Here is a 222,513-nt window from a genome sequence, read left to right on the forward strand (position 1 = left end):
CCAAAAATAACCAATCAAAGTCTCTAAAGTCTAGTTCCTTAGGGAGAAATGATGTTTTCCAACTTGTGTGACTCAGGCCATCACTTTATGGCCATTATCACAGCCTCAATGATCCATGCTCATAAAAGCCAACCCTGTGACAGCTGCTTGCAAAAAGGGTGAGTGCACAGGGACCAAGTACATTTTCAAAGTCCTAGGAAGCAAAACCAAAGGGCTAGGATTGTAATACAATCACTGGAAACTCTTAAGTATAATACATGTTCCCTCCAGGGAGCAATTGTTGCAACAACGAGAAATAAAAGATTATATTCCCGGTTGGTTAAAACATAGACAATTAGAACTGAAAAGATATGTCGATGATCTAAAGGTTAATGCTATCTGCCTCAAGGATTATTAATCTCTGTCTTTGTACATTCCCCTTTCTAAGTTCACATTTGATGTGACTGCATCTCCAGCTCTGATTATTATAATTCTTTAAAAATAATAAAACAGGTAAAAAATACTGTTTGAAGAGTTCTTATTGTTTGAGAATCTTTTGTTACCAGTTCTGAGCTGGAAAACTTTGTAACATGAGACAAGCATTATGAAACAGGTGGATTGTAGAAATGTTCATGGAAGGCAAGATGTAGGGTGGCATCAAATGAAATGTTAGTGGTAACAGCAGAGGTGAACAAAGTCTGCCTTAAATTTTGCCGGATCACTTGATACTGCTGAAGTTTTAGTTATTCTCTAAGGGCTTTAAATGATTTTACAAGTAAACTGGATGTAATATCACTATTATCACTCTATCAATCATCTGTCATCTTTATTTATCTATCACCTGTCAAAATACGTACAGTATAAATAATCTTAGTTAGCATTCTAAGTAAGCAACTTAAAAAGCCATAACTTAAAACTCCTAAGACATTTTATCCTACTAGAGAAAATGCTACAACTATATCATGCTTAAAATTAGAAAGACATAAAGACCTCTCATTGACTGGTTCATTCCCCCAGATACCCACATCAAGTGGGGGTGGGCCAGGGCTGGAGTTAGGACCTTGCTCCCATATATTAACAAAGGTCTATGTGTTAATGTATTATGCTCCATGTAATAACCCAGGTCTACCATGTATTGACTAAGAACCCAAGTACTTGAGGCATCACCTACCTGGTCCATGCCAGGGTACACATTAGTAGGAAGCTATAATTAGGAACAGAGCCAAAATCAAACCCCGTGCACTCTGATGCAGATTGCAGGCCTATCAACTAGGTTTTCAAAGACTAGGCCAAACTTCCATTCCAACATGTTTAAAATTCTTTAATGGCTTCTCTTGGCATTTATGATAAGACCAAAATCCTTAACATGGTCTTCAAGATCCTTCCTTATTCTACAATACTATTTTGTACTCTATCTTCCTTATGTCTTCCTGTTCAGCCATGTCAGCCTTTTTCAAGCCTTTGAATATGCCACAGGGCCTTGGAACATGGTTTTGCTCTGCGTAGATCTTTTTCCTCCATCTGCCTTCCTCAACTCTTTAGCTCTTACTCATCTATCAGCTATTATTAGCTCAGTAGTCAGTACCTTAAGGAAACCATCCCAGACTGCCTTATCTCATTCAGATTCCCTTTTTTATGTGCATTCATAGACTATGTTTCTTTCTCGTTTAGTCCTTACTTCTTTTAGCTGAAATATTCGTTATCTATTGCTCCATAACAAACCACCCCAAAACTTGATAGTTTAAAACAAGAAAACATTTTGTCATCTTGAAGTTCCTGGAAATCAAAAACGAAGAGCAGTTTAGCTGGGTGATTCTAGCTCAGTGTGTCTCCTGAGATTTGACTCAAGATGGGAGCCAGGCTTTACCCATTCAAAGTCCATCTTGGGACTGGCAGATCTGCTTCCAAGTTCACTTGGGTGGCTGGTAGCTGAAGACCTCAATTCCTTACTCTTTGGGCCTCTCCACTGCCCTGCTTGGGTCTAATATGGCACCTGGCTAGCCCAGAGTGAGGAATCCAGGAGAGAACAGGTGACAAGGAATCTCCAGTGTCTTTTATGACGTCTTACCAGTCACCTACTGCTGCTTGTGTTTGCCTCCATTTGTCAAAACCTGTCCTTAAGTCTGACTCATACCAAAAGGGAGAGAAATTGGGCTCTACCTTTGGAGAAAAATTTTGGACATATTTTAAAACTAACTCATGAGAGTATTTAGGTAAGTGCCTATCTCCTTTTCCAGACTAAGGTTCCTTGAGAGCAGGACCCATTTTTAGGGTTCTCTGTTGTGCCCTGGCACCTTCCAGGAAGCCTGACAAAGCATAGGAATTAAATCAACATTTAATGAATGAATGAAACTGTCTTTGAATTCCAGCTCTGGGAAACTGTCCAAATTATGAACCCTTAGTGCCTGGTTTTGGAGAATGAGGAAAACTGTTATAAGAATAAAATAATGTTCCCTGTACATGGCACCCAGTATAGTCCAATGCATAAGGGGCTCATGAAATTCTATTTCTGCTTCATTTTCCTTGCTTCAATCACACATGTAATCATCCTTAGACATGTGGATTCAACTTCTCATTATCTTTTTTCATCCCTCATAGCCTGTTAGTCTGTTTCAATTGCTACCATTCTAATACTTTTGCACACTCCTTTCTTTTAGCCTCCTAACAATTCCCTGTGCCTCCATTCTCCATCTAATGCCACCAATTCCATGCACTGATGCCAGATTGGTTATCTTCAAGTCTTTATGTCGTTCATTTTTGCATCCTCTATTAATATGCTCTGTCCTGCACTTGCTAAGTGTATAACAATTTTTGCTGATTCCAGAGTTCTTTGAATTCCTTATTTATACTGCATTAATAATATGTCCAAGCACAGGGTGCCAGAATGACATATAGAAAGAGGCTCTGTCATCAAAGGGATCACACAAACAAGACTAGTGTCTGCTAATACTAACTAATAGAATCAAAAAGGGAGAGAAGGATCCAACATGGGAAGCGGGAGACACAACAGACTCATAGAATGGCAGATGTCCTAAATAGCGCTCTGGCCTCAGAATCAGCCCTTAAGGCATTCGGATCTGGCTGAAGAGCCCATGAGAGTATTGTAGGCATGGAAAGCCAAGACACCCTGGGGAAAAAAAAAAAAAAGAAGAAGGCCTAAATGAAAGATCTCTGCGAGTGAGATCCCAGTGGAAAGAACGGGGCCATCAAAGAAGGAGGTACCTTTCTCTGAAGGGAGGAGAGAACTTCCACTTTGACTATGACCCTATTGGAATAAGATCAAAGTCAGCGAACCCTAAAGGCTTCCATAGCCTCAGCAACCCATGACTAGAGCCTAGGGAGATTACTGATGCCATGAACAGGAGTGTCAAATTGTTAAGTCAACAACAGGAGTCACTGTATACTTACATCTCATGTGGGATCTGTCCTTAATGTGTTGTCTAATGTGCAGTGATGCTATAACTAGTACTAAAACAGTATTTTTACACTTTGTGTTTCTGTGTGGGTGCAAACTGATGAAATCTTTACTTAGTATATACAGAATCGATCTTCTGTATATAAAGATAATTGAAAATGAAAAAAAAGACCTGGTGTTAAATTGGAAATGGCATAGAAAATTAATTAATTTTTTAAAAATATCATGTAGGATCTCTGTCTTTAATGTGCTGTACACTCTTATTTAATGCTATAACTAGTACTCCAACAGTATTTTTTCACTTTGTGTTGCTATGTGGGGGCAAACTGTTGAAATCTTTACTTAATATATACTGAACTGATCTTCTGTATATAAAGAGAATTGAAAATGAATCTTAATGTGAATGGAAGGGGAGAGGGAGCGGGAAAGGGGAGGGTTGCCGGTGGGAGGGAAGTTATGGGGGGGGGGGGAGCCATTGTAATCCATAAGCTGTACTTTGGAAATTTATATTCATTAAATAAAAGTTAAAAAAAAAAAGAAAGAAAGAGGCTCTGTCAAAATCAAGAGAGATTTGACGTCTAGTCACACATGAGCACATTCTTTTCATGTCTACACAAAGTGAATGCCCACACACAGCAAATTCTTGAGAACAAATTCAGACTATAATGTGTTTTGTTTTCTTTTAATCCTAGCTCTAAAGCAAGTACCTCCATCCTCATGTTAATAAAGCTCTGTGTTCATTTTTAATACTTTCTAATGTTGTCATTATTGCTATAGAAAGAATCTTGTAATTATGCTTAAAGATACAAAATACTTAAATGATCTGTGTTATGTAGATAACATGTGGTAAATAAGATTAGTGAAAATTTGCCAAATGAATGAAAAGATGAGGTTTATAAGAAATCCTGTTTTTATATTTCCCTGACTTGCCTTAATGACTTGGCATAAAAGTGAATGATGTTTTCATGCTTTAATGAATAAAAAATCTGCTTAAAACATACACACCTAAGAAACCGCTCCTTTTGAGTCACAAATATCTATCATTTGGAAACACATTATAAAATCAGGCTGAGACTAACAAAAATATGAAACTTCTAACTGAGTGACTGTTTAATACCAGTGGTGCTCAAATATTTTCACCCTGTTAAATTATTTTCATTCTGGTAGAACAGATATTTTGAAACTATATTTCCCTGCCTGCTATTTACTACAATGGGCCATGACTGCTTGGATTCTATAAATATATACAACCCTAATCAGAGAAGGTGACCAAACACAAATCCTTGTGTTGAGGTTAGTAACTAACCCTTCTTCCTCCCATTGTATTAACTCTGGATTTGTATAAATTTAGTAAACCTTACTTCCATTATGTTAGTGTTTATAGGCCTGAGAGTTACCAAAAAAAAAAATAAATAAATAAAAAGGTTCTTTCAGAACATAGGACTTTCATCTTTGGTCAAATGTTAAAGCTACATGGGGGTGAATAGGCTCATACAGCATTAACATTGGAAATCTGTCAGAAGTCTCCACTTTACAAATGAAGATTTGGAGGACCCAGAGGCTTATGGGCCTTCCAAATGCCACATCACATGCAAGAAACCCAGGAACCTGCAATGTGCTCACCCTTGGAGTTTTCCCAAAGAGCCCATATGATCGATTCATTCACTCTAAGGTGTGTCAGCCTCTGTGCTATAGACATGTTGGGCCAGATCATTATTTGTTGGGAAGGGCCATCTTGTGCATTACAGGATGGTTGGTAGCATCCCTGACCCCTACCCCCGAGAAGCCAATACCATCCCTGCACGCTGATCATGGCAAAAAAAAAAAAAAGTATGTCTTCAAACATTGCCACATGGCTTCTGTAGGCAAAATCACTACCAGTTAGAAATCACTGATCTATATGAGGTCATCTTGTTGTTTTAGTGAAATATTCTTCATGTATTTGGGACAAATACCTCAAAGCACAAAGGCATCATATTTAGTAGTCGAACGCTGAGTTTGGTTGTGTGAAAGTCAGTTTTGGGGCAAGCATTTGGCGCAGCTTTTAAGACACTATGGGGAGGCTCACATCCCATATGGCAGAGCTTGGGTTCAAGTCCCATCTATTCCACTTCCAACACAGTTTTCTGCTAATGCAAACACTGGGGGGCAGCAAATGATGGCTTATGTTCTGTGTCTCTGCCAATGACATGGGAGACTCATTCTGAGTTCCAAGTTCCTGGCTTTAGCATGACTAGCTCTCGCTATTTTGGGCATTTGGGTGAATGAAGCAGTATCTGTCTTTCTGTTTCTCTGTCTTCAAATAAAATGAGAATAACTTTTTAAAATGTCAATCTTGAGGTCAACATTGTGAATTAAATGCTGATTGGCATCCTATATGGGAGTACTGGTTCAAGCACTAGCTGCTTCACTTCCAATCCAGCTTCCTGCCAATGCACCTGAAAAGACAATAAATGATGGCCCAAGAGATTGGGTAGCAGCCAACCGTGTGGAAAACCTAGCTGGAGTTTCTGGCTCTTGGCTTTGGCCTGGCCCAACCCTGGCTGTTGCAGATGGAAGTTTCTATCATCTATCATCTATCATTTATCTCCCTCTCTCCATTTCTCCCTCTTCCCTTCTCTCTCCCTCTCTCCCTCTCTCTTTCTCTTTCTCTTTCTTTCTCTTTCTCTTTCTCTCTCTCCACCCCATCACTCCACATTTCAAATAAATATTTTTTAAGTCAGTCTTTCCAATAGACTTCTTTTTTCAGGCTCTTACAGACAAGAACAAATTCTGATCAGGGTTAGGCAGTTCCAACTTTAAGCTTAAGGAGGGTTCAGAACAGAACAGACTACACATTGGCAATTTTGATCCATGTTTAATGAAAAAGAAGTTACATGAATAGAAATGGACAAAGAACAAAGAGATCGATTTGGGAAAATATGGTGACAGGTAGAACAAGGAGGAAAAACATGTTCATCCTGCATTTCCTCACATGTTCCTTTTAGTTATTACTGATCTAAAATAGCTCCTTAAGTTCAAAACGAAGTCATAGTTACAATGTCACTGATGTTTTCATGGGAACTCACCGGAGTAAAGTCCAAACAATCCTTTTCCATTTCTGCCATGCCCCAGAGCACATGCAAGCAGAGGAGAGGTGCTCACTGTGAGCTGACACAGTGGGAAGCAGAGGCAGCCTTCTCTGTTTCTGCACTGCCATAACAAGTTAGCACTGGCAGATGAGCTTTTGGCACAAACACGGCTTCTGTTCTATTTTCATAAGAAAGCTTTTACGATATGCAACCATTTATTCTTAGTACAATCAATCATTGAAGGATTAAAGCTGACTCTGGTGATAATAAATAGATGCAGAGAAGTTTCTGACAGTTAAGATTTGGGCAGATTTGAAATGTTAAAGGCATGAAATTTAAAAATACACAGATGGGGAACTACAGAGAGCATCTTCCTAGTGTGTTTCACAGCTCATGATTCTTAACAGGATCAGTCAATAGACTATTTTTATCATTTTCTACCCTGATGGACAGTATGATCATATTTTCCTAAGTAAAAACAAATACGTATCTTTGGAAAAGAATAATGAACTCTGAAAACATATTGGTAATAGCTCAGCATTAATAATCTCACTGAAAATAACCCTTCTCGCAGACTCAAAGCTGGCAAGTACTAAACTCATTCTAGACATGTGCTGTGTGCATAATAAAGAGAAGCAATAGGCTTTATTCACTATCCCTTTAGAATAAAAATCTTTTGGCCAGTGTGTGCAGCCACCAACCTCTCATGCTCACATTGAACAACTTCAGGTTAGGACGAGCCCTGCCTCTTCTGATACTGTATTCTCAGTTTTTCTAGTTGTTCCACACATTGTGACTGCGCCAACTTCAAGGTACGGTTTTCCTCCGTCAGAGCCTCGAATTCCCGAACCAGCTGAGCTGCATCCACCTTCTCCTTTTCTGCCTGGTCCAGCTTGGCAATGAGCTCCTTTCTGAAGATTCGGGGTGCAGGGCAGGAAGAAGCACAGAATGCAAGGCAAACACATTAAATTACGCCATAGCACGATGGGAACAAAATGTTTCCTTCAGCTCTTCCATCTTTACCCACCTCTACTTATTCCCATCGTCTTTGTTTGTCCCGCTTTACAAGGTTTAAATCACTTTATTCTATTTTAGAACCCCTACTAGACTCATCAAAAGTACTAAACATACACAAAAAGCCACATGGGTTCTTCAATAGTCCAAAAAGAAAGATCATTTTAAGAGTATGATAAATTGTAAAAATTATATCTAATTTAGAAAAAAAATCAGCTTATGATTTAAGGTGCTGCCTAGTGTCCAGTAGGAAGGAGAAATTTTAGTTGCCTCTTAATGAATTTTTGCCTTTGAAAATCAGTTCATCTGCCTTTGTTTCCTGTATCTGCATGTTCTATTTTCACTAGACTTCCTTGAGTTAAAGCATCCAATTCTATCTTTGTGGATTATTACTTTACAAGTCATTTCTGAGTCCTTACATATATATAGTCATCCCTCAGTATCTGTAGTGGGTCAGTTCCAGGACCCCCAAGGATACCAAAACCCACAGATGCTCAAATCCTTTATGTAAAATGGCATCGTGTTTGCTTGTAACCTATGGAATCCTCCTGTACACTTTAAATAATCTCTAGGTTACTTATAAGTAATTAGTTAATATAATAATTAATACAATATAAATGCTATGTAGATACTTGTTACACTGTATTGGTTAGGGAACAATGACAAAGTAAAAATGTCTTCACATATTTCACATGTTCAGTTCACAGCTATATAGGAATAACTATAGTAGGCAATTTCGGTTTGTTTGAATTCGGAAATACAGAACCATAGACACTGAGGGTCAATGATGTTGCAGTCCTAATTAATAAAACACTGCATCTACATTTGGTGCTGGCCTGACTAGAGTTGGAAAAACTAACTGAAAGTGCTTGAAGAAACTTGCAGCGACAATGTCTTAATTTCAGTACATAATTTTCAACACCTCATTAATGTAAATGAACATAATAAGTAGGTACATATCTAAAGTCCATATCTAGATTTAATGAACCTGAGAACCCAAAAGGATATTAGGTTCACTCCCCTTATGTGGGTCAGTTAATCCTAACCTAGCCTAGACTTAACAGAATTCTCCTTACCTTACATAAATATTAATCTTTTCATAGTTCACAAGATCTTTGAAGTCATAGGTTTAATGTGTTGATTTATATTTTAAAATTATTAAAGAAATTAAAATTTCTTAAACAAAGCTTTATTTAGGCACTACTCATAGTTATCTAATGCTAACACCAGCAATAAAAACTCTTTCCTTTAGGAAACCCATCTACAAATCTGTGTATCTGAAAAACATTACTAAGTGTTCTTCACCCTAAAGAGGAGGAAGAAGAAACATCTAGGTAAAGCTGATTTAAAGGAAAGTGATGAGTAAATAGTAGTGCAAGACACATGTCACAGAAGTTGGAACACACTGCCATCAGTGTCCAGTCCCAAGCCTGCTCTTCTTGGGCTCCTCCCACCTTCCAAACTCCTGGGACTCTGTGGCTGTGCTCTCAGGGAACAGTGCTACATGCCTATTACAAAATAAGAACAACCTTCTTATATACAAAACATGTAAATATTGTCTTTGTTACATTCATTCATGATTCATTCAATGATTATTGTTGAACACATTTCTTTTTTTAACTTTTATATAATAAATATAAATTTCCAAAGCACAACTTTTGGATTATAGCAGCTTTTCCCTCTATAACCTCCCTACCACCTGCAACCATCCCATCTCCCACTCCCTCTCCCATCCCATTCTTCATCAAAATTCATTTTCAATTATCTTTATATACAGAAGATCAATTTAGTATATACTAAGTAAAGATTTCAACAGTTTGCACCCACACAGACACACAAAGTATAAAGTACTGTTTGAGACTAGTTATACCATTAATTCACATAGTACAACACATTAAGGACAGAAATCCTACATGGGGAGTAACTGCACAGTGACTCCCATTGTTGATTTAACAATTGACACTCTTATTTATGGCATCAGTAATCACCCGAGGCTCTTGCCATGAGTTTCCAAGACTATGGATGTCTCTTGAGTTTGCCACCTCTGATCTTATTTAGACAAGGCCATAGTCAAAGTGGAAGTTTTCTCCTCCCTTAAGAGAAAGGTACCTCCTTCTTTGATGGCTTGTTCTTCCCGCTGGAATCTCACTCACAGAGATCTTTCATTTAGGTCATTTTTTTGCCAGAGTGTCTTGGCTTTCCTTGCCTGTGAAACTCTCATGGGCTTTTTAGCCAGATCCAAATGCCTTAAGGGCTGATTCTGAGGCCAGAGTGCTGTTTAGGACATCTGCCATTCTATGAATCTGCTGTGTATCCCGCTTCCCATGTAGAATCATTCTCTCCTTTTTAATTCTATCAATTATTTGCAGACACTGGTCTTATTTATGTAATCCCTTTGACACTTAATCCTATCTTTTTTATCAATTATGAACTTAAATTGATCACTGTAACAAGTAAGATGGCACTGGTACATGCCACCTTGATGGGATTGAATTGGAATCCCCTGGCACGTTTCTAGCTCTACCATTAAGGGTAAGCGTTGGACACTTTTTTTTTTTTTTTTTGACAGGCAGAGTGGACAGTGAGAGAGAGAGACACAGAGAAAGGTCTTCCTTTTTTCTGTTGGTTCACCCTTCAATGGCCGCTGCGGTCAGCGCGCCGCACTGATCCAAAGCCAGGAAACAGGTGCTTCCTCCTAGTCTCCCATGCGGGTGCAGGGCCCAAGCACTTGGGCCATCCTCCACTGCACTCCCAGGCCACAGCAGAGAGCTGGACTGGAAGAGGAGGAACTGGGACAGAACCGGCGCCCCGATAAGTACTATAACCCGGGGTGCCGGCACCACAGGCGGAGGAGTATCCTAGTGAGCCATGGTGCCGGCCTTGACACATTTCTAAAAGCCTCTCTTCTCTCTTCAATAATATGAAGGGAAGAAAGCAGAGTATATATTCCTGCAAAACAACAATATTCAAGTTTCTATTGGAAATAGGTCCAGAGCCACTGGGAGCCTAATGGGTTTCCTGATCAAAAACTCAACCTGTAATGTTTCAATATTCCTGAGCTAGAAAATAACCTGACCATCTCATTCAGTCAGGTCTCTAACATTTTTCACTTTTCCTTGTATAACACTATTAGCTAAAACACATACACACATGCACATACTTTGGGCACACTGTATATTCATTCATAAATTATACATATGCTAATAGATTAGATACATTATAAAGATGTAATAGGATACAATTATATACTAAAAACTACTGTGTGAAAATCTAGTGTGGAATCTCAAAGTGAATCCACATTACTTTTTTTTCCAAAAGTAACACATATGTATATATGTATATGTACATATGCACACACATAAATACATATATATGTTCACATTATTAAAAACAATAATAATGAGATAACAGGAATCAAAAGTAACACGCATATATGTATGTGTACATATACACACATGCCCATTGCTTATGAACTGCAAAGACAACAAGTCTGAAGAAACTTGAAAGACCACTTTAAGCAAGTGACCCAATTTGATATTTCTAGAAATAAGTAGATATATGCTCTGTGAAGGACACAATATCATTTCTGTGCTCTTCCTGCCAAAAATACATAACTGAATCTATTCATGAGGAGCACCAGACAACATCAAATTGAGGGAAACACTACAAAATTGTTAGCCTGTATCTTCAGAAATATTAAGAACTATTCCATATTTAAAGAAACCAAAGAGAAATGACAAATGCAATGTGTGATTCTAGACTACAAAAGATACAGAGCTTCAAAAGGCATTATTGACAAACTGGTGCAATTTAAATATGGAGTTTGAATTACATTATATTACTGACAAATTGCTACTATGGTTGAACAGGAGAATGTCCTTATTCTTGGAACACATTAAGGGACCGGCAATGTGGCATAGTGCATTCAGTTGCCACCTATAGTGCCAGCATCCCATAAGGGCACTGGTTCAAGTCCCGGCTGCTCCACTTCCATTCCAACTCCCTGCTAATGTGCCTGGGAAAGCAACAGAAGAGGGTCCAAGTCTTTGGGCCCCTGTGCCCACGTGGAAGACCCAGATGAAGCTCCTGGCTCCTGTCTTCAGCCTGGCCCAGCTCTGGCCATTGGGGCCATTTGGAGAATGAACCTGGGGATGGAAAACTTGTCTCTCTCTCTCAGTCTCTCTCTCTCTCTCTCCTTCTCTCTCTGCCTCTCTGTAACTGCCTTTGAAATAAATAAATAAATAAATAAATAAATATTTCTTAAAAAAAGAAAATAAAGAAGTGTTTATGGCGATAGAGCATGACAGAATTGTGTATTTGTATCTTCATTCATATACTCATACGCATATATATGTGTATATATAGATATCTCTATATAGAGCTGTGACATAGTAGGTTAATCCTCCACCTGTGGCACCAGCACCCCATATGGGCACTGGTTCTAGTCCCAGCTGCTCTTCTTCCAATCCAGCCCTTGGCTATGGCCTGGGAGAGCAGTAGAAGATGGCCCAAGTGTTTGGCCTGAACCTGCGCAGGAGACCCGGAAGAAGCTCCTGGCTCCTGGCTCCTAGCTCCTGGCTTTGCATCGGCCCAGCTCCAGCCACTGTGGCCATTTAGGGAGTGAAACAGCAGAAGGAAAACCTTTTTCTCTATCTCTCCCTTTTACTGTCTGTAACTCTACCTCTCAAATAAATAAATAAAATATTTAAAAAATGAAACATAAATTTTTAATTATTGCTAATTCCAATAAAGGAAATATGGGAGTTCTTATAACACTTTTCCAACTTTTCTTTAAGTGTAACACTATCAAAATTAATTTATTCTGGAAAAAAAGTAAATGAGAATAGAAGTTCTAGTGTTTTCTTCCTATACTCAATGTATCTTCTTCTGTACCCAATTTATGATCACTGAGAAAAATCTAGCTCTGCCCAGTTAGAAATGGAACATAAACTATCATAGATTTGTGTACATTCATGCTCCTTGGACTTGTGCTGATCTTTGGCTCTTCCAAGGTGTTTAGAATAAAACAGGCTCACAATAAATATTTGCTGGATGAATAACTGAAGAAAAAGGCAGAGATCATTGATATTTTAAAGATAAAGAAAAAGAAACTCCAAGTGTTCCATTTAACTGAAAAAGCAGTCTGGCTAAAAAAAAGGGCCAGCAATCAAGGTTACCCTTCTGATTAAATGTGCCCCTGAGCAAAGTTTAGAAAGTAAATGACAATAACTAAATATTGACTACCAAAAGTCTTCCCATAATTATATTAAAGAAATTTAGTGGGTAAAATGTAAATGTAAGAAAGGACACACTCCAAATCCTCTACTCATTCATCTACTCTTGTTCTATTTTTGTCTTTTCAAATTATCTATGTCATGCAAATAATTTAGATGGAAACAGAGTTTCTTTCCAGTCATGGTCATTCTTCAAGATGGGAGTTGGAGCACTGAGTATAACAATGACTATTTTCCAAGTTTGTTACCTGACCTCATTTAAGACTTGCAAAGCCATCTCTATTAGTTTTGACTGGCAGAGATAATAGATCACACAGCCACAGATCTTACAACCAAAAAGAATGGTCAAGATTGTCTAGTCCAATTTTTTTGCATTAGAGAAAGTCAATAATAATTTCTTCTTTACTGGAATCAAGAAGACTCAATTGATAGGTTTCTAAATTAATTTCATGTACTTGATAAGCAATTATACAGATATTCATTGAATACTGTCAAAATGTCTGTTGTCTTCTCTCCAAGACCTATTTATATAGACAGGTTTATGCTCATCCATTAGCAATTCGTAATTAAGCCCTGGCACATGAAGCTATAGAAATGATTTTATAAATAGATGATCTGAAAAACAAGTCAATATTTATAATTAACTGGAATGTGGGCTTTTCGTTTCTTGGCTATCATTTTTATCATTTCCTTCAATATAATGTGATATGGGTGTAGAAGACCATAGTTATAGGAATCTTATTTCTGAAGTCAAAAACTTGTAACAAATGTCGCTTAACTCTTTGAAGGCCATAACCTTGGAGTCTACTATAGGTCAATGGCTATCTGATCTTAAGTCAGGGCCTAGAAATGTTTTTAGTTGTTAAAGCAGATGAGGCAAGGAGATGTCCAAATGAATGGGTAAAGAAAACTTTGAAATTTTGTGGAAACTAAGTCCAAAATCCAGGCCATTCGTTATGTTGTGGATGGTTGGAATGTGGATTCATCACTAGGACAAAGATTTCTCTATTCTGGAAGACAACTTTGGAAATTTCAAAGTTGACTAAGAACTTTTACTTGGAAGATGCAAAATTCCAGACTGCTTGGCTCCAGTGAGGTAATAAGTTTTGGATAATAATATAATAAAATATCTTCAACATAGTGAGAATTTCTTTAAAGATAGGGAATTAGATTGCCCTGCGGGTGTTCTTGAGAGGCACGTGTCCAAGTATGAGCGTTTCTGCACAGGAAAGAACATATGCTTCCAGACAACAAAAAGGTGAAAGTCTGCCTTCACGTTAAGCAGGTTGAAGAATAATAAGTGGTACTGAATTGGAATTTCCAAAGGTCGACCTAGACTGTGATGGCGAAACCCGAGAAATGAATAATGCATGAACAAATGCACTAATATCTTTTGGTAGCCAAAGGGCAACTTTGTAGCCTTGCAGGAGGAAGCAAGATTTGCTCTAAAGCAGGGTTTTCAACCTTGGCACAACTGGCATTTTTGGCAGACAATGCTTTTTTGTTGGAAGCTGTCTCCACATTGGCATATGAGGCTTAGCACCATCTTAGGTCTCTACTTATTAGACACCAGTACCAACTCCCGCTTCCAGTCATATACAACCAAAAACATCTCTGGATAGTGCCAGTGTCATGGGGGCAGGGACTGGGGCCTAAGAGAGACAGAGACACCCTTTGAGAAGCAGCACTGTAAATGAAATGGAGATTCCCACCATCAATCACTCTGAAAAAAGTTAATCCCGGGATAGGATAAGAAGGACAAAATGTTTCCTGCCTCTGCTTCTCCAGAGTTTGGACTGGAGCCTCCTTTCCTAGCAAAGGAAACCTATTTAAAGTCATTCTCAGTGAGGAGAGGTAAATATTCTGTCCCTTTCAATCCAGTTTCTGCCAGATGACTAGGTGGTAGGATATCTGAGAATGAGATTCCAGTTGAAAGACTGGACTGCCTGTGATTACATGATATAAAAAGTCTAAATTATTATGATTTAGGGCATTAAATGTAATTATACAGCTTAGTGGAGTCTGATATTGGCATTTCACATAAAACTAAATCCTAAAATGAGATTCTTTGGCTATCCCTATGTCTCTTCAAGCCAAGTGAAGATCTGAGACACTTCTTTGACTCTTCTATTAGTTCATTAGCAAATGTGTTTTGAAATCTTTTGGCAAACCAGGCACTGTTCTCCACTCTTTCCAGCCCAGTCAGTCTTGGGAAGTTCATCTCCATTGTTGGGAAATAAATTCAAGTCCCATACCTTACCCAGAATGCATCTTACTCATATCAGATATTGCAGGAAAGAGAAAATACAGCTTTTCCTCCACCTTACTACATAGCCTGCAAATACCTGCAGAGAAATATAAGGGTATTCCAAAAAATTTATGGAAAATAGAGTTAAAAGGTGAGTTCACTGGGGCCGGTGTTCTGGCACAAGGGGTTAAGCTGCTGCCTTCAATGCCAGCATCCATATGGGTTGTATCCAGGCTGCCCCACTTCCGATCCAGCTCCCTGCTAATAGCCTAGAAAAAACAGTGGAAGATGGCCCAAATGCTTGGGCCCCTGTAACCATGTGAGAGACTCGGGTGAAACTCTTGGTTCCTGGCTTCGTCCTGACCCAGTTCTGGACAGTGTGACCACCTGGGGAGAGAACCAGCAGATGACTTCTCTTTATCCATCTCTCCCTCTCTCTATGTAACTCTGATTTTCAATTAAATAAACAATTTTTTAAAAAAAATTAAAAGTAAGTTTATTTGGTGCCAAAAACATTTGAAATCCACACATATAAGAGATCTGATCTTTAAAAAGTTCATGAAAAATGCAAATTATGAGAAAGCTACATAAATTTTAGAATTTTCACATTAAAATGAATTTATTTTTTAATCCCATTTTCCCATGAATATTCATTTACTATTTTATTCTAACAGTAAAAACCTAATTTCTGTGGACTTAGTAAATAGTTAAGAAAAAATATACTTGACTATAAAAGTAAGGTTTGGTTTTTAGTATTTTCTTTTTCTGGGGTCCTTTTTCAAAGAAAATCATATCGTGAAACAAAGCAAATAAAACAGATAAAATTGAACTTTCTCTGTTTGACCTTGATACAGTCTCCTGCCTAACACCTTCTTCACTCCAAGTCTTTGAGAGACTCCCCAAAATACAGTTTTTTTTAAATATTTGCCTTTCAGAATACCTAAAAGAAATAAATGCTTCAGGTTAAATTTAAACATCTCTCATTTTTGGAAACTTAACAACAAATTTAAATGGCCAGTTCTGTGGCATAGCATATAAAGCAGCCCTCTGCAATATGGCATCCCATGTTGGCACTGGTTCAGGTCCCAGCTGCTCTATTTCCAATCCAGTTCCCTGCTAACAGCCTGGGAAAAGCAGTGGAAGATGGCCCAAGTGCTTAGGCCCCTCCGACCTACTGGGGAGACCTGGAAGAAACTCCTTGCTCCTGGCCGAACCCCAGCCATTGCAGCCATCTGGGGAGTGAACCAGCAAATGGATGAACTCCCTCTCTTTCTGTAACTTTGACTTTCAGATAAATAAATAAATCTTTTTTAAAAAATAACAAATTTAATATGCTGGAAACAGAAACAGGACTAATTTTAGGCACTTTTCTCCTATCCTGCTATGTTTCCCTACTTGAGATGTTGCTCCCTACGTCATCATTTTAGTTACTTTTTAAAGAAATGAGTATATAGCCCTCACATTGATTGCAGCTCCATATGAAAACTTCCTTTTCTGCTTGAACCCACTAAAATTATATAACTTTTTTAAACTCAATAATAAAATACTCTATTAAAATATGAGCAAAGGATTTGAATAGACATTTCTCTAAGAAGACATAGAAATAACCAATCAGTATGTGAAAAGCTGTGCAATATCATCAGCCATTGGGCAAATTAGATCAAAGCCACAATGACAGCATTTCACACCCACTCTGATGGCTGTAATCAAAAAAACTTAAGTGTTGGCAAAAATGCCAAGAATTGGAATCCTTATACACTGCTAATGAGAATATAAAATGGAGCAAGCACTTTGGAAACACTCTGACAGATCCTCAAAAGGTTACCATTGAATTATATGACCCAACAATTCTTCTAGGTACATACTCAAGGCAACTGAAAACACACTTCCACACAAAAATTTACATATGAATATTTATAGCAGCACTACTCATAATAGCCAAAAAGTGAAAACAACCCAAATATCCATTAACTGATGAGAGGATAAATAAAATATTATTGATCCATACAACAAAATACTATTCAACAAGTAAAAATGAAGTACTGATGCATGCATAACACAACAGGGGTGAACTTTGAAAGCAACATTAAATGAAAGAAGCCAGTCACTAAAGAAAACATATTTTATGATTCCTTTCATATAAAATGTTCAGAACAGATAAATGTAAAAAGTGTAGAACGTTTCTGGCTGGGGTGATGAAATTATTGTAAAATCGTGGTGATGGTTGCGCAACACTGTGAATACACTGAAAACCAGCGGATTGTTGAAAAATAAGAGTATGCAACATTCTTCAATCTGATTTTTAAAGAGACTATCTCTTTTTCTGACATTCTATGTCAATTTTCTAAATAGCAAAGGACCTAGAATAATGATTAAGACATAGAGTAGACAAGTGACTTCTCCACTGTACAAGACAAAAAACTCTATCTGAAGCAAAGCAATCTTTATAGTTGCCCATACTTTAATCATATACTTTAAAAATTTCTGTCAAACAACCTGAAGTTAAATTTCAAAAAACCATAAAATATCTGTATCTCACATCCATAGACTTCCATTATATATATATAAAAAGTGTTATATACTATGTAAAAATGTTAGGTCATAATGTTGATTGAAAAAAATCATACTTCACATTTCATGTTACTGAGTATTTACAATTATGGTATGCATAACTATAACTGTATAATTATGTTAAAATATCTATTCATATGCAAAACACTAAAAGGAAAGAGGCAAAAAATTATAGTGGAGATTTCTTAAATATGTTAGAATTCTTGGTAATTTTATAAAGCTTTCAATAAATTTTCTATAGTAAGAAATTTCAATAAAACTTCTCAATAAAAAAATTTCAATAAAAGCAAGAACAAGCATCTCTTAAATCGTTGGTCATAAGCCAGAAATGGTTCTCTAAATTGGATTCATCCCAGGCTGGGTTTATAATCCTAGAGAATGTGTGACCCCCTTTATCCATCTAATAGATATGATTTAAAATAATAATTTTATCAACTCTTATCACTCCTCTGCAAATTCTCCCAAACTTGATCCAGGGAGACCCCCTCTGGAGATGAGAGAGAAGTTCAGCTTGGAGTTCAAGCCTTAAGCTGGGTCTGAAAAACTCCAATAAAGAAAAACTCATTTGAAATAGCCTCTCTCTTTGTGTCTTGCTATTGCAAGCTCATCACCAGAGGCAACATAATCAGCTATGCTTTATGAAAAGATGGGGAAGTGGCCGGCGCCACAGCTCACTAGGCTAATCCTCCGCCTGCAGCACCGGCACCCCGGGTTCTAGTCCCAATTGGGGCACCGGATTCTGTCCCGGCTGCTCGTCTTCCAGTCCAGCTCTCTGCTGTGGCCCGGGAGTGCAGTGGAGGATGGCCCAAGTGCTTGGGCCCTGCACCCACATGGGAGACCAGGAGAAGCACCTGGCTCCTGGCTTCAGATTGGTGCAGTGTGCAGCTGTGGCGGCCATTTAGGGGGTGAACCAATGGAAGGAAGACCTTTCTCTGTCTCTCTCTCTCACTGTCTAACTCTGCCTGTCAAAAAAAAAAAAAGACAGGGAAGAAATTGTCATCAGAGTCACCACAAAATGGGGAGCTAACTACTTGGGTCAAGTGGGTATGTTCCTAAGACCACTGGTTGAACTCTGTAATCAATGCACAATCATTCTTAGGCGTTTAAAATGAACAGAAAAGTGATCTCTGTTAAACATAGGAGTGGGAATAAGAGAGGGAGGATTTATATAGGTTGGCACATGCTCACTCAGACTTACCTCCAATGGTGGAACTAGAAATGTGCCAGGGAATTTCATCTCAGTCTTACCAAGGAGGCAGGTACCAATGCCAGCGCACTTGGTAAAGTGATAAGTATAAATACACAACCAATCAAAAAGATAGGGTATGTGTCGAAGAGATTTCACAAATAAGACCAGGGTAAGCAAATAATGAAGGATAGAATTAAAAGGGAGAGAATGATCCTGCGGGGGAAGCAGGACACACAGCAGACTCATAGAATGGCAAATGCCCAAATCAGCACTCCTGCCTCAGAATCAACCCTTGGGACATTCGGGTCTGGCTAAAAGGTCCATGAGAGTCTCACAGGCATGGAAAGCCATGACACGATGGCAAAATGCAATCTAAATGAAAGATCCTGGTGAACAAGACCCCAGCAGAAGGAACAGGCCAGCAAGGAGAGAGGCGCCTTTCTCTGAAGGGAGGAAGGAACCTCCACTGTGATATGGCCTTGACTAAACAAGTTCAGAATCGGTGAACTCAAGGGGCTTCCATAGCCTAGACAGCTTATAGCAAGAGTCTCGGGTGATTGCTGATGTCATAAATAAGAGTGCCAATTGTTAAATCAACAACGGGAGTCACTGGGTACATGCTCCCCACGTAGGATCTCTGTCCTTAATGTGTTTTACTATGAAACTTAAAAACACTACTAGTCGAACAATACCCTATACCTTGTGCGGTTGTGTGAGTGCAGCCTGTTGAAATCCTTGCTTAGTATATACTAAGTTGATCTTCAGTATATGAAGGTAATTGAAAATGAAACTCGATGAAGGGCGGCATGGGAGAGGGAGTGGGAGAGGGGAGGGCCACGGGAGGCAGGGAGGTTGGTGGGGGGGAAGCCACAATACAAAAGTTGCACTTTGTAAATTCACATTTATTAAATAAAAAAATAATAACTATATAACAAAGAAAAAAAGAACTTAATACTTTACCCTTTTAGTATTTTTTATGTTCTACTTAAAACTATTGGTTGAACTCTGTAATTAATACACAATTATTCTTAGGTGTTTAATTAATGCTATAACTAGTACTCAAATAGTATTTTACACTTTGTGTTTCTGTGTGGGTGCAAACTGTTGAAATCTTTACTTAATATATGCTAAATTGATCTTCTGTACATAAAGATAATCAAAAATGAACCTTGATGTGAATGGAAGAGGAGAGGGAATGCGAGAGGGGAGTTGTGAGTGGGAGGAAAGTTATGGGGGGGGGGGGAAGCTATTGTAATCCATAAGCTGTACTTTGGAAATTTATGTTCATTAAATAAAATTTTTTTAAAAAGTGGATATGTTCCAATATGCTGACAATAAAGACTGTTGGCAAAGATCTGGTGCAGAATGAATTTCTGCTTCCATAAAATATTAATAAAACCAATGATCACTAATAACCTTTAGAAAACCTGACACATTTATTTACAAACATAGATATAACCACACTTCCTAATTTCATAATTTGTCTTAGCAGTACTCTATTGATGATATCAACTGTATACTATAAGTACAAAGCATACAAATTACAAATAAAATAAAAATGCACACATAGGATATTACTATAACCTACAATCAACAACTCTAAATAACCTTCTTTCATATTTGCCCTATGTACAACTCCATGCTGGGTGGTAGTATACTGAGATATTAAAGAATGTCCACCTTTGTGAGAACTATAATAGTCAGAAATCAGGACAGGACTTGATCTTAAAAGGATAATTACTGATAGCACTAGCTGAAAAGCACCAAAAGAATCATTCCAGTGAATTTTCCTCTGCTCAGAAGAAGAGCTGACCATTGTGGGGTGGATGTTTGGGATAGGGATACGGGCTGAGCGTTCCTCCAGAAAGGGTAGCATTTGTGTAGGCGCAAAGCAAGAAACAGACACATTAGGCCAAAAATGTGGTAATACCCTGGGAAAAGTTAGTCTAGCTGAAGACAAGCAATGAGATAGAAGTGCTACAAGGGGCTAGTGCTGAGGTGCAGCAGGTTAATCCTCCGCCTACAGTGCCGGCATCCCATATGGGCACCAGTTGGAGTCCTGGTGGCTCCACTGCCGATCCATCTCTCTACTACGGCCTGGGAAAGCAGTAGAAGATGGTCCAAGTCCTTGGGCCCCTGAACCCACGTGGGAGACCCAGAAGAAGCTCCTGACTCCTGGCTTCTGACTCCTGGCTTCGGATCCAGCACAACTCCAGCCATTGTGGCCATCTGGGGAGTGAACCAGCAGATGGAAGACCTCTCTCTCTCTTTCTTTCTCTCTCTCTCTCTCTCTTTCTCTCTCTCTGCCTCTGCTTCTCTGTAACTCTGCCTTTCAAATAAATCTTTAAAAAAAAAAAAACTACTTAAAAAAAAAAAAAAAGAAGTGCTACAGAACTCCAAGTCACACCACGGAGAATCTTGAAATCCAGGCCAAAGACTTGGCTATAATTTTTTAGCAACAAGAATTGGTAGGGAATTGGCAGGGAAAGCAGTTATAATATTGCATCAATCAAGATTTGAAGTAATAGGCTGCAAACCCAAATGGTAGGTGTAGGAATGGAGAAAATGGAGTAAAAAAAAGTGAAACATAATATAAAAATTTACCATTGTCCCACATCTAGTTAATTATTTAGAGAGAAAATTCAAATAGGTTTGGAGAGGAAATAAAATGAATTCTTCAGAAATAAACATGAGCTAATTAGGTCCACTTCTTTGTTGCTCTCAAATGTTATAAGACATGCCTCCACTGGTCTGCTAGCCACCATATTTCTAGAAATTAACTGTGCCCTTTCTTGTTTTAATGTCATGATGGCACCCACAATCAACATTGCTCTTAGCACAAGCAGCCAGGACAGGTTTCAAAAACCGGTAGGAGTCACTTTCATGTCATTATCTATATTTTCTTAAAATGCAACATACAAAAATACAAACTTGCCAAAACATATAATTTAGTAGGTGAGTCTTGCCTTGCCAAGAAAAAAATGCCACACATGGAGAGTTAATTTCCATAACAAAGTTCTCTAGTACTTTCAATCTAGAGAGTTTACAAATAATTACCTTGGGTTTTTTTTTTCTACTATACCACAACTGTCCCCCCACCCCTACTGCCCCCCCACACACACATGAAGAGGAAGACACACTTACAGGCTAATGATCATACAAGTCCTCCTTTGAGTTCAACTTCAATACCAGTCCCATTATGAAGAATCTTCTTTAATTCTTTTATAAAACACTTTTTAAGGACTCAGCCAGTGTATAAATGTACAATTTGAATCCAAGCAACTTATCAAAACTTTTAGACCAAAGATAAAGTCTTAGATATATACAAGGGGAAAAATGTGTTTCTTATCTCCTATTAAACATCTTTCAATACTCTATAACCAAAGTCCAAGTATAATTTTATGCTTGAAGTATATAGTAAGGCAAGGAAGACAGAAATGGTTGTAATGTGTTCAAGTCTTACAGAAAGTTCGGAAGTCTGACCCCAAAACCCATACTGCCTACTACCATGTTAGACACTCTGATGATCATTCTGTGGAGTCTCAAAAAATCCAAAAATTTGGTAAGTTTTTTTTTTTCTAAAGAGCTACTTCATTTTATTTGAAAATCAAGCAATAGATACATGTCATATGTCACTCCAGCAAGAGGAAGAAGAAACAGAAAGTTAGAGAGTCACAATAGGTTTGGATTGTTCTTCACACATTCAGTAATAATTTATTCAGCCTCCAGGTGCCATGTACTACACAAGGCTTTAGAATCTAATGGTGAGCAATACTCATCGATCTGTGCTTTAATGGCATTCACCACTTAATAGGAGATGCAAATATGAACCAAAAGATTTCCCTAATAAATGTGTCAGTACAAATTGGCCAGTGCTATGAAGAAAAGAAATTGAATCTCATGCTTTGAAAGTATAAAAGAGGAGCCAGCACTGTGGTGCATAGATTAATGCCCTGGCCTGAAGCACCAGCATCCCATATGGGCGTCGGTTCGAGTCCCGGCTGCTCCACTTCTGATCCAGCTCTCTGCTATGGCCTGGGAAAGCAGTACAAGATGGCCCAAGTCCTTGGGTCCCTTTACCTACGTGGGAGACCCAGAGGAAACTCCTGGATCCTGGCTTCGGATCGGCACAGCTCCGGCCATTGCGGCCAATTGGGGAGTGAACCAGCGGATGAAGACCTCTGTCTCTTTCTCTCTCTGTCTCTACCTCTATCTGCCTCTCTTCTCTCTGCATTACTCTGACTTCCAAATAAACAAATAAATCTTTAATTAAAAAAAAGAAAGTATAAAAGAATTTGGAGTCATTGCAGTAAATATTGGCTGAATCAAATACAAGGAAAAGAGAAGACTCTGAAACAAAAACTTATGAGTAAATAAAATTAGAGTGCCTTAATTAATAGAATTGTATTAATTCCCTACAGCAGAATGGTCACAGAAACTATCAAAATAAAAACCTACTTGGACTATAAAGCACAGTTAGCCAACTAATACATTTATATTATTCCAAAGAGCTATCCCAATGGCTTCCTTATTTGATGTTTGAACCTCATGGTTTATGTATTAATTAAAATCTACCCCATGCCAAAGTGCTCTGGGGCCTCTGAGCACATTCACAAAGAACACAGTGTGACTATAGGTGGTATTTTGTCAATTACAATTTCCTGAACTAAAAATAAATATAAATTTTGAATAGAAAGTACTTTTACTGTTCCTCTTGCTACTCCATAAAGTAGCAAGTACTATTTGGATCTAGCAAGTACTATTTGGATCATTGCTACTCTCTCCTCCCTCCAACCCTGTGCTCAGCCTATCCCCTCTTTCCCACTCCTAATCTTTGCCCAATAGACAGTGCAGAAGTGAGAGCACTCCAGGGGAAGTACTTACTTCCTTTCTTCAAGCAGGGCAATTTCTCTTTTGACCTCATGGTATTCTTCTGCTATTTGGCAGTGCTGTTTGAACACCTGCATGGATTCCGCGGAGTCATGACAAGGTGGCAGAGGCTTCAGGAACAAGAAGGAGAAATTAGTACATTTCTTTGTGTCAGAAGAAATTGCCAATCATTTTTGCTCTGTGAGTGTTCCTCACAGGGAGGATTTTTTTTTTTTTTTTTTTTTTTTTTGCCTGAGAACAGCGTTGTCAATCAACATTAGACTGAGTTCATCTGATTCTATTTGACCGCAAAGAGAAAGGTGCACTGATAATCACCACATTCATCTCCCAGTGTCACTCATGGGCATTATGGGACTGAGCCTGAGACCCGAAATCCATTATATGTCAGTTACCTGCCACGTGCAGGAGTAAAAATGAGTCTGCAAATGATTCTCTAATTCTCCCCAGAAATCTTAAACTCTGCTTTAGAGAAAGGCTGTGGTGAGGAGATATTTCAGTTGTCTGTGTAAATTACCCTTTGTTTTCTGTTCCTGTAACCCAGAGGCATAATATTTTGTAGATTGGAGTAGCCCTAAAGGAAAGGCTATGTTCTTCTCCTTCTCCTTCTCCTTCTCCTTCTCCTTCTCCTTCTCCTTCTCCTTCTCCTTCTCCTTCTCCTTCTTCTTTTTTTTACAGATTTATTTCCTTATTTGAAAAGCATAGTGACCGAGAGAGAAAACGAAAACAGAGCTCGTCTATCTACTGGTTCGCTCCACGAATGGCTACGACACCTGCAGCAGAAGCCAGGAACTCCATCTGGGTCTCCAATGTAGGTGGCAGGGGCCCAAGTACTTGGGCCATCCTCTGCTGCTTTACCAAGTGCATTAGGGAGGAGCTGGACTGGAAGTGGAGCAGTGTGGACTTGAACTGGTACTCTGAGATGGGATGCTGGAATCACAAAGCAGCCAATTAACCTGCCGCACCATAACACCAGCCCCAAGAAAGGCCATCTCCTGAAGCATGGAGCCTGAAGAATGATGCTAGGCTGGAAATAATGCTTGCAAGTATTGACCCCAAATAAAACCATGCTTAAAATAGGTAGGCTGAACAGAGACTGGATTCATGTCTCTCCTTTTCTCCCATCCACATGGAAAACAAAGACTGACCTGGCGAACCTTCCTGATCATAACCCGGTCAACAGCCTACTTCTAAAAATTATTATTAAAAATAAGAATGGGAACAATAGAGGGAAGAGGAAGAGGAATGGGAGGGTGGGTATGGTGGGAAGAATCACCATGTTTGTAAAGTTGTAATTATGAAATGTCTGAAGTTTGCATCCCTTAAATAAAAGGCTTCCAGGGAGAAAATTAAAAAATAAAAAATTATTTTTAAAGAAATAATTTTTCCTAAATTTATTCTAATTTCTGCTTTACCAACATGTGATTAAAAGTTCAATTTTTAGGCAGTTAATTATCTTTTAAAGAGTTGTTTAAATCACATTTGTCAATTATTTGTATAAAAAACATGTAAAATCTAAGAAATGAACAAATTCCCAAATAGGGTCTTCAGTCCAATTCTTTCGTTCCAGTTATCTGTATATGTAAATTGCGTACCTAAATAAGTCATATTCTCACTCATTCTATCTTAGTAAATTGAGAACTAATGATTTTCTTACTAGCTGCTCCTCTTTATTATTTCAGGACACACTTATCCTTGGGTGTCATACTTAGTGATTCTACACAGAATGCAATTCAATAAAGTTCATGATCTGATTGATAAATAAATCCTTTTGTGTAGAGATATTCTGAAGGAAATAGAATTCTAAATAGATTTAGATCAAATTTACCTTTGTGTGGATTTGTTGTCTTCTGATTCATGGAAAATCTAGGAATAATTGTACTATGTAGTATCTTTTCTGACTGCCCATGAACACTGTCATAGTATAAACTAAGCCTATTGGGATCATTATCCTTTTCTATGTAGAAATAAGTTGAAAAGCAGTACACAAAAGTACTACACTCCCATACACCCCATGAGATGAAGCTGTTGCCAAAGGAATTCAGAACTCCTGGCTCCTTCAGTCTGTGTCCCAGAAAGTGCCACCCACTCATCAATTTTCACCTACTACATTGGCAAATTACCAGGCTTAACAAGAAGGGGAATGGAAGCAATGCACTCTGGACATAATACCCAATGTATTAAATCATCTCTGTCCTGTTAAAGGATGTGACTCCTGGAAGGCTCTAAAACTATGCATCCTATCCTGTCCCAATAAATACCATATAGCCTCAGTTCAAATAAGATTTTAGCACATAACTTGTGGGTATCTGAACCACAAAATCAGCCTGGTTTCCTATGTGACAGACAAGAGATCCCAGAACTCTGGTAAGGGATTTTCACATTTGAGAGAACATAGAGAAAAGCAGTCATGTAAAGGGAGAAATGACCTTTGCTTCAGTAGTTAAATAAAAGACTGAAAATTATACCCATTAGTTTCTGAAGAAAGAAATCCCTTTTTGTGTCAATTGTTAAATAAACAACAGGAGTCACTGTGCACTTGCTCCTTATGTAGGACCTCTGTACTTAATGAGTTGTACTATGAGAATTAACAATAAAATTTGTCTTCAAACAGTACTTTATACTTTGTGTGTCTGTGTGGGTGCAAACTGTTGAAATCTTTACTTAGTATAGAGTTGATCTTCTGTATATAAAGATAATTAAAAATGAATCTTAATGAAGAATGGGATGGGAGAGGGAGTAGGAGGTGGGACGGGAGTGGAGGTGGGAGGGTGGGTCTGGGGGGAAGAACAGCTATAATCCAAAAGTTGTACCTATGAAATTTATATTTATTAAATAAAAGCTTTCTATAAAAAAACTCTCTTTTTTCCCTTAGCTTGTCACCTTGCAATGTTTATGTGAGGAATTGTTTCATTTGTTCTTTTTTTGTTGGTACTCCTAATTGTGGGAAAATTGAAGATATTATTATATTTTGATAGTATGATCATGTTGCTAGGGATACATGAGGATAGCTAGTATTTTGGGATATTTTCAGTAGTCTTATATACTCTTAGCAGGATGATTGTGGTGATCATCCATAACATTTTCAAGATTTTTCACAGTAAAGAAGGATCAGTTGAAGAAAGAACAAGACAGGTGTCAGTGTTTGGCCTCACCGTTAAGTCACTGGTTAGGATGCCCACATCACACACATCAGGGTGCTGGGGTTCAATACTTGGCCCTGACTCATAACTCCAGACTCCTGCTAATTCATACCCTGAAAGACAGAAGTTGATGATTCAGGTAGTTGCAAACCTGCTACCCATGTTGGAGCTCTGATTGAGTTCCCAGCTTTGGGGCTTTGGCCTGCCCCAGCTCCAGCCCCTGAGGGCCTGTGGGAGGTGAACCAGCAGATGGGAGCTCTTTTTCTATCGCTATGCCTCTCAATTAAATATTTTTTTAAATGAAAATACAAAAAATACTTGGGTACAGTGTTTCCAGGAGTAAAAAGATGCCAGAGTTGTTTCAGTCTCCAGTCCCTGCAAGTTTTCCTCCTGCCCAACCTGACATGAAACTCAGCACCACTTGTAGTTCTCCCAATTTGCATGAAAACATGAAAGAGCAACATAGATTTCCCTTTTTTAAAGTAAGGATGGAAGTTATATTGCACAACCCACTATAACATTGTAAAATTATCTCACCAGTTGCCAGAGGCCAGAGAGGAATGGGGAGTTGCTGTTTAATGGGTATAGAGTTTCAGTTTTGCAAGATGATAAAGTTCTAGAGATTGTTGCACAACAACTACGCAACTGTACACTTAGGAATGGTTAAGATGGTAAGTTTTATCTTGTATTCCTCTTACCACAATAAAAAAAAAGTTAATTCAAATAACAATAATTTCATTAGGCCTTTCTGTAGCCATAGTCTATCTTTCAAGCACCACTATTAAAGGATCCCTATCTAAGGATCACTCCATTTTTACCCAACATTTCTCTCCCAAATTTCTCACCAAATTTCTCATATCTTTATGATCCTAAGCCATTTGTTGCAAATTCCAATTGTCACTGGACAAACCAATAAGATTCACTTATAACTTACAATCAACTCATAATCAACAGGCTCCTTGAATCTTTGGATACAGGCATCCTAACCAGCAACTTAACTGCTAGGCTAAATATGCACTCCTGCCTTGTTCTTTTCTAATTGGTACCTATTTATTATGAGAAATCTTGAAAATATTATGGGTGAGTTGCAAAATCATCCTAAGAGCATGCCTTAGACAATCATTGACATCAGACACTTACCTTAGTTCAGAAAATTGATAAAAGAATTTGCTTGAATATATATATGTTTCTCAGCACAATAAGAATTCCAGTGAATGAAAGTTTTGAGTACACCTACTATAAAAAGTGGAACTATAGAATTGTATGCATTACTCTATGTAGAATATTTTCATTGTTTTATGATATAACATGTGCATGGGTATTATAAGGTCCTCACTGAGGGTGATTCTCTCTTACCTTCTTCAACCTTTCAAAATAAGACAGTAGATGACCATCAGCATTCATTGAATAAAAGTTTCTGCCTGAGGAATTGGATTCCTAAAACTTAACCACAAGAATCAGGTTTCCAAAGGCCCAGGGTTGTGGCGTAGTGGGTAAAGCCGCTTCCTGCAGTGCCAGCATCCCATATGGGTGTCAGTTCAGGTCCCAGCTGCTCCTCTTCCAATCCAGCTCTCTGCTATGGCCCAGGATTGCAGTGGAAGATGGCCCAAGTCTTTGGGCCCCTACACCCTCATGGGAGAACTGGAAGAAGCTCCTGGCTCCTGGCTTCGGATCGGCCCAGCTCCTTCTGTAGTGGCCATTTGGGGAGTGAACCAGCAGATGGAAGAGCTCTCTCTCTCTCTCTCTCTCTCTCTTTGCCTCTGCCTCTCTGTAACTCTGCCTTTCAAATAAATAAATCTTTTTTTAAAATCATGTTTCTGTTTTACAAATGGAAGTATCAGTAGGCTTAAATTATGTGACATCTAAAACACTGTTACTCATGAACTAATTTGCCATACATGGGTTTGAGAGACTATAACACACGCTGATGATTAAACCACCACTTGGGACACCAGCATCCCATATCAGAACAGAGGCTTCAGTCCCAGCTGCTCTGTTTCTGAACCAGCTCCTTTCTAATGAGTCTGGGAAGGCAGTAGAAGATAGCTCAAGTTGCCTATGCAGGAGACCTGGCCCACATGCTTCAGCCTGGCCCAGCCCTGGCCCTTGTGGCCATTTGGGAAGTGAACCAGCAGATAGAAGATCTCTTTCTCGCTCACTCACTCTCTCTTTCTCTCTCTCTCTCTCTCTCTTTTAAGATTTATTTCTTTGAGAGGCAGAGTTATAGGCAGAGGGAGGGAGAGACCAAGAGAAAGGTCTTCCATCCACTGGTTCACTCCCTGAATGTCTGCAAAGGCCAGAGCTAGGCTGATTTGAAGCCAGGGGCTAGGAGCCTCCTCTAGGTCCCACATGGATGCAGGAGCCAAAGCAATCGGGACATCCTCTGCTGCTTTCCCAGGCCTTTAGCAGAGAGCTGGATTGGAAGAGGAGCAGCCAGGACATAAACTGGAGCCAACATGGGATACTAGCACTGCAGGCGGGTGCTTAACCTACTATGCCACAGGGCTCACCCCCCTCTCTTTATCTTATGCATGCTCTCTCTCTCTCTCTCTCTCTCTCTTTCTCTCTGTTACTCTTTCAAATAAATAAAATGTTTTTTTTTAAAAGAAACACTAAAAATGCTTAAAAGAATGCCTACCTGCAATGACTGGATAAAAAAATCTATTGACTTTGTTTAATAAAAGTATCCTATTTCAATTTGCATTGCTTGATTTTGACTGTTGTCAGATTTCTGTTGTTATAATTCCATGTAGGGAATGAGTTATCAATAATAAACTCTTTTTGTCAATAGCTAATTTCTTTTGATATCAAGAGATGATTTCCTTGCAAGTTTCATCCACAATCACACTACATTGTCCAACACTTTGAAAATATTTATGCTACACTCCTGCTTTAAAGAAGAAATATTGCATTCCAAATAAAAGAAAACCAAAGATAGTTGATTCAAATTATGAAAAGGTAAAAATATCCTTAATGTCCATAGATACTTCAAAAAGTTTGTGGAGAAGATGAATTACGAAAAAAACTATGCATGGATTTCAAAATTTTTTGCACGAAAATAAATTTATCTTTGAATTCCATTTTTCCATGAACTTTTTGAAGCACTCTCAACCTACAGCTCAATTCTTGTGTGAGCACTGAAAATTTCAGACCTACTCAATGCAAGGGTGTCTAGTCTACCATACAACAACTTTGAAGCACATTTTTTTCAAGCTGACTAGTGTTTGGATGAGGTCAGAACCCAGGAGGGAGCCCTTCCTCCTCACCCCCTTTCCTCCATTCCTCCTCCTCCCACTGTGCCTGGCGATGGAGTTTGCAGAGGCTTTAAATTACAGGGCAGTGCAAAGAAGCTGCTACTATCTCTGGTATCCACCCCAATCGTCGGGACAGATTTAACAAGATGAAGTAAGAGAGAAACCGCAAGGTCCCGTTCCAAGAATGCAGGCTTGAACCACACCATACCATCCAGGCTCTTGCGGGAGCCATCCGTTCATAGCAAGCTCCTCCCAAAGTGGATTCCATCCCCTGGAAAGGGCCCCGTGGGAAAGGCCCCAGCCAAGCATCCCTCAGCAAGGGGCAAAGCCGGATTAAGTGTTTCCGTTTTCTACTTGGTTTCTTCAAATACTACCAGCCTCATCTACTGCAAAAATGTAAGACTTTAACTTTCCTATCCCAGCTTCCCACACAGAAGATATATTAGGAAACTAAACATGCTGCTGAGCAGACCTCAGATTTATTCCTTGATGTTCAATGTTACCTGCTTTGGAGGAAAAGCATGTGAGTGTTTCAAATTTATGTTGTATTTTAATGCCTCAATATCCACAGACATGTGAAACCTAAGAAGAAAAACTGGCCAGGCTAATTCTGATATTTAAAAACTCTATTATCTTAGAATGGTAAAAATTTCTAAGCTATTTTTTAATCTGTCAAATTCATAATACCACATTATGATCTAAGTAAGCCCTAATAATCATACTGTGTAACTTATGCACTATATTACATTAGGCTAAGTCATTTCTCTTTGACATTAATGATACAAGAATACGTCAAAATGTTCATGAAAAATGCGCATTATGAAAAAACTCCATGGACTCAAAAATCTTTCCTGCCAAAATAAACTTACCTTTTTAAATTCCATTTTTCATAACTTTTATATTACTCTTGTATAAAAGAGTGAGATAACCCAAGCATCCCCAATTTTTCCAATAAGGATTACCATGGTAACCGCTGAGCTTCTCAAATAAATAAACAAATAAAAGTACTAGTGTAATACTCCACGGTAGCTATATATGTTTTCTGAATGGTCTCAAGCAGCCAGAAAGCAATAAGATACTTTTCAACACATCTATGAGAGAGAAAATGTGAGCCATTTCCAGTGCCTTCTGTGAGACTACTGCCTGATTGCATTTCCATCCAGTTGGGTGTTAAAGACTATTGTGGTAGAAAGCTGGACTGTTGAGACTCCTTCATTTTCTGCCATTATCATGTCTCAGAGATCAACGGGTATGTTGATGCAAGATCTAAAAGCAATTTCTGGAGAAGTTGCTCAGATAACCAGATATTGCAGTACACAACTGAAGCGACGAAATTGTTTATTTGTGGAGGTGACATCAGTTTCTGGACTTACCGGACTCTGTCTGAGAAAAGGCAAGTTCAGTGTGTACCACACAGACACCTGTCACTGTCAGATTATATGGGAGGACTTTAAGAGAAATTGAAGCTTTTGCTCAATTTGGCTTAAAACATCACACTATTTTCCAGGTACATCGGCTTGATGAAAAGAAGGGATGCTTCTTTTATTTCATCTTACATATGTAAAGATAAATTACTTACTTGTTCTTAAATATTTCATTTAATCAGTAGTTTCACTAGGGGAGGGAATTTATATCAATTGAGTAATTATTTTGCTAAGGACTGTGCTAGATCTACTCAGTGCCATATTTAATTCCTACAGTAACAATGAGACAGATACAGTTATCATCACTTTGCAGCTGAGAAAAATGAGAGTTAGAGACAGCAAATAGCATGCCAGAAATCATAAAATTGTAGATGTGGAACCAAATCTAGACTAATCTAATGCCAATGCCCATGGTTCCATCACTGTAATTCCAACTAGGACATAAATTACATCTGCTTGGCCGGCACCGTGGCTCAACAGGCTAATCCTCCGCCTTGCGGTGCTGGCACACCGGGTTCTAGTCCCGGTTGGGGCGCCAGATTCTATCCCGGTTGCCCCTCTTCCAGGCCAGCTCTCTGCTATGGCCCGGGAAGGCAGTGGAGGATGGCCCAAGTCCTTGGGCCCTGCACCCGCATGGGAGACCAGGAGAGGCACCTGGCTCCAAGCTTCGGATCAGCGCAATGCGCTGGCCGCAGCGGCCATTGGAGGATGAACCAACGGCAAAAAGGAAGACCTTTCTCTCTGTTTCTCTCTCTCTCCACTCTGCCTGTCAAAAAATAAAAAAAAAAATTACATCTGCTTGTCATTATGTTCTATACCTGATTATAAAAACATGTTCCCTATCCCAACACAGTAAAACCACATTGGGGCCAGCATTGTGGCATAGCAGGTAAAGCCACTGCCTGCAGTGCCAGCATCCCTTATGGGCAGAGGTTTGAGTCCCGGCTGCTTCACTTCTGATCCAGCTCTCTACTATGGCCTGGGAATGCAGTAGAAGATGGCCCAAGTCCCTGGGCCCCTGCAGCTGCGTGGGAGACCCGGAAGAAGCTCTTGACTCCTGGCTTCAGATTGGCATAGCTCCAGCCATTGCAGCTGTCTGGAGAGTCAACCAGTGAATGGAAGACTGACCTCTCTCTCTCTCTCTCTCTCTCTCTCTCTTTCTCTCTCCCTGCCTCTCTGTAACTCTGCCTTTCAAATAAATAAATACATCTTAAAAAAAAAAAGATCACATTATAGCATAGATTTCGATCATGTATAGCAAACCACAGTTCCTAAAACCTAAGAATATGGTTAAGCTATAAGACAGGCTTAGTATTGACCCAAACCCTGGGACCTTTAAGGGATTCTATCATCCTTCAGGAGGTAGGGGGAAATGGAAAGGGAGAAGAGAGAGAGGAAGAGGGGAAAGTGGAGGGGGAGAGGGAGAAGGAGAGAGAGAGAGGGAAGGAGGGAGAGTGGGAAACAGAATGTCGTTACCTCTTAATCAAATAGAAGTAAATTGAAACCTAAAGAAAAGTAATGATTTTTCATGTTCATGGAAGTAGACATAGAATGGGACCTCCTTTACTCTACCTGCATGGTCTAACCTATCTGTACCCAAATACTTTCCCTGAAGACTATGGAGAACTTAGAAGCCCAATCCCAAGAAAAGAATCTGAACAAAATAGAATCAACCTTCCACCTGCCCCTGGGCTGAGTTCCAAGGCCCACAAATGAACATCATGAAGGGATGTTCAATTTATCACCTACCTTACCCTGAAGTCTCTTGCCCAGCATTTTTCACTAATAGAGACATCAAGAGAAATGTTTGTCACTGCTATTCTTGCATGAGGCTTTTTTAGGCTTCCATGAAAATAGAAGCACCATGAATTACATGCTCAAACATGTCCACATTCTTGGCAAAGCAACAGAAAAATCTTGGGGGTCACATTGGTGATAGAGTATCTAACAAATAGATATTTTATGACTGTATTTTAAAAAGTACCAAAGAATGTGTAATAGATATGACAAGTTCAGAACATGTTTTACAGGCTATTCAGTATTACATTATGGCAACCTTGCAAACCAGAAACAAACAAAAATCTCTCCCTATCAAATTAATTCAAGTGGCCCATAAATTCACAGCAAAGAGGGAGGTAGTAAATCTATTTGGACCCAAATTTAACCTCAACTTTCTCATCTGTACAGTGGAAATATAATAATTAGCTTACAAAATTATTTCAATGATCAAAAGAGATCATATGTAGGGAAACATTTCTTGCCTAACAGGCCCTCAATATGAGTTGTTGGGATTTAAATCCAAGGGTTTGCAGAGAGTGGGGCTGTCTATAATCACCTAGCATCATCTATTTCTCACTAGGCAAGATTTTAAGGCTCTGCTGGAGGTAATCAAGAATCAGTTCATTCTCAAGAAAATAGTGACAACCAGAAGGCACTTCATGTGCCTTTATAACCTAATTTTTATTCATCCACAGTGGATTATGAGAATCGGCAGCATTGCAAGAGTCATTACTATGTGATGAAAGCACATGAGACTAGCTATAAAGAAGGTCTGCTCCATGTAACGGATTGTTCCTTTGGTATATAAAGCAATTTTATTGCATTCAACATGGAGATTTCCTGCTGCGGAGTGGCTTAAATATATATGCTTATGCTAAGCATGGAAACAAGACTCTACTTTGAAATGGCATTTTCTGTGGTAAATTTCCCCCTCTTTCAATCCTTGCTGACTCGCTTTTTAGTTACTCATGCCCTGCTATGTACAATAAAGGTAACAGGCAATAGTTCTAGATAGAGGCAACCTTAACCAAATATCTCGACAACTGGTAAATGTTTGTAGCAAACTCAATCATATCCTTCACCCATCAACAAGCTCTTATTGAAATGCTTTTAGTTGTAATTCTGGAGATATTCTCTCTGTTTGTGGAGAGATAAAGCAATACTGTATTTTACAGGGGAAAAAATTAAACATCTGAGCCAAATACCACCCTGTAAACTGCATAACTCATTAAAGATCAATAAAGATGAAATAGTCTCATTGGAGTAAAATAATTAAATAGACTTAATTTCTAATGTATGTCAAGTGGAGTTAAAGCTATAAAATTTAAATAGACCTAGCAGTGCTTTAACAGAAATATTATCTGGATAATTGCCAGGGGCGCTATGAATCTTGAGGAGAATGATCCACAAAGCAGGGAAGACCTTTAAAGTTCCCAAAGGGAAACATTTTTTTTCTGGTATAAAAAAGCAGAATTAATGATTTATCATTTGATGAGGGAACAGGAACCTGAATATGGTTTTACTGTTTCATTTTCAATACATGCTTACTCCTTATTTCCATCTAATTTCTATAATAACATGGCTTTGAGGTAACAGTAAGATAAAGGGGAAAATGTATGATCAGAGGAAAAACAGTTATACTTTATAATCCAAACTACACCACCAATAGCCCATAGAAAACATTCTATGAAGACAGAACCTAAGCAAAGAACATTGTGTGTTGCATGACCCATTAGAAGGAAAAGCAGAGAGCAGCTGAATGGTTCTCCAATCTGAAAAGAAGAGTTATTGGTAGGAGGAGGAAAGAGGAGAAGAAGTCTGGTTAGATGTCAGGAACCAGCAGAGCAAGGTTGAAGACCCTGCAAGGTAGGCAGAGGAGAGAAGATGACTGATAGTTGGAGAAGCTTTAAGGGTCGACAGGGCTGCCTTTGACAGCTAGGTGGCGATCAGTATTATTAACCTCTCCGAGTAATCTTCAGTAACACCTGCATAACTGGTACTTCTCTGTGAAGCCAGCTTCCTGTTGGAGGGATGCTGCCCAGGGCTGCTGTAGAGTGAGGGCAAGGCTCCTACAACAAGCAAGGGCACACGCGAGTGATGCCAGGTTGGCTTTTAGAGGCCATCCCAGTAGCGGGGCATCAGTTCCTCCAAACTGACCTGGTTGCTTCCAGGTTTTTAGCTCCGTATTGTGGGCACTGAGATAAGAACAGAAGCAAGTGAAAGGGAACACCATCTCAGGTTGCACAAGGGATTGTTCTTGGCCCCTCCTCCTTCTGCCAAGGACTGACTAGGAATAAGAGTCCTACACTCAAAGGACACCACCAGGCACACCCACAAATGGGAAAAACTACTAGGTATGAAGTACGAATGGAAGAGCCCTAATCCAAAATCTAAACTGCTCTGAAATCTGAAACTTTTTTCATCACCAATAGGATGCTGCAAAGGGAAAATTCCACACCTGACCTTTAGGAACAGGCTGCAGTCATACTGCGGGCAGACTAAAAATATTGCCTAAAATTACCTTCAGGTCATGTGTATAAGGTGTACATGAAACATAAATGACTTTCGTGTTTAGACTTGAATCCCACCACCAAGATATGTCTATGTATATAAAAATATCCCAAAATTTGGGGGAAAATACACAATCTGAAACACTTCTGGCTCTAAGCATTTTGAATAAAGGATACTCAACTCATACTAAGGAATTTCAGAACTTGCTGGGAACTGGATGTTGCAGACTCATCCTAAATACTTTCAAAATCATTATTTAGGGAAAGAAAGTAGTAACAAAGAAAAACATCCATATATAGGATTAGACTTGTCTATTAGACTTGTCTAAATGTGCCTGCAAAGTGAAGTGCTCAAGCAAATGGGGAACTCAGGGCCAACATCCAGCTATTTTAAGCAAAAGCTCTTATAAAAAGCTATATTTACCTTAAATCACCGTAAATAATCTAAATAAAATTAAAATATCTTAAATTAGCACCTTTCAAATAATTCTGGTACATTTAGTGGGATATCTTTCGATAAATCATCCAAAACTATGTACACAAAATACATTTCTCATGGGTAAACCAGACAATTTTCAGAAAGTTAACCATATTTATATTTCATTAAAAGTTGTCAGAGAAGTGGAGAAGGGACAGAGGATAGAGGACTGGAGATTATCCAAAGCTTTGTTCAACATGAAACATTTTCTCTGCAGAGTTTATCACTAAATCACTAACCCAAAATAGAGCCAAAGTTTCAATGCTCGAGACATCCACAGCAAAGGAGAGCAGGGGCCATTCCTAATCCCAGGTTCCAGACTTTCTTACAAATAAAGCTAGGACAAGCCTTTGGCCTAGGGGTTAAGATGCTGGTTAGAACTCCTGCATATATCTCTTGAAGCACCTGGGTTGGATTCCCAGCTCCAGCTCCTGACTCCAGCTTCCCACCAATACCAATACTATTTGGTACTGCCCACCCATGTTGGAGACCCAGATTGAGTTCCCAGCTCCAAACTTGGGCTTCCGTCCAGTTCTGGATTTTGTAGGCATTTGGGGAGTGAATTGAAGAATGAGAGCTCTCTCTGTCTCTCTGTGTGTGTCTCTAAGTGTGTGTGTGTATGTGTGTGTGTCCATCTCCCTGTCTCTCAATTAATTAAATTTTTAAAAATATAGGAAGTAGTTTATACTATGAGGAGCTTCAAAAAGTTCATGGAAATGGAATAAAAAGATGAGTTTTCTTTAGTGCAAATAATTTTGAAATCCATGCATGGTTTATTTCATAACACACAGTTTCCATGAACTCTTTGAAGACCCCTTGAATACGCTCTTGATGTTCTTGTGTCATAGCTAAACAACCTGGGGTACTCCACAAAGGCTTCAGCCTCACTTTGGAATTGTAGAGCAGTAAACCTGATGACTTAAACCCCCTACTCTGTCTCCAAATCAGTCTTTCCCAGTTAGACCAGCTCACTATACTTTGTGACACTGAGGAGGAAAGAATAGAGTTTATGGAAAAATTCTTACCTGTAGTTGTTGTTCTAATTCTGGAAAGACCAGAGGAATGGAGTCTTCAGGAGGTGTATCATCTAAACACAAACATAAAATGATTCTTCGTGATGGAGCCCTTTCTCTCATAAGAGTCCCCACTCCAGGAAACCTCCTTGGACACACATAGGCAGACCATCAGTATGAATTGCTCAGTTATGGGAGAAGACAGAATGTAGACAATTTTCCTCCCTTTCTGTACACACAAAAGTATGGAGAGCTCAGTAAGTCTGACCAAAAATTTGTAATCAAAATTCTCAAATGTCCAGCCTGGTAGCTCTCCAATTAAGAAGGATGGCTTGTCTTTAATACTCTCACATTAGCCAAAAACAAAAATATGATACGCAGGAAAATTCTTTAACAAGGTGCTAATGAGGCAGCCTGAACCTCAGAGGGAGAGACGAACCTGTTAGTGAAAAACAGAAGCATTAGTTCTGTGAATGGCTCCAAGTGTCGCAAGCTGTGATGGTTTTACCCTCTGCTCTTACCACAAACCACCACTCACAGGCAGTTTACCAGGAACTCACTCTGGGTTCCAAGGGCTAACAGGCAGCAGCCTAACCAGGACATTTCTTCCCAAGCTCCAGACAGCACTCCCAACCTAAAGCAGAATCCCCAGCTTTGTGGAGGGAGTGACTGAGTCCCAGAGCCCTGACATCCTCATCCCCAGCTACTGAAAAGGTCTCCTGAGCCAGTCCTTCAGTGGCTAATGGGAAGTCAGCAGCTGTTGTTGGATCAAAAGATGCAGTTCTCAGGAGCACCAAAGAAACCTGGCAGAAATTTGGCCTGAAATCTCCAGATCATCCCCAAACCCCTCCAAGGACGTCCTGCTGCTCCCAGACAGTCTCTTCAGGAGCAGAGCCTCCTCCCCCTCCAGGCAGAGTCTGGCTTAGAGGGATCAATTGCCATTGCCAATCCCTATGCCAGTACCCAGGATGATGGGAATAAGACAGAACACAAACTAAAAGGAGAATTTTTTAAAAAATCAAAGCTATTTTCAATTATAATAAAGCTAGGAAAGATAATGGTTTTTATATTTGCACCATCATAGTCAAATTTATTGATAAAACTGATCAATGTCCATTTTGAACAAGAAAAAGCAATCCAGGCCACACCTGGTGCAGAAATAACCACACTGGTCCTTCAATATCCGTGGTGAATTGGTTCCAGGAGTCCCGCAGGTACCAAGATCCATAGATGCTCAAGTTGATTCTGTAAAATGATGTTGTGTTGCATACAACATATGCACATCTTCCATACACTTTGAATCATTTCTAGATTCTGTATAAAACTCAGTACAATGTAAGTGCTATTTAAAAAGTAGCTATACTCTATTGTTTAGGAAATAATGACAAGAAAAAACAAGTCCACACACTCAACACTGTTACATTTTTCCCCCAAAATATTTTCAGTCTGCCACTGGTTGAATCCTCAGGTATAAAACCTACAGACACACAGAGGACTGACTATCTTCTCTATTAATGGAGAGCACCATCCAGAAGAAAATGTAGTACCCAACACACTTCTGGACTCTCAGAGGTTGTGTTTCTTTGAAAGCACCAAGGATAATCATCAGAAAGATTCAAAGAAGGATGGTTTTAACCTCAGCCAGACACCTCATGGATCACATCAACTAATAGCCTTTGTTATAAGCTAGCCAAGTGTAGTATAATAACATTGCTACTTAAAAGTATCTTAAAATAATGCAATGCATCAGCAAATATGAATCCATTTTGTATGTGCACCTGTGCCAGATAATGGATGTCCAGGGTTCACTAATACTTTCTAACTTTAGCTTCACAGAGCAATTAGAAACTGAATTTTTTTTCCCAAGACCTTTCCTGCAGGCAGGAAGAGAATCTTGAGAGTATAAGGAGATGCAACCCCAGGACCTGCGAATGTTCTCTTCCTGCAAAGACTAGAAGTCACAAATTCTGCCAACTACTATAGATTTTTTTAATTGATTGTATTATATTAAGAATTGGATAAAGGCAGAAATATGCACTTGTGGATACCAACTCTTTAGAGGTAGGCTTCACTATAAAATTTATACTTTGTAAAACTGATTTGGGGCCTAGGTGCACTTATGTTTGCTTCAGTATAATTTCAGTCACCTAGACATCATGATTATTTTAGCTTGTTAGGTCAAAGCCAGAAAAAGTTGGCACAGGTGATGGGAACATATTTTACTTGGGCATCCCAAACTTAATAATCAAGTGCCCTCACAAGAGCAGGTACTTGTTAGGAGGAAAGTCCTATCCTGTCAAGGGTGAGAACACACAGGGCAGCCTAGAATTCTGGAAGACAGCCAGGAGTGGAATGCAAAGCTTCCTGAGACTTTATCCACTTTGCCTCTCTGAAGTCACACGCCTTCCTGCTTAATTATAAAAAAGAAGAAAAGGTTCTCCATTTGTTTTAATATAGTAATGCAAATAGCAAATACCTACATTTATTGAAATATCACACTGTATTCTATAAATATGTATAATTATTAAGTGTCAATGAAAAATGTTTTTAGTATATAAGGAGATAGAAATGCTAACTAACCTGATTTGATCTCTATGCATTAAATACATACATTGAATTATCACTATGTCTTCTAAATGTATACAATTAATATAACCAGTTTTTAAAAATCAAATAGTTGGCATGACCTAGCATTGATGATTTCCTTATGGAAAATACAACATTATTAATAGTCACACCAGGTCAAAACACATGTCTGTGACCATAGTGATAATTTTGCATATGCATGAAGTATTAGACTCCCTGAGTTGAAGTAAGAGTCTCATTGATTGGCATGAAAATAAACATATAATGGATGTTTCGGAGAGATCACCAAAATGAAAGAAAGACTTTTGTTCAAGAATGGATCAAGTTGGATTAGCCCAAGCAGGAAACAGCAGCGGAAACAAGAAAACCAAAGACAGATGTAAGGAGACTACCAAGCCTGGAAGCCAGTCCTCTGCTTCACTTCCCGATGCCATCTGGTGTAGCTGGCATCCCTGCCGGTCAGAAATTTCAGGCTTGCAAAGCTGCTTACAAAGCTGCCCCAAGTTGATGTGTGGTGTGTTTACTCTTAAATAGTGGCTGCCTTCTTTGACTGGTTTTAAAAATAGGCAAATATTCTAAAAGCAGAATGATGAATCACAGGATTGGGCCAAAAGGGAAGAAGGAAAATGACTCAGGCAGACTAGTAGCACAGCTGTTCCACAAACACTTGGCCGAATCGTTGTAAAACATTTTGACAGTGATACTGGACCAGAGTTCCTGAGAGCAGTTAAGTTTGCCTTGACAATTCCAAAAGCATAAAGTATATTGTACAGTAGCTACACAAGAGACCCCCTTGCCAATTTAGCTCTTTTTTTTAAACAAAAAAAGGAAAAGTGTTGTTAGCTATGTTTATAATCATACAAAATCATAGTGCAAGGATACTTTAATTAAAATTTATTTAAATTCTATTTATTGAATGGTTATTATGTTCAGTGGAAGGACTTTGACTCTATGCTACATTGGCAACACACTTTATATTTTTAGTGCATTAAGGAAGTAATCTGAAAGCTTCCTTTTTTGAAATGGCACTGTGGACCATTAATGAACCGAACAAAATGTATCCTAAGGAATTTTTTCAAGGATGAAATACAAAGAAAATACCTAAACAGATGTTCAGTGCCTGTTTGACAAATTCAATGTCACCAAGATGGTGGTCTTTAAGATAGAACGGGGCCATCAAAGTAGGAGGTACCTTTCTCTGAAGGGAGGAGAGAACTTCCACTTTGACTATGACCCTGTCGGAATAAGGTCAAAGTCGGAGAACCCTAAAGGCTTCCATAGCCTCGGCAACTCATGAGTAGAGCCTAGGGAGATTTCTGACGCCATAAACAAGAGTGTTAAATTGTTAAATCAACATCAAGAGTCACTGTGTACTTACGTCCCATGTGGAATCTGTCCTTAATAGGTTGTCGAAGGTGAAGTAATGCTATAACTAGTACTGAAACAGTATTTTTACACTTTGTGTTTCTGTGTGGGTGCAAACTGATGCAATCTTTACTTAGTATATACTGAATCGATCTCCTGTATATAAAGATAATTGAAAATGAAAAAAAAAAAAAACTTGGTGTTAAATTGGAAATTACATAGAAAATTAATCAATTTTTTAAAAAAATATCATGTAGGATCTCTGTCCTTAATGTGCTGTACACTGTGATTTAATGCTATAACTAGTACTCCAACAGTATTTTTCACTTTGTGTTGCTATGTGGGGGCAAACTGTTGAAATCTTTGCTTAATATATACTGAACTGATCTTCTGTATATAAAGAGAATTGAAAATGAATCTTGATGTGAATGGAAGGGGAGAGGGAGCGGGAAAGGGGAGGGTTGTGGGTGGGAGGGAAGTTATGGGTGGGGGGAAGCCATTGTAATCCACTTTGGAAATTTATATTCATTAAATAAAAGCTTTAAAAAAAAAAGATAGAGCTTTCTTACTGGAATCCTAACTGTTGTGACACACCACAGAAATTTTGTGATGGGCTCACCTGAGCATCTATTTGAGCAGCTGTTAGGTTGCTTTCATGGTTATTCTGCTTGCAGATTTCCTTAAACTGTCTTCTCTTTCTCTATGAACTGGATAAATGGGACACACTGGATCTATAAGCCAAATCCTCACTGTTATTCAGCAATGCACTATGCAGTCAAGGAGTGCTGGATCTAAAAGGAGCTAACAGCTGATTGAGGTTCCTAGGAGTAAAGTTAAGCATATGAGCTCCGAGAAGAGAAAGAAGGCACCAAATCTGAAGATCAGAGGCCACATGAGCATCTCCCAGCCCAGCACTATTTCCACCATGCCACTTTGCTTTACTTCAGTTTCTGGGCCAAACACTCCCAGGCTTGTATCTCATGGACAAGTGAAAATTTTCGCCCAAATATGGGGAATCACACATCAGAGCATCCAACTATTTATTTAGCTAGTGAAGATTATTCAAAAACAACTACCATGCCCTTTTGGTACCTCTTTATGATACACACATAATTTTTTTTTTAATTCCTAGACAACTAGGCTATTGTTAGGCATCACAGTGTTTTGAATCACATCAAATGCTTTTTAAAACTTTGTTCACTGCTTATTAAAGGTGTGAATTTTTAAACATACATTGTATTTTCAGAACCCATAAAGTTAAAAGTATGCTATAAATATTGATATGATGTGAACATGGATGTGGATAAAGATTTGGAGTGGCACTTAGCAGGTTGTCAACTGTAAAATTTGTAAAACACGATATGACCTTACCCCGTACCTAAAAGTGTTGGGCAAGCATGATCATGTCTCACTAGACTGAACAATTCTTCTGTGCAGAGATATCTGATTAGTTAAGGACAGACTTCATAATTCTTAGAAACACTCATCTACCCCCTCTTACTGTGCCTATAATCTTGTGACTTTTGTTGATTTATCCTTTTGTCAGAGTATTTATACTTAATTACTTAACAGCATATTTACTGTACCTCCCCCCAAAAAAAAGTCTGCTTTAAGAAGAACTGTTGGAAGTAAGGCCAGCCCTCCATATTCTTCAGTTCTCTGTCCATGGATTCAAGCAACCACAGATGGAAAATATTTTTTAAAAATATGGTCTGTATTGAACATAAGCAGATTTTTTTATTATTCCCTTAAAGAATAGAGTAGGGCAACTATTTATATGTATTAACATTGTATTGGGTATTATAAGTAATCTAGAGATTATTTAAAGTATATAGAAGGTTATAGACAAATATTACATCATTTTACATAAGATTCCTGAGCATCTATGGATTTTGGTATCTGCAGCAGGTTCTGGACTCCATCCCTCATGAATACTAAAAGATAATTGTGTATTTATTCCTCAGAACATCACCAAGTCAAATTTCCCTCTTTTATCTTCTTTCCAACAACAGCATAACAGAAGTCACCTTCCTCTATTCTCTGTGACCACAGAGAAGCTATTTGTTGTGGGGAACCTTTCAGCTTTTTTATTATATAGGCCCTACCTCTAGTTGGTTTATGAAATACAAAAAAGGACTAAGGACCCGGCTTTGAAACTTTCCTACTACTTATTAACTCCTTTATTGGAGATAAGCTATTCAATATCCTTTGGCCAACATTTCCAAATCTCTTAAAATAGATATAATAATACTTTCCTAGGGGATTGTAGCCAGTAATAAATTGATGAGGCAAGGGCCTGGCATTGGGACATAGTGGATTAACCCATCACCTGCGATGCCAGCATCCCATATGAGTTCTGGTTCAAGTCCCAGTTGCTCCACTTCCAGTCCAGCTCCCTGCTATTGCACCTGGGAAAGCTGAAAGATGGACCAAGGACTTGGACCCTTGCCACCTTTGTGGGAGACCTGAGTGGAGTTTCTAGCCCCTAGCTTCAGCTTGGACCAGCCATGGCATTTGCAAACACTTTTTTAAAAAGATTTATTTATTTATTTGAAAGGCAGAGTTACAGAAAGGCAGAGGCAGAGAGAGAGTGTGTGTCTTCCATACTCTGGTTCACTCCCCAGATCGCTGCAATGGCTGGATCTGCACCAACCAAAGCCAGGAGCCAAGAGCCAGGAGCTTCTTCTGGGTCACCCATGTGGGTGCAGGGGCCCAAGGACTTAGGCCATCTTCTACTGCTTTCCCAGGCCATAGCAGAGCTGGATCAGAAGTGGAGCAGCCAGAATTCAACTGGCGCCCATATGGGATGCTGGCACTACAGGTGAAGGCTTTACCCATTATGCCACAGCGCCGGCCCCCTTTGCAACCATTCAGGGAGCAAACCAACAGATGAAAGATATCTCTCTCTTTCTTTCTCTCTTGCTCTCGCTCTTGCTCTCTCTGGCTTTCCTCCTCTCTCACTTTATCTTTCAAATAAGTAAAATAAATCTTTTAAAAAATGAATGAAGCAAGACAAGTAAAAGCACCACAGTATTTGATAAAGGTTCACTTTCTCTCTGGCTTTCCTTGGTAACCTTTAAGCAAGAGATTGCAACTGATAAATATTATTGTATCCAAAAAAATTCTACACCTGATGGCAGAATAATAAATTTTAAGTGCTCATAGATATTATATTATTGATTTTGTAATTGATAACTAAGTTTTACTATGGCTCTCAAATTTTTGCTTTATCAGGGATATAAATGTAGAAGACAATCTCCTCCCACCCACCCTTGAGGGGTTTCCTGATGAGTGTCCTCAATGCACACTGAAGCAGCTTTAAGTGTAGGGTCAGGTTGGGACCGGAAGTGACTTGACAAAGTTCAAAGGGCTGCCTTAAACACCTGTTCCTTCCAAATACCATCTTTCTGAGTTGCCTTGTATCTAAAATTCTAGTAGCAATTTTATCCCTTAACTTCCTCTTAAGTCCCCTGTGGATATGGATATGCAAAGCACCAAAAATAACAACAACAACAAAATACCAGAGAGAGATAAAGAGATGAACCTCAAGATCCGCTTCTTATTTAATGTGGGTGATGTTTTTAAGTCTTTCTGGAGAAAAAGGACTAAAAGCATGGACAGCAGAGAGTACCAGACATATTTTGGCCCTTAGGAGGGGTAGGAAACAATAGTAAAGTTAGAAAGGGCAGAAGAAAGGGGACAGTGGCAAGAGGCATGTCATGATTTTGCTGAGAGCCACTTTTAAACATGTACACACAAAAACCCAGATTTTTAAACTAGATTGAGGGGCCAGTGCTGTAGCACCAACATCCTATATGGGTGCTACTCCATGTCCCAGCTGCTCCTCTTCTGATCCTCTGCTCTCTGCTATGGCCTGGGAAAGCAGTGGAAGATGGTCCAAGTCCTTGGGCCCCTGCACCCATGTAGGAGACCTGGAAGAAGCTCCTGGCTCCTGGCTTCGGATCGGCGCAGCTCCAGCTGTTGCGGCCATTTGGGGATTGAACAAGCAGATGGAAGACCTTTCTCTTTGTCACTCCCTCTCTCTGTCTATAGCTCTGCCTCTCAAATAACTGAATAAAATCTTTTTAAAAAGCTAGATTCAAAGGTAGATATTTCAGCTACTCTAGAGAATTTGCAGTGTCAACCCAGCACCCTGATATTTCAGGGGAAAATAATGGTATTATTTGAAAAGATACCCCATGAGATGGAATCCAGATTTTTTAACCTAAACATCATAAATTGTGTCCAGATATGAAAATTTCAAATAGCTTGAAAGAATATTTTTAAATGTTAAAAGCTACCAGCTTGGGCTGACGTCAGTATCTCTGAATCTTTCTAAATAAAAACTAAAATATTTTTAAAAGAGAAAGAACTCCAAAGTCAAAATTTACAAGACAGGACACCCAGATTTTAGCTCAGTAGAAAATAAGGTAAACTCTCAAGTAATTAACATGAAATTCTAAAGCCCGTCCAACTGTAAATTCTGTTTAATTGGAGAAGGGCCAGTGATTCTCCAGTAACCCAAGAGACGAGAGTCATATTTTTCTTCTGCAAAGTTTCTACTGGCAAGCCTAACTCCATGAAGGGCCCAGTTTAGGCAGTTAACTCTTTGAAATTCCCAGCTTGGAAATAAAACTAATAATATCATCAACTTATTAAAGACATGCATTACTGCTCCCGGGATTACTATTAGCTAAGTATTACTTAATGAAGGGACCTGATGATATGAAATGGTGATCATATTTTAAAGAGATTTTTTCCAAAACCTGCTTCCTTTGTTTGAGTTCCAGAAGGACCATGATCTATTTGAAGTCTTATGACTCATTGTGTTGTCAGTGAACAACTTACATCTTCCTGTTATGTCAATCAAGTTCTTTTAATACTTTCTTCAAAATGTACTCTGTATTCAGTCATCCAATTCCATTCTCATCAGTTTGCTTCTGTACCACTATAAGAAGCTGCTTCTGTTCTTTCATCTCTCCACATTCCAGATTGTTCCACCAAGTTGTTATAATTTCCATCATATTACTGTACCTTTGCTTAAGGACTATTGATACTGTATTGCTTCTGACCCAATTCACACTCTTTTGCTGAACTTTAAATACTAGCGTGGTACTCTAGTCTACTGCTACCTAAACAAGTATTCCATATAAGTCTCCAGCACAATGCCTAGATCAAAGCAGGACTCAGTAAATTGCAAGTTACTACCCCACAGTTCAGACCTCTGCTCCAGTTGACTAGAGTTTTAGTATTATCTGAACATATCATACTCTTTCTGGGTGTTAAGTTTTGCTCATGCTTTCTGTTTGGAAGGATAAAGAAGAAAACTGGTTAGCAGGTATGCAACCCTTTTTTTGTACCCAGAAACGATACCTTTCCTGCATTGGTCTTCCGTTCCCTATCTACCTTCAAGCCCAGTTTGACAATCATCTGTTCCAAAAAAAAACTGTTGCCAACTGCTCTGGGTAACAGATTTTTCTACAAATCTTGCCTCATAAATCCCATGGAAGGTACCATATTGTAGCCCTCTTTGGGACATGTACCACCTATGCCAGAATGTTAGAAATAGAGAAACCAAATAAAGGTAGCTCATGGATTGGGTAAGGATCAGGCACCCACAATTCTCTAACTGGATAACTAGTTCTTAAAAAACAGCAGGTCACTTGGACTATAAACCTATTTTGACACCAGGTAGGAGTATTCCCAGTGGTTTACACTTGCCTTAATACTTGATGTTAATTACCATAATTACAGGAACACACTGAGTGCTTGATTTATATTCAAGAATTTTGCTAAATACTTTCATTTCATTCCTGCAATAAACCTGTGAGTTAATACTATACACATCTTAGGGAAAACTGAATTTCAAGATTGAATGATTTATCCATGATCATATGTACCATTCATGATGGAGATGGTTCTAGAAACCATACCACTCTGATTTCAAAGCTTTATGACCTTAACGGCTACACTAAATCATCTCAGGAATATATACCAAAGAACAATCGTAAAACAACTGGAGACAATAAGCACTAGATTAGGCTCGTAAGAAATGAATATGTCAGAGCCGGCACTGTGGCGCAGCAGGTTAATGCCCTGGACTAAAGCGCTGGCATCCCATAAGGGTGTTGGGTTTGAGACCCAACTGCTCCACTTCCGATCCAGCTCTCTGCTATGGCCTGGGAAAGCAGAAGATGGCCCAAGTCCTTGGGCCCCTGCACCCACATGGGAGACCTGGAAGAAGCTCCTGGCTCCTGGCTTCTGATTGGCGCAGCTCCGGCCGTTGCGGCCAATTGGGGAGTGAACCATCGGATGGAAAACTTCTCTCTCTCTCTCTCTCTCTCTCTCTCTCTCTCTCTCTCTGCCTCTCCTGTGTAACTCTCACTTTCAAATAAACAAATAGATTTTTAAAAAAGAAATTAATATGTCAACATTTCCTTTTTCTCATGGACTCTGCTTAATTACCAACAGTAAGGAATTACTCCCCAAAAATCCACCTTATTTTCCTCACTTAGCTTACAATGAAAATCTAGGGTGTTTTCCACCTAAATGTGCGTTCTACAGACCACTTGCAGTGGCATTCAAAAGGTATGCACAGCTCACACAGTGGCAAATGTTGCTCTGTGTGACACTCCACACACTCATTAGAGAAGATTTTCTCGTTCCTCTTAAAGTAGTAATGGACCTCCTGAATCACGGTACATGAGATTGGGGTGCTTACATAGGTTTGCGATGGGTTCTTTCCTATAATTATCTTAATCAGGCAAGATTGAAAAACACCACATCACAGTTCCTGCCTCACATACCCTAGTAAGGTACCCTTTGTAGAAATATGAAATCACATTAATCATAAGATCAAAATATTTAATGTTGGTAGATTTTTCCCATTTTCATAAGCATTTTTTGTGGAACTAGAGAATAGGAATTACTTAAAATAAATTATAACCCTTTTGAAGCTACCTATTAAAAAATAAACTTCAAAATGTGTATTCTTGAGACATTTGCAAGAGAGAAAATAGAGACTAGAACAAATTAGTCTAAGTTGGTTAACAAAACATGCACAACAGCTCTCAGTCATGGAGAAAGAGAATTCAAAGGGTGGTAGCAAATTAAAAACAAGTTATACATCTTGTACCTCAAGGAAGAGTCTATTCCTGCAGCCCAAAGATTGAGATGTACCTCTCCAGAACTCTTTTTCTGTACAAAATTAAATTCTGTTAAATTATGGACTAGGGAACAGCACATATATTTGGTTCAAAATTATGATATAGTAAGGCTGCATGGGATAAACAAGCTTTATACACAAGGGTTTCATTGTAAAGTTGTTGATTGTAACAAAAGTTGTTCTGTTCATGGGGGACATGAACAAAAGAACAGAAATAATACATTATTTTTCCCTCTGGGTTTGGAAGCTGCATGTGTTTGTCTTGAAAACTGGCCACTCAAGTAATAACTGCTATTTGAAGTTTTGCGCTTATGAAATCCATAAAAATAGGAGGGGCATTTCTGTCTCCTTTTAGAGAATCAGCAAGGAATAATGACAACCCAGTTCTAGGAATCTGAGCTTAGACCACAGCTCCATTCGGTGCTAATGGTGTGGTTTCTAGACCTTGATCCCTGTCCCTGTAAATAAGGAATACTAATGCCTATGCTACTTTGTTGTCTTGAGGATCAGAAATAATACAGGTGAATGCCAAATATGAAAGAGAATGCAATTAACATCAGCTGTTATTTCTATGGTGGGGTGGATAAATTTGCCCACTGAGAAGATTTCTCCTCATCGCTGTCTTTTAAAGGGATCTCTCTCTAGGGAGGGACACAGTACAGCAGCAGATCATAGGAAGAGCATTAGACAAAGAGATCATGAAGAATCAACATTGCACCTCTTCCTACTCAGGAATACATCCCTCCCTCCCCCCTCACTGGAGATGTTTCACCTACATAATCACCTGATAAACCATTCCAAGCCTACACTGACTGTATCACATCAGACTTCACAGAGCCTTTGCTGTCCCTTATTAGTCATTCTTTAAAAGCATCACCCCTACATGGGCATTGAGAAAAGAAAGAGCCAGTGCATCAGTCCTCCAAAGACCCAAGATTTAAATGGTAATGTTGTTTGAATGTGTGGTTTTAATAGAGGACACTAAAATAAGAGCAATGGTGATGCCAGTGGATAAGAGCCAAGTCTTCCTTCCCTCAGCGCTGTGACCTCCCACCACGTGAGGTCCCTTGTTCAAAGGTGGTGCAATTCAATATGTGTGTTAAGAGGTCACTGAGGAGAACCATGACGAAGGGCTCTAAGAATGGCAGCTTCACCTCAGACCTTACTATTTCAAGAGGCTCCGCCTCACCTGTCCCATTCATCACTCTTAATGAAATTCGTTCATTTAGCCGGAAGTGAGGAAACACTAGTGAGAAACCAGCATTTTGAACTTCAGCTTGGGCAAATATTGCTGGAACTGGAACAGTGATATTTTTATATTATCTATCAATTATCTATCAATATTATCAGTTCTATATCTATCCAACTGTCAGTTCTTGATAAATGTATCTTCACGTGGTTTTAACAATGACACACATTAATCTAGTTAAATCAGTATAGCTCTATCAGCTTTGTTCTAAAAGAAAGCTTAAATGGTAAAAGAAAAAAAGGAAGAAATGAGGTATAACAAACAAAGGATTCAAAGTTGGGGTCGGGGAGGACTGTCACCAGAGGCATTGCTGGAAGCTGCACTCCAACAATGCGTGATGAAATATCACATTCTGTCGTCAGATCATTCAAACCTGCAATTTTACATTTTCCATGGAGGGTGTACAATAGCAAAGCGGGTGAAAAGGCGGGACAAGAGGGAGGCAGCACTTTCTCCCAAGCAGGCTGTACCTGAGGCGTCATTGAGGCTAAAGGCGATGCGAACTGGCTTATCCGCAGGTACCCTGGCTGTGCTGATCATGTGGGCACCTGAGCCTTCGCCTTCCCCTGGGTCTTCCAGCTGTGAGGACAAGAGAGAGCCATGGTCACTTTACCCAACGTTTTGCCTCTGAATACTCAGAGACCCCTAGAAATTACACAAGAGTAGTAAGCATTGTCTTCTTATTTCAGACATTCCTAGTTCTGCACTGCTTTCTCCTACATCAAAAGTATTCACACGTCCCATTTAAATTTTTCTGACTCATGAAAAATTACTTTAGAAATGTACATCAAGAATGAATGAAATGTGGCAAAAGTCTCCACCTGCCTCACTCTTCCAGTATCTCTTCATGCTGACCAGTTCAATTCTGGCCCTTCAAGTTCATATAAAGTATTTTATTTTCAGTTGAGGAGGATAAAGAAAAGATATTGATCTGGGAGTGGAAAAGGATAAGTATAATTTCAAGAATACCAAAGAATATTTTAAAAATCACACAGTTATATATTATGAATTTTTAAATTATGAACTTTTAAATTATCTGATTAACTTTACCTCTATCAGACATATCTAACCAAGAGTGTACGTTTTAATAAAGCATAATACAAGCAAAAAATAAAACTTAAAAACATTCAATTGATGTTTGACACCATATAGTAAATTATCATTTAATTGGTACACTAAAATGGAGAAAGTAGAAAAATACACAACTGATAAGATGGGCAAAAATACGTGAATATTTCCGAGTTCTAATAGAATTTAGCACAAACACATTTTAACCAAAATATTTGATAACCTGATGCCCACAGGGACTAGGAAAAGATATTGTTATAAATACATGATATTTTTGTTATTTAAATACATAAATTTAACTTTTCTATTTTTAGTCCTGCTTCCCCTAAACTGTTCACTCTCCTTCTCATGTAGTCAGTAAACCAAAAAGCCTGAATATTTTAGGGAAATGTCTCTTAAAATGGCAAAATATAAATAACCTCATCAACCATCCTTAGGGGGATTCTGGGAACTGCATTAACAGGACATTTTCTCACAGTAGGGTTTCTGATTCTTTCCCATAACTTTTTGCTACCTAAAAATAAGTGTCCAGAACACTGAATTTTGTTTTCAGAATTATTTATAGAGCCAAAGTCAATGCATATATATATGTGTGTGTGTGTATGTATGTATATTTAGACATTCACACACTTGGAATCATCTTACCCAATATACGGAAAGAGAGCAGGCTTTGGAAAAAAATAAGAAACAAAAACAAAAGAGTAAATGTGTATCACCCAAGCACATTTGACCCATTCATTTAATATAACAAATAGGAATGAACTACAAAACACTCCACTATCCACATCAGGGAATTCCAAGATAGAAAGGAGAAGTAGCATGAAGCATTTCATTTAAGAAAAGAGGAATAGTATAAAATAGCTGTTACTTGACTCAGGACTTATTTAATCCTAACTCTACCACACTTCTGTGTAGTCTCATCTACTCAGAATCAAGTGTTTTGTTAGACACCTGGTCCTGGAGAATAGCACAGATTGTCTCAAATTGAACAAAGCAAACAATTAAAAATCCCTCAAGGCTGCAGCTAAAAGGATAAGTCTTACCGTTATGCATTGTACAATCAATCACCAAATCACTTGATCATAACATTTAAGGATGGAAATCTGTACTCTATATTGGGCTAAATTTCCCAACACTTTCTTGCACCAAGAAATGAAGCACAGGGGTGCAAATTTGTCTCCAGGACTTTGTAGAGAGAGCTCTCATAGCATTTCCAGCTACAGGAAATGGAACCGATAAACACAGCTAATTACAGCCCCTCCCCTCCACGAAACGCAGAACATCTGTCTGCCTGGAGAGGATGGTGGTGAGGTTGGGTGGATTTTGAGTTCCACACAGCAACAGCCACCAACTCTCCTAGACCAACTTGCCTTTTCATCACACCACCTGGGGAGACGGGCCGCTGATTCCTTCTCTCGCCTGTAGCTGTAATAGAGCTTTGGTTAGGTGGCTGGTCCTCTGAGCATTTAGTTCATTTTTCACACCTGTTGTCTTACCTCACTTAGTTGAGTGTCTGCACTTGTGTAATCCAGGGCCAGCCACTGCCTTGGCCAGTCGTTGCTTTTGTGGAGTAAAGTCTCAGTGAGAGACCAGGCTGCACCTGCTGCATAGCAGCCGCTGACAATCTGAGGAGCAGGGACAGCTGTCAGGGCAGCACGCTGCTACCTGCTCTGCCCTGAACCGCAGCGTCCCACGGGACCTCCCTGATCTACTCCCTCCACTACCCCTCTCTCCTTTCCTTGCCTCTTCAACAGCCAGGATGTTGTCATGTTTCTAGAAAAAGCAAGCGCAAAAGAGAACCCTCCTCCTGTCAGAGGCATTGATAAACAGCAAGTTGTGGAGAGTCCAAATGTTTTAATTCACTAGTCCTGGCAAACCTAAAATACAAACAGACTTGCTTCACAAGACAGGAATGTCTTCAGCGTGACCCAATCGGTGTCTGTGTCTATTCCAGCAAACTGGCAAAGATAGCATGACTCCAGTCAGCAAAAATGTCCTCCACTCCAATCAGTGCAGCCAAACCCAGCCAACTTGGACAAGCCACAGGCGACTCTCAGATGATAGCAGTGATGATCCCGCTTAAGAACGTGAGGTTGGAGGTTGAGCCCGTGTGTGGTTGATGACTTGATCCATTGTACAAATGCAACAAATGTAGAAAGAGTCAATGTGAATAAGAATGGAGGGATATGGCTTTTCAAACTTTTTAACAACTCTAAACTTGGATTATTAGTCCTTAGAAAACAGCTAGAACATGATACTGGGATTAAATAATTAAAAGTAAACACGTGTTAAGACAAGACACAGATAAGAAGAAAATCTTTGCAAAACACATATCAAAAGAAGGACTGGTATCCAAAAAATACACAACAATAGGGAAACAACACAATCAAAAAATGGGCTAAGGATGGGCACAGACACTTCACCAAAAAAGATAAACAAATGTAAGTATATGAAAATATGATAAATATCAAACGTCAATAAGAAATTACATGCTAAAACGACCATGAGATACCACTACACACCTGCTAGAATGACTAAAATTCAAAACATTGATAACAACAAATGGTGGCGTGTGGACAGCAGGAACTTTCATTCATTGCTAGTGGAAATGCAAAATGGCACAGCCACCGTAAAAGAAAGTTTGGCAGGGGCTGCTGGTGTTCTACAGCAGTTAAGCCTCTGCTGGGAACACCAGCATCCCATATCATTGCACTGGTTCAAGTCTTGGCTTCTCTGCCTCCGATCCAGCTTCCTGCTAATATTCCCAGGAAGGCCACAGAAGATGGCCCAAGTGTTCAGGCCCCTGCCATCTGTGTGGATCCGGATGAAGTTCTTGGCTCCTGGCACAGGCATTTGAAGAATGAAACAAAGAATGGAAGCTCGCTCTCTGGCTCTAGCTCTCACTCTGCTTTGCAAATAAATAATTTTTTTTTAAAAAAAAAAGAAACTTTGGCAGTTTCTTTGAAAACTAAACATATTCTTAGAGGAGGATAAGCTTATGGGAATAAAACAGATCTTTTTAAAAATAAGAGTGAGAATAGGAGAGGGAAGAAGAGGAAAAAGGGTGGGAGCATGGGTGGGAGGGAGGGTAGAGTGGGAAGTGTCACTGTGTTCCTAAATCCTTATAGATGAAATACATGAAATTTGTATACTTTAGATAAAATTTTAAAAAACTAAACATATTCTTTTTTTAATTTATTTGACAGGTAGAGTTATAGACAGTGAGAGAGAGAAAGAGAGACAGAGAGAAAGGTCTTCTTTCCGCTGGTTCACTCCCCTAATGGCTGCCATGGTTGGCGCTGCGCCAATCCGAAGCCGGGAGCCAAGTGCTTCTTCCAGGTCTCCCACATAGGTGCAGGGGCCCAAGCACTTGGGCCATCCTCCACTGCCTTCCCAGGCCACAGCAGAGAGCTGGACTGGAAGAGGATCAACCGGGACTAGAACCCGGCGCCCATATGGGATGCCGATGCTACAGGCAGAGGATTAACCAAGTGAGCCACGGCGCTGGCCCACTAAACATATTCTTACCACATGATCCAGTAACCATGCCCCTTGGCATTTTCTAAAGTGAGTTGAAAACATACACAAAAATTTGCACACAGATGTTTATAACATCTTTAGTCATAATTGCCAAGTCATGGAAGTAGCCAAAATGACCTTCAACATGGGAATGAATATATATATATATATATATATATATGTATGTATATATATACATACACAAGCTGGTGCATCTATACAATGGAATATTACTCAGGTATAAAAAAGTTAGCTATCAAACAACAAAAAGACACAGAAGGAACTTAAGTGACATGAGTTAATCTGTAAGGGCTGCATACTGTATGATTCCAACTTTGTGACATTCTGGAAAAGGCAAAACTAACAAGAGAGTAAAAGGATCAGTGGTTGCCAGGGGTTCAAAGAGAGAGAAGGGATAAATGAATAGGTAGGAGGGGAGATTTACAGGGTGATGAAACTGTGCTGTATGATACTGTAATGGTGAATATGCATCATTACACATTACCTAAACGTACAGAATGTACAACACAAAAAGTAAGCACTCATATAAACTATGGGCTTTAGTTAATATTTCAATATTGCCTTATCAGTTGTAATAAATTAACCACATTGATGCAAGATATTATTACTAGGGGGAATTAAAGGGTTGGGAGGGGAGAGGAAATATATGGAAACTTGGTACTTTTCACCTATCTTTTTTTTTAAACCTCAAAATTAAACAGTTAAGTAAAAGTAGTCAGCAGATGTCCATGATCAAATGACTGAAAAGCTAATTTGTTTTTATAGATGCATGAATAAAATGCATAGATTCAGATAATTAGAACATTCACATATAAACCTATTCTTTCCAGGAATTATAACTACCATTGGGATGTTATTTTGTAGTTAATAATATCACCTTACATAATGCATTATAATTTATCAAATGAATTTTTTATCCATTATCTCATTTTCATCTTTCTGATGATCCCATAAAATAGTCATAATCAGTATCCTCATCCCCATTTGAGAGATGAGCAAACAGAAGCTGAGGCAGTTTAAGTAATGAGGTCAAGCATGCATGATGTAATAAATAAACATTTTTAAAAAGATACATGATCATTGCAGAATTAAGGATCCAGGGTTTTTTTTTTTTTCATCTTTTTTTAAGATTTATTTGTTTGTTTGAATGGCAGAGTTATAGAGGGAGAGGGAAATACAGAGAGAGAGCTCTTCCATCCTCTAGTTCACTCCTCAAATGGCTGCCACAGCCAGGGCTGGGCCAGGCTGGAGCCAGGAGTTTCTTCCAGGTCTCCCACACGAGAAGCAGGGGCCCAAGCACTTAGGCCATCTTCTGATGCTTTCCCAAGCACATTAGAAGGGAGCTGGATCAGAAGTAGAACAGCCATGATTTTAACAGTGCCCATTTGGTATGCTGGCATCTCGTAGAAGCATATCCTGCTATGCCACAATGCCAGTTCTAGGATCCAGGTTTTCTAATTTGCAGTTCATGATATTTGCACTACACTAGGATATACTCTATGTTAAATATTTAATTGATTTCTTTTTTTAATTTTATTAAACTTTTATTTAATGAATATAAATTTCCAAAGTATAGCTTATGGGTTACAATGGCTTCCCCCCTCCCATAACTTCCCTCCCGCCCGCAACCCTCCCCTTTCCCGCTCCCTTTCCCCTTCCATTCATGTAAAGATTCATTTTCAATTCTCTTTGTATACAGAAGATCAGTTTAGTATATATTAGGTAAAGATTTCAACATTTTGCCCATATAGCAACATAATATTTAATTGATTTCTTTCTTTAGTTAAGAATAAGCCTGACTCTGAGATTTTTGGCTGGAGGAGACAAAGGTGCAGCTGTCTTCAGTATCCCAGCTTCTAGGTTCATCTAACACCAATCATCTTTTCCAGGACAACTAAGTTCAACTCTGAGGAAATCAAAGTTGTGCACCTTATATGTTCCAAGGGGGTGAGTGGATTTCACATCTGCTCTGACTCCCAAATTGGCCTCTTTGGTCTGCCTTAAGAAAAGCTGAAGATGACATTCCAGTGAAACCAACAATGCAGAACGGAAAGGCCCAGAATGAGCTGGACCCTTCCTCTTTTGCACTGACCATCAGAGCTCCTGAGGAACTATTGAGACAGGAAGGGAAAGTTAGCTCTGAAATACATGAAATGTCACCTTCTGTGCTATTATCAACAGCATCTGCAGAGGTAGCCGATCTTTATCCAGAAAACTTCCCAGAATTACCCATGTGATCCTGGGGACTTCACAGTGCACAGACTGTAATCTTGATGACTACATCCTCATGACATCTAAGAGGGCACTAAGAGAGATACAGAGGATGCTACAAAGGAAAGATTCCATTGACGCATAATTAGACAACAATGAGAATGCAACAAAGAAGAACACTTATAAGTAGTTTAAATATGCTCTGAGTTTAATAATGTAAATTTCAAGATTTTCACAATAATAATTAATATTTACTAGTTTCCTTAGGAGCAAGGATGTATTGCTTGGCTCTTTATCCAAACATTTTCAAGAAAGCAACAAATCCAAAACCCAAGTAAAGTATCTCCCCATGACTGAAACCCAAAATAACTAGAGTATTTTAAGAATTCAGCAGAATTACACTAATTCAATACAGAAAGAACATGCAGATTAATAGTATGTTTATAAGTCTTGTTTTATTCTTTTTGGCAATCAGTGTTTTTATTATCATACAGAAAATTATCTTTAATGGGATTCAAGGAACTATTCACCTAATGAGCTTGCTCCTGAATTATGACATATACTCACGGTATAGACTATTGTCACAATTACATGATACCAATTTTGTTTCCTTTCTTTTTTGTTCTTTATTTTTGAGAAAGCTTTTATTTAATAAATATAAATTTCATAGGTACAGCTGTTGGATTATAGCAGTTCTTCCCCCTATATCTGCGCTCCCACACCCTCTCCCATCCCACCTCCTACTCTCTCTCTCATCCCATTCTTCATTAAGATTCATTTTTAATTATCTTTATATACAGAAGACCAACTCCATATAAGTAAAGATTTCAATAGTTTGCACCCACACAGACAACAAACTATAAAGTACTGTTTGAAGACAAGTTATCATTAATTCTCATAGTGCAACTCATTAAGAACAGAGGTCCCACATGGGAAGAAAGTTCACAATGACTTTTTCTTGTTGATTTAACAATTGACACTCTTATTTATGACATCAGTGATCACCCAAGACTCTTGTCATGAGCTGCCAAGGCTATGGAAGCCTTTTGGGTCCACAAACCCCATCAGCATGATACCAATTTTCCATGCAATTCAATAACTATTTTTTGAAGACTTGATATGTTCCAGGCTAGTGTTTCCCAAATTTACCTGATTATTGGGTTCATGTCTCTCTAAAACAGCCCTTCCCAGATTCTAAGACAGTGACTCAACAGGTCTGGAGCAACTACTGTGTTCTGTAAATCTTAACAAGAAATTCTAATGGCTCTGCACAGCATTTAGAAAATAGTTTAAAGATATTTCCACAAAATTTTAAATTAAGCTCCTTTCTATTATGTGACATATACTGCCTATAGTTTCCAACAAAGAAATATTTATAAAGGTAATCAGTCTTCTATTTTTTTAAGATTTATTTATTTGAAAGGCAGAGATACAGAAAGAGAAGGAGAGAGATCTTCCATCTGCTGGTTCATTCCCCAAATGGCTGCAATGGCTGGGGCCCATATGGGATGCCACTGCTTCAGGCCAGAGCATTAACCTGCTGCACCACAGCGCCAGCCCCTCAACTAAGTAATTTAACCAAAGCGCTATACCAGCAAGACAGAACCAGATTGGGGACCTAGGCAACCTGACTGTTAAACACTACACAATGGTTCTGATTTTATCAACAAAACAGGAAACAAATGTATGTGACTGTGTCCTCATGCAACTTCATAAGTGAAGATGGCCTTCAGGCTGTGGTGTGCCAGTCCCTGTCTTACCTTATCCTGATCCAGTAGATGTTACTGTTTCTTTCAGTAAGGGAAACACATGGCTCATGGCTAGAAACCACTGATTTAGTCAATGATTCCAACCCACTCCTCTTTGAGCTTTGAGAGGGAGAAAATGATAAAAAGTTGATCATTCTATTATCCTCATGTTAGATAGGAAAAGTAACCCCTAGTCACCTTTAAAATGAAAGCTTGTATGGGAAACAGGCCACACAGCAGACTCATAGAATGACAAACACCCTAAACAGCACTCTGGCTTCAAAATCAGCCCTTAAGGCATTTGGATCTGGCTAAAAAGCCCATGAGAGCATTTCTGGCATGGAAAGCCAAGACACTGTGGCAAAACAAAACAAAACAAAACAAAAAAATGACCTAAATGAAAAATCTCTGTGAGTGACATCCCAGTGGAAAGAAGGGGCCATCAAAGAAGGAGGTACCTTTCTCTGAAGGGAGGAGAAAATTTCCATTTTGCTCATGTCTAAATAATGTCAGAGTTTGTGGTCACAAAAGGCTTTCAAAGCCTTGGCAGCTCATGACAAGAGCATCGGGTGATTACTGACGTCATAAATAAGAGTGTCAGTTGTTAAATCAACAACAGGAGTCATTGTGCACTTGCTTCCCTGTAGGACCTCTGTACTTAATGAATTGTACTATGAGAATTAATTGCAAAACTTGTTCTCAAATAGTATTTATCTGGAAATTTAAATGGTTTTTATATTATTTACATCTATCATCTATAGTTGATTAAATGTGACATATGTATTCCTATTTTCTACAAAACTTAGACATCAGGCTCTTGGAGAGAATGAGAATTTCTTTAATATACTTAACCATATGATAATATCATATTATCTTACATTTAAACATTTACATCTTTCTCAAAAATATGAACTGGAAGGATAAATAAAACTGAGCTTTCAAACTTATTATTGGAATACAGATAGATTCACTTTATCATCTACTGTTATCATAAGGAAAACATGGATTTCTTATCATCTGTTAATATCCCAGTGAATACTCACAAAAGGCACTACACTCCCTTCTTTATCACAACCAAATAGCAATATCATACCAAAGAACACTAATTCCTGAAGATCTTTAATCGTCCCAACAGCATTCAAACCATCAGTTTTCTCAGAAACATCTTAAATTATTTTCTCAGTTCACTTTTTAATTTTAAGCCAAGGTCCAAATATATGGTAAGATAATGTTTTGTTTACATTTTAAAAATATATATAATTTCCCCTGCATTATTTTTTCTTTTATTTGTTAAAGGACATACAGAGTTTCCCAGAATTGCACTTCCATGTCTTCTGATATGTTTCTCTGTCCTCTCTATTCCCTAAAAACTAGCAGTCAGGTTCAGAAAGTTGATCCAATTCAAGTGTGATTCCCACCACACAGACAGACACCCTCGCCCCCATAGGACTACTTCTTTCGCAATGAATAATATTCATTTAAAAGAAAAGAAATACTTTCCAATATTGACTTAGACAATTCTGCTACGTAAGTAAAAGCATAAAACTTTGTATAATCTTCTTATAAAACTCTTAGTATTTGAAATATGTAAAGCTTTATAAATCCATGCGTACAATTCAAGTACAAATAAAGCAATATATTTAAAATACAATTGAACCACAGAAACTTAGCATTTCAAGACACTTTACTGAAATGAAACAGGTGCCCACATTCCATAATAGAGTAGCTTGTTTTGAGTCCCAGCTCCACTTCCAATTCCAGCTTCCTGACAATGCCCATCCTGGGAGACAGCGGGTGATGACTGAAGTTATTGAGCTCCTGCCACCCATATGGCAGACTTGGTCTGAGTTCCCATCTCCAGCCTTCAGCTCCAGTCCGGATCTGGCTCTTGTGAGCCTTTGGGGAAAGAACAGCAGATGGAAATCTCCCTTCTCTCTCTGTCTCTCCATCTCTCTGTCTCTCTCTCTCTCTCTCTCTCACTGTCCCTCAAATAATCTTTTTAAAGACTTAGCTCTTACTGTTCCAACTTGCCCTTCATCAGACTTCCCCTGTGTTGAGTGGGAAGAGAATAGCTGGAATAATTTGGGTAAAAGGAAGCAGGGTTAGGAATATAATCACTATCCATATATTTATGTTGGTCTCAGTTTCAATTTAGTGTATGTCTCAGGTCACCCCAGTGTAAAAATGGCTTCCACGATTTTCCCTGCCACCTACAATGCCCACTCATACAGTATGATGGCTTGAAGGTGCAGGGTCATTTGTCATCTCATGGTGTTAATGTGTCCTAGAGGGCATTCATAATTTTTTTTAATATTTTATTTATTTATTTGAAAGGTAGAATTACAGTAAGAGAGAGAGTGACAGAGAGAAAGGTCTTCCTTCCATTGGTTCACTCCCCAAGTGGCCACAACAGCCAGAGCTGCACTGATCCAAAGCTAGGAGCCAGGTGCTTTCTCCTGGTCTCCAATGCAGGTGCAGAGGCCCAAGAACTTGGGCCATCTTCTACTGCTTTCCCAGGCCATAGCAGAGAGCTGAATTGGAAGAGGGGCAGCCGGGACTAGAACCGGCACCCATATGGGATGCTAGTGCCGCAGGCAGAGGATTAACCTAGCGGGCCTCAGCGCCAGCCTGACATTCATAATTTTGAAGCCTTTATCTCAAACAATACTTCATGAAATTCAAGCACTACAAACTAGATCCATATCCCTACATCCAAAAGGACTTCCAGGTAGAGATGGAAGCTTAAATATTTAGTTTCCAAAACCCCACTGAAATAACAATAAAGTTTTCATGTTGCTGCCCCTTTTTGTTTTTATTGATTTTGATTTTAGTCACAAACCCACAAGAATAGGAAGAATAGGAAGGGAGAAAATAAGAGCCAGTGTTTTTTCAAACTAGAAAGAAAGCAGGACAAAGAGTGGTGAAAAGTGATTTAGTACTCTAGAGGGAACAGAAGTAAACATAAAACAAGGAAAGGTGGCGGAGCCAAGATGGCGGAATAGTGAGGGCATGCACTGATAGTCCAGGAAAAGATAGTTTAATAAAAGTGGAGTTACTGTAGTCTCAGGAAAAGGCTTGGGAAAAAGTTGCAGAGGAAACTCTCCCGGATCTAGTGGATGTGACACGGAGGACCTACGGGGAGAGCAAGGATGCCCACGGCGTGGAGAACAGCCACGGAGTCTGTGCACCAGCGTTGGAAGGGGAGGTGAGACAAAAACCTAGGTAACCCGAGACATTGGCGGGGAAAGGCAGAAAGAGCCTAGAGGGAACAAGGCTGCAAGCCCCGCTGGGGAAAGTTCACCAGGCTGACTGGAGGAGAGAAAAAAATGAACAAATAAGGGGAACCGGCATGGACACTAGCCTCTCTCTCCACTCACCTTACAAAGCCAAACAAGACAAAGGGCAGGCGCCATTTGGACATACATAAAGCAGCACATGCCATCAGCCAAGCAGAAAAACCTGACTCTGGTGAGGAGAAATAACAGGAGGTTAGGACCTAGTGAAAGTGTGGAGCTAACAAACTGGGACTATGAAAATCTGAGGGTGGGCGAGAGAACTCACCGAGTACACAAACTTGGTAACCTTGGCAACCCGGTGAGAGACTGCGGAGAAATTTGAGACCACACTGAGGGCTGCATAAACCCTTTGTGTGGTCCCTGGGGTACAGCAGACAAATACCCACAGGGGCCATATTTCATACATCAACTACCCTCAATTCCACTCAGCTGTGCAGAATTACTTCCCTCTGAGTCAAAAAGAGAGAGAGAGAGAGAGAGAGAGAGAGAGAGCCAGCAAGAGAGAGAACAACCTGGGTGAGTCACCTTTGGCACACCCTTAACCCTGAGGAACCAAACACAGCTCTCAGGCCACACCCATCACAGCCTCTAAAGATCCATCAAAAGGAGACAGTCCACTTAATCTACAGTCATAGTATAACAAGAAAAAACACCACAGCAAAGAAACCAAAGAATATCTCCAATATGCCAAACAACAAACATAGAAACCGAGGTAACAAGAACAAGGAAGACACTATGACGCCCCCAAATGAAAAAGACACTGCAATTCAAGATTATGAAGATGATGAGATAGAAGAAATGCAAGAAGCGGATCTCAAAAAATTGATAAGAACATTAAGAAGTTCTCAAAAACAAATTCTTGAACTACAGAAATCCTTACTGGACAAGATAGAAAATCTCTCTCACGAAAATTAAATACTAAGGAGGAATCAAAATGAAATGAAGCAACTAGTAGAACATGAAACTGTGATAGTGACGAGAAATCATAATGAAATGAAGAATTCAATAGATCAAATGACAAACACATTAGAGAGCCTTAAAAACAGAATGGGTGAAGCAAAAGAGAGAATATCGGATTTAGAAGACAGAGAACAGGAAAGTATACAATCAAACCAACGAAAAGAAGAGGAAATTAGAAATCTAAAAAATATTGTCGGGAATCTACAGGATACTATTAAAAGACCCAACATTTGGGTTCTAGGAGTTCCTGAAAGCATGGAGGGGGGAAAAGGATTAGAAGGCCTTTTTAGTGAGATACTAGCAGAAAATTTCCCAGGTTTGGAGAAAGACAGAGACATCCTAGTACAGGAAGCTCATAGAACCCCTAATAAACGTGACCAAAAGAGATCCTCACCACGGCATGTTGTAATCAAACTCACCACAATGAAGCACAAAGAAAAGATCCTAAAATGTGCAAGAGAGAAACACCAGATTACTCTCAGAGGATCTCCAATTAGACTCACAGCTGACTTCTCATCAGAAACCCTACAGGCAAGGAGGGAATGGCCCAGGTACTAAGAGAGAAAAACTGCCAGCCCAGAATATTATATCCTGCAAAGCTCTCATTTGTGAATGAAAGCGAAATAAAGACCTTTCATAGAAAACAGAAATTGAAAGAATTTGTCGCCACTCATCCAGCCCTGCAAAAAATGCTTAAAGATGTGCTACACACAGAAACATGGTCATCAATATGAAAGAAGGTAAAGGAAGAAAACCTACCAGTAAAAGATCATAGGAAGCTCAAAGCATATACTAGAAAATATCTTTGGGAAAAATGGCAGGGCAAAATCACTACTTATCAATAGTCACATTGAACGTTAATGGACTCAACTCTCCAGTTAAAAGGTACAGACTGGCTGAATGGATTAAGGAACAAAACCCATCTATTTGCTGCCTACAAGAAACACATCTTTCCAACAAAGATGCATGCAGACTGAAAGTGAAAAGTTGGAAAAAGATATTCCATGCCAACAGAAACCAAAAAAAGCAGGTGTAGCCATATTAATATCAGTCAAAATAAACTATAACACAAAAACTGTTAAGAAAGACAAAGAGGGACACTATATAATGATTAAGAGTTCAATTCAACAGGAAGATGTAACTATTATAAATGTATATGCACCTAATTACAGGGCACCGGTTTATTTAAAAGGTATGTTAAGGGATTTAAAGGGAGACTTAGTTTCCAATACAGTAGTACTGGGAGACTTCAATACTCCACTCTCAGAAATAGATCAACTGGACAGAAGATCAACAAGGAAACAGCAGATTTAATCGACACTATTGCCCAAAAAGATCTAACAGATATCTACAGAACTTTTCATCCTACATCTAAGGACTTTACATTCTTCTCAGCATTACATTGAACCTTCTCTAGGATTGACCACATACTAGGCCATAAAGCAAGTCTCAGCAAATTCAAGAGAATTAGAATCATACCATGCAGCTTCTCAGACCACAGCAGAATGAAGGTACAAATTAGCAACTCAGGAATCCCTAGAGAGTATGCAAACACATGGAGACTGAACAACATGCTCCTGATTGAACACAGGGTCATAGAAGAAATTAAAAGAGAAATCAAAAATGTTCTGGAAATAAATGAAGATAACAAAACAACATATCAAAACTTATGGGATATGGCAAAAGCAGTGTTAAGAGGAAAGTTTATATCAATAGGTGCCTACATCAAGAAATTGGAAAGGCACCAAATAAATGAGCTTGCAACGCATCTCAAGGATCTAGAAAAACTGCAGCAAACCAGACCCAAATCTAGTAGGAGAAGAGAAATAATTAAAATCAGAGAAGAAATCAACAGGATAGAATCCAAAAAAAATTACAAAAAAAAGCCAAATGAGAAGCTGGTTTTTTGAAAAAATGAATAAAATTGACACCCCATTGGCTCAACTAACTAAAAAAAGAAGGGAAAAGACCCAAATCAATAAAATCAGAGATGAAAAAGGAAATGTAACAACAGACACCACAGAAATAAATAGAATCATCAGAAATTAATACAAGGACTTGTATGCCAGCAAACTGGGAAATCTATCAGAAATGGATAGATTCCTGGAAACATGCAACCTTCCTAAATTGAACCATGAAGACATAGAAAACCTAAACAGACCCATAACTGAGTCACAAATTGAAACAGTAATAAAGGCCCTCCCAACAAAGAAAAGCCCAAGACCAGATGGATTCACTGCTGAATTCTACCAGACATTTAAAGAAGAACTAACTCAATTTCTTCTCAAACTATTCTGAACAATCGAAAAAGATGGAATCCTCCCAAATTCTTTCTATGAAGCCAGCATCACCTGAATCCCTAAGCCAGAGAAATATGCAGCATTGAAAGAAAATTACAGACCAATATCCCTGATGAACATAGACGCAAAAATACTCAATAAAATTCTCGCCAATAGAATACAACAACACATCAGAAAAATCATCCACCCAGACCAAGTGGGATTTATCCCTGGTATGCAGGGATGTTTCGATGTTCGCAAATCAATCAATGTGATACACCACATTAACAAACTGCAGAAGAAAAACCATGTGATTCTCTCAATAGACGCAGAGAAAGCATTTGATAAAATACAACACACTTTCATGATGAAAACTCTAAGCAAACTGGGTACGGAAGGAACATTCCATAATATAATCAAAGCAAATTATGAAAAACCCACGGCCAGCATCCTATTGAATGGGGAAAAGTTGGAAGCATTTCCGCTGAGATCTGGTACCAGACAGGGATGCCCACTCTCACCACTGCATTTCAATATAGTTCTTGAAGTTTTAGCCAGAGCCATCAGGCAAGAAAAAGAAATTAAAGGGATACAAAATGAGAAGGAAGAAGTCAAACTATGCCTCTTTGCAGACGATATGATTCCTTATTTAGGGGATCCAAAGAACACTACTAAGAGACTATTGGAACTCATAGAAGAGTTTGGCAAAGTAGCAGGATATAAAATCAATGCACAAAAATCAACAGCCTTTGTATACACAGGCAATGTCATGGCTGAGAAAGAACTGCTAAGAACAATCCCATTCACAATAGCTACAAAAACAATCAAATACCTTGGACTTAACCAAGGATGTTAAAGACCTCTACGATGAGAATTACTAAATCTTTTTTTTCTTTCTTTTTTTTATTTTTGACAGGCAGAGTGGACAGTGAGAGAGAGACAGAGAGAAAGGTCTTCCTTTTGCCGTTGGTTCACCCTCCAATGGCCGCCGCAGTAGGCGCACTGCGACCAGCGCACTGCGCTGATCCGATGGCAGGAGCCACGTGCTTCTCCTGATCTCCCATGGGGTGCAGGGCCCAAGCACTTGGGCCATCCTCCACTGCACTCCCTGGCCACAGCAGAGAGCTGGCCTGGAAGAGGGGCAACGGGGACAGGATCAGTGCCCTGACCGGGACTAGAACCCAGTGTGCCGGCGCCGCAAGGCGGAGGATTAGCCTAGTGAGCCGCGGCGCCGGCGGAGAATTACTAAATCTTAAAGAAAGAAATAGAAGCGGATACCAAAAAATGGAAAAATCTTCCATGCTCATGGATTGGAAGAATCAACATCATAAAAATGTCCATTCTCCCAAAAGCAATTTATAGATTCAATGCGATACCAATCAAGATACCAGACATTCTTCTCAGATCTGGAAAAAATGATGTTGAAATTCATATAGAGATGCAGGACCTCAAATAGATAAAGCAATTTTGTACAACAAAAATAAAGCTGGAGGCATCACAATACCAGATTTCAGGACATACTACAGGGCAGTTGTTATCAAAACAGCATGGTACTGGCCGGCGCCGCGGCTCACTAGGCTAATCCTCCGCCTTGCGGCGCCGGCACACTGGGTTCTAGTCCCGGTCGGGGCGCTGGTCCTGTCCCGGATGCCCCTCTTCCAGGCCAGCTCTCTGCTGTGGCCAGGGAGTGCAGTGGAGGATGGCCCAAGTGCTTGGGCCCTGCACCCCATGGGAGACCAGGAGAAGCACCTGGCTCCTGCCATCGGATCAGCGCGGTGCGCCGGCCGCAGCGCGCCTACCGCAGGGGCCATTGGAGGGTGAACCAACGGCAAAAGGAAGACCTTTCTCTCTGTCTCTCTCTCACTGTCCACTCTGCCTGTCAAAAAAAAAAGAAAAAGAAAAAGAAACTCCACAACCACAAAACAAACAACCCACTTAAGAGATGGGCCAAGGACCTCAATAGACATTTTTCAAAAGAGGAAATCCAAACGGCCAACAGACACATGGAAAAATGTTCAAGATCACTAGCCATCAGGGAAATGCAAATCAAAACCACAACGAGGTTTCACCTCACCCCAGTTAGAATGGCTCACATTCAGAAATCCACCAACAACAGATGCTGGCGAGGATGTGGGGAAAAAGGGACACTAACCCACTATTGGTGGGAATGCAAATTGGTAAAGCCACTATGGAAGTCAGTCTGGAAATTCCTCAGAAACCTGAATATAACCCTCCCATACAACCCAGCCATCCCACTCCTTGGAATTTACCCAAAGGAAATTAAATTGGCAAATAAAAAAGCGGTCTGCACCTTAATGTTTATTGCAGCTCAATTCACAATAACTAAGACCTGAAATCAGCCTAAATGCCCATCAACAGTAGACTGGATAAAGAAATTATGGGATACATACTCTATAGAATACTATACAGCAGTAAAAAACAATGAAACCCAGTCATTTGCAACAAAATGGAGGAATCCGGAAAACATTATGCTGAGTGAAATAAGCCAGTCCCAAAAGGAAAAATATCATGTTCTCCCTGATTGGTGACAACTAACTGTGCACCAAAAAGGAAACCTGTTGAAGTAAAATGGACACTATGAGAAATGGTGACTTGATCAGCCCTTGCCCTGACTATTGATGAACAACTTAATACTTTATCCCTCTTAGTATTTTTTGTTTGTTCTACTTAACACTATTGGTTCAAAATTGTAATTAACACACAGTTATTCTTAAGTGTTGAAACTTAACTGAAAAGTGATCCCTGTTAAATATAAGAGTGGGAATAAGAGAGGGAAGAGATGTACAATTTGGGACATGCTCCAGCTGACTTGACCCAAATGGTACAGTTAGAAACGTGTCAGGGGATTCCAATACAATCCCATCAAGGTGGCATGTACCAATGCCATCTCATTAGTCCAAGTGATCAATTTCAGTTCACAATTGATGATAATGATAGGACTAAGAGTCAAAGGGATCACATAAACAAGACTAGTGTCTGAATAATACTAACCGATAGAATAAAAAAGGGAGAGAATGAGCCAACATGGGAAGCAGGATGCACAGCAGACTCATAGAATGGCGGATGTCCTAAATGGCACTCTGGCCGCAGAATCAGCCCTTAAGGCATTCGGATCTGGCTGAAAAGCCCATGAGAGTATTTCAGGCATGGAAAGCCAGGACACTCTGTCAAAAAGAAAAAAATGACCTAAATAAAGGATCTCCATGCGTGAGATCCCAGTGGAAAGAATGGGTCATCAAAGAAGGAGGTACCTTTCTCTGAAGGGAGGAAAGAACTTCCACTTTTATTATGACCTTGTCTAAATATGATCGGAGTTGGTGAACTCAAAAGGCTTCCATAGCCTTGGCATCTCATGACAAGAGCCTAGGGTGATTACTGATGCCATAAAGAAGAGTGTCAATTTGTTAAGTCAACAACAGGAGTCACTGTGCACTTACTCCTCATGTAGGATCTCTGTCCTTAATGTGCTGTACATTGTGATTTAATGCTATAACTAGTACTCAAACAGTATTTTTTACTTTGTGTTTCTATGTGGGTGCAAACTGTTGAAATCTTTACTTAATATATGCTAAACTGATCTTCTGTATATAAAGAGAATTGAAAATGAATCTTGATGTGAATGGAAGGGGAGAGGGAGCAGTAAAGGGGAGGGTTGTGGGTGGGAGGGAAGTTATAGGGGGGAAAGCCATTGTAATCCATATGCTGTACTTTGGAAATGTATGTTCATTAAATAAATGTAAAAGAAAAAATAAATAAATAAATAAAACAAGGAAAGTTGATTACTGAAACAGGTTACACTACAAAAATAAACAAATAAAACTCCCAAAGCTCAAGAATTGAAAGCATTAAGTATTTCTTAAGCAGGAGGTAAAATTAGAAGAACTGGTTGAAAGACTGTTCAAGAAGCAATCATATGCAAATGAAGATCACAATGATATATCACTGCACACACACTCATTGTAGAATGGACTACGAAGAAAAAGAGTGATATCAACAATAGTTTGGTAAGAATGTTGAACATATGGAACTCCCAAATATTGTTGAGGAGAATGTACAATAACAAAAATCGTCCTCTTTTCCAGCAGGAATCATGGAGGATGCTGGAAGAGAAGAAAGTTCCTGCCGTGCCAGAAACCCTTAAGAAAAAGTGGAGTAATTTCACGGAGCTGAAGATCAAGCACCTGAGAAAGAAATTCGCCCAAAAGATGCTTTGAATGGCAAAGAGGAAGCTTATCTATGAAAAAGCTAAGCACTATCACAAGAAATACAGGCAGAAGTACAGAACTGAAATTTGGATGGCAAGGATGGCAAGAAAAGCTGGCAACCTCTGCATACCTGCAGAACCTAAATTGGCATTTGTCATCAGGATCAGAGGTATCAGTGGTGTGAGCCCCAAAGTCCGAAAAGTGTTGCTGCTTCTTCACCTTTTCCAGATATTCAATGGCACCTTTGATAAGCTCAACAAGACTTTCAGCTGAGGATTGTGGAACCATACATTGCATGGGGGTACCCAAATCTGAAGTCAGTAAATGAACTAATTTACAAGTGTGGCAAAATAAGTAAGAAGCGAATTGCTTTGACAGGTAACACTCTGATTGCCCGTTCTCTTGGTAAATGCAGTGTCATCTACATGGAGGATCTGATTCACAAGAGCTATACTGTTGGGAAACACTTCAAGAAAACAAACAACTTCTTGTGGGTTTTCTTCTCCCCAAGGTGGGATGAAAAAAAAGACCGCCCAATTGGTAGAGTGTGGAGATGCTGGCAACAGGGAAGACCAGATCAAGAGAGTTCTTAGAAGGATGAACAAAGTTGTCTGCTGTGGCATTTTTCTAATTTGGTCAGATAATAAACAGTGACTACAGTCATACTGAAATAAACTGTTGTATTGGTGACTTTTGTTAGCCTGTCTTCGTCTTCCCTTAACTACCGTGGCAAATCTTGGTGTGTAATAGAATTAAACCAGCAGTCTGTCACATTCAAAACCAGGGTACACTTTGTGTTATATGAAAAATCTTGTGAGTTTTTTCTCTGTGAAAAAAGAGAAAACTTAATTTTTCACCTTTGAATTGTGTTATGAGTCAAAAGGGAAACCTGCCTTATAGGCATTATTTGCATAATTTTAGGTAAAGTAATAAATGTCACATTTACAAAAACACTATAGTTGCTGAAATTCCAAGTCTTAGACTTTCTAAGTACCAGCATAAATGTGTTATTTTCCATTCCTTTTCTATTTTTTTCTTGTTTTGCATTTTTTGTCCATGTTTAGGTGAGCTATTAGGAATTCCATTACATATTGTGAATGTTATTATGGAAGAATGACATTTATGTCCACAGATGTAAGTTATTTGGAGAATCTTAAGCACTCGTACTGCAATTACTGAGCACAAACTAGAAAGCTGATATTTTATAAATAATAAACATGCATGTTACTTATGTATCATCTTACCTAGAAGAATGAACTAAAAATTTTGAAGTTCTGAGTGTAACATATAGTTCATACAATAAAATAATTTTTGTGATCCTTCTTTGATTATTCAATGGCTCAAATGCATTGTGAAGAGTGAAAATTACCAGCCAAATATATTTATGAATTTCTTTACATTTTTATTCCTGGTCTTTGACGTTATTTTCTGGGTTAGTGTGTTTCATTAGTGAATTCCATAAAGTCATGTTAAATGCCTATAAGTGTACTGTGTTTTGTCAAATATTTATTGACTGCACTGTTGGATCAGTAAATATATAGTACATGAATCTCTTCTAAATAATAAATAACAAAATCACACTGGAAAAAGATCTGACAGTTCCTTATAAAAGTAAGTATATTGGGCAAATGTTTGGCCTAATGATTAAGACATCCACACCCCAATAGTTCTACATTTTGATCTGGTTCCTGACTCCAGCTTCCTGCTAATGCAGGACCTGAGAAGCATCAGGTGATGGCTCAAGTAGTTGGTTTCCTAGCATTCACATAGGAGACCTGTATTGACTTCCTGACTCAGTTTTGCCTAAACCTGGCTACTGTGAATATTTGGGAAGAGAGGAGTTCTCTCAGTCTATTGCTCTGTCTTCCTAACTCTTAAATAAATTTTTTTTGAAAAAAAACTAAACATAAAGCTACCCCAAACCTGGGTGTTCCACTCTTAGTTTTTTACTCAACAGAAACAAAACATACCTTCAAACAAAGACATGTTCAAAATATGCATAGCAACCTTATTCATAATAGCTCCCTACTGAAAACAATGTAGGTGTTCATCAATAGAAGAGACAAGCAAGCTGTGGTATATCCATATGATAGAATAATGTTCATCAATAAAAAGGAGCTAACTATTGCTACATGTGAAGCATGGATGAATCTCAAAAGAAATGTACTGAGTAAATGAAACTTTCCACAGAAGAATGTATACTGTATGTTTGCATTTCTATGAAATTCTAGAACAGGCAAAACTAATTGATAGTGGGAAAAAATCAGAGACAATTGACTATAGATATGTAGGGTGTTAGGACTGACTAGAAAAGGACATGAGGGCACGTTCCTACCTCATGATATGAGAAGAGAGTTTGGCAAGGCATAAAGACTTTTACTGTTGAATTGGTGATGAGAACATGGGGAAAAAACACAAACATGCACCTAGAGGCAGGGTTAAACATTTATAGCAATGTAAAACTATAGTTGACTATTTGCCTCAGCTGTGAATAGCATTTACATGCACTTATTAATGTAAATACTGAATAGTGATCAAACTAAAATTATGCTATTGAAAGTAGGTGGCACTCTGACCTCAGAATCAGCCCTTAAGGATTCCTGGTCTGGCTGAAAAGCCCATGAGAGCATTTCAGGCATGGAAAACCAAGACACTGTGGCAAAAAAATATCCTACATGAAAGATCTCTGTGAATGAGAGCTCAGTGGAAAAAAGGGGCCATCAAAGAAGGATATACTTTTCTCTGAAAGGAGGAGAGAACTTCCACTTCGCTTATGGCCTTGTCTAAATACTGACAGAGTTTGTGGTCACAAAAGGCTTCCATAGCCTTGGCAGCTCATGGCAAGAGCCTTGGGGATCCCTGAAATCATAAATAAGAGTGTCAATTGTTAAATTAACAACAGAAGTCACTGTGTGCACTTACTCCTCATGTAGGATCTCTGTCTTAACAAGTTCTACTATGAGAATTAACAGCAAAACTTGTTCTCAATCAGTACTTTTAACATTGTGTGTGGGGGGGTGCAAACTGTTGAAATTTTTACTTAGTATAGAGTTGGTCTCCTGTATATAAACATAATTAAAAGTGAATCTTGATGAAGAATGGGATGGGAGAGGGAGTAGGAGATAGGACAGGAGTGGGAGTGGAAGAAAGGATATGAGAGGAAGAACCACTGTATTCCTAAAGTTGTACCTATGAAATTTTCATTCATTAAATAAAAGCTTTTTAAAAAAAAAAGTTGGTGGCATAGGAAAAGTGCCTGTGTGTTATGGCATGAGGGTGCAAGAAGAGAGCCAAATCCTCATCTTCCAAGGTGGGAAGCCAATAGACAATAGCCAAGGCTGAGAAAACAAGTAGTTGTGTAAACACATCTTACAGAAGTGGGTGATTGGCTGGCAATGTGGCACACTAAGCTAATCCTCCGCCTGCGGCATCAGCACTCCGGGTTCCAGTTCCAGTTGGGACGCCAGTTATGTCCCAGTTGCTCCTCTTCCAGGCCAGCTCTCTGCTGTAGCCCAGGAAGGCAGTGGAGGATGGCCCAAGTGCTTGGGCCCTGCACCCACATGGGAGACCAGGAGGAAGCACCTGGCTCCTGGCTTCGGATCAGCTCAGCTCCGGCCATAGCGGACATTTGGAAGATGAACCAACAGAAGGAAGACCTTTCTCTCTGTCTCTCTCTCTCAGTGTCTAACTCTGCCTGTCAAAAACAAAAGGTGGGGGGGTGAGCAGGAGGAGGGCTGAGTCCTGCTGAGTTTTTGGTAACAAACCTTGTAGGACTATCTAACTCTTTAATTTGTATGTATGTAATATTCAGATAAAAATTAAGATGTTTAAAGACTGTTGGCTGGCACCGCAGCTCAATAGGCTAATCCTCCACCTGCGGCACCGGCACCCCAGGTTCTAGACCCAGTTGGGGTGCCAGTCCTGTCCCAGTTGCCCCTCTTCCAGTCCAGCTCTCTGCTCTGGCCCAGGAGTGCAGTGGAAGATGGCCCAAGTGCTTGGGCCTTGCACCCCATGGGAGACCAGGAGAAGCACCTGGCTCCTGGCTTCGGATCAGCATGGTGCGCAGGCCGCAGTGCGCCGGCCGCAGCGGCCATTGGAGGGTGAATCAATGGTAAAGGAAGACCTTTCTCTCTGTCTCTCTCTCTCACTATCCACTCTGCCTGTCAAAATAAATTAATTAATTAATTTTAAAAAAAGACTGTTGATTCACTCTTGCCTAGAGGATAATGTCTTTAATTTGGCATGCAAAACCTTTCATAATATGTCCTCTTCTGCTCTGTGCCCCTCTCATGCCTCCATCCTCCTTGCATTGGGGTACACTGAGCTTCTCTCAGTGTCCTCAAACATGACAGTGGAGGGGACCTTGTGCCTAATTCCACTTTTCCACCAACTTTTTAAAGGTCGTTGGTTTGTGCTCATTGTTTACCACGGGCTGTTGTTATGCTGAGGGGAATATATTCTTAAGACTGGAGCTGGCCGGCGCCGTGGCTTAACAGGCTAATCCTCCGCCTTGCAGCGCCGGCACACCGGGTTCTAGTCCCGGTCGGGGCACCAATCCTGTCCCGGTTGCCCCTCTTCCAGGCCAGCTCTCTGCTGTGGCCAGGGAGTGCAGTGGAGGATGGCCCAAGTGCTTGGGCCCTGCACCCCATGGGAGACCAGGATAAGCACCTGGCTCCTGCCATCGGAACAGCGCGGTGCGCCGGCCGCAGTGCGCTACCGCGGCGGCCATTGGAGGGTGAACCAACGGCAAAAAGGAGGACCTTTTTCTCTGTCTCCCTCTACTATCTACTCTGCCCGTCAAAAAAAAAAAAAAAAGACTGGAGCTGAGCTTCTACAGAAAACAAACAGAGAAGTGAAGAAAAGAGACCGGGCAGAGAAGAGAACCAGAAAATGCCAAAGGGAGATGAGCCCTACTTCCATGAAACATTCAGTAAAATCCACAGCACTCATCAAGCTTTGCATCTATGTATCTGGGCTATGTAAAGAAGTAAGGATTCTGAATTTGAAGTTGATTGTGAAGTAACAAAGACCACCCAGTGGGTATAGTCACAAAGACCAATGGCAAGGAGAACTGCAGCCATCCAGATGAGAAGCAACTAATATGGGAACATTTTGTTGTTCACAGTGGTGGTATTTTCATGATGAAGTCACTGGATCAAATTTTCCCGTTTGATTATCAATTTAAATATATTCAATATTTTCAGATATAAGGTCAAAGGTAAAATGACACAGGGGAGTAGTGTGGTATGGAAATATCTTAGCAATTTGTCTTTTAGTGGAAAAAGTTAATACAACGATCTTAGAGGACTCTAGTTTCAAAAGTGGCATCAAACTCTTTACTATCCTTTTATTTTGGTTCTATAACTCTAATGTAGCTATGCTGAGATGTAACTTGATATCTTTGGGACTCAGTTTCTTTATCTGAAAGGGAAACATATGAAATTTGTATTCTCTAAAGTTCTAAATTCTTTAATTTTATGAGGTAGAGTCAACTCCAAAATGAAAAAAAAAATAATTATCCATAGAATTCCTTCTCTGGTGTTAATTCAGTAAAGAGTTAACTGGTCTGTAATAAACCAAAAATACATTTTACAACAATCGTCAAAAAAAGAACAGAATGAAGATAATCCCTCGTCTTTTTCCTGTTGAAGTCAGTAACCAACACAACCTCCAATTTCCCTGCCAAACCCACTTAGTCATCAGATATTTGGTACCGAGAAAAATCCATTCAGTGTCTGATTATTCCGTGAAACCTGAGAACATCAAGAAAAGTGACAAGGAAGCGATCGTGTTTTGTTCATCAAAACATTTTTCAAATTAAGCCATCACATCCTAAAATAGTGAATGAGAATCACCCATCAGGACTTCTTCCTGAAAGCATGCAAATGCACAATCCTTGTTTAGAAGAGGAGTGTCAATTACTTGTGCAGATACAAAAATGACTAATAGCTAAGGCCTAATAAGACACCTGTCAATTTCCCTTTTTTTAGCTTAGCTACTTTCAATTCATAGGAGTTGGCTGACACAAACAGCATTTTGCTGACAGTTGTATGTGTGTTTGAGCCGTGATAGCATTCAAACCAAAATGGTGTGTCAGATATTTGCAACCACGTCTTAAAAATACATTTTAAGAATTACAGTATTAACCACAAATGAATGGCTGCCCAGCCTCTCAAATGAAATACAGAAATAGCATTGTTAAGTCTGTCAGAGAAGGAAAAGCTTCCCATCACTGCTTTGGCTAAATGGGAATGACGATTTCCTAGAAGAGTCCACAAATAGAAACTGACATTTTCCTGGAATGGAAAAATCCCAAGGAAGGACAGAAGATGATCTCTTTTAGAGATTTTAGAATCTCAGATCTTATCATTTATATCTTCCTTTATCTTACTGTATTGGACAGAAGAAACACATCAATAATCACCGTGTACTTCACAGACGTGTTTGTAACTGAAGTTAGAGTATGCATTATTAAACAGTAAAAGAAAAACATAACCCAATCCAAGCATGGCCATAGTAACAAAGTTAACCCAAACAATTCAAATTAGACAAGTCAGTACTGTGAAGCCTTTGTGGTCTGAGTTCCATGAAATGGAATATATTTATATATCAGGAAATCATTCCTGAGCCTGAAAAGTAGTGCCTCACTTTGAAAAGCCTTCTGGAGGAACCGGTGCTATGGTGGATCTGGTTAAGTTGACACTTTCAGTGACATCTCATATGGGTTAGGTTCAAGTCCTGGCTGCTCCACTTCACATCCAGATCCCTGCTATTGTAGCTAGGAAAGCAGCAGAGGATGGGCCAGGTTCTTGGGCTCCTGCACACATATGGCAGACCAGGAAGAAGAAGCTCCTGGCTCCTGGCTCCTGGCTCAGAACTGGCCCAGCTCTGGCATCGCTGCCATTTAGGAAGTGAATCAGTGGATGGAAGATCTCTCTGTCTCTCCCTCACTCTCTCTCTCTCTCTCTCTCTCTCTGTAACTCTGCCTTTCAAATAAATAAATAAATCTTAAAAAAAAAAAAAAGAAGCCTTTTGGGCTAACAATAGCTAATTCAAACTCCAAATGGTAACATTATTTATATATTTAAATATTTTAAAGAACTTTCAGCAAAGGCTAATTAGCATGCTTTTAGAATTCTCCTTCCAGATTTAGAAACTGAGATTCACAATGAACAAAAAAGACATTCTCTTTTCACTAAGAAAAGATGAATCAGAATGTGAATCAGAATGAAGGCAGCATCATAGTTTGTGCCCACTCTGGATCTTTTGAAGATCTGAAGAAAATTTTGTCAGCCATTGACCAAGAAGGTGTTAATAATTTTCGTTAATGACACATTGAAAACAGAATAATAGTCATTTTAACAACGTCGTCCCAGTTGTGTCTACGTGAGTAGTGAGAAAGAACTGAGGCACATGTGGTTATATTACTAATGTTAAAACTACAGAATTTCTTGTAGGCCATCCAATCATCCATAATTTTTATTTATATTCATCTTTTAAAATATTTAAACTTATAAGTTTTCCTTATATTTTGATGCCAAGATCTCAGTATCATTTACCTATTTAAAATTCATGTGAGATAAGACAAGAATCTCATAGCCTATTCAATGAGAGAATTTGTATCTTGAGGTTTTTTTTTTTTTTTTCTAGTATGCTATAGTATTGTAAATAAAAAACAAATAATAGGGGGCAGGCTTTAGCCTTGAAATTAAAATGCTCATGTTCCATATTGGAGATTCCTGCTAATGCAGACCTTGGGAGACAGGAGGTTGTGGCCCAAATAATTGGGCTCCTGCTACCCAGACTGAATTCCTGGCTCCCACTTTGGGTCAGGTCCAGCCCCAGCCACTGATGGCATTTGGAAAGTGAACCAGCAGATAGGAACAAAAGTTTTATGTATGTGTGTGTGTGTGTGTGTCTGCTCCTCAAATAAATAAAAATTTTGAAAATGTTTTTAAAAACAAAAATAAGAAACTGAAAACTGGGGCTGATGTTGTGGCACAGTGAGTTAAGCAGCCAACAGTCTACAATACTGGCATCCCATAAGGGCTCCCATTCTTGTCCCAGCTGATCCAGTTCTGATCCAGCTGTCTGCTAATGCCCTGGGAATGCAGCGGAATATGGCCCATATGCTTGGACCCCTGCCACCTACGTGGAAGACCTGAATGAACAACCTGGCCCAGCCCTGCTTGTTGTGGCCAATTGGGAAGTATATCAGCAGACAGAAGATCAAGCTTTTCCTATCTCTCCCTCTCTCTCTGTAATTCTGTATTTCAAATAAAAAAAATACTGAAACTACATGCTACCACATCTAGTGCTGCTCATGGAACCTAGAAAACTATTTGAAAATGCTGGTTGGTTGAATGAGCTTTGCAAAGAAAGCAGAAAAGTATCCAGAAATAAATATGCAAAGACCTGTAGAACAGAGTTTAAGCCTTGCATTACCACCAACTCACTGTGTTACCCTGAACTAGTAATAAGCCTTTAGGTTCCCAGATTACTCAACTGTCATTGTTTTAGATTTCACTAACATTTGCATCATTTGCTTATGTCCCAGTCACTACTTTAAGGGCTTTAAATCTAATAATTCGGGCCGGCGCCATGGCTCACTGGGCTAATCCTCCGCCTGCGGCGCCGGCACCCTGGGTTCTAGTCCCTGTTGGGGCACCGGATTCTGTCCCGGTTACTCCTCTTCCAGTCCAGCTCTCTGCTATGGCCTGGGAGTGCAGTGGAGGATGGCCCAAGTTCTTGGGCCCTGCACCCACATGGGAGACCAGGAGAAGCATCTGGCTCCTGGCTTTGGATCAGTGCAGTGTGCCGGCCGCAGCGCCCATTGAGGGGTGAACCAACGGAAAAAGGAAGACCTTTCTCTCTCTCTCTCTCTCTCTCTCTCACTGTCCACTCTGCCTGTCAAAAAAAATCTAATAATTCATTAATCTGCACAACAACCCTATGTGCAGAACCAGCTTCCTGGTCAGTGGTACAGAGCCTCACGCTCAGAACGGTCCCACAATTGATTTAATGCTCTGCTGCCACCATCTTCAAACTTAAAAAAGGAACAGGCAAATTATGTAGCTAGTTCTGTCAATTGAGAATTATTATATGCTGATTCTACAGAAGGGGAAACTGAGGCAAAGAGAGGTTAAGTAAGTTTCCCAAGGTCAAAAATGTAGTCAGATTTCACACCAGCACATAACTGTGACCACTCAGCTCCTCTAAACTCAGGGGAGATCTTAGAAACCACTATTGCTGAATTCGCTGAGAGTTCCACAATTCCAACTAAGGTCCTTTACTAAAAAGAATCTTGATTTCACTCTTCCCTCTTTCCATAAATGCTTTTTATAGATGCAGCAGTGCCGGGATAAAGAAAAAGAGAGATTGCATTCACAAACAAGCCAAATTTGAAAAAAGAACTGCTTAGCTAAATGAAAGGTGAGAGGGTTTTAACTGGTTGTGACAGGGACTTAGCTATTTAAATGACAAGCTAAACAGGATATCTTTGAGGTTATTTCAGATGCTGATCCCCAAATAAGAGCTTTTAGGAGTAGAATTCAGAACCCTACAAGGGGAAGACCAAGTTAGCCAGGAATGGAGAGGCCACAGCAGAGGTGGGACACATCAAAGAAGGCATTCTGCACTGCCTTTTATAGATGTGGAAACAGCCCAACTGCACTGCTGTCCAATAGACAAACCTAAATAAAAGGCTTGCATCAGCTGAGATCAAACACTCAAGAAGAGAGGCTGGCATCGTGGCATAGTGGGTAAAGCCGCCGCCTGCAATACTGGCGTCCTATGTGGGCCCTGATTTGAGTCCTGGATTCTCCACTTCCAATCCAGCTCCCTGCTAATGTGGTTAGGAAAGCAGCAGAAGATGGCTCAACTGCTTGGGCCCCTGCACCCACATGGGAGACCTGGATAAGGTTCCTGGCTCCTGGCTTGGGCCTGGCCCAGCCCTGGCCATTGCAGTCATTTAGATGGAGTGAATCTGTGGTTGAAAAATATCTCTCTCTCTCTCTCTCTCTCTTTCTTTGTCTGTCTTTCTGTGTGTGTGTGTGTGTGTGAATAAAACTCTTCCTTTCAAATAAATTAAATAAATCTTTTTAAAAAAATACTCAAGAGTCAAGATTTCCTGAGGGTTCTGAGTCAAGCCCCTGTGGAGAGAAGGATTTGGCCTCCAGGGGCTCTCAGAGTTTCTTGTCAAACCCTTTCCACAGCCTCCTTCTGCCGAAAGAAATCCTGGTTGATTCACTTTGACTAAAATCTACCAGCCCCAGTGAATTGATGATGTACAATGTTCTTCAGTAATCCAGGGCCTACTCTGTATCACATCGGCTCTGAGAGTTCTTATACCATTATTACTTGCTATCACTTAGGTTTCCATCTACACTCTGCTTTTGAATTTTAAAAATCAAAATAAGGGCCAGCGCCGTGGCGCAGTAGGTTAATCCTCCGCCTGTGGTGCTGGCATCCCATATGGACCTTGGTTCTAGTCCCGGCTGCTGCTCTTCCAGTCTGGCTCTCTGCTGTGGCCTGGGAATGCAGTAGAGGATGACCCAAGTCCTTGGGCCCCTGCACCCACGTGGGAGACCAGGAATAAGCATCTGGCTCCTGGCTTCGCATCGGCGCAGTTTCGGCCATTGTGGCCCTTTGGGGAATGAACCAATGGAAGGAAGACCTTTCTCTCTGTCTTTCCCTCTCACTGTCTGTACCTCTAGCTCTCAAATAAATAAATAAAAATAAAACTCTTTTGTTTTATTCACTGCAAATTGAACTTCCAGATGCAGGTCAATGATAAAGCCACCCAGATTTGTGCCAAAATGTGACCTCCAAAAAGAACCATGGAAAATGCTATTCTAAACCAACTGCATTATTCATTGTCTAATGCTCTTGCCCAGTGCAGACCAAAATCATGTGAGCAACACTGAAAAGAACCAGTAATTGATGATGTGATGAGCATTGTATGAAAGAGTGGTTTAAAAGAATCTTAGAGGGGCCGGCACTGTGATGCTGTGATGTAGTAGGCTAAGCTTCTTCCTGGGGTGCCCCATTCCATATGGATGCTGATTCATGTCCCAGCTGCTCCTCTTCCAATCCATCTCTTAGTGATGGCCTGGGAAAGCAGTAGAAGATTGCCCAAGAGCTTGGGCCCTTGCACTTGTGTGGGAGACCCAGAGGAAGTTCCTGACTCCCTGCTTCCGATCAGCTCAGCTCCAGCTGTTGCAGCCTTTTGGGAAGTGAATCAGTGGAGGAAAGACCTTTCTCTCTGTCTCTCCCTCTCTCTCCGTAACTCTACCTCTCAAATAAATAAATAAAATATTTTTTTAAAAAAAAGAATCTTAAGAGTTCTCTGCTAAAATGGCATGCTTTTGATTAAATTTAAAAAGTCAGCTTTTCTGATTAACCAATAAGGACCTCTATGTCTTACAATATTTCAACAGTTAGCCTACTCCAGTCTCCTTGGGTGGTTCCTGAACTGTCTCCCTGCTCAGAACTACCAAGAACAGCTTAGGCCTCCCAAAGTGCCTTTCCTAATCCCAAATCCATTCTGCACTTATCTGTTGTAGGACAACCTGTCCAGCCAATCTGGCCTGCGATTTCTTTCAATGGCATCACTGCTCTTTGTCAGAAACACTAACACTAAAAGAACAAAGAAGATGCCCCCTTTGAAAACGTGGTTGGCAGAAGGAAAGCATGGAAGGATTTTGTCTCACTTTGACTTATCAAGACTTAAGAAATCTGCAACCACACAGTGCATGGTCTATATTAGCGTTACTTTACTATAGCAGGAAACTCTTGAACAGGAAGATGTTGTTGCAAATAACTTGGGCATTTCAGAAAATTCCCATAAATTCATTTATATAAACACTAAGCTACAAACTAGTCCTCATTACAGTAACTACCCTCTTCTTAGAATAACACATCCATCAAATGACTGTTTATGCTTCATGACTAGTTTCACAATTCTATGTCCCCAGTCCTGAACGATCATATAAAAAGCTTTGCCCAGTTACAGTTAACCTCCGCCACATTGAAAGACACATCTGAAATCAGACCCTATATATATGTCACCTTTGTGTTCCTGTTACTTGGACTCTGCTATGTTCTATCAACATTCTGAAATTTGGAAGTCTTCTTGAGTCAGTAACCAACACCTTTCTTTCCATTACCAACTCCAACTCTTTTATTTCCTTTGATCACACAAATACCACACAATAAGCAGCCGGATGCAAAGCAGATCTTAGGCTCAGGAGTTGCAGAGGAGAAAAATGAGGCAAAACTTTCTTGCTAGTGAGTTGAGAGAGGACCTAGAGAATAGCACTACAGGGGCCAGCATTGTAGAGTAGCAGGTTAAGCCACCTCCTGCAACACCAGCATCCCATAGGATCCTGGCTGTGGTCTGGCCCAGCCCTGGCCATTGCAGCCATTTGGGGAGTGAACCAGCAGATGGAAGATCACATTCTCTGTCTCTCCCTCCCTTTCTCTCTCCATAACTCTGCCTTTCAAATAAATAAATAAATCTTAAAATAAAGAATAGCACTGGTTGGGGCACCGGATTCTATCCCGGTTGCCCCTCTTCCAGGCCAGCTCTCTGCTATGGCCTGGGAAGGCCGTGGAGGATGGCCCAGGTCCTTGGGCCCTGCACCCGCATGGGAGACCAGGAGAAGCACCTGGCTCCTGGCTTTGGATCAGCAAGATGCGCCGGCCACAGCAGCGATTGGAGGGTGAACCAACGGCAAAAAGGAAGACCTTTCTCTCTGTCTCTCTCTCTCTCACTATCCACTCTGCCTGTCAAAAAAAAAAAAAAAGAATAGTGCTGAAGAGTTCAACTAGACTGGTATAAATCTGTGGACTCCTAGAGAAATGGTCTCTTGTCTCCTTCAAGGGGTGAACTAAACCGTCCCTGACCTTGAAGCTGAGAAAATGTGAGAAAAAAAGAACCTAATTGTTCCTGCAGGTGTCTCCAAAATGGATTTGTACCTGCCCGTGTCTTTTCTGGCTTCCAGTGAGACTTAGCTGCCACCACTTGAAGATCCAATAAGCAGACAGACACCACAGTGAGTGGTCAAAGACAAATACACACACTTATGTGAGGAGATTCAGCAGTCAGAGACAGAAAATAATTGGCTTATTCATATTTGGTGAATGCCAAGAGAAACAGAGATGAAGGAGAATGCCTAGGGGAAAACAATGAAAGAAGTCCAAAATCAGATTCCAAACAATCTGGAACTAAAAATTAGAAAATTTCAAAGTGACATTGTAGGAGATGAGTAGGAGGAAAGGAAGGCCATGTTGGAACACAAATAGTAGTGTCAAATATTTAGTGGAATAAATATCTTAAAGCATAAAGCAAAAATAGAAATGGAAATCATAAAGGAAAAGAATTTTGAGGGAAAATGACTATAATCTACAAATCTTAACTTACAGCATAACTCATAATAAAGGTTCCAAGGCACATAGGAAGATGAAAAGTGGAAAAAGAGGGGGTTGGCACTGTGGCATAGCAGATTAAAAAGCTGTTCCCTGCAGTGTGGGCATCCCATATGGGCGCCGGTTTGAGTCCCGGCTGCTCCACTTCCAATCCAGCTCTCTGCTATGGCCTGGGGAAAGCAATAGAAGATGGCCCAAGTCCTTGGGTCCCTGCATCCACATGAGAGACCTGGAAGAAGCTCCTGACGCCTGGTTTCAGATCAGCATAGCTCCAGCCCCTGCGGCCATCTGGAGAATGAACCAGCAGATGGAAGATATCTCTTTCTCTCTCTCTCTCTCTCTCTCTCTCTCTCTCTCTCTCTGCTTCTGCCTCTCTGTAACTCTGCCTTCAAATGAACAAATATATATTTTAAAAAAAGAGGAAAAAGAAATGAGATAGAATGATAGCAGGTAGATAGATAGATAGGAGATAAATGAGACAGGTAGATAGATAGACAGATAATACAATGTCACTCCAAAAGTTTGTGGAAAAGGGAATTAAAAGATAAGATTATTTTGGTACATAAAATATTTGAAACCCATTCATAGTTTTCACACTATGAATTTTCCATCAACTCTTTGAAAACTCCTCCTTTTGGGCCGGTGCTGTGGTGTAGTGTGTAAAGCTGGCACCTGCAGTACTGGCATCCCATATGGGCATCAGTTTGAGTCCTGGCTGCTCCACTTCCATTGCAGCTCTCTGCTATGGCCCAGGAAAGCAAAAAACTGCTCAAGTCCTTGGGCTCTTGAACCCACATGGGAGACCTAGAAGAAGCTCTTGGATCCTGACTTCGAATCAGCTCAGCTCTGGCTGTTGCAGCCATTTGGGGAGTGAACCAGCGATGGAAGGTCTCTCTCTATCTCTCTCTCTCTCTGCCTCTTCCTCTCTGTAACTCTGCCTTTCAAATAATAAATAAATAAATATTTTAAAAAAGGAAAGAAAACACCCCCTTTATGAATATACATGTATACATACCTTAATAATATATATAAATGAAGAATTATATAATACCCAGGAATGTCTACAAAAATGCTAATAAGTTAATATTTATTTTTAATACTTATGACATGATGGAACCTGTATCTTTCAGATATTTTTCATGTAGTAACTAATTGAACCTCAACAAAATCCCTCTGAGGATGCATTAACCCATATTGTAAAAGAGGAAATTGAAGAACTAAGTGATTAAGTAACTGACTCATAGTCACAAAATCAGGAAGCAGCAGAATTCCAACCCAGGAAATCTAGCTCTAGATCCAAAGCTATTAAGCAAAATATCCCTGGATTGTTTTCAAACAAGGACACCTAAGAAGAAATAAACTTTAAGGAGAAATTCTAAACAGAGACCAAATCAAAAACTCTCAACTGTTTCATCCAGGTATTGGAGTTAAGATTTAATATTGTGGCATTAGAATTGAGTTTAAAGTTCCAAAGCTGTCTAATTTGCAGGAATCAGAGTACATTTTTCTGTTGAAGTCAGCTAATCAAGATGAGAAGGAAACATGCTGAAGTATATAATCAAAGGGGAAGTTCTCTCCTCCCTTCAGAGAAAGGCACCTCCTTCTTTGATGGCCCATTCTTTCCACTGGAATCTCACTCACAGAGATATTTCATTTAGGTCATTTTTTGCCACAGTGTCTTGGCTTTCCATGCCTGAGAAACTCTCATGGGGTTTTTATCCAGATTCAAATTCCCTAAGGGCTGATTCTGAGGCCAGAGTGCTGTTTAGGGCATTTGCCACTCTATAGTTTGCTGTGTATCCTGTTTCCCATGTTGGATCATTCTCTCCTTTTTAATTCTATCAGTTATTATTAGAAGACACTGGCCTTATTTATGTGATCCCTTTGACACTTAATCCTATCTTTATGATTAATTATGAACTTAAAGTGATCACTTTAACTAGTAAGATGCTAGCTCCCTATGCTTAAGAAAGAGCCTAAAACCAAGGATTACAAGACACCCAAGTAACATAGAAAACAGAAACAAAATAAAACAAAAATCCACTTGAGAAACAAGGTGTTTAGCCTAGAAGTTAAGATGCCTGCATCTTACATTGATTTGGTTTTGATTTTAAACTCTGGCTCTTGAGTGCAACAATCTCATAACACAGTTCATTGGACTGTTTACCACTTTCTCTAGAGCCAGTCTGAGGTGAAACTATTTGTATAAATTCAGTTTATCCCATGGGCCAGCACTGTGGCTCACTTGGTTAATCCTCTGCCTCCGGCACCAGCATCCCATATGGGCACCGGGTTCTAGTCCCGGTTGCTCCTCTTCCAGTCCAGCTCTCTGCTGTGGCCTGGGAAGGCAGTGGAGGATGGCCCAAGTGCTTGGGCCCCTGCACCAACATGGGAGACCAGGAGGAAGCACCTGGCTCCTGGCTTCAGATCGGCTCAGCTCCGTAGCGGCCATTTGGAAGATGAACCAACAGAAGGAAGACCTTTCTCTCTGTCTCTCTCTCTCTCACACTGTTTATCTGTCAAAAAAAATTCAGTTTATCCCAAAATGATGAGTGATTTTCACTTATAGATGTACGGGGGGCTTTCAGAAAGTTCATGGAAAATGGAATTAAAAGATAAAAATAAAAATGTGAAAAAGGCTCCTCCCTATGTCCACAGCTACAAGATTTGACTACTGAAGGAATCGAGAAATGGGAGCTAGGGGAGGGGAGAAAACAGGCATCCTCACCCAGGCCCCGACAATTATCATTACTTATAAATGGGATGATGAATGAGGCTTCTGTGCTCTCATCAAGGGAGGATAAGAATATCTGCCTGGCAGGAAGACACAAAGGAGCAGCACAGGAATAGAATTCTCCAACTAAGAAAGAATAATTCATGGCCTCTTGGGAACTACTTTTTCTAGAATCAGAAAATTGCTTGGGCCCAGCCTAGATTGAATCAAAGTTCAAGTTGAACTTTGGAATTCTAACCAAAGCGGTCATGTATTGTTTTTTGTTTTAATTATTTTTACACTATCTGAGTTGACTGGACACTGTCAAATTACTTATTTCATTTGACCCCTTTAAACATAGTGTAGTTTGTTCTACTGCAATAATAAGATAAATAACAACAACACTTTTGCTTTATTTTGCACTTTACAAAACATCTCGTGATTTCTCTTTGGCACTCTCAACCGCCATGGGTAATGGCACCAGCAATGCAAAGATTATGAGAATGATACTTATTGGACAAAGGAGGCTACTGAGATGCAGAAGCAAGAGTGACTTGTCAAGCATACCCTGGTGCTTAAAGGTAGACTGCAATTCACATTCAATTTTTCTATGGTTACATTCAGAATTGCTATAAGTACAGAGAAACATGTTGTTTTTTATATGCTTCTGATGGGGGTGCTGATAAGGATGAAGTTCCTGAAGTATAAACTGGCTTAAGTACATGTTTCAGTCATCTCAGGCTGCCATAATAAAATGACATAGACCAAGGGCTTAATTTATTTCTCATAGCTATGGGCTATGAGAAAGTCCAAAATCAAGAATATTTCCTATGAGGAAGTCCAAAATCAAGATACTGGCTGATTTGCTGCCTGTTGAGGGCCCTCTTCCTGGGTTGCAGATGGCTGCCTTCCTGCTGCTTCCTCCCAACCTCTTTGTGCACCAAGAAAGCAAATTCCCTGGTGTCTCTTCTTGTAAGGAAACTTATCATATTAGTTATGAGCTTATGATCTATCTCCAAAAGCAGTCACATTGAGGGATAGCCCTTCGAGATATGAATGGAGAGGGGGATGTGGACACAAACATTCAGGTCATAACGTTATGCATTCCCTTTGAACTAGTAATCACTCTGTAGGCAAACTAACTAGATAATAATTAAACTCATTTGAGACCGGCGCTGTGGCATAGTGGGTAAAGCCTCCACCTGCAGTGCCGGCATCCTATATGGGCACCAGTTCGAGTCCCGGCTGCTCCTCTTCAGATCCAGCTCTCTGCAATGGCCTGGGAAGATGGCCCGGAAGTAGCTCCTGGCTCCTGGCCATTACAGCCAACTGGGGAGTGAACCACTGGATGGAAGACCTCTCTCTCTCTTTTTTTCTCTCTTTCTCTCTCTGCCTCTCCTCTCTCTGTGTAACTTTGACTTTCAAATAAAAATAAATATATTTTTTTAAAAGATATTATCTGGCTGGTGCCGTGGCTCACTAGGCTAATCCTCTGCCTGCAGTGCCAGCATTCCAGGTTCTAGTCCCAATTGGGACGCTGGATTCTGTCCCGGTTGCTCCTCTTCCAGGCCAGCTCTCTGCTGTGGCCCGGGAAGGCAGTGGAGGATGGCCCAAGTACTTGGGCCCTGCACCCACATGGGAGACCAGGAGGAAGCACCTGGCTCCTGGCTTCGGATCGGTGCAATGCGCCAGCCATAGCGGCCATTTGGGGGTGTGAACCAACAGAAGGAAGACCTTTCTCTCTGTGTGTGTCTCTCTCTCACTGTCTAACTCTGCCTGTCAAAAAAATAAAAAATATTATCAATAGACATGAAAAGAATGCACAATAGAAATAACTGAACCAACAGACATTCATCTTCTCATAAAACAACAGATTCAGGGGGCGGGTTGTTTGATTGGTTAATTCAGCAGTTCCATAAAGTCCGGGCATTTTTTTTTAAGATTTATTTATTTATTTAAAAGAGTTACACAGAGACAGAAGGAAAGGCAGAGAGAGAGAAAGAGAGAGGTCTTCCATCTGCTAGTTCACTCCCCAGTTGGCCGCAATGGCTGGAGCTGTGCCAATCCAAAGCCAGGAGCCAGAGCCTCTTCTGGGTCTCCCATGTGCATGCAGGGGCCCAAGGACTTGGCCCATTCTCTACTGCTTTCCCAGGACACAGCAGAGAGCTGAATCAGAAGTGGAGGAGCTGGGACTCGAACCAGTGCCCATATAGGATGCTGGAACTGCAGGCAGCAGCTTTACACTCGACACCACAGTGCCGGCCCCAGGGCATGGTTTTAGCTTCCCTGTTTCACAACTTTATTTCCTCATGGTGTCAAGATGGCTGCTCCAGTTGTACATACTGCATCTCTGAATGACAACTTTCAAAGGCATGTGCAAGCTCCTAAGGTAGAAAATATTTCCCAGAAGCCCTCAGAAGTTTTCCCCAGAGCTGGTGACATGTCTACTCTCACAACAAAAAGAAATAGGATTATTGGGCTCTCGAGGCTATGACCACACATCTGGGCTGCATCTGGCTTGAGAAGGGCATGTCTTTTTCTTTAGAAGTGCCTCTTTTTTGGCTCACAAGGGAAGTTTTAGCCTTGCAGAACCCTGCACTACTCTGAGACAGGTACTTTTCCCCATTTGAGCCCAGGCTTGATGCTAGCTAGAGCCTGGAGACGAGGCGTGAGGTCTGTGGATCCCAATTCTGGGAAGAAAAGTCTGAGAAACAAGCGAGGCCTTCCTAGGGTCTCATTTTGTCTCCTTTAGCAATATTCTAAAGAAGAGAATTCATCAGGAAAAGAATTTCTTTTGATCCTACTTGAAAATGGAATCTGCCTCCATTTGGTCCTTTGCCAACAGTCAGATGGCAGGACCATCTGCATCCCCTCTAGCCAAGAAGTAACCCCGAACAGGGCTCATCCGCAGTCCCACGCAGCATGGGTAGGCAATATAAAGTACACCTGAATGTCACCACTCTTCCTCCCTGCTGGCCCTTCCAAGCAGTCTTCCACAACAAGATCTGTGGAGGTGGCGAACCTTTATTCTGCCAAGGGCCATCTGGATATGTATAATATTCATGGGCCACCCAAAATCAACTTAAGAATTAGCTTGATATAGATTTATTGAATTTTGAGTCCCACCTGAGGTTGCCTTGGCAGGGCTAAGACAAAATGACTTTGTAGACCTTATATGGCCAGATGTTACCCACCCCATCATGTAGATCTCTTTAAAAAAAAAAAAAAGATTTATTTATTTATTTATTTATTTGAAAGTCAGGGTCACACAGAGAGAGGAGAGGCAGAGAGAGAGGGAGAGGCCTTCCAGCCGTTGGTTCACTCCTCAATTGGCCGCAGTGGCCGAAACTGTTGATCCGAAGCCAGGAGCCAAGAGCTTCTTCTGGGTCTCCCTTGGGCCATCTTCTACTGCTTTCCCAACCCCTAGCATAGAGCTAGATCGGAAGTGGAGCAGCCAGGTCTCAAACTGGTGCCCATATGGGATGCCAGTGCTTCAGGCCAGGGCATTAACCCACTGTGTCACAATGCTGGCCCCCATGTAGAGCTCTTTAAGCTCCTCCCCACGTGACTTCCTGCCCCATGTGCCTCTATATGTGTTATTCATTACCATTTCCTGGATTCTCCTGCCTCTGCCTTCCAGACAAACAATTATTGCTCCTTGAGAACCCTACAGCACTTGAATGTCCTTTAGCCCATTAAGGATGCCTCCCTGGGATTGTCAGTTTACAGGGACGATTCAGCTAAGATAACCTCCCCTTCTCTCCTTTCTGAGGCCAGAGACCTTGTCCCGATCATTGTGGTTTTCAGCTCAGAGCTAAAGAATAAGAGACAGAACCTGATGCGTTGACGATGACTGGTTGGCATAGTGTGGGGGAGGGATGGAAGAGAAGGAACCAACACCTACAGGAGGATTGAGAAAGGTCAGTGAAAAAGGCTCCATTTAAACAAAGACCTCTGGGACAGGCTCAACTTCCGACGGTGGAGCCTTGGAGACAGACAGCAGAAGATCAGAACTGAGTCCCCCTGCTAAGCAGGAGCTGGATACCTGGGTTGTTCAAATGACTCCTGGTGTTGCCCATTTTTCACTTTATGTTGCTATATGGGCAAAATGAAATTGAAATCTTTACCTAATATATACTAAACTGATCTTCTGTATATAAAGAGAATTGAAAATGAATCTTTACATGAATGGAAGGGGAAAGGGAGCGGGAAAGGGGAGGGTTGTGGGCGGGAGGGAAGTTATGGGAGGGGGAAGCCATTGTAACCCAGAAGCTATACTTTGGAAATTTATATTCATTAAATAAAAGTTTAATAAAAAAAAAATGACTCCTGGTGGATTAGACTGCCTCCAACGACAGCCTCTTGGATTCTCTCCTTCTCAGGAAACACATGCTTCCCATTAGAAGAAAATCCCTTCTGCAGCTCTCCAGCCCCTATGCTGGCCCATCAGTGGGACTCAGACTTGCACTGGGGAGAGCAGGTTATGGAGAAATACCGATTACATGGCTCCAGGAGGGGGAAACAGATCCAGTCTCGTGTGCCCCAGAGTCAGTCAGGCACCAAAGCATGAAAAGCCCGCAGGAAGGATACCGTTTAAAAAGGGTGCTACACGCAGGAGGAGAGGCTGCACCGCGGCTAGGGAGGATTAGCCGGAGGACGTGCTGCGGTTCATAGCAGTCGTACCTTCAGGGTGCTGCTTCCTGGAGTGCTGTAATCAGAGCCGGCTGCACACACATTCTGCCGTTTAGGCAGCTCAACAAACACGCAGTCCTTTCCTGTGTGCGATTCCAAACACTCCCGGCTCAGGACAGTGTCAAGTTTCTACGCAGGACTCTTCTAATCCAGAGGAGCATTCCCTGCCTGGGCAAAGGAGGTTCTCAAATTCACAGGCTGTGGGTGAGGCGGGGCTGCACGGAGGTGAAAGCGCAGAACTTGCTTCACGTGGAGGAATTCGCTTGTGGTTTTGTCCGCTGCGCGGTGGGAAATGACTTGACTGTGGCACACATCACCCAAACTAGACCACGCACATGCACTTCAAGGAGAGGGAACGGGTTGCTCTGCTGGGCGGCCAATCGTTTACTTGTAACCAGCCCTCTTGTTGCAAGTAGGAGTGGAGAATGTTTTTGAAAGCAGAACGGGGAAAAAAAACCTCAATGGGAAAAACTGTCTGTTGTTCTTGCAGGGGCATGTGAGGTGATGCTGATGCTGCTGACCCCAGGGCTACCCTTTGAGAGTAGCAAGCCTTGAAGGAAACAGGCTGGAGCCTGGTTAGCGAGAAAATGTACATCAAGAAGAAATGAACAGCATTATGGAAGGGCCTTGTCCTGACAGGAACTCCTAACATAAATTACAACTGAGTGGGCACAAGGGTAGAAAAGCAAGGAAGGAAGGGGAGGGGATAGCTCTTTCATTATACAGCAAGAGATACCCAATCCAGGGAAACCTACAAAGATTCCTGAGAGACAAACAGAAATACTCTGGTTAATTTGATGTGGTCATACCCTCCTGTGACCCTTGGAATTCAGGGTCTGTTACCAAGAAAGCCAGCAAGAGATGCCCAATGGAAGAGAAAAATCTCAGAGCTGTTTGTTTCAAAAGCTGATCCAAGCAATGGAGACAGGAAGTGCAGAATGTCAGACAAAAGGTGGGAATGACCTTAAGACCCAGAAAAGGTCCTCTTCCTACTCCTTAACCTCTCGTGGGTTAGAGGAGAGGACAGGTATCAAAGTCACCACAAAAGCAGTGGACATGCCACAAGAAATCCAGTGTGTTCTTTGGGTCCATTCCTTTTCCAGGTCACCATTATGCTGTGAGTGGAGATACCAAGAATCCAAGAATACAGTGTCCAGTACACATGCTTTGGCCCTTTACCAAATTGTGCATTGTACCAAATCCCACTGACACATTCCCCAATTACCTTGACAAGTTAATATGTTTCCCACTGGAGTCCATTGGCTTCATTTGCTTATGGGGCTACTTTTTTCAAGTGGAGAGTTGTATAATTAAGATGATGTTAGCTGCAAATAACCAAAACCTCAACTCAAAGAACTGAGGCAAGAGAGAAGTTGAATGTCATAGGTACTACAGGGAGCATACAAAGGGAAGCTGCAGGGTTTATTAAGTCAGTGGCTTAATGTCATCATCATAAACTCAGGTCTTTTGCTTCTTCATATTACCTTTATCCTTACTGACTCTTGTCATGGTCACAAGATGTCAACATCAGGTCAGGGGTCATGGCTAGATACGACCAAAATCAACATAAAGCATGTACTCTTGTATGTGTCTCTTAGGAACCTTTGCCAGATTTCTCTACATTAGATATCTATTTCTTTGTAAATATACACTCCAAAAGTTTACATCTTAAAGCCGAAATTGTCAAATTCTCTTTCTGTAAAACAGAGCCAAGTAGTAAATATCTTCAATTTGTGAATCATGTAGTTTCTAACGCAATTATCCAACTCTGTTCTTATGGTGAGAAAGCAACCATAGACAATATGTAAATCAATGGACATGGCTGTGTTGCAATAAACTTTATTTGCAAAAATAATAAGCAGTCTGGAATGAATCATTTACTCATTGCACACTCAAGAGGAGAATTAGTCCCCATCATTCCATCATTGGGTGGAGAAACATAGAAACAAGGTGACAGAATCAAGTTAATCTTGATGTGCTGGCCAATGTGAACTCTATAATTTAACCTTCTTCCTAAGACCTGTTTCTACCATGTACTAAATTTTCCTGTTCCTTGGCTCCCAGATAAGTCAACTGACCAGAAACTCCAAGTATTCTTTTTGCTACGAGGCAGCCACAGATCTTACATACATGATTGTACATTTTGTACATGGTATAAGAGACACATGTGAAAAACAGCCTGCTCTTACATCATCAAGCCTTGTTATCAGAGAATGAAATGATGTTTGTCTTTCTCCTGCACAGATAGGGCACCTTTGCAAGTATCTACACAAAATGTTTGCGCCAGTGGCAACTCTGGGATGTTGATTTGCCACCAATTTTGGCATATGGTTTTGGTCCTAACTCTGACACCACCAGATTCTTCATTTCTCACTGACTTTCTCTATCAATGGAGTGTGTACCCCAGAGAGTATATAAGACAATATGTTGGGTTTCATGTAAAAAAAAAAATGGAACTAGCATTTATAATTTTTTTAATTAAAGAAAGAAATTAAACCTTACTGTTAGTTAATAGATTAATACTGGCTGGTGTTTGTAATTTATAACTATTCATATGTGGAGGTAAGCATTCAAAAGTGCTTCCAGATGTATGATAAAAAAAAAAAAAAAAAAAAAAAACCAGGCCAGCGCCGTAGCTTAACAGGCTAATCCTCCGCCTTGTGGTGCCGGCACACCGGGTTCTAGTCCTGGTTGGGGCGCCGGATTCTATCCCGGTTGCCCCTCTTCCAGGCCAGCTCTCTGCTATGGCCCGGGAAGGCAGTGGAGGATGGCCCAAGTCCGTGGGCCCTGCACCCACATGGGAGACCAGGAGAAGCACCTGGCTCCTGGCTTCGGATCAGCGAGATGCGCCGTCCGCAGCGGCCATTGGAGGGTGAACCAACGGCAAAAAGGAAGACCTTTCTCTCTGTCTCTCTCTCTCACTATCCACTCTGCCTGTCAAAAAAGGAAAAAAAAAGAAAAACCAGAGACTATTGTTTTATATCTTCATATAAGTCTTTGATAGAAATTTTAAACAAGAAGCAGGCATTTGTGTATAAATATATTTTCTTTATCCATTTGCCCACTAATGGACACCAAGGTTGATTCTATTCAGATGTGTACCCAGAAGTGAGATTGCTGAGTAATACAGTAGATACCTTTTTGATTTTCTGAGGAACCTCCATTCTGCTTTTCACAATGGTTACAATTATTTATATTTCCAGTAACAGCGTGTAAGGGTTCCCTTTTCTCCACATCCTCGCCTGCATTTTTTTGTTGTTGTTGTTGTTTTTTGTTTTTTGTTTTTTTGTTTTTGACGGGCAGAGTGGACAGTGAGAGAGAGACAGAGAGAAAGGTCTTCCTTTTGCCATTGGTTCACCCTCCAATGGCCGCCGTGGCCGGTGCACTGCGGCCAGCACACCGCACTGATCCGATGGCAGGAGCCAGGTGCTTCTCCTGGTCTCCCATGGGGTGCAGGGCCCAAGCACTTGGGCCATCCTCCACTGCACTCCCTGGCCACAGCAGAGAGCTGGCCTGGAAGAGGGGCAACCGGGACAGAATCCGGCACCCCGACTGGGACTAGAACCCGGGGTGCCGCCACAGGCGGAGGATTAGCCTATTGAGCCTCGGCTCTCACCTGCATTTGTTACTGTCTTTTCTTTTATTGTCATTCTAATTAGGGAGATGATACATCATGTGGTTTTGATTTGCATTTCCCTGATGGTTAGCGATATCAAGCATTTTTTCATGTATTTGTTGGTCTTTGTATCTCTTAATTTGAGAAATGACTGTTTGGAGCCTTTGCGCATTTCCTAACCAATTGTGTGGGATTTTTGTTGTTGAGTTTTTTGAAAGATTTGTATCTTATGGAGAGAAAGGAGGGAGTTCCTAATCTACTATAACCAATTGTTGTGTTGCAATGTCTTCACAAAGATCCTCCTGGTTGCAACAGATGAAGTCAAAGTAAAACCTTCACTTTGACTGCAACCCAGGATCCATGCCCTTGAATGCCTGACAAATGAAACATGTGGAAAGAGGGCAGTGTAACATCAAAGGGGGAGCACCAGGCTCAGCAGGTGATCACTGTAACTAGATCTACATGTGTTCAGGTGTTATTTTAGTTCATTAGGACTTGTTATCATTCTCACTGGCATTTTGTGTGCAAGCTGTTTTGAATCTTTCAACCCCTTTAACTTGTGCCTTCAAAATCTCTACTTTTAAAATTGTGCCTCGGCCGGCGCTGCAGCTCAATAGGCTAATCCTCCGCCTAGCAGCGCCGGCACACCAGGTTCTAGTCCCAGTAAGGGCTCCAGATTCTGTCCCGGTTGCCCCTCTTCCAGGCCAGCTCTCTGCTGAGGTCTGGGAGTGCAGTGGAGGATGGCCCAAGTGCTTGGGTCCTGCACCCCATGGGAGACCAGGATAAGCACCTGGCTCCTGCCTTCGGATCACGCAGGATGTTCCATCTGATGGTTTACTCCCCAACTGGCCACAACGGCCGGATCTGCGCTGATCCAAAGCCAGGAGCTTTGTGAACACAGTTTGCAAATAACTTTCCTATTTCTTCATAGATATTGTAAACCTCTGACCATGGAGAAAGTATAAAGAGGGGAAAAGAAAACAAATCTAATCATTTCCTTTCTTCTGAGAATTAACTTATTTTTCCTACTAGCTGTGACAAAGAAGTCAACACCGATTTATAGGTTTCTTGGGCTAAAAGGCATAGGAAAACAGACAATGTATATTCATTCAATTTCTAAAAAAATGAGGTGAAAAAAGAAATTCCTGGATAGGCACTAAGTTTGTACGAAGAATCCAGATTTGCTACTGTTTAAAAAGTAAAGAGACTTTATTTTATACCATACAGAAATAATTTAATGCCTTGTCATGAGAACATAATTTCTAACCCTTCAAATTCCATGAGGACATTGAAAATGCCAATCCATAAAACAACCACTCAGCTCCTCTATCCATTTTTGAGGTAGTTTTCATGATTTCTGGCTGAATGTCACCAATAGAGGCCAACTGATTATCTAAGACTTTGTCCCTTGTTCTGCTAGAAGTAGGTCTGGAGGATGATCATTATCTCCTGAGCTCCTTCTCCATGTCAGAGCTGCAACTGCCATGGGGTCGCAGTGCCAACACTTCCTTGCCCCTGAACTCTTTCTCCCTCTGCAGTCTTATTCAATTTCAGCCTGCGCTTCTCTAGCCTGTTTGAGTCTCAAGTTCTTTTGCTTGTGGGCCTTGGACTTTGGCTCCTAACAGCTGCTGGATCCCCTGTGACTGACTAGCCCTGTTAGTGGTGACTCCAGTTGAAATGATTTTCAAAAAAGTCTACGTCAAGTTTAAATTTTTTGAGAAAAAATATTGGAAACACAGAAGAGGGAAACAGTATTTATTGAATGATTACTCTTTGTACCACTTTGCAGTGTTCTTTCAAATAAGGTATGTTTTAAACTTTCACAGTAATATATGGGGAGGAATTATAATTCCTTCTTTTTTGGAAATGTAATTAAGGCTCAGAGAAGGCAAATGATTTATTTGTGTTCATCTGGCTAGTAAGTGGAAGAGCTGTTGTAGAAAGTAATAATTGCTTGACATCCAAGTTCCTAAGTTTTCACCTCAGCTGCCTTGCTAAACATTGAAAAGCCCTAATGGAGATTAACTATTGTGCTTGTTTTTAAAATGATTTTGTTTATTTATTTTTTTTGAATGGCAGAGTGACAGAGAGACAGAGAGAGAGAGAGGGAGGGAGAAGAGACCTTCCATCTGCTGGTTCACTTCCCAAATGTCCACAAGAGTTAGAGTGTTACAGCCAAAGCCAGCAGCTGGGAGCTCCATTTGGGTCTCCCACATGGGTAGCAGGAGCCTAAGCATTTTCACCATCATCCACTGCTTCTGTGGCACATTACAGGAAGCTGGAGCAGAAGTGTAGGTTAGCCGGCACTCGATATGGGTTGTGGACATCTCAAGTGGCACTTAACCAACTGCACTACTACATCTGTCTCAAAGCTTCTTTCTTTTGAGGAAGACAGGAAGTCTTTATATTTTTATCTACCTTATCTGGTTATTCATGTGGACTTTGCATCCTAAGTTAAGAATACAGTGATCTCCTGAGAGCGGCAAGATGGCGGAATAGGCAGGGAGCACACTATTAGTCTGGGGGAGAGACAGGTTAATAGAAGTGGAGATACTGTAGGGTCAAGGAAGAGTAGGGGAAGAAACAGCAGAGGAAACTCTTCCGGAACTAGTGATTCACAGTGTACCTGCGTGGAGAGCGTGGGAGCCCAAGTTCGGGACACCAGCGGCAGACTCAACACACCAGCGCTGGAACGCGAGGTGAGCCGAACATCAATAGCCCGAGACACCAGCGGGCAAGCGGAAAGAGCAGGCTAGAGGGAACGAGGCTTGAAACTCCGTGGGGAAAAATTCACCAGGCTAACTAGAAGAGAGAGAGGAAAAAAATTTAAAAAAAAAGTGACCAATACGGACACAAGTTTCTCTCTCTCCGCTCACCTCTCAAAGGCGAGCAAGACAGAGCAGGCGTCATTTTGGACATACGTCATAAGCAGGGCGACCACAGGTCTGCACCGGCCCTGAGCCTAGCAGAAAAACCTGACTCTGGGGGGAGGGGTAAAATAACAGGAGATTAGCATCTAACTTGGCAACCCAGTGGGAGACTGAGGGCAGCACAGATTCCCTGTGTGGTCTTCAGGAAAGAGCTTCCGATCTCTGGCTCCTGTGGGTATATCATTTGCCTGCTAACTACCTCCAATTACGTTCAGCTGTGCGGAATTACTTCCCTTTTGAATCAAAAAAAGAAAGAGAGATTTACCACACCTAACCTGGGAGTGTCATCTTTGACACACCCTCAACCCTGAGGAACCAAACACAGCTCTCAATCCACACTCATCTCAAGCCTCTAAGGCTCCACTGAAAGCAGACAGTCCACTTAATATAGAGCCATAGGGTAACAAGAAAAAACACCACAGTGAAGAAACCAAATATCTCCAACATGCCAAACAACAAACGCAAAAACCAAGCTAACAAGAACAAGGAAGAAACTATGATGCCCCCAAATGAAAAAGATACCCCAATTCAAGATTATGAAGATGATGAGATCGAAGAAATGCAAGAAGCGGATCTCAAAAAATTGATAAGAACATTAAGAAGTTCTCAAAAACAAATTCTTGAACTACAGAAATCCTTCATGGACAAGATAGAAAATGTCTCTCGTGAAAATGAAATATTAAGGAGGAATCAAAATGAAATGAAACAACTAGTGGAACAAGAAACTCTGATAGTGACGAGAAATCATAATGAAATGAAGAATTCAATAGATCAAATGACAAACACATTAGAGAGCCTTAAAAACAGAATGGGCGAAGCAGAAGAGAGAATATCAGACTTAGAAGACAGAGAACAGGAAAGTATACAATCAAACCAATGAAAAGAAGAGGAAATTAGAAATCTAAAAAATATTGTCGGGAATCTACAGGATACTATTCAAAAACCCAACATTCAGGTTCTAGGAGTTCCTGAAGGCATGGAGAGGGAGAAAGGATTAGAAGGCATTTTCAGTGAGATACTAGCAGAAAATTTCCCATGTTTGGAGCAGGACAGAGACATCTTAGTACAGGAAGCTTATAGAACCCCTAATAAACATGACCAAAAGAGATCCTCACCACGACATGTTGTAATCAAACTCACCACAGTGAAACATAAAGAAAAGATTCTAAAAGGTGCAAGAGAGAAACATCAGATTACTCTTAGAGGATCTCCAATTAGACTCACAGCAGACTTCTCATCAGAAACCCTACAAGCTAGAAGGGAATGGCGAGACATAGCCCAGGTACTAAGAGAGAAAAACTGCCAGCCCAGAATACTATATCCTGCAAAGCTCTCATTTGTGAATGAAGGTGAAATTAAGACTTTTCATAGCAAACAGAAACTGAAAGAATTTGTTGCCACTCATCCTGCCCTGCAAAAGATGCTTAAAGATGTGTTACACACAGAAACACAGAAACATGGTCACCAATATGAAAGAAGGTAAAGGAAGGAAACCTCACAGCAAAAGATCACAGGAAGCTCAATTTCTCTTTGACATAGAATTAAACTCTGATGCTCTGTTAAAGCAATGTGTTAAAGTAATCTATTATGTTCTCTTGATGTCTGTTAAATTCTAATTGTTCAAAAACAGCTGAATTTTTATTAAGAGCTATGGGTTATTTAAATATGTGCTTATTTTCAAAGATTTGAATAATCACCTTGTAACAACGATCAAATTTGGTCTATGTTATGTCATGATTTTAAGGAATCTTATTTCAACCAGATATTTTGGATTTTGAGCCTTCTTGGCATTCTTGACAGGCATTCAAAAAATCAAAGTTTCAAACAATCTGGACTCTAAAATTTCCAGTAAATCCTGAACTTTGGTTTTTCCAGTTTGGGCCCAACTGAAAAAATCGAAGGACCTATGTCTCTCATCTTATAGAGACACCAACTAATCAGTCTATTTGGATTATATTAGAAGGACTGTCAAGATGTGATGTGGTACCAGACTTTAAGTTTCTATAATGGAAAATGCTATTAATACAAATGTTTGAGAATTAAAAAGTCTAATGATCTTGTGTTACTAGACATGATAGTTATCTTAATGAGAAAGCCCCAGAGGCCTAAAGGGTTAAATACTTGTAAAATCCTACAGGTGCTTTCAAAAAGACTGTGAAGTAAGCAAGTGCCTCTTGTTGGTTGATGAGTTTATAATTTTAAACATGGCGACTTAAAGTCTTTTGTCATCCATAGTTATATATGATGTGCTGCTCATAAAACTAAAGCGTTGTTGGTTCTGTGTTTAGCTGTCCTCCTATAGGTTCCTATGGACTTTCTCCAGCCACTTTTATTGTACTTTGGGATGGCTCTGTAAACAGATGAAGCCAATAATGTATTAACAGTACCAACTGAGAGAAAGTATGGTTAACTGAGGTTACTAAAAACAAAAAGCAATTCAAATCAATTGGCAATCTACAAAAAGAGTTAAAGATTTTAAAAGCTATTATTAAAATTGCTATATTGGTCTATTATGCTATGTTATATGTGTGTACATATTGTATGTCCACATGGGGAAATTTTATTAAGAGTTTTATTTTAAATGGCTTATAGATAAGATTGTCCATAAATTTAAGCTGCTAAAATCAATCAAAGATACATTTTAATTTGTGTGACCTGAATCTGTGTATCATATGTTTTAAACTTGTTGGTAGAAAGAAACTAAAAACATTTTAGATGGTTGTGCTTAAGTTTACTGGCTAAACAAACTACACCATGTTAGATATTTAAGAGGTGTTTTCAAATACATGATTCTTAAAATTTATAGAAGGCATTGGACCTTCTGGTAAATGTTTTCTTAAGTTGTTATCTAATGGTTGAAACGGTTTGCTAAGTATTCATGTGATATTGCTATTGTCAGCAAGCGATCTAGGACTTGCTCCCTCATTTCTCTATTCTAAGCCCAACTTGTTCTTTTATTTCTCTATTCTCTTCAAGGTAGGAAACTAATTCTATTATGAAGGAATCTGTAGGACGCACAATTTAATCTTTAGACCTTATAAAAGAGATGGCTAACATTTTTCTGTAATAGCATAGCCAAAATAAGAACATAAATAATAATCTCATAGCTAGATTCACTTCGCCATCAGCGAAATATACAGTAAGTAGAAAAAACCTCCCTTTCAGACCAAAGGGAAAGAAAGTTTTAAAGTGAGAATATAATTTTCCTCATGGGCATTGTCTACCTTAGAAAAACTACTACAGAACATGCCTGTGACTATAGACTTGTAGTTCAGGCCACCGAAGATTAGAGATGGGACTTGGGCGCTCCCTTGACTTGCATCCTCTGGTCTGCTTTAACACAAACCAGGAGGAAAAGAAAGCTAGGCATCAGAAGCAATGGGTGGCAGGCCTATTAATGGCTAATCTGTACAGTGATCTGCCCTCAAGGAGACCCAACAGGCCAGTCCACTGCAGTGGCTTTCAATGTGGTAAGCCTGGGCTTCAGCAGAAGTCAGCTTGTGAAGAGCCCTGGCAGCTCTGCCAAGAGTTGGATCACTGGAAATGGACCTGCCCTGGAGTCGAAGGATGCCCAGGTCAGAGCCACAGATCTTATTGGCTCTAAGCTGAAAAGTCCTTCACTCAGCCCAACTTCCAAAGTGACCACTGCAGCTGAGGGGATGGTCAAGTAGGGTCAGCAACATTACAGGCAGAACTGTAAATATCTTGTTAGAGATGCCACCTGCCTTTACCTGGCCAGCTCTCCTCCCAGGCCAGCCAAGTAATGAAAGTCAACAGAGTGCCTTCCCCTAGGAGGTTCACACCTCCCTTAGGACATACCGCATGTGAAGAGATAGATAGGCCTGGGCCTCTGAATTTACAAGGCCTAAAGCCTACCAGATTATTATCAAGCCCCTTCTATCAGGTTCTATTTGCCTCTCAATCAGAAAACTTAATTGTAGCTTAGACAGCACCTTTCTTAGCTCCTCTAATAATGACTCTGTCCTTTGTTCTAGGCCCTGTCTAGTGCACTTGGGCCTCATTCCTTTGTAATCATAACCTCTACTCTACCACCAATGGCTCTACTCCCAACCTGTGTGTACTGATGGTCCTCTTCCCCACTTAATGCTGTATAATTTTTCAAACCTGGTAAATGCCACTCTTAGGATCATTGGTTACTATCCTCACTCTGTCTTTTATGACCTTGTCTAAATATGATCAGAGTCGGCGAACTTGGAAGGCTTCCATAGCCTTGGCAACTCATGACAACAGCCTAGGATGGTTACTGGCACCATAAACTAGAGTGTCAATTTGTTGGGTCAACAACAGGAGCCACTGTGCACTTGCTCCTCATGTGGGATCTCTGTCCTTAATGTGCTGTACATTTTGATTTAATGCTATAACTAGTATTCAAACAGTATGTTTCACTTTGTGTTTCTATGTGGGTGCAAACTGTTGAAATCTTTATACTAAATTGATCTTCTGTATATAAAGAGAATTGAAAATGAATCTTGATGCAAATGGAAGTGGAGAGGGAGTGGGAGAGGGGAGGGTTGCGGGTGGGAGGGAAGTTATGGGAGGGGGAAGCCATTGTAATCCATAAGCTGTACACTGGAAATTTATATTCATTAAATAAAAGTTAAAAAAAAAAAGAATACAGTGATCTCCTTATCAGATCTCTGTTTCTTTAACTCCCAGATACTAAAGTGACTGGTAGGATTTTGACACTGTGAATAGGGAAAGGTTTCCCAGTCCCACTAAACTGGGCCTGTTGTCCACAACTTAGGACAAGGGTCCCCTCTTTTTGGGGTTTGAGGCACAATTTTTTTTGACAGGCAGAGTGGACAGTGAGAGAGAGACAGAGAGAAAGGTCTTCCTTTTGCCGTCGGTTCACCCTCCAATGGCCACTTCGGCCAGCGCCTTGGCTCAATAGGCTAATCCTCCACCTTGCGGCATCAGCACACCGGGTTCTAGTCCCAGTTGTGGCGCCAGATTCTGTCCCGGTTGCCCCCCTTCCAGGCCAGCTCTCTGCTGTGGCCAGGGAGTGCAGTGGAGATGACCTAGAGATGGCTGGACCTGGATACTTCCTCCCGTAATTCCTCCAATTATATGATATCACAATTCATGGAACCTGTGATTTGCTTCCACAAACACTCCTATGATTTCTTGCTATCTCAACTGCTCAACCAGCTTATGAAAACTGAGTTGAAATCTGAAAAAAGAAATCAAGTCTCTTCCTACTTCTGTTAGTCCCAATATTACAACATTAGTGAGTAATCCATTTTGGCCAATCGTAAACATTATATAAATCCTATTTTTACATGTTTTAATTAAGTTGGTATACTGCTCCTCTGCCTAAGTCATGTGAAATCAATTGTTGTGGTAACCACATTTCATGTTACTTGACCATAATGACTATAGGAGAAATGATTAATTTCAAAAAGACTCAGAAGGAAGGCTGTGGCCTAAGCAAGCTGATAATAAATCTATCTACTAGCCTAAGGATGAAGTTGTCAACATATCTCAGGGACTTATCAGCCATCTCAAGGTCAACTCAAGGGTAACTGCAGTGGCAATAATAACATTGAAAACAGGCCGGCGCCGTGGCTTAACAGGCTAATCCTCCGCCTTGTGGCACCGCACACCGGGTTCTAGTCCTGGTTGGGGCGCCGGATTCTATCCTGGTTGCCCCTCTTCCAGGCCAGCTCTCTGCTATGGCCCGGGAAGGCAGTGGAGGATGGCCCAAGTCTGTGGGCCCTGCACCCACATGGGAGACCAGGAGAAGCACCTGGCTTCTGCCTTCGGATCCGCAAGATGTGCCGGCCGCAGCGGCCATTGGAGGGTGAACCAACGGCAAAAAGGAAGACCTTTCTCTCTGTCTCTCTCTCTCTCACTATCCACTCTGCCTGTAAAAAAAAAAAAACACACATTGAAAACAAATTTTAATTTTGTTCTGCCTCTATGTGTTAGACAAAAAAGTAATATTTTCAATGTATGAAGATACCTTTCTCCTGTCTCCATTTCTCTTCTGATTTTCCTTAGGAAAGCTCTAAAAAAAATCTATCTTCTACTACATAATCCATAGACACTCAACAGTGTGTTCAAAACTAAATTTATCATCTAAACTGCAATTAGGGAAAAAAAATGCATGGTCTTATTGTGGCACACATAATGCCCCCAAGTTCCTACTAGACACTTTAAGTGAATATTTTTGGTTCTGCTTGCCCAGCATCACTTTGCACCCTTTTCCCCTGATAACTGCAACTTTTGCCCCCTTCCCCTGCTTGTGGTTTTGATGGGATAGCCAATCACAATACTCTCCCTCAGTCCTGAAGGATTATGCGTGGTGCTCATCATTCAAGGTCCAATCTGGGATTTTACATGCATTCTGAAGGAAAGGAATCCTTACTTCTCTTTGCAGTAGCTAAACTGGGATACTGTAAACCCTGAGCTTTCTGTAATCATACCCTCTCGTTTCCCAACTATGTGGAGGAAGCTCTCCTGCAGTGGAAAAGAGTAAGATCAGCACACAGAGGGAAGTAGAGGAAAGGAAGACAGCAAAAAACAGACTTGATGATTTCAACTCGCTATGCCTGAGACCAGCTCCACCCATGAATTTCCTATTTCAGTCAGCCAATAATTTCCCTTTTATACTTAATCTCCTATGCATTGGCTTCTGACACCTATAATCTAATGTGTTCTGTTGAATATAATCCAAACTCATTGGGACCATGCTTTCCCTTCACTTTCCATGTTCAGCCATATTTTGCTACTCTCTGATTGCTGTGCTCTTTCAATGCTTTGAATTTATTTAGTTTAACCATCACTTGTCTTTAAACATCACTTTGTCTTGAGACAAAGATCATTCACCTGCCATAAGCTCCCATAACATTCTGTGTCTCCCCATAATAAACCTCATCACACATATTGTTTTATCTTTGATGTCTGTCTTCATCACTAGACTGCAAGTTCCATGAGGCCACGGAACTGCATCTGTCTTATTCACTAATGTATCCCCAGCACATAAAATAATGCTCGGCCCAGAGTAGGCATGTAATGAATATTTGGAATGAACAAATAAGCAAATGGATATTTCTCTAGTACTATCTTATTCAAAATTGGAAATTCAAATTCTTGAACCTAGCACTGTAGATCTTTTTAATCAGAAAACGTGAACATGGGATTCAGCAGCTTGTGCTTCAGCAAATGTTTGAGAATTCACTGTTTTACAGCAGAAATTCTCATACTCAACATGGTTGACATTTTGACACAGATAGTTCTTTGTTGTGTAGAAATTCTTCTGTCCATTGTAGGAAGTTTGGATAAGTCCCTGTCCTCTACCTACTAGATTCTAGTACCATTCCCCTGGTTGTGACACTCTAAAGTATCTCTGGCCATGGTCAGGAAGGGGGTACAAAATGCTCCAAATAAGAACCATTGCTTAGTAATAACTAGGGTCCACACTGGTCCAAGCCTAGATCGTGATACATACAAAAGGTGACAGCATATATGTACTTAAATGTTCACGGATCTGTGACAATGTGACCTAGGCTCTTTTACAATTTACAGAATACTTTTATGTAAAGACCAGTTGTTCCCTACAGTAATCCTGAGAGAAAGTAATTATTAGAATATTCATTAGTAATAAAAAAATCACACAGCTCATGGGAATATGATATGACAAAACTAACTGGATCCTAAGCGCCAGAACTGGAACCCAAATCTAAGCCTTTCTTTTTCACAAAGGAAGAGAATTATCTTATTAAATGAGTGATGGAGGTGATATTTCTAGGCTTTAATAGTATCATTGTTCTTAGAACAAATTCAACATCAGCTGAGAAATAATAGTTGCAAGAATACTTAATTAGGTTTTTGGTGTGAAATATGTGCTATGTATCTAAGGTTAAGGTAAATCTAATAGATGCTGGCATAAATTATAATATAAGCTATCATTTGGAAATAAAAGTCTTATGATAATCATCATGAACCTTAGAGACACCAGGAAAATTTGTACTCAAACCAGAGAAGTAAAAAAATAGCACAGTTAAACAAATTCAGGAATGATCTTTCTCCTTCAAATCACATCCCCTTAGTGAGAAAGAGAAACCAGAAGGGAAGGCCTCATCTGAATGAGAGCTATGGAGTACATCCAGAGCACTGGAGAGCCATGGCCCTGCTCTGACCCAGGTCCCTGCAGAACGAAGGCTTGTGCCTTAGGTTCCACTGGAGCAGTGGGTAAAGTCTTCAAAGCCCATGACTTCCAGAGGTGAGCTGGGGATTTCCACAGGCACAGTAATAGACATTGGCTTCTGGGTGAGCCTCCAATCTCCAGTAGCCAACTTGCTGACCTTTGGATGGTCCTACAACATGGCCAAACTTGTTGCAGAACATAAAACTGAAATGCTAAATATAAAGACCAAGGCCAACTCAAAGTCATGATGAGACAAATGACCCCACACCAACCTTTTGATGTCAGTTCTTCTTTTTCCCCTGAGAAGAATTTGAAACCTCTTTCCTCCTCTTTAGAGAGAGCTGTTAATGGTCCTATAAACTGGAGTTTAAATCTGGAAACATTTCTATTCAAGGGAAAGAGCACTGGGCTTAGAGTCAGACGCCTGGTTGTTCAACAGAAAAACCATTCAGCCTCCCTTAACCTCAGATCTGGGTTCTGTTTTTTTTCTCCTATAAAACAAAGAAAATTAGTTATAGGAACCCTAGCATTTCCACCACATCCATAATCCTGCTCTTTACCAGCATCTCAAATTTACAGTTAAGGTACCTACTACTTAGGAGACACCATGGATAAAGTTATAGAATCCAGGATTCATAGAAATCCAGACACAGCTTGAAAGCCTAGCTCTACAGTATTGTGCTAGCTCATGCTGGACAATTCCATGGACCATCCTCACCCTCCACTTCTTCATTTTTTTTTAAGATTTATCTATTTATTTGAAAGGCAGAGTTACACAGAGACAAGGAGAGGCAGAGAGAGAAAGAGAGAAGTCTTCCATCCGATGGTTCACTCCCCAAGTGGCCGCAATGGCCGGAGCTGCCCCAATCCAAAGCCAGGAGCCAGGAGCTGCTTCTGGGTCTCCCAAGCAGGTGCAGGGGCCCAAGGACCTGGGCCATCCTCCACTGCTTTCCCAGGCCATAGCAGAGAACTGGATCAGAAGTGGAGCAGCTGGGTCTTGAACCGGCACCCATACGGGATGCCACCACTTCAGGCCAGGGCGTTAACCCACTGTACCGCAGTGCCGGCCCCTCTTCATTTTTAAAGTAGAGATGATGGGGTGGGCATTGTGAAGCAGGCATTAAGCCCATGCTTGGGATGCCCATAACCCATATCGGAGTGCCTTGTTTGAGTCCTGGCTGCCCTGCTTCCTGTCTTCCTGAAAATACACACCCCAAGAGGTAAAGGTTCAAGTACGTGAGTCCCTGCCATCCACATGGGAGCTATTTTTTAAGATATATTTATTTGAGAGGAAAAGTTACAGACAGAAGGGGAAGAGGGGGAGAGAGAGAGAGAAAGAAAGAGAGAGAGAATCTTCCATTCTCTGGTTCACTCCCGATGGCCATAATAGCTGGAGCTAGGACAATCTGAAGACAGGAGCCAGGAGCCAAGAGCTTCTTCCAGGTCTCTCACATGGGTGCAGGGGCCCAAGCACTTGGGTCATCTTCCAGTTAGCAGAGAGCTAGATTGGAAGTGGAACAGCCAGGACTTGAACCAGCATCCATATGGGATGCCAGGACCATAGGTGGTGGCGCAACCTGCTAAGCCACAGTGCTGTCCCCAACTCATGGGAGATCTTTTTTTTTTTTTGGGGGGGGGAGGCAGGGGGAGTCTTCCATCCGCTGGTTCAATCCCCAAGTGCCCGCAAAAACCAAAGCTGGGCTGATCCGAAGCCAGAAGAATGGAGCCTCTTCCGGGTCTCCCACATGGGCGCAGGGACCCAAGGACTTGGGCTATTTCTACTGCTTTCCACATGGGAGATCTAAATGGAGTTCCAGGCTCCTGGTTTCAGTTTGGCCCAGCCTTGCTTCTGCTGGCATTTGGGAAGTAAACTAGCAGATGGAAGATCAATCTCTCTGTTTCTGTCATTCTACCTTTCAAAAATATATAGAATAGAATAGAATAGAATAGAGTAGAATAGAATAGAGTAGAGTAGAATTAAAATAGAATAGAATGAATGATAATAGTATTCAACTCCTTTTTTATTTTTATTTTTTTTGCCAGAGTGTCTTGGCTTTCCATGCCTGAAATACTCTCATGGGCTTTTCAGCCAGATCCGCATGCCTTAAGGGTTGATTCTGAGACCAGAGTGCTGTTTAGGACATCTGCCATTCTATGAGTCTGCTGTGTATCCCGCTTCTGGCAAAAAAAAAAAAAAAAAAAAACCTAAATGAAAGATCTCCATGAGAGAGATCCCAGTGGAAAGAACAGGTCATCAAAGAAGGAGGTACCTTTCTCTGAAGGGAGGAGAGAACTTCCACTTTGACTACGACCTTGTCTAAATATGATCAGAGTTGGTGAACTCAAAAGGCTACCATAGCCTTGGCAGCTCGTGATAAGAGCCTAGGGTGATTACTGATGCCATAAAGAAGAGTGTCAATTTGTTAAGTCAACAACAGGAGTCACTGTGCACTTACTCCTCATGTAGGATCTCTGTCCTTAATGTGCTGTACATTGTGATTTAATGCTATAACTAGTACTCAAACAGTATTTTTCACTTTGTGTTTCTATGTGGGTGCAAACTGTTGAAATCTTTACTTAATATATGTTAAACTGATCTTCTTTATATAAAGAAAATTGAAAATGAATCTTGATGTGAACAGGAGGGGAGAGGGAGCGGAAAAGGGGAGGGTTGCGGGTGGGAGGGAAGTTATAGGGGGGGAAGCCATTGTAATCCATAAGCTGTACTTTGGAAATTTATATTCATTAAATAAAAGTTAAAAAAAATAGTATTCAAGTCCAAGGACTGCTGTGAATATTAAATGGAATTATGTTTATACACATTCAGCATATAAGAAGTACTCAGTAGATGGTAGCTGTTATTATGTATCTGCAAACTGACACTCAGGAGAATAAAATTAAAGGTTTTTAAATAAAATCCATACCTCATATTATGATAAGGGAATTAGAGGCACTGAAAAATTGACTGGCTTTAAAATATTATTTGTCTGTGCAGAAGAGTTCAGAACTAGGAGATCTCTGAAGGAACACAGGCTATTTCCCTTGTGCCCTCCCTGACCCACACTGGTAGATAGTTAGATTCTGTAATGCACTGTTTTCTGCTAATTTGGTTAGAGATAGGGAAATTGTGAATGATAGAAAAAAATGTAGAGCCACCAGTTCTATGTAGCTACCAAGCACTTGAAATGTGGCTAGTCCAAGTTGCAATGTGTTGTCAGTATAAAATATACACAGGATTTCAGGCTTCATCCTTGAAAAAGTATGTGAAATATTTATTAATTCTTATGCTGAATATACATTGAAATGATAAAACTAAGTAAATAAAATATTAAAAATTAATTTCATGTGCCTTTTTTTACTGTGACTAGTAAAAAATTTTAGGTAACATATGCAGCTTATATTATATTTATATTGTATAGTGCTTATATTGTATAGTGTATAGTGTATATTGAATAGTACAATACAATTTATATTGTATAGTATATGGTATACAGAGGGGAAGTATATAAACACACATGCATATCCACACAGATGTGTGCTTACATATACTTACACACATGCACACACACACACAAAGAGAGAATAAAAGGAAGCCCAGGAATGTAGCATGTTGAAAAACCATCAGTCCACAAGGAAGGGTACAGGCTAGATGATGTCAACATGAACACCATTTTGATATCTTTAAATGAGCATCATATAAAGAGAGGAAATCACTAAAATGTATTTTATGTTAGTGAAAAAAGCTTAAAAAGTACGTGTCCCTTATGCCTTTTACATATTTTGCTTTGTAATAATTGAGAGACAAAAGAAGCTGTACATTTTTTATCTGTTTCCATGGAATTAATAGTTTTTTTTTAAGTTCTTTTTTTTAACTTTTATTTAATGAATATAAATTTTGAAAGTACAACTTTTGGATTATAGCGGTTTCCCCCCCATGACCACCCTCCCACCCACAAACCATCCATCTCCTACTCCCTCTCCCATCCCATTCTTCATTAAGATTCATTTTTAATTATCTTTATTTACAGAAGATCAACTTAGTATATACTAAGTAAAGATTTCAACAGATTGCACCCACACAGACACAAAAAGTGTAAAGTACTGTTTGAATACTAATAGTTTTTAATCTCATAGAACATCTTGTCCTCTTGGTCAGTAAATAGCTGGGAAGACATAAAAATAAGGAAAGGACACCCTCTGCAGGTTACTTAGTAGTATTAAAAAAAAAAATGGGCACTGTACTCAGGGAGTCCTGCCTGCATGCTGACTTTGTGAGGTGTTTTTCAATTTGCTTAAGAATATCAGTTATACCTGGGAGTGTCATCCTTGACACACCCTCAACCCTGAGGAACCAAACACAGCTCTCAGTCCACACTCATCTCAAGCCTCTAAGGCTCCACTGAAAGCAGACAGTCCACTTAATATAGAGCCATAGTGTAACAAGAAAAAACACCACAGTGAAGAAACCAAATATCTCCAACATGCCAAACAACAAACGCAAAAACCAAGCTAACAAGAACAAGGAAGAAACTATGACGCCCCCAAATGAAAAAGACACCCCAATTCAAGATTATGAAGATGATGAGATCAAAGAAATGCAAGAAGCGGATCTCAAAAAATTGATAAGAACATTAAGAAGTTCTCAAAAACAAATTCTTGAACTACAGAAATCCTTCATGGACAAGATAGAAAATCTCTCTCGCGAAAGTGAAGTGTTAAGGAGGAATCAAAATGAAATGAAACAACTAGTGGAACAAGAAACTCTAATAGTGACTAGAAATCATAATGAAATGAAGAGTTCAATAGATCAAATGACAAACACATTAGAGAGCCTTAAAAACAGAATGGGCGAAGCAGAAGAGAGAATATCAGACTTAGAAGACAGAGAACAGGAAAGGAAACAGGCAAACCAAAGAAAAGAAGAAGAAATTAGAAATCTAAAAAATATTGTCGGGAATCTACAGGATACTATTAAAAAACCCAACATTTGGGTTCTAGGAGTTCCTGAAGGCATGGAGAGGGAGAAAGGATTAGAAGGCATTTTCAGTGAGATACTAGCAGAAAACTTCCCAGGTTTGGAGAAGGACAGAGGCATCTTAGTACAGGAAGCTTATAGAACCCCTAATAAACATGACCAAAAGAGATCCTCACCACGACATGTTGTAATCAAACTCACCACAGTGAAACATAAAGAAAAGATTCTAAAAGGTGCAAGAGAGAAACGTCAGATCACTCTTAGAGGATCTCCAATTAGACTCACAGCAGACTTCTCATCAGAAACCCTACAAGCTAGAAGGAAATGGCGAGACATAGCCCAGGTACTAAGAGAGAAAAACTGCCAGCCCAGAATACTATATCCTGCAAAGCTCTCATTTGTGAATGAAGGTGAAATTAAGACTTTTCATAGCAAACAGAAACTGAAAGAATTTGTTGCCACTCATCCTGCCCTGCAAAAGATGCTTAAAGATGTCTTACACACAGAAACACAGAAACATGGTCACCAATATGAAAGAAGGTAAAGGAAGGAAACCTCATAGCAAAAGATCACAGGAAGCTCAATTTCTCTTTGACATAGAATTAAACTCTGATGCTCTGTTAAAGCAATGTGTTAAAGTAATCTATTATGTTCTCTTGATGTCTGTTAAATTCTAATTGTTCAAAAACAGCTGAATTTTTATTAAGAGCTATGGGTTATTTAAATATGTGCTTATTTTCAAAGATTTGAATAATCACCTTGTAACAATGATCAAATTTGGTCTATGTTATGTCATGATTTTAAGAAATCTTATTTCAACCAGATATTTTGGATTTTGAGCCTTCTTGGCATTCTTGACAGGCATTCAAAAAATCAAAGTTTCAAACAATCTGGTCTCTAAAATTTCCAGTAAATCCTGGACTTTGGTTTTTCCAGTTTGGGCCCAACTGAAAAAATCGAAGGACCTATGTCTCTCATCTTATAGAGACACCAACTAATCAGGCTATTTGGAGTATATTAGAAGGACTGTCAAGATGTGATATGGTACCAGACTTTAAGTTTCTATAATGGAAAATGCTATTAATACAAATGTTTGAGAATTAAAAAGTCTAATGAGCTTGTGTTACTAGACATGATAGTTATCTTAATGAGAAAGCCCCAGAGGCTTAAAGGGTTAAATACTTGTAAAATCCTACAGGTGCTTTCAAAAATACTGTGAAGTAAGCAAGTGCCTCTTGTTGGTTGATGAGTTTATAATTTTAAACATGGCGACTTAAAGTCTTTTGTCATCCACAGTTATATATGATCTGCTGCTCATAAAACTAAAGCGTTGTTGGTTCTGTGTTTAGCTGTCCTCCTATAGGTTCCTATGGACTTTCTCCAGCCACTTTTATTGTATTCAGTACTTTGGGATGGCTCTGTAAACAGATGAAGCCAATAATGTATTAACAGTACCAACTGAGAGAAAGTATGGTTAACTGAGGTTACTAAAAAGAAAAAGCAATTCAAATCAATTGGCAATCTACAAAAAGAGTTAATGATTTTAAAAGCTATTATTAAAATTGCTATATTGGTCTATTATGCTATATTATATGTGTGTACATATTGTATGTCCACATGGGGAAATTTTATTAAGAGTTTTATTTTAAATGGCTTATAGATAAGATTGTCCATAAATTTAAGCTGCTAAAATCAATCAAAGATACATTTTAATTTGTGGGACCTGAATCTGTGTATCATATGTTTTAGACTTGTTGGTAGAAAGAAACTAAAAACATTTTAGATGGTTGTGCTTAAGTTTACTGGCTAAACAAACTACACCATGTTAGATATTTAAGAGGTGTTTTCAAATACATGACTCTTAAAATTTATAGAAGGCATTGGACCTTCTAGTAAATGTTTTCTTAAGTTGTTATCTAATGGTTGAAACGGTTTGCTAAGTATTCATGTGATATTGCTATTGTCAGCAAGCGATCTAGGACTTGCTCCCTCATTTCTCTATTCTAAGCCCAACTTGTTCTTTCATTTCTCTATTCTCTTCAAGGTAGGAAACTAATTCTATTATGAAGGAATCTGTAGGATGCACAATTTAATCTTTAGACCTTATAAAAGAGATGGCTAACATTTTTCTGCAATAGCATAGCCAAAATAAGAAATCAAATAATAATCTCATAGCTAGATTCACTTCGCCACCAGCGAAGTATACAGTAAGTAGAAAAAACCTCCCTTTCAGACCAAAGGGAAAGAAAGTTTTAAAGTGAGAATATAATTTTCCTCATGGGCATTGTCTACCTTAGAAAAACTACTACAGAACATGCCTGTGACTATAGACTTGTAGTTCAGGCCACCGAAGATTAGAGATGGGAAACGGGCACTCCCTTGACTTGCATCCTCTGGTCTGCTTTAACACAAACCAGGAGGAAAAGAAAGCTCGGCATCAGAAGCAATGGGTGGCAGGCCTATTAATGGCTGATCTGTACAGTGATCTGCCCTCAAGGAGACCCAACAGGCCAGTCCACTGCAGTGGCTTTCAATGTGGTAAGCCTGGGCTTCAGCAGAAGTCAGCTTGTGAAGAGCCCTGGCAGCTCTGCCAAGAGTTGGATCACTGGAAATGGACCTGCCCTGGAGTCGAAGGATGCCCAGGTCAGAGCCACAGATCTTATTGGCTCTAAGCTGAAAAGCCCTTCACTCAGCCCAACTTCCAAAGTGACCACTGCAGCTGAGGGGATGGTCAAGTAGGGTCAGCAACATTGCAGGCAGAACTGTAAATATCTTGTTAGAGATGCCACCTGCCTTTACCTGGCCAGCTCTCCTCCCAGGCCAGCCAAGTAATGAAAGTCAACAGAGTGCCTTCCCCTAGGAGGTTCACACCTCCCTTAGGATATACCCCATGTGAAGAGATAGATAGGTCTGGGCCTCTTAACTTACAAGGCCTAAAGCCCAACAGATTATTATCAAGCCCCTTCTATCAGGTTCTATTTGCCTCTCAATCAGAAAACTTAATTGTAGCTTAGACAGCACCTTTCTTAGCTCCTCTAATAATGACTCTGTCCTTTGTTCTAGGCCCTGTCTAGTGCACTTGGGCCTCATTCCTTTGTAATCATAACCTCTACTCTACCACCAATGGCTCTACTCCCAACATGTGTGTACTGATGGTCCTCTTCCCCACTTAATGCTGTATAATTGTTCAAACCTGGTAAATGCCACTCTTAGGATCATTGGTTACTATCCTCACTCTGTCTTTTATGACCTTGTCTAAATATGATCAGAGTCGGCGAACTTGGAAGGCTTCCATAGCCTTGGCAACTCATGACAACAGCCTAGGATGGTTACTGGCACCATAAACTAGAGTGTCAATTTGTTGGGTCAACAACAGGAGCCACTGTGCACTTGCTCCTCATGTGGGATCTCTGTCCTTAATGTGCTGTACATTGTGATTTAATGCTATAACTAGTACTCCAACAGTATGTTTCACTTTGTGTTTCTATGTGGGTGCAAACTGTTGAAATCTTTATACTAAATTGATCTTCTGTATATAAAGAGAATTGAAAATGAATCTTGATGCAAATGGAAGGGGAGAGGGAGCGGGAGAGGGGAGGGTTGCGGGTGGGAGGGAAGTTATGGGGGGGGGGGGGGGAGCCATTGTAATCCATAAGCTGTACACTGGAAATTTATATTCATTAAATAAAAGTTAAAAAAAAAAACATAAAAAAAAAAGAATATCAGTTATATAACTTTATATAACTTTAAAAAGGGTCACACTGTGGCACAGCGGGTAAAGCTGCCACCTGCAGTGTCGGCATCCCATGTGGGTGCCAGTTCAAGTCCCAGCTGCTCCACTTCTGATCCAGCTCTCTGCTATGGCCTGGAAAAGCAGTAGAAGATGGCCCAAGTCCTTGGGCCCCTGCACCCATGTGGGAGACCCGGAAGAAACTCCTGGCTCCTGGTTTCGGATCAGCACAGCTCTGGCCAAGTAGGGAGTAAATCAGCAGATGGAAGACTCTCTCTCTCTCTCTCTCTCTCTCTCTATCTCTCTGTAACTCTGACTTTCAAATAGACAAATAAATAAATCTTTAAAAAAAAAAAAAAAAAGGACCACACTGTTCTCCTGCCTTGTTGTATTGCTTAATTGAGCATAAGAATTGAGGCAATAGAAAATTTGGGGTTCATGCACAAGCTGGGATGTGAGGGTAATGAGCCAAGTATTATGGAAAACTATGGTTTGTAGGTATAATTATATAGTCCTTTTTTCTCAAGTTATTTTTTTCTAACCTTGAATTTATTTTATTTACCCCTGTGAAGTAGGTAGGGCAAGTATGAGAGGAGACTGAGTGCTAAATTTTTAGGCCAAAGACTGATGATGTTAATACAAGTTGTTGGGGCTGGCGCCGTGGTGCAGTGGGTTAACACCCTAGCCGGAAGCGCTGGCATCCTATATGGGCACTGGTTTGAGACCTGGCTGCTCCACTTCCAATCCAGCTCTCTGCTGTGACCTGGGAAAGCAGTAGAAGATGGCTCAAGTCCTTGGGCCTCTGCACCCGCATGGGAGACTGGGAAGAGGCTCCTGGCTCCTGGCTTCAGATCAGCGCAGCTCCGGCCATTGTGGCCAATTGGGGAGTGAACCAAGGGATGGAAGACTCTCTCTCTCTCTCTCTCTCTCTCTTTCTCTCTCTCTTTCTCTGCCTCTCCTCTCTCTGTGTAACTCTTTCAAATAAATAGATAAATCTTTAAAAAATACAAATTGTGCACTCACTGTAGAGCTTGAGCACATCAGTTTACTGTTCTGAGACACTTTCCTCATCTGTTGAATGAGAAGAATACCTGTGCTGCCTACCCCTCAGGGTTGTTGTGAGAGTCAAATGAGAACGTATGTGAAAGATCTGTAAACGGTAAATCACTCTATTCATGGTCAAAAAAAGAAAAAGAAACAAAAATAGGCACAGTAAAGTTCTGTAAAGATAATGCAGAATGAATTAATAAATGAGTTACATATCATATATTATATTTACTACTTTCAGTATTGAATCGATAGTGATGAAAATTAAGGCAAAGAAACATGTTCGGTAAAGTAGAACCTACAATTGGATCATATCTTTCTTCTCTCCCTCCTGGCCTCTTTCCCTGCTTCCTTCCTTCTGCCGTGATCTCCTTCCTTCCTTTTGCTTCCATCCTTCTCCCCTCCCTCCTTTCCTCGATCTCTTCCATCCATATTTTTCTTTCCTTCACTCTTTGAACAGCTTGGACGTACCTTTTGCTAAGACCTATGAAAACTAAAAGCTCAAGGTCAAACTCAGAGTAAATATTTATGTTGTTCACTTCTATATAGTGTCTTTATGAAGCTAATACTACATTCAGGTTTCTAAGTCAAACCTATCAAATAAGATTAGAAAAAACACTGCCTCAAACATTCACTAGCTACAAACATAATGCTGTCAAATTCGGTTTATAAACAGTCTCCATTTTAGGAAGGGGTTATCTTCCCAAAGGTAATCAATATGCTCATGTTTATAACTGGAAATTTTTTCTCACTTCTCATGGGCCAGTTTACAAATATGCAAATACATACTAATATTGAGCTATACTACATCTAAGGAAGACTACTAACAACATGAATATTTCTACTCTATCCAACAATAATACTCATTTTTAACAGTGTTTTCATGGGAAAAGACAAATTCTGGCCTGCCTTGAGTTCTTGGGAGACAATTCTTTCTTTTCCATGTAGTATGAGATACCCCTGGAGGACCCATGCCATATACCCCTAGGACCAGTATCATGTTAGCTATCTATGTTGTGAAAAGAATGCTAACTCATTGGGACAATCATGCTCAAGATTTCTGAACTGGAGAACAAAGTTCACAGTAAAAGAATTAGAGAAGGCAATGGGAATTCTCCCTGCCTCCTTCACACACACACACACTCTCTCTTTTCTGTGTCACCAAAACTCATTACATAAATTATAGACTAAGACTGTCTATAACAAAAATAATAACAGGGCTTCCATGACCTCAAAAAATACAGCACTCTGTTGTGGAATATATTTCCTATTAGAATTTTTATTATTTGCAGCATAATTTATTTTTAAGCCAATTTAAATCCTTTTACCTATTAAATAAAAGTAGCATGGCTAAATTAAACTTTGCAGTATGTGAAAAATACTTAAGGAGAGCTTATGGGAGGGATTTTAGAAGAAGCTGGAGATTATGGGTTTTTTTTTTACATGAAAAATATATATTCAAGCTTGTAAACTTGTGTGCTGTTTGTTGAATATGGATTACATAGTTTAAAATAAATCCTTAAAGGAAAACAAAAAGGAGAAAATGATAGCATTTATCATTTACTTTTTATTATGCTTATATTAAACTCTTTAATCAATAGTATTTACAACAGCCTAAATTGTGTGTTTAGTTAAACACCATCTCTCAAAGTTAAGTTGCTGGACTAATAATAGCTAGGTTGATCAGAATTATTAGAACATAAGTGAAAAATATTTGCAGTTCTTCTCTCTTCTGAGTGCACAGACATGAAGTGCAACACTTTTGAGAAATATGATCACTTTTTCATGCTTAGTGGTTCAATGGGGAAGCTCTTATTCATTTACTTGACTTTATAGATCAAAACACAACCAGAATCCCCTTCTTCAGAAGTTGAGTTTAACTTTAGTTATAACCTCTGCATTATTTGAGATGTGATATACAGAAATCTCTTGGTATTGTAGAGTGTGACGACTGAGAAAATGACCTTTAGGTAGGTCCTGCTCAAGCAATTTAAGCAATTTAGGAGGTATGTGACTTAAGGCAGATATCTTCGTTAAAAAAAAAAAAAGATTTATCTATTCATTTATTTATTTGAAAGGCAGAGTTACAGAGAGACAGAGGCAGAGAGGTCTTCCATCTGCTGGTTCACTCCCCAGATGGCTGCAATGGCTGGAGCTATTCTGATCCAAAACCAGGAGCTAGGAGCTTCCTCTGGGTCTTCCACACAGGTGCAGGGGCCCAAGGACTTGGCCCATGTTCTACTGCTTTCCCAGGCCATAACTGAGAGCTGGATCAGAAGTGGAACAACCATATGGGATTACCGGCACTGCAGGTGGAGGTTTAACCTGCTATGCCACAGTGTCAGTCCCAAGGCAGGTATCTTAATCTCTCACCTTCCTCACCCAAATATTGGGGTTCATTCATTTGTTGAATACTTACCTTGTGCCATGCACATTCTTAAAATTGGGAAGATAATAATAAAGGACATATTTGTTGCAAACTGTCAGAAAGATTACAATCCAATTGGTAGAGGCAACAATTTTAATTAAGTGAAAATTTTCAGAGTATAAGGTTTTAAGATAAAAATTATAAAACAAGATGATATGGGGGCAAGTGTTGCAGTGCAATGGGTTAAGCTACCTCTTGCAATATCAGCATCCCTTATCAGTATGCTAAAGTCCCAGATACTCTATCTTACTTCCTACTATGTGCCTGGAAGGGAGTGGAAGACGGTTCAAGTGCTTGGGCTCCTACCATACATGTAGGAGACTAGGATGGAGTACCTGGTTCTTGGTTTCAGCCTAACTTAGACTCAGCTTTTGCAACCATTTGGGGAATGAACTAGAAGATGGATGATCTCTCTCTCTCTCTCCCTCCCTCCCTCTCTCCCCCCTCCTTCATCCCTCCTTTCCCCATTCCCTCCCTCCCTCTCTGTCACTCTGCCTTTCAAATAAATAAATCTTCAAAAATGAATAAATAAAACAAGTCAATATCAGAAAGATACTGAGGACGTTTTTCTTTAAGTAGATAGACATGTCAAAAGTCCCCTCTCTGAGGAGGTGAGATTTAAACTGGGACCTGAATGACAAGGAGCTTCCACACATGCTGAAGTTTGGGAGAAGAGTGTTTAGTAGAGGCAGAAGGAGCAGCTGGAGAAAAAGCTCTTTGAAGGGAATGAACCTGGCATGTTCTAAGAACACAAAAAGAGTAGTGCAGTGAGTGTGGCTTTGGCAGAGTGAGGGGCAAAGCTACAGCCAAGAAGTAAGCAGGAACTGAGATCATGCTGGGCCTTAGGGATCCCAATAGAGTTTGGGTTTGTTTGTTTTTTTTTTAATTTTATCTTTTTAAGGTTTAAAAGTCAACTTCATTGAGGTACAATTTACATATAGTAAAATCTACATGTTTTAATAAAACTGGTTTCATTAGTTTTGACAAATGTTTGTATTCACAAACCGTCAACCCAAACAAGATAGAAATATTGATATTGCTCAAGAAAATCTTCTTGAAAACAATCTGTATTTAAAAATTAAATAAATTTGGAAGTGCAAACATTCAGACAAAAATGAAGAAAAAGTTATGCCATCTTGGAAGCAGAGAATTTATAAAATTTATTTTTTGTCATTAAATTTTGATAGTTTAAGATGCTGAAGTTTTAAAGAATGAATATATATACATTAAAGAAATCTATCTGATGAAAATATACTTTTTTGTTTTAGTTTAATACTCCTTTTCCTTCAAATGTATTATTATTTTAATATACTAGCTTAAAAACTTTGTGAACCTAATTTTTGCTTATATATTGAAATGGTTAGATTTAAAAGGTTAGTACTATTCTTTGCAGAATATCTAGAAATCATACTTCCAAATGGAATATTATCTGTTTGAAATAGAGACCTTGAGATCTGATTTCTTTAATAGCAGGCACTTTTTAAAAATTTAAATTTTAGATTAACATGTAATTCTTGCACATTTTTAAGACTAAAATGCAAACTTTCAACAATTTGTATACACACACACACACACACACATACAAAATAGCTTAACTGACCGCACCACACAACCAGGCTTACTATTTCCTTATCTTTTGTTTGGAACCTACCAGCTCCTCTGATCTAGTTGTACAGAGAAACCGAAAGACTCTATCAAAAGACTTAGAACTGAATTAAGGAAAGGAGAGAGGAAGGAATATCATTATATTTTTAGAACTATATTGAGTCTGTTAAAAACTGATTAAAAATTTTAAAAAATCAAGATCTTAAAAAAACTGAATTCAGTGAAGCTGCAGAATACAAAATGAATACTCAAAAATTATTTGCCTTTTTGTACAGCAACAACAAACTCACTGAGAAAGAAGTTATAACAGAAATGTTATTCACGATAGCTTCAAAAATAAATTAATTAGGTACTTTGGAATAAATTTACCTAAGTATATGAAAGACCTTTCCAATGAAAATTATAAAATATTTATGAAAGAAATTGAACAAGACACAAAAAATGGAAAGGTCTCCCACTTTCATGGATTAATATTATTAAAATATTCATATTACCTGAAGCAATTTACAGATTCAGTACAATCCTCATGAAGATAATCAATGACATTCTTCACAGAACCAGAAAAAAATCCTAAAATTCGTATGGAAACCTAGAAGAACCCAAATAGCCAAAATAATCTTGAACAACAAGAGTAAACCCAGAGGCCTCATGATAACAGGCTTCAAGACACACTATAGAGGTAGAATAGCTTAAACTGTGTGGTTTTTATTTTAAATGTAATACAAGGCATTAGATGGTTTTCATTGGGTGGCTGTCAGAAAACAAGATAATGTGCATGAAGTGATCACCATAATGTGCACAGAGCGAACACCCAGGGCCATGGCAGCACCACCATTTTTAACATATAATACTGTGAAAACCCAAAAGTATTCATTATTATAGAATTCAAGGTCAGGTTACTACATGATTGACAAAGTAAGGATAGGGCCTAAGGAGAGAATGGGAGTCATTTGCCAATCCAACTGGCCAAGTTCTCATTATTGTGGAGCATGCATTACTATACTATTATCTTTCTTATCACTATTATCATTTTTACCAACAGCATTATCATCAATGAACTTGAAGTCAAATCTCAGGCTAGCACAGTTCATTAAGTGAAGTGGTGGCCTGCCTATGGCAAAGTGAATCCAAAGGAGCAATAGTAAATGCTGTGATCACTATAAAATGACATCAACATCCATTAATTTCCCAGAGTGTCATCAGATGATTGCCCGTTCTATTTGTCAAGCTGAGTGAGAATCCTCCTACCCATTCCTCAGAGCTGGTGGGCAGCAAATATTTACTGGAGTGTGAACATCAAGAAGTGCATTTCAGGCTGGAGCTCACAGGGGTGTGCCAAGGGTTTTTCCTGGCATCACTTTATCATCTGGGCCCCTCCTTCTGTAAGAACACTATATAAAGCAATTCTTACTCCATGGATCATTTAGTTTACTAAATCATGGTTTATTTTTTCCTCAGGATATCACATTGCTATTTTAGAGTTAGTTTTCAAAGGTCTTAAATGGCTTGGCTCAAAACTGTTTTTGTATTAAGGGAAGGAACTGGTGTCCCAGAGTTTCAATCAGCACCTTAACAAATAGACAACTGACCTCCCATGGAGCGCCTGGAGATGGCCAGCAGCACTGGTTAGCTAAGAGAATTCCAAAATTCACTTTTCTTTTCTACATTTTTCCTACTCTTTTTTTAAAAAAAAAATTTATTTATTTATTTATTTATTTGAAAGACAGAGTTACAGAGAGGCAGAGGCAGAGAGAGAGAGAGAAAGTCTTCCATCTGCTGCTTCACTCCACAGATGGCCGCAATGGCCAGAGCTGTGCCAGTCCAAAGCCAAGAGCCAGGAGCTTCTTGTTTCCCACATGGGTGCAGGGGCCCGAGGACTTGGGCCATGTTCTACTGCTTTCCCAGGAAATAGCAGAGAGCTGAATCAGAAGAGGAGCAACTGGGTCTTGAAACAGCACCCATTTGGGATGCCGGAGCCACAGGCAGAGAATTAACCTACTGCGCCACAGAGCTGACCCCTAAACATTTTTGATGGATAGACTTTAAGTGTATTTTACATGTTGGATGGCTGCTGAAACAAGGTGCAAGGGTCTTTATTTTCTCATTTATTTTGTTTATTCATAACCAACAATCACTTTGAGCATAGTACACTGATATCAACAATAGCTTCAAACATAAACCACTTCCATTACATCCCTCCAGTCTTCAAGTTTCCTATAAGCACACGTTTTGGCCCAACTGTTTCTGGCTCTTAGTTGTCATTTTCTGCTGCTGTCAGGAGGTCTGACTGCTCGTAGTTGGTGCATTCCCACACCTGTTCTCATTTGGTTGGTGTGAGAAACTAGACTATAAAATTTATGGGGACTGTGTGGCATTATTTTACAATTTTCAGTTCAAAAGGCCCTGGGTAACAGCCAAGGAGATTCCATATCTCATATGAGAAGAAAGCATATGGGCTTAGAAACATTTTTTGCTGTTTTTTTCCTTTTTCATATATTATTTTTGACAACATATGAGAGTTATGAACCTTTTGAGACAAATGACTATGCAAGTTCTCAACACATTCCCTGTCATCTCTGATTTCCAAATCCGAAGTAAACTTTCCGTTCATCTCAGAAAAATAAATTCTGCTGTTACTGTAGTTTCCTAATTTGTCAAAAAAAAATCACTACAAGGGGAAAAGATTTAAGGCAGGGCCCTATATAAGGCCCGTGAAATCATTCTGTCTTGGCTCTGCCAAGGCAACTGCCTGCAGGACTCAAAATTAAATAAATCTATAGCAGGGGCTAATTTTTAAGTTGATACCTTCATATAACCCATGAGTGATGTTATAACTATCCAAATGGCCCCAGCAGAAAATAGTTCCCCACTCCCAATAATGAGGTAAAATGATCAGTTGTGAAGTATTTTTGGTAGCCGCTACCCTCCTTTTTCATTAAAATACACAACTTTCACCTTAATCGTGCAATTTGGCATAGAATCAGAAGACTAAATGAATACATGTTAAGAAAGATGTATTCCCACATGGACACCAATTTGAGTACTATTTGCTCCACTTCTGATCCAGCTCCCTACTAATGTACCTGGGAAAGCAGCAGAAGATGGCCCAAGTGCTTGGGCCCTTATACCTGGAAGAAGCCCCTGCCTCTTGGCTTTGGCCTGGTCCAGCCACAGTCATTGCAGCCATTTGGGGAGTAAACCAGTGGATGAAAGACTTCTCTCTGTGTGTCTCTCCCTCTCTCTGTAACTCTGCCTTTCAAATAAATAAAAATATATCTTAAAAATAAAAAAGAAAGGAATAGCAAACGGCCCAAATAGCAATGAAAAAAAATGTAATTTCTCTAGCAGACTACTCCATAAATAGATACATAGATATTATCTTAATTGTATTCCCCTGAGATTAATGAGCAAACTTAATGAAAATGTTAGTAGAAATCATTGTAATAAAAATAGCAAAAACATCAAGGATAGGACAAGCTGGAATGATGATGCCTGATAAGCGTTTAAACCATCAAACACCCTTACTAATCCAACCACAAAGATAAGTACAGGCTCACACACTAAGTACCTAAAAGAAATCAGAGACCAGCTTCTAGTCATCAATTAGTCTGTGGACCTTAAGGGAAAAAACTACAATGATTTTATAGGTCTCCTTATTTGTTTTATGGCAACATAAGAAGGTCTCAAGCTTGTTCTATGCTTTCATCTTGGGCTACCTATGGTATGTTTACGTCCAAGCAGAAGATTGTAAATTCTTCCTTTAAATTAGTAGAAAAAAATCACTCTGAAGTGAAGCTTCTAGTTCCTGTAACCACTTCTGATTAATTTGCAAATTCTTCAACTAGCACTTTAAAAAATATATTTGCCCCATCTAATTCCAGGCAAGGTTTGATGTAACATCAAAACAAATAAAACCAATGGTATTTTTTAAGTTGAGATAGTCTAGCTTACAAAAGAGAGAAGGAGGGAGAGAGGGAGAGGAAGAATGAATAAACAGAAAAATAATCAGGGATAGCTGTTTGGCTCAGTGTTAAGACACCGCTTGGAACATCTGCATTCCATATTACAGTTTCTGAGTTCAAGTCCTTGCTCCACTCCTGATTCCAGCTTCCTATTAATGTGCACCCTAGGAGATAGCAGGTGATGGCTCAGTGGTTGGGTCCCTGCCACCCAAATGAGAGACCTAGACTGATTTCCCAGCTCCTGGCTTCAGGCTGGCCCATAGTAGGCATTCAAGGAATGAAACAGAAGATAGAAAGCCTTTCTCACTCTCTCTCTCTTTCTTTCTCTCTCTCTCTCTCTCTCTCTCTCCCTCCCCCTCTGCCTTCCAAATAAATAAAATAGATAATTTTTTTAAAAAGGTGGTAAGAAGTAAGAGTTATATATGAAAATGTCATTGGGCCAGCGCTGTGACAAAGCAGGTAAAGCCTCCACCTGTTGTGCTGGCATCCCACATGGATGCCAGTTAGAGTACTGGCTTCTCCACTTCTGATCCAGTTTCCTGCTAATGTGCCTGGGCCCCTGTACCCATGTGGGAGACCCAGAAGAGGCTCCTGGCTCCTAGCTTTAGACAGGCCTATAGCTACAGCCATTGTGGCCATTTGGGGAATGAACCAGCTGATGGATGAAGATCTGTCTCCTCCCTCTCTCTTTAAATCTGCCTTTCAAATAAATAAGTAAATCTTAAAAAAAAAAAGTCATATAGCCCTATATTAGCTATATATTTGGCTCTAAGTTTCTAGCAAAATAAAATAACAACAAAAAGATGTGAGCTTCATAGAGGGCATAGCATAAAAAGAATGGTGGAATAATGAAATAAATTTTCCCCACAGGGCATGTAAAACAGATGCCATATAATGAAATGATTGGCATCCACTAAAACAAGGCCTAGAGTAGGGAAAAGAATCCACTGCAGTTGACCAGTCTTTTCAATTTTCTTTATTATAAGATAACGACATGACACCAGAAATGTAATTTATCAAACTCAGTTCTCCAAAGAATCAAGCCTTAGATGTTATCACTTTATCCAAGAGCAAAATTTATTATCTAAATGAAATCGTACTGAAAAGCATTCAGAGAATTTCCTTCAAGCCTAGATTTTTGCAATTAGGCTTTTGCTAGGAATTGGATAAGTGATGGTTATATATTATATTTCAACTTAGAACCCAAGGTTCTGATATTTTGTGTAGAGTAAGGCAAAGAAAATTGATGAACTACTAGAAATAAACAAGCAAGTACTATAGAAGGGATCAATATCATGCCCTCAAATATTTTTGAATTTGTTACAAAATATAAATTAAAGAGAAAGTAAGACACCAAAGCTCTATATCACAAAGAATGAGAACACTAATTTTTAACCTGAATTTTTAAAGATTTATTTATTTTTTGAAAGCAGAGTTATAGAGAGACAGAAGGAGAAAGAGAGAGATCCTCCATCCGATGGTTCACTCCCCAATGACCAGGGCTGGACCAGGCTGAAGTCAGGAGCCAGGAGCCAGGATCCAGAAGCTTTTTCTGGGTCTTCCACATGGGTACAGGGGCCCAAGGACTTGGACCATCTTCTGCTGCTTTCCCAGATGCATTAGCAGGGAGCTGGATCAGAAGTGAGCAGCTGGGACTCAAACCAGTGCCCATATGGGATGCCAGCACTGCAGATGGCAGCTTAACCTGCTATGCCACACACCAGTTTCTTAAAATGAATTTTTAAAAATACAGATATTACTGCTGAGCCACAGTGGCTAAAGAAAAAGTAACCTCAGTTAAGCATAAAAAGGATTTCTTAATTTCAGTGATATCATATTCTAGTGAATCTTGCAAAATTAATTGCTTCCACTATTTTCCTAAGGTAACTTGCTAAATGGAATCATAGAATGCAAAGACAGTGAACATTGGAAGCTTCTCATCAAAAGGATAAGTGGAATTTTACGGGACTGTGTATACTGAACTTAATTTTCATACTTTGTCCAGTCTTTGACGCTGTACCACATCCCAACACTGAGTCTGAGTTTGGCCATGTGACTTATTTTTGCCAATGGAATAGTAGCAAGTTTGACAGAGTACTTATATATTTCTGCTTACTCCTTTGCAATCTTCCATTTCCACAAGAACAAGTTCAGGTGGCCTGCTGGAGAATGGGACTTTGTGAGACAGAAGCAAAGTGTTCCAGTTAAGACCAACAGGCCTACCAGTGCACCCAGGCCAGTGCCCACCTGACAGAGGATCTGTAAGCAATCTCTGTAGAACACAGCAAAGCCTATTTGGCTCAGCCAGGCTGCCCAATCTTAACCTCATGGGAAACAATAAGCATCTTTTTGTTGTTGTTGTTGTTGTTGTTGTTTACAGATAGAGTTAGACTGTGAGAGAGAGAGAGACAGAGAGAAAGGTCTTCCTTTTGTTGGTTCACCCCCCCGCCAAATGGCTGCCACGGCCGGCACTGCGCCGATCCAAAGCCAAGAGCCAGGTGCTTTTTTCTGGTCTCCCATGCAGGTGCAGGGGCCCAAGCACTTGGGCCATCCTCCACTGCCCTCCCGGGTTCATATGGGATGCCGGTGCCGCAGGCGGAGGATTAACCAAGTGAGCCATGGGGCCAGCCCCTCTTGTTTTAAGCCATCAAGTTTGTTACACAGCAACAACTAATGTAGTGCTTGAATTCAAGCCATTTCTTTATACAGTATTAGAAAAAGGGACCAGTAGCTCTGAAGTCATTTCTTTTTTTTTTTTTAAGATTTATTTATTTATTTATTTGAAAGGCAGAGTTACAGAGAGGCAGAGGCAGAGACAGAAAGAGAGATCTTCCCTCCATTGGTTCACTCTCCAAATGGCTGCAGCGGCTGGAGCTGGGCTTATCTGAAGCCAGGAGGCAGGAGCTTCCTCCAGGTCTTCCACAAGGGTGTCAGGGCCCAAGGACTTGGCCATCTTCTACTACTTTCCCAGGCCATAGCAGAGAGCTGGAACAGAAGTGAGCAGCTGGGACTCAAACTGGTGCCCATATGGGATGCCGGCACTACAGGCAGCGGCTTCATCGGCTACCCCACAGCACCAGCCCCTGGAGCTGTTTAGATTCTATGGACATATTTTCTTATTAGTAAACTAGCATCTGTCATAACATATGAGCCTTTTTCTGCTTTACCAGCTATGTAGCAGCTTTACCCGCTCCACCACAACGCCAGCCCCCTAAAGTCATTTCTAGAGCATGATAATATTATTTCTTTTACCCTCAACGGGAATAGGGTGGGATTCAATACATATTACATTGAGATGTAATATTGAATATTACAAGACAGGTGAAAAGAAACAGGGTGATGTGACCATTTGGGGAGTGAACCAGAAGATTAAAGATCTCTCTCTCTCTCTTTCTCTCTCCCACTCTCTGTAACTCTCTATCTTTCAAAATAAATAACTTTTTTTAAAAAGTTTTTTGTTTGTTTTTAGAATTAATTGTTATGGTTGGCTCAGATTGGGCAGTTAGAATTGAGAGTCAGGAAAGATTTTTTTTTTTAATTTATTTATTTATTTTGAAAGGGAGAGAGAGAGATCTTCAATCTGCTGGTTCACTCACCAAATCGCTGCAACAGTGGGGGCTGGGCCGATCTGAAGCCAGGAGCCAGGAGCTTCTTCTGGGTCTCCCACATTGGTGCAGGGGCCCAAGGACTTGGGCCATCTTCTACTGCTTTTCCAGACCACAGCAGAGAGCTGGACTGGAAGTGGAGCAGCCTGAACTCAAACCCAACACCCATCTGAGATGCAGGCACTGCAGGTGGTAGCTTTACCTGCTATGCCACAGTGCCGGCCCCAACAACAACAACAACAAAAAACTTTTAAGTCAAGAATAAAACTTATATTTAGTAGGACTCTGAATGACTTCCTAACTTTATTTCAGCTGTCAACCATAAGCCTGGCTATGGTTGCTTTTAGCAATCAAAAACACAGGAATTATATCAACCTCATGAAGGAAACAGAAACCATTCTAGGTGTTATAAACAGAAGTGGAATCAGCATACCTCAAAAAGCTGTGGTGGGCTTGAGAAGCAAGCCCTAAAATGGCCTCCAGGAATAAATCCCTTTTGTTACAGAAGTGACCCACATTGGGAGCTATACTTTGTGAATGAGCAAAAAGGTGAGGAATCAAGAAATAACTCTGGACAGAATGAAGTCAAGAATAGAACACTAAGGTGGGCTTTTGGCCTAGCAGTTAAGACTATGCCTGGGGGCCAACACTGTGGCATAGCGGGTAAAGCCATGGCCTGCAGTGCCGGCATCCCATATGGGCACTGGTTTGAGTCCAGGCTGCTCCACTTCCGATCTAGCTCTCTGCTATGGCCTGGTAAAGCAGTACAAGATGGCCCAAGTCCTTGGGCCCCTGCACCCAAGTGGGAGACCTGGAGGAAGCTCCTGGCTTCTGGCTTTGTATCTGCATAGCTCCAGCCATTACGGCCATCTGGGGAGTGAGCCAGTGAATGGAAGACCTCTCTCTTTCTCCCTCTCTCCATCTTCCTCTCAGTAACTCTGCCTTTCAAATAAATAAATCTTTAAAAAAAAAAAAAAAAAGACTATGCCTGGGAAGTCCCCATCTCTTATTGCAGTGCCTGGATTGAAGTCCTAGATGTGCTCCCAATTCTAGCTTTTTGTTAATGCACACCCTGGAACACAACAGGTGATGGCTCAAGTTGTTGGACCCCTGCCACCCATGTGGGAGACCTGGACTGAGTTACTGGGTCCTGACTTCGGAGTCAGGACCTGACATTGGAGTGAAACACAGAATAGGAGTGCCTTCTCTCTCACTTGCTTGCTCTCACTCTCACTACTGCAGTCTCTCTCTCTCTCTCTCTCCCTCCCTCCCTCCCTCCCTCCCTCTCTACCTTTCAAAGAGAAGCTAGCAGGAGGAAGTTGTGGCTCTCCGCACTTGACAGGCTGGAGAGCAAGGACCAGATGGAGATGCCTAAATGCACTATCTCCTAACTCCACTTGCTAGTACAGATGCCGAAGCAGCATGAAAAGAGAATTTGTTTCCCTACCACCATCCAGCTCTCACATGAAAGTAGATGCACTTGTATCCAGAACCATACCTGCAAGGGAATCTGGGAAACATTTCAATCACCCAGCCTCACAGGATAGGACTGTGCATGTGTGCCAATCTAGCATGGCTGTCAGAGGAACTATGAGAGTAACTCCTAACCTTACTAAAAGAGGGACTGATCAGGGGTCTGTATTGTGGTATAGCAAGTAAAGCCACCATGTGTGGCTGCTGGTATCCCATATGGACACCAGTTCCTGTCTAGGCCATTGCGGCCATCTGGGGAGTGAACCAGTAGATGAAAGATTCTCTCTCTCTCTCTCTCTCTCTCTCTCTCTCTCTGTGTGTGTGTGTGTGTATGTCTGTCTGTCTGTCTCATTCTCTGCGACTCTTTCAAATAGATGAATAAGTCTTCAAAAAATAAAAACTAACAGAGGAACTAATAAGTAGTTTTATCAAGAGTCCATTCGTAAAAGTTCAAGGTAAACTTCTCTATCAAATCACCTAACATATAGATTTCATCCATCTCTTAGCTATCTAATGTGTCACCAATAGAATTTTGATATGTCTCACTCTACTTCATCTTTCTCATCCCCATAATCTAACCAGCCTAACCATAGCTAGGTATAAATAGGAATGGGTGTACCTAAGCCAACATGGAAAGTAAGGGAAAAAATTGGTCACTTTCATTCAGTCCAACATTTCCATTATTAGAATGGTAATAAGCAGGGAGTGGTAAAATGCAATATATTTCATTTCTTTTTACTTTGCCTTGATCTGGAAAGACTTCAAAAGAGCTAATGACCATACCATAGCCTTGGACAGATTTACTGAATTTCGATGAAACTATAAAAGTGGGCCATATTCAGAGCCCACTTTGGAAGAAAATTGCTTGAATATTCCTTACTGTAAGATTACAGATGACCTTAGCCCCGGTCACTCAGTGAGTGCACCAAAAAATCTTGTTTAGGCCAAGGCAGCCATGGAAACTTATAAATATCCCCTGAGATCTCTTGACTTGCAAATTCAGCAGAACCTGGGGGAATTTTGTTGGAGAACAGTAACTTCAACCAGTCATATCCTCTTTCTTGGGGTATCTGAATATGCAATACACGGAGATCCACTTGTGGGGGTTGGGATAGGTGAAAGAACAAGGAAGCTGAGAGATCCACAGAGAAAATGAAGAAAACCGAAGCTAAGACATAGAGAAGACAAACAGAGGTCTGCATCTGATAGAGCTAAAAAGAAGTAGGTGCCACATTGGCAGAAATCACAGAAACAGAGATTAGCTAAGACTTGAGAATGGTGAGTCAGAGACACTCAACCCAGGGTGGTGTATGTGAAAAGTAATTGGCCTCTAGGATAGTTTTGCTCCTTCTTAGTTTTTTGTAATTTTCAAAATACAATTTGCAATTTTCTATAATCCTTAGTAAACCACCTCCACTGAAGTGATTTCAGTATATAGATTTCCTTTCTTTCTAATCTTAAACAGCATAACTCACACATTACATTTCCAAAATTAGAGGCAAATCACCTCTCCAGTTTTATCCACTTGTTACCCACTCAGAATGAGTATACTAGGGAATGGCGTTCTGACAGAGTAGGTAAAGCTGCTACCTGCAGTGTCAGCATCTCCATATGGACACCAGTTCGAATCCAGGCTGCCCTACTTCCAATCCAGCTCTCTGTAATAGCCTGGGAAATCAGTGGAAGATGGCCCAAGTCCTTGGGGCCCCTGCACCCACCTGGGAGACCCAGAGGAAGCTCCTGACTCCTAACTTCAGATAGGCCCAGCTCCAGTTGTTGTGGTCACTTGAGGAATGAACCAGTGGATGGAAGACACCCCCCCCCCCCCCCGCTATTGCCTCTCTGTAACTCTGCCTCTCAAATAAATAAATCTTTTTTTAAAAAGGAAAAAAAAGAATGAGTAGACTATATATCCAAGTGAAATTGATAAGGAACTCGCTATTCAATATTTCCCTGTGGTCCTCTAAAAGCAGCCTATGGGACATCTATCTCTCAATGGTTTGAGATAGGTATCTACTAGTTCTTTGCCAAACCAAGTGTTTAAATGATTTTTCCTACTGGAAAGTTGAGAAAATAAATGAAAGTCTAAGAACCACAGAATTGTGACTTCATCTGATAGTAGGTGGTCTAATATAGGCAATATATTCATCAAGACAAATCTGATATGATTTGTCAGCGAAATTAGAATAAAAATATCTATGAGAATGAAGAATGTTATAAAAACCCCCATTCATATGTTGAAACAATAACTACCAATGTGACCATATTTGAAGGTAAGAGTTATAAAGAAGTAATTAAGATTAAGCTAGGTCATAACATGTGCTCCAGATATCATAGAATTGGTATCTATATTATTCTGTTTTTCATTACTATAAAAAAATACCTGAGACAACTAACTTTATAAAAGGTTTATTTAAATCACAGATTTGGAAGATCAAGTCTAAGATCAGATGGCCCCATTGGTTTGGTGTCTGATGAGGATGGAAGATGGCAATGGCAGAGCACAGGCAGATCACACGGTGAGTCAAGTAGCAGAGAGTCTAATCCCAAACTAAAGGTTTTTATAGCAACTCTCTCACAAGAATTACCATCTCTGTGCATGTTCTCAATGACCTAAAGATCTCCCACTAGGATCTACCTCCTAAATGTCATCACCTCCCAACAGTGCCACCCTGGGGACTAAATCTTTGATACATGGGCCTTTGGGGGACATTCAACATGCAAACTAATATCCAAACCTTAACAGTGTCTTTGTTAGAAGAAACATCAGAGAGCTTGCTCTGTTTCTACCAGTGCACACCCAAAGAAGTCATGTTGGTACACAGTGAGATGGTGGCTACCTACAAGCCAAGAGAAGGAGTCTCAGGCTGGTACTTATTAATCTTGAATTTTCTAGCATTCAGAACTAGGAGAAAATAAATATCTCTTTTTTTAAAGAGTCAATTTTATTTTGAAATTTTCTAAGTACATTTTTTAAATTTTTTAAAGATTTATTTATTTATTTGAAAGAGTTACACAGAGAGAGGAGAGGCAGAGAAAGGTCTTCTATCTGCTCATTCACTCCTCAACTGACCACAACAGCCAGAGCTGCACCGATCTGAAGCCAGGAGCCAGGAGCTTCTTCCAGGTCTCCCATGTGGGTACAGGGGCCCAAGGACTTGGGCTATCTTCCACTGTTTTCTCAGACCCTAGCAAGAGCTGGATCAGAAGTGGGGCAGCCTAGACTCAAACTGGCACCCATATGGGATGCCAGCACTGCAGGCAGTGGCTTTACCCACATGCCACAGCGCCAGTTCCAATAAATATCTCTTAGGTAAGCCACACAGAGTATGGTATTTTGTAATGACAGCCCAAGCTAACTTAGAGAGGTTGGTAGCCATAATCCCCTTGTACCCTATAAGTTTGGGGGGAAATTAGCATAAGTAGTCAATACTCATCTGTGTTAAAGATTTTTCCCCATCACAAAGAAAATAAATATTGGATTTCACTGAAATGATTAATAAAGCCAGAATAGACACAGTAACTGCTAGAGGTTTTTTAAAGGTGATAGAGCAAGTTTATCTTAGGGCCCCTGCTATGTCACATTCTAGTAGAGAAATCACAATCCTGCTAAGCAAGCAGAAATAGTAGAGAATAGACACATTGCTTATAACATAGGGATTGATTTCAGGATGTGCTGCATCTGTTTCTATGAGCTCCACATCAACCTAGGTCTTTCTTTTGAATCCAAACATGCCTCTCTCAACCAGCATTTGGTGCGAAGGAAATGTACAAGCTAACTGAATCCTGATGCTGGCATCCCAGGAGACTCAGTCATCTGGAGAGGACTCTGTCATCAGAGAAAGTGTCAGGAGTGGTGACTGAAATATACATACCTCCAAAGCGTGCTGTTCTTGTTTGCGTAACTTTATTATTCCCATGTCTTCATCACCTGAACTCTATTTCAGGAGACACTTGCCCAGGAAGATAAAAGTTGCAAATAACTTTATCTTTCATTCCAGAAACTTCCTGAGAGATCCATCAACTCTACAAAAGAAAACTGCAAATGATGATGTACATACCTAGACTCTTGACCTCTGTCATTGTTCATTTTATTCATATTTTGCTATTATACATGAGACTGTGTTCTTTATAAAGAAAAGATGCTTATTTAGCTCACACTTCCGTAGGTGCAAGACAATTGCACTAACATCAGCTTCTGGTGAGGTCTTATGGTGGATGGCTTCACATAGTGAGAGAGAAGGAGAAAGAGAAAGAGAGAGAGAGAGAGAGAGAGATCACATGGTGTGAAAAAAAGTTAAGAGATCCAAGAGGGGCCAGGCACAATCTTACTAGTTTCTGGGGCTGGCGCTATGGCTTGAAGAAACCATATGGGTGCTGATTCAAGACCCGGCTGCTCCACTTCTGATCCAGCTCTCTGCTATGTCCTGGGAAAGCAGCAGAAGATGGCCCAAATCCTTGGGCCCCTGTACCCGTGTGGGAGACCTGGAGGAAGCTCCTGGTTCCTGGCTTCGGATCGGTGCAGCTCCAGCCATTGCGGCCAATTGGGGAGCGAACCATCGGATGGAAGACCTCTCTCTCTCTCTCTCTCCCCCTCTGCCTCTCCTCCCTTTGTGTAGCTCTGACTTTCAAATAAATAAATAAATCTTTAAAAGAAAAAAAAAACTTGTTCTCAAACAGTATTTTTTATGTTGAGTGTGTGAGTGTGTGCAAACTGTTGAAATCTTTACTTAGTATAGAGTTGGTCTTCTGTGTATAAAGTTAATTGAAAATGAATCTTAATGGAGAATGGGACTGGGAAGGGGAGAGGGAGGAGGTGGAAGGGTGGGAGTGTGGGCGGGAGGGCGGGTATGGTGGAAAGAATAACTATATTCCTAAAGTTGTGCTTATTAAATTTGTATTCCTTAAAAAGTAATTAATTAACAAAAAAAAAAGTGTTCTGTAGGACTCAGGAAATAATGAAAAGTAACCAAAGATGTGAAAGATGTCTTGCAGGAAGGAGTTACAGAAGTGTTCCTTCAGAAGAGTGAGCAGGAACAATTAGTATCCAAATGCTGGCATGGCAAGATGGGCCTTAGGAAGGACCAAGGATCATCATGGCTAAGCTCTCTGAAGATAGCCACAGGAGACACAGCGCCAAGATACACAAGGGACATGACTCTGTCATGGTGACCTTGCATATACCACAAAGGCCATTCAAGCAAAGGCTTGTCCCTGAGCCCTGGCAGAACATCTAGTGATTCTCCTGGAACCATGAACAGCCTGTTCAAAGGTCCTCTGAGGCCATCTCCTGCTTACCTACTGATCCCCTGGGCAGCTGCCACAATGCAATGTCTCATCACCTCCAGGTTTCTGATGAGATATGGGACTTCATGCCCTAACTCTTCATAATACTGTGGCAGAATAGAAAATCACTTAGCCGCAGCCTCGACATAGCTCCTCAGCAATGGATACTATGTGATTTGTGTTGCAATCTTAGTTCCCTTGGTTTTCAGTGTCAATCCTTTTGATATGTGCCACAACACCCTTGAGGAGCCTACACCCTTGGCTAATCTTGCTTTCATCATCTATGTAACTAATAAATTGATTTAAAAGAGGCTCGTTGTATCTTTACCAGAGAAATCAGTCAGGACTTGGCCTTGGCCTTGCTTTGTTTCATGTGTGCTTGACAGAAACTAAGTGAAACTATGAGAGCAACATGGTCTCTAAAATCTAATCTCCCCCGACCCTATCCCCACTCCATAGATAGAAGAATTGGAAGGATTATTGCCAGATTAAGAAATAAAGGTAACAATTACATTAGGAGAAGGGTGTTTAGTTTTATAATGCTCTAGTTTTCACCAACTGTCTTGGCTTTCTAATTCACTCTCCCACCTCCTTGGAAAGGGTTATCTAATTGGTGAGTGACTGACACAAGGCTATCTTTCTTGATTGCCTGGAACCAAACCATTAATTCAGTCACGGAGCAAACATTTGGGGCAGCTGTTATGTCAGCTGAGTTGAGTCAGTTCTAGAAACTGGGGAGTCCAAAAACAAGATATCAGTAAATGCCAATGTCTGGTGAGGGCCCACTTCTGGTTTATAGGTAGCACCTTTCAACTGTGTGGCTGCATGGTGGAAGGGTGAACAAGCTCCCTTGGGCCCTTCTCCTTAGGGGTTAGGATTTCAATATATGAATTTGGCGGGGGTGACATACACATTCAGACTATAGCATCCTAATTCTTTGGTCTCCTCTCCTGGGCACCTCTTTGGTTATTCATTAGTTTATTTGACTAATATTTATTGAGCCCTTACTCCGAATATCCATTATAATGCAATATCCATTCATAACGAATGGTGATTAGTTCCTACATACTGGTGAAGAAAGATTAGAAATAATTTTGCTGGCATAGCAAATAATTTTGTGGCATAGCATGTTAAGCTGCTGCCTGCATCGCCAGCATCACTTATGGACCAGGTTTGAGTCCCCGCTGCTCCACTTTCAACCCAGCTGCCTGTTAATGTGCCTGGGAAAGCAGGAGAGGAAGGTCCAACTGCTTGGGCCTCTGCATCCATGTGGGAGACATGGAAGAAGCTCCTGGCTCCCGGCTTCAGCCTGGCCCAGCCCCAGCCATTGTGGCCATTTAGAGAGTGAACCACCTGATGGAAGATCTCTCTGTCTCTCTGTCTCTCTTTGTAACTCTTTCAAATAAATAAATAAAAATCTTTTTTAAAAAAAGAATATTTTGCTATAACAATGGTAATGCATAAAAATTATGAAAATGAAGAACAAAGAATGTCTTGGTAGTCACCACACCACACATTTTCTCATGAAAGTGTCTGCTTACTAAAGTATGATTTAAGTTAGCCAAAAAGGATTGGGAGAGCATTATAAGTAGAGAGAAAAGCAGAAACGGTGTTTCTGGCTACTGTGGTCACAACAGAGAGAAGATACAAGTGAGATAAATAGGGATCAGAACATAGGTCTTGAATCCACACTAGGAATTTGTATTTTTCTTTTCTGGATGAAGGATATTTGACCTAGTTTTGAGACATAGTGGAAATTTTGTCCTTGATACTTTGACTCCACATTATGAATATAGTTTAACCCAAATTACACATACTAATGAATTTTCATCTAAAAGGTAATCTTAGCAATTAAATCAATATAATTCCTTGATAAATTACCATGCAGAAGATTTAAATTAAAATTTCTTAGGGCAGCCGGCGCCGTAGCTTAACAGGCTAATCCTCCGCCTTGCGGCACCGGCACACCGGGTTCTAGTCCCTGTTGGGGTGCCGGATTCTATCCTGGTTGCCCCTCTTCCAGGCCAGCTCTCTGCTATGGCCTGGGAAGGCAGTGGAGGATGGCCCAAGTCCTTGGGCCCTGCACCCGCATGGGAGACCAGGAGAAGCACCTGGCTCCTGGCTTCGGATCAGCACGATGCGCCGGCCGCAGCAGCCATTGGAGGGTGAACCAATGGCAAAGGAAGACCTTTCTCTCTGTCTCTCTCTCTCACTGTCCACTCTGCCTGTCAAAAAAAAAAAAAAATTTCTTAGGGCAATATTCATGGCATAGAGGGTTAAGCCACTGCCTGCAATGCCAGCATCTAATATGGGTGCTGGTTGGAGACCCAGTTGCTTCACCTCCAATATAGCTCCTCGCTAGTGTGCTGGGGAAAGCAGTGGAAGATGGCCCGAGTGCTTGGGCCTATACACCCACATGGGAGATTTGGAAGAAGCTCCAGGCTCATGGCTTCAACCTAGTACAATCCTGCCCATTGCAGACATTTGGGAAGTGAACCAGTGGATGGAACATTGATATCTCTCTCTGTCTCTCCCTCTAACTCTTTCAAATACATTTTTTAAAAAAGATGTATTTACTTACTTGAAAGTCAGAGTAACACAGAGAGAGGAGAGGCAGAGAGAAAGAGAGAGAGGTTCTGGTTTACTCCTCAACTGGCTACAATGGCCAGAGCTGCACTGATTTGAAGCCAGGAGCCAGGACCTTCTTCCAGGTCTCCCATGAGGGCGCAGGGGTCCAAGGACCTGGGCCATCCTTTATTGCTTTCCCTGGCCACAGCAGAGAGCTGGATCTGAAGTGGAGCAGCATGGACTTGAACCGGCACCCATATGGGATGCCGGCCTTGCAGGCAGCAGCTTTACCTGCTACGCCACAGTGCCAGCCCCTCAAATACATTTTTTAAAATAATTTTTTAAATTTTCCATTTATTTCCACTAAAACTAATGTTAAGATCAATTTTTTATTATATCTGAAGGATCTAATTTCCATGAAAATTTTTATCAATTATTTTGTCCTCAAGCTTCATTTTTCCATGGTCTAATTACAAATTCTATTAGATTATTTAATCATTTTTAATTAATCACATTTCATCAACCCCTTTCAATTTTGTTGTGTCAGCTACAAGTAATATTCTCTTGGAGCCAGAGGAATGAGTTTTTATTGATTCTTTGGTTAATCCACAAGATCTTGGATTCTTCAGGACTGAAAATATGTTGCAGAAGTTCTCTAACTTTTCAGTCTCAGAACCCCTTTAGACTCTTGAAAATTATTGAAATCCTTGAAGGCTTTTTATGAGTTATAACTATCAACAATTGCATTAGAAATTAAAATTCATTAATTTTCAAACCTTTGTTTTAAAAAGCCACCAGATGTTGGGGCCAGCACTGTGGCACAGTGGGTTAATGCCCTGGTCAGAAGCACCAGCATCCCATATGGGCGCTGGTTTGAGACTCCATTGATCCACTTCTGATCCAGCTCTCTGCCATGGCCTGGGAAAGCAGTGGAAGGTGGCCCAAGTCCTTGGGCCCCTGCACCTATGTGGGAGACCTGGAAGAAGCTTCTGGCTCCTAGCTTCGGATTGGCACAGCTCCAGCCGTTGCAGCTATTGGGGAGTGAAACATCGGATGGAAGACCTCTCTCTCTCTCTCTCTCTCTCTCTCTCTCTCTCTCTCTCTCCCTCTCCCTCTGCCTCTTCTCTCTCTGTGTAACTCTTTCAAATAAATAAGTCTTTTTAAAAAATCAGATGTTAGCACATATATGCTTGCTAAAAAAAATAAAAATTTTCACAAAAAATGAGGGGCAAGAGTTGAGGCTAGAAGTTAAGATGCTGGTAAAGACTGCTACATTCTACACCACAGTACCTGGGTTTGATACCTAATCTTGTTCCTGACTCCAGCTTCTTGTTTGTATAGATCTGGTGTGTTTTGGGGCCAGCGCTGTGGCACAGCCAGTAAAGCCATTACTTGTAGTACCAGGATCCCATGTGGGCGCTGGTTCGAGTCCCGGCTGCTCCACTTCAGATCCAGCTCTCTGCTGTGGCCAGGGAAAGCAATAAAGGATGGCCCAGGTCCTTGGATCCAGGTCTCTGCTATGGCCTGAGAAAGCAGCAGAAAATGGCCCAAGTCCTTGGGCCCCTGCACCAACGGGGGAGACCCAGAAGTTCCTGGCTCTTGGCTTCAGATCAGTACTGGCAGTTGCAGGCATTTGGGGAGTGAACCAGTGGACGGAAGACCTCTCTCTCTCTCTCTCTCTCTCTCTCTCTCTGCCTCTGTAATTCTGCCTTTCAAATAAATAAATAAATCTTAAAAAAAAAAAGTGTTGCCCAGTTTTTACTGCAGGTTTTTGTCCCACGTAAGAATTCAAAGCAGAGGCATAAGTGCAATAATGACAGTAAGATTCATTAAAGTGACAGAGTGAGTATGTATGTAGTCAGGCAGGATACAGACAAACCCATGAGAGAAGCTCCCCATGAGATGGCCTAAAAGAAAGACCTCCCCACAAGGAGAAAGCATGGGAGGAGGCTGAAACAGGAAGTTCTCATGTCCAGTGGTCCCCTTTATGGGGTATGATGTGCTGTCTTAATACATAAACGGCAGAGTTTGGGTAGGAGTCAATGCACATGAGGTTCTCTGGGACAATTTTATGGCATCTCCAATTGCTTCTCTCTGTACATGTGCTTACCACAGCACCTTCTCCTTCCTGGTCCTGGAGGAAACCATCAGTGGCAGGTAAAGGGGTGGAGTTAGCAGGGCTAGAGACAGAAAACTGTGGAAAAGTCTTCCAGTTAATTTTATCCTACTTCCCTTCCTATTCTGGCTGGGCCCCACATCACTGGGCAGCAGTAATGGCTCAAGTAATTAGATTCCTGTCACCCATGGGGAAAACCCTGGATTGAGTTCCTGGCTCCTGACTTTGGCCCCACTCAACCCCAAATGTTTAGGGTATGTGGGGAGTGAACCAGCAGATGGGAGATCTCTTCAAGTAATTTATTTTTTAATGAGAACAGTCTCATTATTTTACATTTTTGGCTTTTACATAATTAGCTTAAGATTCATTTTTGGCCAGCGCTGCGGCTCACTAGGCTAATCCTCTGCCTGCGGCGCCGGCACCCTGGGTTCTAGTCCCGGTTGGGGCGCCAGATTCTGTCCCGGTTGCTCCTCTTCCAGTCAGCTCTTTGCCGTGGCCCGGGAGGGCAGTAGAGGATGGCCCAAGTGCTTGGGTCCCTGCACCCGCATGGGAGACTGGCAGGAAGTACCCGGCTCCTGGCTTCAGATCAGCTTAGCACCGGCCGTAGCGGTCATTAGGCCAGTGAACCAATGGAAGGAAAACCTTTCTCTCTCTCTCTCTCTGTGTCTCTCTCACTGTCTAACTCTGCCTGGCCAAAAAAAAAAAAAAATCATTTTTAATTATCTTTATATACAGAAGATCAACTTAGTATATACTAAGTAAATGAAGAGGAGAGGGAGTAGGAGATGGGATGGTTTGCGTGTGGGAGGGTGGTTATGGGGGGAAAACCGGTGTAATCCAAAAGTTGTAGTTTTGAAATTTATATTTATTAAAGTTTAAAAAAATAAAAATTAAAAAATAGATAATCGGTTTCTCATTCCTTTGACATTCAAACTGCTGCACTATAACACATCATGTGGGCCTCTGAAAACTTCCTACTGAAAGAAAGAGAGGAAATGTCTCGGCATCATTATGAAAATCATTTTGCACCAGTGGACTACACTTTGAGAACTGTTGATCTTTTGCAGTATTTCCAGTGAGTGGTTCACGTAAGTCTGAGGTGGCAAAAAAGCCGTTTCCGTTATTATTTTAAATACTTATTGGAAACAAAGTGTAACTGATGCTAAATTTGACATCCGTAACTAAGGACGCTAATCTGCCCCAAGACAGTAGTCATATGCGTCCAAGTCAAAGGCTCCACCAGGATGTTGCTCCATGTTTTCTGTATTTTCTGTCTACAAGACGAGTGGATTCTGTCACAGCGTGAAAACGTTTATTTAAATCAGCCATGTGTTAATGTGGAAAGACACAGAGGTCAGGGCTGAAAAGATGGCAAGAAAACGAAGGGATTTCTACTACCACCAGGACGTAGAAAAGTGGTTGAGTGCGTTTCTCAACCGGACCTGAGTGGGAATCTTGGCTCTTACTCTGTGATCCTGAGGAAGTTATGACCGCTTGTTCGGTTCGGTGTGTTTCCCTTCTGTAACATGAAGATAGGGTTGTCAACTTGTAAGGTCGACCAGCAACAGCTATCACACGTAAAGCACACGTGGGCACTCACGTAGCTATCCTTACGAACGATTCTTTTTTTTTTTTTTTGACAGGCAGAGTGGACAGTGAGAGAGAGAGACAGAGAGAAAGGTCTTCCTTTTGCCGTTGGTTCACCCTCCAATGGCCGCCGCGGCCGGAGCATCTCACTGATCCGAAGCCAGGAGCCAGGTGCTTCTCCTGGTCTCCCATGGGGTGCAGGGCCCAAGGACTTGGGCCATCCTCCACTGCACTCCCTGGCCACAGCAGAGAGCTGGCCTGGAAGAGGGGCAACCGGGACAGAATCCGGCGCCCTGACCGGGACTAGAACCCGGCGCCCTGACCGGGACTAGAACCCGGTGTGCCGGCGCCGCGGGTGGAGGATTGGCCTATTGAGCCGCGGCGCCGCCACGATCTTCACCACCGCTTTCCCGTCGCGAGCACTGCCTGCGGTGCCCAAATAGAGTACCTGATACAGGCCAGCCTTAGGAGATGAGGGCAACATCTGTGCCCCGGGCAGAAGAGGACACCTGATGCCGGTGTCTAGGTCTGGGACGTCAGGTGGAAATTACGCCTAACAAGTACAGCAAAAACCACACGCCGACACCACCGAGTACCGTCACGACCTGGTGCGCCTGCGCGCGTGCGTCCGCCAGAAGACCGAGTGTGTATCTAGCGCTCCGCCAGATCGATCGACCTGATCGGGGATCGTCAGATCGGTTCTGGCCGCGGGAGCTACTCTCGCTGTCGCGAGTCTTGAAACCAGGCGGTGGGGGGGAAAGGGCGGGCTCGCTGGCGAGCGGGGCGGGGCGTGCAGCGGCCGCACGCCGCGTTCCCAGAAGGCTGTGCGTGCCCCTCGCCTGCCGCCTCCGGGATCCTAGCGAGCGCGTGAACGGTTCCTCTGCAGGCTGGCCATGGCGCTTCACGTCCCCAAAGCTCCGGGCTTTGCCCAGATGCTCAAAGAAGGCGCGAAAGTAAGGAGTGGAGGAAGTCGGCGAGGGGGGAGGGTCGGCCCGGGGCCTGGGGCGGCCGCCGCGAAGACGCGGGCCTACTAACGGGCCAGGCGTGTTCCCCTGGCAGAGCCGGAGAGAAGATTCCAGAAGGGGAGGTGTTCTCGGGGGAGCTCGGCCGCCGAGGCCCGGGGCTTTTCCGTCCTTCGATATCCCGGGGAAGGATCCTGAGGGGACGAGGCGCCGGGTGAGGGGCAGGGCCTCGCGCGCGGGCCGGGCCAGCGTCAAGCCCCGCGTGCTTTCTCTCCACCCGTGGGGCGGGGCTGGTGCGGAGGTAGGAGGTAGCACCACACCGGGCCGCTGCTGCAGTGGGAGACAGCGCTCCCGGTTCGGCCCCATGAGGCCGGGAGTCCCTCGTGGGACAGGGGGGTCCTGGTCTCGGCGGCAGCTGGTGTAAGACGTCCTGGGCTAGGGCAGACTTTCTTCGTCTTAAATACCTAACTGACCCGTGGAGCTCACTGGGTAGCAAGCACCCTGGCCCAAGTAAAGTTACTCAGCTTTCTGATCTTGTGATCGGAATTTCGGGAGCATAGTTTACTGGGAGCTGGCGCGTTAACAGTGTCTGCGAGGTTAGGGTTTGGTTTGGTTTTGTAGGATGCGCTTTCCAGAGAACGTAGGTGCACTAAGTAACTGCTAATAAGATTATGTCGCTGGGATATCTCTGTGGTGATGTGACATTATTTACTCCCTAAAAAAAAACTCAGTGAAATCACAGCTTCCACTTTGGATTTCCCCCTCCCCGTTTACTTTTGGGAAATTGTGTACCAAAGCATTATTGTCATTCAGGTGCTAGTAGTTTACTACAGAACACGGAGATAATTGTTTAAATAAGGAGGTACTGAGGGGGCTTCGGTGAAAGTCTTGGCTTTTATATTCATCTGAGGGAGAATTTCAAATAATAATAAAGAAAAAAAATTACTGATAATAGTAGGGAATGAAAGGGATTAAAAAAAGGGGGGGGGGCAGAAGTACAACAGTTGAAAATGATGTTCAGGCAACTCTTACTAGTTCCAAAGGACAGAAAGAGCCAGGAAAGAGTAGAGCAGGAAATGTTTCAGGCTGAGACACCAGACTGTGCAAAGACCCTGAGTATGCAGAAAATTTGTCCTGTTTCTTAAAGAAAATTGAGTAAGGTAACAGATTGAAGCTTGCAGGAGGAAAGCAGGGGTGGTAAAAGATGTGTTCAGAAGCACCATGAGCCACAGCCAGGACATGTGTGCCCTAGTATCCCCAGAGGGATTTGCATTTTACTTTTATGAGATGGGAAGCCATTGAAGGTGGTTTTATATATATATATATATATGTATGTATGTATGTATTTGAAAGGCAGAGTTTAGAGAGAGGAGTGTGAGAGAAAGAGGTATCTTATCTGCCAGTGGTATCTTCCCCAAGTGGCCAAAACAGCCGGGCTGGGCAAAGCTGAGGCCAGGAGCCTGAAACTACATCCAGGTCTCCCATGTAGGTGAGAGGGTCAAGCACTTGGGCCATCTCCTGCTATTTTTCAAGGAACTTTAGCAAGGGGGCTGGATTGGGATTAGAGCTGCCAGGACTCGAACTGGCACTATGAGATGCTGATGCTGCTCATATTTAAGGGTCTTAAGTAGAAGAGTGACAGACTCTGATTTATGATCAGTTGCCTATTCACAGGGTGTCAGGAGATGGGACTTAAATGATATTGTTCGAGGCTGACTGTATTTTAGAGCAGTACTGTCCAATATAACTTTAGGCAATGATGGAAATTTTCTGTAGAGAGCTGTGCATTATGATATCAACTATATCTTTGAAATGTGGCTAGTGTAGTAGAGAAGCTGAATTTTTAATTCACATAGCCACGTGTGGTTAATGGCACTGTATTGGGCAATGTAGCACTAGAAAAACCTTCATATAAATAGTAGGTTTATGAAACCTATTTGAGATGTCAAGTATTTAAGAATTTTAGTATTGTAAGTAATTTGGGATTTCTAAGGTGTACATGTTGGAAATGCAGTTCAAAAGTCTGTATACTTTAGTCCCTAAACATTTTGGAACAGATACCTTCAGTTAGAATTCCCAGTGAACAAGGGGCTGGTGCCCTGGCTCACTTGGTTAATCCTCCACCTGCAGCGCCGGCATCCCATATGGGTGCCTGATTCTAGTCCCAGTTGCTCCTCTTCCAGTCCAGCTCTCTGCTGTGGCCCGGGAGGGCAGTGGAGGATGCCCCAAGTGCTTGGGCCCTGCACCCAGCATGGGAGACCAGGAGGAAGCACCTGGCTCCTGGCTTCGGATCAGTGCAGCGCCGGCCTTGGCGGCCATTTGGGGAGTGAACCAACAGAAGGAATACCTTTCTGTCTCTCTCACTGTCTATAACTCTGTCAAATAAATTTAAAAAAAGAAAAAGAAGAAGAAGAATTCCCAGTGAACAAACAGCTGCTGGCTTTACACAGCCCAGGTTCTAACACATTAAAAAATATTCATCATCCCAGGTTTCAGCTTTTAGTTAGAAAATATTGATAAACTTGGCTGGTGCCGTGGATCACTTGGTTGATCCTCCGCCTCCGGCACTGGCATCCCATACAGGCGTTCTAGTCCCAGTTGCTCCTCTTCCAGTCCAGCTCTCTGCTGTGGTCCAGGAAGGCAGTGGAGGATGGCTCAAGTGCTTGGGCCCCTGTACCCACATGGGAGACCAGAAGGAAGCACCTGGCTTCTGGCTTCAGATTGGCGTAGCTCCGGCTGTGACAGCCATTTAGTGGGTGAACCAACGGAAGGAAGACCTTTCTGTCTCTCTGTCTAACTGTAGCAAATAAATTTTTTAAAAAAGAAAATACTGATAAACTTTTTTAAAGTATTTTACCTGAAATATGTCATAGTCTTTGTGTAATCACTACTTGAGAAGCATTTTTAACAGAAAGGATTGGAGTCCAGCAGTAACGTTTAAGTGCTCTCTTGGTTTATACACTTGCTTCTTCCCCTTGGTCTTAGTACTATTTTTTTTTTTTTTTTTAAGATTTATTTATTTTTATTTGAAAGGCAGAGTTACAGAGAGAGAGGAAATTCCAACTTCTGGTTCACTCCCTAAATGGCCACAAAAGCTGGGGCTGTGCCAGGCCAAAGCTAGGAGCTTCATCTGGGTCTCCATTGTGGGTGCAGGGGCCCAAGCACTTGGGCCATTTCTTCTGCTTTTCCCAGGTAAATTAGTAGGGAGCTGGATTGGGATTGGAGCAGCCAGGACTCGAACCAGCAACCATTTGGAATTCTGGCACCACAGATGTCATTTTAACCCAAAGTGCCACAATACCAGCCCCATGTGGTCTTAGTATTCTTCCTTTATTTTTCACTGTGTTTAAAAAAAAATTAGCAAGTGTTTGGTGCAGCAGTTAAGTTGCAGCTTGGATCATCTGCATCCCATGTTAGAGTGCTTGGTTTTGGTTTTCTCTACTCCACTTCCAGTCCAGTATCCTGCTAATCCATACTCTGAAGGGCAGCACGTTAATAGCTCAAGTACCTAGGACCCAGCCATCCATGTGAAGAGACCTGAATGGAGTTCTGGGCTCCTTGCTGTGGCCTGTCCAAGCCCAGTCCTGGTTATTGTAGGCATTTGAAGAGTGGACCAGCAACTGGAAGATTTTTCTCTCTCTCTTTCTTAGTTTATCTCTGCCTTTCAAATAAAATGAAAATAAATTTAAAAATTCTTTAAATATTTAGAGGTTTATGATTTGGTGTGTAGGTAATAGGTAACTGTGGTCTGTAAAAATATGTGTTGTTTTTCATCCAATGAGAAAATTTAGAGATTGTTTATGAATATCAAGCAACATGATTATCAACAATCCTGTGAGACATAGGTACTTTTATTATCCCATTTTACAGATGAAGAAATGTGAAAATTGTCCAAGGTCATATAGTTAATTAGCCACAGATGGCTAAGAATTCTAACTACCAAGTCAGAATCTAAACGCCATGTCCCAAATACCAAAGCTATCCTGCCTTTTTGTTGGAAGTAAGATAAGCAAATGTATCTTATATGAAAATTCTCATTTGGCTGTCCTGTCTAATCAGAAGGTTTTTTTTACAGCATTTTTCAGGATTAGAAGAGGCTGTATATAGAAACATACAAGCTTGCAAAGAGCTTGCCCAAACTACTCGTACAGCATATGGACCAAACGGTAATTTCTAAATTTCTGTTTTAAAAGATGCAGTGATAGAATTTTGTGTACTAGTTTTTCTTGTGAACTTTTTTGGAGAATTTTATGATTACAATATGGCTTTGAAAGTTATTCCGTAGTTCAATGATACCAGTATAATATTTCCAGTTTTTAATCCGCAACCCAGATCTCAAAAAAATAGGAATCAGAATGTTACTTGTTAATGCTATGGAGACTATAAAATATAGCGTTTCTGCTATTGAAACAATACCTGGTATTTATGACAAATGTTGCACAGTTCTTACAAAAACTAGCATAGTTTCAGGGAGAAAAGTTATGTTTTCCTGTTGTCTTTCATCACCAGTTGAATTTAATTGAAACGGATTCATGAGATAGGTACAAAACCAAATATACTTTTAAGTGAATTATTTTGGTCTTTGTACATGTTAATATTTTCTATTAAACACTTGCTGCATGCAAACCATGTTGCAAGAGAAACAGAAAATGTCAGCAAAATGTGGTGAGGTTTGCCATCCTCCTTAGAGATAGATACTGGGAAAGAAAGAATACAGATGTGAGTCGAGGAAAGCCCATGGGGCTGTTAGATGGACTTTAAGAATAGATGACTGTGTATGAAATTTCACAGAACTGTTTTAAAAAATAAAAATTACCTTCATGACTAGATTTTTCTGGGTATTTTGGAAAGAGCCTGAATAATAATTGATTTATTTTTCTCTTTTTAACTGTTTTTGAGGAATGAACAAAATGGTTATCAACCACCTGGAGAAGCTGTTTGTGACAAATGATGCTGCGACTATTTTAAGAGAGCTAGAAGTAAGTCATTCCTTTTTAAAAAAAAAAAAAAAGCCTAGTCATATTCTGGTAACATCAAAAATTAAGTGTATTTTGACATAGATCCAAGAAATTATTTAGAGAGGATAATAAGGCATTCCTCGCCCAACTTTGTTGTACAGCTTTTCCTACATCTTAAATAATATATTTAAGGAATACAAACTTCATACATTTCATAAGTACAACTTTAGGGATATAGTGATTCTTCCCACCGTACCCGCCCTCGCATCTACTCTCCCACCCTTCTGCTCCTTCCTCACCCATCCCCAGTCCCATTCTCCACTAAGGTCCATTTTTGATTAAGTTCATACAGAGAAGACCAACTCTATACTAAGTAAAGAGTTCAACAATTTGCATGGGAAAAAAAAAAAACTGAAAACTTAACAAATATAATGCCACAAAATATTTATAAAGAAGCTTGTCATTGTAAATGTTAATATTTGACACTATGATGTTCTTAAGAGGTAATTGTGTAATTTCAACAAGGATATTGTCAAAACAGTAAAACCAGATTGACTTTTTACAGCTTTCTTAGCTACTGTCAGTTGCTTAATAGTTTGCTTAAAATTATCCAAAGCTAACTACTAAATATAAAATCCTTGTGAACTTAAATTGTAAGAAGGATTTTGAAACACATGAGCAAGTTAGTTGAGGTCTATTTAGTTTGAAAATATGTGACTCACTTGGCTAACCCTCCGCCTGCGGCTCCGGCACCCTGGGTTCTAGACCCGGCTGGGGCGCCGGATTCTGTCCCAGTTGCTCCTCTTCCAGTCCAGCTCTCTGCTGTGGCCCAGGAAGGTAATGGAGGATGGCCCAGGTCCTTAGGCCCTGCACCCGCGTGGGAGACCAGGAAGAAGCACCTGGCGCGCTGGCTGTAGCGGCCATTTGGGGGGTGAACCAACGGAAAAAGGAAGACCTTTCTGTCTCTCTCTCTGTCTAACTCTGCCTGTCCAAAAAAAAAGTGGGTTTAGTGGTTAGAATTACTTTATTTATTTATTTTTTTTAATTTAGTAAACATTGATGTTCTCAATCTTACCTATGAAGTTGTTATGTACTAGATGGCTGGCCATCAGAAGAAGGATGCACTTTGAAGCTGTTTTCATTTATAGTGATATATTTGTGTTGCTAGGCCTAGAGGCACCTACAGTTCTTGTGACCCCAGTATATTTATTGTGCAACAGTGTTCTTAAATAAATTGCCTGACCCACAGGATTTGGAGTATATTAATTTAAAAAATGGGAGTGAATTGTAATACATTGTTTTAAGGTCATATGTTACAACTGGATATACTTTTAATACCAGGTACAGCATCCTGCTGCAAAAATGATTGTAATGGCCTCTCATATGCAAGAGCAAGAGGTTGGAGATGGCACAAACTTTGTTCTGGTATTTGCTGGAGCTCTTCTGGAATTAGCTGAAGAACTTCTGAGAATTGGACTGTCAGTTTCAGAGGCAAGTGTTCATTTTACTATCCACTGCTACTTAATTGTGTGCATGTGTGTGTCCCTACTGCTTGAGACAATCATTATCATAACAACCTGTTTCTTGAGCAGTGTACTCTACATGAGGCATTGTAGTGCTTGTGCTTCATATACAATACTGAACAGGACTATTGTTAGTGAGGGCTGTTAATCCTATGTGTTTGATGAGAAAATGAGAGTTACATTGGAAGAGTTTTACCCAAGGTCTTACAGCTGGTTAGGGATAGAGTTAAGATTCCATTCTGGGCCGGCACTACAGCTCAATAGGCTAATCCTCCGCCTGCGGCGCCGACGCACTGCATTCTAGTCCCTGTTGCTCTTCTTCCAGTCCAGCTCTCTGCTGTGGCTCGGGAGTGCAGTGGAGGATGGCCCAAGTCCTTGGATCCTGCACCTGCATGGGAAACCAGGAGAAGCACCTGGCTCCTGGCTTTGGATTAGCACGGTTCAGGGCGCCAGCCCCAGCAGCCATTGGAGGATGAACCAACGGAAAAAGGAAGACCTTTCTCTCTGTCTCTCTCATTGTCCACTCTGCCTGTCAAAAAAAAAAAAAAAGATTCCAATCAGGGCTGTCATCAGAACCTAGACTCATAACCAGTAGGCTCTCATACATGTTATTCTGAGAATATAGTTTGTCATTTTATTGAAAATAAATGGCCATCTTCCTTGGGTTACCAAAATAAGCCACTTTAACTGTCAAAAGTGTGACTTTTGAAGAAATGTTTTTGTTCTTTATATTTTAGGTCATAGAAGGTTATGAAATAGCCTGCAGAAAAGCTCATGAAATTCTTCCTGATCTGGTATGTTGTTCTGCAAAAAATCTTCGAGATGTCGATGAAGTGTCATCTCTACTTCGTACCTCCATAATGAGCAAACAGTATGGCAGTGAAGCATTTCTGGCCAAGCTCATTGCTCAGGCCTGTGGTAAGTAAATATCAGTAAATGAGGCAGTCCAAAATAAACATGTCTTTACTAAGCCTAAGGTAGTTTTTTGTGTTGTCACAGACTATCTTCTGATGTCTTTCATTTTCTTAACAGTGTCTATTTTTCCTGATTCTGGCCATTTCAATGTTGATAACATCAGAGTTTGTAAAATTCTGGTAAGTTTAGAAAATATATTAATTTTATCAAATTGGTCAGTTTTTTGAAAAGTCACCTTTCCATAATATCTTATGGGTTGAAAATAATGTGTGAACAAAATACTAATCTGTTTATTCTTCATATATGCCAAATTACAATAAGCTTAGAAGTAATTTTAAGTGGGATGGAAGTCCTGTTGCTTTTAATTGTGGAACAGGCTCTAGGATAACATTTTATTTTAGCTATGGATGGCAAAGGATGTTATTGTACAGGGTCCAAATGGGTGAATAGCAGTACAGTCAAGGGTCGGCATCGATCACTTCAGACACAAAGAACAGATTACTTTTTGGCAGGTTTCTTAATTCCACTTGTGGCAATGGGACCCTTCCCACAGCCTTCACATTTAGCTCCTCAAGTTTGTCCTCTTTTTGTTTTCGTCCTCCTCCATCTGTGACCTGCTTCTTGGGTTCTTTCAGGGATTTCTTGACTTGACATGCGTCTCTGAAGTGTGTGTGTGTGTATAAAGATTTATTTTATTTTTTTGAAAGAGAGAGGTAGTGACAGTGAGAGAGGTCTTCCATCCCCTGGTTCACTCCCCAAATGGCTGTGACAGCTGGAGCTAAGCCTGTCAGGAGCCAGGAGCTTCTTCCAGGTCTCCCAGGCGGGTGCAAGGGCTTAAAGACTTGGGCCATCCCCTGCTGCTTTCCCAGGCGCATTAGCAGGGAGCTGGATCAGAAGTAGAGCAGCTAGGACTCTCAAACTGGTGCCTATGTGGGATGCTGGCACTGCAGGCTGGGGCTTTAACTCATTGTGCCACAGCACCGGCTCCTAGAAAATTCAAGTGCCCGAGTAAAGCCTATAAAGTGGTTTTACATATAGGCATACTGAGTGTTAATGTAGTTGAATTTAACTTAAGTGACACATGCTTTCTACAAGGGGTCTTCAAAAAGTTCATGAAAAACTTGTATTACAAAGACACTGCATGGATTTCAGTGTGTGTGTGTGTGTTACTCTTTTACTTAAGTATTTGAGTAGAGCTCCCATGTGTTTGTTCACTTCCCAAATGCCTGGAGTAGCTAGGGGCCCAAAGCCAGGAGCTAGGAACTCAATCCAGGTGTCCCATTTGGGTTGCCAGGACCTATTTACTTGAACCATCTCTGCTGCCTCCCATATTCACAATATCAGAAATCTAGAATTAAGAGCCACAGTCAGAACCAGGGATCAAACCCAGGCACTCCAATAATGAGACACTGGCATCCTGATTAGGGCGTAACCACTAGACAAAAGCCCTCCCTCTCAGAATTTTTTTGCATCAAAATAAACTTTTAATTCCTAAGTACCTTCATGTGGGTATTTGTGCATATACTCTTTCCATGTATTGCCCATCTTCTTCACTAAATTGAGCTTAAGAGTACAGTCTGCTTTTTTTTCTGTTCTGTTTCTGTTATGACAGTTGTACTGGTGTATTAGCACCAAGTATTTGAATGAGTGAGTGGCTCAGAGCATTTATACTGTACTTTGGATTCTTCCTGGTACATTGAAGAACCTTCCCTCCAGACCAGTGGCTCATCCCCTCAGTGATTACTACCTTGTCCTGAATGGTTTGCTCTTTGTCCATTACTGGGTTAGCATGTTATTTTGTTTTAGGAAATATTATTTTGGGTACATACAGAGTCAACAACTTAGCCCTAATGATGATTTTGGTGTTCAACTCTTTAGGGCTCTGGTATCTATTCCTCCTCAGTATTGCATGGCATGGTTTTTAAGAAAGAAACTGAAGGTGATGTAACATCTGTCAAAGATGCAAAAATAGCAGTGTACTCTTGTCCTTTTGATGGCATGATAACAGAAACTAAGGTATGTAGATTTCAAACTTTTTAAGTTTGGGTTGCTTTGTCAGCTTAATATTTTTGTTTTGACATTAAATTTGCTGTTGAACTAGTAAGTATTTAATGATTATTGGAAAATGTAGGATCAAATGTATTTTTAATCCAGATTTGTTTATACTTTTTGAATAATTCAGCTACTAAGTAATAAACTTGAAAGATGAGATGGTGGCAGTATTGTTTATATTCCGACCTACAACCCTCGACATTTAAGCGACTGAAAGGATGAGTACTTGGCTCTTCCTGGAGGTTCTTTAAAATGTTGACATTCTGCAGCATCCTGAAGCAAAATATGCTAATTTGAAAATCTGTTTTTAAAATACATGTTCTGAAGGTTGAAGTTTGTATTCGTAGCGAGCAGTGGCTGCCTTTATCAGTAGAATTCTTGAAATCTGAGTTACTGGTTTTAAAAGTTTCGTAGGATTAGTGTGGGAGTGATCATTTGGTTCTCATTATAGGAAAAGTGTGAGAACCATGATGTTATTTTGGCAACACTACCTGACCTTTGTCAGATGACAAATGCTAGGACCTCTAGTCAGCATGTATAAAATAGTAGTATCCTCTAGCTTTTCCAGAATGTATCCATTGGGGAAAGTGGTTCTGGAAACAGTGAATGTTAGTTAAATATTTATTTATAAAATCAGAGTTAGAGAGGGAGAGACAGAGATCTTCCATTCACTGATTTACTCCCCAGTGCTGGGCCAGGCCAAAGCCAGGAATTTCATTCTGGTCTCCCACTTAGGTGTCAGGGACCCAAGCACTTTGGCCATCTTCAGCTGCTTTTCACAGGCCATTAGCAGAGAACTGTCTCAGAAGTGGAGGAACCAGGACATGAAACGACGCCTTATGGGATGCCTTCATTGCCAGCAGCAGTTTAACCCACCATGCCACAATACTGGCACCTATTAATTTCATATACACTTCATTAGTCTGTTTCATAATAAGTTCACACTTACCTTTGTATTTTCTCTCAAATCTTTTAATTATTCAGTGAAATGTTATCCTGTAACTTTGAACACCAATGTAGTTAAATGACTTTTAAAAGAGTGCTTGCTTGTTTTAATAGGGAACCGTATTGATAAAGACTGCTGAAGAATTGATGAATTTTAGTAAGGGAGAAGAAAATCTCATGGATACACAAGTCAAAGCTATTGCTGCTACTGGTGCAAATGTCATAGTAACTGGTGGCAAAGTGGCAGACATGGCTCTTCATTATGCAAATAAGTACAATATTATGTTGGTGAGGTAAGAGAAAGCTGCATTCTGTTAATGTATAAGTTTTTTCTGGGGGTAGGGGAATAATGGAACCCTAAATAAATTGAAACTTGAAGGTTGTTAATAAACGGAAATCAGAAGGTATTAGATCAAGTAGCACAGGGCCTTAGACTAGGGCAGGGGTGTGGAACCTGCAAAATCATTTGGTTTGGCTCTGCCATAGACAGGGCTTGAAACTCAATAGATCTGTATAGCTGGGTAATTTTTAAGTTGATAATTTTGTATGGCCTACATACGATGTTAAATACCCAGGTGGCCCTTGGCAGAAGAAAAGTTCCCCACCCCCATCTAAGGGAACAGGAAATTCTTGTGAGAAAATTTTGATTTAAGCGGAAGGCTGAAGGACCAGTTAACAGATACTATTTGAAAAGAGAAAGAAAAATATTTCTATCTAAAGGAACAACTTGTTTAAGAGACCAGATGTAAGCCTGGTGCATAGTCTGTCACCTGCAGTGCCCTTTTTTATTTTCTGCAGAGACAAGCAAAGAGGTCTCCCCTTCACTGATTCATTCCTTAAATGCCCACAACAGCCAGGGCTGGGCCAAGCTGAACCTAGAAGCCTGGAACTCTGGGTCTCCCACATAGGTGATAAAGCCCCAATTACTTGAGCCTTCACCTCTGCCTCCCCCCCCCCCCCCCCAGGATGTGCATTAGAACGAACTGGAATTGGAGGTAGACCTAGGAGTCAAACCTTAAAATTCATGAGCACATTTATGAGTGTACTTCAGAAATTTCACAGAAAATGGAACTAATTATTATAAGCTTGTATAATTATAAATTACATGAAGTTTTTGAAATGCATATACAAAGGGTCTGCAAGAAATAAATAGAAAAATGTGTTTTAATGAAAAATACACATGAATTCCAAAAATTTTTTTATACCACAGAGTAAACCTTTTAGTTCTACTTTTCTACAGACTTTTTGAAGTACCTTTTGTATGGGCACTCCAGGCAGTTTTTTTGTGTTTTTTGTGTGTGGTGTTTTTGTTTTTTTTGACAGGCAGAGTGGACAGTGAGAGAGAGAGAAAGGTCTTCCTTTGCCGTTGGTTCACCCTCCAGTGGCCACTGCAGCCAGCGAGCTGTGGCCGGCGCACCGCGCTGAGGTGCGCTAATCCCAAGGCAGGAACCAGGTGCTTATCCTGGTCTCTCATCGGGTGCAGGGCCCAAGCACTTGGGCCATCCTCCACTGCACTCCCGGGCCACAGCAGAGAGCTGGCCTAGAAGAGAGGCAACCGGAACAGAATCCGGCGCCCCAACGGGGACTAGAACCCGGTGTGCCGGCGCCGCAGGCGGAGGATTAGCCTATTGAGCCGCGGCGCCGGCCGGCAATTTTCTTGTCCATTTCTACCTACCACCATTTCTAGCAGCTATGCCACTGTACTGAGTAAGTTACTTCACTGTTTCTTCAACTCTCCCAATTGTAGAGGAATGCCGTATAGCACAGACTTGAGATGCACTACTGGCAAACTGAGCAGGTCAGGAATCAGTTTCTGGGCTACAGCAGTCAGTGCTGTAAAGACATGTTCTGAACTTGAATCAAAAGCTGAAAGAATGACATGAGGATTGGTGTATGGTTTCCTGTGTTTAATCTCTGCAGTTTAAATGCTGCATATCTCATGGAATTAAATTTCTATTGAGTCTTTTTTTTTTTAAAGGCTGAACTCAAAATGGGATCTCAGAAGACTGTGTAAAACAGTTGGTGCTACAGCTCTTCCTAGATTGGTATGTATTTTAGGAAAACATTAAAGATACTGGAGCGTGCTTGTATTTTTGCTTTAATAATCACTTTCTTACAGACTCCTCCTGTCCTCGAAGAAATGGGCCATTGTGATAATGTTTACCTCTCTGAAGTTGGAGACACACAGGTGGTGGTTTTTAAGCATGGTATGTAGCAGTGGTAAAATGTGTTTATGTAAGTGTGTGGTGTTTGTCTCTGATTTACTCGAGTATGTATTTTATTATTTTTTTTTTTTTACCAAATATGTTTATTAACAGAAAAGGAAGATGGTGCCATTTCCACCATAGTACTTCGAGGCTCCACGGACAACCTGATGGATGATATAGAAAGGGCAGTAGATGATGGTGTTAATACTTTCAAAGTTCTCACAAGGGTCAGTATTAGCCGTAATCATCTATAGTAACTTGTAAGGTCTTAAAAACACAGTTGGCAGAATCCTGAACATTTTGAGAATTAACAGTATTTAAGCACTTGTTGCTTATGTGATAATTTCCTGAAATGATTATGCAAAGAAATAGAAAAGGCTATATTTAAAAAATGATTTTTTAAAGGGCTGTCGATAGTTGTTTCTAATTATGATTTACCTTTAGTCGCTTAAGCATTTGTTTTAGTGCTTTTCTCATTCTTTACTTTGGGCCCCCTTTTCCATATACCAAACACTGTACAATAAGAAAATTTTGAGTAATGACTCCTGATTAGAAACTCAAATCTGGTTAGAGTTCAGGAATTTAAAAAATCAAATAACAGACTTTTCTTTTTGTAGTTACATTTTTGATTGGTTAATTTGTTTGGGCTACTTATAGGATAAGCGTCTTGTCCCTGGAGGTGGAGCAACAGAGATTGAGTTGGCCAAACAGATCACATCATATGGAGAGGTATGGCTTTTTCTGTATATCTTGACTGACTTTCCATTACCTGAATAAAATGGCAATAATAAATGTTTTGTTTTAGACGTGTCCTGGACTTGAACAATATGCTATAAAGAAGTTTGCTGAGGCGTTTGAAGCTATTCCCCGAGCTCTGGCAGAAAACTCAGGAGTTAAGGCCAATGAAGTAATCTCTAAACTCTATGCAGTACATCAAGAAGGAAATAAAAATGTTGGATTAGACATTGAGGTATTTAAGGGGAAAAAAAAAAACTGTATATTGTTTTATTTTGTGAATGCTTAACTAAAAATAGAAGCAGTAATGGAAATTTCTGTTTTTTTGAAAGGCAGAGACTATGTTCACTGGTTCACTCCCCACAAGCCCACAGTAGTCAGGGATAGGCCAGGCAGAAGCCAGGAGCCCAGAATACAATTCACATTGAGTGTCAGGGTCCCAAGTACTTGAAGTAATAATTACTGCCTCCTAGGGTGAGCATTAGTAGGGAGCTAGCTGTATTAGAAATGTGGTAACTGTGACTTGAACCAGGCACTCCAATATGTAGTTACATATAATGTATATTTATCGTATATTTATATTTTATACACATTTATTTATGAATGTTTTCCATCTTAATGTTGAATTATTTGAGAGACAGCTAGCTCCCATCTGCCAGTTCATTCCCCCAGTTGCCTTCAACAGCCAATGACTTGATCCATCCCTGTTTCTCAAGGTCTTCCTTATCTGGAAATGCAAACCAGGGCACACAGTAAGGGAGGCAAGAGTATTAACCAGTAGGCCAAATGCCCACCCTTAGTTAGTTTTTAGTACAGTTTAAAGAGCCATGAGGTTTTGTTATTGAGTATAAGCAGTTTCATTTAATTTATAATGAAGGATGAAAATTGTTTTGTGTTAACAGGCTGAAGTTCCTGCCGTAAAAGACATGTTGGAAGCCGGTATTTTAGATACTTACCTAGGAAAATACTGGGCTATCAAACTGGCTACGAATGCTGCAGTCACTGTACTTAGAGTGGATCAGGTGAGCAAAAAGTGAAATTTAGATCTTTAAGCTAGTTTTTTTATGGTTCAAGAGGAAATTTTCACAGAACTTGAATATAGCACAGTTCCAATTATATTCAAAGGAGTACTTGTTTACCATCATATGTTAGAGATGTTAAAGTATCCTTGAAAAATGTCCTTTTTTTCCTATTAGCTTTAAAATGTACTGAATATATTGCAGCTAATTAAAAATGAAGCTCTCTGCAATATAAACCTTTTAAATTGGCAAGGAATCTGTGGAATATACCTGATTTAGATTCAGCTTTCAAGTTTGGCCTTAGAAACCCCTTTGTACAAGTAATCTAGAGAGTTTAATTATATAATATTAAAGTAGAATATGGATGCAGGTATTGCAGACCACCTGTTTGTAGTTCATTAGATGAGAGGGTCTGGGCATGTGTTTATTTTGAGGAATTGAAAAGACTATTGTGGGCAGAGATAAACCAGAATTCATAATTATTTTTCACAAAGGTATTTTCTGATCATCTGTTTGTAAGTACTTAAAATTGCTGAGGGCATGGTTTATGTCCTTTAAGTGAAAATCATTCTGAATTAAACTTGAGAAAAGTAATGAGTTCTAGGAAGAAATCAGCAAAGAGGTAACTAGACTTATTCCTAAGCACAATAAGGACCTCTTGGTTGTAATCAGATAGGTAGCAAAATGGGTTTTTCTTCAGTATAGGAAGAACCTTTTTATAAATGGAACTGGATATCCAGTTACAACTCATCAGAGGTAAACAGAAACTGTGTGTTGTGTACCAGATTTATCAGTAGGAGTTTCTTTATCAGCTTTTGGCATTAGATTATTATTTTTTTAAATAAAAGTAATAGCCTAAGGAAATGTTTATTCTAGATATAGAGGACATTCGTTAAGTGAGGAACTTTTTGAATGTCAATTATCCAAACAAGATGATAATTGATAACCTTTTGTCACAAAAGCTTTTCTTGGTTTTAAACTAGGAACCCTGTTTTATACTAGGGGAGAAAATATTTATCTGAAGAACGGTTGATCCGTTTGTGTTAGTATCTTTTTAAAGCAAGTCATACCTGATTTTGTGCAGTATATATTCTGGAAAGGGACTTGTAAATCAAGTTTAAGCATCCGAAGGTATAGTAGGGTCTGATTTAACTTTTGTTCAAATTGTGTATTTCACCAGTTCCCCATTTGGTCCCCAAGCATCAACATCACCTATAAAAACTTGTTAAAAATATAGAATCTCAGACCTCACTCTAGATCCAATGAGTCTGAAACTTTGGGGGAGGCCCAGCAATCTGTTTTAGTAAGCCCTCCAAATGATTCTGATGCCTCCTGAAGTTTGAATGAAACTATTTTTAAATCAAGGTGCCATACTTGAGTTCTAAAATTATGCTTGATGCCTTTAGATAATCTATATTATTAGCGGCTCTACGTTGACAAAGGTAATTGTTTAATTTTGCCTCTCCCAAATAACTTGAGCCCAAAGCCAGTACCATTTTAACATAAATCCTTTTAAAATGTTGAATGGTTATATTGTCCTTGAGAAATACAAGGTTAGCACATTTTAGGTAACTAAGAGAGGCTTGTAATAGATTTTTTTTTAAGTTATGAGGAAACTTGGATTTTGTTTATGGACAGACATTTCCTGCTGCGTGAATGGGTCTCATTTACAGGTACTAGAAAATGTCAGAGTTGAACTTTATATATAATAAATGTATCAATTACTTTAGATTATAATGGCAAAACTGGCAGGTGGACCTAAAGCTCCTAAACCACAAGGAAATTGGGATACAGATGCTTGGCAAGATGAACCTCACATATAAATAGTAAATCAGGTGCCAAACTGATTGATACCAGTGATGCATGCAGATACTTTGCATTCAGCATACTGAGTTATTAAAGTGCATGTCTTGGAATGTTCTTCACTAATCTGTGCAGATGTTGCTATTATCCATAAAGGCAGGGAATTTTTCTCACAATGCTACAAGTTAATTTCTAACAGGGAAGCTAGCAATCTTTGTGCTTTAGGGTTTCGTGTATAATTGGTTGCTTATGTCAATAATTATGTATATCACGATGGTTGCCTAATTTTAAATCAGGCTATTCAGAAATACTCCTCATTGTAGAGGTTGAGTTTATATAAACAAAACTTTTTTTTTTTTTTGTCATTATGTAGATCATCATGGCAAAACCAGCTGGTGGACCCAAGCCTCCAAGTGGGAAGAAGGACTGGGATGATGACCAAAATGATTGAATGAATGGCTTCATTTTTACTGTGGGTGAAGGCCGTATTTGTAGTAGTACTATAGGAAATGCCTGATGTTTTCTTATTTTCCCTAAATTAAGAAGTGTTTTTGTGTTTATATATCATTGGCTGGATGATGTAATAAAGGTGTTACTGTCAAAGCCTCACTGTCCTCTGACTACTGTTACTGGATCTAAATGACCTGTTTGTTTCAGCTGAGGGACTTACAGCAAGTCAGTTAGGTAGTTTGAGGCCTGTTTGTCATGCTGCTTGTTTTTGTAAGTTATTGGGATCCAGCTCTGCTCGGATAGTTGTTACATGTTGTCTGCAGTATTGTCTGTAGCTGCTTTCTACACAGGAGTGGCACAGTGGAGTAGCAGAGAGAACAAATGGGCTCACAAAGCCTAAAATATTTACTGTCTGGCCCGTTATAGGAATAATCACTAACCCTTGGACTACATTTCCCTAGCTCTGGAAATCCTAAAAGTTGAGGCAGTGTATTCCAATAAGAATGATTTGTTGAATAGAAGACATTCTAGTAGCACAGATATAAAAGACGTTTATGATATAACTGAAAATCCATCTCCTTGACATATATGAGTTAAGTAGATCCAGTTATGATCAATAAGTCAGTATTGGAAAAACAAAGAACATTGCATTATACTGATTTAATAGGACACAGGCACTGTATTTGTTGATCATATAGGTCCCTGAATAATACTGTTTGAAACTGTTTTTGGTATTCTTTCAAAGGAATTTTAGAATATGGCTGACTGGGTCTTACATAAACTCAACAGTTCAACAGTACTAGGAATGATATGCATCTCATTTTTGCTGCAGCAAGAGTTCACTGTATATCAAGCCATTAAAGTCAGTACAACTTAAAATCTTCTAAGTAATAAAACAAGTTTTGGAGTTAAGTCAGTTTATTGATGCATTGCAACCCACCACCCATAGTAAGCATAGAGGATTTAAGTAATTCAGAATTTCCTTTCCAGAAAATGGAAGCAGGAATAAAAACCACTGTGACGATACAAAACCATTGTAAATCTTTATAGTTATTTTTCCCTTCAATATTTAAACATGATTTCTTCTGGCATGTATTTAATGTTAAGTAAACATGATTTAAATAGTCTTTACTTTTTTATTGTTGTTATTACAGCCATTATAAAAGCCAAAAATGTGTTTCCAGAGAAAGTGCTTTTTATATTGTTATAGTATTCTTTCATAAAATAGGAGGTACGCTTGTGACTTTAGGACTTTAGTTGTAGGCACAGCTTGCACATGTGTATCACTGATGTGAAACCACTGCCCTTTGGTTGATTGCATTTCCAAACCTGTCAAGAAAAAATAGAAAAGTAAATACAAAGATTTTTTTGTTTTGTTTTGCTCTAATCTATTTAAAATTCCAAATTTTCCAAGAGCTCTTACCTTGTGGAATATCACCATGAAGAACAAGATTAGAGAGATGACTACTGGCAGTTCTTGCCTTGGCATAGGCAGTATAATGTCCTGACCTCATAGTACCACTGTGTTCAACAACTCCATATAAGGAATACAGTACCCTTGTATTTTCTTCAGCAACATTCTTTAAAAATGAATATAATCCAAAAGTTAGTTCTATTCCCATTTATACATGTTATTGGCAAAACAAGCTTACAGTTAACATTTACTTTCAGAAGGTAGAAATCATTCATGAATCTGAACTTCACTATTTTCTCTCAACTCTTCTCAGCCTACTGAAGATATTTCTGTTATCACTGTTGTTTTTTTGCTGGAAAAAACAAGCCTTGGGCCACTTATAATCAGTTACCTGGCCCAGTCACCAGAAAACTCAATTTGCCAGGAAAAGTTTCTCTAGTAGCTATAAGGTAAGTCCAAAATACCTGAACCCTAGATACCATGCTAGTACTTGCCCAAAATGTAACCCTCAAGAAAGTGTAGACAGCATTCAGATTGTGTCAGAAAGCATCCATACAACCAGCAATGTACAGAGGGTAAAGCCACCCTGTAATGCCTGCATCCCAGATGGCGCCAGTTCCTGTCTGCTCCAAGACTTGCAACCTAGCTCCCTGCTAATGCTGGGAAAGCAACAGAAAATAGCCCAAGTGTTTGGGCCCCTGTCACCCATATGGGAGACCCAGATAAAGCTACTTGCTTTGGCCTGGCCCAGTCCCAGCTGTTGTCTCCATTTGGGGAACTGAACCAGCAGATGGAAGACTTCCCTATCCCTTTCTTATTAACTATTTCAAAGAAGTGCATCTATTAAAAAAAAAAAAAAAAAACTACGTTTTCAGATGCTGTATAGGAAGTAAGCCTTATTCAACCATTCATTTTCTTAGTTTAAATGCTGTGGGGTTTTTTTTCTCTTTTTTTTTTTAACTTTTATTTATTTAAAAGGCAGAAAGAGAGAGAGGTCCTCCATCTGCTGGTCCACTCCCCAAATGGCTACAAGGGCCAGAGCTGGGCTGATCTGAAGCCAGGAACCAGGAGCCTACTCCAGGTCTCCCATGTAGGTTTAGGGGCCCAAGCACTTGGGCCATCCTCCACTGCCCTCCCAGGCCACAGCAGATAGCTAGATCAGAAGTGAGCAGCCAGGACCTGAACCAGCACACGTGGGATGCCAGCACCGCAGGCGGTGGCCCCGGAAACAGCCTCTGAGGTGATAGCATGGTTTCATTGATGACCTGACAATTGGGCAAATTTAGAATGAGTATAAATACCTAATTCAAGTGATGCTGGCAGATAATGATAACAATGCATTGAATCTGACAGATCCATAAATGCACTCTGTGTCTCAAATAGGATTTCTTCTGGTGTTCTTACAGCATCTCCCTTGTGAGAGTTGGGTGCCACTCATTTCCTCTGTTGGTGGAAATGGGAGGGAAGCAAAACAACCAGTTTCCCATCTGCTGAACCACATCCTCCCAACCTTGAAGGACTGCAACCAGGCCATTTTCCTACAGCCTCTGAATGTTAGTGTGCATCCCAAGTCTGAGTCCCTTGGGGGTCCTCCTGCTATTTCCTGCAACACATAGGCTCCAGAGTGCCTGGCACATGAGTGATGGCTGAAGGCACTGGCTGTATAATCCAACTACCAGGGTTCAAAATCAAAGCCTACCATCTTGTGGATGTATGGTCTCAGCTAACTCATTTTAACTTGTCTGAGAGTGATTAAAATTATGAAAATGGGGATAATACCCATAACCAGCATATGTGTGCTGTGAGAATTGTGCAGGGCAATGCATGCAGACAGCTCAGCAGCACTTGTTAAGAACTTGGTGAATTCTGGTCTTTTATTATCCTTCTGTAACATATGAATTGATAAAGCCGGAGGGGTGTTTGTGTGTAAATGAGTTGTGATCAGTGTTACTGTCCAAGGGAAAACTGATACCTAGGTTAATTCTGTTCATAAGCACTATAGTGTTTAATTGAAAGATCTCTAAGTAATGGTGCTCAGATTTTGCTGGGGTTAGAATTGCCTGAGAGCTTTCACAACTACCAATCCAGATCAATTCAGTCAGAATCTCTGGAGACAAGAACCAGGTACCTGGAATTTTGAGTGCTGCCAGAGCGGAGCCATGCCCATAGACCTGGGTGGGTCTTCCCTGCTAAATGCTGTTTTATTTAATTGAAAGCGTGACAGAGGAGAAAGAGATCTTTCATACTCTGGTTCACTCCTCAAGTGACCACAATGTCAGCTGGGCCAGGCAGGAGCCAGAACTCCCATCTGGGTCTCCAGTGTAGGTGGCAGGGACACAAGTATTTCGGCTATCTTCTGCTTTCCTAGGATTGTTAGCAGGGGATTGGATTGCAAGCAGAACCAGCACTCTGATAAGGGTTGGCAGTATCACAGGTAGCTCAACCCAGTGCACTCACAATGCCAGTCCCAGCTCATTCTTTGAGATACCATATGCCATAGGACTGGCAAGTGGCATTCTGAGCTAAAGGCCTCTTTGAGACAACTACTCCATATATGTTCTCTGTGTTTGAGTAGTCTGTCCCTAGTCTCATCTTTGTGCCTGTTTTCACTGAAGAACCATGTACTTCCCCACTCCATAATCCATCTGCTTCCTCACAGATTACAGTGTCCATGATGACCCTCACAGGATTTTCACTGCCAGCTAAAACCAGAACTTGATTCTGAGCTTGGTCATTGCTCACAACTCTTTGGCTAGAAAGCTTAACTGATTTTCTAGTCTTGGTCCACAATTCTTCCATACTTCCAACTCTCATCTAATCTGCTCTATTTTTATTTACTTTTGCTTTATTTGAAAGGCAGAGGGCAACAGAAATAGATCTTACTGGTTCAGTCCCCCAAATGCCTGCAACAGCTAGGGCTGGCTTGGACAGACAAACTAGGAATCTGTAACTCCCACCTGAGTGGTGGGGACCCAAGTACTTGAGCCCTCACCTGCTGCCTCATAGGGTGCGCATTAGTAGGAAGCTAAGTCTGAAATGGAGTAAGAACTCAACACCAGACAGTCTGATAATGGGAGATAGGCATCCCAATCAGTGACATAACTGATGTATTAAACTCTTGGCCTCTACTCTGCAACTCTAACCCAGCAGGACCCTCCAATTCTCAGCTTCTCCTGGCCTGTGAAGCCTCTTTTAGTATCATCTCCATATGAAACTGAGACTTCTACTATTGAATATGTGGTCCATGAAAAAGCAACATGGGGCCAGTGCCGTGGCTCACTTGGTTAATCCTCCACCTGCAGCACCAGCATCCCATACGGGCACCAGGTTCTAGTCCCGGTTGCTCCTCTTGGCCTGGGAGGGCAGTGGAGGTTGGCCCAGGTGTTTGGGCCCCTGCACCCACGTGGGAGACCAGGAAGAAGTACCTGGCTCCTGGCTTCAGATCGGCGCAGCGCTGGCCGTAGCGGCCATTTGGGGAGCGAACCAATGGAAGGAAGACCTTTTTCTCTGTCTCTCTCTTTGTCTATAACTCTACCTGTCCAAAAAAAAAAAAAAAAAAAAGCAACATGAGCATCACCTAAGACTATTAGAAATGCAGAACTTGGGACAAGCATTTTGGCACAAGTTGAACCTCCGCTTGGGACATCTCTATCACATAAATCAGAGTGGTGATCCTGTCTGGTACTCAGCTTCCAATTCCTGTTAATGCATCCTGGAGGGTGGTAGGTGATGGCTCAAGTGCTCGGGCCTCTGCCATTCTCATGGGTGAGCTGGAGTTTGGGGATCCTGGTTTTAGATTGGCCCAGCCCTGGCTGTTATGGGTATCTGGAGAGTAAACCAGATGCACTTTATGCATCTGCTGTTCTTTCAAGTACATGAAAATAAACATTAAAAAAAATAAGAGAAATGCAGAACTTAGAAGATATCACACCAAACCTACAGAATCACATTATAGTCTCTCATTACCCCCAAACCCTTTTTCCTTTGCAGTCTGATCCCCCAGTTAGACATTTTTTATTTTTTAAAGATTTATTTATGGGGCAGATGCTGTGATATAGTAGGTAAAGCTGCTGCCTGCGGGACCAGCATTCCATATGGGCAAAGTTCAAGTCCTAGCTGCTCCACTTCTCATCTAGCTCCCTACTAATGGCCTGGGAAAGCAACAGAAAATGTCCCAAATGCTCAGGCGTCGGAAGTGGAGCAGCAAGGACTTGAACTGGCGGCCATGTGGGATGTCAGCACTGCAGACAGCAGTTTTTTTTTTTTTTTTTTTTTTTTAAAGATTTATTTATTTATTTGAAAAAGTTACAGAGAGAGGAGAGGTAGAGAAAGAGAGGTCTTCCATCTGTTGGTTCACTCCCTAATTGGCCGCAATGGCTGGAGCTGCGCCGACCCGAAGCCAGGAGCCAGGAGCTTCTTCTGGGTCTCCCACGTGGGTGCAGGGGCTCAAGGACTTGGGCCATCTTCTAGTGCTATCCCAGGCCATAGCAGAGAGCAGGATTGGAAGTGGAGCAGCTGGGTCTTGAACCAGCACCCATATGGGACACCAGCGCTTTAGGCCAGGGCGTTAACCCGCTGAGCCACAGCACCGGCCCCATGCAAACAGCAGTTTAACTGAGATGCCACAGTGCCAGCATGGCCCCCAGTGATTCATCTTCACATTAGAATTGAAGAACCACACATGCTACTCAGAAATAATCTCCTTTTAAAGTCTATTAACCATGCCACCACATCCAATCCTTGAATTCTACAATATACTTTCCCAGGCCATAAACCCATATAATTGCTATTGCTAGGGAACACAATTATCTGATGTATTTTATCAGGATTCTTAATGATATTCTAACTTCAAGCTGCCTCTTCCATGGATGTCTTTCACAGAAATTAGTCCAAACTTTACCACTCCCTTGTCTCTCATCATCCCCCAACCCTTTTCCCTCTCCTTGATCTCATCTCACATTCCATTTCAGGAAAACCTAGACACAGGGGCCAGCAGCTAAAGCCACTGCTTGCATCCCATTGGATGTTCTGGCTACTCCACTTTGATAAGCTCCCTGCTAATGTGTCTGGAAAAGCAGTGAAAGATGGCCCAAGTGCTGTGCCCCTGCACCCACATGGGAGACCCATAAGAAGCTCCTAACTCCTGGCTTCTGGCTTCAGCCTGGCCCAGCTCTGGCTGTTGTGGCTACTTGGAGAGTGAACCAGCAAATGGAAGATCTCTCCCTCTCTCTTGTCTCTCCCTCTTCCTCTATAACTCTGCCTTTCAAATAAACAAATAAACCTTTTTTTAAAAAAAAACAGACGTAACCTGCCCATCTAAAAGCTGCCCATTCTCAGGAAGATGAAGAATCCCCTTTTGTTAAAAAGACCTCTGGCAACTTTCAGGATCTTGCTCAATTCACTTTGCTGTATACAAGCTTACTTTAGTCTCTCAGATCAAACCAAAACAAACCACTAATTTTTCCTTTTTAACAGTGCCTCTAAGGTTTTCTACATACTTTATCTCCACAACCTACTTAAGTTTCCAACACAAGTGTTGACAGTTTTACCATGATCTCTCTACTGCCTAATCCATGGTTTTCGGTCTTTTTCTCTGATATTCTGACATTTAGTTCACTTAGTCCTTATATCAATGGAATTTTAGACAAAGACAGATTCCTGATGACCCTGTATTCAAAACTAATAAACCAGGCTGGCACTGTGGCACAGCAGGTTAAGCCACCAACTGCAGTACTGGCATCCCAGCTCCCGATCATGCTCCCTGCTAATGTGGCCTGGGAAACCAGTGAAGGAAGACCCAAGTGCTTGGGTCCCTGTACCCACATGCAGATGAAGCTCCTTGCTTCCTGGCTTCAGCCTGGTCCAGCCCTGGTGATTGTGGTCATTTGGGGAGTGAACCAGCAGATGGAAGATTTCTTCACTCACTCCATCTCCCTCCCTCCTTCTCTCTCTCTCTATCTCCCCCTTACCCTCCCCTCGCAATAACTCTTTCAAATAAATATTTAAAGATAAGTAAATAAAAATTTTTAAAAAGAAATGAAAAAATTAACCAAAGTTACCTGTTAAAGTGGCCTGTTCATAAGATGATAACATAAAAATTAGGGGGCTAGCACTGTGGTATAGCAGGTTGAGCTGCATCTCATATAGGCACCTGTTCAAGTCCTGGCTGCTCTACTTCTGATGCAGCTCCCTGCTACTTTGCCTGGGAAAGCAACGGAAGGTGACCCAAGCTCCTGGGCCCTTGCACCCACCTGGGAGACCCATAAGAAGCTCCTAACTCCTGGCTTCAGCCTGGCACAGCTCTAGCCATTGCAGCCATTTGGGGAGTGAACCAGCAATTGGAAGATCTCTCTCGCTCTGTCTCTCCTCTCTAACTCTACTTTTCAAATAAGTAAATAAATCTTTTAAAAATTATAATTTAGTCTATCCAGGTCTGAAATTAGACCTTTCTTGGAGAATTTTAAATTCAGAAGACAGGGCAGGCATTTGTACAGCAGTTATGGTGTTACTTGGGATACCTGCATCCCATATAGGAGTTTCTAGGTCTGAATTCCAGCTCTATTTCCAATCCAGCTTCCTGCTAATATGCACCCTGGAAGGCAACAGGTGGTAGATCAAGAAGTTGATCTGCCATCCACAGAAGACACCCAGACTGAGATTTAGGCTCCTAGCTTTAGCCTAACCTAGCCCCTGGCTGTTGCAGGCATTTGGGAGATGAACTAATGAATGGAAGTTCTCTCTCTGCCTTTCAAATTAAGTAATACTTTAATAAACAAAATGAGGGGCCGACGCCATGGCTCACTTGGCTAATCCTCCGCCTGCGGCGCCGGCATCCCATATGGGCGCTGGGTTCTAGTCCCGGTTGCTCCTCTTCCAGTCCAGCTCTCTGCTGTGGCCCTGGGAAGGCAGTGGAGGATGGCACAAGTGCTTGGGCACCTGCACCTGCATGGGAGACCAGGAGGAAGCACCTGGCTCCTGGCTTCGGATCAGCGCAGCGCACTGGCTATAGTGGCCATTTGGGGGGTGAACCAACTGAAGGAAGACCTTTCTTTCTCTCTCACTGTCTAATTCTACCTGTCCAAAAAAAAAAAAAGAGTCCCAGCTGCTCCACTTCCAATCCAGCTCTCTGCTGTGGCCTGGGAAAGCAGTGAAAGATGGCCCAAGTCCTTGGGCCCCTGCACACACGTGGGAGACCCAGAAGAGAAGCTTCTGGCTCCTGGCTTTGGATCGGTGCAGCTCCAGCTGTTCCTGCCAACTGGGGAGTGAACCAGCAGATGGCAGACCTCTCTCTCTCTCTCTCTCTGCTTGTGTCTCTCTGTAACTCCACCTTTCAAATAAACAAATTAATCTTTTAAAAAAAATTAAACAAAATGAGAGGAAGAAAGTTGCTTCCATCACCTCATATTTTATATGTAAAGTAGAGCTTTGTTAATATGCTTATATTGGAGTTATTTCCTCTGCTTTCCTAAATTCTTCAACGTGGGGGTTCTCTGGGGTCCTTTGTGATGTTCCCATCCACCACTGCCTCTTCCCCTCAGATACTCACCAGAGTCCTATCCTTAGCCACCACTTTTCTCTCTTTAGGCTCTATACACACATACTGATCTCCAAATCTTTATCTCCAGCCCTAACCTCTGGCCATATCCTAATGTTTTCTAGGCTTAAGTACATGCATATCTCAAAAGAACTCATGCTTTTGCACCTCCCACTGTACTCCTCTTCCTCTAGTTTCTACCTCAACTATGGCACTCTGATGTGCCTGGGCACTCAAGCCAAGCCCTGGGAGTCATCCTCAACTCCTCTTTCTGTGCCTCCACTAATGGCATATGCCTCACCTTCCAATGCCCATCAATCAGTCTTCAGTCTGGTAGATTTTACTTCCTGAACATTCCTGAAATATTCCTTCAATTGGCCCCTCTCCTGTACCTGTTGAAGCTCTCACCATTTATGGCATTCATTCATTCAACAGCCTACTAGCTAATTTCCTTGCCACTACTCTTTCTCATCCTCAAATCCAATCTCCATAATTCAGTAAGTAACCTGTCAGTGACTCCCCACTGTCCCCATGATCTGCAATACACAGATCAAACTTGTCAGTGACTTCCCATTATCTATTTCATAAAGCCCAAATTCCTGGTCATGAGAATCCTGCAAAACCTCAATCCCTCTGTTCATCTCTGGCTTCATTTGCCAGCTGTCTCTCTAGTTTGAACTATATGCTGCAGCACAGCTTATACCCCCCCCCCCAGCACAAAGTCCTATTTCACACTGCTATGCCTTCGCTCCAGCTATTTTTTGCCTGGAAAACTTGTTTCATCTTGATTCAGCACACTTTTACTCCTGTTTTGAGAATTACAGAAGGCATAGAGTACTTTTCAGAGTGTTTGTGGACCACCACTATGCTGGGTTAAGTGCATAGCACCGCTGATCTGTGTATACCAATCTTAACAATCGTATTAAACTGAGATTATCCATTAATATTTCTTTCACCTTTAGTTGTGTGCCCTCAGCTCCCAAAACAATGTCTGCCATGATATTAGGGATTCAAAATAAGGTTCAACTCAAATAACCTAATAATCAAAATAATTCATGAAAAATCTTGAAATCAAAGGTACAATGATCAAAGACCCACTCTATTCAATAATTCTTACCAACTTCATACTTCTGTGAGTTACTATTAGGAGTATTTGGTAATCAATTTGCCTTTAAGGGATTTTTCTAAAAAAAAAAAAAAGAGAGAGAGAAGAAAAAAAAAGGACTTCACATACCTTACATTTAAGGGTACAAAAAGGAGCCAAATCTAAGATTTCTGGAAACTTTATGTGTTTGTTAACTTTGCGTAGGTTAAAACCAGCCTAAAAAAGGACAACATATTGAGTTATTTTCCTAGAAAATCTATAAATATTAAGTAAACCCTAGGCCCTCCAATTCCCAATGAACTACCAACACCTAGCCCTAGTTCAGTCTTCTTAGGAAACTATTCTTCTGCATTACTGACTGATTCAAGTTGGCTTGTTTCTGCATGCATGCATATCATCAGCACACACACCGAACACATTAAGAAAGCTGCTTCTGTGAGAAAATTCTCACTGTTTCTGCGTTAGCCAGCCAGATTTGGTGTGGGGTTTTCAGTGCTTAACACTCAGGAATAGTAGAACTCTTTCCTGTGAAACATACACTGTCAGCATCACATTCTAACAAAGTACAATGGGTTGTTACTAAAGACCCATCCAACTAGTCAACCCCATACCAACCATAAGAGGGAAAATGTTCTGAAAATCCAGAGGTACTTTTATAAACTAAGCCGGATCTGAAAGTCTTACTGCTTATTACAAAGTCTTCCAGAAAAAAGAGTCACCAGAGTGATAAATATGTGTTTCTATCAAAGGTCAGTACCAGTTAGGTACTACACACAAAACTGGGAAGCATTACTAATATTTCTATATATGAGACATAAGTAGTAAACTGGGTATTTTTTAAACCTGCAGTTTTGGTTAGAGTAGGATGCTACTCTTACTAAACTCTTTTTTTTTTAGTAAAAGAGTAACATGATTGTTAACAAATGGGAGGAAGGATTGTACCTACATCTCTTCCCTGACTTTGATGGGTATCTTGTTTTACCCATACATTTACTTCCCTATTCCTTTGAAGTGAGAATCAAGATATAACAAAAAAACAAAGAAATACAGAAATAAGTCTGAACAATAACAAATAAAGTATTATATATTTAAAATTAATTTTGAGTAACAAGGAGTACCTGCTGAAATCTCTTTAAATGAAGAGTGAGAACAGGAGGAGCAAGAGAGATTAACATCTGCTTTTTAGCATTGGTGTAAACATGCTTCCTTTCACCTACAGAAAGGAAGAAATGTTTAGCAGTGTAAAACTCATTGTAACATTCATATTGCTATAAAATAATTTCAAACACATAAGGCAAGGATCAGCAAGCTCTTTTCCATAAAGAAGCAGACACTGAATATTTTACCCTTTGGACCAGGAGGCAAAATCAAGGCTATTTTTCAGGTACTTAAATATGAAAGTAAAGTTTCCATAATTTTTTACTGATAAAGCAAAAATAATAATTGAATATGATGGTACTCTATTAAGTGGAAGAAGATAATTATTTTAGACTTATCATTTACAAATGTCCATCTATAAAAAAACTTAGGGGTGAGTGCTTAGCCTAGTGGTTAAGACACCAGTTAAGAGTCCATGACCCACAACAGAGTACCTGAGTTCACTCCCTGTCTCTGGCTTCTGATTAGTTTCCTGCTAATGCAGACCTTGGCAAGCAGTGGTGAATGGTTCGATTAATTGGGTTCCTGCCACTCACATGGGAGACCTGGATTAAGCTCCTGGGTCCCATTGTGAGTTTTAGGGAGAGAAATAGTGGATGGAAGCTCTTCCTCTTTTTCCATCTCTCTCATTCTTTTTTTCTTTTCTTTTTTTAATATTTATTTATTTGAAAGTCAGAGTTACAGAAGGAGACACAGATATTCAATCTGCTGGTTCACTCTCCAAATAGCCACAACAGCCAGAGCTGGGCCAAGCTGGAGCCAGGAGCCAGGAGCTTCTTGGTCTTCATCATAGGTGGCAGGGACCCAGGGACTTGGGTTCACTGCTTTCCCAGGCGCATTAGCAGGGACTGGAAGTGGAACAGCTGGAACAAATGCTGAGAGGGCGCTAAGGATGCAAAGCAGCAGCATTGTCTATAGCATGCTGTTGGGGAAGCATTCTAATAGGATGATTCACACATGGAGAGATGTTGGAAATCAAGTGGCTGCTGGGAGCACTAGCCGTTCTATAAAATTATTTTCTCATCCTACAGGGCCTGGTGTAGTAGTACAGCAGGTTAAGCTGCTGCATCCCATATTGGAGTGCCGGTTAGTCCTGGCTCCTGCTTCCAGCAGAGGCACCTGGGAAGGAAGCAGATGATCTTCCAAATGCCTGAGCCCCTGTCACTGTGAGTTTGCTGATCCTTGTTGGAGGCATGGATTGAGTTCCTATTTCCTAGTTCTGGCCTGGCCTAGCTCCAGAAGTTGCAGGCATTTGGGGAGTGAACCAGCAGATGGAAGATCTCCCCTTCTCTGTTTCTCCCTCTCTTTGCCTTTCAAAAAATTAAATTCTTAAAAATAATTTAAAATTATTTATATAGAAGAGGATGCTCATTAAATGGCACTCAAATCCTGATATATTTATAAAAGGAGTACTCTATCTCTGCAGTGCAAAACATGCCTCTGAATATTAATTTTATTTATACTGACAGAATATAAATACCTTTTGTATTTTCCTTTGGTCCATTATACTGTCTCCGTGTGCATACTTCACAAAGCAGTTTATTTGCATCTCGTAATTTCTCATTGCGGGTGAACTGATACAAACAATGTTGGATTGAACACTCATCAGTGTTGAAAGCTTCCCTGTTTGCAAGAGTACAGAAAGCAGTTTCTGGATCTTCATTTACAACCTCATATACCTTTGTCTCAGGGGTATAGCTGTCATTCAGAATCTCTATATTGATTTCATCAGGTTCAAGAGTAACATTCAGGTTAAGGTTTTTGAAACCATTGGAAATGTCTACTTCTTCATTGCTTTCCTCCTGTAGGTAGGCACCATTTAAATTCCCACTACATTCAGTGGGAGAAGATGCCAAAACCTCCAGATCATTATCCATGTTGACATTTTTCACATCTACTTCTTCCATGGAGTTTTGATTGTCAGTTACACTTTCTATTATTTTTTCTTGGCCATTCAAATCTTTCTGATTAACATCATATTCTTCAGGTGTAACTTCCTCTTGTGAAATATGGTTGGATTTAATATCTACTTCTCCCTGAAGTGATATTTCAGCCTCACATTCATTATCTTCAGAATGGTCAATGGTACAGATATCATTTAAATGAAGAACCTTCCCTTGAATTTTTTGTTGCCTTCGTTGGTTCTGTGCAAAACAAGACAAAACAACAACTATAAAACATCAGAAAAAAAGAAAGAAGGAAGCGGAGGAAACAAAAAGGCACAATCTTTTCCTCACATAACCTCAAAGCAACTTCTCTGCAACAAACAATAATAATGAACTAATTCTATCATTGCCAAGAGAAAGTATCATGTATAAAGTAAGAGATGTTTACCGGTGTCAGACTACAAACTCAATAGTTCAAAATGTAGAATTAGAGGCACGGGCACTGTGGTATAGTGGGTAAAGCCACCGCCTGTGACACCACCATCCCATATGGGCACCAGCTCTTGTCCAACTGTTCCATTTCCGATCAAGCTCCCTGCTAATAGCCTGGGAAAACCAGCAAAAGAAGACACAGGTGTTTGGGTCCCTGCTACCAAATGGGAGACCTGTTTAAGCTCCTGGTTTTGGCCTGGCTGTTGCAGCCATTTGAGGAGTGAATCAGCAGATGAAGATTTCACTGTCTGTTTCTCACTCTCTCAAGTAAAGAATCTTTCTTTTTTTTTTTACTGTAAAATTAGAAAAGCTGGGGCAGCACTGTGGCACAGTGTGCTAAGCCTCCACCTGTGGCGTCGGCATCGATAACAGGCACCAGTTTGTGTCCTGGCTGCTGCTTTCCTGATCCAGCTCTCTGCTATGGCCTGGGAAAAGCAGTGGAGGATGGCCCAAGTGCTTGGGCCCTGCACCTGCATGGGAGACCCAGAAAAGGCTCCTGGCTTGAGATCGACCCAGCTCGGGCTGTTGTGGCCATTAAGGCAGTGGATAGAAGACCTTTCTCTCTGTCTCTCCGTCTCTGTCTGTAACTATCTCTCAAATAAAAATAATAAAAATCTTTAAAAAAGCATGATTTTCTCATAATTACTCACTTTGGCTTGCTTTTTGGCTTGCTTCTTTGCTTTTTTCTGTAAGTGTTTACTTGTTCCTGAAGGAATGTCGTTTCTCTCTTTTACGTAACTGTCATTATCTTTTTCTTCCTCACTGTCTTTATCTTCATCTTCCATTGTCTTCTTTAGATTTTTATCATTTATACTTTTCTTACCACTCTTAAAATATGGAAAGAAGATGAGTCAAAAAATTTTTGAAAAAAGAAAAAGAATTTGCAAAATATTTTACAGCTACCATTTGTTTACATGAAAATTCAGGCTAAGAATACATGAAGTTACAATAAAAGCAGGAATGAGGTACTTTCTAGACAACGAAAAAGGCAAACAAGCAGATTCTCCCTTACAGCCTCCAGAAACTGCCTTGCTGACACCTTGATGTTAGCCTGATAACAACCATTTTGGATTTCTGACCTCCAGAACTTGAAGGTGAGAATTGTTGCTACATTTCTTCATGGTTATCCACCCTCACTTCTAAAACATATACAGACGCATTCTGAGATGTGTGGTGCAGCAAGTTAAGCTACTGCCTGGACACTGGCATCACAATTCAGAGCACTGGTTTGAGTGTCGGCTGCTGCAATTTATCTCCCTCCTAATGTACCAGGGAAAAGAGCAAAAGATGCTCTGGGGTCATTGTGGCCATCTGGGGAGTGGACCATCAGATGGAAGACCTCTCTCTATCTCTCTCTCTGCCTCTCCTCTCTCTGTGTAACTCTGACTTCCAAATAAATAAATAAATCTTTAATAAAAAAAAAAAAAGAGTAAAAGATGGCCCAAGTATTTGCCCCCCCCCCCCCCCCCCGCCAGTCACATGGGAGATCTGGACAGAGTTCTGGGCTCCGGCTTCAGTCCGATCCACCTCCAGCCATAGCAGGCACTTGGGAAGTGAACCAGTGAAAGATTTCTTTCTTTATCTGCCTCTCCCTCTCTCTCTGTCACTCTAGCTTTCAATTAAAATAAATCTTCAAAAACTTTTTAAAAAGGAGGGAGAAAGGGAAGGGACTATCATTATTGTATTTACAAATCACATTGGATCTGTAAAAAATAATTAAAATTAAAATTTAAAAAAGGAAAAAAATTTCAAAATAAGAAAATTCATGTTACATAGAAGCTTTTCTACCCCTATTTTATACTAGTTTTATTTTTCTCAATATTCGAAAATATATTCAGAACAAAATAGATTCATCTCATACTCTAGTAAGCCTTCCTCACATACTAAAAAAACAAGTGAAAAATATAACAAAAAATAACTTCACATGCAAGGGTAACAAAAAAGAATGTAATGACTTTTATTAGATACATGCTGTAAATAGTCTATTTCTAAATGTACTTGCTGCTTGTTATTTCTGTTATACCACAGATACCGCCTCTTACTCCTTTCTTCCTTTGCACATAAATAATGGTTTTAAAGAAAGAGAAAATAAAGGAAGTTTGGTGAGACTTCCATTACTAAGTAACAGGACAGGGGACTCAAATTCATATGAAGTTGAATAATGATTTAACCAATATTCATAAACATGTTCTGTTTTTTCCTATTAATATTTAAAAAGAATTACATTAATATATGGTTTATAACCAATAATAATATTTAACATTAAGAATGCAAAGGATTTGTGGTTAATCTTAAATAACAAAAATAGCAATTTTAATAGGAAGAAAATACTTCCCTTTAAATAAACCAATCAAGGGAATTACCTATAAAGAGCTCTATATATATCATTCTCCTTTTTGAAAAAAATCCGTCATTCTTAGGCCGGCACCGTGGCTCAACCGGCTCAACAGGTTAATCCTCCGCCTAGTAGCGCCGGCACACCAAGTTCTGTCCCGGTTGCCCCTCTTCCAGGCCAGCTCTCTGCTGTGGCCTGGGAGTGCAGTGGAGGATGGCCCAAGTGCTTGGGCCCTGCACCCCATGGGAGACCAGGAGAAGCACCTGGCTCCTGGCTTCAGATCAGCGCGGTGCGCCAGCCGCGGTGGCCACTGGAGGGTGAACCAACGGCAAAGGAAGACCTTTCTCTCTGTCTCTCTCTCTCACTGTCCACTCTGCCTGTCCAAAAAAAAAAAATCCCTCATTCTTTACTCAAATCCTAAAAATTATTTTATCTCAAACAGTACAAGAAAAATTTTTCCTGGGATAGTAATATACAAAGTTGAAAAAGGTAATGAGGCTTCCCTTTGATACAATAAATTCAATAGTCTTACCTGATCATCTAAAACTGGGAGAGACAAATCAAGGAACGATTCATGAACCAAGGAGACCTTAATCAATAAAAAAAAAAAATGAAAATGTAAAAAGAAAGCAAAGAGTCACTTTAAACATTATAATCACACAGTAAAATCCCCTGAGGCCGGGGTGGTGGGGGTGGTGACGGCGGTGGCGGTGAGTTAGGAGAGAAGGTTGCAAAGGCTTGGGCCAATGCTGGGGAATAGCAGGTAAAGACACCGCCTGTAGCACCATATGGGATGCTGGTTCAAGTCCTGGCTGCTCCACAATATTGCTGGGGCTGGTGTCAGTGCAGCAAGTTTAACTGCCACCCGCAACACCATATTGGAATGCCATATTGGTATGCCAGACTGGACTGCTGATTTAGGTCCTGGCTGCTCCGCTTCCAATCCAGCTCCTTATTAATGTGCCTGGGAGGGGACAGTGCTGTGGCACAGCAGGTTAAGCCACCATCTGCAGCATGGGCACATCATATTGAGTCTAGCTCCCTGATAATGGCCCTGGAGAAGCAGCAGCAGATTGGCCCAAGTCCCTGGGCCCCTGCACTCACGTGGAAGACCTGGGAAGTAGCTCCTAGCTCCTGGCTTTGGCTTGGTCCAGCCCTGACCGTTGCAGCCATTTGGGAGAAGATCTCTGTCTCTCCCTCTCTCTCCCTAATGCTATCTTCCAAATAAAATATATTTTTAAATGATTAATTTAAAAAATAAAAATAAATAAAGGCTTAAGAAAATCTGAAGTGAAAAATTACACAATGTTGAGGCCTCTGAGTTAGAAAAACAAATTAAATGTTTAACTTCTTGAAGATTTAAGGAGTGATGGGATAGGTGTTAAGCCTACTCCACACTGAAGTACCTAGGTTCAACACCCAGGTCTGGTTCATGCTATTGTAGACCCTGGGGGGCAGTGGTGATGGCTCAATGGGTTCTGCCACCCATGCTGGATATCTGGGTTGAATTCCCAGCTCCCAACTTTGGCCCATGTTCAACCCTGAATGATGCAGGCATTCTGAGAATAAACCAGACGATGGTAGCTTATTCTCTTCTTTCTCTTTGTATGTCTCTCAAAAATTCACAAGTAAAAAATAGGGGTGGAGAGGGAGATTTAAGGAGTGCTGATATTGCCAGCAAAGAATGATGCACATTTGGATAGTTCAGCAAAGAACACCCATGAACTTAACACATGACCTTTTTAAAAAAAGATTTATTTGTTTATTCGAAAGATAGAGTTACAGAGAGAAAGGGCTAGATGGTGAAAGGGAGAGAGATCTTCTATCCTCTGGTATACTTCACAAGTGGTTGCCATACATGATGGCCAGGATGGGGCCAGATTGAAGCCAGGAGGCTGGAACTTCGAGGCTTCCCACGTGAGTGGCAGGGGCCCAAGAACTTGGGTCATCTTCTGTGCTTTTCCAAGCACATTAAGCAGGGAGCTAGATGGGAAGTGGGACTTGAACCAGAGCTTATAAGGGATGCCAGGTTGCAGGCAGTGGCTTAACCTGCCATGCCACAATGCCGGCCCGATATTATTGTTTTGTCTTTTTTTGTTTTGTTTAAAAAAAAAAAACCTGATACACTGTACTCTGTGATATTAATAAACCCAGCCCACACTATTATGTACTTACAGTTCTGCATTCATCACACATGATTGTACTAGTTAGTTCACCACCAAAGATGCGATCCACAAAACTTGGTATCGATTTTTTCTTTTCATAATCTGTAAAGAGTAAATTGTCTTTATATAATTAACCAAGTAAGTTAAACCACTTAGTTACCTATATAATCCTAAAATTTTAACTTCCTGTTCTGAAGACTTTTCTATCAATAATTACTCAACTTTATTTTTATGCCATAGAAGTCGGTAGCACAGACTCTATCTCAGAGCATTTAACACAGTCACCTTTTATGAATAAGGAAAAAAGATCTAGTCAATTGTGTGAGTCAGTGACATTTGCCAATTTTCAAAAGCTCCATTAGTAACCTAAGCAGACTGAACTACATTGAATGATTCTAGCTTCCTAGTTGTAGCTCTAACATTCTAACACTCAGTACTGAAAAGAAATACCACAATGTCAAGCTTGAAGAAAAATGCACATAATTCACTTTCTGAACTCTTAGGATTTTGATTTTTATAGGAAACTGAACTCTTTTTATAGTTTAATTACTTAACTAATTAAAATGTTTCAGGGGCCTGAATTGTGGAGCTTAAGACACCACTTAAGACAAAGGCATCTCATATTGTAGCACAGGTTCAAATCCTGTCTGCTCCACTTTCAATGCAGCTCCCTGATAACACCCCTAGGAAGGCAGCAGAAGATGTTCCAAATGCTTGGGCCCCTGCCACTCACATGACAGATCCAGATGAAATTTCAAGTTCCAGGCTTCAGCCTGGACCAGCCCCAGCCGTTGTACAACCTGGGGAGTAAACCACTGAGTGGAAGATCTCCCTGTCTTTTCCTCTCTCTCTGGCTTTCAAATAAATAAATCTTGAAAAATAAATAAAACGTTTCAGACAAATCTTGCTTTTATTTTCCTACATTTTCAGAAATAATCTTGCTATATCTAATGTAAGGTCACAACATTTTACTCCCTGGTCTTCTAATTTTCCAAACACATGAAATTTCTAAGTATTATTCAAATGATAGGTATGCATTTACACAGAAACACAGTTCAAGATATACAGTGCCAGCAGGCACCACTCTGTTCCCAGCAAGGTTCTCAAGAGGACCAAGGGAGACAAGGGTTGCTATAAGCTGAATCCATTTAGCTTTACAATATAGTAGCCCTGGCAACTGTGACTATTTAGACAAGATTTAATAAAAAGAAAAATGTGGTTTTTCAGTTTCACCAGTGATCTTTCACCTGCCCAGCAGCCCATGTGGCTAGCAGCCTCTAGGGAAGTATAAATGTAGAAGAATTCCATCATCATAGAAAGTCCTACTGGACAGATCCTCAGTCCTTACTACCATACAACATAAAACTAAGTTAGATCCACAATTAATAAACCAGTCACTAACAAACCACAGCAACAATGTAATTCATAGATTACTACTCATGATAGTTCTGAATTTTTGAGAAAACTGTGATGCCATATTAGCTCCATGTAAATTTTACTATCAAAATGCATAAAAAGAATATACAAGTTAAAATTTTTCTAAAATATTCACTTTTGGAATATTGACCATTTTTGAAAATCAATTATACAGAAATAGTTGTATGTTAATAACTGTGGATTTGAAATACATGTACCAGCAAGTATTAAGGTACAGAGGAATTCAACTATAGTGTTTTAGTTCAAAAAGTCAGACATTACCTTTAACTTTATTTTTTAGTTCTTCATCCAATTTTTCAGTAGAATTACCAAATGCTTTAAGAATTCCTTTACTCACTCTCTAAAAGTAATAAAATGGATATATATATACTATTAAATTTAAATTTTAGTTATTTTCCTTAGAAAATACGTAATCAAGTCAGGAAAGTGATCGAAATGTAGCTCCCCAGACTGACTTTAGTAAAAATTAATATTTCTAAAATTACATTTTCAAAATTAATGCAAGGAGCCAAAAGGAATTATGTCTATAAAGCAATCACTAACCCCTGAATAAATGTAGTTTCTTATCATTTCAAGATCCTAAACCTATTTAAACAAAGCTTTCAGAATATGCCCAACTCTTTTAGAAAGACACTGAAAATATCTTGCCTTACAAATAGAGTGGTTACAAGGTAGCTACAATAACACACTCTTAACATTCAAACCAGCCCCATCATTACTCGGTGAACCTGACCTGGATAAAGAACTTCTCTATACCAGAACTTCAGAGTCTATAGAGAAATAAAATAGTGACAGCATCTACCTATAGAAAATTAGATGCTGTTTTTATTTTCTCATGCCATAACAGCAATCTACCTAGAGAACAAGAGAACTAAGTAAAGGTAATTCATAACACAGAGCAGCACTTGGCATAAAATAAGGACCAAATAAATACTAGTTCTTATTACTATTATTATAATTATTAATTAAACTGACATCCCCAATTACATTATTTTACATCCTGATAATCAACAACAATTTGATGATGTCACAAATATTTCATGATTCTAACAAAATGAAAAACTGTTAAATCACACTCAGAATAAGGGTACACTACAACCGAGAATTGTTTGGGCAGAAACATTTTCCAATACTTTGTAGTTCTCCTGGTAGAGGCTAATATAATTGAACCTTTTTAAGAATAATATTGCCTTGGCCGGCACCGTGGCTCACTAGGCTAATCCTCTGCCTGCGGCACCGGCACCCCAGGTTTTAGTCCCGGTTGGGGCGCTACATTCTGTCCCGGTTGCTCCTCTTCCAGGCCAGCTCTCTGCAGTGGCCCAGGAGTGCAGTGGAGGATGGTCCAGGTCCTTGGGCCCTGCACCCGCATGGGAGACCAGGAGGAAGCATCTGGCTTCTGGCTTCGGATCGGCGCAGCGCGCAGGCCACAACACACCAGCCATAGCGGCCACTTGGGGGGTGAACCAACAAAAAAGGAAGACCTCTCTCTCTGTCTCTTTGTCTAACTCTGCCTGTCAAAAAATTTTTTTAAAAAAATAATATTGCCAGAGCTGATGTTGCAGTGCAGCAAATTCAGTTTCAGCTTGCCACCCAAAACATCAGTATGCTGTACTGGAGTGCCAGTTCAGGTCGTGGCTGCTCCACTTTCAATCCAGCTCCCTGTTACTGAGCCTGGGAAAGCACAGGAAGACGGCCCAGGTTCTTGGGCCCTCTAACCACATGGGAGGTCCAGAAGAAGCTACTGGCTCCTCGCTTTGGCCTGGCCCATCCCTTGCTGTTGTGGCCATCTAGGGAGTGAACCAGCAGATGGAAGACTTATCTGCTTCTGTTTCTCCTTCTCTGTAACTCTGCCCTTCAAATAAATAAATAAATCTTTCAAACAACAACAACAACAACTGTGCCTGGGAAAGCAGCAGAAGATGACCCATATACTTTGTCCCCTGCCTCCTCAACATGGGAGACCTGGATAGAGTTCATGGCTCCTGGCTTTGAACTAGCCTAGCCATGCCACTATGGTCATCTGGGAAGTGAACTGGCAGATTTAACAGCTGTTTCTCTTTCTGTATCTCCCTCTCTCTGTCAATCTGCCTTTCAAATAAATAATATAAATCTCAAGAAAAAAAAGAACAATATTGCTGTAAATATCAACTAAACTAAAGCATCAAGTAAAATAGAATCACTTCTAATTCTCTTACATACTGGTTAAAGAAGATGTAAAGCACAATGGCCTCAATAACTAGCTTTCATTGCTTTAATAAACCTTATGGAATCAAATGACAATCAAGTTCATGAAGATGGGTTTATAAAATATGATGGTCATAATATGCTAACTTGGTGCTCTTCTGCTCTCATCCCATCCAATAAATAGCGAAGCAGCTCCTGGCTGTCTTGCTGCTGATAGCCTTTAAATCGCACTGCTCTGCAGAAAAACAAAAGAAAGAAAGAAAAGCAACGATGAGTTGACTAAAATACAGAGCTACTTTTATAAAATCTTAGGCATATTTAAGTCGAAAAGTGTTCTACTTCCTTAAAACCTATTTAGCAACAACTTTTGGCAGACTTTTAATTATAAAATACATTTTTAGAAATTCAAATGAAATACTATTCTGTATTATATACATAAATAACACACACAGACTAGGGTGGTTCTAATGTTATTAATTTTTATGTATTATTTCTTAGCATCTTCCTGATGCACAGAAAGCACAATCAAAATGGATACTCACTTTTTACAGACCTGAGAAAAGAGTTCTTTAGGTGTCACAATTCCCTTTTTGGTCTCTTGCATCTCATTAAGAAACTGGCTCATGGCTAAAGTAAGAGGGCCTGGAGGTTCAAGGTTTATTTCTAAAGGTTCCTGAATATGGGAATAAAAATTACTTTCTTCAGTCAAATTTTGGAATTATTTATGTTACCAAAATGTAACTACTTAACATCTGTTGCCAATGTTCCTGACAGAGATGCCCTATTGAAAAGTTTAAAATGTATATTCAAAGGCACAGAGACATTCTGGTCAGACTGTCTAACTATCTAATGGAGAATTCAGTTCTATCATTTGATAGTTTTAGATTATCAGGATTTTCCCACCTAAGAACCAATAGTCAAAACAAAATATTAATAATAAAAATGGTTAAAGTAAAATTCATTCGTCTACACAGTTAAGGCACCTTACTAGATAATTAAAAGCAGGGCCAGCACTGTGGTACAGCAGGATAAGCTGCCCACCTGTGACACCAGCGTCCCATATGAACACGGTTTCCAGTCCTAGCTATTCCACTTCTGATCCAGCTCCTTCCTAATACTGCACCTGAGAAAGCGATGGAAGACGGCCCGAGTGCTTGGTCCCATACCACCGACATGGGAGACCCAAATGGAGTTCCAGGCTCCTGGCTCTGGCCTGGCTCAGTCCCAAACATTGTAGCCATTTGGGGCCTCTGCACCCACTTAGAAGACCTAGAAGAAGTTCCTCGCTTCTGGCTTTGGATTAGCACAGCTCTGGTCATTGTGGCCAACTGGGGAGTGAACCAGTGAATGGAAGACCTTACTCTGGGCTACCTTGGTTTCCCAAGAAGGAAATCAAATGCAGAAAAACAGGACAGGCCTGAAAGTTAACTTGGCAATCTGAAGTAAAACACAGCCAAAACAAATAAAAATCATAGAAAAGAATGTCAATTTTCTAAAGTACTTTATGGTATGGATGTTTACAAAAAGTATAGTTACTGATTATAAAAGAAATTATTTAAGTACATACTGTTAGTGCCAAATCAGGTGGTTCAATTTTAACAATCGTTCCAGACATTTTTACTTCTTTTAGTAGTTCTCTAAGCACTGGTGTTTGTGATAAATTCTGCAATGTAGGATGGAGAAGAAAAGTAAAACTATTGAATGGCATATCAATTCATTCCAATTAGTTCTTAAGATTCTATTCTATCAAAACAGAAAATCACATGGCTTTTAAAATCTTCAGTTCTTAGCTTCCTCATTTCAGGGGCATTCTCCCAGCATCCAATCAAAGTACCTACCCAGTCCTCCATTCCCTCACCACCACCCACTCCCACTTGTAACTGATATTTGTTACACTGAAGTTATCATGTGCTTTCCTACACCCAAATCCAAGCTCCATGAAGGCTGAACTCATGTTTGTTTTAAACCTCAAGGCACCCAAGCTCACCAGAATGTTTTACTGACATGTAATAACTGTCCTTGAGTTTTCTTTGAAGTCATAGTAATACATTACTTTGGAAGAAAAATCAATTCCTTAAGAAACAGATCTTACAAGCCAAAAGGCTAGTTTGATTTTTTTTTGAAAGGGAGAAAACTGACACTGGTACCTGCATAACAGCATTGAAGAAACATGTATTTCCCAAGTTACTGAGTCCTTTCACGGTTATTTGGGAAGTAGAATTCATGGGCAGATTTTCTTTAGGCATGTTTTCCTTTTTTTCTCTCTCTTGTTCATTTTTACTCTCCTTTTCTAATTTTTTATTCTCAAGTTCAATGCTCCCATTATCTTTCTCTGCTTGAAGAAAAGAAGAAAAGGTTTAGCAAAATGTGTAAATACAGCCAAATCAAATGCAAAGTTATACTCTGGACAGAAGTCTAGAAATTGTGATTTTTACCTAACATTTACCTCCAATTTGATGTTAAATGTTATCTAATAAATATTTTTAAATTATGATAGAAAGAAGAACCAACAAACAAAAAATGGAACTGATGAGCACCGAGTTTGACAAATGAAACCATATAGTATATGCTTTGGTATAAATCTTCCCTTTTTTACTGCACAAAAATCCCTTACAAGTGAGAATAGTTTTGTGAAACAAAAGTGAAAAACAATAAAAATGTGAATGTGAAGTAAATTGAATTCTCTTGGTCAAAAACTGACCCTTGAGTCAACAACAAGCAATTCTGGCTCTAACAAAGATACCTGTGACAGTAAAAATCTAAAGAAAAACCTCAAAGCAAATGCTGTATGCTAACCCAACTAACATAACTGCACATAGAAAGAGTCTGAGATGTATCTAACTATTAGCAGGAGTTACAATAAATACTTTTACAAGTACATCATTCCAGCAGCCAGACTGAAGTCTCTCTATTACAAAATATACTGCAGTTCAAAGAGCATAGGCTGGTGTTACAGGAACAGTATCCAGTACCCCTTATCTTAGTCTAGACCCCTCATCACATCTCACTAAACTGTTTATCACATCCCCTTTAACATCTTTTTTTTAATTTATTTTTTTATTTTTGACAGGCAGAGTGGATAGTGAGAGAGAGAGAGAGACAGAGAGAAAGGTCTTCCTTTTCCGTTGGTTCACCCCCCAATGGCTGCTGCAGCCGGCGCACCGTGCTGATCCGAAGCCAGGAGCCAAGTGCTTCTCCTGGTCTCCCATGCGGGTGCAGGGCCCAAGCACTTGGGCCATCCTCCACTGCACTCCTGGGCCAGAGCAGATAGCTGGACAGGAAGAGGAGCGACCGGGATAGAATCCAGCGCCCCGACCGGGACTAGAACCCGGTGTGCCGGCACCGCAGGCGGAGGATTAGCCTATTGAGCCGCGGCGCCGGCCCCCTATAACATCTTATAATTGAATATAGTTTACTGTTTTATATTCTGAGCCAAATGAGATCAATATCTCACAGTTTGAGATCAATCATAAACAATATTATTCAGCTGTATGTAATGCCAGGTAGTACAATAAATCTAAATATCAGCAGATATGCAATCAACATTATAGTACAGATTAAGAAACAAGTAATTTTTTACCTGGTTTTGGAGCTGGAATACCAGATTGTTTCCTAACATAATCAACTGCTTGGCCCAGTCGGTTTGAACTGCAATACTGGACTTCATCATCACAAATATAACACCTGTGTCCCAGAAAGATCAAAGAGAAGAAAAGTGATAAATGGACAAATAAAAAAGGAGGCAAATTATAATTCCTGAAACCCAAAGTATGTAACCATCAAATTATTCACTAGAGAAGATGAAAATAAAAATTCTATTTTCTGAGGCTGCCACTGTGGTGTAGCAGGTAAAGCCACCATCTGCAGTGCCGGCATCCCACATGGGTGACAGTTTGAGTCTCGGCTTGTTTGTTTTCAATTGTAATTGTTTCACTTACAATCCAGCTCCCTGCTAACGCACTTGGGAAAGCAGCGGAAGATGGTCCAAGTCCTTGGGCCTCTGCACACACTTGGCAGACCCAGAAGAAGCTCCTGGCTCCTGGCATCAGATCCGCTCAGCTCCAACCACTGTAGTCATTTAGGGAGTAAACCAGTGGATGGAAGATATCTCTCTCTCTCTCTCTCTCTCTCTCTCTCTCTCTTTGCCTCTGCCTCTCTCTAACTCTGCCTTTCAAATAAATAAATAAATCTTTACAAAAAATTCTATTTTCTTCAAGAAGTTATGCATATTAACTCTGGTTTATTATTAATAAAGTTAGCTAGAATTATGGCTACATATAAATACTGTAAAAAAATTCCAAACATTTTACTGGATTGGTTACAATATTAAAGTCAAAGCCCTTCCTACACGTGTTTCAAAATGCTAATCTATAACAACAAGATAAACAAATTTTACAATTGACAGATGACATTCAGTGAACACTGTTATGAAAAAATATTTTTATTATGTTAAAAGTCATGAAAATTAGATGATGTTAAAATATAGGAAACATATCAGACTGACATTTATTTTCATGCATATTCACTGCCAAAATTTTACTATATTGTCATTTATATGAAATTTGTTCTTAGTGTTCCAATATTTTTTTCTTTTTAATATTTATTTATTTACTTGAAAGTCAGAGTTACAGAGCAAGGAGAAACAAAGAGAGAGAGAGATATCTTCCATCCACTGGTTCACTTCCCAGATGGCCTCAATGGCCAGGACTAGGCCAGGCCAAAGACAGGAGCCAGGGGTTTCATCCAGGTCTCCCACATGGGTGGCAGGGGCCCAAACACCTGGGCCATCCTCTGCTGCTCTTCTTAGGCCATTAGCAGGAAGCTCGATTTGAAGTGGTGCAACCAGGACTTGAAATAGCACCCTTATGGGATGCCAGCACTAGGTGGCAGATTTACCTGCTTTTCCACAATGCTAGCCCCACGTCCCAATCTTTAAACTATAAACAACCCACTACATTCTTTATAATATCACAAGCAAGAAAAACAAAATGAAGAAGATTCCTAAGTTTTTCCATGATACAACTGTTGTGTAATACTAAGAAAAAGCTGCTTAAAATGTCATATTTGCTGGTCTTCTGAAAGTGATGGTATTTAAATAAAGACTAAAAATTTTTTAACTTTCTTGATTCTTAAATATTTTCAGAAACTTCATCTTCTAATATTTTAAATAAATACTTTTCCACCCAATGAGCACACGAATTGAAACTTACCATACACTCCAGTTATCCAAATTAAGAACCAAACAGTGAGGTTCAGATCTTGGTGTCATATAGTGCTTCAAGGCATGCTGCTCCTTTGAATCTCTGCCACAGCCCTGGAGAATCACAATCATAAACTTCAAAGCCAACAGAGGACAGAATTCATAATCTATCAGAATCAAGTGGCTCAAGAAATTCTGCCCTTCTTGCAATTTGAAATATAAAAATGTTAGACTCCTAGAATCTAGACCTTGTTAAGATTTAAATATCTGCAGGCAACCAAAGACATTCAAGGAGGAAGATGTTTAGAAAACAATGCACTTCAAGTGCTCTTCTCCAACTTGTTCTTTCCAATCTCAATGAGCCCAGACTAATGCAGGACTCATTAATTCTGATTGGGACCTTTTAGCAGCTCTTAACTTCAGCTTCCTTCTCCACATACATTTTTTTCAGTTTAATGTTCCTGAAACAAAGCTCTATTCACATAGAATTTTAAAATTAAACTTGCCCTCTTAAACTCCTTTCTAATGAACAAACTAGACACCCTCTGACCTCAACCTACCTTTCCAGCATATTCTTCTATTCACATACCAACTATAGCTAAAATATACTCTGCACTTCCACAACTATACAGTTTGGTCCATGTGATTCCATTTGCTCTAGAATCCTTCACCATTACTATCACCTGACCAAATCCCATCTACTCTTCGGGATCTTGTTCAAAAGCCACCATCTCCCAAAAGACTATGATTACCTTTCCAGGAGAAAAAAATACTGTAACCTTCCTGTAAACAAAACCTTATAAAACATGGTACAGGCATTTGGGACAGTGGGTAAGTCACTGATTGAAATGCTCACATCCCGTAATCCAAGTGCCTGTTTCAAGTTTCATCTACTCTGCTTCTGATCCAGCTTCCTGATAAAGTACACTCTGGTAGGCAGAGGCGATGGCTCAAGTCCTTGGGTCCCTGCCACACACAAGGGAGACCTGGATAGAGTGGTAGGCTCCTGGCCTCAACCTGGTCCAGCCCTGGCTAATATAGGCACTGGGGGTGGTGGGGATGAATCAGCAGATGAACATCTCTGTCTCTCCCTCTCACAACCTCTCTTGCTCACTGTCTTTCAAATAAAATGAAAGCAAATGAATAAAAAAATTCTGGGCCAGCGCCGTGGCTCACTAGGCTAACCCTCCGCCTGCGGCGCCAGCACCCCGGGTTCTAGTCTCGGTTGGGGTGCCGGATTCTGTCTCGGTTGCTCCTCTTCCAGTCCAGCTCTCTGCTGTGGCCCAGGAGTGCAGTGGAGGAAGGCCCAAGTGCTTGGGCCCTGCACCCGCATGGGAAACCAGGAGGAAGCACCTGGCTCCTGGCTTTGGATTGGCGCAGCGTGCTGGCCGTAGCAGCCATCAGAGGAGTGAACCAACAGAAGGAAGACCTTTCTCTCTGTCTCTCACTGTCTAACTCTGCCTGTCCAAAAATAAAAAAAAAATTGTAAACGGTATAAATTCCTGGTGGCATTCCTTATTTTCTGCTCTGTATTTAAGTTATTTATATCCTCTCACCCCAGTACTATAAATTCCAAAGTTTCAAACTGATAGAGAAATCTTAAAACACCTATCACATGGGAGGTAGCTGATAAGTATTAATTGAACAAGTAAACGGGAGACTTTAAGGGCCAGCATTGTGGAGTAGCGAGTTTAAGCCGCTGCCTGCAACGCTAGCACCCCATATAAGTGCTGGTTTGAGTACTGGCTGCTCCACTTCTGATCCAGCTCCCTGCTAATGTGCCTGGGAAAGCAGCCGAAGGTGCCCACGTACCTGGGCCCCGGCACCCATGTGGGAGAATCAGATGAAGCTCCTGGCCCTAGCTTCAGTCTGGCCCAGCACCAGCCATTTGTGGACATTTAGAGAGTGAACTAGTGGATAGAATATCTCCCTCCATCTCTCCCTCTCTCTTTGTAACTGTCTGCCTTTCAAATAAAATAAGTATCTTTAAAAAAGGGGGGGAGGGGACTTTAACCTAAAAGAAACATAGGTTTATTTATTAAAGAACAAAACTATATTTTCTGCCATCTGAAACAAGGTCAGATCACTGTTAAGAAATATATCTTCACTGTGTACATATAAGAACTAGAGTACCAACTTTTAAACATATCATACTACAATAGCTGGTATTGTTTCTACTGCCGCTAAATAATATGCTTGGGAGAATACACATCAGTGGCTTCTAATTCTTTACAGTATCAAACAATACTGGTTTAATTTATCCCCCTCAATATTTAATTCCAAAATAAATAAATTAAAATTTGATGCAAATTTGAAAAATATAACAACATCTGAGGTCATTTGAAACACAAGAAGAAGTTATCAGTTTTTTGGTTTTTTTTGGCCAGGCTTAGTTAGACAGTGAGAGACAGAGAGAGAGTTACAGACAGTGAGAGACAGAGAGAAAGGTCTTCCTTCCATTGGTTCACTCCCCAAATGGCCACTACGGATGGCGCTGCGCTGATCCGAAGCCAGGAGCCAGGTGCTTCCTCCTGGTCTCCCATGCGGCTGCAGGGCCCAAGCACTTGAGCCATCCTCCGCTGCCCTCCTGGGCTACAGCAGAGAGCTGGACTGGAAGAAGAGCAACTGGGACTAGAACCCAGGGTGCTGGCGCCGCAGGCAGAGGATTAGCCACCAAGTGAGCCACGGCACCAGCCCATGAAAGAGTTATCTTGAGATAACAATTAAGAATCACTAGTGGGGCCAGCACTGTGGCACAATAGCTTAATACTATGTCTGAGGTGCCATCATCCCATATGGTCACCCTGCTGCTCCTCTTCCAATCCAGCTCTCTGCTATGGCCTGGGAAAGCAGTAGAAGATGGCCCAAGTGGGCCCTGCACCCACATGAGAGACCTGGAAGAAGCTCCTGGCTTCGGATCAGAACAGCTCCAGCCATTGTGGCCATTTGGGGAACGGACCAGCAAATGGAAGACCTTTCTCTCTCTCCCTCTGCATTGTCTGTAACTCTACCTCTCAAATAAATAAATAAAATGTTTAAAAAAAAAAAAAAAGAATCACTAGCTAAGAGTGCAGAAGACTGCTAGTGGGATGAACATGAACTGTTAGTACTGACACTGTCATATCCTGAGGAATTAAAAAGGGAGCAGAATAAAATTTATAATAGGAAATATATTCTGAAAAATATAAAACAGCAAAATATATATTCATACTCATCATATGTACAAAGAGGCTCAATTTTCAAATACAATAAGCAATAAATACTTTTTTTTCTAACACAGATTTTTTTTTTTCTTTTTTTTTTTTTTTATTTGGAAGGCAGAAAGACTGATCTCCCATCCTCTGGTTCACTCCCCAAGTGCCCACAACTACCAGGGATTTGGCCAGGCCAAAACCAAGAGCCAAGAACTCCATCAATGTCTTCCATATGTGTGGCTGGGAAACTACCATTTGAGCCATGACCTGCTGCCTCCCAGGGTCTGCAATAGCAAAGAGCTGGACATGGAGCCCAGAATCAAACCAAGGCACTCCAATATGCAACACAGGAATCTTAACCAGCATCTTAACTGCTAGACTAAACACCAGCTCCTAAAGTAGGCTGTTTAAGCTATCATTATACCCTTATGACAATGGCTAAAATAAAAATCGTGACAATACTAAATGTTGGCAAAGATACCTAAAAAGGAAATTACTCATACATTATTGGTAGGAACATAAAATGGTACAGTCACTCTAAAAAACTGGCAGTTTTGTTTTGTTAAAAGATTTATTTTATTTAGTTGAAAGAGTTACAGAGAGAGGGAGAGACAGATCTTCCATACACTAGTTCACTCCCCAAATGGCCACAATGGTCAGGGAGCCAGGAGCTTGCTCTCGGTTTTCCACATGAGTGCAGGGGACCAAGAACTTGGGCCATCCTCCACTGCTTTCCCAGGCACATTAGCAGGGAGCTGGATCAGAAGTGGGACAGCCAGGACTTGAATGGGCATCCATATGGGATGCTGATATTGCAGGTGACAGTTAACCTGCTGTGCCACAGCTCCAATCCCTTGGCAGTTTCTTAAAAATCTAAAAATGTAATTATCAGAGGACCCAGCAATTTCACTCTTAGACTTTTATCCTAAAGAAATAAAATCTTGGGGCCTGTACTGTGTAATACTGTTCATGTAACATTGTTCAAATAACAAAATTTTTTGAACTAGATAACAGAGTAGTGGTAGTCAGACACTAGGGAGAAGCATGATAATAGGGATGTATGATTATAAAAGGGTAATGAGATCTTGATGATGTTGGAACAATTCAGTGTAATTTTTATCACTTTTTTACAATTTATTTGAGAGACAGAGAAAGAACACCACTAGCTAGTTCATTCCCCAAATGCCTGTAATGGCCAGGGCTTGGCTGGGACAGGAGATAGGAGGCAGGACCCAGGAATATAAACCAGATCTCCCACATGGGTGGCAAGAACCCAATTACTTGAACCATCACCACTGTCTCCCATGATCTGTACTGGCAAGAAGTCACAATCAGGAGCTAGACCCAGGTATAAAACGTATGCGCTTTGATGTGGGACGTAGATGTCTTCAAATTAGGCTAAATGCCTGTTCCCAATTCATTATCTTGACTGTAGTGATGGGCACACAAATCTCTGGTAATAAAAGTATACAGAACATAATACCCACACAAATGACAGAAAATACTAGAGGGATCTGAATGAGGTCAGAGGACTGCATCAAGTGCATAATATTTTACAAGACTATGTACATGGCGTTAACAGTAAGCAAAAAAAAATCTGCATTATTCTTTAGAACTGTATGTGAATCTATGATTTTCTCAATGACATCTTCAATTTTAAAAAATGAAAAAATTTCTGTCTGCCTCATGTTGAAATTCAATATAGGTTAGGTTCCTAACATTCAATATAGGTTAGGTTCCTAACATTTAAAGTTGTCACCACTAAGGGTGACTAAAAGGTTCTAACATTTAGTAACATGGCAATTGCTGTGAGCTGGTGTATCACACTGTGATGCGCCAGCCAAACACTCTCTCACCCTGCATGACCATAGTATTCATTCCCCTAACTGAGAGGGTCTGAGCTCAGTCCATCCATTCCCAGGAATTCTTCTCACAAAAGGGGGCTGCCTTGCCCAGGTTCCTACACCACGCAAGGGGCAGTACATATCTAGTGACTTGTCTACACATAGGTACAAGACTTGGCTGCTTGCTTCAATTCAGGACATCTCTGAAGGATCACAGTTAAATGTGGGGCTAGCTGAGACTCTACTGCAATCATCCCTTCAACCAATTTCTCCCTCTGCCTAAAACCGCTTCCATCTTACTGGTTTGGTACTTGAGAACATGCACCAATACAGTACCTATATACAAATCTGTCGCAGACCTGGTTCCCCAGAAAACAAGATCTACACCAGCTGGTATCATGATCATCCAGATCGTACTTACAGGTAATACTTTCTAAAACAAGTTGAAAGAGATTTCTAAAACCCCTTATTGATCCAAACATAGGCATACCTGATGGCCACATTTAAGACACAGCCAAACTGAAGGGTTTTCTTCCATTTCTTCTTCAGATTTGTCTTTTAGTTTATTGTCCATCTTACAGTCTTGGCAAATATTCCACTCTACATCCACTAGCGCCCTTTTCAGATTACTTTGTTCCAGTCCTTTTCTAATGTGTCTGCACATAGGCTCTATTAAAATGGTAAAAAATACAGAAGATAAAAAGAGCTTCCCTCAATTAACCTCAAAACTTAACCTTTATCAAAATTCAATTTAATGTATTGTATAAACAGATAATCTGAAACTTAAAATTTGATATTTGAGCATTTGATTGAGAGAAAAGAATCTTATGCAAATTTGAAATTTTGCTCTTTGAAATCTTTGTAACCACCACTGCCCATATAAATTCATTCCACATTATTTGGCTCTTTTCTTTATACTAAGGCCCTTTATCATATTTGCAACTCTCCTTATGGTAATAGGTTTACAGGGAGTACATCTGTTTAAAAAGCCAACATTCCTCTGCTTAACAGGTATCCTGAATTTGATCTGCAGGGAAATCTCTGGAGTTCAACGAATGCAATCTTTTAGTTGGTTACAAACATGTCTGTGAGGGAATGGGCATGCAAAAACTGACACTGAAATTTCAAAACAGCAGCAGAGTGAGTAATTTTATTTTTTGTCCATTGTTGGTGGTTAAAATGAAAAGAATCCCTTCTGTGTAATTATTGTGGCATCTTGCTCTGTGGATATGGTGGTATCTGGATGTGGGGACAGGGAAGATATTAACTAGTCCACATACCCCTGGCATCTGTCACAGCAATGTGCAGAATGTAATGCAATTTTGTAAGAAATGTTTTGTGACTTCATAAATAAATTTAGTGGACCTAAAAATAGTTTGCAGAGAAGATCTTTCATTCACTCAGTAATATGCCTGTTGCTGGCTAGGACTGTGTAAGATGCCAGGGAACCTACAAACAATCAAGGTACAGTTCTTTGTTAAAAAAAAAAAAAATTCATTCATTTATTATTTGGAAAGCAAAGCAGTTGGGGGAAGGGGATATCTTCCATCAGCTGGTTCACTTTCTAAACTGGCTGCAACATCTGGGGCTAGCCAAAGCCAAAACCAGGAGCCAGGAACTCCATCCATGTCTCCAACATGAGTGACAGGGCCCAAGCGCTTGGGAGATCATCAGCTGCCTTCCCAGACACATTAGCAAGAGGCTGGATTGGAAGCAGCTGGGACCTGAACCAGCACTCATAAGGGATGCCAGCACTGCAAGCAGCAGCTTAACCCGCTGTGCCACAATGTCAGCCCCTGCAATTCTTCTTTGTGAGTAGCTAGCATTCTGGGGAAAAAACCCAGCTAAATCATGTGCAGGACATATGCTGTAACAGCCAAAGAGGAGAAGGCTAAAGCTGCCAAAAGGTCACAACTGCAGAGTCCTAGATAATAAGAGCAGGAATAAATTCTGATACTGACTGCACACTTCATATAAGTTGTGCTAGATATTTTGCATACCTTACCTCATTGAATCCTCAAATTCATCCTAAGGCAAGGGAGAAAAATAATATATAGTGTCCAAGGTCCTAGAACTATTGAGTGGCTACGGTGGGCTCAAGTCTTTCTGACTTTATAATTCAAGTACTAATCACCACCTCTGGGAAAGAAGAGCAATCCCAAAAGGCCATTCTCATGAACCAAGGCATTTAGTGCACACTGTCTTCCCAAATGGTGAACTCACACATGTATAAAAACTGTCCAACTGCATCAAAAACTGAAAACCCTGTTGCAGCCAGAAATGTAAAGGGTTAGAAAGCCATTCTAAGGGCCTTGAACTGTTTCAGGGACATCAGAGGTTTATATGCAGAGAGAGGCAGAGAGAGAGAGAGGTCTTCCATCCTCTGGTTCACTCCACAACTGGCTGCAACAGCCGGAGCTGCACCTATCCGAAGCCAGGAGCAAAGAGCTTCCTCCAAGTCTCCCATGTAGGTAGAGGGGCCCAAGGACTTGCGCCATCTTCTACTGCTTTCCCAGGCCACAGCAGAGAACCGGGTCGGAAGTGGAGCAGCTGGGACTTGAACAGGCGCCCAGGCACTTTACTGGCTATGCCACAGCACCAGCCCTAATACCAGAGGTTTAGAAGCTAGTCAAGTGGCACCTGAAGAAAGTGCACAAAGAAAATGAAATAGGAATGCAGATGAGTAGAAAAACTACTAAATTCCAGTAGTCAAAGAAACACAAAAGAAAAAATGGTGAATTTTTTAACTTAAAAAAACAGCAGAAGGGGCTGGCTTCCGATCATGGCAGCTCTCCGCTATGGCCTGGGAAGGCAGTAGAAGATGGCCAAAGTCCTTGGGTTCCTGCACCCACATGGGAGACCCAGAGGAAGCTCCGGCTCCAGCTCCCCATCTCCCTCCCCCTCCCCTTCTCCCTTTCACTCTTTGCCTCCCTCGCTGCCTCTGCCTTCAAATAAATAAATAAATCTTTTTTAAAAATGAGCAGAAATATTTACAAATAATATTAACAAATGCTAGTGAATGTTTAGGGAAATGGTCACTTTACTATGTCACCAAGAGGCCTGTAAATTAATAAAACATCTTGGGATGGAAATCTGGCAACAGAATCAAAAGAACCTTTTGTTTTATACCCTTGCAGTTAGCAATTCTACGTATAGCATCTGTAACAAGAAAATAACTGAATGTACAGAGATTCAGATATAAAGATGCTTATTACTGTTCAATTTGTAATACTAAAAAGCTAAAGATTACCTAAATCTGTAACAGCAGGGAATTAGCTAAATAGATTATGAAACAAGTGTCCATGGTCTTTTATAGAATGGAATAATACACCATTAAAAATGTTGTTGAAGACTATTAAATCACATGTAGACATAAACATTCTTAAATGCAGACTATATAACAATATACACCTTGATCCCATTCATATATTAAAGTAAGTCCCTTCAAGAAATACAAACACCACTTTTCATACTCAATAGGTGAAATATACCTGGGGATTCAGAGGAATCATCAATTGGAACAGTTTTTCCCTTTGTCCGTTTCTTTCCCATGTTGGCACTTTATGGATTACTTACTGACAAAAAATACAATCTAGAAAACAAGATAAAAGTTAGCCTGACCAGAAAAAAAGTATATTGAATACTTCTCTTTGAAACAAAAATATAATGAAGCCACATTTCTTTTACAAGGCTATCACAGTTTATAATTTACAAAGACTATTCACATCTATCATCTGGTTTTCATTAAGAACTCTTAAGTAGGTAGGATAGAACTTCTCTTGTTTTTCATAGCTTGGAAAAATGACTCTTAACAAGATGTAAATGTCAGCAAAGAATCACCGTGTTCTTATCAAGATCTCTCAAAGAGTCTCAGCACTGGACACTATCAGCAATTTGACTCTTCACCACAAATGCGGAATGCACTTTTAAACCACTAATTTCCTTGCCTTCTAAGTCACCTTTCTTAGCTCTGCAGTCTATGAATTGATCATTTCGTTAACAAAACTTTTTTAAAAATCTGAAAATCTCCTAAAGGATGCTAGAATCACAAAATAACTTCAAAGACAAATATAAAAAGTGATACATTCTTCTACATTTTAAGTTTCAGGATTTCCTCTGTTACTAGCTAACCAAGAACTGATTGCAACTGCCTTCTTAACTATTTACATTACTGTGTTCTGAGTGGCTCACATTCTGGGAAGAAAGACAGCTAAATATTGTGCTGGGATCTTCAATATATACTGTAGTAGCCAGTTTAGAAGGAATACACCAAATCTTTACCTCCTTAGTCAATAATTCAAAATTAGAAAATAAAAAGTGCTAAGAGATCATATACATTGATTCTTAACAGCAATTTTAAAAAGTTGTAATTTTATATGCAGTAGAATAACTTATTAGTGTCTAAATCTCCTGAATGACTTTAACAGCTATTTTACCTGAAATCATCATTTAAGTTCTGATTTCATAAATGGAAGGTAAGACCTGCAACATTTATTTTTGAAAACATTTCCAGTTAATTCTGATCTTTAGTTGTCATTGCTGCTTTGACCTAAAATCTTAGAAGTATTCATTTTACTATTGATGAGTTAGTGTAATTAATGGCAATTCAAAAAGGTTTGTGTGAAAGAGAGTGCCCCATAAAGTAACTAGTAAGACTACCCTTCCAAGGCTAATCTAAAATATTTACAAAATAAATAAAGGAACACAAAGTATATACTATATACAAAACAACATACTTTTCTTCACCCTAAAGATAACACTTTATATAATGTATCTTATTTAGCAGTACAGACCTGAGAAACAAATGAACACAATAGCACCCAAATTCTAGCCTCTAATCCAACTCCCTAATCTATGCAGTATTCCAGATTCATCTTGCCATTTTTATCACATCACCCTTTTTTATTTATTTATTTTTCAAGATTTATTTATTTATTTGAAAGGCAGAAAGAGAGACAAACAGAGACAGAGTTCTTCCATCCGCTGGTTCACTAGCCAGATGGCCACAACGAACCAGGAGCCAGGAGCTTCTTCCGGGTCTCCCACACGGGTGCAGGGGCCCAGGGTCTTGGGCCATCTTCCACTGCTTTCCCAGGCCATAGCAGAGAGCCAAAAGCATTTAATAGTTTCCCAGGCCACATTCCTGGACTTTGCATTCATGGTCCTTCCTAATTTGGTTCCAAAGCTCTGGTGCTCACGATTCTCATTACTCTACAGCAGCAACAACAAAGCACTCAAGTTATAAATATATGGTGCTTTTGATCTTCAAAGTTCTTTCTCAAAGATCACATGATCTTCACAACCCTTTGACATAAGGGTATTTCACTAAAGGAGGAAACTCAGCAACAAAAGATCAGAGTGACAGAGATGGAACCAAAATGCAGATCTTTGGGGTTCTAAGACCAGCACTCTCCCTTCCAATCAAGTCGTTCTCTTCACTACTTTCCACTCCAAAACTCTTTGGCCCCCACCTCTACAACTCTAATTTCTAATAGAGACGTTCTTTCCATTTGTCCAACATATTCCCAATCCTCCAAGCTCTCCATGTCAATGAAGTCTTAGGCAACCATTTTAAATAAACCTCCTTGCTGAATTTCCAGAGTTTATTCATCCTGTCCCTTCATCAGATACTGCAGCAGACTGCTTCTTAAATCTTTAACATGGACACATGTTATTTCTCTATCTGGAATCTAAAGCTCTTACAGAAAGAACTGGCATTATTATTATTTTAAGTGTGACTTCTGAATTGCCTATGTCATCTAGCATAGCTAGTTCGAATAGGTTCTCAGGGAATACTTTTTGCATCTAAATAGAAAAACAGAATAGTACCTGAGGCATAAAGGGTGACTACAAGATGCAAAGGTAGATACGTAAGAATGAAGCAAACAAGTTCTGGTGAAAAAGAAAAGGATGAAGAATGAAGAAGTCAGAAGTCTGCAGCAGGGAAGACAGCACTAGTAAACTGGTATGAGGATTGCAGCTCAGACGCCAAAGGAAAACTTGAAAGCCGAAGTGTAGTTGCTGCAGGCAGAGGACAGAAGGAGTCAATTCAATGCTGTGGAAAGAGCGCCAGTGATTTTTTTTTTTAAACTATAAAGGCAACAAATGAGACGTGAGAAGACTACTGTGAGTGCCATCATCTATAAAAAAAAAATCAATAAACAATTAGATTTTTCCCCCCTTAGGTGAGTCTTAGATGAGAATTAGAGCTTTAGTCAAATTATTCTTTGCAGGACGCCACACTAAGTATCAATCACAGCTCTTGCCGGCTCTCCTATCAATCCAACTCCCTTTCCTCTCGGCCCACACCCCCAGTCTTCCCCGGCCTATTCGATTCCATTAAGATTGTTAAGTGTGTGGGTAACTTGATCAGCAGGTCTGAAACGTCTTTTGAGTTTTGCGATCGGTGCTCTCGTGAGAGCATTCAATCAGATAAATGACAGGGCTCTGTTTTTCCTCCTAAGCACATGGACGGACGCAGCTACCAGCCCAGACGCTACTCGTAGGGTGCTCTCTACGGGGCGCTACCCACCCACCTGCGCAGCGCCCGCCCCCTCTCCCCTTTCCTTCCAACTGTTCCGCACCCAAGGGGGATCCTCCAAGTCCATGGGGTCCAGAAGGGAGCCATCAGCCGCACCTCATTGGCCAGTCCCTGTAACTGACAGAAACTGCAGCCAATAAGAACGCAATGCCGGGAAGAGGCCAGGTAACGTGTTTAAAAAGAGAAGGGGCCTACAAGAAGAGCACGAGATTGGGGCAGCAGATTCGAGTTGTCGGAGCGCAGGTCGCCGAATGGCGACCGCGAGTCAGCGGGACCAGAACTCACCCAGGGAGATCGCACCCATAACTGCATCCCCTAGTGGGTCTTTGGGCCGGGCAGCCAGCTCCGTCTTCCTCCTGGTGACGAATAGAGAGTGACAGAGGCGAAGCCAGAGTGACCCGTAGACGGCAGCAACTTCCGGAACGCGGCATTGTGGGAAGCAGCTTGGGCCCCAGGGTACCGCAGCGTTGACGCTGGTTTGAAGGGCGCATGCGCGACTACACCGGCATTCGGGCGGGGCGTGGGGAGGAGTCAGGCGCCCACGAGGTTTTGCACTCGGGTGTAAACCATGGAGTCACTGACATGCTTGTGGAGAGTGCGCTTGAAGCGCAACGTCTGCTGGCCGGTCACCTTTCTTAAACACGCTGCCGCTAACGGTGGCTAACTAAAGAACATTTCCATTTCCCTCAGTTACCCTAATTCTGACCTATGGACTTACACCATGGAGTACCTAAGTTATCTTAAATAACCTTACCACACCAGGTCAGAATAAAAGGTGAAACAGCGAGAGTGAAGTTTAAAGCAGGACTGAAAGCATTAAAGAATTTCTGAAGGGTAACATTTTTGAAACATTTACTGTTGTAAATACGCACTTTGTGCCAAACTGAAATGAATTAAATTCACCATCCTTGAATTCATTTTAGAGAAGACGCAGTAGTGGCAAAGCAAAAAAAAAAAGATATCAACAGAATAAGAAACGTCCAACTTACCAGTAATGAGATAAAAGTAGATGAATTAAGTGGCATACTAACCTGTCATATGGCCAGAATAACAGTTCATTATATTTGAAGAGCAGAAAGGGGAACTGGTGCGCCTTTTTTTAAAAGCTGAGATTTTTTAACGCTTTCTTTTTTAAGCTCCATCGCAGAACTTTTTAAAAAACTGTTTTAAACAAAACTTTATACCTGCTTCCTCTGCATGAAACATTCTTCCCCTTGATCTTCCATGGTTGGTATCTGAGAAAGGAATTTGAAATCAGGTAAGATTTGAGGCTCACTAGTCTGGAGGGACATGAACCATGAGGCCCCAGTCACATCAGATCTCTAAAATTGGTTAATCTTTAAAAAAAAAAAAAAGTTTTTTTTGTTTTTTTTTTAATTTATTTGAAAGAGTTAGAGAGAGGTAGAGCCAGAGAGAGATCTTCCATCCGCTGGTTCACTCCCCAAATGAGGGCAACAGCCAGAGCTGAGCTGATCTGAAGCCAGGAGCTGCTTCTGGGTCTTTTAAAAAAAAAAAAAAAAAAAGATTTATTTACTTTTTTTTTTTTTTTGACAGGCAGAGTGGACAGTGAGAGAGACAGAGAGAAAGGTCTTCCTTTGCCGTTGGTTCACCCTCCAATGGCCGCCGGGGCCGGCACGCTACGGCCGGTGCACCACGCTGATCCAAAGGCAGGAGCCAGGTGCTTCTCCTGGTCTCCCATGCGGGTGCAGGGCCCAAGCACTTGGGCCATCCTCCACTGCCTTCCCGGGCCATAGCAGAGAGCTGGCCTGCAAGAGGGGCAACCAGGACAGAATCCAGTGCCCCGACCAGGACTAGAACCCGGTGTGCCGGTGCTGCAAGGCGGAGGATTAGCCTGTTGAGCCACGGCGCTGGCCGATTTATTTATTTATTTGAAAGTCAGAGTTACACAGAGAGAGGAGAGGCAGAGAGAGGTCTCCTGTCTGTTGGCTCACTCCCCAGATGGCCGCAACGGACGGGGCTGCGCAGATCTGAAGCCAGGAACAAGGAGCTTCTTCTGGGTCTCCCACGAGGGTGTAGGGGCCCAAGCACTTGGACCATCCCTATGGGATGCTGGTGCTTCAGGCCAGGGTGTTAACCCACTGTACCACAGCGCTGGCCCCTTCTTTTGGGTCTTTCATGTGGGTGCAGGGGCCCAAGGACTTGGGCCATCTTCTATTGCTTTCCTAGGCCATAGCAGAGAGCTGGATCAGAAGATGAGCATCCAGTACAAAAACCGGCACCCATATGGGATACCGGCACTTGCAGGCTTTAATCCTCTGCACCACAGCACCAGCCCCTTAAATTGCTTAGTTCTTGCCCACTAGCTGGTGACACTCAAGTGATGACTAACTCCAGTAAAACGTGTTCTTGCTTGTTGCAATTTTCCCTCTGAAATATACAGCAGAGTAAGCAGCAGCTAATCAACAGCTGATTAATACTGCTTGTATTAACCAGATTTATATTAAACAGATTAATGGTTTGTATTAATCAATGTAATTCTAACTACCCATTTTGTTGTAACCCCCATTTTGTGCTTCGTGTCTTCTTGAAGATAAGTAACCCCCCAACCCCAGTGCCATTTTGGAGCACATATTCTGGGCAGCTCGAATATAGGTATTCCACTGGCCATCCTCATTGTCTCTCATGAAGTCTGTCATACTCAGTGTGCCTCAGTTTGCTTTCTAGACTGGCATATGTTATTGTCCTGGAAAGGCCACTGCCTCACCAAAGTATTCACCAAGCAAACTACATAATCACTGATCAACCCGTATCAACTTAGTTTTCTTCTCTGCCCAGCAATCAATCACTACCTGGTTATTTTTCTTTTTCACCTCTATGTGTATCCTGGTCCCTAATACACAGATATGTAGAAATGTAAGCTCTTGGAGAAGTAGGGCATCTTTGTCCTATTCATGTCTGTAACGTTCATGATTTGGAAGTGCCTGGAACACAGTGTTTGATGATTTATTGAAATAGTGTCATTAGAAATGAAATGCTATACAAGAATCTTCACAGCATCTTTATTCATAATAGTCAAAAAACTAGAAACAGCTCAGTTTTTCTTTAAAGCAAGAACACAAAAATAGTATATTCATGCAGGGGAATACTACCAAAGCAATAAAAAACAAAACAATATTCACAAGAACGTGGATAGATCTTTAAAATATACTGAGTGACAGCCCTACACAGAAGTACCTACTGTATGTTTTGAAACATAGTAAATTCCAGAACAGGCAAAACTAATTATGGTGGGGGAAATGTAACATTATTTGCCTCTTGAGAGAGTTGGGTGGGGACTAAAAAGGAGAACTCTGGGGGTTGATGATAATGTTCTAAATCTTTTTTTTTTTTTTTTAAAGATTATTTATTTGAGAAGTAGAGTTACAGTGAGAGGGAGAGACAGAGAGAGAAAGGTCTTCCTTCTGTAGGTTCACTCCCCAAATGGCCGCAATGGCTGGAGCTGCACCGATCTGAGCCAAGTGCTTCCTCCCAGTCTCTTACATGGGTGCAGGGGCCCAAGCACTTGGGCCATCCTCCCCTGTTTTCCCAAGCCATAGCAGAGAGCTGGATCAGAAGAGCAGCTGGGACTAGAACCAGCACCCATATGGGATGCTGGCACTGCAGGTGGAGGATTAACCTAGTGTGCCATGGCACCAGTCCCAATGTTTTATGTCTTAATAGGGTTTCAGTTACACAGGTATATGCACTTTTCAAAACTCAGTAAATGTACATTTAAGACACGCATTTCCTTTTTAACTCAAGAGCAAACTCAATTAGAACTCTAATGATAGGCACACTGACAAGGAAAAGTGTACTAATCTGCAAGTTACTTTAAAATCTATTGGAAGAACTGGTGTTGTGGTGCAGTGGTTAACCTGCTGCCTGCAATGGTGGCATCCCAAGTGAGTACTGGTTCAAGTCCCAGCTGCTCCTTTTCCAATCCAGTACCCTGCTAATGTGCAAGAAAAAGCAGCAGAAGACAGCCCAAGTGCTTTGGCCTCTGCCACCACTATGGGATACCAGGATGGAGTTCCTGGCTTCTGCCTGGCTTAGCCCCAGCCATTGGAGTCATTTGGGGAATAAACCAGAACATGGGATATCTTTCTCTCTCTCTTTCTGTAACTGCCTTTCAAAGAAACAAATTTGAATCTTTTTTTTTTTTTTTTTTTTTTTTGGACAGGCAGAGTGGATAGTGAGAGAGAGAGAGACAGAGAGAAAGGTCTTCCTTTTTGCCATTGGTTCACCCTCCAATGGCCGCTGCAGCCGGCGCATCTCACTGGTCTGAAGGCAGGAGCCAGGTGCTTCTCCTGGTCTCCCATGCGGGTGCAGGGCCCAAGGATTTGGGCTATCCTCCACTGCCTTCCCGGGCCATAGCAGAGAGCTGGCCTGGAAGAGGGGCAACCAGGATAGAATCCAGCGCCCCAACCGGGACTAGAACCTGGTGTGCCGGCAGGCGCCGCAAGGCGGAGGATTAGCCTGTTAAGCCACGGTGCCAGCCAACAAATTTGAATCTTAAAAGTAAATAAAATGTATCAGAAAAAATGGATTGATGAGTGACAAAGCAGGTAAAGTAAAAAATGTTATGATGGTCTCTCTACATCTTTGCTTTTAATCTCAGAGCTGGTGTTTGGCACAGCAGGTTAAGATCCTGATTTGAACTCCCACATCCTGTATCTGAGTGCCTGTGTGCTCAGTTTCAAATTCCTGCTGTCTGCTGATACATGCCAAGGTAGGCAGCATGTGATGGCTCAGGTACCTGGGTTCCTGCCACCCATATGGGAGACCCACTTTGAGGCATCTGGCTTTGGCCTGGCTTCACTCCAGCTGTTCGGGGCATCTAAGGAGTAAGCTAGCCGTTGGAAGATCTCTGTCTCCACTTTTCAAATAAATGAAAATAAACTCTAAACATTTTAAAAACAAGTTTCTTTTTTTTTTTTTAACTTTTTTTTTTTTTTTTTGACAGGCGGAGTGGACAGTGAGAGAGAGAAAGGTCTTCCTTTGCCGTTGGTTCACCCTCCAATGGCCGCCGCGGTAGGCGCGCTGCGGCCGGCGCACCGCGCCGATCCGATGGCAGGAGCCAGGTGCTTCTCCTGGTCTCCCATGGGGTGCAGGACCCAAGGACTTGGGCCATCCTCCACTGCACTCCCTGGCCACAGCAGAGAGCTGGCCTGGAAGAGGGGCAACCGGGACAGGATCGGTGCCCCGACCGGGACTAGAACCTGGTATGTCGGCGCCGCAAGGCGGAGGATTAGCCTAGTGAGCCGCGGCGCCGGCCTAAAAACAGGTTTCTTAGCCTCAACAATATCAACATTTTGGACCAGCAAGTTCTTAGTTGTAGTGGCCCATTCTCTGGATTGTAGACAATTGAGTAGCATCCCGAAGCTCCACCTACTAGATGCCAGTGGCATCGTTCCAGTTGTGGCAACCCAAGATGTGTTGACATTGCTCAACAGGGGTGAAGGCACTCCTCCTTGAGAAATGTTCTACTGCTTCTCTGTAAAAATCTCTCATCCTTATTTTATGCTTTAGATTTTCTACAACCACGGTTGGAGGAAAAAGAATTAATAACATTGAAAACCATTCACAAAACACAAATGCCTTCAGATGCAGCTCTGAAGACCTATTTACTATCATCTTTTTTTTTTTTTAAAGAAAAGATTGTGAAGTTAGCAGTGATAATAGCTACCAGTGAATATCAATCCCTACAAACCTTATGGCTTTCCTAAAATAAGCGTGTAACACTACAAAAAGTGCACTGCATACAGAATGAGAAGGAACACACCTGTAACTACCCCCGTGCTGGAATCTCCTTCTAACTCCCTTTCGGTAACAGATAAATAATTCTGCGTCTTCACCCGGTCCTGCCAGCTTGGTTACCGGGTAAGAACACAGGCCATCACCCTAGTGTCTTGCTCCTCTATGGTTCATGGACAAGAAGGACCACCATTGCGTGGAGACTAGAGACGCAAACTGGGACCCCCACGCCTCCCTACCCAGCAGATCTGTGCTGCGGCAGGACTCCCGAAGGATTCCCACGCCCGGGGGCGCTGCGGGAGCCTAACTTGAATGGGCGGATCCGTGTCCCAGGGCACAGCGCCGGCTCCACTCCGACAGCGAGCGGCGGGCAGCGCCGATGGGGCTGGAATGCAGAGGGCCCTGACAAGGAAGACTCTGCGAGTGAGACGCAACTAACCGGGCCAAAGAATTCCGTCTGTCGATCCGAGTTTTGGAAAACTGGAGCCGGTGCCGGTGTCCAGCCGAACCCACAGATCAGGGCGTCCTCGGCTTCCGGACCCCGCGGCCTGGCCTGCGCGCATGCGCCCGCGGAGGGCGCGCTCTCACGGCCCACAGGCCACCGCGCAGGAGCGATGAGTAAAGGTCGGGCGGCCGTATCCGCGGATTCCGACGCTTCCTCCGGACGCGACTTAAGCAGTCCGTGCAGCAAGGAAACCTGGAGCTCCAGCCGTGACGGAGCTGCTGCCACAGGTGAGTCTCCCCTCCGCCCAGCAGCAGGGACGGCGGGCCGGGGGCTCCTCCGCCGCCGCAGGGCGTACCGCCTTCCCGGAACTGGCCGACGTCGTGGCTCCGCCTCCCCTCGCGCTGCGCGTTCTCTGATTGGTCGGAACCGACCTCGCCCTGCCTGCCCCGCCTGCAGCCGGGGCCCGACGTCCCCGTCTCTAGCTGGGGCCGCAGCGCCCGAGCGGTGGGCGGCTTTCAGGACGGGGGCGGTGGGACTCTGCTCTTTGGCGAGCAATAGTAATCACCAAGGCGGAGCCCACTCACGAAACTCAGCTTGCCTCGTGCATCCTTTAAATCGTGAGTCAGAAAATTCTCATCAGCGAAAACAGTTTGGCAAATAAATGACATCGCTTGTGACCTCACTTCCTCTGTTGTCCTGTCACTGGTCCTCTGACAGGCTTTGTCGATTCCATCTCATTTTCCAGACCCCAAACTCAATAGGACCCTCTCCCAACTTGACCCACCCTCTGGGTGACTTTAAACACATAACGTTAAATAAGCGTTGATGACTCCTCAACTTATATCTGCAGCTGAACTCGTCTATGTAGCTGTATTCAGCTGCTTTCTGGACATCTCTAAGTGGTGCCTCAATAGGCATTTCATTACTTAATATGTCAAAAACCAAGCTAGAGATTGCCACAGTCTCCTCCATCTAAATAAATGGCAAATCCGTCTTTTCCAGTAGCTGAAAGCCTTGGAATCATGGCTACCTATCTCATGCAATCCATCAGGAAATGCTGTATGCTCTACTGTGTATGTTCAAAATCTTAATGGTTGCTCACTGCCTTGACCCCCAAGCCATCTTCATCTCTCCAAGTCACCGCAGTATACCTGTGTGGTCTCCTTGCTTTCCGCTGTTCTCTTGAGCATCAAGTGTCAGACCTTTTCCAGTGGCCTTCTGTATCAGGATAAAAACCAAGGTTCCATATTTCCAATATAACCTCTGCTATCACCCTGCCCCCTGCTCACCATGCCCTAGCAGGTGCTCTAGAACCTCTTGCCCCTTTGAACATGCTGTTCCTTCTGCCTAGCACACCCTTTGCTCAGATAAACACATAGTTTCCTTTTGAGTACCTTCTAGTCTCTTCCATACAGTCATCTCACAAGAGAGGCCTTGGGACTGGGGTTGCAGTGTAACAGGTTAAGATGCTTCTTGTGATGCCAGAATCCCATGTCAGGGTGCCAGTTCCAGTATCAGCTGTTTCACCTCTGATCCAGCTTCCTCCTAATGTGCCTGGACAGGCAGCAGAAAATGTGCCATATTCTTGGGCTTCCAGCAGAACTGTGGTGTTAAGAATCCTTCCAAAGCAAAGAAGGAATAGTGAGGAAAGACTCTGGGCTCTTCCCCCGGTCCTCTCATTTCCTACCTGAACACTGGCTGAACCCGACCACAAGAAAGTCAGAAGAGCAGGGTGCTGTGGGTTACAGAGATCAGCTGTCTAGAGCAGAGAAGGGCCAGGAATAGTTTTAGGGTACTTATTTGTCAGCTTCTACAGTGAAATATTTATGAAGGAAGAATGTTTATTTTGACTCACAGTTTTGGAGTTTTGCTGTCCATGATCAGGTGTCCTCCTGTTTTTGGTATCTGATAATCACATTCATAGGAGCAGAGTTCTGAGTTGATGCAAGACATCACATAGCAAGGGGGAAAGTGGGTGGAGAAAGGATCACATGGCAAGCCAGGAAGCAAGGAAAACAGATGAACTCAACTTAGTTTTTATAACCAGTGTTCTTGAGAGAACAACTATTGATAGCACTCTCCCATTGACCAGAGAACCTCCCACTAGATACATCTCCTAAACACTATGAATGAATTAAATTTGGGCCCTTTTGCTGCCATCAACTTTATAACTTTGGGGTTTTAGGAGCTACCCAGAGGCTGGCGCCGTGGTATAGTGGGTAAAGCCACTGCCTGCAGTGCCAGCATCCCATATGGGCACCAGTTCAACTCCCAGCTGCTCCACTTCTGATCCAGCTCTCTGCTATGGCCTTGGAAAGCAGTAGATGGCCCAAGTGCTTGAGCCCCTGCACCTGCATGGGAGACCCAAAAGAAGCTCCTGGCTCCTCGCTTTGGCCAGTTCCCAGCCACTGTGGTCATTTGGGGAGTGAATGAGCTGATGGAAGATCTCTCTGTCTCTAACTCTGCCTTTCAAATACATAAAAAAATTATTTTTTAAAAAAGCTACGTAAGTTCAAAAAACTGTCGAAGCATAGCAGGCACAAGCAAAATAACTAGTTTGAGGGAAAACAGACCACATGATGAACCCCTGAATGAGGCCTTGACAGTTGGGATTGTGAAGAAGGGGCAGGTTCTGGTCTGTACTATTTCTCTTGTGCTCAGAGAGGGCAGAGCCCCCACCACTATCGTGCTTTCCTGCCTCAAAGAGCTTTCTACCAGAAACTGTCCCCACTATGCCTCCTCCTCCAGTTGTCTACATGTTACCCTTCCTTCAAGGTTCAGCTCAGATCCTGCCTCCTTCAAATGTTTCCTTATGGCCCATTTCACTGATACTACCCTCATCTTAATAGAAAGATTGTATCTTAGTACTTATACCTATAAAGTCATTTAACACTTTGTTTTTTATTATTGCTGTCCTGTATCTTTTTAGATCTACAGCCTTATCTTCAAGCTAAATAGAAAGCTCCAATGAGGCATGAAGAATGAAGCTCTACATACAGTAACTGTAACTGTTCAATAAACCTTTACCAAAGATGAAAAAGAATGCAATGAAGACACTGCTGACTTTAATAATAGTGTGTGATTACACAGAATAAAGTCTGTTTGAAAAGGTAAGCCAAGTTTTCTTGCAACGAGATTGAGCTTTGTTTTTTTGTGTGGTTTTTTTTTTTTTTTGTCAAAAGTGTAACTCCCCCCCTCCTTTTTTCCTTTTGAATTTAGAAGTACTACAGGCAAATCATGAAATGTCAAGTGGTATAAAAGCAGAGAAATTAGAAGTGAAAAAGTATTTTTCCTTCTTCCCTAACTTGTTTTAGCTAGCTGACTTCTTTTATGCATATGTTATCATGTAAAGATAACATAATACAAATGGTCCTTCAATGGTTTGGCTTAAGAGTTTTCCACTTCATTATGGAGCAGAAAGAAGTGTGTATTTAGTAGAAACCAAACTTGGAATTCTGATTTTTGATCTTTGATCTCCCAAGCTAGGGACATGCAGTGCAATACTACTTTCTTGCAGTAGTGGGCGGTGACAGTGAGCTACTGCTGCCAGTCAGTAGTAATCACAGATGTAAACTGATACTCTTCAATGTACTATATTGCTAAGCTTGGTTAGTTGGGTGTATTAAATGCATTTCTGACTTACGAATTTTTCAACTTAATTGTGGGTTAGTTTATCAGAACAAAATACCATTTTAAGTCAAGAAGAATCTGTATTTGTACTGTTCTGCAATATACTTTTTTAGGTAACCAAATATGAACATCAATGGCAATGTACAATTTTTTAAATATTTATTTATTTATAAAGATTTATTTATTTATTTATTTAATTGAGAGGCAGAGGTCCTTCATCTGCTGGTTCACTCCCCAAATGGCTGCAACAGCCAATCCAAAGCCAGGATCCAGAGCTTTTGCCAGGTCTAAAATGTGGGTGCAGGGGCCCAAGCACTTGGGTCATATTCCACCGTTTTCCCAGGCCATTAGCTGGGAGCTGGATCAGAAGTAGAGCAACCGCAACTCGAACTGGCACCCGTATGAGATAGTGGTGCTTCAGGCAGAGGCTTAACCTGTATACCACAGTGCTGGCCCCCTTATTTGTTTATTTCAAAGGCACAGTGACAGAGAGGGAGAGGCAGAGAGATCTTCCATCTGCTGGTTTATTCCCCAAATGGCTGCAATGGCTTTAGCTGGACCACTCCTAAGCCAGGAGCCTGGAACTCCATCCAGGTCTCCCAAGTGAGTGGAAGGAGCCCAAGTACTTGGACCATCTTCCACTGCCTTCTAAGGTGCAGTAGCAGGGAACCAGATTAAAAGCAGAATAGCCAAGTCTTGAACCAATACTCAGATATGGGATGACAGCATCACAAGCAGTGGCTTAACACTCCACAATGCCAGCCCCACCCATCCCCCTTTTTTGCACCCCCCTTTTTAAAGATTCATTTGATTATTTGAAAGGCAGAGTTATAGAGAGGTAGAGGCAGAGAGATCTTCCATCCACTGGTTCACTCCCCAAATGATCGCATGGCTGGAACTGCTCTGATCCAAAGCCAGGAGCCAGGAGCTTCTTGTGGGTCTCCCACATTGGTGCAGGGGCCCCAAGCACTTCTGCTTTGGCTTTCCCAGGCCATAGCAGAGAGCTGGATTGGAACTGGACCAGCTGGGTCTCAAACCAGTGGCCATATGGGGTGCCAGCACTGCAAGCAGCAGCTTTACCAGCTATGCCACAGTGTTGGCCCCTGCCAGTCCCTTTTAATTACCTTAAAATGCTTCTCTTTGGATATGCATTCATTAAACTAGTCTCTTATTATTGAAGTTACATTATCTTTGTTTTATTTTCTTATAGACAGTGATGCATTGAACCTCTTTACAAATATATTTTTATACAATGTCTGATTTATGTCTTAGATTCATATGAGTGGAATTTTCAAATCAACTTTCCTTATACTAGGTTTTCCTCTAATGGCAGTTACTAGATGCTAACCATCTTCTTCTTTTGCCAACTTGCCAAAATTAAAAAATATTGTTGGCCAGCACCATGGCTCACTAGGCTAATCCTCCACCTGCAGCGCCAGCACCCCGGGTTCTAGTCCCGGTTGGGGCGCCGGATTCTGTCCCAGTTGCTCCTCTTCCAGTCCAGCTCTCTGCTGTGGCCCGAGAGGTCAGTGGAGGATGGCCCAAGTGCTTGGGCCCCTGCACCCGTATGGGAGACCAGAAGGAAGCACCTGGCTCCTGGTTTTGGATCGGCGCAGCGCACCGGCCGTAGCAGCCATTTGGGGGGTGAACCAACGGAAGGAAGACCTTTCTCTCTGTCTCTCTCTAGAAATAAAAATATATATATATTGTTTTGGGGACTGCCACTTTAATGTAAGATGGAGTGGGTATATTTTACCACTAAGTACAACTAATAATCCTGGACACTGTCTGTAAAGCATATGCAAAGAGATTCTGAAAGGTGGAAAGAAGGCAGACTGGCTAGGGACCTTGAGAACCAAGCAAGGATGTGGTGGTGACGTCCCTGGGTTTTCTTTTTACCTCAAGTATCCCAGACATGACACTGGAAAATTAGAAACCCAGAAACACCAATGTGTGGACCAAAAAAACAAAAAGCACTAACAAAAACTTGCTCTCTGCAGCTAAAGGACCAGGAAGGTGACACCCTAGCTAAATAAAAAACATATAGCTAATGAATGTTCTATACTAGGTGAATACCACAGAAAACACTGTGGCCCTGCCCATATCCGTACCAGTAAAGGGATCCCAGATTTCACCTCAGCTCCCATGTGCACTAGCAAGGAAGGTGGTACTCGGGCCCCTGCCACCACTGTGGGAGATCTGGATGAAGTTCTAGACTCCTGGCTTCAGCCTGGCCTAGCCCCTGCCTTGGGGAGTGAACCAGCAGAAGGAAGATCTCTCTCTCTCTCTTTCTGTCTCTCCCTCTCTCTGTAACTCTACCTTTCAAATAAATAAATAAGTCTTTTAGAATCATCTTTGGGGGCCAACACTGTGGTGTAGTAAATTAAGCCTCTGTCTGCAGCACCGGCAACCCGTATGGGCACCAGTTCAAGTACTGGGTGCTCCACTTCCTATCCAGCTGTCTGCTAATGACACATTATCTCAGCATGTATGTTGTAAATATGTATATGTAGATTGTATATGTTTAATATAAAACCAAAAATTATTTGCCTCAGATGAAGGACTTAGAAAGGAGAGGAGGTCAATGGCAGGAGATTGTAACCTTCCCCTACCATTTAAATTTTTTTGTACTTTTAAAAATATATCGGGGCTGCACTGTGGCATAGTAGGTAAAGCCACTGCCTGCAGTGCAGGGTGCATATGGGTGCCAGTTCAGGTCCCCCCTGCTCCAATTCTGATCCAGCTCTCTGCTGTGGCCTGGGAAAGCAGTAGAGGATGACCCAAGTCCTTGGGCCCCTGCACCCGCACGGGAGACCTGGAAGAAGCTCCTGGCTCCTGGCTTTGGATTGGCACAGCTCTGGCCATTGCAGCCAACTAGGGAGTGAGCCAGCAGATAGAAGACCTCTCTCTTTCTCTCTCTCTCTCTCTCTGTGCCTCTCCTTCTCTCTGTAACTCTGACTTTCAACTAAATAAATAAATTAAAATATATATATATTTATAAATATTAATAGAGGTTACTTGAGCTGTGAGATAGTCTTTATTTTTCTTTAGATTCATCTGTTTCTTAGAACAACTAATGAACATTAATATTTACTTAAGAAAAAGAAATTAACCATCCACTTTACTAATCTCTTATTCTGTTCATTCCATGTTCCCAGTGTAACCATTTTATCTTCTGTCCGATAATTTTTTTTTTTTTTACTACATACTTGGTTTACTTGGTACTACATACTTGCTTTACTTCAATTAAATTGCTCATGCGGTGGTTGAAGGTGCTAGCTAGATCAACTTTCTAGATAGTTTTATGGTGCTTTCTGGATCATCCCGTATATTTGGTCCTTTGTATATTACATTTGAACATAGAATATGAGGGGGACACATTTAGATTTCACATTTTAAAAAATTAATTATTTATTTAAGACACACAGAGGTATCTTACCTGCTGATTCCCTCTCCCAAACACCTACAGTGGCCAGTACTGGTCTAGGTCAGAGCCAAGGAACCAAGGACTCTATCCAGGTTTCCCACGTGGGTGGTGGGAACCTAACTACTTGATCCATCACCTGCTACCTCCCAGGGTTTGCATAAGCAAGAGCAGAACTGGGACTTGTACTAGACATTCTGATACGATATACAGGCCTCCCAGCTGGCATCTTAACTGCTAAGTAAATTGCCTGCCCCTAAATTTCACATTTTCTAAAGAAATCAAATGCATTTTTTGTAAATGCCTATGTCGATCTATTGAGTTTCCCAAGACTGTAAATGTAAATCCTCTATCTCTACCTACTTAGGAATTTACGGATGTCCAAGAATGATTGCAATGGAACAGGCTGAGGCCCAGCTCTCTGAGTTGGATCTGCTGTCCAGTATGTTCCCTGGTGAAAATGAGCTCATAGTGAATGACCAGCTAGCTTTGGCAGAACTGAAAGACTGTATTGAAAAGAGGACAATGGAGGGGCGATCTTCGAAAGTTTACTTTACCATCAATATGAACCTGGACATGTCTGAAAAAGCAATGGTAATTTTTTTTTTTTTTTGAAGATTAAAACCTGGCAAGACTTAAAACAGTGCTTATAGCATTTTACTTTTTTTCTTTCTTTTCTAATTAGGGAATGTTTTCTCTGGCATGTATTCTTCCCTTTAAATACCCTGCAGTTCTGCCTGAAATTACAGTCAGGTATGTTAAAGCAACTCTGGCCAACTTTGGAGATCGAAATTAATCTGCCAATAAAAGCATTTCTCCAGTTTGTTGACAGTACCAAGAAAATTGATACATTTTTCTATATCTTTTTCATCAGGTCAGTATTACTAAGTAGATCCCAGCAGACTCAGTTGAACACAGATCTGGCTGCATACCTGCAAAAGTATTGTCTTGGAGATGTCTGTATATTAAACGCCACGGAGTGGGTTAGAGAACATGCCTCTGGCTACGTCAGCAGAGAGGCTCTGTCTCCCTCTACCACAGGAAGCACAATCCAGACCGTCGATCTCATTCTCACAAGACTCTGGATCTATAGCCATCACATCTACAACAAATGCAAAAGAAAGAATATTCTAGAGTGGGCAAAGGAGCTTTCCCTGTCTGGGTTTAGCATGCCTGGGAAGCCTGGTGTTGTTTGTGTGGAAGGCCCACAAAGTGCCTGTGAAGAATTCTGGTCAAGGTTTGCTTTCACATATTTTGTATATCATGTCAATGACTTCAACACTAAACGAAGTCCTAGAGATGTGCAGCTAAGTATGTCCCTGGGGTTGTATCTTCATGGGGATTCACTGTCAGGGCAGTAGGTAAGGCAGAAATTGCACAAAATCAGCATCACCCTCTCACCTGGCACACTGCATAAGAGACATTCTCTAATTAAATCTTGGAGGAATTGAGCCCCTGCCTAGTATGTAGTCTAGGATCCTGTCCCATTTCTTCCTCATCTTAGTGATGCTGTACACTGTACACACTGCGAAACAACGGACTTTCTAGAAGCATTAGAATTGCTTTCAGTCTTCTCATTTCCCTACTGAGTTCTGAGAAGTTATTTCAGTGAGTTTGTCATTGCCACAATTCTAAAAAAACTGATACAAGGAAATAATATTGGCAGTTATTGAGTGTAGGGATGGGGAATACAATGAGAATCATATTTGGTAAATCCTGGTGATATTATGGTGAATTACTTTTAGGGAGAGGCATGGATGAATATATGTCTTATAATTTTTATTTTCAGTGCTACATATGATACCACACATTTTGAAAACTTTTATTTTGAAAATCTCTTTTCAGACTCAGAAAATTAAACTGGAAGAGAATCTTAATCCGCCATCGAGAAGACATTCCTTTTGATGGTACAAATGATGAAATGGAAAGACAAAGGAAATTTTCCATTTTTGAAGAAAAAGTGTTCAGTGTTAGTGGAGCCAGAGGAAACCATATGGACTTCGGTCAGCTGTATCAGTTCTTAAATGCCAAAGGTTGTGGAGATGTTTTCCAGATGTTCTTTGGTGTGGAAGGACAATAACTGAGAAAAATGGTAGTTGAGAATAGTTTGTCACTGTTGGCCTTTTGATTTTTCCCTCCAGTGTATATTGATAAATTAAATAATTTAATTTTAATCCTATTCTAAAATGCTGGGGGAAGAAGACAAAAAAATTAGTATAGCTGAAATATATTTGTTTAAAATGTCTTGATTAGGAGTGGGTGATTATCCTAGTAGCTGAGTTACCCATGTCCCACATTGAAGTGCCTGGGTCAGAGTCCCAGCTCTGGCTCCTGACTCCAGCTTCCCACCAATGCAGACTTCAGAATGTAATGGTGATGGCTCAAGAAATTGGGTTCCTGCCACCCACAAAGGAGGTCTGGATTCTGTTCCCATTCCCTTGCTCTAGCACCAGCCCAGCCACTGCAGGCATCTGGGGTATGAATCAGAAGATGGTAACTCTTTCAAATAAATTTTTGAAAATTTCATGATTTGAAAAGACTGAGTTTCAGTTTATCTTAAAATTGTTTGATAGAAATTTCTTGACACATAAACTACCTATTTTGAAAGAGAAACTATGTGATAGTAATACTGGTGCTCCAACTTGTTAGCCAATCCTAACTCTCTTCTCCCTTACCTCATCCATAAAGAATCTGAAAAAGCAAACTGCTTACTCTTCTATTCTTTGTTGCAGCTGTGGGTGGTCTAATCATTTCTGGGACAACTTCAGCTTTCTGATTAAAGTGATACATGCAGGGACAACACTGTGGCATAGCAGGTTAAGCTGCCGCCTACAGCACTGGCATCCCCATGTGGGTGCCAATTCCTATCCCAGCTGTTCTACTTCTCATCCAGCTCCTTGCAAATGCACCTGGGAAAGCAGCAGCAGATGGCCCAAGTGCTTGGGCCCCTGCACCCAAGTGGGAGACCCAGATGAAGATTCTGGCTCCTGGCTTCAATCTGGCCTAGCCCTGACCATTGTGGCCATTTGGGGAAGACTTCTCTCTCTCTCTGCTTCTGTGTCTCCCTCTCTCTAACTTTACCTTTCAAATAAATACATAAATCTTTTTTTTTTAATTTATGTGTTTATTTGAAAGTCAGAGTGTCACAGAGAGAGGAGAGGCAGAGAGAGAGAGAGGTCTTCCATCCGATGGTTCACTCCCCAGTTGGCTGCAACGGCCAGAGCTGTGCCAGTCTGAAGCCAGGAACCAGGAGCTTCTTCAGGGTCTCCCACATGGGTACAGAGGCCCAAAGACTTGAGCCATCTTCTACTGCTTTCCCAGGCCATAGCAGAGAGCTGGATCGGAAGTGGAGCAGCTGGGTCTCGAACCAGCGCTCATTTTTTTTGTTTTGTTTTGTTTTTTATTTTTTTTTAATTTTCAATTATCTTTATATACAGAGGACCAATTTAGCATATATTAAGTAAATATTTCAACAGTTTGCACCCACACAGAAACACAAAGTGTAAAATACTATTTGAGTACTAGTTATAGCATTGATTAAACACCTAAGAATAATTGTGTATTAATTAGAGTTCAACCAATAGTTTTAAGTAGAACATAAAAAATACTAAAAGGGTAAAGTATTAAGTTCTTTTTTTTCTTTTTTCTTTTGTTTGTTATATAGTTATTATTATTTTTTACTTAATAAATGTGAATTTACAAAGTGCAACTTTTGTATTGTTGTGGCTCCCCCCCCAACCTCCCTCCCTCCCATGGCCCTCCCCTCTCCCACTCCCTTTCCCATCCCGCCCTTCATCGAGTTTCATTTTCAATTACCTTCATATACTGAAGATCAACTTAGTATATATTAAGCAAGGATTTCAACAGGCTGCACTCATACAACCACACAAGGTATAGGATATTGTTCGACAGAGATCCTACGTGGGGAGCATGTACCCAGTGACTCCCGTTGTCGAACCAGCGCTCATATGAGGTGCTGGTACTTCAGGCCAGGCCGCTAACCCGCTGTACCACAGTGCCAGCCCCAATACATAAATCTTAAAAAAAAAAAAAAAAGTGATAGACACAGAGGCAGGTGTTATGGCACAGCAGGTCAAGCCACCACTTGTGATGACTGTGCCCCATATCAGTGCTGATTCTAGTCCTGGCTGCTTCACTTCCAATCCAGATTCCAGGTGCTGTATCCTGCAAGGCAAAGATGATGAGTCAAGTGCTTGGGCCCTTGCCATCCATGGGGAGACCCAAAAGGAGTTCCAAGTTCCTGGCCCAGTCCTTGCAGGTGTGAGCATTTAGGTAGTGAACCAGCAGATGGAAGATGTTTTTCTCTGTGTCTCTCTCTGTTGCTCTTTCAAGTAAATGAAAAATAAAACCATTAAAGAAAAATAGGCCGGCGCCGTGGCTTAACAGGCTAATCCTCTGCCTTGCGGCGCCAGCACACCAGGTTCTAGTCCTGGTTGGGGCGCCGGATTCTATCCCCGTTGCCCCTCTTCCAGGCCAGCTCTCTGCTATGGCCCGGGAAGGCAGTGGAGGATGGCCCAAGTCCCTGGGCCCTGCACCCGCATGGGAGGCCAGGAGAAGCACCTGGCTCCTGGCTTCGGATCAGCGAGATGCGCCGGCCGCAGCGGCCATTGGAGGATGAACCAACGGTGTAGGCAGCCCATAAACAAGTCATAGACAAGTCAAGGTCAGTCTTGGCTTGTGGAATTCCTGGGAGGAAAAAAAGTCACCTATTCCCATACTCCAGGAGAATGATCAAACAAGAACACTCCACTAAAATTAACTATGTTATGATTGTGTTGCAGAAGCCTGATAAGTTGCTTGCCTGTGTTGTTCACTTCTGTGTTGCCTTGAGCTGCAGCTGGTTATGTATAAAATATCGCTGAGATGCTGGAATAAACGAGCCTTGATCAGACTTTTGTCTTGGCTCCATTCTTTGCGCCCTTGTCCCTCTTTTCATTCCCACTCCCTCCTTCAGGTTCCGTTCGACAGGTGCTGCTGGCCCGCATCACAACGGCAAAAAGGAAGACCTTTCTCTCTGTCTCTCTCTCTCACTATCCACTCTGCCTGTCAAAAAAATAAAATAAAATAAAATAATAAAAAAAAGAAAAATAATAGTTGCAAACTAGGCTACCTATTTTTGCTACAAACACTGAAGTGATGGCTGGAGCTGGAGTAATCCTTCCAAATATGAGGGAAGGACCTAGAGAATCACAAAGATGCCCATGTTGTTGAGCTACCAATCTAATACCAGTGCTGCTTGTCTCTAGATACTTTTATGAAATAAAGCACACCTTTGGAACAACGTACTTTCTTGCAAAATGCCTGTCTTGTGGCTTTGACTCCTCCTGTGACACAGTGTCTTCTGTTTCATCCAGCAGAGCATCACAGGATACAGAAGACATCTTTGATAATCAGCAGCTTTTCAAGTCCTCTTGATAGATGAGTCTTGGGGTCCATGCTGTGGCATAGTGGGTAAAGCCACCATCAATAGTGCTGGCATTCCAAACGGATGCTGGTTCAAATCCCAGCTGCTCCACTTTGATCCAGCTCCCTGCTGATGTGCCTGGGAAAACAGTGGAAGATGGCCCAAATCTTTGGGCTCCTGCACCCTTATCAGAGACCCAGAAGAAGCTCCTGGGTCCTGGATTCGGCCTGGCCTAGCTTCAGCTGTTGTAGCCATTTGGGGAGTGAACCAACAGATGGAAGATCTCTGTCTTTCCCTCTCTCTCTTTAAAATAAAATTAATAAAAAAAAAAAAAAAAAGATGAGTCTTGCAGTCAGGAGTTAACAATCTGGTCCAAAGCAAGAATCAACACAACACTCTGAAACCTGGACCTTAGATGAAGAGTGCCATGACACACACATCATGACACATTTTTTAGAATTTTTTGGTTTTAGGTAGATTACAACGGTTTGTCAAATGGTAATTTAGAGCAAATTGGATCTTTACACATTTTTCATTCAGGAAATAGCTTTCCATAAAGCTTTTCTATAAAGCCGCAGGGCAGCCACAGGGTCAGAGGATGTACTACTTTCAGCAGAACTAAAGTGCTACAACTTATTGGTCTTTGTTTATTAACTTAATTTTTAAAATATAGCTATGCACAAATGTACAGATCTCAAATGTAACATAAACACAGAATACAATCAAGTAGCCTTAAATTTGAGAGGAGGTCTGTTTCCAAAGAAAACTTTTAAGGCTACTTGATTGCAGGGATGTCAGACCCATGTTTTATAGGGTATTTCATCTAAATCTAGTCATGGCCAGAGTCGTCAGAAACCGTAGGTGCACAGCTAGTCTTAGCTGGATGTGTGGTGGCATCACAGGAAGAAGTGGCATTTCCAGGGCAATGAGGAGGTGAGCAGCAGGGAAGGAATCTGATCACTTAGATTGCTTCTACTGTGTAGTTAGAAGGAATAAAATAGACCTATCTAATTTAGAAAGATCTTAAATATAAAGGTGGTTAAACATAAATGAGAATCAGAATTATATTTAAAGCACAGTGCCTATTTCAAGATACAGATATTCCAACTTCATGATTATTAAATTCTTTTGAAAATAGGTAAAAGTATTAGTCATCAGAAGAGGAAACAGCAAGTTGGATGGTCCTGAGTATGTTATATAATGTAAGAGACACAATAAAACCAACTGTAGTTACATGTTGAATACTAGCAATATAACTTTCTTAGACTTCTACCAAAGATTATATACTTGATATATAAACTTTAAAGTTTGTGCAGTATGATTGTATGTGTATTGGTTCCACAGGGATAATATGTCAATGTATTAATCTTTTACACATGAATCTCTTGAGCTGGAATCATTTGTAAAGAAATAATGGTAATTCTTGGGGAAAAAAAGTCATAACTCAAATTTTGCCCATGTTCTAAAGAAACACAGTGTGGGCAGGTAACCCTAACTACATGTCAATTTTTATTTGTAAAAATAATTGCTATGGCCGGCACCGCGGCTCACTAGGCTAATCCTCCACCTTCGGCGCCAGCACACCGGGTTCTAGTCCCGGTTGGGACACCGGATTCTGTCCCAGTTGCTCCTCTTCCAGTCCAGCTCTCTGCTGTGGCCCGGGAGTGTAGTGGAGGATGGCCCAAGTGCTTGGGCTCTGAACCTGCATGGGAGACCAGGAGGAAGCACCTGCCTTCTGGCTTCAGATTGGCTCAGCACGGGCGGTAGCGACCATTTGGGGAGTGAACCAACGGAAGGAAGACCTTTCTCTCTGTCTCTCTCTCTCACTGTCTAACTCTGCCTGTCAAAAAAAAAATTTTTTTTTTTGGTATACAAACAACAGATTTTAAGTGTTAAAAAACCAAAAATATTAAAATTGACCCCAGATCCAAATTAACTGAACTGTAAATAACAAAGTGAAAGCCAGTCTTGTCATTTGCACATTAATTTGATAAACTGCATTTAAAAAAACACTGTATATGCTGCTGTGCAGACCTGATAATTACACAAATACGCTGTTACACAGATTTTTTTTTTCTCCCAAGAAGGATGTATATCAAGGAAACCTAACTAAATCTTTGGTGAAATTCCAGAAACGTCTCAAGGCAACCAAGAGTCAGTGGCAGTTCAGACAGCCCCTCCCCTGTCCAGCGGTCATTACAAGTGCTTAGAACAAACTGAGTCCATACAACTTCTGCAAAGGGCTACAGCGAGCTTTGCGCTGCAGCCCAGTCTGTTGATCTGACGCCGTTTGGTAGGAAGAGGGAGGTGGATCTTACGGTCCTTTGTTCTCCCGGTGCAGTGTCCAAGGCCACTCGCTGCAAGGGAAGACCGGCGCCGGCCTCCCACAAACGTGCTGGGGCCGGTACTGACATGGAGGGTTTCTTCTGTGGCCCCACCGCACTCGCGAACAGTACACAGCTATAATCGCGGAGACAACCACGAGGCTTCACGCACGCGCCTGTCAGGGCCGGCGTGCCCCAGAAGCAGTGCCCCAGAAGCAGTAGTGGGTGGAATGCCTGGCATTGTCAGCCAGGGCCGCTGGGTAGGTGGTGTCTCCTCGCCACAGCAACGAACTCTGCATTTCCTGGCTTGGCACTTGCCTGGAACTCATACTTGAGTCCTAAGGTGCAGACTCGCAGTTCAGGGGCCAAGTGCAGCTGTGTAACTGAAATGAACTTTTAAAGCTTAAATGATCAGTATTCTTTTAGGATTTCCTAGATGTTGCTGCAGCGGGAGAATTAAAGAAAAGGTGTTCCTTGGAGCTGGAGATTCATGGCTTCCCCCCGATTTTAACCAGGGGTTTACCAAAAGAATTTTTTTCTTTTCAGCAGCATTTCCGATTTCGTAAGCCTGTACTCCTTTACCTCTTGTCTCCCCCCCTCCCCGTTTTAAATGTGTCATTCACTTTTATTAGAAAAATAATTAATATAGAAAATATAGAAGTAGCGACTTAATCCTTGAGGTGGATATTTAGCAAGCAGATAAGATGCCGTTTGGGAGGCCAGCATCCCATTCTGGAGTGCTTGGGTTCACTACTCCTGATTCCCGCTTCCTGCTAATGCTCACCTTGGGAGGCAGTAAGTGATGGCTCAAGTAGCTGGGCTCCTGCTGCCTATGTGAGAGACTTGAACTGACTTCTGGCTCTCAGCCTCACGCCTGGCCTAGTCCTGTTTGTTGTAGCATTTAAAGAGTGAACCAGGGGGGCCAGCACCTTGGCTTAACAGGCTAATCCTCCGCCTTGCGGTGCCGGCACACCGGGTTCTAGTCCCGGTTGGGGCGCCGGATTCTATCCTGGTTGCCCCTCTTCCAGTCCAGCTCTCTGCTATGTCCCGGGAAGGCAGTGGAGGATCAGCGAGATGCGGCGGCCATTGGAGGGTCAAAAACAATGGAGGGTCAAAAACAAAACAAAAAAAAAGAGTGAACCAGGGGATAACAGAATGAGCTTTCTCTGTCTCTACCTTTGAAATAATGAGCCTTAACCTGTGCACAAGACAAAACTGGACTGAATTTTAATTTTGCATTTTCTGGTATCTTATTTTTGCAAATATGGGCTTTTCAATTTTAAACAAACCATACTATAATTTCTACTTAGTGTCTACCTTCTTTCAGGAAACAATAGATTGTAAACACTTCTGTCTCATTAAATGTTTTATTATTTCAATTTTTTTTTTTTTTTGACAGGCAGAGTTAGACAGTGAGAGAGAGACAGAGAGAAAGGTCTTCCTTTTTCCATTGGTTCACCCTCCAATGGCTGCTGGGGCTGGCGCCCTGAACCATGCTGATCCAAAGCCAGGAGCCAGGTGTTTCTCCTGGTCTCCCATGCGGGTGCAGGGCCCAAGCATTTGGGCCATCGTCCACTGCACTCCCGGGCCACAGCAGAGAGCTGGCCTGGAAGAGGAGCAACCAGGACAGAATCTGGCACCCCGACCGGGACTGGAACCCCGGTGTGCCGGCGCCGCAGGTGGAGGATTAGCCTATTGAGCCATGGCGCTGGTCTTATTTCAATGTTCTTTAATTACTTAAATAACTTGACAGAGAGAGAAAGAGCTCTCATCCTGTGATTCACTCCTCAAATGCTTGAAATACCAGGACTAGGATAGACAGAAACTGAGAATTAATCAAGATCCCCCACATTGGTAGCAGAAACTCAAGTATTTGTGCCATCACCACTTGGGATAGGTGTGGGCACATAAACTGGTGTCTTCACTGTTGGACCAAACCCCTGCCCCTTTATTTTGTTTTTGAAATCTTCACACTGTTTTCCTGCAATGGATGAATTTACATTCCTACAATTCCATTGACTGTTCCATTTGCTATATAAAAACTTACTAATTTGATGAAATCTCATGTCTATTTTTGCTTTTGTTTTGTGTTTGGTGGTTTTATCCAAATTTTTTGCCCACCCTAATACCTCTGTGTTTACTTCCAGTTGTTTTAGTTTTAGATGTGATATTTAATTCTTTGGGCTATTTTTAAAAAGAGCTTATTTTTTTATTTCTTTTTTTTATTTAGTAAATATAAATTTCCAAAGTACAGTTTATGGATTACAATGGCTCCCTCCCCCATAATTTCCCTCCCACTCACACCCCTCCATCTCCTGCTCCCTCTCTCCTTCCATTCACATCAAGATTCATTTTCAATTATCTTTATATACAGAAGATCGATTTAGTATATATTAAGTAAAGATTTCATCAGTTTGCACCTACACAGAAACACAAAGTATAAAATGCTGTTTCATATTCATTAAATAAAAGTTAAAAAAAATAAAAAAAAATGCTGTTTCAGTACTAGTTATAGCTTTACTTCACATTGGACAACACATTAAGGACAGATCCCACATGAGAAGTAAGTACACAGTGACTCCTGTTGTTGACTTAACAATTTGACACTCTTGTTTATGGTGTCAGTAATCTCCTAGGCTCAAATAAGTTTTTTTTTTTTTTGGAGATTACTGACGCAAAAAAAAAAAGAGCTTATTTTTAAAGATCTTTATTTTTTGGCAAGATAGAGCATGAGGTGTGGGGGGAGTGAGCTTGTGCCAGTACTCTTCCAGGTACTGGTTCACTCCCAAAATGACTGCAACTTCATCTTATTCTCCCAGATGTGCAGGGGCCCAAGCATTTGGGCCATCATCCACTGCCTTCTCAGGTGAATTAGCAATAAGTTGGTTTGTAACTTGGACTGGCACTCTGATAAGGGACGTCAGCATCCCAAGCAGTGGCCTAACACATTGTGCTACAGTGTGGGCCCTAAGATGTATTTATTTGAAAGGCAGAGTGACATAGAAATCATCCATCTACTGATTCACACCCTAAACAGCCAATGGCATTGGGGTCTCCCTCATGGTTGGCAGAAACACAAAAGACTTGAGCCATCATCCACTTCTTCCCAGGTATATTGGTAGGAAGCTGGGTGGAAGTGGAGTAGAATGGACTTGAACTAGCACTCTGATATGGGATGCCAGCATCACAGGTGGCATTTTAACCCACCTGTTTAACACATATCAGAGTTCTATGCCAGAATGCCTGCCCCTAGACTCCATAAATTTTTTTTTAATTTATTTACCTGAAAAAGAGAGAGAGAAAGAGATCATCCATCTGTTGGTTTACTCCCCAAATGCTCACAAGAGCCAGGATTGAGATAGGATGAAGTCAAGAGCCATCCAAGTCTCCCAAGTGGGTGGCAGGAACTCAAGTATTTGAGCCATCATCTGCTGTTGCTAAGAAGCTTCCAGGAAAGTCCTGTGAGGCGCCAAGGAAAGGTCATCAGCAAGTATGACCACAAGGAGCTATGGAAGTGCCTCAACCCAGAGGAGTGGATCCTGGAACAGCTCACATGCCTCCATAGAAAGAGGAGATCCCAGAACTGGATGGATGGCGACAATCCCTTAGACATGGAGAGTGAGGAAGCTTAGCAGGAAGCTGGATTGGAAGTGGAGTAGCCAAAACTCAATCTGACACTCTGATATGGGACAAGGTTACCTCAAGCATGGGCTTAACCCACTACACAAAATATCCACCCATGTTTGGTCTGTTTTAAACTGATTTTTTTATATGGTGAGAATAAGAGATAGGAGTCTGTTTCTTCTACATGTGGATATCCAATGTTCCCAGATCATTGATTGAAGAAAATGTCCTTTCCCTAATTTGTGTTCATAGTACCTTTGTTGAAAACCAGCTGGCTATAAATGCAGGGTTTACTTCTAGACTCTGTTATGTTCTATTGGTCTGAATGTCTGTTTTTATGCCAATACCATGCTGTTTTGATTCCTGTATCCTTGTAGTGTATTTTGAAGTCAGGTAGCATAATGCTTCCCGCTTTGTTCTTTTTGCTGGGTCTCAAGTGGAGCAAACAGGACTCAATTTGGTACTCATATGGGATGCCAGCACTGCCCACTGTAGCTTAACCTGCTATGCCACCACACATACCCCAGTGATACCATTTTTCTGAGTCCAAATATGAATTTGTTTCTATATTTGCCATTCTTTTTCACAGTTTAGTCCTAAACAACACTGTTAGGATTTTAATGGAATGTTTCGCCTTTTAATGCCTTGTGGGATGAACTATTTTTATTCTTGAGTTTTGAAATATTTTTGGGTATCATTTCATGTGTATTATATTAGGTGAGTTTTTGAAAGTTTTATGGTGTCTAAAAACACAATGTTACTGAGAATATAATTGAAGAGCACATTGTTTTACACAATTTGCTTTTGTTTTTTATTTTATTTTATTTTATTTTTTTATTTTTGACAGGCAGAGTGGACAGTGAGAGAGAGACAGAGAAAAAGGTCTTCCTTTTGCCGTTGGTTCACCCTCCAATGGCCGCTGCGGTAGGCGCGCTGCAGCCGGCGCACCACGCTGATCCGATGGCAGGAGCCAGGTGCTTATCCTGGTCTCCCATGGGGTGCAGGGCCCAAGAACTTGGGCCATCCTCCACTGCACTCCCTAGCCAGAGCAGAGAGCTGGCCTGGAAGAGGGGCAACCGGGACAGGATCGGTGCCCCGACTGGGACTAGAACCCGGTGTGCCGGCGCCGCAAGGTGGAGGATTAGCCTAGTGAGCCGCCACAATTTGCTTTTGATATTTGACACCTTTCTGCTATTGTGATTTCCCATTTACAAATGTTGCTTCTTGCCAGGAGGTGGCCCCATGGTATGGTGTTGCATGGCTCTGGCTCAGGACAGGCAGTGGTGGCCCAGGGCCCCGTGTCTACTGTCTGAGGCCCCCTGGGGTTACATGCAGTAGAGTAGGCAAGGACAAACAGGGCTCTGTGAGGCGCCAAGGAAAGGTCATCAGCAAGTATGACCACAAGGAGCTATGGAAGTGCCTCAACCCAGAGGAGTGGATCCTGGAACAGCTCACATGCCTCCATAGAAAGAGGAGATCCCAGAACTGGATGGATGGTGACAATCACTTAGACATGGAGAGTGAGGAGACCTGGGCTTCCAGGGTCAAGGAGCTGCTGGTCAACTGTTACAAATCCACCAAGGCCTTCATCTCTCGCCTGCTGGACAAGATCCAGGTCATGCAGAAGCTGAGACACCCAAGAAGAAATACGGGTCCCCGACCCAGGTGAATGGTGGCTCCCGCAGGACAATCGCTGCCCCCAGATCTCACAGCAGCAGCAATACCAGGGACCCTGCAGCCAGGCCTAGTGCTATGAACCAGGGCTCCCTGTGCCTCTGTCCAGGGACCTCTTTCTGACCCCTTAGTTTATTCATTTTTGTTTTTTTTTTAATTGTTATTAAGCTGATGGGACTGTCTGTGTTTTCATATTGATTCTATGGTTCAGGCCCTTTAACAAAGCTAGGATAGGCTTCTGGTGCAGCAAAATTGAAAAAAAAAAAGTTGCCTCTAGTTTTTCCCTGAATAAATTTTTGTAACTATACATTTTGTAACTACAAAATTTTGCTACTAACCCTATATTGTTTTAATTTTAAAATATTTTGAATTCGAGGCCGGCACTGTGGCACAGTGGGTTAACACCCTGGCCTGAAGCACTGGCATCCCATATGGGCGCTGGTTCAAGACCTGGCTGCTCCACTTCCCATCCAGCTCCCTGCTATGGGGTGGGAGGGCGGTATAAGATGGCCCAAGTCCTTGGGCCCCTGCATCCACGTGGGAGATCTGGAGAAAGCTCTCGGCTCCTGGCTTCGGATCTGCGCAGCTCCGGCCATTGCAGCCAATTGGGGAGTGAACCAGCAGATGGAAGACCTCTCTTTCTCTCTGCCTCTCCTCTCTCTTTGTGTAACTCTGACTTTCAAATAAATAATAAATCTTTAAAAAATTTTGGATTTAATAGTTACCTTCAATTAGGTCTTTTATTTTTAGAACTGGTTTATTGTTTTATAACTTCAAAATCTTACCATTTGATTGAACAGATTCATTTTAGTATTATTTGCCAAAAATTTACTATTGGGTCTCTTATTTTATTCTTCCGGAAAATAATTTTTAGAAACATGTACTTATTTATTTGAAAACCAGAATGTTAAAGAGAAAGGGAGAAACAGAGACACACACACACACACACAGAGAGAGAGAGAGAGAGAGAGAGAGAGAGAGAAAAGGAGAGAGAGAGAGAGAGAGAGACAAATTGATCTTCCATTTGCTGGTTCACTCTCCAAATAACTACAACATCCAGGTCTGGGCCAGGCTGAAGCCAAGCACCAGGACCTCCATCCAGTCTCCCGCATGAGTGGCAGGGCCCCAAGTATTTGGGTCATCTTCTGCTGCCTTCCCAGGCACATTAATAGGAAACTGAATTGGAAGCAGAGTTGCTAGGACTCTGATATGGGATGCCAGAATCACAAGCAGTGGCTTAACCTGCTGTGCCACAATACTAGTCCCCTTCCAAACTTTTAAATCTTGTTTTCAAAGTCTATGGAGGCTGTTGTGTAAGGATG

At 41.0% G+C, this 222,513-nt stretch overlaps 4 protein-coding genes and 2 pseudogenes across 9 annotated transcripts; 3 read left to right on the plus strand and 3 right to left on the minus strand.

The window, feature by feature from the left end:
• Window positions 1–6,250: 6,250 nt before the first annotated feature.
• MAP3K7CL (MAP3K7 C-terminal like) lies at window positions 6,251–139,506 on the minus strand. 4 transcript variants are annotated; one of them, XM_062175757.1, is made up of 6 exons: window positions 139,282–139,506; window positions 131,152–131,302; window positions 50,045–50,153; window positions 37,222–37,283; window positions 23,606–23,721; window positions 6,251–7,376 (listed from the first exon to the last, which is right to left on the minus strand). In XM_062175757.1, exons 2-6 carry the CDS (start codon window positions 131,194–131,196, stop codon window positions 7,196–7,198), a joined length of 513 nt encoding a protein of 170 aa, XP_062031741.1. In that variant the 5' UTR covers window positions 131,197–131,302; window positions 139,282–139,506; the 3' UTR covers window positions 6,251–7,195. The 4 variants fall into 4 exon arrangements, with proteins under 4 accessions (XP_062031741.1, XP_062031750.1, XP_062031764.1 ...); XM_062175766.1 differs by lacking the exon at window positions 131,152–131,302; XM_062175780.1 differs by lacking the exons at window positions 131,152–131,302; window positions 139,282–139,506 and adding an exon at window positions 118,731–118,787.
• Window positions 68,804–69,556, plus strand: LOC133777054 (large ribosomal subunit protein uL30-like; annotated as a pseudogene).
• LOC133777063 (V-type proton ATPase subunit G 1-like) lies at window positions 94,678–119,327 on the minus strand (annotated as a pseudogene).
• A 132-nt stretch (window positions 139,507–139,638) lies between the features above and the next one.
• On the plus strand, window positions 139,639–156,555 carry CCT8 (chaperonin containing TCP1 subunit 8). The gene is made up of 15 exons (XM_062206299.1): window positions 139,639–139,786; window positions 143,871–143,961; window positions 144,695–144,774; window positions 146,095–146,244; window positions 147,014–147,194; window positions 147,309–147,370; window positions 149,070–149,207; window positions 150,303–150,481; window positions 152,167–152,233; window positions 152,308–152,395; window positions 152,507–152,622; window positions 153,053–153,124; window positions 153,201–153,365; window positions 154,033–154,152; window positions 156,326–156,555. The coding sequence occupies exons 1-15, from the start codon at window positions 139,727–139,729 to the stop codon at window positions 156,401–156,403; spliced, it is 1,647 nt and encodes a 548-aa protein (XP_062062283.1). The 5' UTR covers window positions 139,639–139,726; the 3' UTR covers window positions 156,404–156,555.
• A 439-nt stretch (window positions 156,556–156,994) lies between these two features.
• USP16 (ubiquitin specific peptidase 16) lies at window positions 156,995–201,190 on the minus strand. 3 transcript variants are annotated; one of them, XM_062206277.1, is made up of 19 exons: window positions 201,085–201,190; window positions 196,076–196,126; window positions 191,842–191,942; window positions 188,841–189,019; window positions 183,323–183,426; window positions 181,693–181,796; window positions 180,260–180,447; window positions 179,680–179,775; window positions 178,655–178,785; window positions 178,260–178,347; window positions 176,190–176,268; window positions 174,502–174,593; window positions 172,859–172,915; window positions 170,642–170,818; window positions 169,094–169,757; window positions 167,574–167,668; window positions 166,585–166,671; window positions 157,826–157,982; window positions 156,995–157,731 (listed from the first exon to the last, which is right to left on the minus strand). In XM_062206277.1, exons 3-19 carry the CDS (start codon window positions 191,900–191,902, stop codon window positions 157,607–157,609), a joined length of 2,484 nt encoding a protein of 827 aa, XP_062062261.1. In that variant the 5' UTR covers window positions 191,903–191,942; window positions 196,076–196,126; window positions 201,085–201,190; the 3' UTR covers window positions 156,995–157,606. The 3 variants fall into 3 exon arrangements, with proteins under 3 accessions (XP_062062261.1, XP_062062252.1, XP_062062270.1); XM_062206268.1 differs by lacking the exons at window positions 196,076–196,126; window positions 201,085–201,190 and adding an exon at window positions 195,177–195,325 and having other exon boundaries at window positions 156,997–157,731; XM_062206286.1 differs by lacking the exons at window positions 196,076–196,126; window positions 201,085–201,190 and adding an exon at window positions 195,177–195,325 and having other exon boundaries at window positions 156,998–157,731; window positions 180,260–180,444.
• Window positions 201,191–201,209: 19 nt separating this feature from the next.
• RWDD2B (RWD domain containing 2B) lies at window positions 201,210–210,848 on the plus strand. The gene is made up of 6 exons (XM_062206313.1): window positions 201,210–201,377; window positions 204,020–204,200; window positions 208,512–208,738; window positions 208,830–208,897; window positions 209,019–209,381; window positions 209,990–210,848. Exons 3-6 carry the CDS (start codon window positions 208,532–208,534, stop codon window positions 210,222–210,224), a joined length of 873 nt encoding a protein of 290 aa, XP_062062297.1. The 5' UTR covers window positions 201,210–201,377; window positions 204,020–204,200; window positions 208,512–208,531; the 3' UTR covers window positions 210,225–210,848.
• The last annotated feature ends 11,665 nt before the right edge of the window (window positions 210,849–222,513 follow it).

This window comes from Lepus europaeus, chromosome 2 (assembly GCF_033115175.1).
Source record: "Lepus europaeus isolate LE1 chromosome 2, mLepTim1.pri, whole genome shotgun sequence".
NCBI classification, from domain to species: Eukaryota; Metazoa; Chordata; class Mammalia; order Lagomorpha; family Leporidae; genus Lepus; species Lepus europaeus.

Excerpts from the sequence above, each read along its gene's own strand:
- MAP3K7CL (XM_062175757.1), bottom strand. The coding sequence starts at position 131,196 with ATGGGAATAATAAAGTTACGCAAACAAGAACAGCACGCTTTGGAG. Across the intron at positions 50,154-131,151 it reads AAGAACAGCACGCTTTGGAG|CTGGAAGACCCAGGGGAAGG; the intron begins GTATGTATATTT and ends TTGTCCTCACAG. Across the intron at positions 7,377-23,605 it reads GCCCTGCTTGAAGAAAGGAA|AAAGGAGCTCATTGCCAAGC; the intron begins GTAAGTACTTCC and ends CCGAATCTTCAG.
- CCT8 (XM_062206299.1), top strand. The coding sequence starts at position 139,727 with ATGGCGCTTCACGTCCCCAAAGCTCCGGGCTTTGCCCAGATGCTCAAA. Across the intron at positions 139,787-143,870 it reads TGCTCAAAGAAGGCGCGAAA|CATTTTTCAGGATTAGAAGA; the intron begins GTAAGGAGTGGA and ends TTTTTTTTACAG. Across the intron at positions 153,366-154,032 it reads ATGTTGGATTAGACATTGAG|GCTGAAGTTCCTGCCGTAAA; the intron begins GTATTTAAGGGG and ends TTGTGTTAACAG.
- USP16 (XM_062206277.1), bottom strand. The coding sequence starts at position 191,902 with ATGGGAAAGAAACGGACAAAGGGAAAAACTGTTCCAATTGATGATTCC. Across the intron at positions 169,758-170,641 it reads AAGCCAAAAAGCAAGCCAAA|AACCAACGAAGGCAACAAAA; the intron begins GTGAGTAATTAT and ends TGTTTTGCACAG. Across the intron at positions 157,732-157,825 it reads TCATGGTGATATTCCACAAG|GTTTGGAAATGCAATCAACC; the intron begins GTAAGAGCTCTT and ends TTTTCTTGACAG.
- RWDD2B (XM_062206313.1), top strand. The coding sequence starts at position 208,532 with ATGATTGCAATGGAACAGGCTGAGGCCCAGCTCTCTGAGTTGGATCTG. Across the intron at positions 208,898-209,018 it reads CTGCCTGAAATTACAGTCAG|GTCAGTATTACTAAGTAGAT; the intron begins GTATGTTAAAGC and ends CTTTTTCATCAG. Across the intron at positions 209,382-209,989 it reads TGTGAAGAATTCTGGTCAAG|ACTCAGAAAATTAAACTGGA; the intron begins GTTTGCTTTCAC and ends ATCTCTTTTCAG.